At 43.5% G+C, this 288,358-nt stretch overlaps 5 protein-coding genes, 1 long non-coding RNA gene, 2 other non-coding genes and 1 pseudogene across 8 annotated transcripts in view; 4 read left to right on the forward strand and 5 right to left on the reverse strand.

The window, feature by feature from the left end:
• Positions 1 to 9,515: 9,515 nt before the first annotated feature.
• Positions 9,516 to 109,519, reverse strand: IFT81 (intraflagellar transport 81). The gene is made up of 19 exons (XM_049788077.1): positions 109,428 to 109,519; positions 82,013 to 82,171; positions 81,228 to 81,331; positions 80,417 to 80,597; positions 75,131 to 75,220; positions 74,059 to 74,124; positions 73,643 to 73,753; positions 71,025 to 71,109; positions 61,393 to 61,556; positions 59,890 to 59,985; positions 49,812 to 49,958; positions 26,975 to 27,124; positions 23,134 to 23,262; positions 21,632 to 21,721; positions 17,100 to 17,186; positions 14,459 to 14,530; positions 14,291 to 14,376; positions 11,102 to 11,147; positions 9,516 to 9,719 (listed from the first exon to the last, which is right to left on the reverse strand). Exons 2-19 carry the CDS (start codon positions 82,154 to 82,156, stop codon positions 9,516 to 9,518), a joined length of 2,052 nt encoding a protein of 683 aa, XP_049644034.1. The 5' UTR covers positions 82,157 to 82,171; positions 109,428 to 109,519.
• LOC126030659 (60S ribosomal protein L9-like) lies at positions 93,106 to 93,873 on the forward strand (annotated as a pseudogene).
• Positions 109,520 to 117,394: 7,875 nt separating the features above from the next.
• Positions 117,395 to 173,209, forward strand: P2RX7 (purinergic receptor P2X 7). Its single transcript, XM_049788900.1, has 13 exons — positions 117,395 to 117,649; positions 131,264 to 131,432; positions 132,854 to 132,922; positions 138,571 to 138,643; positions 141,182 to 141,278; positions 143,866 to 143,946; positions 144,587 to 144,716; positions 151,528 to 151,664; positions 158,468 to 158,558; positions 160,463 to 160,528; positions 160,617 to 160,766; positions 166,768 to 166,869; positions 172,514 to 173,209. Exons 1-13 carry the CDS (start codon positions 117,525 to 117,527, stop codon positions 172,991 to 172,993), a joined length of 1,770 nt encoding a protein of 589 aa, XP_049644857.1. The 5' UTR covers positions 117,395 to 117,524; the 3' UTR covers positions 172,994 to 173,209.
• On the reverse strand, positions 155,484 to 155,590 carry LOC126031577 (U6 spliceosomal RNA). The gene has a single exon (XR_007503410.1). It is a non-coding gene; the product is annotated as a U6 spliceosomal RNA (small nuclear RNA).
• A 12,340-nt stretch (positions 173,210 to 185,549) lies between the features above and the next one.
• On the forward strand, positions 185,550 to 206,388 carry P2RX4 (purinergic receptor P2X 4). Its single transcript, XM_049788834.1, has 12 exons — positions 185,550 to 185,717; positions 189,998 to 190,145; positions 196,042 to 196,113; positions 196,196 to 196,268; positions 196,732 to 196,828; positions 202,655 to 202,735; positions 202,838 to 202,979; positions 203,061 to 203,197; positions 205,178 to 205,271; positions 205,393 to 205,458; positions 205,705 to 205,803; positions 206,217 to 206,388. The coding sequence occupies exons 1-12, from the start codon at positions 185,584 to 185,586 to the stop codon at positions 206,241 to 206,243; spliced, it is 1,170 nt and encodes a 389-aa protein (XP_049644791.1). The 5' UTR covers positions 185,550 to 185,583; the 3' UTR covers positions 206,244 to 206,388.
• Positions 206,389 to 207,245: 857 nt separating this feature from the next.
• On the forward strand, positions 207,246 to 208,863 carry LOC126030702 (uncharacterized). Its single transcript, XR_007503162.1, has 2 exons — positions 207,246 to 207,919; positions 208,788 to 208,863. It is a non-coding gene; the product is annotated as an uncharacterized LOC126030702 (long non-coding RNA).
• A 23,329-nt stretch (positions 208,864 to 232,192) lies between these two features.
• CAMKK2 (calcium/calmodulin dependent protein kinase kinase 2) lies at positions 232,193 to 262,883 on the reverse strand. Its single transcript, XM_049788814.1, has 16 exons — positions 262,425 to 262,883; positions 261,717 to 261,764; positions 259,995 to 260,048; positions 259,125 to 259,176; positions 256,232 to 256,365; positions 253,065 to 253,101; positions 246,999 to 247,020; positions 246,784 to 246,872; positions 245,911 to 246,110; positions 245,265 to 245,318; positions 242,012 to 242,085; positions 241,835 to 241,922; positions 240,807 to 240,935; positions 238,009 to 238,109; positions 237,508 to 237,550; positions 232,193 to 233,205 (listed from the first exon to the last, which is right to left on the reverse strand). Exons 1-16 carry the CDS (start codon positions 262,881 to 262,883, stop codon positions 233,041 to 233,043), a joined length of 1,749 nt encoding a protein of 582 aa, XP_049644771.1. The 3' UTR covers positions 232,193 to 233,040.
• Positions 252,548 to 252,654, reverse strand: LOC126031623 (U6 spliceosomal RNA). Its single transcript, XR_007503456.1, has one exon. It is a non-coding gene; the product is annotated as a U6 spliceosomal RNA (small nuclear RNA).
• The window catches only part of ANAPC5 (anaphase promoting complex subunit 5), an 82,041-nt gene continuing 56,488 nt past the window's right edge, over positions 262,806 to 288,358 (reverse strand). The window contains exon 18 of the mRNA XM_049788785.1: positions 262,806 to 262,932. The gene's annotated coding sequence lies outside the window, so the exon portion shown is untranslated. The remainder of the gene's footprint in view (positions 262,933 to 288,358) is intronic.

Here is a 288,358-nt window from a genome sequence, read left to right on the forward strand (position 1 = left end):
GCAAACACCTTACCTCCATGCTATCTCTCCGGCCCCTATTTTATTACATTTAAATCTTTAAGTTTCATCGTGGCTTTGTTTACAAAGTAAAAAACAAAACAAAACAAAACGAGGAGGGCAGGGGAAAAAAACGTAATTACTCTAATGTCCTATGATAAGGAGAAAGATTTAAATTATAACCTATAAAACATGTTTCCTCTATCTAAAGCTGCTTTAAAAAAATTTTTTTTTATTGAGTGTTGTGAATTATAAAAGTCTTTCACAGTTGTATTTCAGGCGTTTGGGGACAGTGAATTAGGGTCATTCCCACTACCAGAGTTGACCTCCCTCCACCAAAGTTCCCTCATGCACCCCATACCTCCACCCCAGTTCCCTGGAGTATTTGTGTAACAGGTCCATTTTGTGTTGAGCTTGTTATAGATTGGGACTCTTGATTCTGTTGTCGTTGACTTAGGCTTGGGTATTTAATTCTGTTTGTTTTTTTGGGTCTCACCCGTTGATGCTCAGGGATTACTCCTGGCTATGCACTCAGAAATCGCTCCTGGCCTGGGAGGATCAAGGCTAGAGCTTGCAAGGCAGATGCTTTACCGCTTGTGCCACCCCTCTGGGCCCCTGGCTTGGGTATTTAGAGCTGACTTTTTTTCCACTCAATGTTCCTGAGACCGCTTAGCCCCTGGATCCCATCCACTTTTTTTCCCCCTTTTTCAATTTGTGAAAACTATTTTTAACTGCACGTCCTTATATACATGTACTTAATTTTTTCCAGTGTTAGGCATCAAACTCATACAAACTTTAGCAGTGCACCACATCCCTGGCCCAAAATATATATGTGTGTGTGTGTGTGTGTTTGTTTGTATTGTCTATTTGTTTTGTTTTTAAACTTTGGGCAACATCGGCAGTGCTCAGGAACTGTACTGGTAATGGGGATCAAACTAGTGTTGATCATGTGCAAGGAAAGCACCTATCTTCCTGTACTCTTTGACCCCAAAGCATGTATTTTTTAAGGTGTTTATATTTTTTAAAAAATAATTTCTTTATATAAGCACAATGATTACATGTTCCAAATTTAATTTCTTTTTCTTTTTCCTCGTTCCCCCACCCCCGCCTTGTTTGTCCCACATTGAATTTCAGCCATAAAATGCACACACCCCTTCACCAGTGCAACTTTCCTGCTACCATTGTCCCCCCATTTCTTACCTCCCACACCTGCCTTTCTTCAAACAGGCATTGATTCTATTTTCTATCATTATATGGCAGCTGTTAGCGCAGTTATTTCTCTAACTACAATTACTACTCTTTGTGATAAACTTCTTTTTTTTTTTTTTGGTTTTTGGGCCACACCTGGCAGTGCTCAGGGGTCACTCCTGGCTGTCTGCTCAGAAATAGCTCCTGGCAGGCACGGGGGACCATATGGGACACCAGGATTCAAACCAACCACCTTTGGTCCTGGATCGGCTGCTTGCAAGGCAAACGCGGCTGTGCTATCTCTCCGGGCCCGTGATAAACTTCTTATCATGGGCTGTTCCTTCCAGCCCTCATCTCTACTGTCTCTGGGTATTATTATTATGCTGTCTTATTTTTCTTAAATCCTACATATGAGTGAGAGTATTTTGTGTTTTATTTCTCTCCATATGACTTACTTAACTCAACATAATAACTCTCCAAATCATCCATGTATAAGCAAATTTCGTGACTTAATTTCTTTTAAAGCTGCATAGTATTCCATTGTATATATGTACCACAGTTTCTTTAACCATGAAAGTGTTGTTGGGCATCTGGGTTGTTTCCAGATTCTGGCTATTTTATAATTAGTAAAGCATTTTTTTTTTTTGCCACAGCTGGCAGCACTCAGGGTTTACTTCTGACTTTGCACTTAGAAATTGCTCCTGGCAGACTTGGGAAACCATATGGGATGCCGGGAGAATCCGGTCTGTCCCGGATCAGCAATGTGCAAGGCAAACACCTTACCACTGTGCTATCTCTCAAGCCCCTAAGCATGCATTTTTATCTTTTAGGCCAAACCTGGCTCTACTTAGGGCTTACTCCTGGTTCTACACTCAGGGTTCACTGCTTGCTAAGCTTAGAGGACCACATGGGGTGCAGAGGTTTGAACCCGGGTTGTTGAGTACAAGGAAAATGCCCTACATGCTGTACTATCACTCCAGATCCAAAGCATGTATTTTTATTAACTGTTTTGGGCCACACCCAGAGGTGCTCAGGGCTTGCTCCTGGTTATGTACTCAGGAATCTCGCCTGGTGGACTCAGACCATATGAGATGCCAGATATCAAACCCAGGTCAGCCTCATGCAAGGCAAATGTCCTTCCTGTTATATACTACCTCTCTGGCCCCAGAGCATGTATTTCTAATATATTGATAGAACTTATTTTTTGAAATATCTTTATTTAAACACAGTGATTATAAACATGATTGTAGTTGGGCTTCAGTCATAAAAAGAACACCCTCCTTCACCACTGCAAGATTCCCATCACCAATCCGGTAGGGTTTATTTTGAACAATTTTAGTATTATCTTATGGGTATATTATGTAAACACATTAAAAAAGAATTCTAAGAAATATGACAGTGGCTTCACATGTATTGTAGCTCATAAATGAATGCCAATCGACCTGCATAGTCTGTCAGTCAGTCAATACATGGATCAGCGCGCCTATAACACAGCAGTGAAGTTGTGGACCCTGGCTCTTCAGAGTTACTGCTGTGTAAATGCAGTAGAAACCTCTCCATGCCTCATAATCTTCAACAAAATGGGACTAATAATACCTCATAGAGTTATTGTAAGACTTTATTTCATAAGTCACATAGGATAGTAGTGTCTGGTCTACACTAAAATGCTCGACAATAATTTAGCTGCTTTCATCATCATTAATATCAGGATAATTATGAGAAGGAGCTTCAGGGAGAAGTAAGCTTTTTCGGATCCTCTTTTGCCTAACTGCGATTTGAAAAAATGTCCTTTCTTTGTGAGTCTGCTTTACTTTCAGAACCACGAAACCAATCAGGCTGTGCCCTTTAACAATGGGACCGGCTCCCTGGTGAGGACTGAGCTGCATTGCGGTTAGAGAGTCCGGAAAGTGATTTGCTATCAGCACTACAGAGCAGCTTTCTGAACTGCAGAAAGGTTAAAAGAGATCACTCAAGATCCCAAACTAATAAATGATTACACGGATCATTCTGAGGTTCCTTTCAAGTTCCAAAAGTCTGTGGTTGTTTACTAGGTCATCACGTGTAGCATTAGCAGCCAACTTGCCGGCGACTGCTTCACACTGAGGTAGAACTAATATTTCCACTGAAGGACAGAAATCTTTAATTTTCCTCCTATTCTCTGAATAGTGATTTTCCACAGCAGTGAACCAAGCTGGGTGACTCAAGTGTCTGAACAATTGCAGAAAGGAAACTAAAATGATCGGTGTTTGCTGAGAAAGTGCTTTCAGTTTGCCAAGAGAGGGAGCATGGGAGCAAAAAGCGTGTATGCCCAAGTCTTTAAAAAAAAAAAAAAAAAAAAAAAGAACCCTACAAAACTAGTTTGGCTGTGGGCTTTAGTTTTTTCCTCACTTGACAACCAATTTCCTCTTTTTAAGGCTGTCATAAGCCAGGAGGGTCAAGGTATGAAAATATAAAGACACTGAGCAATCCTTGTCCATCCTTCCCAGGCAAACCACTCACCCTCACGCTTTGCTGCCACATAGCAGAGAGCTCTCTTTCTTCTGATCTCAATAAAGGGAAGGGAGGAACAGGACACAGACTCTACAGATTCGTTAAAAGTGCAACTTTATTTCTCTCCTCGCAGATATGGATTTTTTTTTTAAAAGAAGGTATTGCATATATAATCTAGACCTTTATTTTAACTAGAGAAGCTAATAATATAACTGTCACAAATAAATAATCATAAGGATGCTAACTTCCCTCCTCCCTAGGGTTTTATAACTCCTTAGTGTCAAGCGTGAGGATGATGTAAGCACCTAGAATCTTTGGCAGAAATAAGTCTTGGATTCACACTCATTAGTCTCTACCACAGAGCAAGTTTCTACGAGACACACATCTTGTGATAATGAAACACATATGAAATTATTTTTCAATTCAAGTTTTGGTTTTGCCTTTGTATAGTCAGCGTTGACAAGTTATAAAATTGTATATTTTTAAAAGAAAGTCAGAAACTCAAGGATTATGCTAATTAGGGGCAGAGAGATAGCATGGAGGTAGAGCATTTGCCTTTCATGCAGAAGGATGGTGGTTTGAATCCTGGCATCCCATATGGTCCCCCGAGCCTGCCAGGGGCAATTACTGAGTGTAGAGCTAGGAGTAGCCCCTGAGCACTGCCAGGTGTGACCCAAAACCCAAAAAATATACATTTATATTTATTATATTTTATATTATTATATTTATAATTTATTTATTTTGAGTCTGGGCAACAAATTCATTTTTTATTTTACCCAAATTATCTTTTTTTTGTTTTTGTTTTTTTTGGGCCACACCCGTTTGATGCTCAGGGGTTACTCCTGAATAAGCACTCAGAAATCGCCCCTGGCTTGGGGGGACCATATGGGACGCCGGGGGATCAAACTGCGGTCCTTCCTTGGCTAGTGTTTGCAAGGCAGACACCTTACCTCTAGCGCCAACTCACCTGCCCCTTACCCAAATTATCAAAAATAACTATTTTAGTCTAAAAATGTTAGAAACAATTATACTTGAAAAAATCTGTGAAATTAATATGTCCAAACAATATTCATCTCTAATTAGAATGTACTTTTGGTGTCATCTGATAGTTTAACGGAATGGCTTTTGTCTATCTGTTTGTATCTTGGCCATACCAGCGATGCTCAAGGGTTAAATTCTGGCTCTGCACTGAGAATTAGTCCTAGCAGTGTCGAGGAACCATATGAGATGCTGGGGATCTAAGTGCAGGGCAAAAACCTTACCCACCGTATTATCACTCCAGCCCAAAATGGCTTTTATAATTATTGCTACCTTTTGAATGAAAGCAAAATGACAGAATGTGGGCTGGGAAGACTACTACATGGTCTGGAGACATGTGTTACATGCAGATGACCCAGGTTTGATTCCTGGCACCACATGGGTACTTTTTTTTTTTTTTTGGGCCACACCCAGTGGTGCTCAGGGGTTATTCCTGGCAGGCATGGGGGACCATATGGGACACTGGGATTCGAACCAACCACCTTTGGTCCTGGGTCGGCTGTTTGCAAGGCAAACGCCGCTGTGCTATCTCTCCGGGCCCCACATGGGTACTTTAGAATCACCGGGAATGATCCCTGAACACAGTACTGGTTGGGTTCCAAAACTCAAACTTACTCTTCCTCCCACCAACCAAAGACAGAATTAATTTAAAGAAGAAAGGGACATGTTCTGAAATTTCCTGAGATCTCATTTCATTTCCATATGCTTTTGAATAATGTCCTGGAGACTTGATAGTTAATAGAGTAATAACAAAAAAGAGATTATTCTCATCGTAAGATTCGTCTTAAAGGTCAGTCTTTAAAGCTGGATTATTTCCTGAACTAACAGAGAAAGTCAGATAAGCTGTAGCCTTTTGAAATGTACAGTTTGCACAGTCAGTCTCATGCAAGAGTTGGCAATGTTGCATTATAAGAGAAGGAAATCTGTGAACCCAAGAAGCAAATTTCACAGGCTACATTTTTCTCCTTTATTTGGACCATCATGTGGGAGACAAGATTGTTTTCCAAAATGATTAAGTTCTCTCATCAATTAGCCAGCGAGAGTCAGTCTTGAAGAGAAAATCAAATAAGCAATTCAAAGTGCCAGCTGTCAAAAAATTGTCTGAGTTAGTCAAAGCTTTTTAATGTTCCAATCAAATCAGAGAAGAGTGGAAAGTCACTGCACAAAACCTATTAAGCTGCTTTATTAAATGTCCAATGTTACATAAAGTCTATAAATAACTTTGTATTTTTAGGTTTAAATTTTTTTTCTTTTCTTGAAGTAATACTAATGTCCTACTTCAGTGAATACAGTAATTTGGAACTTTCTTGTTTACTCCACATACTCTTTCTGGGTTTAATAAAGATGGCAAATGATAATTAAATCAGTATTATAAGCAGTCCTTGAAGTTCTGTCATTAACAATTTAAAAGCTGAGGAGAGCACCAAAGATAATAAAGGCTACAGAAATTAATCACTAAGATGGGGCCAGAGAGATAGCAAGCGGTAGGGCATTTGTCTTGCATGTGGCCAACCCAGTACAGTGGTTCGATTCCCAGCATCTGAGCACAGAGCCAGGAGTAACCCCTGAGTGCTACTACTAGGTGTGACCAAAAAACCACCCCCCCTAAAAAAGAAATTAATCACTAAGTTATTTAATAATCCTGTATGGCGACTTTCCTATGCTATTTCTGAAGGGCATCTACATCTTTCCAAATATGTACAAAAGAATTTATATGCTGCTTAGATTTACTACAGTTAAAAAATAATTTAGAGGCTGGAGAGATAGTACCATAGATAAGGCATTTACCTTGCATGTGGCCAACCTGGTTTCAATCCCTGGTAGCCATATGATTCCCTGAACACTGCCAGGAATAATTCCTGAATGAAGAGCTAAGATTAAGTCCTGAAAATCACTGATTTTCAAAAATTGGTAATTCAGTGAAGATGGTTTGTACTCACACAAAAATTACACTTATACTTCTTTAAATTCACAGTTGATCTAATAGTTTACCTAAAGGCACATATGTGAATGGATGTAGTTAATCCTCATTCCAATGAGAGGCTTCAATGAGTTGAAACCAAATTTAAACTACTTGGTAATGCTACTGAAATTCTTCCCTTTTTTTTTTTTTTTTTTTTTTGTGGTTTTTGGGTCACACCCGGCAGTGCTCAGGGGTTATTCCTGGCTCCAGGCTCAGAAATTGCTCCTGGCAGGCACGGGAGGACCATATATGGGACGCCGGGATTCGAACCGATGACCTCCTGCATGAGAGGCAAACGCCTTACCTCCATGCTATCTCTCCAGCCCCGAAATTCTTCCCTTTTACAGGTTGTTAAGATATTCTTTTCTACTTTCCTTGGTTAGTTCCCAAAATAAGCAAACAAAAAAAACTCAATAACTTACTCCAAATAAGCAGACTGCAAACATTTTTTTTTTTCTTTTTTGAGTAGGAGTCGTGATGCAGGAGGGGCAATCAAATGTAGTGCTTGGGAGACTTTACATGATGCTGGAGACTAAACCTGGGTTGGCTATATGCAAGGTAAGCACCCTCTCCTCTATAATCACAGTTTCGACTCCATCTGAGTTAGACTTCATACATCTTGTGCTGACATTTTTTTTAAAGTATATGACTAACATCTGTTTCTTTTTCCTCCTCCTCTTCCTCCTCCCTCCCCCTCTCCTCCCCCCTCCTCCTCCTCCCCTCCTTCTTCTTCTTCTTTTGGGGGGGTTGGGATCACACCCAGCGGCACTCAGGAGTTACTCCTGGCTCTGTGCTCAGAAATCACTCCTGGCAGGCTTGGGGGACCATATGGGATGCCAGGAATTGAACCTGGGTCTGTCCTAAGTTGGCCATGTGCAAGGCAAATGCCCTACCGCTGTGCTATATATCACTCCACTTTTCTTTCTTTTCTTTCTTTCTTTCTTTCTTTCTTTCTTTCTTTCTTTCTTTCTTTCTTTCTTTCTTTCTTTCTTTCTTTCTTTCTTTCTTTCTTTCTTTCTTTCTTTCTTCTCTTTCTTCTTCTTTTCTTCCCTTCTTTCTTCCTTCCTTCCTTCCTTCCTTCCTTCCTTCCTTCCTTCCTTCCTTCCTTCCTTCCTTCCCTCTTCCTTCCTTCCTTCCTTCCTTCCTTCCTTCCTTCCTTCCTTCCTTCCTTCCTTCCTTCCTTCCTTCCTTCCTTCCTTCCTTCCTTCCTTCCTTCCTTCCTTCCTTCCTTCCTTCCTTCCTTCCTTCCTTCTCCCTCCCTCCTCCTCCTCCTCCTCCTCCCCCCCTTTTCCCCTCCCCCCTCCCCCCCTCCTCATCTTCCTTCTTCTTCTTCTTCTTCTTCTTGGTTTACAACTTGTGGTGCTTAGGGGCTACTCCTGGCTCTGCACTCAAGATTCATCCCTGCTTGGCTCAGAGAACCATATGGGATCCTGGGAATTGAACCCAAGGGTGGCCATGTGCAAATCAAGTGCCCTACAAACTGTACTATCTCTCTGTTAGTAAATCTATTTCTATGTCAAATTTTAATATTTAAAACAAGAGCTGGGTGATAGCTCAAAGGGCTGGAATACATGCCTGGCCTACAGATAGCACCAAGTTCAATCTCTGGCATTGTCTAATCCCATGAGCACCACTGGGTTGGGTTCTGTTGTGTGGCCTTGGTGGCACCACTAGACTGACACAGAACAGTCAGGTCTCCATAGTCAGGCTCATTGATAATAGCCTCTGGGCTTCTGCCTGGGAGATGCCAAAAGCCAAAAACATAAAAATAATTAAAACCGAAACAGTACTAGTTTTTGGTAAAAATAAGTAATAGTCCAGGCTGGAGGGATAGTACCATGGGCAACACTTGCCTTGAATGTAGCTAACCAAGTTTGATCCCCTGGGATCCCAGATAGACCCCAAACCCCACCAGGAGCGATTCCTGAGAGCAGGAGTAACCCCTAAGTACCTCTGGTCGTGGCCTCCCAAAAATATACAAAGAAACAAAAAGCAATTAATTTGTAGTAGAATACAGTATACTAGAAGGAATATTTATTTAAAAAATAGACAAACTATAATTTTAAAATAAAAAGTCATGATACATGCACTAAATTTTATTTTATATTAAATTTACAAAGAAAACATGTCATTCAAAATACTAAAACTTTGTAATATTACAGAGGAAAGAGAAACTGAAGTGAAACTAGGAACTGTTGAACTTCAGATAAATGTTTCTTCAAAACTAGAGATATTAGTTGCTAAAAGAGTCTTCTAAAGTTAAAAAAAGATTAAGAAAAACAGGGGGCCGGGCGGTGGCGCTGGAGGTAAGGTGCCTGCCTTGCCTGCGCTAACCTAGGACGGACCGCAGTTCGATTCCCCCGGCGTCCCATATGGTCCCCCAAGAAGCCAGGAGCAACTTCTGAGCGCATAGTCAGGAGTAACCCCTGAGCGTCACAGGGTGTGGCCCAAAAACCAAAAAAAAAAAAAAAAAAAAAAAAAAAAAAAAAAAAAGATTAAGAAAAACAGTAAACCCATTGGATTATTTATACTTAAAAGAAACTACATGTTTCTTAATGGACATATGTTTACATTTTGAGATAGTAAACTTAGTCTCCTGTCTCATAAAACTCAGAAGACATCACTGATGACTAAGCGAAGCAAAACAATAAAAGTCTCTTTCAAATTAAAACTTAACAGCCTAAACATACTCAACATATTTTCTAAAAAAATTAATAGGAAATGGTTATTCTGAAAGCAAAACTTTGTGCAAATTATTTTTTAAGTAATTCATCATGAGATGGTTCTTATCAGTTAATAATATTGACTTGCACCTCAAACAATGACAAAATACGTGGGTTCAGAGAGTCAGGCGGTCCTCTCCTTCCTCCTGGTCCTCTCCTTCTGCCTGCGTTACCTGACCTACGGGCACCTGGCTTTGCTGTTTCTTCTGAAAGCACTTCTTCTTACATTCCATCAACTTTTCAAAATCACGCCACATTTTCACTTGTTTCATATTTTGATCATAACTTTCTCGTACAGCTTTTTGTTCTTCTCGGAGTTTCTAGCATAACAAACATACAAATTAAAAGAAGTGAAACAGAAGACAGTAGTGCACACTTATGAAACAATGTGATAGAATACAATGAATGACACTGTGGATGAGACATACAAAAGGACAGAGATACAAGCAGTGAAGGAGAAGCAGATGCCACAGACATAACCTCATCTTTTCTGCTTCAGTATATGGCTCATGTAACAGCTGAACTAAGAAACAAATTAGAATGCCAGCAAAAAAAAATTGGTACTTGTCCAATAAGAAACTAAATGAAGACATAACTCAACAGACTGAGCACAGCTTTACATGCAGGGGCCAAGATTTGGCTCGGGAACTGCATGATTCCCTCAACACCGTTGGGATCAATCTGGAGCATAGCCAGAAGTGAGAGGGTACTGTGCATGGCTGAGTGTGAGTCAAAACCAAAACAAAACCCTCCAAAATTTAAGAGAATCAGAAGAAAACAAATAGCTTTCTCCACCAAGCCCCACAACAATATGGGGCAAGACATGTGGTTCAGAGCTAGTGCACTTGCCTGGCATGTGTAGAAGCTAAGTAGCCCAAGAAAGAGTTTTAAAAATGTTTGTAAATGGCTTAGAGAAGTGCCAAACTCCCAGGAGGATATTTAGTAAACAATCTGAGAAAATTTGAAATAATGTGGGCTTTTACTAATTATGCAGAATCTTTTCTTAAAATCTTGGTTATTTTTAGTATCATGGATTGAACCCAGGGCCTTTCTTTATCAAGGCATGTAGGCTATATCCCTGGTTCTGTGAATTCTGTTATTTAAAAATGGATTTTTGTTCCTAAATTCATGAGCCTTCATTTTTATAAAACTAAATTCCTATGGAAGAGTCTCATCTTTGAAAGGGATTAAAAATATAAAAATTTCCCCTTCAAAACTAGTATGCAACCCTTTAAAAAGGATGACAATATTTAACTACTATAATAGCTATTAAAAGTTTGAATTAGGGGCCGGAAGATAGCACAGCGGTGTTTGCCTTGCAAGCAGTCGACCCAGGACCTAAGGTGGTTGTTTCGAATCCTGGCGTCCCATATGGTCCCCCGTGCCTGCCAGGACTTATTTCTGAGTAGATAGCCAGGAGTAACCCCTGAGCACTGCCAGGTGTGACCCCAACACCACCCCTCCCAAAAAAAAGCTTGAACTAGATACCTTAAAGACATATTCTTGGGGCCAGCGAGGTGGTGCTAGAGGTAAAATGTCTGCCTTACAAGCGCTAGCCAAGGAAGGACCACAGTTCGATCCCCCGGCTTTCCATATGGTTCCCCCAAGCCAGGGGCAATTTCTGAGCGCTTAGCCAGGAGTAACCCCTGAGTATCAAATGGGTGTGGCCCGAAAAACAAAAACAAAAAAGACATATTCTTACCTTCCCAAGATTTTCTTGTTCAGCAATATTTCTGATATATTGTTCCCTATGGAGTTACCATAAAGATTTAGTTTCAATTTACTTCAATTAATATGATCATACAAATTATAAATTAACATGTCTCTAAATATATTAGGCAACATGTCTTAAAGTACTAAAATCAGAATGAAACCCATTATCAAACAGATTTAGTCATTTCTTTCAGTAAACAGTCATTTAGAAGGGTAAAAAAGAAGGCAACAAATAAAATAAGAAATTAGGAGGATTAAAATAATGAGAACAGGGGCAGGAGAAATAGCACGGAGGTAGGGTATTTGCCTTGCATGCAGAAGGTCGGTGGTTCGAATCTCGGTATCTCATATGGTCACCTGAGCCCGCCAGGAGCGATTTCCTTTTTTTTTTTTTTTTTTTTTTTCGGTTTTTGGATCACACCTGGCAGTGCTTAGGGGTTACTCCTGACTATGCTCAGAAGTCACTCCTGGCAGGCTCAGGGGACCATATGGGATGCCGGGATTTGAACCACTGACCTTCTGCATGCAAGGCAAACACCCTGCTATCCATGCTATCTCTTGGGTCCCATCCAGGAGCGATTTCTGAGCATAGAGTCAGGAAACCCCTGAGCAATGCCGGGTGTGACCCAAAAACCAAAACCAAAACCAAAACAAACAACAACAAAAAAAGTTAGGAGTTATTTCTGTTTACTCTGCCCTTAAAACAAAGGGAACACATTTACTTAAATAAAACTTTTTTCTTTTTGAAGAGGTTTGCAGAAAGGAGGAAGGATATACATTGTAAATAACAATTAGTATCTAACCCTATGATTTCACTTCCAGGAAACCATCCTATATAAAAACTCAAAATTTTATGAAAATAAAAGGAAGGACTATTTATTTCACACCACTACATAAAATAGTGAAAATCTGCAAACAAACTAAATAATAGGTAAGAAAAAGCTTAAATTATGCCATAGCCATTCAAATAAACAAATCAGAACGATAAAATAAAAACAGGAGACTTTTAGTGAAGTGGAAAGGACTATGATAAAGAAAAAAATTGCATCTGTAACTTCTGTTTTTATTTTTTGTTTTATTGTTTGTTTATGGGTCACAACCAGCAGCACTCAGGGCACTAGGTTCAAGGAATGAATCTGGGTCAGCCACTTGCAAAGTAAGCATTCTCCCTATCTGTTGTACTCAGGGCACTGTAGCTATAAATTAAATTATATAAATATATATAAATTATAAATTAAAACCAATTAAAAACAATTTTAAATCAATTTTTGGGGTTTGTTTTTTTTGGGGGGCCACACCCGATGATGCTCAAGGACTCTTGGCTCTGGACTCTGAAATTACTCTTTGTGAACTCAGGGAAACATATGGGTTGCTGGGGATTGAATACTGACAGGCGGTATGCAAAGCACTGTACCCACTGCACTATTGTTCCAGCCCTGCATCTGTAACTTTATCTTATAATTGCATATACATAACAAAATTTCCCCATGTTGGGTCAGAGACAGTACATCAAGTATAGAGCATGTCTTACACCTGGCTGACTGGGTTGACTTCTGGCACCCTGTATGCTTCCCCCAAGCCCCGTCAGGAATAATCCCTGAGTGCAGAGCCAGGAGTTAAGCCCTGAGTACCACTGGATATAGCCCCAAACAAAAGATTTAAAGGAGCCAAAGTAATATAATAGCACAGTGGGTTAGGGCATTTGCTTTTTATATGGCTGACCTGGGTTCAATCCCTGGCATCCCATATGGTTCCCCAAACATGTCAGGAGTGATTTCTGAGTAACTTCTGAGTAACCTCTGATTACCCCAAAAGTAACCCCTGAGCGCCACCGGGTGTGGCCCAAAAACAAAACAAAGAAAAAGATTTAAAAAGTCAATTTAAAATGTATATGTAAAGGGCCCGGAGAGATAGCACAGCGGCGTCTGCCTTGCAAACAGCCGATCCAGGACCTAAGGTGGTTGGTTCGAATCCCAGTGTCCCATATGGTCCCCCGTGCCTGCCAGGAGCTATTTCTGAGCAGACAGTCAGGAGTAACCCCTGAGCACCGCCGGGTGTGACCCAAAAAAAAACTAAAAAAAAAAAAAATGTATATGTAAAAATATTAATAACATCTCATTATCTCTTAGTGCAAAGAGTTAGAGTCCTGAGGAAAAGTTAAAGGACAAGGACACAGGAGACCTGGGTTTGATCCCTGGTGCAGCAGAGTTCACAATCACCCTGGCTAGATCCTCAGTGCCACATATGGTCGGTCTCTTGAGTACTGCCAGGAATGATCCCTGAGCACAGAACAATGAGTAAGCCCTGACATAGCTTGGTGATTCTCCTGCCTCAAAACAAAACAGAGCATCACTGGGTATGGCTCAAAATCAACACAAATTAGCTTAAATCAGGGGTCTCAAACTCAATTTACCTGGGGGCCGAAGGAGGCAAAGTTGGGGTGATCCTTGAGTGCAAAGTCAGTAGTAAGCCTTGAACATTGGGAGGTGTGACTCAAACAACTAAAACAAAACAAAACAAAACAAAAAAAGATTCCTCTAGGGCAGGGCCACAAAATGTTGTACGGAGGGCCGTTTGTGGCCCGCGGGCCGCAAGTTTGAGACCCCTGGCTTAAATAGAAAAATTTATGTTTTGCCATAATATATATAGCTATAATAAAAAAAATCTAAGACAGAAAGAAAATTAAATGCATTCTTTTTGTTTGCCCCATTCATGGCATTCAGACATTCATACTGACTGTGCTCAAACTCAGGGGGACCATATGGGATCCTGGGGATTGAACCTAGGTTGGCAAATGCCCTATCTGCTCTGGCCTCTAAAGGTATTCTGATTTTTTCTTGAGCGTAGTAATATTTATTCTTAAACACCTTATTATTTATTTATTTTTATTAATATATTGTTTTTTTGTTTTTATTTTTTGGGCCACACTTGGCGGTGCTCAGGGGTTACTCCTGGCCTCCGTACTCAGGAATCACTCCTGGTGGGTTCAGGGGACCATATGAGATGCTGGGGATCGAACTCAGGTTGGCTGCATGTAAGGCTAGCACCATACCCTCTCTGAGCTTTGGCCTACATCTTCTTTCTTAGGTACTTGAAATTTGTATAATTTTACCTTATCCATAAAACTGCCAGAGATAATACATTAAGTAATTAAATAGAAAATAACAAATTTTCTTGCCTGATAGTCTTTCTCTTTTCCTGTTGATCAGAGGAGACATATGCCTTCATCTCATCAGTAGCACGACGAAGCTGCACTTCAAGGTTCTAAGTGGAAAAGTTTTAGGACGTTAAGTTCTTGATCCAGAAAAATCTCAGAAAAGCTTTTGATTTGCTTTCTTTGTCTTACCTTAATCATACAATTTGTATAATGATATCTACTTTCTTCCTGAAGACATTCTTCATGGAGTCCTTTGACTTCCTACAATATATAACATAAGATTTTTAATTAATTCATGTTTTTGTGAGCCACACCCAGCAGTGCTTCAGGGCTTACTCCTGGACCTGTGCTCAAGGATCATGCCTGGAGAGGCTTGGGTAACAGACCATATGTAGGCCAGGATCAAACCAGGGTCAGCTGCATGCAAGGCAATCATCCTACCTGCTGTGCTATCACTTCAGCCCCACAATATGATTTTCAATGGGCAACACTATTGAAAAAGTAATCAGATATAGAGGATGACTTATACAATAAATAAATTACCATCAGGATAATTTTATCATCTGTGACTTTATTACTATATCACTTTATAATCTGTTCTAGAGTTACTAATGGAACCACAAATCCTCCAGGTTTGATTATTCATTTATTAAATACTTACTATATTCCCAGTACTGTGCTAGGTCCTAAGACTATAGCAATGAATCAAATAATTTGGCCCCTGCTCTTATTAAATAGATAAACAAACATAAGAATTTCATATGGTGATGATAAATGCTACACAAAATTCAGCAGCAAAATTCTTTGGATCCCTAAGTAGTCAATGTTTAGCATGGTCAGAGATGTCTAGGGAGGTGGTTATAATTAGACTGAGACCTGAAAGATGAAAAGGAGAGCAAGGCAGCAATGGGAACAGAATGTCACAGAGAGGAAAAGTACAGGCAAAGCCCATGGTGGAAACAAGGATGGCTGTTTTGAAAGAAAAAAAAAGGGCTGGGTGTGGGCTGGGGTGGAATGGAGCGATGATACAACAGGTCCTTCGTTTGCACAGGACAAAATGTAGTTCAATTACATATGGTCCCTTGAGCTTGCTAGGAGTGATCCCTGAGTTTACTGCCAGTAGTAAACCCTGAGCACTGCTGAGTGTAGCTCCAAAACAAACAAAACCCAAACAAAAAAAGAGTCTGGGGCCAAAGAGAATAATACAGGGGTTAATGGCCTTGCATGCTGCAGACACAGGCTTGATCTTTAGCACCACCAGGGATCAGTGTGATCCCTGAAAGCAGAGCCTGAAGTAAGCCCTCCCTGAGCACCATTGGTATTGTCCCTTACCTAACACTCCCCCCCTTCCCTCTTTCTACAAAAAAAAAAAAGAAAAGAAAAAGTAAAAGGCTAGTGGGCTGAGACCTGTGGGTGAAGAGCAGAGGACATAAATATGAAATTTGTCAGATCACAGTCTGAGAGTTAGATTTCAGTCACAAAAGAAAACAGCTGGACCTAAGTTTCATAGAGGTTTTCTTTGGCTGCACATGGAGAACAAATTTCAGGGCAGAGGGTGGGGTGGGGTGGTCCTAAGAGTAGAAGGAGAGTGGATAGACAGATACTGTGAGAGCCTAGAAAAGACATGACGGGGGCCTGGACATTGGTGGTTGTAATACAGATAAAGAAGTGCATACAAAAATTTGACAGAGATCTCTAAAATGTAAAAGAAATACTCAGGGGTTGAGGGAAAGATTTGAGAATATCCTGACATTGGTGTAGTGAAAATAAACATGCATAGACATTTTCTGATAATTTTTTTATTTTGCCATTTAAAATAAATTTTATTTTAGGCACCATGATTTTTTTTTTGTTTTGGTTTTTGAACCACATCTGGTGTTGCTCAGGGATTAATCCTGACTATGTGCTCAGAAATTGCTCCTGGGTTGGGAGACCATATGCGATGCTGGGGATCGAACCTAGGTCTGTCCTGGGTCAGCCATGTGCAAGGCAAATGCCCTACTACTGTGCTATCACTCCGGCCCCAGGCACCATGATTTATATATGATATTGATATGACAGGATTTCATGCAGAAAACTTTCCATGATCACACCCTCCACCAGAATGTCAGTGTCCCCTCAACCCACTCCTATTTGCCCCCAACCTCCCACAGTGTTATGCTTTTTACTAATCTAGAGACTAGTTCTCAGTGTCTGTTGCCCTTGAGGATTTGTTGTTTCCTTACTATGATTTTTCATATCTCACATATAACTCTCAAGGTTGTTCTGTAACTGTCCCTCTCCTTCTGACTAACTTCAATCAACATGATACTCATGTAGTGGCAAATTTTACAATTTCATCTATTCTTTTGGCAGAGTAGTATCCCATTGTGTAATTGTGCCATTTTACTATCAGACTTGAAGCAGGTATTCCATCATGTTGATGGTGCCCCCAATGGCAGGCACCATGGTCATTGAGGGACCTCCATGATATCTGATTAAATTTAAAGTCAGCAGAATGGGATCTGGAGCTCCAATCAAGGAGTATAGGATACACTGGAGGACCTTGCAGCTGAAATTGCCTGCCCTAAAGTCTAAGGCCCTTGGAGTCGCACACATTTTTGCAATAATGGGGCCAGCGAGGTGGCGCTAGAGGTAAGGTGTCTGCCTTGCAAGTGCTAGCCAAGGAACGATTGTGACCGAGGTTTGATCCCCCGGCGTCCCATATGGTCCCCCCAAGCTAGGGGCAATTTCTGAGCACTTAGCCAGGAGTAACCCCTGAGCATCAAAAGGGTGTGGCCTGAAAAACAAAAAAAGAAAAACATTTTTGCAATAAAAATTGTCTTCTTACCTGTTCTAATTTTGACCGATCGCTTTCGAGGCCTGCTGCACAACTATCATATTGAGCTTTCTTTTCTTCACACTCCATGGTTAGTTCCTAGTATGAAAAGGGTAAATAAATATGTGAAATGCAAAGGCCTAAAATTGGCTTTGAAACAATACATGCCCTTGTCAGTCTTGTAACTTAACTCTAAGCTTCTTGGCATACTTAAGTTATTTATACAACTATCAGACATTTGAAAAATATGCCAGAAAAAAGTGCTGATAAAAAATAGTTATCACATATTGAGCTGTTTGTCAGTCTCTGTTAGGAGTTGGGGATAAAACAATGAATTAAATAGTCCAGAATTTTTTCCTCAAGTAATGTTCGAATAATTAAACTGATTAGGTCAACAAGTGGGCTTCTTACAACATCTTACTTAGATCTGCGGATTACTGGGGACAACTTCCTGGAGAAACTGATACCCAACATCAAAGCATTAAAGATTAGTAAGAATACTTAGGGGATACGATAGCAAGGAGAATGTTCAAAAAAATAGAATACTACGCATAATGCTTTAGAATAAATCTTTTTTTTTTTTGGTTTTTGGGCCACATCCGTTTGACGCTCAGGGGTTACTCCTGGCTATGTGCTCAGAAATCATCCCTGGCTTGGGGGACCATATGGGACACTGGGGGATCGAACCGCGGTCCATCCGCTTGCAAGGCAGACACCTAACCTGTAGCGCCACCTTCCCGGCCCCTAGAATAAATCTTAATGAAGAATGATAGTTAGGATACACAAATTGTTTTCATTTGTTAGATTATGTCTGGGAAGTATCTAAAAAGATGATGAAAACTTCAACAAAACCTGAACAAAACTTTGTAAACATCTCAGTTGAGATTTATCTGTGATAATAGACTCACAATTACCACTTGAAGTAGATATTAATATCTCTACATTCTTGAAGGATGTTAAGAAAGATCAGGTATCTTGTCAAAGATTATACTTCTGGAAGGAGGTATCAGAATGTGGATTCAGTTTATGGGAATAGTTTCAAATTTTTCTGATATAACATTTTGAATTAGATATACTATAAACATTCAGCTTGTAAATATCTAGACACACTAAAATACCTACAAATACTTGGTAAGGTAGAGAAAATATCCTTTCAGTACAGAGTTAAACTAAACTCTCAAGTAAGGAAGAAGTATTAGTTATTAGGGAAACAGAGATGCTTCCCTTCACATTACCATGTGAAGGGACTGGGAACAGTCCATCTTGGTTAATAGAGGGATGATGACTAGGCAGGGAAGAATACAAGTCTTAATTTGGGCAAAGTAGAAAATCAGAACTCAGAACCTCCTAATTCCAGGTTGTTTTTCAAACTGGAGCCTGTGAGTGAAGGTTTAATACCAGGTCTGTACCGAGGGTGCAGGTCATCCAGCTCAGAGAGCCATGGTTTCACAAGGTAGTTTTCTTGGAAATGGGTTAGTCCATAAATAGATATTGTGGGGCTCTCTTTCTTGTGTGGAAATCCATTTGGTTTGAGGTGACTATAACAACAAAAAATATTGATGGGGAAGAGATGTGATTTTCCTGTTATCATATCCAACTGCTGAAAATGTAGCTTCTCATGAGAAATAGTCCTATATAACCAAAGGGCAGAAGAGATAGCAGAGGGTGTGTACTTTGGACATCTAGGTCTCTCAATGGAAGGAAGATACTATAGCACAAGTCTTCTGAAACTTTCTGCTAGTAACCCCCTTTTAAAAAAGCCAGAGAAAATGTAACATGGTGAGTGCTAACATGGGTAAAATATTTCAGATTCACTGCATGATTAATTCTGAATTATTTTTCAGTCATTATATATTCAGAAATCTTTTTGTACTGTTGACAAATTTTTTATGATGTCCACATTCAATTATAAGATTACATAATGGGGTTGTGACCTGTAGTTTAAGAAACTAGAATAAGGGCAACTGAGATATATAGCAAGTAGGGGCATAGCCTTGCATGCAAATGACCTGCATTCAATCCCTGCCATTCCATATGGTCTCCGAAGCACCTCGAGGAGTGATTCCTTAGGGTAAATCCAAGAGTAACCTGAACATTACCAGGTTTGGCCCCCCCAAAAAATCAAAACCAAAGGACAAGATAAGTGCTGGAAAGAGTGTACAGCTTGAAGGGTGCTTGCCTTGCACATGGCCAACCCAGGTTCAGTCTCCAACACTATATAGTGTTCCCCCAAGTCTTGCCAGAAATTATTCTTGAGCACCAGACCAAGAGTAATCCCTGAGCACAGCTGTGTGTGGCTCTCAAACCAAAAAAAAATAACACTCTATATATGTTTTCCTTAATATAACCTACAAATTCAGGTCTGGTAAAGAGGTCTTTAATCCACATTGAATTAGTTTGTGCTTATCGTTAGAAAGGGTTCTGAATTAATTTTTTTATGTGACTGACCAATTTTCCCAGATCATTTGTTAAAGAGACTTTAATTGCTTCACTTTATTTTTGCTACTTTATAGAAGAACTATATACCTGAGGTTCTGTCTCTGGACTCTCAATTCCATTCCATGGGTCTGATCTTATTCTAGTGCCACATTGCTTTGATTACTACAGCTTTATAGTCTAGTTTGATATAGGTGAGAGAGGAGCCTCCCATATTCTTTTATCTGGGTTTGCTTTCACTATTAAGGAAAGGGGATTATAACTCCATATAAATTTTAACAGTATTTTATGTCTCTCTCTATATATAAATATCATGAATATTTTAAAAGGGACTGCATTGAGTCTGTATAATGCTTCAGGCAAGATAGTCATTTTGACAATATTAATCCATTCAATCAATAAACATTCAATCAATAATCATTTCCTCTTGAATTTCCTTTAGTAGAATTTTATCATTTTCATTATATAACTCTTTCCCTCTTTTACTGATTCCCAGGTACTTTATTTTCTGATATACAATTATGAATGAGATTGTTTTTAAATTTATGTCTTCTATTTCATTATTTTCATGTAAAGAGCCATGAACTTGTGTGTGTTTATGTAGCTGGTCATTTTACTGTAAAAGTCTATTGAAGCTAGAGATACTATCATGTCAATGATTCAATGCCATAGGCCAGGCAAATAGAAGCAAAGATAAACAAATGGGACTATATTAAACTATGAAGCTTGTGCACAAAAAAGGAAACAATAGCTTAATAAAAAGAAACCCAGATACTGGGAGAGAAAATTTGCCCACCATCTGATGGTAGGCAAGAATGGATGTCCAAGATATATAAAGCAGTGGTAGAACTTTAAAAAAAAAAAAACAGGAGCTGGAGTGATAGCACAGTGGTAGGGTGTTTGCCTTGCAAACCCAGGACGGACCTGGGTTCAATCCCTGGCATCCCATATGGTCCCCCAAGCCAGGAGCGATTTCTGAGTGCACAGCCAGGAGTAACTCCTGAGTGTCACCGAGTGTGGCCCCCCAAAAAACCAAAACAGACAATAAAACCCCAAACATTTCCCCCATCAAAATATAAGGAAATAAACAGAAATTTCCTCAAAGAAAACATAGCTAATGTATATATTTAAAAAAATCTCTGCATCACTTATCAAGAGTGACCAGAGAGATAGTACAGGAAATTGCCTTGCATGCAGCCAACCTGGGTTTGATTCCCAACATCTTGGATTCTTTCAAGCACTGCCAGATATGGCCCACTCTGGTTTGATCTGGCACCAAGTAGGGTTCCCTAAAGACTTCCAGGTGTGATTCATGAGCATAGAGTTATTTATAGCCCAAAACTTCCTGTACCTCTCTCCTACCCATCCCACCCCTTCTCCCCAAAGCATAGAAATAGTTTCCAAGTAAAGATACTTTATTCTTATGGACAGAGCAATAAAAGGTAGGGCCAACCTACCCAATCCTCAGCATTCCATACGGTCCCTTGAGCACTGCCAGGAGTGATTCCTGAGCATAGAGTTAGAATGAATGCCTGATAATTGCTGATAACTGTGACCCAGAATGACAATAACAACAAAAACAAAACAACAAAAATAACTTCATCACTTATAATAAGCTATCATATTTGTACCACTCTGTTCCTCATCAAAGCCAGTTCACTAATATAATGTTAACTTGTCACCTATTGACAAATTTGGAGCTTTTACCTGGCCACAGAATGTGATTTCATAGCTCTCATGCTCATGGTTTAAAGCCTAAATTCTAACATTTATAAGTCATGATACTTTCTTTTGTAGTACCATACAATAAAATAATAAAAAACAGTGAGAATAACCTTTTGTTCCCTAAGTTATTTAAGTAAAATAGCCAGGATCCTAACTAGTATATCTGAATAAGATAGTGGAAAGTATATAGGGCCAGAAAGACAGTAGAGCAGGAAGGGCACTTGCCTTGCACATGGTCAACCAAAGTTTGATCCCAAACATCCTATAAGGTCCCTTGAGACCACCAGGAATGATCCCTGAGAGCAGAACGAAGTATAATTCCTGAGCACCGTCAGATATGGCTCCCACAAAAAACTCAGTGGAGTATCACAAATCAAACTTACTTGACATTTCTGACGCAATTGTCGTAATTCTTTTATAACTGGGGATAGAACTGACTTCTTTTCAGATACCAGTGAATTCAGCTTTTTCACCTGTCATTTAATCAAAAAAGGACAATAAAAATGTAAAACAATATCAAAAGATTTAAAGAAACGAAAAAGTTAGAAAATGAACAGTAACTTTTTTGGAGATGACATGGATGGCTAGCTAATAGGTATATAAAATCCTGTGCATGACTCACTATCAGGGAAATAAATTAATCAAAACATCAATGTAGCTTCACTGTATACATAAGCAATGTACATATGCCATATGCATAAATAATGACAATAACAACAGGTCCAGAATGATAGTATAGAGGTTATAGCATTTGCCTTGCACAGTGCCCACTGGTTTCTATCTTGGCATCCCATATTGTTCCCCTAACGAATAACAGGAGTGATTCCTGAGTTCAGAGGCAGGAGTAATCCCTGAGCAAAAACCAAAAGCAAACAAATAATTAAAAACCATCAAAGAGGGCCGGAGAGATAGCATGGAGGTAAGGCGTTTGCCTTTCATGCAGGAAGTCATCGGTTCGAATCCCGGCGTCCCATATGGTCCCCTGTGCCTGCCAGGAGCAATTTCTGAGCCTGGAGCCAGGAATAACCCCTGAGCACTGCCGGGTGTGACCCAAAAATCACACACACACACACACACACACACACACACACACACACACACACACAAAACAATCAAAGAAAAGCAAAGCCTTAATTATAAAGACTAGGCCAATAAGGATTTCTTTCTATATAAAATACTAAATGACTAAATGACAAAGTTGCCTGTATACAACTACAATTATTATACTTGAATCAAATTTAATTTGACTTGTTATTTAAAGCTAGAAAATTTATAAATCTAAAGCTAGAAAATTTATAAATTCAAATAGCATGAATAAATAAATGACCTGTCAGAATGCAATAACCAGAGACCAAAAAACCAGAGAAGTCTCTGCGGGGTCAGGAGTGGGTAGGTGATTGCCTTCTATGCAGCCAACTTAAGTTCAATCCCCGACATCCCTCGAGTACCACCAGGAGTGATTCCTGAGTGCACAGTCAGGAGTAACCCAAAAATAACTGGTGTGGACCCTTCCCCAAAAGTGTTCATATTTTCAGGAGACAGACTGTGGTGCAGTCCAGTACTCTGGGTGAGTGGTTAGGTAAGTGGAGATGAGTACTCATGAGTTTAGGGTAGCAGCTCTCTACCAATAAGAATGCAAGAAAGATTTAAACAGTTAAATATCTGATGAAGCTGAATCAGAGCATTCTGACTAAAATTCTTAAATTTGAAGGGAAAAAAAAAACACGACAAGCTGAAAAACTTTATAGGGATGAAAAATTCAAGAGATTGATGAAAACAGATGAAAGAATGTAAACAATACTCAACAGTGAAAATCCTAATGTTGCACTGACATAGGCATAAAACATATGCCTCTACTTTATGACAAATAAAAGCATGTTATCACCATTTCAGACATGTCATCCAGTGTCCGTCCTTTCATCTCATCAACTTCACTCTTCAGGGTAGACACTCTTTCCAGCTCTTCTTGAGTATAACTATAACCAGATAAACCCTTTTTTTCCTCAATAGTTTGCTAAAAGGAAAGAATAAAAAGTATAAAAAGAAGCAGCCACAAAATGGGTATCAAAATCTTAATTATTCCCTAAGAAATTTAAAGATTTATCATACTAACATAAAGTTTTTTTTTTTGTTTGTTTGTTTTTGGGCCACACCCGGAGCTGCTCAGGGGTTACTCCTGGCTCTCTGCTCAGAAATAGCTCCTGGCAGGCACGGGGGACCATATGGGACACAAGGATTCGAACCAGCCATCTTTGGTCCTGGATAGGCTGCTTGCAAGGCAAACGCCGCTGTGCTATCTCTCTGGGCCCTAACATAAAGTTTTTAAATTAAAAAACTTAGAGTTCCTAAAAACAATCCTTGCTGACTTATGAATAATTAAATAGTTTTATGTGCTACAAACCGAATTTTACTGGCATCTCAGGTACAAAAAAATTCTATTTTTTGACCTTAGAATAAAGTTCTTATGGGGCTGGAGTGATATCACAGTGGTAGGGTGTTTGTCTTGCATGCTGCTGACCCAGGATGGACCCGGGTTGGATGCCCAGTATCCCATATGGTCCCCTGAGCCTTCCAGGAGCGATTTCTGAATGCAAAGTCAGGAATAACCTGGTGCTGCCCATGTGCTCCCACCCCCAAGAAAACAGAAACAATAAAAGAAAAAAAGAATAATGCTGTTATTCAGTACAGAATCTAAAACATAGGAAAAAATATTTGATGAGCAAATCAATTCTTTTTGTTGTTATTGTTGGGTATTTTTGGGACACACTCAGTGATGCTCAGGGATTACTGCTCAGAAATTGTTCCTGGCTTGGGGGACCATATGGGACACATGGTCCGTCTGAGGCTAGTGTAGGCAAGGCAGATAGATGCCTTACTGCTTGCGCCACCACATCAATTCTTGATTGTATAAGCAACTCTACTTGCGTTAAATCACTTATCTAATATTTAGTATACACTTTAACACACCACGTACTATTTACAAACCAGATATACAACAATAAATAGGAAGGTAATTTTTTTTCAAAGTTTGCCACTAGTATGAGTGAAAAAAACAATATGTAAAATATAGTGTGAGATGAGAATGAAATTGGAATCTCAATTAACAGTGGTCAGAGAAGATCTTACTGAGAAGATGACATCTGAGCAAAATCCTGAAGGAAACTAAGGGAATGAGCTGACAGATACCAGGGCTCAGCAAGTGTGAAAGACACGATGCAGAGGCATACCTGACCTTTTAAAGACAAGGGTTAGGAGGAGACCAATGAAGCTGAAAATGAGAGTGAGGTGAGGACGAAGAAAGATCCTACAAGAATCATTTCATTGCTGAAAGAAACTCACTTTACATCTATTATCTTTAGAATTCTCAAAGTGTTTTCCTTTAAATGACAGATTATATTGTTATCTTACTTTTAAGCAATAAAAGAGCTTGAACTGTTTTAAATGAGGTGGGAGGCTTACTGGAGGTTAAAAGTAAAATAAGGCATGCAAAGTCGGGGGAATGACTGGGCTACAGTTAGCTATGTTAGAAGCTATTACTTGCTCTGTGCTCAGGAGTGATCCTCTCATGGTGCTTGGGGGGACCATACATGGTGCCAGAAATTCAAACCAAGATCAACCACATGCAGGGCAAACTCTTTAGCCCTGGTGGTTGAGTAGAAAATTTAAATGACCATTTTCTGTATAAGAGCAAACTACTGGGCCGGAGAGATAGCATGGAGGACTTCCAAAACTAAGGTTAGAGACAAAGGTTGCATGCAACCAGGCTGGTGCTAAAAGAAAAATGAGAAAAGGTTCTATGTATATAAAATGTTGATGACATTGCCAAGACAAAGTTTTGAGAAATGATAGGTGTGAAAATCAATAATCACAGTTATCAATAATCAACAGAAATATGAAGTATTTATTATGGTTAGTGGGCTGGAGTGATAGTAAAGTGGACTCCTTGTAAATGGCTAACTTGGTTTTAACCTGGGTCACTACATACGGTCCCCTGCCAGTCCTGTCAGGAGTAATACCTGAGTGCAGAACCAGGAGTAAGTACTGACCAGAGTCAGTTAGGGTCCAAAACCAAAATTATATAAACAAAAAAGTTTATGCTGGAAACGAAGCTCAAACCAGAGTACTTGTCTCTTGTATATGAGGTCCTGGGTTCAATCCCAACACCCTGACATACCAAGCAGTATAAGTGGAATCTATTATGCTTGATTCAAGGTAAATCCTCAAATTTAAGTTCCCTAGAATCAAAAGGTATAGAACAGGAGTCAGAAAAATTCACCATTTCAGCAAAACAAAACAGGTTGTAACTTTACCTCTATCAATAAGTGCTATCTGATAAAATAATTTCTCCATGGTTGAAAGAAAAAAACACAGTGTTAAGTGGAAGAAACTCAGAGGATCTGGCATCTGCAATTTCACAGCTTTGCTGTGAGAGGGATTACTTTAGGCTGTACTTCTCTAACAACCAAGGCACAGATATATAGGGAACAAGTTTATAGGCAAACTTCCAAAGAGCATCTTTCCAAAGCTTGAAGAAAGTGGCTGCTTAGAAGGTTTTCACAGCCACAATAAATAACTATTTAATAGTCACTCTCTTGGGGTGATCATTTTGTTCAATTAACTAGCTAAGCTGAAGAAAAAGCTATTTGAAATTAATTTCTATTATAATCCCAAAGTCAACATAGATAAAAAAAAGTTAGTGCTTCCTGCTACAGTAAAAATAAATGAGGGCAGACTGGAGAGAGAGTACAAGGGCAACTGCTTTATACACTGCCAACCCAGGTTTAATTCCTGACATCCCATATGCTCATCTGAGCACTGCCAGGAGTGATTCCTGAAATTAGAGGCAGGAGTGACTCCTAATCATTGCCAAGTGTGGGCCCCCAAACCCTCAAAACTTAAAATAAATGAGAATTGGAGATGTATCACAGACCTAGAACACTTGTCTTATTCTACCACTGTGTGGGGCCCTGGGTTTGATGCCTAATATCACATAAATACAAATTAAAAGCTCATAGGGCTGAAGTGATAATACAATGGGTAGGGCACTTGCCTTTCATGCAGTCTACCTGGGTTAGATCCTGGGCATCCCATAGGGCCCCCCAAGCACTGCCAGAAGTGAATCCTGAGTGCAGAGCCAAGAGTCATCCCTAATTATTGCTGTGTGGCCAAAAATCTAAAAAGATTAATTCATTAAAACATTAAAATTCTTGGGACTGGAGCGGTGGCACAAGAGGAAAGGCGTTTGCTTTGTAAGTGCTAACCTAGGATGGACCATGGTTCGATCCCCTGGCATCCCATAAGGTCCTCCAAGCCAGGAGCGATTTCTGAGTTGCATAGCCAAGAATAACCCCTGAGCATACTGGATGTGGCCCCACCAAAACAAAAAAATATTAAGATTCCATTTATATAACATCTGTGTAATTAAAGAAAATTAGTAGTTTTATAAATTTTTCAATGAAAATAATATCCTGGGGCTGGAGAGCTGGTAAGATAAGACTTTTGCCTTACATGTGGCTGAGCTAGGTTTGATCCCTGGTACTTCATATGGTCCCCTAAACCCTACAAGGAGTAATCTCTGAGCACAGAGCCAGGAGTAGGCTTTGGACACCATCAGGTGTGGCCCAAAACAAAAAAGAAAAAGGAAAGAGATCATCTTCATATAAAATTATTAACATATAAACCTCCGGCATTTGTATTTCTAGCACCACAAGGTAATACTGTATTACCAGTTGATGTTGAATATTTTCATGACGTTGTTTAAGAAGTTCTTCTGTACTTTGCAAAAGACCACATTCTGCTTTAATTTCAGCTATTATCTGATGCTTCTTTTTGAAAACTGTATTCTTACTTCGAAGTTTACTGACATATCGCTTGAACTGTAAGAGAGCACAATATGTAATATAATGAAAATATAAGTTCTGCTAAGAATCACAAATAACTTAAAAAATCACAAGTAACTTTACTATGTTAGAAAATGTCTCTATTAATATATATACAAGTACTTGATAATACCATAGTACTATTAGAAAACTTAAAGATTAACTGCTCAATTAAAATACTGTTTACATGGGCCCGGAGAGATAGCACAGTGGCGTTTGCCTTGTAAGCAGCCGATCCAGGACCAAAGGTGGTTGGTTCGAATCCCAGTGTCCCGTATGGTCCCCCGTGCCTGCCAGGAGCTATTTCTGAGCAGAGAGCCAGGAGTAACCCCTGAGCACCGCCGGGTGTGGGCCCCCCCAAAAAAAATACTGTTTACATTTAAAATATTTTTGAGTCCTGCTACTATTATAAATCTTTATGTATGAGTTATTTATTTTGGGGTCTTACAAATAATAATTAGAAAAACATAAATTCAATTCTATAAAAATTTACTTTAAAAGAAGAAAAAGTAGAAGTCTTGTCTGGCAGCTATTACTTATCACTAAAGAAGCATACCATGGGGACAAATCAACAGTACATTGGTAAGGCCCTTGCCCTGTACCCAGCCAACCCACGTTTCATCCCTGGCACCCCATATGGTCATCTGAGCCCAGTAGGAGGTGATCCCTGAGCACAGAGTCAGAAATTAGCTCTGAGCACTACTAGATGTAGCCCCAAACAAACAGAAGCATACTATGACCATAGCTTATGACGCATGTGAGTCACTAAAAGGAAACTCATCCCAAATGTTAAAAAACTAAGAACAGTATCAGTTTTTAGGTATTCACAGTTGCATAATTCATCTCTTTACTTACTAATATTACTGAATGATACTAAAGTCTAACTATTCTAGTGGAAACACCCCATTAAGTAATATCAGGATCTAAAAATAAGTGAAATAAATACATAAAGGAATTCATAAATACTATTTATTATTAGGCACTAGGCATTATGTTAGACACAGAGACTACAACTTTATTACAGAAAAATTTGTAACATGAAACTATCTTACTTTTGTTAAGAGCTTAAGGGTCTGGTGGGGAAAGCAATAAGAACTGGTATTTAGAACTCAGATAACAATCATAAAGATGTAAATAAACAACAGGCCTTTAACCTAGGAGAGGATAACATTAGGAAAGGAGGGGCAGTGGATTATGGCAAACTTCTTAACATTTAAGACAAAAAAAGAAGAAAAGCAGCATATTAGGATAAGAAAAAAATAGCTTCTTTCTGCGGGAGCCAGCCTAGAGACACCAAGAATCATAATCTCTCCAGGATCCACACCCGGTAAGATGTCCCCACCCAACTAATGTGGGGCCGATTCCTGCCATGTGATTGGGCACCCAAGGCTTTATAAAGGACTGCTGCCCTGCTGTCTGCCTTCTTTCTGCAGGAGCCAGCCCAGAGACACCAAGGATCATAATCTCTCCAGGACCCACACCCGAGGAGCGCTCCGCGGCCGCACTTATCTTTTAACCCCTGAACCCCACTTCTCCACATTGTAAATAGCAATCTATAACCTTAACAATGGGGAAATTTTGCAGCACAACCCCATGTTTAAAGAATCAAGATGGCTGCTCTGATAATCCAAAAAGTACCAAACAGTTAGGTATCCTCTCAAGTAAGATGCTTAGAGTAGAATTATGAAAGATGTTCAGGGAGCTAAAAAAAAAAAAAAAAAAAAGCATCAATAGACTTGACTGGAGCACAAATAAGCATCAAGAGGATTTGTCGACAGAAATTAGAAATTTTCACACTGAAATAACAGGTCTGAAAAACTCGGCTTATGAATTGAAAACCTCAATGGAAAACCTCTCCACTGGAGTAACGTCAGCTGCAAACGGGGTCAGTGAGCCAGAGGATGAGATCCAAAACAACTCCATACAACAGAAGAGGTTGGAAGAGAACTTTAAAGCAAATGATCAGACAATGTCTAAACTACTCAAAGAATGTAGACTGATGAAAATAGAAGGCTTTGAGAAACTCAACAGAAACAACATAGGAATCAATGAAGTCCTAGAAACCCAGAACAAGAATAATAAGAGTTGGAGGAAGAGTCAGAACAGGAAGAGGAGGAAGAATAATTTTTTTTTTTTTTTTTTTGGTTTTTGGGTTACCCGGCAGCGCTCAGGGTAACTCCTGGCTCTATGCTCAGAAATCGCTCCTGGCAGGCTCAGGGACCATATGGGATGCTGGAATTCGAACCACCAGCCTTCTGCATGAAAGGCCTTACCTTCATGCTATCTCTCCAGCCCCAGGAAGAAGAATTTTAAGAAGAACAAGGCGAAGAAATATAAGAAAAATAAGGCAAAGAAGAGTAAGAATAAGGCAAAGAGGAGTAAGAAGAATATTGTGAAAAATAATACTAATAAGGGGGGAAGATGAAAAGGATTCATCCTTTTTTTCTAAAAAAGAAGAGAAGGAAGAAGAGTAAGAAGAGGGCAAAGAATAGTAAGAAAAGAAGAAAACGAAGAGGAGGAAGAGGAGGAGGAAGAAGAAAAAGAGGAAGAAGAGGAGAAAGGGAAAGGAAAAGAAGAGAAGAAAAAAGACAGGAAACGAGGAAGAAGGGAAAGAGGAGAAGGAAGAAGAAAATGAAGAAAAGGAGAAAGAAGAGGAGGAAGAAGTAGAAGAGGAAGAAAAGAAAGAGGAATAAGAGAAAGAAGAAGAGGAGAAAGAGGAAGAAGAGTCTATAGCCACACCACCCTGAACGTGCCTGATCTCGTCTGATCTCAGAAAGAGGAAGAAAAAAAAAGAGGAAAAAAAGAAGAAAATGGATTGAAGATTTATTTTTAATTTATTTTCTTATAATAGTATCTTTGTTTAAACACCACGATTATAACATGTTTGTAGTTGGGTTTCAGTTAAAAAAAATAATATAGTTGGTGTGGAGGGAGGACATCACACTGGTGGTGGGAATGCCCTTGATTGTCACTATGTACCTTAAATATTGTTGTAATATTTGTAATTTACTTTGGCCACAATAAAAAAAAGAAAAAAGAAAAAGGAAAAATAGGGCTGGAGAGATAGCATGGAGGTAGGGTGTTTGCCTTGCATGAAGAAGGATGGTGGTTCGAATCCCGGAATCTCTTATGATTACCCGAGCCTGCCAAGGAGTGATTTCTGAGTGTAGAGCCAGGAGTAACCCCCTGCCAGGCGTGACCAAAAATCCAAAAAAAAAAAAAAATAATAATAATAAAAAGACAAAGACAAAGGAGGAAGAATCAGGGAACTGGAGTGATAGCACAGCAGTGATAGCATAGCAGGAAGGGCTTTTGCTTTGCATAAAGCTGACCTGGGTTTGATTTCCAGCACCCCTTATGGTCCTGTGAGCCTTCCGGGAGTGAATCCTGAGTGGAGTCAGGAGTAAGCCCTGAGCACCGCTGGGGATAGCCCTCAAACAATTAATAAACAAATAAATAAATAAAGGAGGAAGAGTCAAGGTGGAATATTGTAGATATCAGAAACAAGATATAAAGGTCCTCAGGCACAGAATCATTGAACATGTTATTTAAAGGGAAAAACAAATTCCAGAAGGTAGTGTGAGATCATTTTCTGGGACGGAGATCTGATCAGCAGTATAACACATGTCTTGCATGTACTAGACCGAGTTCAAGCTCCTGTGCATATACATGCAAACAGTTTATCTTATATGCCATCAGTACTAATAATTCACAATTTTTACATAAAATATTTGCTGCTTCTACATTTTTATTAAATATAAAGAAAATTTCCATAAAAATCTGTTCTGGGGGTCAGAGAGATAGGCCAGCATTTGCCTTGCACACAGCCAACCCAGGACAGACCCTGGTTCGATTTCTGGCATCCCATATGGTCCCCTGAGTCTGCCAGGGGTGATTTCTGAGTGCAGAGCCAGGAGTAACCCCTGAGCTCACCAGATGTGACCCAAAAAACAAAGCAAAAGAAAACAATGTTTTCATTCATTTTCATTCATTCATTCATTGTTCTTGGAACAAACCCAGCAGTGGTCAGGGCTTATTTCTGGCTTTGTGCTCAGGGATCACTCCAGTGGGTCCTGGTGACCATATAGGATAATGGGGATGGAACCCGATTTAGCTGCATTCCATGCTTGTGCTTTACCCACTTATACTATCCCTCTGGCCCTGTCCTGTTATATTTAAATATTTAATTTCAAACTAAAGTAAGCTTCCATATATGTAATAACTACTGTTTGAGAATAGCCTTATTATTTATTATTTTCTTGTTTGGGGGTCATACCCAGTGGCACTCAGGGGTTACTCCTGGTTCTCAGAAATCACTCCTGGCAGACTCAGGGTCCACACAGAATGCCAGGAATAGAGGATGCCCATTCTTCTGAGGCCTGTGCCAGGTCATTATATCAGTGTTCAGGGTGTAAGGTACATTATACTGAGATTTATTAGATAAGAACTTATCTGTATGTATGGTGTTTTCCCATTTTAATGTGTCTATGCAAACAAGGATCAATGCCATGGGGCGTTATTGGTGCATCTGGAGGCAATAGGAACAAGATGTGCAATTTCCATGACATAGTTCAATCATAGGCATCAAACTGAGGGACAGTTCCACCAACAATCCTTACTGAACAGCTTACAAAGAATAGACAAGATGAAAGTGAATAGAAACATCATGGTAGAAGAATATATAGAGAGTTACATCAGTTAAAGAAAATACCCATAAAATATTCAAAAGGGGCCCGGAGAGATAGCACAGCGGCATTTGCCTTGCAAGCAGCCGATCCAGGACCAAAGGTGGTTGGTTCGAATCCCGGTGTCCCATATGGTCCCCTGTGCCTGCCAGGAGCTATTTCTGAGCAGACAGCCAGGAGTAACCCCTGAGCACCGCCGGGTGTGGCCCAAAAACAAAAACAAAAACAAACAAAAAAAATATTCAAAAGATATATGTGTTCAATTTGTGTCCTTCTAAATAGTTCTGGGATTTGTTAGATATACTGTATGTCTTAGGTCAGAGATTAGAACTATGTGTTACTGAAGTTAAGAAGGGTAAATCTGGGGTACTGATGGTTGGAAGGAGCAAATGTTCGCAAAATGTTTGCAAAATGTAGACTGGTATGAAATTACCAGTGACAGACTGAGTATAGCTGAGCAGCTATCTGCCACCCACCAGATCAAACTCTACCCCCTAAGCTCAACCCTAGGCCAGTGTCCCGGCCTGGCCTGGGAGTGGGGAAAACCCAGGGTGCCCCGTCAGCTCCTCCAAGAAACCCACCTGGAGATCCGGAGGAATGGGGGAGAGGGGGGTCGGGTGACCCAGGTCCGGGCCCCCCTGACCCTAGGCCGGACCAAAAGGCCGCTGGCCCATGGGGGGCCTGCCAGCTGCCCGTCCATGCCGGCTAAAAATCCTGCTCCGGGAAGGGAGAGAGACCCTCAGGCAAGCTATCTACGAAACATCCAAGGTCTTTTACAGCAACAGCTGGAAGCAGTCCTCTACCAGGAAAGACACTACCAAGGGTCTGACATCGACCCCCTAAAAAGAGACTTCCGTTTACACTGAGAAGACTTGACAACATCAATGACCTGCTCTACAGGACATGGTTCTCTCTAGTGCCCCTTAAGTGTGAGGTGAAACGAGAGGATGCTATGCACCATCCTGACTGCAATATGGGATATGCAGACTCCAGGATCTTTAATACAGAAGCATGATACCAACAACAGAGACTATGTGAGGAATGGAGGTGTATTGCCACTACAGACGATGACTTGAATTGGACAAACTAATTTGCCTGGAGCCTAGAGTCAGTCCTGTGCCAGGAAACTTCAGGGTTAAGGTCTCCTTGTATTTAGACCATAATTTGTCTTTCCATGTCCCTTATGTTTTGATGGGCCTATGCAAAAAATTGCCACTTTAATACCATTTTTTACTATGTTCCCTTGACTCCAATTCTTTTTTTTGTTTTGTTTTGTTTTGTTTTTTTTTGGGTCACACCCGGCGGTGCTCAGGGATTACTCCTGGCTGTCTGCTCAGAAATAGCTCCTGGCAGGCACAGGGGACCATGTGGGACACCGGGATTCGAACCAATCACCTTTGGTCCTGGATCGGCTGCTTGCAAGGCAAACGCCGCTGTGCTATCTCTCCGGGCCCTCTTGACTCCAATTCTTAAGAAAAACAAGCCACTAAAACTTTTGAGGTTAACTTAAACTAGTTAGTATGTACATGGAACTAGAGAAATGTACTTTGCCCTCAATGTTTAAGGAGCTACATAAGTATAATGTCTTTAGATTATATTGTGTGCTGCTAAGAAATAGTATGTACTACAACTGGGGATTTGAGGGACAAAGTAATTGTATTGTACATGGGTTCAGTTTTGTTTTTCTTAATGCTCTTTGGCTGAAAGTTCAAGGCTGGGATATCATCGATGGGACTACCGAGAATTCTGTTTATGGGTGATTGGGCTTCCACTGTAACTTTACCCTGTCCTCTTCTTTACATCTTTGTTGTCATAATTAAAATAAAAAAAGAAATGTAAAAAAAAAAAAAAAAGAATGCCAGGAATAAAACCTGGGTCAAGGGGCTGAAGAGATAGTGCAACAGTAGGGCATTTGCCTAGCATGCAGCAGACCTGGAAGGGACCCAGTTCAATTCCCGGCATCCCATAGGGTCCCCCAGCCTACTGGGGGCAATTTCTGAGTGCAGAGCCAAGAGTAATCCCTGGGCACCTCTGAGTGTGTCCCAAAGACCAATCAATCAATCAATAAATCAAGTAAAAAAAAAAAAAAAACCTGGGTCAGCCCATGCAGGCAAATGCCCTACCCACTGTGCTATTGCTCTGGCCCCAAAAATCAAATCAGTTCCTCTTACGGCTAATTTTTGAAGAGTTATAAACAATGAAAGTAATTAACAAGTTACCTTTATTCACTATCACAACAAATGTTTCATTACCATACTGGCATTCTTCCTTTTAGAAAAATCATATAAAATATTATAAATAATAAAAATTTACATTATAATATAAATAAGTTTATATTATAAATAAATCATAAATAACAATCATATAATTATGATTAACAATAGTTAATTAATATAATAATTATGTGTACTATATTACATATATATTATATATCTATAATATATTATATAATCTAATGATAATTGAACATGATGATTACATTATAATAAATAATAATCAAGTAATTATGAGATAAATATTACTTATAAATGATAAATTATATGTTGTTATAATGTGAATACTTTTATATAACATTATAATTTATAAAAATTATAAAAAGAATATCCCAAGTAATGCTCAGGATAACAGGGCTCTTTCTGGCAATATTTACAACCTGACTGGTGGTTCAATGAAAGGGCCTGAGAATGTTTACTGCTCTGCCTAAGTGCCAGGGAATAGCTGACCAGTCAAACCCATTGACACTGGGAGCTTCAAGGCCTGCAGTCAGCCATGACTATGTGGTAAAGAGGATCCAACAAGGATTGGCCTGTGCCTTAATCCCGTACTATCTCTCTGGCCCTTTTCTTTGAATTGTTTGACTAAGTCTAAGAGTAATACTAAATTGCGAAATAGGAAGCACAACATTTCTAAAACTTAGGTTTTTTTCTTTAAAAAATTTTGGATAGAAAAATTCTATCTAAAAAAATTAAAATATTTCTACATTCACGATTAAGTTAATCTTAATATTAAGGGGCCGGTGAGGCAGCGCTAGAGGTAAGGTGTCTGCCTTGCAAGCGCTAGCCAAGGAACAAACCACGGTTCGATCCCCTGGCATCCCATATGGTCCCCCCAAGCCAGGGGTGATTTCTGAGCACATAGCCAGGAGTAATCCCTGAGCATCAAACTGGTGTGGCCCAAAAAACAAACAAACAAACAAACAAATAAAAAACCTTAATAGTAAGCAATCCAGCCCCACAGCAATAGAGCACTATATAAATGGTTAGATTACATAAACTGTTAAAAATTTTAAGTCATACCAATATAGTCTAATAACTGGCAAAATTTACTTTTAAAGAGTAAATGTATAAACCTGACATATCCAGATTCAAAAATCCCTAGAATAACTATATGTTCTATTAAAAGTGTCCTGGGAAAGTGCCCAAAATGAAATCAACCCTGCTCATTTGCTTTCTTTTGTCTAGGCCCATTTCCCTCTTCTCTATCTTGCTGTGCTCCAGGACTATTTTTAAAAGTTAAAAACTAAATATGTTTTTGGTAAAAGAACAAACATGCCAATTACACAATGTGCTCTATATTAATTGGGTATTATTTGATATCTACTAGACAAAGGGAAGGATCACTGGGATTTCAGTGAACATTCAACAATGGAGAGACAGGTGGCCACTGGGAGGGCTCTACTGTCCCAAGAAATCACAGAAATAGAAAAATCTTACTGATACTTTTCTTCCCTTGGAAATGTCTTTCTCTATGTGAATTTTAGGTATTTCTGAAATTTCAAATTATCTTTAGAAAAAAAACACATGGGATCTAAATCTCAGGCACATGTTTAATAATTTCTATGGACACATTTCTAGAAATAACCAGAAGGAACATAGGGTTTTGATATATTCTTTTAAACAGTCCTTCACAGGCACAGTACTTTTCATTTTTATTTTTTATAATTATTACTTTGGGGGGTCACATCTGGTGACACTCAGGGGTTGCACCTGGCTATGCGCTCAGAAATCGCTCCTGGCTTGGGGACAATATGGGACACCAGGGGATCGAACAGCAGTCCATCCTAGGATAGCGCATGCAAGGCAGACGCCCTAGTGCTTGCGCCACTGCTCTGGCCTCTTATTAGTCTTATTTTTTTATAAACTTTATTTATTTATTGATTGGTTGCTTGTTGGGCCACATCCAGTGATACTCCTGGCTCTTTCTTGGGGAACCATTTGGGATGCTGGGATTCGAACCACAGTTCATCCTGAATTGACTGCTTGCTATCTCTCTGGACCCTCATCTCATTTTTAGGTTTTTTTTTTTTTTTTTTTTTTTTTGTTGTTGTTGTTTTATGATTTACCTCTGCTAGCACCTTGGTTTAAGATAGCACAGTGACTTTTAAAAAAAGTATCCAATTGGGAGCTGGAGAGATAGCATGGAGGTAAAGCAAGTTTGCCTTGCATGCAGAAGGATGGTGGTTTGAATCCCAGCATCCCATATGGTCCCCAGAGCCTGTGAGGAGCGATTTCTGAAAGGAGAGCCAGAATTAACCCTGGAGCGCTGCTGGGTGTGATCCAAAAAACAACAACAAAAAAAGGACAAACAAACAAAAAAAAAAGTATCAAATTGATAAGTAAAATAATATCAGTTATATTTCTTTCGTGGGAAACTTCACTCATTTGTCCAGTTCATTGCATATTTTTTCACATTTTTTAAGCCTTGTTTTTTTCCCTGTGGATTTGTTGCTATCGTTTTGAGCCACATTCAGTGGTGCTCAGGACTTCCTCCTGGCTCTGAGCTCACTTATCACTCATGGTAAGGTTCAGAGGACCATATGAGATGTTAGAGAAAGGAAATCCAGGTCAGCTATATGCAAGACAAGTGCCTTCCTTACCTGCTGTGCACCTACCAGTCCCACTCCTCACATATTTAAAAATAAACTTTGGAAACTATCAGTCGTTTCTCCCAAAGTCGTTCAGGGCTTGCTCTTTAGCCATGCTTCCTGTGAACAAGTATCCTGCTCATTCGACTGTTTCTTGCTGTCTCTGCTCCTGTGGAAACATTGCCTCTCTCTCCCCTCACATCTTTTTTTTAGGGGGCGGTGTCACACCCGGCAGCACTCAAGGATTAGTCTTGGCTCTACGTTCAGAAACCATTCCTGGCAGGCCCGGGGGACCAAAATGGATGCAGGGGATCGGACCCGGTTCTGTCCCGGGTTGGCCATGTGCAAGGCAAATGCCCACCACTGTGTTATCACTCGGGTCCCCTCCTCTCATATCTTTTTAAGTTTCAATAAAATGTGAATTGCTTCACTTAAAAAAATAAAGTATTCGTCACAAATTGGAAGACAATATTTGCAACACACTAAATCACTTGGGGGGAGGGGGAAGGGCAGCCCTTAAATCTCTAGTCTCATAGGACCTGATCAGGACTCAAGAATTAGGGAAAGCCAGATGTCCAAAGCCAGGCAGTTATGTAGGAGGTCATTTACAAACTAATCCAGGAGTTCCCTTTCAAAACAGGAAGGGGTCCACAGGCAAATCTCATCATTCCCAGTGGTTGGCTAATAGCAAAAGCCTCCTCTAGGCCAGACTTGGATTCGATCCCCAGTATCCCATATGATCTTCCGAGCCTGACAGAAATAATTTTTGAGAGCAGAGCCTGGAATAACCCCTAAGTGCCACTGGGTGTAGCCCCCTCCCCATTTAAACCTTTTAGCAAAATGGGGATAGAATCCCATTTTTAACTCAATATAGTGAGGTCCCATGACACAAACCTACAGCTAAAATCAAAAGCAAAAAGCACCAAAAACCTGAAAGCATTTTAAAAGACCAATCTTTTTGTCTGATCAGGCACAGGACAAGGATATTTATTCTCACCACTATTAATCATCACAGTGTTGGAAATCCTGGTCACAACAATCAGACAAGATAAGAGAAAGTGAGCCAAATCAGAAAAGATGTCACGATTTGTAGGTGATATAAGATACACAGAAAGATATACATGATAAACATATATTATATATAGACTATACAGCCTTTAGTATAGTCTATATATATGTAATAAATGAGTCAGAAGGAGGACAAATAATGTCCTCATTCCTTGGTAGAGTATGAAGAAACAAAGAAAGAGACTAGACAATAGCCAATAAAAACAAACCTTGAGAATCAGCCAACAGAATCTGTCAAGCAGGAGGAAGCAAAAATGGGGGTGGGTGGATGAGAAGGAACGCCCCAGAGAGAGTGATGGCGAGAGATCTGGTAGTAGGTGTGGTGCCTAAAACATCACTACTACTGTAAATCACAACACTTCATTAAAAATATTTAAGGATTGGGGCCTGAGTGATAGTGCAGCTGTAGGGTATTTGCCTTGCACATGGCTGATCCAGGATGGACCTTGGTTCCATTCCCAGCATCCCAGATGGTCCCCCAAGCCAAGAGCAATTTCTGAGTGCATAGCCAGGAGTAAACCCTGAGCATTATGGGGTGTGTCCCCCCAAAAAATGAAAAGAAAACATTTAAGGATTTGTAGCTAAAAATATAAATTAAACCCCAAAATTAATGATATAAAGGCAAATAATTCAAGAAAAATGAATAAAATATGTGAATAGGTACTTCATTGAACAGAAAACCCAAATGGTCAATAAAAATATTAAAATTTATCTACTTCAGGGGCCAGAGAACTGGAACAACAGCAGGGCACTCAGCCTACTCAATTTAATCTCTGGCATCCCATACCCGCCTCTGAGCCCCGCCAGGGGTGATCTGAGTGCAGAGTTGGATGTCACCCAAAACCAAAAATAAATAAAATCTATCCATCTCATTATTAATCAAATTAACAATATTCATTAAACTATAATTTGACACCAGTTTAATTACCACTCAATTCCCAAAGACCTTCCTTGCTAATGTTGGTTAAAGAGGCAGAGAACATGGAACATCTAAACACCACTAGGATATAATTTAAGACAATACTTTAGAAAATTATTTGGCGGGGCCAGAGAGATAGCCCAGTGGTAGGGTGTTTGCCTTGCACGCAGCAGAACCAAGACGGACTGTGGTTCAAATCTCGGCATCCCATATGGTCCCCTGTGCCTGCCAGGAGCAATTTCTGAGTGCAGAGCGAGAAATAACCCCTGAGTGCTGCTGGGTGTGGCCCACCCCCACCCAAAAGAAAATTATTTTGCATATTTTCTAAAGTTGACATTGTGTGTGGGAGACAGTATAAGAATTAAGGCACTTGCCTTGAAAGTATCTGACCTGGCCTTGATCCATGGCACCATATGATCTCCAAACACAGCCAGGCATGGTTAATGATCCCTGAGTACAGAGCCTGAGCACAGCTGGGTGTAGCCCCACAACAAAAAACAATCCAAAATAAAAACTGGATAAAAAATATTTTTTTTTTTTTTTTTTTGGTTTTTGGGCCACACCCGTTTGACGCTCAGGGGTTACTCCTGGCTATGTGCTCAGAAATCGCCCCTGGCTTGGGGGGACCATATGGGACGCCGGGGGATCGAACCGCGGTCCGTCCAAGGTTAGCGCAGGCAAGGCAGGCACCTTACCTTTAGCGCCACCGCCCAGCCCCAATAAAAAATATTTAAGGGGTCCAACATAGCATGTGACTGGCCCCAGATCAATCCGCAGCAAAGCATGGTTCCCCAGCCTCATTGGTGCACTCTGAAGGACCCAACCAGCAGCAGGTGTAGCCCTGGAGCACCCTTCAAGCACCCTCAGGGGTGGCCCAGGTGATCCTTGGCATGATATCCTGAGGTCCTTGCATTGAGCCACTGCCCAAATATCTTGAGAATCACCAGGAGGGCCCTGGGCCTCCTGGACGTGGCTTGGAAGACACCACCCTCCAATTATGTTTTTAAGGATTATTTTTATTGTGATTATTTTGGGCTCACATCCGGTGATGCTCAGGGGTTACTCCTGGGGACCATATGGAACGTCAGGAATTGAACTCGAGTTGGCTATATACAAGGCAAGTGCCCCATCTGTACTATCACTCCAGCTCCTTTAAAAGATTATTTTGAAAAAAGTTTGTCATAGGAGACAAGCAACAGATCCTTGGAACATTAAGAAAAAAAAAAAAAAAAAAAAAAAAAAAGCTGGGCCCGGAGAGATAGCACAGTGGCGTTTGCCTTGCAAGCAGCCGATCCAGGATCAAAGGTGGTTGGTTCAAATCCCGGTGTCCCATATGGTCCCCCATGCCTGCCAGGAGCTATTTCTGAGCAGACAGCCAGGAGAAACCCTTGAGCACCACCGGGTGTGGCCCAAAAAACAAAACAAAACAAACAAAAAAAAACAAAAAAAAAAACAAAAAAAAAGCTTTCAATAGTACATCAACTCAGGTTAATCAAGCAAATTTGATGTTAAAGTGAACTACAAAGCTTGCCTGTGCAAGTTGTGCAAAAACATCCATTAGAGCTATTACACTACCAAACATTAGAACCAGTATGCATTTATGCAGTATGCATCTAAATTTTGGATGCTGAACTCAGTAAGATTAGCGATTCACAGTGCTAGCTTCTGGATTGGGTACCAATTTTACAGACTTACTTTGTGGTCAAATGCAATTTTACAAATGCTCTTTTTTCTTTTCTTTCTTTTTTTTTCTGCTCCCCATCTCCCATTCACTCTTTTTTTCTTTTATCCATTTAACATGTTTTAGAAAGCTTAATGGTAATTATCAAAATCTGAACTATAATTTTGAATAGATAAGACATCTTCTTCTCTAAGTATGCGACCATTTAGAAATGTTTTTCAAGCATATCTGGAATTTGATAATATTACTGGATTCCAGTCATCATTCTGCAAATTTTCCTCCTTCCTATCTGGTGTGAAAACCATTTCCACAGTAATTATCTGTGAAGACTTCATAAGACAACCATTTAACAAATAATTTATTACTGGCAAGAATCACAATGAGCTATTTAAACATTGTTTATTCTGGGGTCCCCACCAGGCAGTACTTGGTGGGAATCATGCGAGATTGGGGATTGAACCCAGAGTTTCATATAAGCACAACATGTGTGCCATTTAAACCATATACCAAACAAGGTCAGATAGATTTTTCTTTTCAGTTTGGCAGTGTTGATACAAATGAAGACTTTCTACATGCAACGCAAGTTCTGTTCTGCTAGGCCACCGACACTGGCCCCTACAGTTGGTAAAGCACTATGGCCATTTTACACAGTGAAAACCCTAAGAAGAAACAAGCACAACTCAGCAAAATGTAATGAATTAGACAAAATGAACTGGAATGAGTACCTTTGTTCTCAGATCCTTTAGCCCAACATTCCTGCTATTTCCCGTTTCTTAACTAAATCACCGCACTGTCAGTTATTTAATCAAATGATTAGTAAGCTTATGAAACTACAGAAATAGGCTCACGGGAGTTACATGTGAGATGAAACAGAACAAATGTTTAAGAACAGCATAAAAATGCCCAATGGTCAGAATTTAGGGCAGGGGTTTGGAGGGTATTAAAAACTGAATTTTTTTTTCTGGAGATCAAACCCAGCATGCACTTACCGCTGATCCACATCCTCGAAACTGGTCACATTTTTTTCACTCATCTGTCAGTGTTTTATCTCTGATTTTAGAATTGCAGAATAACTAGAAAGTTTATCTTTTCATGTCAAATCCCAATAATTCATTTGGATCCTGAAACCTAATTTCTGAGTTGCTGTTCGTTTTCAGGCAAGAAAAAGTGTCTTAAAGCAATTTTTGTCTACTAAAATGATTGTCTTTTCAACTCACTCAACATAATTAGTGCCATATAAACATACTGTTTTAACCTTTTTCAGCCTTGTTAGCATTACATTTTTAATCTTAAATTAGAAATTCTCACTAAGCCAAGCATAAACACTGTAATTACCTACATATGGTAGTGAACTGTTAACTTCTAGTTCTTTTGGGAGTCTATAATAAGCAATATGATATATGCTGACAAAAACTGTCTTAAAGGAGACTTGTGGTACAGAAAAAGCTCTCCCCTAAATTAGTTAATAATTCCATCCAAGTCCTCTGTTTAAAATCATAAATTAAATCACCAACACGTAACTGTTGTTAGACCTTTCACAGGGGTTTCAATGGCAACCCAAACAATTACCTCCCCCAAAGCTTTTTCTATAAAAACTTTTCAAATTTTGGGTTAAAATTATGACATTATCTAGTATGTTCTTATAATATAGTACTCATTTTACAGTGAATTGAACCAAATTAATTTAATTCTGTTTTAATTCCATCCCTTGGGAAAAATTTAAGGGCCTTAGTCCTCCTATGAACTCTAAAGAGTGTAATGTGGTTTGAAAGGTTTTAAAAATATCACAGGTTTTCCTGGGCTTACTTAGAAGAGTGGATGATTCAATTACAAGTGTCAAAATTTGGTTTCTAGTTTTTCAGGATCTGACAGCTGCAGCAAATCTTGCCAGGATTCCCTTTCTCTTCACTGTGCTTCATTTTGAAGTATTTCAAGATTTCATAATATTTGCTCTTTCATTCTAGAATTTCTGTTAGTAGCTGCAGAATTAATAGGTTGGCCTTTTCTAAAGCTATTTATAAATATATTTGGCCAAGTATATTTGTAAAGTAGCCATTAACTGCAAAGCAGCTGAGCTTCTTGTAACAGTTAAGAAGAAAACAGAAGGGGGGGGCTCACCCCTCTCCTCCCCCTCCCCACTTTAGAATTTTTGCAGTCAGGGATTGAACTTTAGGTCTTGACACATGTAAATTTTATCTCCAACCCCCAAGATTTTCTTTAATATTGAATTTCTAATGAATATTGGACTAGAAGCAAAAACTCAAATTTTATTATTTTTATGTTTATTCATTAATTTTTAAATTCAATTTTGTACTTAAGTGTTACATCTTAGGTCAGAGGTTAAAAATAGTGTTAATGTTTATGGAGGCTTTTTTCTAGAATGTTTGGGCCACACCTAGTGGTGCTCAGGGCTCTGCACTCAGGGATCAGGGAACCATATATGGTGCCAAGGAATTGTACCTGGGCTGGTAGTGTTCAAGCCAAATGTCTTATCCACTGTATTCTCTCTGGCCCAGTTAATGTGTATGCTTTTGATGTACGATTACTGTTCCTCAATATCACCAAAATACTCAAGATCTTCCACCAACCTCTAGTCCACTGTTCTAGCCCACTTCTTTGTTCTCCTCCATGTGTCTCCCCTTACTTGGTAATCTTAGTTTTTCAATCCAAGGGTTTGTCATCATTCAATACTGTCTATTCTCTCTCTCTCTCTCTCTCTCTCTCTCTCTCTCTCTCAAAACCTGAGACATGATAAAATTATAATTTATTTATTTTTTGTTTGTTTTTGGGTCACACCTGATAATCTCAGTTTTTCAATCCAAGGGTTTGTCATCATTCAATACTGTCTATTCTCTCTCTCTCTCTCTCTCTCTCTCTCTCTCTCTCTCTCTCTCTCTCTCTCTCTCTCTCTTTCAACCTGAGACATAATGATAGAATTATAATTTATTTATTTTTTGTTTGTTTTGGGGTCACACCTGGCAGCACTCAGGGGCTACTCCTGGCTCTATGCTCAGAAATCGCCCCCAGCAGGCTCGGGGACCATATGGAATGCCAGGATTTGAACCACTGTCCTTCTGCATGCAAGGCAAACACCTTACCTCTATGCTATCTCTCTGGTTCTGAATTTTATTATTTTATTTATTTATTTATTTTGGTTTTTGGGCCACACCCGGTGCTGCTCAGGGGTTACTCCTGGCTGTCTGCTCAGAAATAGCTCCTGGCAGGCACGGGGGCCCATATGGGACACCGGAATTTGAACCAACCACCTTTGGTCCTGGATCGGCTGCTTGCAAGGCAAACGCCACTGTGCTCTCTCTGGGCCCTGGTCCTGAATTTTAATTGAAATTTAGGAACAGTTTTTTTTTTTTTTTTTGGGGGGGGGGCCACACCCGGCGGAGCTCAGGGGTTACTCCTGGCTGTCTGCTCAGAAATAGCTCCTGGCAGGCACGGGGGACTATTTGGGACACCGGGATTCGAACCAACCAGTTTAGGTCCTGGATCGGCTGCTTGCAAGGCAAACACCGCTGTGCTATCTCTCTGGGCCTGAAATTTAGGAACATTTTACTTAAATTTTTTTGTTTTTGTTTTTGGGTCATACCCAGGGGTTACTCCTGGCTCCACGCTCAGAAATCACTCCTGTCAGGCTCGGGGGACTATATGGGATGCCAGGATTCGAATCATGAAAGGCAAACGCCTTACCTCCATGCTATCACTCTGGCCCCAATTTTTTTTACTTGAAATTCTTTTCATTAAAATATTAGAAATTAGGGCCCGGAGATATAGCACAGTGGCATTTGCCTTGTAAGCAGCCGATCTAGGACCAAAGGTGGTTGGTTCAAATCCCGGTGTCCCATATGGTACCCCGTGCCTGCCAGGAGCTATTTTTGAGCAGACAGCCAGGAGTAACCCCTGAGCATCACCAGGTGTGGCCCAAAAACAAACAAACAAAAAATTATAAATTAGTCATAAAATTAGAATTTTTCTGTATAAAGATTTCTGAAAATGTTAAACTAGATCTTAATTCTCTAGTAGTTCCACTTCTTGGCATCTAACTCCAAAACACAAAACTACTAATTTGAAAAGATATATGTATACTTATGTGCACTGCAGCACTTAGTACAATAGTCATAATTTGAAAACAACCTAAATGTCCAATGATAGATAAATGGTATCATGGTAAGTGAAATAAGCTGACAAATATTGGATGACCTCACTCATCTGTGATATATATAGAAAAAATACAAGAGAATAGGGGCCAGAGCAATAGCACAGCGGGTAGGGCGTTTGCCTTGCAGATGGCTGACTGGGTTTGATCCCCACATTCCATATGATCCCCTGAGCATGCGAGGAGTGATTTCTGAGTCAGGAGTTACCCCTAAGCACCACTGGGTATGGCCCCAAAACAAAAAACAAACAAACAAAATTAATGACACTTCTAGAGCTAGACTGCCCTCTATTCACATTATGGCATTACTACCATGATCATGAGTAAGTTAAAATAAAACCTCTATGAGACTCATTTTCTTTCTCCTCCCTCCCTCCCTCCTTCCCTCCCTCCTTCCCTCCCTCCCTCCCTCCCTCCCTCCCTCCCTCCCTCCCTCCCTTCCTTCCTTCCTTTCTTTTTTTGTCACACCCAGCAGCGCTCAGGGTTTACTCCTGGCTCTCTGCTCAGAAATTGCTCCTGGCAGGCTTGGGGGACCACATGGGATGCTGGGATTCGAACCACCGTCCTTCTGCATGCAAGGCAAATGCCTTACCTCCATGCTATCTCTCTGGCCCCTCATTTTCTTTAGTCGTTAAAAACTAAGAATAAGAGGCTGGAGAGATAGCACAGAGGTAGGAAGTTTGCCTTGCAAGCAGCAGACCCAGGACCAAATGTGGTTCGAATCCTGGCATTCCATATGGTACCCCGTGCCTGTCAGGAGTGATTTCTGAGCAGATAGCCAGGAGTAGCCCCTGAGCGCTGCCACTGGGTGTGGCCCCAAAACAAAACAAAAAAACCAAAAAAACTAAGAATAAAAAATGTCTATATCATAGATTTTTAAAATATTAAAATGTACCTTAAAAGCCTAATGTGCTATTTACATATTTAATGACATTAATAAACATTGTTATTAATAAAGAAATCATCAGGACAAGATAAAGAGCAAAGATCCATAGCATTTCTCTCATAGATGAGAGCCAGTAAGATTCTTTGAAACTGGGGCCGGAGAGATAGCATGAAGGTAAAGCATTTGCCTTGCATGCAGGAGGTCGATGGTTCGAATTCCGGCATCCCATATGGTCCCCCGAGCCAGCCAGGAGTGATTTCTGATCATAGAGCCAGGAAAGATTCTTTGAAAATATCAATTCAGATTTACATGTAATGTACATATACATGGTATAATAAAAATTTCAAGATAAATAAAATGAGTGGCGAGAAAGAGAGCACAGCAAGTAGGGCAATTGATTTATGTACAATTGATCAGAGTTCATCTCTGGCACTCCAAATAGTCCCCTGAGCCCTGCCAGGAGTGATCCCTGAGTACAAAGCCAGGAATAAGTCCTGATCACTGCTGGGTATGATTCCAAGACAAACAAAAACAAAAGATATATGAAATAGATATTCATGATCAAAAATTTTGTTCGTTCTAAGAGACTATGATCTCTAAAGTTAATTTTACTACCTACCAAATTCTTTTTTTGTTTTGTTTTGTTTTTTTGTTTTTTGGGTCACACCCGGCATTGCTCAGGGGTTACTCCTGGCTCTATGCTCAGAAATCGCTCCTGGCAGGCCCGGGGACCATATGGGATACCAGGATTCGAACTGATGACCTTCTGCATGAAAGGCAAATGCCTTACCTCCATGCTATCTCTCCGGGCCCACTACAAATTCTTGTACAAAGAAAAGAAATCAAGATAAACTTGACCTGCAAAAAAATCTCTTTTCACTGAGGATTAATTTCATCATTCAAGAAATTCCTACCTATGCCAAATGAAGTATCAATGATGTTCAGCTATATTATATAACTTTAAATATCACAAATTTCTTTCCTTTTGTACATATGGCCCATCACTTATTGAAGTGGAAAATAAAATTAGTCTATCAAGATTTGTTCTTCATAAGATGTTCCCCAATACCTTCTGTTCTTTTAGGTAACTGCCAAGCAAATTGAATTTTCTATTTTCTGATCAGATGTTGCTTAAAAAAATTAAGTTGACCTAATCATTTCCAGTTATCTTTTTCCCTTAAGAAAAAAAAAAGGCATGATGGCCTCCTGAGTACTTATAGGCGTAGGCCCGGTGGCTTTCGTACTGCTAGGGCTTCAAATAACATCAAAAAACATTACCCTTTGGATCATCAGTTAATTCTATTCACCAAAACTTCCAGAAAAAAAACTGCCAATAACTCTCTACTAGGTTCTTTCTTCTTACATTTACACAGAAGGAATATCTAATATTGACTTCTAAGTATTATTCATGCCAAATGTAGCAATAATCATTAGTATTCCTGTCAACAAGGCAGCATTTTTTTTCAAAGAAAATCTTTTCTTAGGAAATGACTATAAAATGCTAGATGGTAGGTAGATGGTCTTTTAAAAAGAAAAATTGCTTTATAGTTAATTTTCTTTTCCTGCATAGTTAGGATGTCCAAAGCCCATGTTATTGGCTTTCAAGTAGCATTTAAAATATACCCATAATTTAAAGCAACCTGGAAGTAGAAGCTACAATCCAAATGAATTTCTCAATCAAGTGGTGAAATCTACTTCCTCAGTAAGCTAAAATGCATTTTGGTAGGCTAGAGTTAAAGCAAGAAGGAGAAAAGTGGTATGTGGGAACATTTCATTTGTGTTTGACAAAGTGAATGTTCACTGCCAACTGTGACAATACGAATTCATGAACTTTTCAATGGCAAGAATGAAGTCTGGACAAGAGCACTATTTTGCCACACCCTGCAGTGTCACACCATAACAAGAGAAATTTCAGTATTTCTAGAGGTGGTTCGTCAGAAAACTCACTAAGATGTTCTTCCCTTAGTGTGGAGAGATGATTAGAAACTCCCGAGAATAGAGGCCGAAGAGATAGCATGGAGGTAAGGCATTTTGCATTTCATGCAGAAGGACAGTGGTTCGAATCCTGGCATCCCACATGGTCCCCTGAGCCTTCCAGGAGCGATTTCTGAGCATAGAGCCAGGAGTAACCCTTGAGTGCTTCCGGTTGTGACCGCCCCCAAAAAAAGAAACCCCTGAGAAATATTTCACCAGTAGGCTAGCTGAGAAGCTTTTCCCCCAGAGTGGAGGTCTAAACAAAAATTCTTGAGAAATATCTCAAACAAGATTCATGTTATGGTACTGACATGAATAAAAACATACATTTAATTGGCCTATGGATGATTCTCTCTTTTACTGTATTTTGTGTGTATATAGTAAAATCTTTTACTTTCTAACATAAGAATTTTTTACAGGCAAATATAGCCTTGATTAAATTTCTCTTTATCTGGATAACTCAGCATCAAAAACAATTTATTTCTTCTTTGTCTTTGATATGCCATAGTATTTTGTAATAGAAAGGATTGCTTTGCTTCAGGGACTTCCCCTAGACACTGAATACTTGCTAACTAATTTACACTCCGAAAAGGTTTGGCCAGGATAGCAATGCACTAATGAACTTTACTAGGATAGATTCTGCATCCCTTTCATATAAGTTTCTCTCTATATTGTCCCTTCCAAAAACCAGACCATAAGAAGTTAGTTATTTGTTATAAGCCCCTAGATCTAAAAACCTGTTCCCTCAGGAAAAGGAAAGTTGATAAGGAAACTTGGCTTCTGGCTTATCTCTTAATTTACATCAGTATGACACCTAGGGCCTGGTCAGAGAGAAACTACTTTGAAATGTTAAAACTTATCTTCCTTTTATTCTCTGAGCTCCTAACTGAACTGTATTCTATTCTAAGGTCTATAAATCACCTAGAGCCAAGCATATTGTTTTAAAGATCAAACAATGTACACTGATAAGTTTCTGTTAACAAAGATATGTTTTATTTTGCAAAGAAACAAAATGTGAACATTCTTTTCATACTTGTGACTGGTAATATACCCCTTATAAATCGCTCATTTGAACATTAAACTTAGAATGCTGTTCTCCCACATGCATTGTGTGGTTTCTCATTTCTTCATATTTCAGCCATTGCATCCACTCTCCTTGCCTGTGCATTCACTCCCCTAGAGGGGACTCAAAGAAGTTCTCTAATGCTACCAAACCCCAAAATTAGCCTGTGACACTACAGTGCTCAGGGCTTACTTCTGGCAGGCTTTGGAGACCAGATGGGGTGCCAGGGATTGAATTCAGGTTGAGTGCATGCACAGCAAGCATTTTATCTGCTGTACCATATCTTTGACCCCAAAAGCAACTTTTTTAATAATAATTTTTATCCCCCCGCCCCAGTGGTCCCCTCTGTGTCTAGCTTCTTGTAGATTGCATATTGATTCTGTTGTCGTTGGCTTTGGATTTGGTGTTTAAGTCTGGTCATTTTTTATTTCTACTCAATGTTCATACGACTGTTTGGTCTTGGTACAAGAGCAACTTTTTAAAGTAGCTTTTGCTTATAGTCCCAGTATCTAACATTAAAATAAAAAGTTGTCTATGTTTAGGCACCATTTAGGAATTAAAATCTGACCTATATAGAGCTGGAGCAATAGTATAGAGGGGAAGGCGCTTGCCTTGTATATGTCTGACCTGGGCTCAATTCCTGGCACTCCATAGGCTCTCAGAAACCACCAGGAATGATTTCAAAGTGTAGAGCCAGAAGTAAGTTCTGGATATGACTCAAGAACAAGCCCATCGGGAGTGATCCCTGAGTATAGACCAAGGATCTGTAAGAATGACAAGCCTTGAGCACTACCAGGTATGGTCCCAAAATTTAAAAAGAAATCTAAATATTATCTAAAAAGGTACTAAGTCTGTTATTATATATTAAGAATATCTTAATATTACTGCAAAGAGTTTCTAGTTTAAAAAACTGGTTTTAGGGGGCTGAAGCGATAGCACAGTGGTAGGGCTTTTGCCTTGCATGCAGTAAATCCAGGACGAGCCAAGGTTCCATTTCCAGCATCCCATATGGTCCCTCAAGCCTGCCAGGAGTGATTTCTGAGTGGAGGATCCAGGAGTAATCCCTGAGTTCCACAGGGTGTGACCCAAAAACAAAATCAAACAAACAAAACAAAAAAACCTGGTTTTAGGGACCTGGGTTTGATTGCCAACATTTCATATGGATTCCCCTAAGCCTACCAGAAGTGATTTCTGAATGCAGAGCCAGAAATAACTCCTGAGTGCTGCTAGGTGTGGCCCCAAAACAAAAAAAAGCAAACTGGTTTTATAAAATGGGATTAGCATCATAATATTCATATTCAAACTAAAAGCAAAAGACATTTGTGATTTCAAACGAAACTAGTCTTTATAACATAGTCCCACAAGGGGCCTCTACTGACCTCATCTTCCTTCACAGTTTCAGTGCCATCCAGTTCACGCATCTGATTGGTCTTTGCAGATGCCTCCCTCTCTAGGCTGATTAACTTCTCCCTTGCCTCCTGAAGTTCTTCTGCTTTGGCTTCTTTTTTACGAGAAATAATGGATGCCTAATAAGCATTAAATAGAAATATCATATAAGACATATCATCAACTTTCTATGATACATGAAAATTACATTTCAGATTTTACCACACAAAAAATGTTCAATATTAGTTGGGCTTCTCCTTATCAATATTTCTTGCCCTGTTACCTATTATCACCAGTTATATTTAGCATGAGTGCACAATACATATTAAATATATATTTAATACCAGTTTAAATTATATACATATTAAGTATCACTATATATTAAGTAACAATTTTAAAAGATTTTGAAAGACAAAAGTTCTGAAAGTATAGGGTATATTAGTAGAGAGACAGAAATAAAATGTAAATATAATTTTAAAAGTTCATGTTGTCCAGTAGTACCCAAAAACTAATAAAAGCATACTACCGAAATGAAGAAAGAGTAGAGCACAGCAGGTAGGGCACTTGCCATGCATGAGGCTGACCTAGGGTCAACCCCTAGCATCTCACAGTCCTCTGTGCACCACCAGGAATACTTCCTAAATGCAGAGCCAGGAATGAGTCCTGAGTGACCCACCAAATATATATACACACATATTACCAATAAGTAGAAGTTAACACTAAATCGATTGCCTTTCTGTATGAATTTTCTTTCATTAGAAGAAAAGAATGATTTTGCTCTCAATACTACATAGGTCATCTTATTTAAATTGATACCCATACCTTAAAAAATAAGATGCTAGGGTCAGAGTGATTCTTAATAGGTAGGTCATTTGCCTTATTGACCCACGTTTGATCCCCAACACACTTATGGTCCCCTGAACCTGCCATAAGTGATTACTGATGACATAACCAGGAATAAATAAGCCTCAACTAGCATTGGGGTGATGTGGGTATGTGCCTACAAAACAAAAAATAAATAAGATGTTAAAATTTGTATTGTATTTGGGACAGTCCAATAAAGAAAATACAGTTTTAAATATTAAATATTGGACCAGAGTGATAGCACAGTGGTATGGTGTTTGCCTTGCATGCAGCCAACCCAGAATGGACCCAGGTTCGAGCCCCAGCATTCCATATGGTCCCCCGAGCCTGCCAGGAGCAATTTCTGAGTGCAGAGCCAGAAGTAACACCTGAGCACCTCCAGGTGTGGCCCAAAGAACAAATAACAGGGGCCGGAGAGATAGCATGGAGGTAAGACGTTTGCCTTTCATGCAGAAGGTCGGTGGTTCAAATCCCGGCATCCCATATGGTCCCCTGAGCCTGCCAGGAGTGATTTCTGAGCATAGAGCCAGGAGTAACCCCTGAGCCTATTGGGTGTGACCCCAAAACAAAACAAAACAAAACAAAAAAAAAACAAAGAACAAATAACAACAACAAAAATGAAATATCTGGGTCAGAGTGATAATATAGCAGGAAGGGTGCTCGACATGTATAGAGCCAAAATGGATTCAAAAAATGGCATCCCACATGGTTCACCAAGCCTGCCACAGAAGCAATTCCTAAGCAGAGAGCCAGGAGTAACCCATGAGCATTGCTTGGTGTGGCCTCCAAACAAAAAATAAATAAGGCACATGTGTTTCCTGGGTACAATGTCCTGGAGCACATGTCACCTATAATCCCCCTCTTTCAATGTGCACTTTCATACTTTCACACTGTGATGTATGCTGTTATTCCCCTCTCTCTTTGAAGAAGTCTGCACTCTCTATTGAGTAAGTTACTCTCCCTCTTTCTATACTTCCCTTCCTCAGAGTTTCCAAATAAGCCTTTATAAGTGCCTTTAAAAACAAAAACAAAAACAAACATTGGGGCCGGAGAGATAGAATGGAAATAGGGTGTTTGCCTTGCATGCAGAAGGATGGTGGTTCAAATCCTGGCATCCCATATGGTCCCCTGTGCCTGCCAGGGGTGATTTCTGAGCATAGAGCCAGGAGTAACCCCTGAGCGTTGCTGGGTGTGACCCCCCCCCAAAAATTATTTATTTATTTATTTTTGACCACATCCCACTGCACCCAGAGGTTACTACTCCTGGCTGTATGCTCAAAAATTGCTCCTGGCAGGCTCGGGGGACCCTATGGGATGCTGTGGATCAAACCCAGGAACAAGGCAAATGCTCTATCCACTGTACTATCACTCTGGCCCCTAAAATGCTTTTAAATAGTTTAAAATAAAGCTTTTACTTAAAAATAAATAAAAATTAAACATCTGCTCACTATAATTATGCAAATGTTTACACATTCCAAATGGCTGTTGTCAGCCAAGATTGTATTTTTTATTAGAGAACGACTTTGAGGGGATTTCCTTAAATGAACCATGGTTATTATCAGCTAAAGGAAAATATTAGTCAAACTGTCTTTTTAAGTGAATTCATACAAGTTTTTCTTTAAACAAATCTGACAGGAGAGGGGAACTCAACAGTGCAAACCCATTAAAATTGGTACTGTCCTTCCTGTTTGAAAATTAAAAGACAGATGATAAAATATTTCTCTCTATAAAATCATCCTAGCCAAAAGGAAAAAAATAATCAGAGAGAAGGAATGATAAGAGTATTAGAACTCTATAAGGAATTGGTGGTAAGATTCCTTAACATGCTAAAATAGATTTATACCTCTGCCCAAACTAGGACTTTATTCTAAAAGTAGAACAAGGAGGTATCTCTCACTGAAGTCTGACACTAGATAAAAATGCCCACTACATTCACCCAACAATAGTTTAATATAGTATATACCATTAGGCCAGAGAAAGCAATTTGAAGCATATGATTTGAAAGAAAAGAATTATGTTTTCATGGTATTTTATTATGTACGTTAAAAAAAAAAAAAAAAAAAAGAACCTATGAGGCCTGGGGAGATAGCATGGAGCTAGGTCGTTTGCCTTGTATACAGAAGGATGGTGGTTCGAATCCTGGCAACCCATATGGTCCCCCAAGGCTGCCAGGAACAATTTCTGACTGTAGAGCCAGGAGTAACCCCTGACTGCTGCCAGGTGTGACCCAAAAACAACAACAACAACAACAAAACCTATGGCAAAATCACAGCAAAAAGGGAAAAAAAATTTCTGGGCAAACTGAGTAAGGAAAATCTGGTTTAATGAAGCAAGAAATAAAATATATAAGCCTTGGGCCCGGAGAGATAGCACAGCGGCATTTGCCTTGCAAGCAGCTGATCCAGGACCTAAGGTGGTTGGTTCGAATCCCGGTGTCCCATATAGTCCCCCGTGCCTGCCAGGAGCTATTTCTGAGCAGACAGCCAGGAGTAACCCCTGAGCACCGCCTGGTGTGGCCCAAAAACCAAATAAAATAAAATAAAATAAAATATATAAGCCTTAAGGAATGGATTCAAGGCTCTGTGTGCATGGGGGTACTACCATCACTGTTCAGGGTTTACTCCTGGCTCTGTGCTCAGGGATCATTTCTGATGAATTTGATGAATCATACAGGGTAAGCCAAATGCAAGGAAAGTGCCTTATCCATTGTACTCTTTCTAGTTCAGGATCCAAAATTTTATGAAGAAAACTATAAATAATCATAAAGTCACAAAAATAAACTTGAATATAGAAAGACTAAATATTGTAAAGATGTAAGTAAGGCAGTGATTGATAAATATAAAGCAAGTCTAGTAATTAAAATATTATGGGCTTTTTGGGGGGAGGGTCACACCTGGCAATACTCAGGGATAACTTCTGGCTCTGCACTTCAGAATTACTCCTGGGAGTACTTCCAGGACTGTATCGTTTGCCCAGGATCAAACCCTGGTTTGTTATATGCAAGACAAGCACCCTTCCCATTATACTATCGCTCTGGTTCTGGTAGTTTTGCATGTTTGAAGAAAAAATAGTATGGATAAGAATGGTAAGGAAAATCCTGAAAAGCATAGAAATAGGGGTAAAGGTGTTTAGTTTTATTAGATATTACTAGAACCTAATTATAAAGTATTTCCAATTAAAAGTTACTGATGGCACAGAGAAATGGCTCAATAGAAAAATCTAGAACAGGGCCAGCCTGTCTATAGTTCAATCCTTGCCATCCCATTGATCCCCGAGGACCACAGAAATAATTCCTGAATGCAGAACCAGGAGTAAATCTTTAAACATCACCAGGTGTAGCCCCCAAACAAACAAAAATAATTTAACTAGAATGAAATTCTAAATATATCAGAGATATAAAAGCATAAAAATAAAATTCTTTAAGACCAAAATGAAATAAAGTAATGTTCCTATAGCAAAGCACAAGAGAAAGAGGAAAATGCCAAATGGAGAAAAATTTGGTACTTGATTCTAAAATTAGGCCTCAAAAGCCAACAATTCTACAGAAAACCCAGCACAAATATGAAGGAACAACACAGAAAAATAAACTGACTCTTTGCCTACTGTGGGTGGGAATGTAAGTGGTACAGTCTGAAAAGCTACCTGCCATTTATTAAAAATGTGAACACAGACTGGCAAATAAACTAGCAATTCCACTTTTATGAATATATCCATGAAAAGTACAAATATTGTGTCTATACAAAAAATAAGAATGCTCATAGCATGGAGGTAAAGCGTTTGCCTTACATGCAGAAAGTCGGTGGTTCGAATCCTGGCATCCCATATGGTCCCCTGAGCCTGCCGGGAGCGATTTCTGAGTGCAGAGCCAGATGTAACCCCTGAGCACACTTGGGTGTGACCCCCCCGACCCCCCAAAAAAGGAATGCTCATAGCAGCATTATTCATAATAGCCAAAAAAGTAGAAACAACCCACTGGCCATAAATGGAAAAACGAAGTATAGTATAACTATACACTGGAGACTATTTGATAACAAAAGGAAATAAATAACAGATATACTCATATGAACAATCTTTAGAAACAATATACTAGATCTTGGGAACAGCTCAGTGGCAAAAAACAAAGTGTTGTGCAAGTACGGGGACTTGAATTCAATCCATAGTAGCCGATCAAGGTCATGGCAACTACTGTCTGGGACACCTAAAGTTACAACAGAGTGTGCAATATTCAGTCCACTGAAGCTAGGTAGGTGTAATCACTGCAGCTGAAGTGACCCAATGGAGCGTGTGTGTGTGTGTGTGTGTGTGTGTGTGTGTGTGTGTGTGTGTGTGTGTGTGTGTGTGTGTGAAGTGTCTCACAACAGGTTACAAATACTTAAATACCACACTTAGCCTTGGTACTCATAGCTGGATTCCGTGAGCTGAAAAGCTTGTGCACATGCTTGCTAGGAGGCAGATGGTTAGGCATGACCAGGTGAACATGTATATTCTGCCTATAATGTTTGAGGGATTTGCTGCAGTGCTCACACGTGTACTTGCCTGAGGTCACACTTTTCTAAAAAATAATTTATTTAGGTTTTGGGGCCACACCTGGCAGCTCTCAGGGGTTACTCAAGGCTCTGTGCTCAGAAATCGCACTGAGCAGGCTAGGGGGACCATGTGAGATGTCAGAAATAGAGCCTGGGTATGTCCCGGGTTGGCCACATGCAAAGGAAATGCCCCACTGCTGAGCCATCGCTTTGGCCCAGAGGTCATACTTTCTGACTTTTTAATTTCTACATCAGTTTTACAGGAGGCTGCAGTCAAACTCACTAGCAGTTGCAAGGTGCTGTCATGGTGTTTACATATAGCTGGCTATAAAGCAGCCCAAAACTGTTTGTGGTGCTGGGGATGCCAAACAGCACAAATTGCATAGTGGCCAGGATCACTCTTGGCATATGTAGTAGCATAGGACAGTGGTCAGCAACCTGCGGCTCGAGAGCCACATGTGGCTCTTTACACTTTTAATTTGGCTCTTCTGTGTGCCGGGCAGCCGCTCCAGGAGTCAGGATTTTGCTCCTAGCCTCTGTCAGTGCACGCCCTGTGGGGCTCTCAAATAAATTTCAATCGTGGTTTTGGCGAGATTTGGTTCAGTTGAAAAAAAAGGTTGCCGACCACTAGCATAGGGGGATGAACTTGTGACTTCACACTTATCAGGCAGTCATTTGAAGTCACTGAACTAGTTCTCTGGGCCCTTGTGGCTAAAAACAGTATTGTTTTGTTTTGGTTTTTAGGTCATACTTGGCAGTGCTAGAGGTTACTCCTTGCTCTGCACTCAGGAATCACTCCTGGTGGTGCTCGGGGGACCAGGGATAGCAGAAAACAAGCCTGGGTTGGCCCTGTGCAAGGCAAGCACCCTACTCATTGTACCTGTCTCTCCAACACACTACATTTCTTTTAACTTTTACTTTTTTGAAACATATTCTGAAATATTTATATATTAAATGATATGTAGTCTAATATTTACTTCAAATACAACAATTATAATGTATTGATGGATTTGATCCTTGATACTTCAATAAAAATAAATAATCAAGTTGGGGCTGGACTATAAAGTAAGAAAGATTGTTAAAGATAAAACAATCACAATTGTTAGAGTTTAGGGCTTCATTAAGGTTTATTCAATTATTTTCTTTTGTATATGGTAGAGATTTTCAATTCTTTAAAATCGATTTTCAAATATTTTTGGGGGGTCACACCCAGCAGTGCTCAGGGGTTATTCCTGGCTCTGTGCTCAGAAATCACTCCTGGCAGGCTTGGGGGACCATATGGGATGTTGGGATTCAAACCACCGTCCTTCCGCATGCAAGGCAAATACCCTACCTCCATGTTCCGGCCCCCAATTTTCAAATTTCTAATGAAGGGGCTGGAGCATTAGTACAGCAGGTAGGTGCTTGTCTTGCATGAGGCCAACCTGAATTCAGTCTCTGGAATCTTAGTTGGTACCCTGAGCCTTCCAGGAGTAACAGCTGAACACCTCTGGGTATAGTCCAAAACTCAAATAAATAAGTAAAATTCTACTCGCCTTGAATAAAGCTTTGTTATGCAATTCAGTATTTCTGAGTTGGAAAATTCCTTTCATGCTAAACTCCCCTGCCCTGGGTTTTTTTTTTTTTCTTTTTGTTTTCTAAGATAAACTGTGGCTTTCTTTCATTTGAGTCTTTTCTCTATAAATGCATTAGCATTATATATATTCTCAAAATTAAATAGCTGTATATAAAATGATAAATGCCTTAGCACATATAGGTTTACTCCAAATTTTCAAGCTTTTATTATTTTAAAATTTGGGGAATGTCTTCCAAGTAGTACTCAGGGTCCCACTCCAATCCAGCACAGGTTGGGTTTAACAATTATAGCACTAATTAGGTTCACCTTGATGGTGCTAAAGGGATCGTGTGATACCAGGCATAGATATAAGATATAAGATCCTTGGCCCGGAGAGATAGCACAGCGGCGTTTGCCTTGCAAGCAGCCGATCCAGGACCAAAGGTGGTTGGTTCGAATCCCGGTGTCCCATATGGTCCCCCCCACCCCCCGTGCCTGCCAGGAGCTATTTCTGAGCAGACAGCCAGTAGTAACCCCTAAGCACCTCCGGGTGTGGCCCAAAAACCAAAATCCAAAAAAAAAAAAAAAAAAAAAAAAAAAAAAGATATAAGATCCTGCTGAGATGGAACTAACTGGGGTTGACCACATGTAAGGCAAGTGCCTTGCCTGATGTACTACCTCTTTGTCTGACACCAAGATTATAAATACTTTTAATTATAATTCTTTTTTATTTTATTTTATTTTATTTTTTTTTTGAGGCTACACCTGGCAGCACTCAGTGGTTACTCATGGCTCTGCTCTCAGAAGTTACTCCTGGCAGGTTCAGGGGACTGGAAAAGATGCCGGGGATTGAACCCATGTTGGCTGCATTGCAAGGTAAATATGTCCTACCTGCTGTGCTAAAGCTCTAGTATCCTAGTTATAACTAATTTACTTTTTGTTTTGTTTTATGGCCACTCCTAGCTGTTCTCATGTCTTACTCCTTGCTCTTTATACAGGGATCACTGTTGGGGACCATATGTAGTGCTATGGATCAAGCCCAGTCTGATCCATCCTCACAAGTTTACTTTTATTTTGGGTGGGGGTCATACCTGACAGCGCTCAGGGGTTACTCCTGGTTGTACATTCAGAAAGAGCTCCTGGCAGGATGTCGGGATTCGAAACACCCTCTGTCCTGGATCAGCTGCATGCAAGGCAAAGACCCTACCGCTGCACTCTCTCTCCAGCTCCATAAGTTTATTCTTAAGTTTAAATTTCATTTAAGAAAAATCTGAGGGCCCGAGTGATAGCACAGCAGTAAGGTGTTTGCCTTGCACGCAGCCAACTTGCAACGGACCAGAGTTCCATCCCCAGCATCTCATATGGTCCCCCGAGGCTGCCAGGAGTAATTTCTAGCACAGAGCAAGGAGCAGCCACTGAGCACTGCCAGTTGTGGCCCAACCCCCCCCCCCCAAATAATCTGAAGGTTTTGGAACCAGAGCAATTAACACAGTGGAGGGCATTTGCCTTGCACATTGCCAACCTGGAACAAACCTGGGTTCAATCTCTGGCATCCCATAAGGTTCCATGAGCCTGGCAGAAGCAATTTCTGAGCACAGAACCAGGAGTAACCTGAGAGCTGCTGGGTGTAAACACCCCCCCAAAAAAAAAGAAAACCTGAGGGTCTTAAGAGATAAGATACTGGGGCCGGAGAGATAGCATGGAGGGTAAGGCGTTTGCCTTTCATGCAGAAGGTCATTGGTTCGAATCCCGGCGTCCCATATGGTCCCCCGAGCCTGCCAGGAGCGATTTCTGAGCATGAAGCCAGGAGTAACCCCTGGGCGCTGCCGGGTGTGACCCAAAAACCAAAAAAAAAAAAAAAAAAAAAAAAAAAAAAAAAAAAAAAAAAAAAAAAAGAGATAAGATACTTGCCTTGCATGTGGCCAACCCCAGTTCAATTTAGGCATCATATATGTTCCCTGAATACAGCCAGGGGTGATTTATCCCTGAGCACAGAGTAGAAATAAGCCCTGAGCATTGCTGAATGTGGATCAAAAACAAAAATCAATTTTTTTTTTTTTTTTTTTTGGTTTTTGGGCCACACCCGGTGACGCTCAGGGGTTACTCCTGGCTATGCGCTCAGAAGTCGCTCCTGGCGAGGGGGACCATATGGGACACCGGGGATCGAACCGCGGTCCATCCAAGGCTAGCGCAGGCAAGGCAGGCACCTTACCTCTAGCGCCACCGCCCGGCCCCTCAATTTTTTTCTTAAAATAAGTGTTTATGGGGCCGGGCGGTGGTGCTGGAGGTAAGGTGCCTGCCTTGCCTGCGCTAGCCTAGGACGGACCTCGGTTCGATCCCCCGGCATCCCATATGGTCCCCCAAGAAGCCAGGAGCAACTTCTGAGTGCATAGCCAGGAGTAACCCCTGAGCGTCACAGGGTGTGGCCCAAAAACCTAAAAAAAAAAAAATAAGTGTTTATGCAAAGGCTAATATCTCTATAACCCTACTTGGAAGACATCAAGAGACTAAATCTGGGGGTGAGAAGGTGGCTTGCAAGGTGTCTGCCTTGCAAGCGCTAGCGTAGGACGGACAGTGGTTCGATCCCCCAGCGTCCCATATGGTCCCTCCAAGCCAGGAGAGATTTCTGAGCACATAGCCAGGAGTAACCCCTGAGCGTCAAAACAAACAAACAAACAAACAAAAACAACAACAACAAAAAAACAACTAAACCTGATAGATCTGCATTTCTAACATTTCCTCCAAAAAATCTCTATTATACTCTAAAGCAGGGGTCTCAAACTCGCGGACTTCCGTACAACATTTTGTGGCCCTGCCCTAGAGGAATCTTTGTTTTGTTTTGTTTTAGTTGTTTGGGTCACACCCCCCAATGTTCAAGGCTTACTACTGACTTTGCACTCAAGGATCACCCGGACTTTGCCTCCTGCGGCCCCCAGGTAAATTGAGTTTGAGACCCCTGCAGCATAGCAGTGACAGAGGACATTTATTCCTTACTTCCTTTTCTTTTTCTTTTTTTCTTACTTCCTTTTCAATTTAAGACTACAAATAAAACACCAGTAGTGTTTATGAAGATATAGCTAGTAAGATTATAGTTTTAAATTTGTGGCCAAAAATCATTGCTCTTACCTGTTGCTTAAAAAGTGAGAACTTGGTTTCAGTTGACTCGTTTGTCATCATTTTCTTTTCAATCAATTGGTTGATCTGTGTGTTTACTTCATTTATCTAAAATAGTGCATTAAGTTAAAAATAAAAGTTAAAACTCTTCATATGATTTTACAAACTAAGGGACATTTAAAACTTTGGGTTTTAAATATATAGGTTTCTATGTTTAGTTTGTTTTTTTAGGCCATACCTGGTGATGCTTAGGACTTCTGGTTCTACACTGAGGGATCGATCCACTCCTGGTGGGCTCAGGAGACATGTGGGGTGTCAGGATCAAATCCTGGCTAGGTCATTGCAGGGCAAGTGCCCTTCCCAAAGTACTATCATTCTAGCCCTTAAGTCTACTGTATATATTTTCAATGATTTGACAGAAAAGTTCCATCAATGTTATGACTGGGTAATAATGACTACCTTTAGACACAATTTACATTTCATAATTTATAACAAACACTCATACAATTTGATTGCTTTTATGGATTTGTCTATGTCTAAATTATCTTTAACTATTTACATGAACATTTTATATTATTTTTTGAAAGTTTTATAAAAATACGAAGTTATTTCTTCACCTACTTTGTGACTTCCAAGTAACAAAGAACACATGATGAAGAAGCAAATCTGGACTCACATTCCTTAAGTATTTAGAACAGGAATTTCTGAGCCCAGCTGTACGATGATAGGGATGACATCTAAAAACCGTTCCTATTCCAAAGACGTGCAACTTAATCTTCACTGTCATTTATCCTACTTATTAATCAAAAACTTTCTATAGTAAAATTGTAAAAGCTAACAGAAACATATGCTCTCAAGATTATTTTAATGTAAAAAGTTCTCAGTGTTATATGTTCTTTCAAAAGACATGTTCTGTTAAATCTTCGACATTAAATTTGAGCTAAATCTGTTTATGTACATCCAATTTTTATAAGAAAAAGTCAGAATTTTAATTGGGCATATATTGGCTATTTTAAAAGGATTTATCAAGCAAAACCTTTCTATTTTAATAGTATTTAAATATTGCTTAAAATATTATGTCTTATGGGTGTTTTATTCCTAGGGAAAATATTATATAGTAATATACCAGATTTCAATGAATATTACAAGAAAGTTTAGTAATTTCAAAGCTGGCATAAAGGTTAATAAAAATAGTGCTAAACATAAAATTTCTATTTTTAGATATAAAAAATTAATGATGCTTAAAATATTTTAAATTTTGTCATAGGAATGGTTATATTATGAATAAATCGATGCATTGATTTATAAATTACTTAATTTCTTTAAGAACTTTAAACACACATGCTATAATTCCTCACAATGAACAACTCAGTGACAAGTTGTCAACTATTAGACAACCATTAGGTACAGAAAAAATTAAGATGACGAGTAAGACACTGAAGAGTATCAGATTTCACAGGATTGAGAATGAATAAATTGGTAGCTCTAAGGAGGAGTTAGCTGACTATCACTTACTTTAGACTCAAGTTCAAGAAGACCAGAATGGCCCATAGCAGGTTCTGAAGCCACTTTCTGTAAATGTTGTACTTGTTTTTTCTTACTTTCTATTTCTTTAGGAAATTTTTCTGTTACTAGATATGAATTAAACTTCATCTCCTCTTCCAGTCTCTTCATTAAACCTTTATAAAGTAAATGAGTATTTAGTCCAAGAGAGTAAGTATATCGATGCATACTTTAAAATAGAAGGCCTAGGGAGAGAGGTATCTGTTCGTGAAAGACTGGCTATTCAAATATTTTGATATTAGGATGATAATGAAGAACAATAAACATGAAAATATTTAAATAATTATAAAAAAGTAACATAATTTTCCAAGTTACCATATAATTCTTTTATATTCCAACAACACTTGCCGAGACAGATCATTGTTGTGCCATGTTTTTGCCTTCTAAGTATTTATTTTAATAATATATTTAAGCACCATGATTATGAACATGTAAGTAGTTGGTTTTCAGTTATAAAAATTTAGTACACCCCCCTTCACCAGTGCAACCTTCCCACCACCAATGTACCCATATCCCTCCTCCCCAACTACCATTGTCATGATAGTTGTTAGTATAGTTATTTTTCTCACTCACTACTCTTGTTGGTAAGCTTCATATCGTGGGGCAGTCCTTCCAGCCCTCATCTCTATTGTCTCTGGGTATTATTGCCATTATGTCTTTTATTTTTCTTAAATCCCACAGATGAGTGAGACTATTCTATCTCTCTCCCTCTAATTTACTTCACTCAGCACAATAGTTTCCATGTCCATCCATGTATAGGAAAATTTCATGACTTCATTTCTCCTGACAGTATAGTATTCCATTGTGTATATGTACGTTTCTTTAACCACTCACCTGCTGTTGGGTATCTGGGTTGTTTCCAGATTCTGGCTATTGTAAATAGTGCTGCAATGTATATAGGCATGCAGAGGGCATTTTTGTATTTTGTTTTTGTGTTCGGTATATCCCTAAGAGTGGTATAGCCAGCACCGATTGTTCTTGTTTTTGGTGATGTGTGCCAGTCTCTGCGGCATGAGATGGTACCCTCATTGTTGTTTTGGCTTGTATCTCTCTGATAATTAGTCATATGGAGCATTTTTTCATTTGCCTTTAGGCCATTTTTATTTCTTCTTTGAGAAAGTGCCTGTCCATTCTTCTCCCCCTCCTTTTTTTTTTTTTTTTTTTGGTTTTGGGGTCACATCTGGCAGTGCTCAGGGGTTACTCCTGGCTCCATGCTAAGAAATGGCTCCTGGCAGGCATGGGGACCATATGGAATGCCAGGATTTGAACCAATGACCTTCTGCAGGGTCTCAAACTCAATTTACCTGAGGGCCGCAGGAGGCAAAGTCAGGGTGAGACAGGGCCACATAAGGGATTTCACAAAAAAAAAAAAAAAGTCCTCAAACATCATTATTAACAGTTTTAATCATTTCTTCTGAACATGAATAGAACATTGAGTGAGGATCATGAACAGTTCTTCTGAACATGGCATCTTTTGCCTATTCCTTGCTGCCAGAGACTTGACAGTGCTTCTTCTCACAAATCTGAACCACATTTGGCTTTAGAGAGGAAGCAGTTGAGACCCTCAGTATGGCTTGAAGATGATCATCATTAAGTCTAGACCTGTACTTTGACTTATTGAAGTCCAACGTGGAGAATAATTTTTCACACAAATATGTACTCCCCAAAAGGCACATGGTGCGCTTGAACATTCGGGAAAGCTCAGGGAAGCTGTGAGGCAATTCTCTCAAAAACTGCCCATGTATGTCTGCTTTTCCACTAATCTCCCTGAACTTGGCTTTGAGATCAGAGTTGCATTGCAGGTCAATGAGCTCCATTTGAAGCACGGGAGGGACATCTTGCACATCAAAGAAAAAGGGGTCCACAAAAATTTGGAAAGTGGCTCTGTGCTTTTTGAAGTCTGCAAATCTGTGATCAAATTCCTTCTCTAGCTTAAAAATAGCATCAACATATTTCTCACCACTGAATGGTATGCCTGCATCCACAAGTTCCTTGCATGCTGGGAAATGGCAAAGGTTTGTCTGAGAGAGCTGGGATTTCCATAACACAAGTTTTGTGGAGAATGGTCTCACTGTCATAGGCAGCATAATCTGCCCCGGGCCTTGTAACATCTTGTTTAGTACATTCAGCTTATGTGTGATGTCAACAAGAAAAGCTAAGTCCATGAGCCATTTGTGATCACTCAACTCAGAAACAGCATTCCCATCCTTCTCCATGAAGGCTTTCACTTCTCTCAACTCAAAAAATCTTTTCAGGACATTTCCCCTGCTGAGCCAACATATCTCGGTGAAATAGAGCACATCTCCATATTCTGACTCCATTTTCTCTAAAAAAAAAAAAAAAGCACGAAACCTCCTGTGCTTTAAGCCCCTGGATCTGATTTGGTTGATGCATTTCACAACAACAGACATCACATTGTCACACGGCAGGCATTTACTGCAAAGGGCCTGCTGATGGATAATGCTGTGAAGAGCAATGGTCTTCTCTACACCCTCCTCTTCAAGTTTTTTTTTTGAGAAAGTGCCATCAGTCCATTTTTCCTCCCTGTCATCGATGGTGCTCCATCGGTTATTATTCCAACAAACCTCTTCCATGGCAAACCTGCATTCTCAATGGCATCACACAGATACCGAAATATCTCATTAGCGGTGGTCTGGCCATGCATTGGAATTATTGTGAGCAGCTCCTCTGTCAATTCAAAATTGCAATCAACACCACGGACATAAATTGTGAGCTGCGCAGTGTCTGTTATATCTGTGCCTTCGTCAAGAGCAACTGAGTATGCATCAAAACATTTGGCTTTCTCACACAGTTGATAATAAATGTCACTTGACATGTCAGAAATGCTCTCTGCCACAGTGTTGGCAGAAAGACTGCTTTTGCTAAACTGACCTTTCTTTTTCGGATAGATAATACTTGCAGCCTGTAACATGCATTTTTTTTTAACAAACTCTCCTTCTGTGAATGGTTTCCCTGCCTTAGCTAGCGATCATCTCACTAACCATGTAACTAGCTTCGACTGATGCAATATTCTCTTTGGTTGCTTTCTTGAAGAAATTTTGTTCCCTCATTAGACATGCTTTAAGACTGGCAACCCACTTGGCTCTCTCATTTCCTTGATATTTTGTACATTCCTCAGCATGTTTAGTTGAATAATGGCGTTTCAAGTTGTATTCCTTGTGCACTGCAACTTTCTCTGAGCAAATAAGATAAGTGGGGATGCCCCTGTGCTCAACAAAGAAATACTGCATCTCCCACTTTTCCTGAAATTGTCTGTGCTCCTCATCAATCTTTCTCTTCACTGCTTTAATGAAGTCATGATGAAGGTATGACAAAATCTAATTCTTTAATAAACTTCTTTCCCTTCTCTCCCTTAGGCCTCTGATAATGCGAGGGACAGCGGGCAGGAGCAGCGGAAATGACGTTTGCGTTAGGCGCAAAGTATTCGTGATTATTCGCTTACCGAATATTTGCAATAAAAAATTGCATTAGTAAGAAAAAAATCGCAAAAAACACATTAAACATTTGCATACCCCAAACGGAACTGCGAATGTTTAATGCGAATGTTTAATGCGATTTTTTTCTTACTAATGCGATTTTTATTGCAATTATTCGGTAAGCGAATAATCGCGAATACTGCAATATTTGAAGGCTGACCGCGGACCCCTGCTCTATGCTATCTCTCCGGCCCCTTCTCCCCCATTTTTTGGTGGGGTTAGATGTTTTTTTCTTGTTAAGTTCTGTCAGTACTTTGTATATCTTTGATATTAGCCCCTTATCTGATGGGTATTGGGTGAATAGTTTCTCCCATTCTGTGGGTGCCCTTTGTATCCTACTCACTATTTCTCTAAGGTACAGAAGCTTCTCAGTTTAATGTGGTCCCATATGTTTATCTCTGCTTCCACTTGTTTGGACAGTGGTGTTTCCTCCTTGAAGTTGCCTTTAGTCTCAATGTCATGGAGTCTTTTACCTATGTTTTCTTCTATATACCTTATGGTTCTGGGTCTGATATCAAGGTCTTTAATCCATTTGGATTTGACCTTTGTTCATGGTATTGGATGGAGGTCCAAGTTCGCTTTTTTGCATATGACTGACTAGTTGTCCCAACACCACTTGAAGAGGCTTTCCTTGTTCCATTTTGTTTCTTACCCCTTTATCAAAGAGTAACTGGTCGTATGTCTAGGAAACATTGTCTGAATACTTAAGTTTATTAAGTCATTGATCTGATGGTCTGTCTTTATTTTAATGACCTTTGCTTTGTAATATAATTTAAAATTGGGAAATGCCTTCTAAGTGTTTTTCAAAACTCCATGAACCAAATAACAACACTAATATCACCTAACCTCAATTGATTATTCTTTTTTTTTCTTTTTTGGCCACACCCAGTGATGCTCAGGGGTTATTCCTGGTTATGCACTCAGAAATCGCTCCTGGCTTGGGGGACCATATGGGAACCACAGTCCATCCTAGGTTATCCGTGTGCAAGGCAAACACCCTACCACTTGAGCCACTGCTCTGGCCCCTAGTTGATTATTCTAAAACCATGTTGTATTATTTTCCTTTTACAATACTTGAAATACAATTTATAGTTGTACTCTAATTACTTAATAAATTGAACTATATTATAAGTTGTCAGTTTAAAACCTGTGACATTAAGTTAAAAGTTTAAAAAAGAGAGGCTTGGGGGCCAGAGCGATAGCATAGCAGTAAGGCATTTGCCTTGCACACGGCCAACACAGGATGGACCCCGGTTCAAATCCTGGCATCCTATATGCTCCCCTGAGTCTATCAGGAGTGATTTTGAGTACAGAGTTAGGAGTAACTCCTAAGCGCTGCCAGATGTGACATTAAAACGTAAAGAGAGGGGCTGGAGAGATAGCATGGAGGTAGAGTGTTTGCCTCGAATGCAGAAGGACGGTGATTCAAATCCAGGCATCTCCTATGGTCCCCCGAGCCTGCCAGGAGCCATTTCTGAGTGTAGAGTCAGGAATAACCCCTGAGCACTGCTGGGTGTGACCCAAAAACAAAAACAAAAACAAAAAAAACAAGAGAGAGAGAGAAGGAGGGAGGGAGGGAGGGAAGGGCTGGGGCAATGGGCAATTGTAAAGTGGCTCAGGAGCTTGCCTTGCAAATAGCTGGCCCAGGTTTGATCCCCAGCATCCTATATACATAGTCCCCTGAGCACTGTCAGGAGTGATCCATGAGTGCAGAACCACGAGTAACTTCTAAGCTTTGTTGGTTGTGACTCAAAAACAAAAACAAAAAAGTTTCAAAAAAGAGAATTTCTTTACATTTGTAAACATTTTTGCTTTTCCATGTTTGGTAGTTTTTATAAAGCATTACTTTACAGTTAATAACTTTCTTATTTTGGCAGAGTACAAAAATATAAATACACAGATTTTCAGTGAATAATGGTTTTGTTATAAATTTCCAGCCTAGAGAGCTTTAAAAAGTTTATTTCAGATCTTTCCATTACACATTTACAAATTCTGGCTCAGCATTTTAAAACACTGAATTTCCGGTTTAAGTCATCTACGTATGTAGATTGCATAATAAATCTGGCCCAAAGCCTTAAAATTATTTTTAGTTCAGTTGTGTTAACCATAAATTAACACAGAAAGATTTATTAGTGGTAAATTCAGGAGTTTCCTATTCAATACTATCATTTTCCCCTTTTGTAGGAGTTTAAAAACGTGAAAGAAAATGTTTAATGAATAATATAGTAATTAGCCAATCCTGTTGACTTCTTTTGCTATTAGATGAATAGTCTTTCTAGATTCAAGTTCTTTAAACATACCCTATGTAGTCAGATACAAAATATTAAAACCCAATATACTTTAAAGTATGAAATATGTTTCAAACTATTTTTCATATTGAAAAACTCGTTCTATAAATATAAATTAATCCATAATGACATAACATATCAATAGTTGCTTGGGGAGAGATAGACAGTGAAATGCAGAGGTTAGACTTTACAAGGAGCACAAAGAAACAGTAGGAGTGATAAATATATTTACTATCTTGTTAATAGTGATGGTTTCACCAATGTGTAAATATGTCAAAAGTTACTTAGTGTATATTTTAAATATGTGTACTTTATTATAGCAATTTCATCTCAACAGAGCTGTAAGAAAATAAACGATTTTACATTTCAAATTCTCCCAAAGTTTTAGCCAAGACTTTTGACTGAAGTCATGTTCTTCTTTTATTTTATTTTATTTTATTTTATTTTATTTTATTTTATTTTATTTTATTTTATTTTGGGGCCACACCTGGTGACGCTTAGGGGTTACTCCTGGCTATGTGCTCAGAAATCACTCCTGGCTTCAGGGACCATATGTGATGCCAGAGGATCATCTTTCCAATTCTGGTAAATTCTGGTCAGCAATATCTAATCAACCATATTTTTGGAGGTTTTGGGTCATACCCAGCAGCCCTCAGAAAATATCAGGAAGATTCCTGCTTTTTTGTTTGTTTGTTTGTTTGTTTGTTTGTTTGTTTGATTGTTTGCTTTTGGACCACACCTGGCGATGCTCAGGGCTTACTCCTGCAGGCTAAGGGCATATGAGATGCTGGGGATTGAACTTGCGTAGGTCATGTGCAAGACAAATGCTCTACTCACTGTACTATCGCTCTGGCCCCATAGCAATAATTTTTATTAAGAACACACAGAAGAGGGGCTGGAGCAGTGGCGCAGTGGTAGGGCATCTGCTTTGCACATGCTAACCTAGGAGGGACCAAGGTTTAATCCCCCAGCATCCCATATGGTCCTCCAAGCCAGGAACGATTTCTGAGCGCATAGCCAGAAGTAACCCTGGGCATCACTGAGTGTGCCCCCCCCCCAAAAAAAAGAACACACAGACGGGCCCAAGATATAGCACAGTGGATAGGGTGTTTGCCTTTCACACAGTTGACCAGAGGTTGATCCCTGGCATCCCATATGGTCCCCCGAGCCTGCCAGGAATGATTTCTGAGTGTAGGGCCAAGAGTAAGCATTGCCAGGTGTGGCCCAAAAACCAAAGAAAACAACAATCTAAAACCACAGAAAATCTCTCGATCTTATTATAACTGAATGATTAGACTCATATGAGTAAATTTCATGTAAATATGCTGTTACTCTGAAAAATATAGTTTACATATTAAAATGTTTAAAATTTGTTGTTATAATTTGTTTAAGGGTCAGATCCAGAGATGCTCAGGGCCTACTCCTGACTCTGTGATCAGGGATCACTCCTGGCTGGGACTAGATGTGGTGCAAAGGACTGAACCAGAGTTGGTCATTTACAAAGCAAGTGTCTTCATCCCTGTACTATCTCTCTGGACCAGTATTTATTTTTAAAATATTGTGATGTACATAAAGTTTACTTGATGCCTATTTAATCATTGGTTCAATTTTTCTTTTTAGGGGCTGGAGAGATTGCACAGTGGTAGGGCAATTGCCTTGCACGCTGCTGACCTGGGAAGGACCAGGGTTCAATCCCACCCAGCATCCCATATGGTCACCTGAGCCTGCCAGGAGCAATTCCTGATGCAGAGCCAAGAGTAACTCCTGAGTGCCGCCGAGAGTGACCCAAAAGCCAAAAGCAAAAAAAAAATTTTTTAATTACATTTTTCTAAGTCTCTGTTTTCTAACTGCTACTAGAATGTCAATAATCTTCTACCCCTATTCTCAAGATCCCTTCTCCTCAATACCCTTCTTTTTGCCACCACAATTCACTGTTCTGTTGACAATAGCTCAGGGTTTATTTCCATTGGGACTGTCAAACCCTTGCTTTGTTTCTATTTTATTTTATTTTATTTTGCTTTGCTTCTTTATACAACACGTATCAGTGAGAGCATATGTACTGTGTATTAAATTTGATCACATGTGCATAGTATTTAAGTAAACTGAAACTTTTCATAAGCCAAAATTAGACTTTACTAAACTAAATATCTGGATGAAATTTATTTTCTTTAATTTACTTTCCCTAGGCTGGTGAATACTATCTCTAAAAAGATGTCAACAAAGCAAGAAATGTTTAATTTTCTCTTTGTCACACTATATCCATCTACAAAAATCACAATGCACATATATTATGGTTTTCAAAAATTACTTTCAGACTTAGAACAAAGCCAGGGCCAGTGATAGGGTGTTTGCCTTGCATGTATGAAGCCATGGGACTACTAAGGATATATAAACATATATCCTTATATGTTATATATAATATGTAGTATATATTTCTCTATCCCCTGCCAGTTAGTTTTTACTAATGGATTTAATTCCTGCCATTTATAGAAAATAATTTTCTTCTTATCCAGGGTTTGAGCCTCTGTTTCTATCTTCTAACTACTTAACCAAATCTTTACTAAAAGTATGCTTCTGCTACTTTGTTCTTGTCTAGAAACTGAAAGACCAATTATAATTTGGTAACTAGCCTGGAGTTCGGAGTCAGAAATACCAGCAAAAATATATAGTGGTACTTCTGTTAAATATTTGAAGTAATACATTAAGAATAATGGAAGCATATACAAAAAAGTTATTCGCAACACAGGATATTCTCAGAGGAGATTTTTATAATCTTAGCAGTTTGCCTGGTCTCATTTCTGATGAGAAAACACATTCAAATTGCTTAGGATAGGGACAGGGTGATAGCTCAAGTATAAGATACATGTCTAGTTTGTACAAGGCCTTGAATTCAATCCCCAAAACAAGGAGAAAAGGGCTGTAATCAAAATATCACCTAGATGACTCTGGTGGTATAATCGAGGCTACTAGAACATTGTATTCCTTATTTAAAGCAAATGTAACAAGAGAGATAAGGAAACAACTAAAAATAAGAAAAAGCATGGGACATAGCGATAGCACAGCAGGTAGGGTGTTTGTCTTGCACACTGCTGACCCGGCACCAATCTGGGTTCGATTCCTGGCATCACAGGTGGTACCCTAAGTCTGCCAGGAGTGGTTTTTGAACTCAGAGCCAGAAGTAACCCCTGAGTGCTATCGGGTGTGGCCCCAAAATAAAACAAAACAAAACAAAAAAGCATTTATTTTTAAGGGTCCACATGTTATTCTTTGTAGCTCTGGTTATAAAACAATAATAGGGGCTGGAGCGGTGGTGCAAGCGGTAAGGTGTCTGCCTTGCCAGCACTAGCCTAGGACAAACCACAGTTTGATCCCCCGGTGTCCTATATGGTTCCCCAAACCAGGAGCAATTTCTGAACGCATAGCCAGGAGTGACCCCTGAGTGTCACTGGGTATGGCCCAAAAACAAAAAAACAAAAAAATCCAATAATTTATATTTTCCATTCAACTTTTTCATAACATCCATCCTACATACTTTATATACTTACATTAGAGAGTTTCCTTTCAGAATGACTTTAGTTAACTTTATGTTCTACCTATGTACTGAATTAGAATCTAAAGGCCTAGGTTTAAATTGAATGTAACAAGATTGAAAATTTATCCATTAGTTAGAGAATGGCACCCCAAAATGCTGAGTTCTCTATTGGCAATCCTGACTGCTTTAATAAAGAATACAGATTTAAATTAATATTCTTTGAGCATCATATTATATTATATTGTATATTATATTATGTCTACTTACTTTCAGGCTTTGCATCTGCTGCTGCATTTCGCATACTTTCCAGTTGATTTTGTGCTCTTTGCAGTCTCTGTTCTGCATGAAATAGCTATAAAACAGAATTATATCCATTACTAAGATATTATTATATATTATTACTAGTATATACTATATAGTAGATTCAATAGAACTTTGTCTACTGAAAACCACCACATATAGATAAAGCAAAAAAAGTCATATAATTACATAAAAAGAATAAATACAAGAATGAAGAAAACTGGGGCCAGGAGATAGCATGGAGGTAAAGCGTTTGCCTTGCATGCTGAAGGACAGTGGTTCGAATCCCGGCATCCCATATGGTCCCTTGAGCCTGCCAGGAGCGATTTCTGAGCAGAGAGCCAGGAGTAACTCCTGAGTGCTGTCGGGTGTGACCCAAAAACCAAAAAAGAAAAACTTTAATAAAAAAAAAAGAATTTAGGGGCCGGGAAGGTGGCGCTAGAGGTAAGGTGTCTGCCTTGCAAGCGCTAGCCAAGGAAAGGACCGCGGTTCGATCCCCCGGCGTCCCATATGGTCCCCCCAAGCCAGGGCCGATTTCTAAGCGCATAGCCAGGAGTAATCCCTGAGCATCAAACGGGTGTGGCCCAAAAACAAAAACAAAAACAAAACAAAACAAAAAAAAAGAATTTAGACATCTTTTCCTTTATCTCTTGATCTGGTGACCAAGAAAAATATATGCAGATTGATTTTCTTACTATAACTTGGCTTTCTTGATTCTAAGGAATGTTTACATTTAGCAAACCTCTATCTGAGAATTGAAAATTGAAGTTAATGGGTCCGCAGAGATAGCACAGCGGTGTTTGCCTTGCAAGCAGCTGATCCAGGACCTAAGGTGGTTGGTTCGAATCCCGAATCCTGGTGTCCCACATGGTCCCCTGTGCCTGCCAGAAGCTATTTCTGAGCAGACAGCCAGGAGTAACCCCTGAGCACTGCCGGGTGTGGCCCAAAAACCAAAAAAAAAAAAAGAAAATTGAAGCTAAGAAATCATTCAGGGCTTAGGGGTTTTCTGCTGCAAAGAAAACAATATAAAGGTAATTTCCAAAAGAGCCAAATATCTGAATTGCCCTTTTAAGAAGAAAATGGATCTGATATGAAGTTTATTTTAATACATAAATCAACTCAATTTTTGTTATTTTGTTTTGTTTTTGGGTCACACCTGATGACACTCAGGGATTACTGAGCTATGCGCTCAGAAATCGCTCCTGGATTGAGAAACCATATCGGAGCTGTTGGATAGAACCGTGGTCTGTCCTAGGTCAGCCTGTGCAAGGCAAACGCCCTACCACTGCACCACCACTCCAGCCCCTTAGTTTATTTTCTTTATTTATTTAGGTTTTAGGGCCACACCTAGTGATCTTCAGGAATTTCTTTTAGATCTGCACTCAGGAATTACTCCTAGTGGTGCTTAGGGACCAAAATGAATGAGAAGATCAAACCTGAGTCAACTATATGCAAGGCAAGGTCCAGATCCATTATTGCTCTGGCCCATCTACTCAGCTTTAAAATAGAGGTTTTTTGTTTTGTTTTGTTTTGTTGGTTTTTGGGTCACACCCAGCAGCGCTCAGGTGTTACTCCTGGGATCTATACTCAGAAATCACTCCTTGCAGGCTCGGGGGACCATATGGGATGCCGGGATTCGAACCACTGTCCTTCTGCATGCAAACACTTTACCTCCATGCTATCTCTCTGGCCCCTAAGATAGAGCTTTAATAATAAAATTTTGTTTGTTTTGGGGTCATACTGGGCTGTGTTCCTGGTTTACTTCTGGCTCTACCTTCAGATATTACTCCTAGCAGGGCTCAGGGGTACCATGTTAAGTGCTGGGAATTGAATCACGTCAGCTACATGCAAGTGCCTTATCCACTCATATTATCTCTCCAGCTCCAACATAAGTAATTTTTAATAGATTTTTTAATAAATATTTATTTAAGCACCATAATTACAAGCATGTTTGTAGTTGGGTTTCAGTCATAAAAAGAATACCCCCTTCACCAGTGCAACATTCCCACCACCAATGCCCCCCCCCCACATCCCCCACCCCTGCCTGTATTTGTGACAGGCATTCTACTTCTCTAATTCTTTAATATTGTCATGCTAATTGTTAGTGTAGTTATTTTCCTAACAGCAGGGTTTTTTTTTTCTTTAAGGTAAAGTTTTTTAGAAAAAGATGTAGAAAGTGGGTTATTTTGGGCCTTTTCATGATTTGCTTATTTGCTGCAAGTAAAATATGCTGGACCATGGGGGTTTGATCAAGGAACAGAAAAGATGTTCTAATAACTCCAGAATCTCAAAACACTGAATTATTAAAGCCTAATTAATTATACTGTTTTATTTAGAATGAATGTTTTCTAAGGTTGAAACAACATAAATTAAACATAAAAGATAGTATACAAATACCTATAAAGACCTAAAAGGTAGAGAACCCAGAGATCCTATTACTGATGTTGGTACCACAAAATACAGTATTCCATCATGTTAGCAAAGAAAAACATGAGTTTATTATCATTATAATTCTTTCCTTACATTTGAGTTATCAGCATACACTATTTCTTTCACTGTGAGAATATAAACTTTTATGCAGATACCTGATTCTTTTGTTCCTGTTTCTGTTGTACCAGAAATTCTTCTCTCTCTTTTTCAACTCGAAGTTGGCTTGCTATTTTAAGCATTTGTTGATGATTCTGAACTGTCTCCACCTACAGTAAGAGAATAAGTAATGCATGTTAATGTCAAACTTAAGAAAGAAATTAGCATGTCATATGATTCAGATATCCACTTATCATTTCCTTTTGGTAAACAGTACTCTCTAGAGATGACAGAACGGCTCTAACCTCCAGTAAGATTTTGGGTCACTGCCTAGAGAGGTTTCCTTTCAGTCAACGTCATATGAGCTCATCCTTGGATACACACCCCTGCCTTGCTTAATCTTTATTTGCATTCCTAAATATTAGCAAGTCCTTGAGGATGGAAGCCAGTCTGAGGGTGCTAATTTTTGCCTTACCCTTTTCTTCATACGTTCAACTCTCTTAATGAGCTGATCCTTTTCTTCCTCCATTGCACTGATATCCTAAAAAACATTGTCAGGAAAACATTATCAGAAAAAATTTTTGTCTATAGAATTCAGATAAGGCTTTTATATGATTCTGCACCCATGCTTTTCACTTAGAACTTATCCTCTTTGGAGGAAGATTATTTCTAATGAAGAAGAACTTCAGGGTTCCTCATACAGGGTGATTTCTTTGGCAGACAAGTGTTCAGCTAGAAAAGCAGAGGAAACAGGAGTGAAAGCAAGGTAAAGCTGTCAACCAGTACATTTCTGTTCTGAATCCAAATATGGGTATATGAGTTTTAAAGTATATCCTATAAAGGAAATTGTACAGGTCTAAAAACAAGAAAAACAGCTGCTGACATCCTATCTGCTATATTTAATGCCTACAACTTTCCACCAAAATTATTTTTAGGGTTTTGGTATTATCAAGATATAAATTTGTCTGATTTTTTTTCAATTAACTGATTCCCTTCCTAAAATAAAAGTACCAAAAATAAATTGCTTTCCATTTTTATTTATTTATTGTTCAGGGGTCACTGAGGGGGGGGGGGACGACTTGTGACAATACTTGTGACTCTGGTTCAGACCTGATGGCTCAGCACCTGAGCAGCCATTAGTACTGCTCAGTCAAATGGTACTTGGGGCCACCAGGGATCAGTGCGTAGGAGCTTGAGGTCTTGAGTGTACAAGGTATATGTTGCAGCCCCTTTAGTCAAAACTACTTTCCTTTTAACTAGTTCCACAGCTTGCCTTGCACATAACCAACCTGGGTTTGGAATAATCTCTAAGCAGAGCCATGAGTAAGCTCTGAGCGACTGGGCATGGCTAAAATCAAATCCCAGCCCCGTACACATGTGCAAATAAATAAAACAACAGTAAAAAAAATCATACAAGCTAATGCTAAGCAGAGAACAGGACATGCCTTGCATGTCTGAGGCCCTAGGTTCAATTTCTAACACCAGGAAAGGAGAGAAAAATAAAAAATCTTAAGTTCAACAGTATTTAAATATTTTCTTTTTTTTACCCTTCTTATTTCTGCTGTAGAAAATCCAGATGTTTTAAGCTGCTCACATTCTTTATGCAAAGTTTTAAAAGCTTCCATACACTCTTCATACTAAAAAAACAAAACAAAACAAAGTAATTATAAACCAATAAACAGAACCAGTAGTTTTGTGGGGCTCTTTTTTGGGGGGAGGCACAATGCAAGAGGATGCTAGGAATTGAAACCAAGACCTCATATTAACATATCACTGAGCTGTATCTACCTGGCCTTTCAGTAGACTTTTCTTAACCAGGTTATCTAATAGTGATTATTTAAGTCATTGTAGAGTAACATTAAAATAGATCCTTTGGGGCCAAAGAGATAGCACAGTGGTAGGGCGTTTACCTTGTATGCACCTGACCCAAGAAGGACCTAGGTTTGATCCCTGACATCCCATATGGTCCCCCAAGCCAGGAGTGATTTCTGAGCACAGAGCCAGGAGTAACCCCTGAGCATCTCCGGCTGTGGCCCCAAAACAAAACAAAACAAAACAAATAGACCCTTAAATATATAAAAATACAAAGTATATCACCTGGCTATTAAATACTATTCCACATTATTCTGGTTCCTTTCATGCCTCCTATCTTATACTCTAGCTAAGCTGGTACTTTCATTCCTGCAATAGTATATAGCCTCATTTCCTTTTTTTGTTTGTTCTGGTGTTGGGGCCACATGGCAGTGTTCAGGGGTTAACTCTGGCTTTGCAGTCAGAGATTACTTCTGGCAGGCTCAGGGTACCATATGGGATGCCTGGGATTGAACCTGGGTCAGTCATAGTGCAAGGTAAATGCCCAACCTGTATTACTCTGGCCCCTCCATTTCATATACCATATAAAATATATACTAATAAAACTCCATGATTCCCTCACCTCCACCTAAAACTCAGAGTAACTACTTGCTTCAGAGAAGCCTTCTTTGTCCTATATCAGAGTGTCATTATATCGCACCAGATATCCTACATATAAAATTACAATTTCTTAGATATTTGTCTGTCTTCTGCTAATAGACAGTGAGAGTCAGAAAGATATCAACTGTCCATTGTGCACATTTTTATATATCTGGAACATTGTACATATAACCAATTTAGGTGTTTGATGAAAGCATAAAGAATAAATGAAAAAAAATTTCCAATCCAACCAGCACCAAAATGTCCATAACCTTCCATTATTGTCCCTATATAACCTGTGTTCTGTTTTTCTCAGCACCACTCACTTAATTTTAGTATTCTATCATTTTATTTTGTATTCCCTTTTTATATATGTTACTGTAACTAGTATTTCATAGTTGAGAATATACCTTTTCTCTAATCCTATGGAACAGCTTAAACTGGTGTAATTTTATTAGTGCCTTCAGTTTATTGGTTCTGGCCTATCCTAAAATGGATGTGTCTTTTTATTAGAGCATGGGGGAATTGGAGTATGTTTATCTTTTTTGAATAGTCTCTAAGAATATTAAAATGTTAAAATACTGAAAAAAATTTTCCAAAAAAAAAGAAAAAAAATTTTTTCCTAGTGCTGGGGTCCAGAGCAATAGAGAAGCAGTATGACGTTTGCTTGCACATGACTACACCATGTTCTATTTCTGACATTTCATATGCTCCCCCATGCCCTACCAAAAATAGTTACTGAACAGAGAGTCAGAAATAACCCAAATACCACTGGGTATGTTCCCCCCAAAAAAATTTACAACACTTTTCCCAAATTTTAAGAAAGCAGTACTGAACAATAATTAAAAAAATAATCTTTTTCTTAATTTATTATATATTTTTACTTAGGATCTCTCTGAAACAGTTAAATGTGTAAGTAGTTTTTTTTTTGTTTGTTTGTTTTTTGGTTTTGGGGCCACACACAGCGGCACTCCAGGGTAACTTCTGGAGCTGTGTTCAGAAATCACTTCTGGCAGGCTTGGGGGACCATATGGGATGCCTCAAATCAAACCCAGGTCCATCCCAGGTCTGCCGCATGCAAGGCAAATGCACTACAGCTGTGCTTTTGCTCTAATCCCAATATGTAAGTAATTTTATAAATATACTTTAAATATGTTTCACATACATATATTATTATTAGTTCTTCCATTAACTAGTAGGGGACATCAGTAAAAACAACTAAATTTCCACCAAAGAATTTATTTTATAAAATCAAATGGAGGATAAAGGAAAAAATTTTTCACACTTACACTTCTCCATTTCCTCATTATAAAATCTCTAAAGGCAGAGGTTGGAGTGGCTTCATTATGATCTACCTCTTTTGTGGCATTTATTATAATGTTAAATATATTTATTTCACTTAAGCTACTCAACCCCAGAAATATCTTAGACGTATTGACTGTTTTGAGAAACTGCCATAGTAACTCAAAATAACAAAATTTACAGATGAAAAAGCTTTTAGTTGATTTCTTAGATTCAACTCAACTTTTGAGTACACGTGACAAAGCAGCAACTCTAAATCCCTAGAGAAAAACAATGATGGGTAAACCTTGATACTTGTATTCAGACACCACAATCTATTAGGAGTACTAGAGGTATGCCTGGAGTTGCTAGTACAGCACTTGCCTTGCTTGTGGCTGACTTGGGTTCAAGCCCCTGGTCTCCCAAGTAGTGGCAGGAATGATCCCTGAGTACAAAGCCAGTAAGTTCTAGGCACTGCTGGCTACAGACCCTCAAACCAAAAGATAAAATAAAAATAATCAAAATAACTCCATAAAAGTGTATACTGTGGGGGCCAGAGTGATAGTACAGTGATTGGGGCACTTGCCTTACATGCAACTAACCCAATTTTGATCGTTGGCACCCCATGTTTCCCCAAGCCAGACCAGGAGTGATCATAAATAAGGCCTGAGCACAGCCAGGTATGTACCTAAACAAAATTGCTTATCAGAGAGATATTAGAGTAGGTAAAGCACTTTGCCTTGCACACAGCTAACTGAAGATCAACAACCAGATCCCATCAGTGATCTCTGAACACAGAACCAGAAACCCTGAGCACTACCAGGTGTGACCCCAAAACAAGCACACAAATAATATGAAAGTTCTTTTAAAAAAGGTCCCCCAAGCCTGCCAGAAGCGATTTCTGAGCGTAGAGCCAGGAGTAACCCCTAGGAGCTGCTGGGTGTGACCCCCCAAAAAACTGCTTTAAAGTTTATTGAGGGGCCGGAGAGATAGCATGGAGGTAAGGCGTTTGCCTTTCATGCAGAAGGTCATCGGTTCAAATCCCGACGTCCCATATGGTCCCCCGGCCTGCCAGGAGCAATTTCTGAGCATGGAGCCAGGAGTAACCCCTGAGCACTGCCGGGTGTGACCCAAAAACCACAAATAAATAAATAAATAAATAAATAAATAAATAAATAAATAAATAAAGTTTTGGGGTCACAAGGGGCCAGAGAGGTAGCACAGCAGTAGGGTGTCTGCCTTGCAAGCAGCCAATCCAGGATACATGGTGGTTTGAATCCTGGCATCTCACATGGATACAATCCCCCGTGCCTGCCAAGAGCGATTTCTAAGCGCAGAACCAGGAATAACTCTGAGCACCATCAGTATGACCACCCCCTCCTCCAAAAAAAAAGCTCCCTGTAGTTTGGTTCAATGGTCTAGCAGTAGTGGGCAACCTTTTTTTTACAACTGAGCCAAATCTCGCCAAAACCACGATTGAAATTTATTTTGAGAGCCACACAGGGCATGCACTGGCAGAGGTTAGGAGCAGAGTCCTGACTCCTGGAGCGGCCGCCCGGCACACAGAAGAGCTGCATTAAAAAGTGTAAAGAGCCACATGTGGCTCCCGAACCACAGCTTGCCGACCACTGGTCTAGGGCTCTGCTTCTCTTTTAGGGGCTGGAAAGATGACACAGCGGTAGAGTATTTGCCTTGCACGCAGTTGATTCAGGACAAACGGTGATTCGAATCCCGCCATCCTATATGGTCCCCGAGCCAGTCAGGACAGATTTCTGAGTGCTGAGCCAGGAGTAACCCCTGACCGCCACCAGGTGCGACTCAAAAATCAAAAAAAAAAAAAAAAAAAAAAAAAAAAAAAGGTTTGGGTCACACTTAGCTATGCTCAGGATAAATTACTCCTGGATCTGCGTTAAGAAATTACTCCTGAGGGGCCGGCGAGGTGGTGCTAGAGGTAAGGTGTCTGCCTTGCAAGCGCTAGCCAAGGAAGGACCACGGTTCGATCCCCCGGCGTCCCATATGGTCCCCCCAAGCCAGGGGCGATTTCTGAGCGCTTAGCCAGGAGTAACCCCTGAGCATCAAACGGGTGTGGCCTGAAAAAACAAAAAGAAATTACTCCTGGTGTTCAGGGGACTATATCAGCTGCTGAAATTCAGACTTGGTTCACACTCAGGCAAGACAAGCAATTCACCTGCTGTACTCTCTCTCCAACCACTGTCCTACAGTGAGTCTTACGTTAGCTCTTTTCTCTCTGATTTGAAGGATAAAATGTATAGTCACTAGCTGATCAGTAATCTGTAATTCCATGTTCAGTATCTATGTACCACTTTTTTGTTTTTGTTTTTGGGCCACATCTATTGGTGCTCAGGGCTTATTCCTGGCTCTGCACTCAGAAATTGCTCCTGGCAGGCTTGGGGGACCATACAGAAAGCCGAGAATTGTAGCAGGATCGGGCGACATTATAGGATACACGGGATCATTCCAAGTTGGCCGCATGCAAGGCAAATGCCCTACCTCTGGCCCCCATTTCTTTTCTTCTCTTTTCTTTTTTCTGAGTACCCACAATTCTTAAGAAATCAATCATTCAAAATTTCTCATTTTAGAATTTTTCCTTCACTGAAATAGTATTTGTCAAAAATAAATTATTTTTAATTTTTTTGGTATTAAGGATTGAATCCAAAACCTCTGAGCTACACTCTATTTGGGGGGTGGGTTTGGGCCACACCTGGCGGTGCTCAGGGGTTACTCCTGGCTGTCTGCTCAGAAATAGCTCCTGGCAGGCATGGGGGACCATATGGGACACTGGGATTCGAACCAACCACCTTTGGTCCTGGATTGGCTGTTTGCAAGGCAAACGCTGCTGTGCTATCTCTCCAGGCCCTGAGCTACACTCTAAACCCTAAAAGTAAGTCTTTCAATACATAATAATCTTATGTAATTACATAATAATCAACACATAATAATCAGTCCAAATAATCAGTTTCAATTACATGACTATATAATAACTATTTTAAATTTTTTCTGCCACCTAGAACACAGACAGCAAATAAACTAAAGAAAGAAGATGTTTTAGAATGTGTCTCATAAAACATTACAGATAGTACCTGTTTATAAGTATCAGCTACAGTTTCATCCTGAAGGAATTCACTTGGTACTTCAAGTTTTACTAAAAAGCGAGCTAAGTACGCTCTTTTTTTCAATTCATTAGTCCTCTGAAGAAGCCAGTGTAGCACTGGGTAAACGACAGGCTTACTTCCAATCACCAGACCCTGACGAAAGATACTTCTATAAAAAGAAAATAAACATGCATACACACTGAAATAAAATCTAATTTGTAATCTTTTGACTTCATTCCTGCCTATTTAAAAAATCTAGCTGGGAGCTAGAGACAGTGTGACAGACAAGATGCAGCCCCAGAAGTGATCCTTAAGCTCAAGAGTACTGCCAGGCATACAACGCCCTCCAAATAAGAAGTAGGTCAATATGTCCCTAGAATATATGGGGGAATATATATAATGTATTGCATATAATATTTATATATAATATTATATGCAATACATTATATATATATATATATATATATATATATATATATATATATATATGTTGGAGCCACTGATTACTAGAGTCAGCTGGAATACTTTATGGCACCTGACAAAGCCAGTGTGAATTACTGGAATTTTTTCCCTTGGATAGTAGAAAATCGACAGAAGAGAATATTGATTTGCCTGACATTTTTATTAGAAGGAAAAATTAACCCACTTCACACTTATGCATAAAATTAAAAGCTCAAGATTATGTTGCAATGATTTAGGGAGAGGGAGACCATGGACGAGAGAGAGATAGACTCTAGCCAATAAAGGTTTGACTATTACAGCATAGTTTTAAGAAATCAACTTGCAACAAAATTCTTACATGTCCTTTGCATTTCCTGGAGGTTTGTATTTAAGGATACCAAGAAGGTTCAACATCCTTTTGGCTGTCTGCTCTGGCATCTCCTCTCTGATATCAACGACTTGCTGACAAATAAAAAATGGAAACAATGTTATTGTGTATATAAGAAAGAACAATATTTAAAGTGGCTGACAAAACTGTTCTGCTAGTGTTTAACAGGCACAATGGTCTCTTCATAAAACAGATTCCAAGTGCAGATGCACGCAAGTCTGATCAGGATTCGTATTAAGAACGTCACGTTTAAAAAACATTAGGAGAAAAGACCAGAGTGTGAGAGACATGAGGTAACTTGCACAAAACAAAACCTTTTGTAAAAGTACTTTCATTCCAGGATTAAATCTAGATATCCTAGAAATAATTTCTAAATAAGGTACAAATATAATTGTGTACACTAATAGAGAACCTTAAAAATCATTTGCTATTACTAAACAGACATGGAAAATAAGGTCCGGAAAGATTAATGATCTCTAAGACTCATGGTTAATTAGAGAAAGAGGCCTTGTTGCCATCCTTTTTACCACACAAAAACCCTTGGGCCAGGGAAATAAAACAAGGGTTAAGACACTCGTCTTGCAGGAGGCCAACCTCAACTCGATCCTTGCAAACAAATATGTTCCATCCCTCAAGCACTGCATATGGTCCCCTAGGCACCACTAGGAGTAATCCCTTAACACTGTTAGAAGTAAGCCCAAAGCAGCACTGGGTGTGACCTAAAAATTCCTAAAAAAAAAAATGAAATCTCTTACCTTTGGGTCAATCTCAGCCAGAACATCATTGAGAACTTGTAATAGTTGTATAGGCTCCAAGGAATCAAAAGTGATTAAGTTATAATTCTTCTTAAAAGGCTCCTTATTAAGACTGTCCACAATGTATTTGATTTGGTCACTCATAATTAGGCCTTATAACTAGAAGAAAAGGGGGGAGATCCTCTTTTTTAGCAACAATACTTTTTTTTTTTTTTCAAAATCAGTATTAACTTCATAGAAAGGGGCTGGGGCAGTGGCACAAGCAGTAAGGCATCTGCCTTGTGCACTCTAGTCTAGGACGGATCGCAGTTTGATTCTCCAGTGTTCCATATGGTCCCCCAAGTCAGGAACGATTTCTGAGCACATAGCCAGGAGTAACCCCTGAGCGTCACTGGGTGTGGGCCAAAAACCAAAAAAAAAAAAAAAAAAAAAAAAAAAGTTCATAGGAAATAGGCAATATATAATTCTATATGGCAGAAAGGCTATTTATTGAAAATCATGAGAATATGAATCACTGTGAAAGCTAACTATATATTGTTAATATTTAATGCCTAATTTTGTATGTAATGTTTGACAAACAACTGAATCAACATTGAATTAATATAGAAAAATAAACAAATCCCACTCTACATTACTAGCATTCCCATTTAGCTTTATAACTTCTAGCCAGATGCAAGAGTTTGTTGCCCTGAACTGAAGATATTAGCTGCAGATAGCTGTCTAATAACTATGTGGTTTTTTTAAACTATGTATTTTTAAACAGCAGCCCACGTAAGCCCAAATTTACCACTTCTGTTTTTTTTTTTTGTTTGTTTTGTTTTTTTAATTTGGAGCATGGAATCAAAGCCTCACACATGCTTATCCATATGCTTTTGTGTTGTTTTGTTTTGTTTTGGGGTCAATGCTCAAGGTTTACTCCTGGCAGACCTGGGGAACCATATGGGATGCTGGGATACATGAAAGGCAAACACCCTACTTGCTGATCTATCACTCTGGCCTCTACATCTTTTTTTTCTTTGTTGAAAATTAATCTGAGGGGCAGGAGCAATAGCACAGTGGCTAGAGCATTTGCTTTGCATGAAGCTGACCTAGGTTTAATCCTCAGCATCCCCTTATGGTCCTCTGAGCCTGCCAGGAGTAATTTTTGATCGCACAACCCAAAAATAAAACAAACAAAAGTCAGAGGAACAAACCTGAGCTCACACTGGTGCAGAACAGTACACAATTGCGTCTGAGTAGACGATTGACACTTGTGTTTTGTTTTGCTTTGCTTTCCATCACCAAGCACTCTATTGATCTGTGCTATGATATAGACCCCGGTAGGCCCAGGTTCAATTATTTGCTCTTGAGTAATTCAGGCCTGTAATTCCTTAGCCTTCAATAAAGTAACAGTCTCAAGTTTTCCAATCTCTCCTATCCCATTGCAGGTCAATTGGAGACTTTTCACTGCCAGCAAAATATTATCCAAACTTCTTAGGTTTCCAGACTTTAAAATCAAGTTCAATTTAGTCTCTCCCCATTTTATTTCCAAATTGTTACCTTTCACCCTTTCCAATTTCAGTTGACTGAAATAGTCACTGCTCCTTAAATAGTTTTCCACCTCTGCTTCTAGTTAATGCTGTTTTCTCCACCTAGAATGCTCTCCCTTTCCCAGTTTCACAAAGTGCAAAAGCTAAGTACATTTTTCAAGGCCTTCCTCCAAATGCAAATTTCTCTCGCTACCCCTTGGGGTCTTGGGCATCATAACAACACAGTCTGCCTTCTATGCTGACCATGTTCTTATGGGCACTGCTTTCTCAGAATTGCTTTTCTATTTTGTACCAGTTACTTAGGTATATAGCTTCTTTCTCTACTATAGTCTTGTGATACTGGAGACAGATATCGAAGACAGTCTTCAGTACTGGGTAGTAATGAGAAAGATCAGACTTAAAAAGCAAAGAATCTGGGCCCGGAGAGATAGCACAGCGGCGTTTGCCTTGCAAGCAGCCGATCCAGGACCAAAGGTGGTTGGTTCGAATCCCGGTGTCCCACATGGTCCCCCGTGCCTGCCAGGAGCTATTTCTGAGCAGACAGTCAGGAGTAACCCCATAGCATCGCCGGGTGTGGCCCAAAAAAACAAAAACAAAAACAAAAAAAACAAAAACAAAAAAAACAAAAAAAAAGCAAAGAATCTGACTGTTTGCTAAAATGCTTTTTCAAAGTACCTAGTATTTCCTGCATGCAGCTATGAGAGGAAAATATATGCAGTATGAGAGGAAAATGGTCACAAGTTTGCAGGCAGGACAATTTTAAAGCTAGCAAAATTTATTTATTTATTTATTTTGCTTTTTGGGCCACACCCTGTGACGTTCAGGGGTAACTCCTGGTTATGCGCTCAGAAATCACTCCTGGCTTGGGAGACCATATCGGATGCTGGGAGATAGAGCTGCAGTCCGTCCTAGATTAGCTCATGCAAGCAAACAACCACCGCTCTGACCCCCAAAATTTATTTTTGATAAAAAATATTTAATTAACTGCTAGAGAAAAAAAAAGATTATGTGCTCTCTACAAGTTTTTTTTTTCTCTACAAGTTTTTAACCAGGAAATAAGTATTCCTTTCTGTTAGTGGAGGCTGCAATGCATCTTGCTCTAAGAATATCAGTCTCTTCGCCGTTCTCCCCGCTTAAAATCAGTCTCTCAAAAACGGAGTAGATAGAACGATATATTCAGGGAACACGGAAATAATTCCGTTTCGGTGAGTACCTTTACACTGAGGATGATCTCAGTTAACGCTAGGAGTTTTTCCTCCATAATTCCGATCAATAACAACCATTTCTTTATATCGGGGAGTGGGGGAACTTCGAGACGGCAGAAAGGGTAACTAATGGGGTTTATAAATCAGCGAAGTGGGGCCGGAGAGATAGCAAGGAGCTAAGGTGTTTGCCTTGCATGCAGAAGGACGGTGGTTCGAATCCTGGCATCCAATATGGTCCCCCGAATCCCGGCATCCAATATGGTCCACCGAGCCTGCCAGGAGGGATTTCTGAGCGTAGAGCCAGGAGGAACCCCTGAGTGCTGCCGGGTGTGACCCCAAAAACAAACAAAAAAGGAAGGAAGGAAAGAAGGAAGGAAGGAAGGAAGGAAGGAAGGAAGGAAGGAAGGAAGGAAGGAAGGAAGGAAGGAAGGAAGGAAGGAAGGAAAAAAGAGAAGAGAAGAGAAGAGAAGAGAAGAGAAGAGAAGAGAAGAGAAGAGAAGAGAAGAGAAGAGAAGAGAAGAGAAGAGAAACCCTAGATTAAATAAAACCTCACACTGGGGTTGCAACTTTTACACTGTCCAAAGTATTGCAAGGAAAAACCCCAAGCCCTGACCTTCCTGCACAGAGATTCAGGACTTGATGATCTCCTTTGCAAAAGCAATCCTTGGCCAACGGGCAACGGTTTTACAATCTAGAGGGTCCCCCATCATTGCTCGAGCACCCTGGAGGGGGAGGCCTATGGCCCAGTGGGCACAGAGATGCTCGGAATAGGGCCTGTCCATGCCTAAGGGGCACCGGCTGAAAGGAAGGAGCCCAAACAAACGATTCTGCGCCTGCAGCTGGGGTCCCCCACCTGGGGCCAGGAGCCTCTAGTGCAAGTCGGGGCGCTGGGGGTGCTGGCCAGGGACTCGGCCCCGGTATCACGCTGCAGTGCGGGCCCAGCAGCTTCCTAGGAGGCCCCTCCAATTGCATCCACTCCCGATGAGGTCCTGGGGCGCGGGAGGAGGCACCCGTTACCCGTTAGCCGTTAGCAGTTCTGAGCTTCTGCGCTCCGCCACGGGGCAACGGGTCGAACCGTCCGCCAGGCACGGACCCCGAAAGTGAAGGGGGCCTAACGGCCGCGACCCCCTAATGTGTAGGGGGAGCTGCCCCGGGAAGGCGAACGGGAGCGGGCAGTTTTCTCTCTCTCTCCTATTTCGGGGTTCGGGGGAGCCTCCGAAAGCGGGCTGGTTGGCGGGGTTACCTCCAATTCTCCTCCCGAAATCACTTCCCCGCCTCCCCGCCCAGAAGGCTTCCGGGCTCCTGCGGTCCCTTAGCAACGGTTGCCAGGCACGGCGCCGCGTCACTTCCGGTGGGCGGGGCGCCGGCCGGGCTCTGGATGCGCTGGGAGCCCGGGAAGGGTCAGAGGGCAGGAGGGGCTGGAGGTGGGGGGGGGGAACCGGAGTGGTGGCCCGAGCGGTAAGGCGTCTGTCTACCTTGCCGGCGCTAGTTTAGCACGGACCGCGGTTCGATCCCCACCGGCGTCCCATATGGTCTCCCAAACCAGGAGAGATTTCTGAGTGCAGAGACGGGAGTAATTACCCTTGAGCCTCACCTCACCGGGTGTGGTCCCTCCAAAAAATGAAAATTAAATTAAATTTTAAAAAATGGGGCTGGAGGGATTGAGTGGGGCCTCGGTTCCCTGCCACTTAGCAGCCTCAGTCTGCCTTACCGACCAGAGGGACCTGTGACCCGGGGCGAAGGAAGCCTAGGCCTGAGCTTCAGATACCTCTTGTTTGGAGACCAACTGCTCAGGGTCAGGGTTGGAGGAATCGAACCCCGGGCTCTTGGTGTTTGCTGTCTTTCCAGATTTATTAGGCTCTAGGAAGGGAACAATTGTAGAGGTTAAAAGATGAACTAAAGTACCTACCATATTTATATAATCTGGTCAATTAATAAATAAACAATTGCTTTCAAGTTGGAAAAAAATAAAAGAAGACACTGCATCACATTGTAAAGCCTGTCACATCTACATTGTCTCCTAGGAGTTATATTTGCTTTTATTTCAATAGTTTTGGTAAGGGGAGGTCGTGACTTCTGAAATGTGCTCTGACACTGCCAGGTATATCCCCCAAAACAAATAGAGGCCAGAGAGCTAGCACAGCGGATAGGGTGTTTGCCTTGCACGAGGCCCACTAGCGGCCCACTAGAGTTCGATCCTCAGCATCCCATATGGTTTCCACCCATCCCCAAGTCCATCCAGAGTGATTCCTGAGTGCCACTGTGGGTGGCCCAAAAACCAAAATAAATAAACTTTAATAATGTGGTTCATGGGGCCGGGTAGGTGGCGCTGGAGGTAAGGTGTCTGCCTTGCAAGCGCTAGCCAAGGAAGGACCGCGGTTCGATCCCCCGGCGTCCCATATGGTTCCCCCAAGCCAGGGGCGATTTCTGAGCACATAGCCAGGAGTAACCCCTGAGCATCAAACGGGTGTGGCCCAAAAACCAAAAAAAAAAAAAAAAAAAAAAAAAAAAAAAAAAAAAAAATAATGTGGTTCTAGGGCCCGGAGAGATAGCACAGTGGTGTTTGCCTTGCAAGCAGCCGATCCAGGACCAAAGGTGGTTGGTTCGAATCCCGGTGTCCCATATGGTCCCCCGGGCCTGCCAGGAGCTATTTCTGAGCAGACAGCCAGGAGTAACCCCTGAGCACCGCCGGGTGTGGCCCAAAAACCAAAAAAAAAAAAAAAAAAAAGTGGTTCTAGAGGGCCAGAAAGATAGTAGGAAGATAGTAAAGTGGACAAGGTGTGGACCCAGATTCCACCCCGGCACCTCATATGAATTTCTATGCCCATTATGAGTGCAGAGCCAAGAGTGAGCCCTGAGTTGGTTGTTGCTCTAGAAATAAGCAGTGGCTACAAGTGGGGAGATAGTTTAAAGGGCTGGAGCATATACACTGCAGAGAGAAGCCCCAAGTTTCATTCCTAGAACCACATGATCCCCCCCCCCCCAATCACATCTGGGAGTAGTCTCTGGGCATTGCTGGGTGTGGCATTCAAAACCAAAAATGAAATAAAATGTGACTACAATAACGTCCTCAAAAGGGTTTAAGTGAGGCTTAAATAAACTTATAGAGGTAACAATAATTCAAATAATGGCACTGAAAGATTTGACATTGAAAGAGCTAAGGACTTTTTTGGGGTTCACTTTTTTTTTTTTTTGGTTTTTGGGTCACACCCGGCAGTGCTCAGGGGTTATTCCTGGCTCCAGGTTCAGAAATTGCTCCTGGCAGGCACGGGGGACCATATGGGGCGCCGGGATTTGAACCGATGACCTCCTGCATGAAAGGCAAACGCCTTACCTCCATGCTATCTCTCCGGCCCACTGGGGTTCACTTTTTACAAAATGAAATGTTTACACTTGCTCCTTTTAGAGGGTCTACAGTTGTAAGCAATAAAAAGCCAAAAGAGGCTTCTCTCATTTTAGTTCCCCCCATGTTGATGTGATTACAGAAGTCAGAAGCACTTACTTTTTTGGTGGGGGGACCACACCTGATGGCACTCAGGGGTTACTACTGGCTCTGCACTCATGAATCGCTCCTGGCAGGCTCAGGAGACCATATGGGATGCTAGATATCAACCTCTGGTTGGATGCATGCAAGGCAAACGCCCTATCTGCTGTGCTATCGCTCCAGCTCCTTTTACAGAAGTACTGTACTTTCAATAAGAATTTCAACTTGGGCCCAGAGAGATAGCACAGTGGCGTTTGCCTTGCAAGCAGCCGATCCAGGACCAAAGGTGGTTGGTTTGAATCCCGGTGTCCCATATGGTCCCCCGTGCCTGCCAGGAGCTATTTTGGAGCAGACAGCCAGGAGTAACCCCTGAGCACCACCGGGTGTGGCCCAAAAACCAAAAAAAAAAAAGAATTTCAACTTGGGGAGCCAGAAGATGGCTGGTTGGATAATGCATTTGCCTTGCAAGCATAAGGTTGCAAGTTTGATTCCCAATGCCACCACATGCCCAGAGAGTTCATGGTGACTCTCCCCAGCAATGCAAATCATTTCCAGCCACATCACACCTTTAGTTGTGTTAGCACCACAACTAACAAGTGAGATCTTCCCAACCCCACAACAAGCACCACACTAAAAAGATATATAAACACTGGGGCCAGGATTGCAGCTCTGCTCACTGCGATGGGCACATATGTAGGCACCTATGTAAGCACCACAACCTTCCCACTGCAAGAGCTATAATCACAATGGGCAGTTTCTAAGTGCAAACCCAGGCGAATGCAAGAGTGAGGACAACTAAAGACAAGTGACTCCCAGAGAGCACTGAGACCAAGTATACAGCAGCCATAATCCCAGACATCACAATCACAATAGCAATAGAGGGAAGAAAATGGGGGATGCAATTCTGAGTCACCAGCATGTAATGGTATCCATACTTTGCACTAAAATTTGAATAAATTTTATACTGATTGTGATAGCTTTGGAACACAAGGAAGAAGTTGAGTCCAAACTTATATTCTAGCTTGAAGCAAAAAAAGACAGACACAGAAGAGTCCACGTATATTGGGTCCTGCATTATACCTAGGGCCAATATAGGCCAAAGGGAGACTTGATACCACCTTCCTGATTCATTTACTACAAAACCCTGGATGGGCTCATTGAGGGATACAAGAAAAACTTCTTGGCAATACTTACTTTTTAAACTTTATTTATTTATTTATTTATTTTTGGTTTTGGGGTCACACCCGGCAGTGCTCAGGGGTTACTCCTGGCTCTACACTCAGAAATTGTTCCTGGCCGGCTCGGGGGACCATATGGGATGCTGGGATTTGAACCACCATCCTTCTGCATGCAAGGCAAACACCCTTCTCCATGCCATTTCTCTGGCCCTTTTTCAACTTTATTGATTGATTGTTCGGCCACACCCAGCAGTGCTCAGGGGTTACTCCTGGCTCTGCACTCAGAAATCGCCCCTGGCAGGGTAGGGGACCATATGGGATGCCGGGAATTGAATTGGGTCCCTCCTAGGTCCACCAAATGCAAGACAAATGCCCCACCATTGTGCTATCTCTCTGGCCCCATTGGCAATATTTTCAAGTCACGGGAAGTACCCTCATGAAATATTTTTTCTAAAGATGCTACTCTGTATCTTTCTTGTAAATCTCCAAAGAGAGCTCTTGACTGAACTATATTTTGACATTTTTAATTGGTAAAGTCACAGAGATGTGAGACAGTCTTTCTGAAAGAGTCCCACTCCCATCTTAATTCTCTTTTCAAATAGCTTTAGCAAGATATAATTCACATAAATACAGCTCATCTACTTAATAGTACAAAAATGACAATTCAGTTGTTGTGCAACTATCATCATTACCTAATCCCAGAATATTTTCATTACCTCTACAAAGAAAGCTCATTCATCCCCTTTCATCATCATTTGCCAACCTGCAGTGTAGAAAGCCTGTCACCTTCCAGAACTTCTGGCAACAACAAATCTGTCTCCTTGTCTCTTGAATTTGCCTTTTTCTGGACTCTTCATATAAATGGAATCAGAAAATATGTATTCTTTGTGAATGGCTCCTTTCATTTGAGTAAAATGCCTTCGTTAATGCTATAGCATTTTCCATTACCTTGCTCCATTTTATAGAAGAATAATATTTGAGTGTCTGAATTTATCTTTTGGTGGACATGTGGGCTATTTCCATGCGTTGGCCAGAGTGAACACTGTCATGCACATGCACTTCCATTGGTTAAGTCAAGTAAGCAGAGTTTGCATGTCATGAGCAGATTTAAGTGGTAGTGTTGTGAAGGGAACATTTATTCTTGGGTTTCTTTTCCTTTCAATTGCGATTTTTGCCCTGACTACAGGACACAAGGTGTGATCAGTACACCTTTGATCTCTGGCTCATAATAGACTGTTGTTGAATTCTACTCATTCCTGCTACCAAAGCACCAAGTGTGCTCTAAATGTCTGCCAGTCTCCAGAGGAGGAGAAGGTGGAGAAATGGGTAGAGAAGGTGAGAGAGAATAAAGAAGTTGCATCTCTCAACACCCCTTTTTATAACAAGATAGATGCTGCCCAAACTACCCACAGCTGTGAATTTCAGCTCTGATTACTCAGAGGGGACAAATGAGTGCTGGTCAGGTATTTTTTAAGTCCCAGGTTAATATAAAAATATTTTTGTGTGTGTGAGGTTTTTTTTTTAGGTCACACCCGGCAGTGCTCAGGGGTTATTCCTGGCTCCAGGCTCAGAAATTGCTCTTGGCAGGCACGGGGGACCATATTGGACGCCGGGATTTGAACCGATGACCTCCTGCATGAAAGGCAAACGCCTTACCTCCATGCTATCTCTCCAGCCCCAATATAAAATTTTTTTTAAAGTAAGGAAGGTTGGTCTTTTGCTACCTTCAAAAATGGCAATATAGTTCAATATAGGCACTTAATCATGTCATATTGACATATTATCTCTCATATTCATCCCCACTAGCCTCTAAATGAGCTGCAATAGCCACGAATTTAAATTATTACAGCCTAGAAAACTCAGCAAAAGTTTTAATCTTTTCCAAATAGTGTTCAATAGATTCTCAGAGCTGACTCTAATTGCTCTGTAACATGTCAGGCCATTCTTATATCCACTACAGTGATTCTAGTAGACATAATAGATTTTAGTAAGGGTGTTACCTAAATAGAAGAGCTGGACTTCCTTCTAGAGGTAAAAATGTTATGCAAACAAGAACAACAGATATTCAGCAGACTTAGTCAGGGAAGGTGGTTAAATCCTGATGGCTGGGTAGGCAAAATCTGAAGAGGAAGACATGATTCTATATTGCCATTTAGAGTACCTATCAATCAAACCTTTCTGATTTCCCTCCAACCAATCATCTTTCTCCAACATAGTCTACCATAAATGGGCCAGAGCAGACCCTCCAGATCTCCACAAAAACCTGTATGCCATGAACATAATGTCTCCAGCCTCTTCTCAAGATGAAACTTCCAAACAAGAACTTTTCTGTGCAGAGCACAGGAAAGCCAAGCCAATTTTCTGTTTTTGGTATTAAATTTAGACCTTTCATCCTGACCATGAGCTATTTCTGGATTCTGCACGAGTATTCAGTGAGTGCCAGTTTTCAAGATGTGAGCCCATCTGGGGCTACTCTGCACACAGACCACTTTATCTGATTCTTTCAAGTTGAGTAAAAGGACCCTGATGCAGGAACGAGTTAGGAAATGGATTATTCTGTCACCCATCAATTGCCATTGAATGCCTTTTCCATCTAGGTTACTTGGAGAAATTAATGTAAACAGAAGTCTGAATCAAATTGTGCAGATATGCTAATTACCTCTGCTGTAGTCATTTTAATTCTCGGCACATTTAGCAGCAACACAGGCATCCTGAAAATGAGAAAAGACGTGTAACATGTGAAACATGTGAATAAATGAGATCCCAGAGGTCTTATTCAATGCAGACCTGGTAGGCTTTGTGTCATGCCCAGCAGTGCTCATGGGCTGTGTGCTCAGGAGTGACTCCTGAAAGTGCTTGGTGAGGAATGGGGACGTAAGTAGTGCCAGGGATTCAACTAGGATTAGCTACATACATTCAAGTGCCCTTGGACCATATCTCCAGTTCCATGTCAATTTTTGTCAAATGGATTTTCAGTGGGGCTTGGGAGATTAATAGACAAAATAAAGTGCAATCCAGGGGCCGGAGAGATAGCACAGTGGCGTTTGCCTTGCAAGCAGCCGACCCAGGACCTAAGGTGGTTGGTTTGAATCCTGGCATCCCATATGGTCCCTCATGCCTGCCAGGAGCTATTTCTGAACAGATAGCCAGGAGTAATCCCTGAGCGCCGCCGGGTGTAGCCCAAAACAAACAAACAAACAAAAAAAGTGCAATCCAAATAAATTGATTCTAAGCATGAATTCAAATAAAGGATTCAAATATTAACCATGTTGTCATTTACCAAGTGTTATCTACATGTCAAGAAGTTGGTCAATACATTACATATGGGTCAGAATTTACTAAATTATTAATTTATGTATGAAATTATATTTCCCCTTCTATGAAGAAAATTGAGGGGCCCACACCCAATGGTGCTCAGGGATAACACCTTCTATGGTACCAAGGCTTCAAATTTGTGGATACAATCATATGAAAGGCAAGCACCATCATCTCTCTACTGTCTAAAAGCTAAATCCTAATTTTTTTAAATTTTTCTTCATGCTTTGGAGGTTGAAATCAGAACTTTTGGGGAGAGCCTTTATTACTTTTCCTCAAGTGAGGATGTGTGAACCAGGGAGTTCCTTCCAGAGTAAAAACAGAAAAAAAGATGTTAGAACAGTGGGCAACTCTCTTTGCCGAATCTACTGCGAGCTTGAGAATGAAGACCATTCTCAGCAATCCTGAGACATTCCTGAGAATATCAACATCTCCCTCAGAGTCATTGTAAAGGGCTCCTGAGGCACCCTGAGGAGGGACTTTAATCACATCAAGTGGAGTTCAGCCTTCTCAGCAAGAAGAAGAGGCTCCCTGTTGTGTTAACAAATGGTGGGGGAATCGGAAGAAACTGGCTACAGTCCGCACCACCTGCAGTCATCTGCAGAACATGATCAAGGGTGGTCACACTGGGCTTCCGCTACAAGATGAGATCTGTGTACATTCACTTTCCATTCAACGTGGTTATTCAGGAGAATGGGTCTCTTGTTGAAATCTAAAATTTCTTGGGTGAAAAATATATCTACCGGTTCGGATGAGATCAGGTGCTGTTTATTCTGTAGCTCAAGCCCAGAATGATGAGTTAAAGATGCCATTTTCTGGAAGGAAATGGCATTGAGCTTGTATCAAATTCAGCAAGACACAACATTTAAAAACAAGATATCCAGAAAGTTTTATTTTATTTTATTTTATTTTGGGGGGGAGCCCACACCTGGCGGTGCTCAGGGGTTACTCCTGGCTGTCTGCTCAGCAATAGCTCCTGGCAGGCACGGGGGACCAATATGGGACACCGGGATTCGAACCAACCACCTTTGGTCCTGGATTGGCTGCTTGCAAGGAAAACGCCACTGTGCTATCTCTCCGGGCCCTCCAGAAAGTTTTAAATGGTATCTATGTGTCTGAGAAAGGAACTGTACAGCAGGCTGATGAATAAAGATATGTTTTCCAGTTACAGAAACAACAGGATATACAAGTTGATTTTTCAGACTTATTTGTGATGAGATACAATAAAACTATTTAAATTAAAAAAAAAAACAGTGGGCAAGAACCAAAGTTATAAATTAAGCGTCCGCTCTTAAGATGGAAACACCCAAATACTAGAAGTCTCAAGGCTTCTAGTCTTTCCTTCACCCAGGATATAAGAAATAAGCAAGGTTATTGCTCCTGAAATGACCGGGCGGCCTGGAACCAGGGTTGGGTGACCAAGCAGTCATAGGATAGGCCATTGAGCAAAGGATATATGTGACTCTCCAGAAACTGCCATCATAGAGCTTGGCATCATCCAGGACGTGTGTGTGTGTGTGTGTGTGTGTGTGTGTGTGTGTGTGTGTGTGTGTGTGTGTGTGTGTGTACGTGAGCACATGTGCAAGAGGGTTAGAAGATGCCCAATAAAGAAAGGATGGAGGCTTGGAGTAAGACTTCATTTGATTAGTAACATACTTCTCTTGCAACTCTGAGTTGCAGACTAAGATGGATAACCTCTGGCTCTGTTCAACTTTCTGGCGGATAAAGAGGGTATGTTCTGCACAGCTGAGGAGAGCTGACTAAAGGACTATTTAGGAAGGTGTGGGCAGGGTTCAGGGAAATCAACAGTGGCAGCCAGTGCTGCCCAGAGTCTGAAGCAGCAAGAAAGGGAACAGACGCCAGAAGTCCGCAGAGCAGCCATCTGGAGAAGCGTCTACCAGCAGCCTCAGTAGCTGGTCTCCCTGCTCCCACCCTTCGTCTCACTCTCCATTGGCTAAACCTGAGAGTGTCCAAAAGGGGCTGGCTGCCCCCGTTGAAGTCATCCTCGCAGACAGGCCTTCCAGCACGGAGAAAACAGCAGAGAGCGGATATGGAGAACAGCCTGAAGGAATTATATACGGATTCTGTACTGAATCACACCAGCTAGTGCTGGGCACTGAGGTTTAGCAAAGTCAGCAAACCACCCACCCTCATGTCTTCTAAGGGGCCCTGCCTCCTGGGTAGCTCGGTTGGCTGATGGCGTCACCACACACAGCTCACACCCACTTCATTTTACTTCATCTTCATGAGTCCACAAAGACAGTATTGGACCCCCACCTCTTTATAATTAGATAATTGAGGCTGGAGAGTTAAGAAACAGCTCAATATTCCATAGCTGATAGCTGCTTGAATCAAGATTCAAACGTGGGTCTGCTGAACCCAGAGTCATTTTCACTCACCTCCTAAACAGGCTCCAAACCTGCTGGGCAGAGCCAAAGAAAAACTCAGAGCTGGCTGAGGTGGGAAGAAGAGATTTGGTGTGGGAGGACCAGTGTTCCTGTGCCATCTGGCTCTCTCTGCCTACAAGGGCTTTGCTGAGGAACTTGGTCTCTTACCCAGTTAGACTAATGGTGCAAAATGTAAGTGTTCATCTCAGACTCAAAGAGGAGGAAGATGAAAAGAAAACACTTGGCTGATGATGGGGGGAAGTGTATTTTCATTTCAGAGCCTTTCAAGTTCTTTTTTTCCCAGCAGAGTGCTGAGGTATTTATAGAATTCAGGGGGAGTATTTAAAGGTAACCAACAGAGGAACTGCATTTTGGGCCATCAAAAGCTTGAAATCAAGCAGGAAAAGGTTGATGGGGAGAAACAAGAAAAGGCCAAGCATAGCAGGGCACAACACAGATCCCCCTAAATGTTGCCAGGGCCTTTATTCCTCCTGGGCTCATGACATCAATTCCAGATCTATAAGAGAGCTACAGATGAACTATGGGATCAAATAATGGGCAAATGGATAAAGCCATTTTATCCATAAAGGTCAATGCAAAAACTGTGTTATGAATACACAGAAAGTTATTCCACCATAAAAAAGCAGTGAAGTCAGGATTTCTGTTACAACAGCATTGTATCTTGAAAACATGGTGCTGAGGGGAAGAAGTCTGCCAGAAAAGACCACACAGTGCATGAGAGAATCTAAAGAAACAAAATCACTAGAAATATAAAGTAGATTGGTGATTGACAGGGAATGGGGAAAAAATAATATAGCAACTGCTTAACAGGCACAAGATTTCCTTTGGGGTGACAAAAAACCTTTTGAAACTAGAAAAAGGTGATGGTTGACTGTGAATGCAATAAAGGCAACTGAATTGACTCCCTTATAAAGGTGAATTTTTGCATTATGTAAGCCTCATCTGAGACTTTTAAGAAATGGTGGGCAGTTAGGTCATGAGCATTTCATCCCAGTCTTCCAGAAAAGCTGACTGTTGCTCTCTGTGGTGCGGAAGCTACAAACACTATCTGGTCCAAGACCGGATTTCATTCAAGGTCTTCTTGCTCCACTCCTGACTGAACGCTTCCACTGTTGCTCAGAAACACCAAACCCTCCTTAGCCTTGAGACTTCTGCTCTACTATTCTTCTGCCTGTCTGTTCTTCCCAGCCTTGCTCCTCCCCATTTAGGTCTCACTCAGCTCAAGTGTTACTCTCTCAGGGAGGCCTTTTCTCACCCTCCTACTTAAATGAAGTCATCACCTGCCAGTCATTCGCCATCACTGTTTCTTAAACTGTTGATTAAGGCCTGCTAGTGGTTACTGAAAACCAGTTCAGTGAGTCTTGATTACACCCATTCTCTTCGCTTTGCAGTTGTTGTGATGTCACACTGTGTGGCACCAGAGGTCTCACTTGGTGCTATTGGACAGTGCTGAGGGTGGAGGAATGGATGGGATTGGTGGGATGGCTCAGGCATTCAAGACTCCCCACTGAACCTTCTAGTCTCTCTTCCTCCTCCTCCTCCTCTTCCTCCCTCCTTCCCCTTCTTTCCTCCTTCCCTCCTTCCCCCTCTTCCTCTTCTTCCTTTCTCCTTTCCCCTCTTCCTCTTCTTCTTCCTCCCTCCTTCCCCCTCTTCCTCTTCTTCCTCCTCCTCCCCTTCTTCCTCTTCCTCTTCCACTCTTCCTCTCCTCCTCCTCCCCTTCCTCCTCTTCCTTTTCTTCTCCTCCTCCCCTTCCGTTTCTTAATCTCCTCTTCCCCTTCCTCCTCCTCTTCTTCTCCACCTCCTCCCCTTTATCCTTCTCCTCTTCCTCTCCTCCTCCTCCTCTCCTCCTTCCCCTTTCATCCTCCCCTTCCTCTTCTTCTCCCCCTCTTCTTCCCCCTCCTCTTTTCTTCCTCCCCTTCCCCCTCTTCTCCTCTCCTTGCTCCTCTTCCACTCTTCCTCCCCCTCCTCTTCTTTTTCCTCCTCCCCTTCCCCCTCTTCCTCCTCCACCCCTTTTTCCTCCCCTTTCTCCTTTTCCTCCTCCTCTTCCTCTTCCCCCTCCTTCTTCTCCTCCTCCTCTTCTTTGTCATTGTTGGGTCTTAGGGACTACATCTAGCAGTGTTCAGTGGCTATTCCTAGTTCTGTGCTCAGAGATTGACCCCTGGACCATATGCAGTACTAAGGATCAAACCAGGGACAAATGCATGCAAGGAAATGTACGAGCTCTCTGGCCCTGATTATTTTCTTTTGAAACAAGTGGAATAGAACATATTGCTGAGGAGAAAGATTAATATGTGTGTGTGTTAAATTTTTTTCCTGTTTGGCACAAACAGGAGTACTCTTGTGGCTCAGATGGAAAGTTCTGCTTCAAGAGGGGAATCTGTCTGAGTCCCAGCAGCCAACTGAAGCCAGGACATTTATGATACTGTTCCTCCTTTCAGGACCTCAGAAAGACTTTTCCTTTTCCTGTGGGCTGTTTTTCCTCATTACTCGGTGGTTTGATCTTAACAGCTGGGTACTGTGAACATATAGCTACCAGGCCCCTTAAAACCAAACCCCAGATGGAGAGCCTGTTTAGAGTACAGGCGGGGGTCGGGTGGGGAGGAGGGAGACTTGGGACATTGGTGATGGGAATGTTGCACTGGTGATGGGTGGTGTTCTTTACATGACTGAAACCCAAACACAATCATGTATGTAATCAAGATGTTTAAATAAAAAAAAGTCATTGATGCTACAGTGTAAGAATAAATATGTATGTTTAACATTAAAAAAAAAAAAAACCAGAATGGCACAGAAAGTCCATCAGATCTTCCAGATTCAAGAGGAGAAAAAGTAATTCTGCTCCCTCCTGATGGGGAGGGAGGGCTCGTGCTGACCAGAAATGACGTTGGCCACAGTGCTGGCAGTCAGCTTTGCAGACAATCTTCCACAACTGTTTTGTGAAAATTTAATTTCTGTTTAATAAACATGTATGTAGGTTCATTGGGGTCACACAGTAAATATTGCTTGCTGTGAGTCATGGTCAAAAGGACTGAAAAACACACTTCTTCTTTATACTTAAATTTTTTTTTCTTCCATATTTCTTAGGAGTCTCTGACTTTAATTTCTTTTATAATCTATCTCCTCATTAAACAGCTCCTGAAAGTAGGGGCAGGATTTTCTCATTCGCTTTGAAAATTCTAGCCCTTGGCACCGAACAGATGCTGACTTGTTGAATGGATATGTTTATTGAATGGATAGTAACAACTATCATTTATTGAGCATGAGCACATAAAAGAACGATCTCATTTTAATTTGTTTAATTTGTTCAATATATATGTGAGTTCTTTCTGTGTGCTATCAGCATTCCAGGTGCTGTTGAAACAACACTGATCAGAATAGACATTAATCCCTGTCCCCAAGTTAACATTTCACTGTGATCCTACATGAGCGTCGAGTTTGATAGTTGGTATTAGTTCAACAGATAAGGAAACTGAGTCAGAAAGGCCAGGCAACTTAGCCAAGGTCACAACAGTCCTGAAACCGCCTGACACCTGACTCTTCTCCACTCTGCAGTTAGATTTTGAACTATGGTTTTGGCCAGAGATGAGCTCCAGTGAGATCACAAATCTCAATTCCTGCAAGTGGTTTTCTGAAGGACCAAATTGGACTTGCTGGGAATCAGAAACACGGCAGCAGGACAAGCTGAGTCCCACGACCTCAGAGGCCCTGCTGACCCCACCACCCCATCCCCCCTAATCTGTGACGATGGCTCACACCTGGGGTGTTGCAGATTTGAGCCACAGCTCTGTCACCCCCACTGTCTTATCGGCATGTGACATTCCCAAGTGGCTGAGGCCTGCAGGCCTGGCAAGGAATGCAGTCAGAACAAAAATAAACCTGCCACATTCCTTGGCAGCCCCCTGCCCCTTCCTGCTCTCCAGCTATCCATCCTCACAGTAGAGGATGCCAGGAAGGCCTAGAGAGGGAGCGCAGGGTGGAGGAAGCGAGGGCTGCTGCAGCCCAACCGCCAGAAAGAGAGGGAGAGGGGAAGAGAGGAAGAGAGAGAGAGAGAGATCACCTTATATGGGAACGTGCGCAGACAATGTGTGGCAATGGCGAGGAGGGCAGCAGAGGTCAGATACCAGACAGATGGAAGAAATTAAACATGGGACAGAGCGTGTTCCTGGGCCCTGAGAACAGCTCTTGTTTCACGACTGAGTTTGCACAAAGCTTGGCTCCTTTTCCTTTTTTGCTTAAGCCAAGCAAGATGTGTGTCCTAAACTCTCCCTGACTTTGGGGTCAGGCCCCCGGTTCTGACTTGGCAGAGGTCTCAGTTCTTTAAGGCATTTTTCTTTGACAACTATAACTTGTCTTTGCAAATAAATAGCAAAAAAAGACCGGGCCTATTTTCTAAAGGTTCCCAATATCTCTCTGAAGCACAGAGTACTAGTTAATGAATAAAAATACTCTTTTATTTCTCATTTATTCATTTAATAAATACCAAGGAATCAATTATGCCCTAAATGCTAAGCCACGGGCAGGGCAGATGTAAGTGATGATGATCAGAATTCTGGCAATGATAACAACATTAATAGTTACCATTTGTAGATTTGCCTCCATTGGATAAATATTTCAATTTATAATCACATAATTAGTTTCTTCTGTGTCCTCATCACTGTTGATCTAGAATAGTGCTTCTGAACTTTCAGCAAGGTGTAAAAGGATTAAAAACATTATACAGAACAATGACTAGAATTATTTGACCCCTGCCCTATATAGTTGATTAAGGAGATGAGGGAAGATAAAAATGAAAGATAATGAACAAATCACCCTATTCAATCCTTATAACAGCTTTCAACTGGCTTCCATTATTATTTTCTTTTAACATAGTGGTGCGTGGGACCAGTGCTGCTCTGGGCACTACTAAATATTTAACTCTCCTGGTCACTCATTACCCAGTAAGTTTCAGTATCAGGAACCTTCTCTCCCTCCAATTAGTTATATCAGTTAAAAATAACAAAATAATAGGTAAACATAGCCTAATACTGAGTGGAGGACAAACTAATTCTTGGTTAGAATTACTGATTCAAAATAAAGGATCAGGAAAGGTTAAGAACTTCTATAAGGTTATGCTGCTGGCAAATAGGACTCAGGACATCGTACTTCTGACTCCAAGGCCTGTGGACCTGATAATTGCCATGTGAAACCATTTCTTGACAACAGAATTATGGGTTTGGATGGTGAGCAATTTCCTTAGTTCAGTCTACAATATGCAGGCTCAGTTATCTGAATTAGTGCAGTTTCTTTGAGGAGATGCCATGAGCAGCTGAGATTTGCAAGCGATTTATGTGAATGTCAGTATGCCCATGCAGATAAAGGCAGAAGGGAATGAGAGTAGGAAAGCATGATGCAGTTTGAAGGGTTTCAGTCAGGCTGGGAAATTCCTGAGTGAGAGTCCCCCTGTAAGAGGAACCCTTGGCAGTTAGGGCCCTGCTCTGGCTCCCAGTACGTCTGGCCATTAGCTAGCTGGAAGCAGACTGGGGAAATAGGAAGGGCCTTGGCATAAACTCGGTGTACCCAGAGGAACAGGAGCTAGAGGCTTGTCAGCTTACCCTAGCAGATGCTTGAAGAAATTACCCACTTCCCCTTGGCTGCCTCATAGCAGGGACATGCTGCCCAGTTGTTAAATTCACTTGAGAAAGAGATTTGGGGGCGGGGAGGTGGCGCTAGAGGTAAGGTGTCTGCCTTACAAGCGCTAGTGTAGGACGGACAACGATTCGATCCCCGGCGTCCCAGATGGTCTCCCCAAGCCAGGGGCGATTTCTGAGTGCATAGCCAGGAGTAACCCCTGAGTGTCAAACGGGTGTGGCCCAAAAACCAAAGAGAGAGAGAGAGAGAGAGAGAGAGAGAGAGAGAGAGAGAGAGAGAGAGAGAGAGAGAGAGAGAGAGAGAGAGAGAAAGATTTACAAGGCATCAGGATTGCAACAGGTGACCAAGACATGTTGGCATCGTGAAAGTGCTCATTTTTCTTGTAATGTTTTAAGCTTCACAGTGATCGTTAAATCCAACAGAAAGAGAACTCATTCTAGTTAGAAGTTTCCAACAAATGGGATGATTTTTCAAAGGTCCCAGCTGACCCGAAGTAAACATATGCTCACCCAGGATCCAATCCCAGAGTAGAGGGAAGTGGTATTCAGATAGGTCACACTCAGGATATGTAACAATTTTTGAACAAGTAAATGAGTTAACGGTTTTCAACAGCAGTTGAAGCTTAACCTGGGAAGTGATACCCCAGTTACACACTGGGTGCTATTGCCAGGAAGGTGGTTGTGGAAGAATCCTGGACAATCTACCAAAATAAGTAGAATTTATACCTAAAGTCTTTCTACCACTGACTCCATTCATCTCGCCTCTCATTATGCATTAGTCTTCTCTGATACTGTGGCTCTTGGGGGCTGGTTAATTCTGTTGCTATTGAATTGTTGCATCAATTACTTGTTACACTAATTTAAAAATTCACACTTGAGTGTTTGAGGTAATTTTATTTGAGCCTTTCAGAGACTGCACATGTCTACAGAATGCAACCACTGAAACAGTGATTTTTTTCAGTGGTTGAGAAATAATCTCTTTGATCTAAAGCTACTTCAATTCCTCAGGAAATTTCAGCAGATGCTGAAACCTAGAGAAGCTTAATCCTCTTTGCAAAACAGAACCTACCACCTCCATCACATTGAAATGGGCATAAAACTGGGATTAGTTTTAAGAAAATATTCCTCAGAGTCCTCCCGCCTACCCAAACAATCTCTTAGAGCTGATAAAGAAAAATTTAAGTCAAATGTTATAACCTAGAAAAGCCTCCATTTGCTCATCTGTAAAGTGGGGAGAAAGATGAGAAATTTTTTTTTTTATAATTTAGGGTCAGAAAGTGCTGCGGGCCCCATAAAATAGGTACTGAGTTACCTTAGCAGTAATGCATTCTGTGCATTTGAATGTTCTAAATTTAGTACATAATCTGACCGAACTTGCTATGTGGTCTTATTTATACTTCAGAGGTTCTCTTCCTGTTCTGTGTATTATGGGAAACTTCATTCTGACTGCACACTGAGGGGAAAACTGAAGATCTTTAAAAAAAAAAAAATTCTTTTCCTTTTTAGTGCTCAGAGCCCACTCCTTATGGTACTTCTGGGATTGAAGCCAGAGATCCTGCATACAAAGCACGAATTTCTCTCCAGGGAGCAACCTCCAGGTGGTCACCACTGTCAGATGGCAGCTACGTAAGAAACTGAACGGGAAGGCTCCAGAGGGAATGTCGGAGCTTCACTACCCTCTGCTGCTCAGTTGTGGAACTACAGTTGGTAATAAGAGGGTCTGTGAGCAAGGTATCCTTGGGAAACTGAGGCAGAAAGAGACAGAAAGGAAGAGCCTGAAGGTCAGAAGCTGGCCAATGACATACTTGGGACCTTTTTACAGAGGGATAAAACTGAGCACTGAAATTCAGCCATGATAGGCCGACTCCAGCTACTCTCTAGAAATTTTCTATTCTGATTGTGAGTTTTCCTTTCTTCCTCAAATTGCTTGGTTTTCCCATTCATTTCTTCAAAACAGTCACCATAGATCCAGAAAGCTAGAGTTCTCTTGGCTGCTGGATGCTTTACAAAAGATGGTCTTAGATTCTTGCTGCTTTGAAAACTGATCCACGTCTAAAAGCCAGTACCATAGGAGCTGGAATCTGATCTCTTGCCTGAGACTCTAAAGCCCACATTCTAACCAACAGCAAAAGAACAAAGAAAAATATCACAGCTACTTGTGTTGAAGACAAAATTAAAAGAAATCTTGTGGCTTTTAGAAGTATGATTTATAGCATCCCATATGATCCTCTGAGTGATTCCTGAGTGCACTAGCCAGGAGTAACTTCTAAGCAAATCTGGGTATGGTCCAACAAAATAAAACAAAATGTAAAAGCATTTCTGCTGTACTGTTATTGTTTCCTTCTTGTTGTTTTGCTTTTTTTTTTTTTGGTTTGTTTTATTAAGGGGTTTTTGTTTGTTTTATTATTTTTGGTTTGTTTTTATTATTGGGCACATTGGGCAGTACAGAGGTTCATGTTGAAGAAAATGCTGAACACATTACCCACTTTCCATTGCAGGTAGTAGGCCCATGTGACCAAGTTCTGACCAATGAACTGCATATAGTAGTGACAAGTCTGAAGGGTGAAACAAATTTTTCCTTTCTTCCCCCCTTCCTTGCGTTTGGAACTATCCCTCTTGGATCGTTCAAATGAGGGTGACACCCCCAGATATGGCAGGTCTGGGTCCTTGGCTGCATTAATTGCTCAGAGCCACCCTAGTTGATCTTTATTCAGAATCAAAATTTAATCCATTTAGTTCATTGTATGCAGATGAGCCCATATCCTAACTATAATACCTGCCTATATTTGGACATTTCCAATGCCCTTAAGTAAGAAAAAAGAAAAAAATTAAGATGCTAACTTTTCTTTTTTTTTTTTTTTTTTGGTTTTTGGGCCACACCCTGTGACGCTCAGGGGTTACTCCTGGCTATGCGCTCAGAAGTTGCTCCTGGCTTCTTGGGGGACCATATGGGGCGCCGGGGGATCGAACCGCGGTCCGTCCTAGGCTAGCACAGGCAAGGCAGGCACCTTACCTCCAGCGCCACCGCCCGGCCCCCAAGATGCTAACTTTTCAATAAATACAAGTATTAGAGTGAAATACTATATTTAATTACCAGAAAGTTATAAGGTATGAATATACTTTTTACAGGTGGAAAATTGAGACTCAGACCTTTTTTTTAAAACTACTTTTAAAATTTAATGCTTGTTTTACAAAGTTATTCAGAGTTGAGTTTTAGACATACAATGTTTTTGTTTATTTGTTTGTTTGTTTTGGGGTCACACCCGGCAGTGCTCAGGGGCTATTCCTGGCTCTATGCTCAGAAATCGCTCCTGGAAGGCTCAGGGAACCATATGGGATGCAGGGATTTGAACCACCGACCTTCTGCTTGCAAGGCAAATGCCTTAACTCCATGCTATCTCTCCGGCCCCATAGACATACAATGTTTCACCACCAATCCCACCACCAGTGTCAGTCTCTCTCCACCAATGTTCCCAGAGTCCATCCCATACCACCCCCCCCCAGGCTGCCCTCATAACAGGCACCTCTTAAGATCTGGTAGTTAGGGGCTGGAGAGATAGCATGGAGGTAAGGCGTTTGCCTTTCATGCAAGAGGTCATCGGTTCGAATCCCAGCGTCCCATATGGTCCCCCGTGCCTGCCAGGAGCAATTTCTGAGCATGGAGCCAGGAGTAACCCTGAGCACTGCCGGGTGTGACCCAAAAACCACAAAAAAAAAAAAAAAAAAAAAAAAAAAAAAAAAAAAAAAAAAAAAAAAAAAAAAAGATCTGGTAGTTAAAGTTTGAGTCTTATGATTTTATTGTTGCAGCTCTGGCTGTGATATATTGCTCTTTTTTTTTTTTTTTTTTTAATTTTTTGGGCCACACTGGGTGATGCTCAGGGGTTACTCCTGGCTCTGTGCCCAGAAATCGCTCCTTTCTTGGGGAACCATATGGGATGCTGGGGGATTGAACCGCTGTCCATCCTAGGTTAGCGTGTGCAAGGCAAATGCCCTACCGCTTGCGCCACCACTCCAGCCCCAGTTCTGTCCTTTAACACTAATAATGCACCTGAGTCCCCTTGATCTCTGTTCTCCGTTATTTCACATCTGACCTTCTCCTCCTCTACTCAATTTTTTCCCTTTTCCTCACTATGGTACCAAGAGTATTCTAGATAAGCCCCATTTAAACTGTTGCATTTCTTCATTTAGTTATTCTAAATACCACATATAAGTGATATTATGCTGTATTTATCCTTTTTTTTCTGGTTTACTTCATTTAGCACAATATCTTCCAGTTCTATCCAGGTTGTAGCAAATTTAATAATTACATCATTTCATAAAGCTATGTAGTATTTCATCTTATATATGTAGCCCATTTTCATAATTCACTCATCTGTTGTTGAATATATAGACTGATTCCAACTCTTAGCTGAACTGAAACAATGGTGTATTGAGTGTTGCAATGAATAATTCTATGCATATGCATATGTACTTTGAATGAACATTTTTTCAGTCTTGGGGATAGATACCCAAAAGTGGAATTTCTGGGTTATATGGCAGCTCAATTGAGTTTACTGAGAACCTTCTAGACTGTTTTTTATAGAAGTTGAACCAGACAGCATTCCCACTAACAGTAGATGACCATTTCTTTTTTATCACATCCCTGCCAACACAGATTGTTGTCAGCATTTTTGATATGTGCCACTTTCATTAGTGTAAAGATACCTCATTGTCATCTTGATTTGGATTTTTCTAATTATAAGACATGATGAGCATATTTTAATGTATCTGTTAGTTATCTGTTGATCTTTCTTAGAGAGGTGTTTGTTCATTTCCTCTTCCCATATTTTGATGGGGTTTTAGATTTTTGGGGGTTAATATTTATGAATACTCTTTGTATATTCTAGATATCAATCTGTTGTGTTGAGTAAAAATATTTTCTCCCACTCAGTTAGTTGCTTTTTAGTTTAGTTTTAGTCCGTGTTTCTTTGCCATACGGAAACTTTTTGTTTGATTTAGTCCCCAAAACTCAGAAACTTTATAAAGTAACTTTCTCCAAGTCACAGAAAAGTAGTAGAGTTGTGATATGAACTCAGAAAAGCTTATTCAATTAGCTTAAGAAAATTGTTTTAATAAGGAATAGGTGTCTTTATTTGTTTCAGGTAGAGGTCACACCTGGCAGTTCTTGGGGGACTACTCCTGGCTCTGTAGTGCTCATGAGACCATGTGATTGATTGCTCCTGGTTGTTGCTCATGGGACTGTATGGTGTTGGGAATCAAACCCAACATTCCTGAAGAATGCACTCATCCCATTAAGCTGTCTTTCCAGCCCCAGATATAGATGTTATGGGAACCTTTAGAAGAACTCAAGCTTCAGAAGGGCAAATATCAAGGCAGTGTCAGGAACCACATCCCTTAGAATTAAGTTGAGGACTCCTGTTTTCTTCTATTTACTTGAAGCCCTGGTGTCTCTCAATTTATATTCTTAAAAGAGAACCAACAATCGTCCAGTGGTGGGTAATTGGCTTGGCTCTCCTAAGCACAGCCTATCCTGATCTGATTTGGGGTATAAAGAGTCCCTCATTTTAGGTTGAAGAGAAGATAGGTATGGCAAAAAAAATGTGTTTGAATATGGAATTAAATGAGAATTTAGGCATAGAGTAAGCACCATTCTTGTCTGCTAAGAGCATATATCTTTTATTTTTGTTACTTTATTAATAACATAGTATTATTAATAGTTTTAGTGGGGTTGTAGCTCAGTGGTTGGGTGTGTTTGCATGTATGAAGCCCTAAATTTCATCTCTAGCACAAAAACCATAAACATAATAGTTGTAATTTACTGAATATTATTTGGTACCAGCCATGGTGCTTTTGAGAGGACAGGCCCTAAGCAGTGATCAGGGAAACCAGGAATTACCTATGGTGATACTTGGTTAATTAGGCTGTACAGTCCAGTGTTGGGGCCTGAAGAGGTGGCCTACATGGATTCTGGAGAGCCAGAAACTACCTATATCCCTCTGGAACTGCTCAGAGAGCCATACAATGCTGGGGATTAAATTGGGACACCAAGCACACAAAGCAGGTACCCCTGAGCCCTATCCTACCTCCCCAATGCCTCAGGTGTGGTGCTTTTAATGAGTAATTTCATTTAATTTCCTTAAAAAGAATCAGATCTCTGATTTTCTCTGAGATTTTTCACTATATACAGTAACTAGGGACATTTAGAATTTAATAGGTGTGCTTTGGAAAAAAAAGTGTAATTACTCAACTTTAATTTAATAAAAAAAACTGAGTGGTAGGTGGAGTTGTAAAGGAAGGCAAGGAACAGGGCAGGCAGATGCTAAGTGGGAGACTGTTCCAAGCATAAAGGACATGAGGGAGGGAATGAGAAAAGCAAGAGAGAGAGCACACCAAGGAAATTTTGATTGTTGGTTAAAAAATGGACAATGAGGAATTTTGATAAGATCAATGAAATAAGCAGGAGATACATAGAGGATTTTTCCAAATCATGGGCTCAACTCTACCACTGTAAACAAATCTCTCTTTCTTCTTAGGGCCTCTTGAGACTTCTGAATCACCTTCTGGTCTGTTTACCTCTAGGCTCTGGCCCTTATTTCCTGATTACCATCTCTCCTCTATCCCATGTCAACACCTCCCTGCTTTTAGCCACACAGCCTGGCAACCTGGCCCCAGCTCCTACCTATTAATTTGTTTTCTCCATTTGGACTTAGAATTTCTTTTTTGTTTTTGTTTTAGGGCCATACCTAGCTGTGGTAGAGCTTGTTGGTTTGTGCTCAGGGATCACTTCTGAAGGGATTTGGGGGGGACCATATGGAGTACTGGGGGATGGAGGCTGTATCAGTCTGTGCAAGACAAGAGCCCTATCTACTGTACTATTTCTTCTATTCCTGACTACTCTGGGTTGAGACTTCTCTAGTGAATGTCACATCACTGATTCAAACAGAAAGGGCAAGAGGGAGTCAACATCTTTGTTATAATGGTACCAAGGGATTGGCAGGATCAAAGAGAATAAGCCTCTGTTCGAATGTTGTGAGAGATTAGTATTCAGTCACACTATGACTGGGACTGAGTATGAAATGTCTATTTGGTCTCTGCCCTCAGTTACTGAGACAGAGCTCCTAACCCCCTTGGCATTTCCTGAGTGATAGTTCTGAGGAGCAACTTTTGTTCCAACATTTGGTTTTTGATCTTCGGTGCTGACATAGAGCTCCTAAATTTCCTTTGGAATTTTTGGGTAGAAGCCTCTTTTGTTCAGTGCAGTGACTCTCAGTTGGCTCCCCAGATGGCTTCAGGGTAGAGATTGCTCACCAGAAAGGTCAAGTTAGATCTTGATTCTTTGTCAAAGCCCCAAATTACTGAGTCTGGAGAGTTTTCATGAGGGGCAAACACATTCACTTGGAGAGTGGCACACCCTAATTCCATGCAGAAGTTGGAAATTCCTACACACAGGACCCTTTCGGCCAGATATCCCCTTTCATTTGTTCCTGTTACTTTATCTTGAGAACCCAGCAAACATTTCTATGAGCTGTATTGTGATCAATTAAAGTACATCACTGTCTAAGGAAATGATCTAGTGGTAACCCCATCGCATATATGGGGTTCTATATATCTATACATATAGATATATGTATATCTATAGTGGAAGTGTTGTAAGAATGAGACTATCCTATAGGATCTGTGTCAACTTCAGGTATTCAAAGTCAGAATTGTAGGACACTTAGTGTCTGGAAAGTGGGAGAATTGCTCAGGATGGAAAACCCACACATTCTGTATCAGAAGTTATATGAATTTAGAGAAAAACAAGTTTGTCCTTTTTGGAGGGTATGTGCATAGAGGAGCTTGGGGGATATTTCTGACTGTGATCAGAGACCTTTCCTGGCAGTGGTTGGAAGACTATTCGGTACCGAGAATTAAACCCAGGCCCCTCTTGTATGCAAAATATGCACTCTGGCCTAATGAGTTCTCTCTCTCTCTCTCTCTCTCTCTCTCTCTCTCTCTCTCTCTCTCTCTCTCTCTCTCTCTCTTTCTCATCTGAAGTGGTTTTCCTTTTATTAATTTACTTGTTGCAAATTCAAGGACTTATACACTTCCAAGATACACATGCAGAGCCTGATCTCTACTACTAAACCACAGCCCTGATCCTGTTTAACCTTTCAGTCTATTAGGACTTACTAAACATTCAGAGAGAAATTCATAAGATGGAATTTTATGAGAAATACAAGAAATTTGGAACCGGAGTGATATCACATCGGGTTGTGTATTTGCCTTGCATGCAGCTCAGCTGGGTTCAATCTGCAGCATCCCATATGGTTCTCTGAACTTGCCAGAAATAATTACTGAGTGCAGAGCCAGAAGTAACCCCAAAAATGTGACTCAAAAATTAAATTTAATTAAAAAATAAATTTTCATTGAATCAGGCTTCATGGAGTCAATAACTAGACAGGAATTCTCTTACCAGTTATCTTGAGGTCCCCTGAGGTTGGTGGGTCCTCACATTCAGCTCCTCTAACATCTCTGTATATCTTAGCTTTTTGATTTATGTTCTGAATTTCCATCATTTCTATATACTTTTCAACCTGTTTTTCCACCTATTCTTTGTAATAGATTGAACTATTGGAATTAAACCCATGGGTTTTTCCCCTGCTATAAGGAACAAGAAGGCAACTTACTGTACAAGGAAGTGCCAGTTGAAAGTTTTCCTTCCCAGTAGTGACGTATTAAGTTTTCAGTTACAATTTTGTTGAGCATATATGGGTAACCTGGTAAGGAAATGGGCAAACAAAAACCTTGGTGACTCAAAAAATTACACATAGAATTACCACATGATCTAGAAATATGACTACTGCCTAGAGATCTCAAATCATTATAAACAGGGATGGGAGGAGAAATTTGTATGATTATGTTTATAACAGTATTATTCTTTTTTGTTTTGTTTTTGTGTCACACCTGGTGGTGCTCAAGGGAATTACTCCTGATGGTGCTCAGGGGACTGTATGGAATTCTGGGGATCAAATCAAGGTCATGCAAGGCAAACACCTTAACCACTGTATTATCACTCCAGCCCCAGCAGCATTATTCTTTTTTTAATTTTATTAATTTTAATTTTATTGAAACCATTGTGATTTACAAAGTCTTTCATAGTTGGGTTTATACAATGAATCAGGACCAATCCCACCGCAGTGTCCACCTCCCTCACCAATGTTCCCCAAGTGCATCACACCCGGCGGTGCTCAGGGATTACTCCTGGCTGTCTGCTCAGAAGTAGCTCCTGGCAGGCACGGGGGGGGGGGGGGGACCATATGGGACACCGGGATTCGAACCAACCACCTTTGGTCCTGATCGGCTGCTTGCAAGGCAAATGCCGCTGTGCTATCTCTCCGGGCCCTATACCACCTCTTTTACCCCCACTTCGGCCTGCTCTTATAATAGGCCCATTTTAAGTTTAGATTGTTAAACTTTGGGTCTCTTGATTCCATTGTTCAACAGACCACAGTTTGCATGTTGGAAATAGTCTGTGGCATTTTAGGTGACATATGAAAAGTGTAATGTTGGGGGCCGAAGAGATAGCATGGAGGTAAGGCAAACGTTTGCCTTGCCTGCAGGAGGATGGTGGTCCGAATCCTGGCATTCCATATGGTCCCCTGAGCCTGCCAGGAGCGATTTCTGAGCACAGAGCCAGGAGGAACCCCTGAGCACTACCAGGTGTGACAAAAAAAAAGTGTAATGTTAATAAATTCGTTCTAGGCACTATCCTAAAAATATTGACGTCTAACAACAACAACATAATCTAAAACAATGATAAGAACAAAATAAGAGTAAAACTAAACACTAAATGAAAAGTTATGGGGCACATTTTAATTGACAATATACACATGCCAGTATCTTCCTATGTGCCAAAGTCTTCCTCTTGCTTAGTGAAACCCGTTTGCTAAGTTTACTTTTCAGCATAACTGAATTGTGTTCTAAGTGGTCCTATTCTCTAATACATGAGTATCTCAGGGGATAAGAAAAACAGACATATGTGATCTGCTGGCCAAGGTGAAATCATAACTTGCATTCTAAGAAGTAGTAATCAAGTTACAATGACAGGAAAAGACTGGGAAGGGGATAAAGGTGAAATAGTGAATTCAGTTTTACTGTTGACAGCAACCTGGCCTCAGCTCCTACCTATTCCATTGATTTCTTCATTTGGACTTAGAATTCCTTTTTTGTTTTTGCTTTAGGGTCATACCTAGTTATACTAGAGCTTGTTGATTTGTGTTGAGGGATCACTGCTGAAGGGATTTTGTGGGGTTATATGGGGAACTGAGGGATGGAAGCTGCATCAGTCTGTTTTACTGCTGTTGTCCTTAATGGCACTCACAGAGTTTTGGGTTTGATCTTCCCAAAAGCTACTAAAACATTCTAAAAATTTAGTCCCTCGCTATCTCATTTATTAATGATAGATTTTTTTGGGGGGGGTTTTTGGGTCACACCTGGCAGTGCTCAGGGTTACTCCTGGCTCTATGCTCAGAAATCATTCCTGGCAGGCTCGGGGAACATTATGGGATGTCAGGATTTGAACCACCGTCCTTCTGCATGCAAGGCAAACGCCTTACCTCCATGCTATCTCTCCAGCCCCTAATAATAGATCTTAGCTTCTTGCTGATCTTTGGTTGTGTCAGTAATCTTAGAGACACTCCCAGCAGCATTATTCTTTTTTTTTTTAGCATTATTCTTTTGTTTGTTTGTTTTGGGGGGCCACACCCGATGATGCTCAGGTGTTACTCCTGGCTATGCACTCAGAAATTGCTCCTGACTTGGGGGATCATATGGGATGCTAGGGGATTAAACTGCGGTCTGTCCTAGGCTAGTGCTTGCAAGGCAGATGCCTTACCTCTGAGCGCCACTGCTCCGGCCCCTAGCATTACTCTTAATTATGAAAAAAGTGGAGGGGTCAGAGAGATAGCATAGAGGTATGGTGTTTGCCTTGTATGCAGAAGGACAGTGGTTCGAATCCCAGCATCCGATATGGTCCCCCAATGCCATGGAGCAATTTCTGAGCATAGAACCAGGAGTAACCCCTGAGCACTGCCAAAAAAAAAAAAAAAACAAAAAATGAAAGAAAGAAAAGAAAAAAAAGTGTGACAGAATATCTGTAGACAGATGAATGGATAAACACAAATGCATAAAATCTTCTTCAGTCTTAAAAGGAATTAAATTCTGTCATCCTCTACAATGTGAAATCTGAATACAATCTGAAAGATATGCTATGTGAATTAATTCAGTACACTAACATATATGTATATAAAATAGATAATGTGAAACCACTTACATGTGATCCCTAGAATGGCCAGCCTCATAGACAGAACATGGTTGTCAGGTGTTGGGTGTTATCTGGGCACAGAGATTTAGCTTAAAATAATGAAAAGTTTCTGAAGGTGGATGGTGCAGATGGTCATACAACCGAAGTATACTTAAGGATGCTTGAAAGTGAATTTAGGAAAGTTTCTTATGTATATTTTACCACAATAGTTTGTGTGGAAGGAACATATGCAGCAATGCTTAGGGCTTACTACTGATTCTGAGCCCCATCCAACATAGATTCCATAGTCTTCACTTCAGCCACATTTTTGCTAGTTCATGAATGGTAGACACCTGGATGACTCCCCGGTACCTATTTCAACCAAATGATTGGTGTACACTAACCATGACCACTTTCTCATTATTGCCAATGGAGAAACAGACTTATAGCACCAGAGGGTACGATGAGGTGGAGAAAGAGAAGCTCTAGAAAGATTTCCTAAAGACAGACAAAAGAATTGATTTTCTTTTTTGTTTTGTTTTGTTTTGTTTTGTATTTTTGGGTCACACCTGGTAGTGCTCAAGGGTTACTCCTGGCTCTCCTCTCAGAAATCGATCCTGGCAGGCTCGAGGGACCATATGGGATGCTGGGATTCAAACTACTGTCCTTCTGCATGCAAGGCAAATGCCTTACCTCCATGCTATCTCTCCAGCCCCTGATTTTCTTTCTGAGGATGAAATCAGTCACAAGGTGGGCAGTAAAGACAGACAAAACATGAATTCTTGATATGTCAGGACACTAAGTTACCCTTCTCTGAAGTTTAAATGCATGAAGGCCTGAGTTCAATACCTGGCACCTCTGGCTCCCCAAGCACCATTACAATGACCTTGTGGCCCCCTGCACACCTGGTACCAGAGCACGAAACCATCAAGCCTATATATCGCCTATGTGAATATCATTGGTGGTGGCCATCAAGCCCCCCAATCACATAACTTTCAACTCATCCTAGAATGTAAGTGTTTCCTCTGTTTCCTGTTCAGATCTGCCCTGCTGAAGACTGAATGAAGAAAAGAATGTGTCCTAGCCTCAAGAAACTTCAGGCAGCTTTCTACCATCCATCACTAGAAGAGAAAATTCTTTCTCTCTGGCCATTCTAAGCCTGTGTTCAGCATTAGTGAATATATAATTTTTTGTTTGTTTTGGAATCATACCTGGCAGCGCTCAAGCTCTGTGTTCTGTGCTCAGAAATCGCTCCTGGCAGGCTCAGGGGACCATATGGGATGCCAGGATTTGAACCACCGTCTGTCCTGAATCAGCTGCATGCAAGGCAAGCACCCTACTGCTGTACTATCTCTCCAGCCCCAATATGTTAATTATTATTGCAGTGTTCTATTGTCTTGACTAAGAGATAAATTTGGGGGGTAGGGTGTGCCACATCCAGATGTACTCAGGGGTTATTCCTTGCTCTGTACTCAGGAATCATTCCTGGCAGGCTCAGTGGGCCGTATGAACTGCAGGAGATTGAACCAGAGTTGGCCGCAAGCAAGGCAAATGACCTACCCTCTGTACTATCATTCTGGCCCCCAAGCAACAGATTTCAAACTTCCTCAGGAGAGTATGTATACTGGGCATGGAGTTTAGTGGAAGGATCTTGGGATTAAAGTAAGTTCAGCACCAATAAACAGAACAGAGTAATTATATTCAGAATAAGTTGAACCAAGTCATTGCTGGTGATTGGACTGTTAGGAGAGGACAAAGAAGTGATTCCTGGGCCCGGAGAGATAGCACAGCGGCGTTTGCCTTGCAAGCAGCCGATCCAGGACCAAAGGTGGTTGGTTCGAATCCCGGTGTCCCATATGGTCCCCCGTGCCTGCCAGGAGCTATTTCTGAGCAGACAGCCAGGAGTAACCCCTGAGCACTGCCTGGTGTGGCCCAAAAATCAAAAACCAAAAAAAAAAAAAAAAGTGATTCCTACCCTCCACTCTGAGACTGCCAAGTGATACAAACCCCAAGGAAAGGTGATCTAAGGAGAAGAAGCAGAGACATAACTGCACACACGGTGTCAGGGACATATTTAAAAAAAACCTTACTGGGGCCAAAGAGATTGCCCAGTGGGTAGGGCATTTGCCTTGCATATGGGTAACCCAAGTTCAATCCCCAGCATTCCATATGGTTCTTAGAGAAATCCCCAGAGTGATTTCTGAGTGTAGAGCTAGGAGTAACCACTGAGCATTGCAGATATGTTCCAAAAAGCGTGTGTGTGGGGAAGACCATAATAAACATCATAGATAGCACAGTGATAGTGTGTCTACCTTGAATGTGGCTGACCGAGGAGGAACCCAGTTTGATTCCCAGCACCCATATGGTTTCTCAGTCTGCCAGGGTGATTTCTGAGTGCAGAGCCAGGAGTGATTCCTGAGCACCGCTTGGTGTGGCCCAACAAACAATCAATCAATTAATCAACCAATAAATAAAGTTTTAAAAAATAATCATCATCATCATAGACACCAATGATTACAATTCTAAGACTTTATTACTTGGCAAGACTTGATGGATTTTAGCTGTGGAAGAGTGGATGGTAGATTCCACAGGTGGGAGTGCCCAGGCCTTTTCACTATTTCACTCTCTAGACTTGCTATAACAGTTTCAACACCACCATGGAATTCCTGTTCTCCCAGTCACAGGTTCACCATAGCAACTGTTTAAGTCTTTTCACTTTCCAAACCTCCTACCTCTCTGACTTCTCTTTTTCTCTCATCAGGCAAATCTGCCTCCTGTTTCAACATGAAAAATAGATGCCATCTACCTCGAACTGCCCTCATCTTCCTCACTTAGTTATAACTGTACTCAACTTTGCCTCGACCCACGGATTTTGCCAACAGTGCTATCCAATAGAACTTCTATTAGCCTTTCACATAGCAAATTGACCCAGGTTCAATTCCTGGCATTCCATATGGTCCCCGGAGACTGCTAGGAGCGATTTCTGAGCACAGAGCCAGGAGTAAACCCTGATCACCACTGGGTGTGACCCAAAACGAAGGGAAAAAATTAATTGCCAAGACATTGTGATTTTTCCCAACTTTATGATATTCCTATGCATTAGACTTTTGTTTTATTTTGTTTGGGGCCACAAATGACAATTCTCAGGGATATGTCTGGCTGTTTTCAGAAATGACTCTTGGTGGTGTTAATGGGAGTACATATGGTGATGAGGTTTTGAACCAGGGTCACAGCAGAAGTAGCCTCATGCAAAGCAAATACCTTAGCTTCTGGACTATTTCTCCAGCCCAAACTGTACATTCTTTTTTCTTTTGCTTTTTGGGCCACACCTGGTGACGCTCAGGGGTTACTCCTGGCTATGCACTCAGAAATTGCTCCTGGCTTGGGGGACCTTATAGGATGCCAGAAGATTGAACTGCAGTTCGTCCTGGATTAGCATGTGCAAGGCAAATGTCCTACCACTTGCACCACCACTCTGGCCCCTAGATTATTTTTTTTAAGTCTTTTCTTTTTTTAATACCAAAATGTAGATTCTTTTTAACTTTTGGTCTTTGTGCCACATCCAGTGCTCAGGGTTTACTACTAGTTTTGTATTCAGGGACTACACCTGACTGTACTCAGGAAACCATATATAAAGCCAAAAATCAAACTGAGATCAGCTGCATGCAAGGCTAGCATCTTACCCTTATACTATTTCTCCAGCCCCCCAAACAGTAGATTATTTGGGGGGGGCTATCCCTAGAAGTTTTTAGGGCTTACTGCTGGACCTGTGCTCAGGAATTACTCCCAACGGAGTTTGAAGGACCATATCCAGTGTCGGGGATTGAAAGATGAGTGCCTTACTTTTATACTAGCTCTCTGGTCACTACTCCCACTTTCTGAGGGGTTGTTGGTTTCTTAGTGAGAAACACTATCCTCTAAAATTCTCAGACTATCAGAGTTGTTGCCTTTTGAAGCAGCATCAGCAAGAATAAAATATTTCATTTTCTGGCTGATCTGTGTCATCTTGGTACAAAGCAGCAGCTTGATTTGCACTTCAGGTGTAGGCTTCAGATACAGGGTTTCTGGCCAATGTTCCTCATCTCTCTGAGCTTTACTGGACCCATGAAAATGAAGACCTGACTCTTCCTTGCAATCCAGATCTAAAATGAATGGTTTTGAATAAATTTGCATTGCTTTTAGCCCAGAAAAACTTGATTTCATTTCACCTAAATTCCACCTCCCCAGAAATGGGTATTTCCATTCCTTTGTGATATCCTACAGCTCCTCTGGTACATGCTCTCCTCACTTTATTACTTAATAAAATAATTGTTACTCCCCCCCACTCCATGATAGGAAGGGAATCCAAGACTTCAAATATGCAAAATGTGTGCTTTACCACTGACCCTAAACCCGATCATGTTGGCTGGCAAGTTAATTCCTATGGTTGTGCCTTAGATTAACCGGGCTAGGTCAATGCACTGCCTCTTAAGGCACAGAACGGTGTGGAAGGAAATCTAGAAGTCATGCAGGAAAATATCCAGCATAGAATGACTGTCTTCTGGGGCCGAAGAGATAGAATGGAGGTAATGTGTTTGCCTTTCATGCAGAAGGACGGTGGTTCCAATCCCGGCATCCCATATGGTCCCCTGTGCCTGCCAGGGGCGATTTTCTGAGCAAGGAATAACCCCTGAGCGATGCCAGGTATGACCCAAAAACCAAAACCAAAAATAAATAAATAAAAAGAATGACTGTTTTCTTCCCACAAATCAGATTCCCCTTACCAACTGCAGATGGGAGTGTTATGAGATGTAGAGGAAGGGGCCAGAGAAGTGCCTAGCATGTGTGAGGCCTTGAATTCAGTCCCGGGCCTGCACCCCCGCCCTCAGCACTGCTGAGAATGATCCTTATTAAAGAAAAAGAAAAAAAAAGCGGGGGAGGAGGCATTCATCCCCCAGAGTTCATAAACATCTGGAGCTGAATAAAGAGTTATTGAAATGAATCAATCAGTCTCTAGTTGGGCTTGAGGCAATGGAAAGATCTAGGTCTTTTACTGAAGCACAGTGGAAGCCGGGGTGGGTTCCTTGACACTTGTTTGTAGGGTTGCTCCTCTCCCCCAGCTGAAACGAGACCAAATGGGGAGGGGGGGAGCAAAAGGGAAAGGGAAACAGAGAAATGGGAAAAAGGGTTATGGGAAAGGGAGTATTCTAAAAATGCCCTCCCCTTAAACACCATCCTTGTGCTGGTATGTGGGGAAGGCCAGCAGAGGCGGGGTCATCAGCCAGCCTGGCCTGGAGGACATGACTTCTCTTGTTTATCATCAGACACATCTGGGCCAGATGCCAGGCCCTGCCCCTTCCCACTCTGCTGTCATTGGAGGAGCTCAAACTTAAAGAAGCTTCCTGCTAACGAGTTTCATTTCTTGTTATTGGTAGGTCTGCTATAGTCAGTCTGGAAGGTTTGGGCCCAGGTCCAGTTTCGAACCAGAAGTGAGCCTCTCACCATGCCAGCCTGCTGCAGCTGCAGCGATGTCTTCCAGTATGAGACAAACAAAGTCATTCGGATCCAGAGCAGGAATTATGGCTCCATTAAGTGGATCCTTCACATGGTCGTCTTCTCCTATGTTAGGTAAGTACAGTTGTGGGCATGACCCTCAATCTCTGCTGTGCTGGACAGCAAAAGATACAGCTTCCGGTGTGTCTCTTGAATGCCATATTGCTTAAAAAAATCTCTGCAAGCCTGACAGGCTGGTGGTGGAGGAGCAGGAGAGAGCAGCAGGCACAAGAGGGCTGAAGGGAAGATTGCTGCAGAAAAAAATTATAGGAGACAAGTGAAAGAAACACTTGGTGTATATGAGGCCTGCCCGGGCAAGCCAGGCAGACATGCCCCCAAGGAAGGCGGGAAAAAGGCAGGGCAGTGCCTGGGAGAACTGCAGCTTATGATAATGCTGGCACTTCTCTGAACCATCACCACCTACAGAGAGGAATAAGATCAGACTTGAAAATGAAATTTTAGGGCAGAAGGCATTAATACAGTGGGTAAAGTGCTTGCCTTGTGTACAGCCAACAGGGTCAGGTTCAACCCCCAGCATTCCATAAGCCTATGTTACCCCTGTCCCCCACCCCCAGCACCACAAGGAGCAGTTCCATAGTCAGAGCCAGGAGTCAGCCCTGGGCACCACCAAGTACCGCCCAAAAACCGAAAAAGAAAGAAAAGGCTGGGCCAGAAAGATAGCACAGCTGTAGGGCATTTGCCTTGCATGTAGCCAACCCAGGACAGATAGTGGTTTGAATCCAGGCATCTCATATGGTCCCCAGAGCTAGGAGTGATTTTTGAGTGCAGAGCCAGAACTAACCCCTAAACGCCGCCGGGTGTGACCCCCCCAAAAAAAAAGAAAAGGCTATTTTAGGTTTTTTCTAGAGTCCAGAGATTCCTCTTGTTTCTTTAAAATAATAGCATATTAATATGAAATCTGCACACTACATACATATCCCATTTAAAGTACATGATTCCAGGGCCAAGGGGGTAGGGCATGTGTCTTGCACACAGCTAACCTTGGTTCAATCCCTAGCATCCCATATGGTTCCCTGAGCACCATCAGAAGTAATTCCTGAGTGCAGAGCCAGGAGTAACCCCCAAGCATCGGTGACTGTGCCCCTCCAAAAACGAGTGTATGATTCATACATTTATAGAGTTCTAGAATTAACACCACACGGAGTTTGTGACAGTCATTTTTAGAATACTTTTATCACTTCAAAACGAAATCCCAGGCCAGATAGATAGCCTGGAGGTAAGGCGTTTGCCTTTCATGTAGAAGGACGGTGGTTCGAATCCTGGCATCCCATATGGTCCCCTGTGTCTGTCTGCCAGGGGCGATTTCTGAGCATAGAGCCAGGAGTAACCCCTGAGCAATGCCAGGTGTGACCCAAAAAACAAAACAAATAAACAAACAAACAAAACCAAAATTCCACATCAGAGTTGAAGAGATGGCTGAGGGACAGAGCACAATGAATTACATGTTTAAGGCCATGGGTTCGATTCAATTTCCCACCACAAAAAGGAAGATGGAGAAAGAAGAAAGGAAGAATGGGAAGTGAAACTGAATAAATAGTACAACAGGAAAGGCTGACTTGAGTTTGATCCCTAGCACCCCACAAGGAGTAATCTTGGAGTGCAGAACCAGGAGTAAGCCCTGAGTACTACATATTCCTTAGTAAGGCCCCTCACCCCCACCCCATAGCCCCAGATATCCAGTGATGAACTTACTGTTTCTGTCTATGGATTTGCCTATTCTGGATATTTCACATAAATGGAATCATATAATAATGGCTTCTTTGTGATTGCCTTCTTCCATGTAATATATTTTCAAGGTTTATTTATGCTAGACTATGTATCTGTTTCATATCTTTTATGGTTAAATGACAGTTTATTATATGACATATATATACATATATATAATAAATGACAGTTCATTGTATGGCTATACTCCTTTTGGGTGGATAATTTAGTAGTTTCTAATTTGGAGCTATTCTGAACAATGCTGTGTACAAGCTCTTGTAAGGATATATTTTCAAATTTAGGGATTATCTTCCTATGAATAGAAATGGTCGGTCATTGGTATTTCTATTTTCAGCTTTTGGGATAAATAATTATTTTTTAAAAACAGCTCTAACTTTCCCTTTCCCATTAGCAACGTGTAAAGGTTTCAGTTTCTCTATAGTATCATCAACACTTATTATTGTCTTTCTTCTAAATTAAAGTTATTGAGTTTATTGTGAAGTGCTATTTCCTCATGGCTTTAATTTATAGTTCTCTAATGACCAATGAGCCTTATATATTATGGTGATAATGATAATGATGATGAAAATAAATCATACCTATATAAGCCAGAAGGTGTTGCTTTTTAGCTTAGGGATGTTTTATAATACTTACTATATCTATCTAACTGTAAAATTATCCCACATGCCGTATGTTCAATCCCAGGTGAACAAGTCTAAATCAGGGTCATGCATGAAATACTCCAAACCAGGCTGAGGGTGAACACGTGTAATCTGGTAATCTTCTTGCCCTCGTATGGAGAGCTAGCTGCCAGAACTGCCATTTTTATTGAGTACAGAGACCACCCCTGTGGGGGGCAGTAAGAATAATAGCTCAGGATATCCTGAGCCCAGTCCCACACAGGTTTATGAGTAAGACAATCTCTGTCTTGGAGTATATCCAAGTTGTAAACAAACATACAAAGGAACCAGGGATGATTCTTGTTTTAGGTAGAATAAGGTATAACTTAACACTTAACCAAATCACATAAGTTCTATGAACTTTAGTTTTTTCACTGTTCATAAAGTTATGATAAATAAAGAAGGCAGGGCTTGAAGCCTGGAATAAGGGTAAGCTACCAGAAATTGAAGTTATATTTATTTTTATAATGGAGGGGCATACTAGGTGGTGCTCAGAGAATCATGCAGTGCCAGAGATAAAATACAGTCTTGCACTTGCAGAGCATGTGCTCTACTCCTTGAGCCACACTGCCAGTCCTAGAAGCTATTTTTAATAATATAGGTACTTCCATATTCATTTGTTCCTTTATTATCAGCGTAACCACATTCAGGCTTGGGGTTTGAGATCTTTCACTAAGCCAGGGAGATAGTACAGGATTTAAGAACTGTCCTTGTGGGGCTGGAGAGATAGCACGGTGGTAGGGTGTTTGCCTTGTACACAGTAGACCCAGGACGAACCTGGGTTCTATTCCCAGCATCCCATATGGTCCCTCAAGCCTGCCAGGAATGATTTCTGTGCACAGAACCAGGAGTAACCCCAGAGCGCCACCGGGTGTGGTCCAAAAACCAAAAAAAAAAAAAAGAATTTTTTTTCCTTGTACCTAACTGACCTCCAGTTCAATACTTCACATCAACTATGGTCCCTGAACACCACCAGGAGTGACCCTTGAGCACAGAGCCAGGAGTAAGCTCTGAGTACAATGGGATTTGTTCAAAAATCAAATTAATATCATCATCATCATCGTTCTTCACCTCTAGAATGATCCTAAAATGGGGTCATTTTAGAATTCTGCATGAAACAGGGCCAAATAAATGTTCCCATTTAGAGCTGCATTCCCAATCCTATCATACTCTGCATACGCATGACCCCAGTGCTCTTTCCATGTGATCCCGAACCTCTTCAGAGAGATAAGCACGCATATAGGTATATGCTTCTAAACCCAAGATCATAGTCAAGGAACAGCTCTAGATAGTGTAGAATGAACTTGGGTGAGTCTAGGACTCCACAAACAGGTCTTTGAGGCCCTTCACAGGAGTTGGGAAGTGATATGAGAGGGGAGAGGTGGGGGTGTTGCTAAGGGCTTCAACTAGTTGCTTCAGCGTCCTGTGCAGAATGCTGAGGAGCCAAGAATTCTAAATTTGAGTCTGGCATTCCAGATTTCAATGAAGTTATATTTGTCAGGGGAGATGAGAAAACACATTTTATTTTAAAGTCTGTTATGACTTTTAAATGTTAAATATGCGCTATATGGGCTTCTGCTTGTTCTTTCGCTCAGGTGTTAATTTCCTGCAACAAATCACCTCACCTTGACTGAAGACAATTTATCCTCTCACAGTTCCAGAACCCTGATATCAGAAATGAGTATTACTGAACTGAAATCAAGGTGTCAGTCACCAGGGCCAGACTTCCCTTTAAGGCTCTCCTTTCTTGGCTTTTGGTGGTCACATCATTCCAATCTTCAAGGTCAGCCGAACTGAATCTCTGATGCATCTTTACATCTTCTGTGAGGACATATGTGAAATCTTCCTTTCCTCTCTGATAAGGACACGTGTAATGGCATTTAGGATACAGCGGAATAACAGGAGAATCTCACCATCTCAAAATCACATGTGCAAAGACCCTGTCTCCAAATATACTCATATTTATAGACTCTAGTGTTTAGAACCTTAGAGATTTGGGGCAATTATTCAGGTGTCCCCAAAGGCATCAATTAGGGGACAGCTTTGCCTTAGATCCTGAAGTTGGTCCTAAACATTATGGTTATAGGCTGCCCCATGTCTGTGATTATGTTCCCATGTTAGGACTCAACAGTAGCCTAAAGAGGTCTTTTCTCTGGATCATTTCTGCTCCTTTGATGTTGCTCTCAGATGTATCATGTTCAAAAAGACACTGGTTTTAAGTTCCTTTAAGTGATACCATGAAATATTTAAAAATTTCTTTCTTAGTCTTAGGGATACCCAGCAGTGCACAGGATTACTTCTGACATGTCTGTAAAGCATCAATTCCAGTCATGTTTGGGGGATCATGTCATGCTGGAGAAAGAATCTGGGTCTGGGGTCAGGATATGTTTTAATGACTTTTAGCAAATTGTCTGGGTTGTGCAAACATTAGCATAACTCAGTTTGAGATGATATTGGGATGTTCAGGGTGGAGTGGCCATGTAGAACATACCCCAGTTTTGAACATTTCATTATTCCAATAAAATTTCTCATTCTCAGGAAGAGAAATAAAAGATTTCTCATTCTTGAAAGGGTCTGTGCTGGTCCGCCACTCAATTAGAGACCACGACAACTCCAAGAATGCAATTAGCAAGAGCAGATTTATTGACTGACTAGTCAGGGCTTCGGATCATGTCAAAAGACAGAGGACCAGAGCCCTGAACAGCAAAGCAAGAGGGTTTTTATAGGTTTGGGCTTATAGGGCAGGGGGGTAGGCAATGTCCAATAAAGAGTTCAATTTAGCTTTCTTCTCCTAATATGGCTCAGGGTTCTGGGAGGGCTGTGAAGCAACTTTGTTATAGCATAGCGCATTCTAACTTTGCTGAGGTAGGTTGCCCATCCTGCCAGATGTTTGATGGTCAGCTGATTGAGGTGGGGACCACCTTGTGTCAGGAATATTTTGTTGACACATCATGCATTTATGATAAGGGGGAACCATCATGCATTTATGATAAGGGGGAACCATCCTGTGTCAAGAATATTCTATTGGTACATCTGCACCCTGTGCCAGGAACATTCTGTTGGCACATCACATACTTTATGATGGGAGGCTCAGACAAATAACCGAACTTTAGCAAGAAGAGTTCAGCAAAAGTTTGACTTAAGCAAAAGTTCAGCAAAGGTTTAACTTGAACAGAAGTCTGGCTTAAGCATTACAAGTTATTGCTAAGCCTTAATTACTATGTTCTAAACATGCTTTTTCCTAACTTTATACATATATATATATATATATATATTCCAAATTCTACTTCCACAATTCTCATTTACAGTTATTCCCCATTCTCAGTGTAGGGGACTCCCTTCAATATCTCTTCCTCTATAAGTTTGCCTTTTCTAGATAATTTTGTTCAACTCAGTATAGTGGATTCTGTTGTTTAGAACCAGATGCCCACCCAAGAATAATATCCTCTTATAGAAGAAGTTAAGGTCATAAAGGTGATATTAAGAAAACTACTTACACAAGATTATGTATTAGTAAATTGATAGCCAAGCTTAAACTCGATAGTGTCTTTTGAGAGTCCATGCTCTTATCAAAATAATGTAAAGTACAGGACAAATGAAGAGATCAAACCATCTAAGAAACAAATAGATCAATCATCCAGATGAAATGGATGATAATTTGAGCTGAGGAGGTGACAGTGGAAGAGGAGAGAAGTAGACAGAATTGAGTAATAATAAGAAGGTAAGACAACAAGATTTGATGGGCTTGAGCAATGAGTAGTTATGGTGCTTACCTTGCACATGGCCAATCTGGGTTCAATTCCTGGCACCTCCCTTGATCTCCTGAGCCTGCCAGGAATGATTTCTAAGCACAGAGTCAGGAGTAAGTCCTGAGTACTGCTGGATATGAACCCCACAAAAAAAGAAAAGACAACATAATTTGGCAACTGAATGAATGAGTAAAAATGAAGGAAAGAAAGGAAGTCAGAGATGCAGTACATTTAGGGTTTGGGTAAAATGATGGTCAATGAAATGTTTTACTGGGATAGGGAATGGAGGAAAAAAAACATTTTGAAGAGCATGAGTTCAGAATGGAAGGCACTGAGATTGACATGTCTGTGGGACATACAAATGTGGGTAACTGAATCTAAGCATCTGTATCATAGATCTGTGTATTGGCAGCATATAAATGGAAGATAGAACCATGGAAGTAACTGCAATGACCAGAGCGAAAAGATTTAGATGAAAAGACAAGGGGGCTTAGACCTCAGAGGTACAGTAACCTGTATGTGATGGGGAGCACAGATGTCCCTAAAGGATTCCCAGAGGGATGGCCACAAAGATTAAAAAAAAAAAACAAAAAAACAAAAAAACAAAAACAAAACAAAAAAAAAACACCAGGAGATGTTTCTAGAATGCTAAGAAAAGAAGAGGAGGGAGGCAGTGCATGGTCAGTGGTATCAACTGCTGCCAGGAGTTTCCAGGAATATCAGGCCACTGACATATCTAATTGGATTTAGTGACAACAATGCTGTTTACTTGACAATACTTTAAAAAAATAAGTGTGGGTGGAAGCCAGACTGGAGTGGGTGCAAGAGTGAATGAGGATGTGGAAATGGATGTGGTGATTCACTCCTTCAAGGGATTTGGGTAAAATGGAGAAGAGAGGCATCAAGTATGAAGAGGAAAGTGTGGGGTTGAGGGAGATTTATTTTAAGACAAAAATGATGTTTGAATCTAAATAGAGAGGAGAGCAGAGAGAGGAGAGGGGGTGATAAATGGAAATCTCCATCACTGTCATCACAGGGAGCGCTTGATCCATTCTGGGACTACTCTAAGTGTTAAACATTTCTTTCTCTGAGCAAAAATCTTTCTTCCGATAATTTTCCCTTTTGGGTAGAATTCTGCTGTGTGGTTCATCTTCTATTTTACATTTATCAAATGACAGCACCTGTAATTATATATTTCTTCTGCTTCAAAATGACAGCCAGTCATTCCTCCAGTAGTGTATCTCCAACACAATGCCCAGGCCCTTAACCATTTCAGCAAACTTACTCAACCTCCTCTTGTTTGACAAAGTCATCTTAAAGGATTGTCCATGTAGGCACCAGAGAGATGGTTTAAAGTTTTAAGGAGATGCTTTGTATGTGGGAGGTCCCACTTTGATGCCCTGCATCAAGTAACCCCCAAAACCGAGCTGGAAGTAGCCCCTAAACACAGGCAGGCATGGCCCCAAACTTAAGAAACAATTTTTAAAAAACTGATGCATGTTTTATTTTCTTTTCCTCCAAAGTAGTGCTCAGGAGATGCTGAGGACCACTGTAGATAATACTCAACCAACAGGGCAGGAGGCTCAATGCTAGAGCTTGAGGATGTGATGCTGTTCAGTCAAGCTCTGCAGTGCTCAGGACAAACATTCTTATTTTGCTGATAGAGGCAGTGCTGGAGGCGGCTTCTGTCCTACAGCATCAGTGGGATTTCAATAAATCCACTTCAGGGAGAGTGGGTTGCATAGGCAGCAAAATATAAAATAATAAAACCACACACAGTGTATGTGGGATCAACACATCTTCTGGCAGGGGTACAACAAGTTTAATCTTTAAGCAGGGGGCTTTATATGGGGCAAAGCCAGTCATAGGTATAGAGAAGAATGTTTACAATCACAAAGCAAAGTTTAACCGTAAATAATACTTAAGTTATGGGTATGAGCCATAAGGATTCTGAGTTACAAAGGAGAAGGTTATAACTCAAGGCAGCTCTTTGCAAGGCCTGGTCAAACCCCTGTCTTCATGCCCCTCAGCTCCAGAAACCAGGTATTGTTCCATATCTTGAACACATAGAATGGTTGCTTCTTAGAACAAAAAAGGTCATACAGTAATCCCTCAGTCCTGAATTGAACCTATAGCTCAGAGGACACATGGCTGTTCTGAATCACTAAGTGATCTGGAGGAGAGAGGTTGGAACAGGATAACCGAGAGCTCTCTTTTCCTTTGATGTAGCTCTGATGCATTTTAATTCTTAAAATATATTCATTATAATTCAAAGACATTTGAGAGTGTTGGCTTCCATTAAGGCTTATATTATGCATTCTAAAATGAACACGAGAGATCAGAATAAGAGATCATAATTAAGCAAATAGCAGGCCAGAGTTACTAAAGAATTTTGTATTATCAGCAGACACCAGTACACATGTACATATATACATACATATAGTGTGTATAATAAGATTTATGCATGGGACTTTTTGTTTGTTTTATTGGGGAGCAACATCCAGGGTTGCATAGGGCTTATTCCTGCTCTCTGCTCAGGGATCACTCTTGGTGGGCTCTGGGGACCAGATGGGATTTCAGAAATTGAACTCAGGTTGTCTGTAAGGCAAGTACCCTACACAGTACTATTGTCAGTCCCTGTTTATTTATCAGCTCTGTTAAATCTGTCTCAGATTTTGACTGAATATAAAACTGTCTTTCTAGCCTCACTATATTTCTGGGTGAGCTTTCCTTTTTTTTTTTTTTTTTTTGGTTTTTTTGGGCCACACCCGTTTGACGCTCAGGGGTTACTCCTGGCTATGTGCTCAGAAATCGCCCCTGGCTTGGGGGGACCATATGGGACGCCGGGGGATCGAACCGCGGTCCTTCCTTGGCTAGCGCTTGCAAGGCAGACACCTTACCTCCAGCGCCACCTACCCGGCCCCTGAGCTTTCCTTTCTAATCAATGTTATAAAAATACTGAAATGAGTTGAGAATAGACTAATATGTATTACCATCTAATCCCAAGATTTAAGTATGTGCCATAGAAATAACACAAAAGTTTAGGCATTTGCCTTGCACATGGCCTATTCTGGTTCAATCCACTCGCACCATATATGGTCCCCTGAACACCACCCACCAGGAATAATCCCTAAGCACAAAATCAGGAGAAGCCCTCGGAATAGCGGGGTACAGTTCAAGGACAAAACCAAAAACAACACCCCTCCCCCAACAAAATTATATTATAAAGCAGTTTTAACTTTGCAAATCCATTTCTCTTTCAGGAGTTTCTCTTGGTTCTGTGCTCAGAGCATTCAAGACAAATGTCCTACATGCTGTGCTATCACTCCAGTCTTTCCTATCCTCTTTTTTTTTTAACCCCCATCCAACTCTCTCATTTTTGGCCACTCCAAGCAGTGTTCAGGGGTTACAGCTGACACTGCACTCAGGAATCACTCATATGGGCTCAGAGGAGCCATAGGGGATACTGGGGATCAAATGTAGGTCAGCAGGGCAAATGCCTTACTGCTATACTATCACTCCAGCCTGGGGTGGTGGTGGTGGTGAAAGGTGCATTTTGGGCAGTGCTTTGGGAACTTCATGGTGTCAGAACTCTAACCTACATCTTATCTAGGTTAGAAAAACTTGCACTCCAGCCCTTTGAGCCCTGGCTTAAGAATTCTTTTACCGGGGCCCGGATGGATAGCACAGCGGCGTTTGCCTTGCAAGCAGCCGATCCAGGACCAAAGGTGGTTGGTTCGAATCCCGGTGTCCCATATGGTACCCCATGCCTGCCAGGAGCTATTTCTGAGCAGACAGCCAGGAGTAACCCCTGAGCAACGCTGGGTGTGGCCCAAAAACCAAAAAAAAAAAAAAAAAAAAAAGAATTCTTTTACTTCTGAAAAGTATTCTACTGTATGAAAAGACCATAGTTTATCTATTTGTCTATTGCTGTTGTTTCCTCCTCCTCCTTCTTCTTCTTTTGTTGTTGTTGTTGTTGTTTTTTGGGGTCATACCCAGCAACGCTCAAGGGTTACTCCTGGCTCTGCATTTAGAAATTGCTCCTGGCAGGCATGGAGGACCATATAGGATGCTGGGATTCGAACCACTGTCCATTCTGATCTGCTGCATGCAAGGCAAATGCCCTACCATTGTGCTATCTCTCTGGCCCCTATAAAAGCAATTTCTTTTCTTTTAAGCTTTTTTTTTTCAGGCCACACCCGTTTGATGCTCAGGGGTTACTCCTGACTAAGCGCTCAGAAATTGCCCCTGGCTTGGGGGGACCATATGGGACACTGGGGGATCAAACTGTGGTTCGTTCCTTGGCTAGCGCTTGCAAGGCAGACACCTTACCTCTAGCGCCACCTCGCTGGCCCCTAAAAGCAATTTCTAACTGATGTTGGATTGTTTATACCTTCAATTCTTGTGACTAGTGCTTCTGTGAATGCGGGTGGACAAGAATTTGCTTGAGAATATAATTTTATTTTCCATTTCTTTAAATTTTACATCATACTTCAGTTTGCTTTGTTTGCTCAATGTTATGCAAATTATATCTTTACAAGTAGCTCTATTTAATTTATTTTCACAGCTGTAGAGCAACCCATTGAATGAATTCCAACAGTCTATTCACTCATTCAATGTCCAATGGCATTTAGGTTACATCCATTTTTCCCTCTTAGTAGAATGCTTCTCAGGGACAGATCTAGTACAGGGGTCAGTGTTTGCTTTAAATTTGATTGACCCTCGGGGCCCGGAGAGATAGCACAGTGGCGTTTGCCTTGCAAGCAGCCGATCCAGGACCAAAGGTGGTTCGTTCGAATCCCGGTGTCCCATATGGTAACCCGTGCCTGCCAGGAGCTATTTCTGAGCAGACAGCCAGGAGGAACCCCTGAGCACCGCCGGGTGTGGCTCAAAAACCAAAAAAAAAAAAAAAAGTAAATTTGATTGACCCAAGTTTAATTCCAGGCACCACATATGACCCCCTAAGTACCACCAGGAGTGATCAATCTCTGGGCATCACTGTGCCCTCCCCATTCTCTTTTAGTGTAGGGATATGACTAAAGTGACATAACACATGGCTTACACGTATGAGGACATGGGTTTGACCCCTGACAAAACATACTCTCAACCCCAAACACCATCATATTATGGTCTCCACAGTAATAAAAATGTACAACAATAGGGGCCGGTGAGATAACGCTGGTAGAGCATTTGCCTTGCATGCAGCTGACCCAGGATGAACCTGAGTTCAATCCCGGCATCCCATATGGTCCCCCAAGCCAGCAGCAATTTCTGAGCACATAGCCAGGAATAACCCCAGAGTGTCACCAGGTGTGGCCCAATACAAAAAATAAAAACTGTAGAACAATAATAATACTATAAACATACATAACGAATGAGAATTTTTCTCTATATACGTAAGATGGACGTATTTCTTCAAATGGGCTTCGTATTACCAAACGCAAAATGTCTTTTCATGAGTCTCCCAGAGGTTCTTGAATCTAGATATACACTCACTGGAATCACCAGGGGGAATTTTAAAAAATCTACACACCTAGATCAAGTTGAACCAAAATTTCTAGAGAGGGGGTGTGGATCTGCAATTCTAAGAGCCGCCTAGATGATTTATACCACATGACCAAAGCTGAGAACATTCAGCCCCTTGGGTTTCTCAAGGTTGGCTCAGAAGGCTGCTGTGGCGCAGAGTGGCTCATGTTATTCAGATATTCAGGGCTGGGCAGAGGGAAGAGAACAGACAAGTATATTACAAATGAATAACACATTAAAATAAATTTTAAATCATTCAAAGAAATACAGAGAATAACAAATGGGATATAATATATCTCTCTTTGAGGGGAAGGTTACTCAGATAAGTGTTTGTAGTTCAGTGGCCACCAGGGACACACCCAAAATTACTGGGAGATGCACCAGGTCACCCTCGCCCAGCTGGTATGGGGTGAAGGATGTAGTACCAGGGATGGAATTTAGGATTATGTATGCAAGGCATGTGCCCTATCCTTGAGCCACACAACCAGTCCCTGAAATCTACAATTTGGGGGGGAGGTTTGAGGTCACACCTGGCAGTGCTCAGGAGTTACTCCTGGTTCTGAGCTCAGAAATTGGTCCTGGCAGACTTGGGGGACCATATAAGATGCCAGGAATCAAACCTGGGTCATCCGTATGCACTGCAAATGCCCTACTGTTGTGCTATCACTCTGGCCCTACAATTTTTTAAAATGTATGTATGCATGTATGTATTTTTGGGATTTGGGGCCACACTCAGCAGTGCTCAGTGCTTATTGCTGGCCCAATGCTCAGGAATCACTCCTGGTTGGGTTCAGGGGACTATGGGATGATAGGGAAAAACCCGGTCAGTCATTTGCAAGGCGAGCACCCTTCCCTACTATACCATTGTTCTGGTCCCTCCCTCGCTCTCACCATCCCTCATTTCTTTCCTTTCCTTCTTTTATTTGGGAAGGGGACACACCCAAAAGTGCTCAGGGTTTTCTTCTGGCCCTAAGCTTAGGGATCATTCCTGGTGGGCTTGAGGGACTATATGGAATGTCAGGAATTGGCCACGATTTGCCAACTGCAAGGCAAGTGCCCTCTCCATTCATTGTGCTCTAGTCCTAAAGCTACTATTTCTAATTATTAGTTTCACTTTCTCCCTTCTCTGCCCATGAGAATAATGGGTATAATTTAGGGAATAATTTAAGATTAGTTTTCATAAATAACAGATAAAGAACTGATAACAACTAAAAATCACATAGCACAGCTATGTGTCACATGAGCAGGTGTAGCACCCAGAAAAAGGTACAGGCTCAGGGCTGTACATCAGCCAAGGGCTTCAATATCACTGTGGACAAATTTCTTCTCTCTGAGTCCATTCTCACTTCCACAAAAGGTGACCATTATAAGACCCAACTTCCATTGTTTTAAGAATTAAGGGAACTAGCCTCACACCATGAGCTCAATGAAGGATAGTTGATATTAGCAATCTAATTTAGAAGTCAGGTAGGAATTTTGGAAAGATACCTTTCAAGCAGGTGTGCCAACTTGGGGCTGAACTTTGGGATCTGAGAAGCTGTCCAGGAAAGCAGGTCTCCATCCAATTATCTCAGAGTTTGGTCTGAGGGCAAGCATTGTTGTGAAGTGAGTACTTTGTGCCAGGGCACAAGTAGACTGTGCCTGCTAGTCTTGCCTCATCCTTATGACAAGGTGGAGGCATGGCTATTACTCCCATTTTATAGATAAGAGAAACAGGATAAGGGGAGGAGAAGGCAACTTTATGTTTTGTTTTGGGGTCATACATGTTGATGCTCAGGACTTACTTCTAGCTTTGCACTCAGGAATCATTCCTGGCAGGCTCGAGGGACCATCTAAGATACCAGTATGGAATCCAGGTTGGCCATGTGCAAGTCAAGCACCCTACATGCTGTGCTATAGCTTCAGTCCCAACAAGGCAACTTTCCTGTCCCACAGCCTTTGAGATCTGCATCTCAGACCCCTGAACTCTGCACTCTACCTAATTATGTTATTCTGTGACTGTTCTTTAGCTTTGCTTTGCTGAGTGACAAGTTGTATCAACTGAAGGAACCTCTCATCAGTTCTGTGCACACCAAGGTGAAAGGAATCGCAGAGGTAAAGGAGGAGCTTATAGAGAATGGACAGAAGAAGGTGACAGAGAAAGTATTCGACACAGCTGATTACACCTTCCCCTTGCAGGTAAGCACACCCCCCAACTCCCCTCTCACCCTCTGTCACTGCCATCAAGTTCCCACCCATCCGCCTACCCTCTTCCCCTGGAATCTAAAAGCTCAATCCAGAAAAACATTGGCCCTATTTTAAAAGCCCTTTGAGAATCTCAACTGACAAAACCTAAAAATTGCAAAATTGGGTCAGATCCAGTAGCTCAAAGGAGACAATTCTTTACTTTATCAAGTCCTGCAGGGTTTCTCAAAATAGCTATGTCCTGGTGCATTTAAAACAGGTTTCAGTTCACCCACACTTGACTTACCTACAGCTTCTTAGAAGTGAGACAATCAAGAAAGCAAAGTCTACCTGGATTCAGAAGAGCAGAGAAATCTCTGCCTTGAGAAGACCACTCTTCCCTGTAGTCTGAGTTGTCTTGCTTTCTTTTTCTTTTTCTTTTTTTAATGGGGTTGCATATTGAAACCAGTCTCACACATGCAAGACAAGTAAGGCAAGTGCTAAATTGTTGAGCTATCTCCCTAATCCTGTATGGCATTTTAGGAACAGTAAGGTCTCCAAGAAAACATTGTTAGGTGTGGGCCTGAGTGATAGTATGGTGAGAAAGGCACATGCCTGGCATGCAGCTAACCCTGGTTTGATCCCCAACATCCTATATGGTCCTCCACCAGAAGTATGTTCTGAGTATAGAGCCAGGAATTAGCCCTATCACTGCCAGGGGTAGCCCAAGCAAGAAGGAAAAAAAGTCTTGGGTATGTTTTTGCACAAAGGAAGCTATAAATGACAAAAAAGGAAAGGTGTAGGTCATACCAAGAAAAAGAAAAGGCATAAGGCTGTCTAAATTTACAAGAAGAGAAATGGAAGTGAAATGATTGAAATAGAGCACGCACAAGAATAGGTGTGAGATAAAAGGACATTTGCAGCTTCCAGAACTGAAAAGGTTTGCAAAACCATAAAGCCCCAAGCAATTATCTCTGTGCCTGTGCTAACAGTGGGTCATTAAAACTTCCAGCTATTTATCAAGGGGTGGGTTGTCCTACTGGACTTGAATTAAAGTTCTGAAAGAAACTGAGCAGCTTCTGATGAAGCTGACACCCCACCCCCATCTCTGCCTCCCCAGGTCTCTAGAGTTTCCTTTTAATGGAATTGTACTGTGTCTGAAAAAAATGAAAAGGCTGCTTTGGGGGCTGAAATGGAAAATGAATACTCAATCAGTCTGAATGTTCCTTGCACTCCCTCAACTCAGCAGGCAGCTCATCTAGCTTTGATATTAAGCCCACAACATAATCCAAGATGCTCTGAGACCCAAATTTCTAGACTGCAATTTAAAAGAGCCGAAAGCTTCGCCCCCAGGCTCTTAGCAAACTGGATTACTATGATTAAGTAGTTCTGCTCCTAAGAATTTACTTTTGCCTTCTCTGCCTTTTCTCCCACAGGGGAACTCTTTCTTTGTGATGACAAACTTTCTCAAGACGGAAGGTCAAGTGCAGGGGCTGTGTCCTGAGGTAAGGAGAAGTTCTAGAGGAGTTGGAAGGGTACTGACAGTGGGAAGAGAGCTCAAAGCACTGAAGTGCAAGCTCGGCAAACAGGAGGTCTGTATTTAATCCAGGGCTCAGCATGGTGCCCTGTGCATCCCCAGGAATAAGCACTGACCACTGAAAGAAAGGATTTGCTCCCAAGAATCATCAGGTTTGGCCAAAAGAAATCCAGAACAATAACAAAAAAAGGAGTTCTAGAAAGAGACATGGGTCAGGAAATGAAAACTGAGACTCACAGATGTGTTTAAGCTCATAAATGGAGTAGTTTAGTGGGGCTGGATGGAAGAGGGACATAATAGCCATCAGATCTTTGTCTGTCTGTTCCTCTTTGTCTTCAACTCCAGTCCTAAGCCTATGCAGACTGGAGTCCCCTCACTTCCTTGCTCGATCCCTGTGACAACTGTAATGCTTGGCATTAAAATAGCATTTCACTGGAGCTTCACGAACACATTAGGAGGACAGCAGCACTCTAGCTCCTTTCACAGGCCAGAGAGGCAGGAAAGAGGTTAAGTGACTTCTCCAAGTTTACACACAGGCCTAACAGTGTGGTGTCTTCATTCATAGCTTTGACTAGTCAGGGTCCCATGGGAGTTGTTTGCATGGTCAAGGCCAGGAAGCCTTAAAAAGGTATGGTCCTATGTATCTTCATGACATTGCCCTCTCTAAACACTCAGAATTTTTGCTACCTCCTACTGGAAAACTTAGCCTAATGGTGACCCACCAAACTCTGGGAGATGCAGAATTGTGGTGACAATGAGCTGGGTTTCCTGCTCATGGAAGAACCAGACCTGACCTGTAGGTCTCGCTCATGAGCTGTTGGTGACACTCTGGTGGTGACAAAGTCTAGATTTCTGGTATCTGAGAGCTCAGTGTAGATATGACCTCTCTTAACACAGCCTTTGCAGTCATTTCTAACCAAATTTGGAATTAAGCTAACCTTCCTCAGTGTCTACTTCAGTTTTTTTTTTTAAAGACCTAAGTTAATTTTGTCCCTGTCTTCTCTTAAATGTCCCTGCTACTCTAATGAAGTACTCACAAACACCATCTGACAGACTTTCTTCTCCTTCTCTTATGGTCCATACTTCAATCATCTCTACACCACATTCTGCTCCCAGGGCCCTTCTCACTGGTACTTTTCAAGTTATTGATATTTAAAAGAAAGAGTTAGGGGAAAAAAAAGAGTTAGAGGGACTGGAGTGATAGCACAGTGGTAGTGCATTTGCCTTGCATGCGACTGACCCAGGACGAATCACGGTTCCATCCCCAGCATCCCATGTGGTCCCCCAAGCCAGGAGTAATTTCTGAACGCAGAGCCAGGAGTAACCCCTGAGCGTCACCCCATGTGGCCCAAAAAGAAAGAAAGGAAGGAAGGAAGGAAGGAAGGAAGGAAGGAAGGAAGGAAGGAAGGAAGGAAGGAAGGAAGGAAGGAAGGAAGGAAGGAGGGAGGGAGGGAGGGAGGGAGGGAGGGAGGGAGGGAGGGAGGGAGGGAGGGAGGAAGGAAGGAAGGAAGGAAGGAAGGAAGGAAGGAAGGAAGGAAGGAAGGAAGGAAGGAAGGAAGGAAGGAAGGAAGGAAGGAAGGAAGGAAGGAAGGAAAAGAAAGAAAGGAATGACAAAGCTGGGATGCTACAGATCAAAACCTGACTTACTAACTTTGTGACTCTGGTTAGGGGAACTTCACCTCAGTACCTTGATGAGTTTATCTCCAAAGGAGTCCTAATCAAACCTTGTCTTAGGAGTTGAAATAAATGAAAGAACAGGCTGCAAATAAGGCAGAGAACATCAAAAGCACTGGGGAAAAAAAAAAAAAGAGCTATCCTGAGTTTAATGACAAGTTAATTCTTCTACATTGAGACATCACTAAGACTGGTTAGAAATCAAATGGCAGGGGCCAGAGAGATAGCACAGTAGTAGGGTGTTTGCCTTGCACACAACCTATCCAGGACAGATGAGGTGGTTTAAATCCCAGCATCCCCTATGGTCCCCTGAGCCTGTCAGAAGCAATTTCTGAGCGCAGAGCCAGGAGTAACCCCTGAATGCTACTGGGTGTGACCCAAAACCCAAAACCAAAAAAAAAAAAAAAAAAAAAAAAAAAAAGGAAAGGAAAAAAGAGAAAAAGAAAGCAAAGGGCTCCATGGAGGTACCACCCCCCCACACACCGAAAGTAGTATATTCGATTTTGGGATTTTGAACTATGCCTCAAGATATTTCGAATTGATTTAATACCACATTCAAACTGACATCCACCCTCACAAACTCTGATATGAGCTGAAAGTTAAGAATAAAGTCTGAATAAATGTCATGTCATATGCCAAGCCCCATTAATGTTGAAATGAAAGATATTTGCTCTACAAATTTAGTTATCTGTTGTGGCAAACAGACTAAAGTACAAAGCATTTTGTTCACTCTTACAGTTAACTGAATACAGATGGCTTGTTCAACTATTCTTGTTCAACAAAATCTTTTCTGGGTTTCATTCAGTTAGATGGCAGCTAAGTTTGGCACCACTGGAGACTGAATTGAAATGCTGGAATGACTGACTACCTTCTCCTTTTCCCAAATTCTCAAGGCTTCTTCTTCTTGCATAGTCTCTCAGTATAATCTCCAACATTTCTGATAGCAGCTTAAGTATCCCCAAACCAAAAGAAACTTCTAGACCAGGGGTCTTCAAACTATGGCCCGTGGGCCACATATTGTATTTATTCCCATTTTGTTTCTTCACTTCTAAATAAGATATATGCAGTGTGAATAGAAATTTGTTCATAATTTTTGTTTTTACTATAATCTGGCCCTCCAACAGTCTGAAGGACAGTGAACTGGCCCCCTGTTTAAAAAGTTTGAGGACCCCTGTTCTAGACCATCCAAGCTTAGACTTGAAGCTTGACAGCATTACCCTTGCTCCCTTCTGGTTATCCATTTGCAGAGGCAGCTATGCCACAAAGGAGGATGAGATGGGGCAAGACTGAAAGAGAATTTTGGCCCATCATTAATCCCCACATAAAAGGAGATGAAAAGAAATATTTTTAATAAATTCTGAGACGCAAAATAGTTGGTTTATTTTCTTTCCTGAGATTTCCTTCCAGCTGAAAATAAAAATAACTTAGACTTCCATAAGTCAGAGTAAGTGGTCATTTATTTCCCACTTATCAAGATATACTATGTAGAGACCAGAGAGATAGCACAGCAGTAGGGCATTTGCCTTGCAAGCATCCATCCAGGCCCTGAGCACCCAGAGTGTGACCAAAAACCCAAACACTGCCCCCCAAAAGGTTACTATGTATCAGGCACTCAAGTTACAAAGATTATGACCAAGGGCCCGGAGAGATAGCACAGTGGCGTTTGCCTTGCAAGCAGCCAATCCAGGACCAAAGGTGATTGGTTCGAATCCCAGTGTCCCATAGGGTCCCCGTGCCTGCCAGGAGCTATTTCTGAGCAGACAGCCAGGAGTAACCCCTGAGCACCGCCGAGTGTGACCCAAAAACAAAAAACAAAGATATGACCAAGGTTTAATAATCAAAGGGCTCCAGTTGGGAGTCACAAAGAAAGAAACTAAGGAAGGACATGCTGGGTGACAGGGAAAGGTAACCTGGGAAGAAAGAGAATGTAGAGAGATTTTAAACTAGAAGAACATGTTCAATGAGGAAAGATTTTTGTGCTCAAAATCTTATTTTAATATTAACTCAGACTGAACAAACATATGACAAATCTGTTCATCCTCTTACAGAGAAAAAATACTGAGGATTAGAGAAGTGAAACGACTTGGGCAAAGTCACCCAACTAGAAAATGAAGCAGTGATGGCTGGCTCAAGATGGGTATACTCGAATCCCAGCCCTGAATTTCTGTGAAAGTCACAAATTGCACAGAACAGGCTATTTTCACACGTAAATTATGTTCTGGCTTCCCTTAGACTGCTTGAAGTCTGCTTCATAGAAAAGGAGCAATTGAACAAGTATAAGCCAGTCACCTCATTTCCTTATTATGTCCTCAGCCCTGAGACCAGCTGCCCCAAATTTTTCAAGCCAGGAGAAAGTGCTTGGCTAGTGTCCCGTGTTTCCACATTTCCAGCTGAGTCCTTGTTCTTGTCTGCTTGTTTTTTGTCCTGCTAGCATCAGGCCACCTGCTTTCCACCCTACATGCCATACTGGCAATGACCCCTGATTGCTTTGACATTCACCCTTTTATATTTTCATTTATTTCATTTATTTATTTATTTATTTATTTATTTATTTTATTCACATGCCACAAAACCCATCACTTTAAAGTATTGAGTCCAGTGGTTTTTAGTATATTTACAAAGTTGTGCTCCCACCATTGCTTTATAATTTTAAAACATTTAATCTCTCCTTTGCAAAGAAATACTCTTTACAAACTATGAATTTACCTCTTCTGGACATTTCCAGAACGAGAATTATACAATATAGACCTTCAGTGTCTGGTTTCTTCCACATAACATCAATTTTCAAGCTTTAGTCAGATAGCACAAATCAGCATTTTATTCCCATGGGAGTGGGGACTCTCAAAAAACTCAGGGGGCCTAGGGCCCACTCCCAATAATATTCACACTGGCTATATGGGCCTGAAGGTTCAATGTGATGTAATGTTACTTGGGTTCAGTAGTTCTCGGGTCATAGTTATGCCTGGTATGGGGAAACATGTAGCTCTGGAGATCAAATGTGGGGCCTCAAGCATGTAAGATATATACTACAGAACTTTAAGCTATCTGTCTGGCCCACTTCCCTTTTTATGGCTAAATAATTTTTTTGGTTTTTGGTTTTTGGGTCACACCTGGCAGTGCTCAGGGGTTACTCCTGGCTCTCTGCTCAGAAATCACTCCTGGCAGGCTCAGGGGGACCATATGGGATGCTGGGACTCAAACCACCATCCTTTTGCATGTAAGGCAAGCGCCCTACTGCCATGCTATCTCTCCGTCCCCTAAATAATATTATATGAATGCACTACAGTTTGTCCATTCATTCATTAGTATTTCTTATTTTTGTTTGTTTGTTTGTTTGTTTTTGGGCCACACCCGGTGATGCTCAGGAGTTACTCCTGGCTGTCTGCTCAGAAATAGCTCCTGGCAGGCATGGGGGACCATATAGGACACCGGGATTCGAACCAACCACCTTTGGTCCTGGATCGGCTGCTTGCAAGGCAAAAGCCGCTGTGCTATCTCTCTGGGCCCTCATTAGTATTTCTATCTTTTGGCTACTATGAATAACGTTGCTTTGGGTATTTCTGTACAAGTTTATTTTTTTTATTTTTTTTTTTTTTTGGTTTTTGGGCCACACCCGTTTGACGCTCAGGGGTTACTCCTGGCTATGTGCTCAGAAATCGCCCCTGGCTTGGGTGGACCATATGGGACGCCGGGGGATCGAACCGCGGTCCTTCCTTGGCTAGCGCTTGCAAGGCAGACACCTTACCTCCAGCGCCACCTACCCGGCCCCACAAGTTTATTTTTTATTTTTATTGTGAGCAAAGTGAATTACAAATCTTTCACAGTAACATTTAAGGTACTTAGTAACAATAAATGAGGGGCATTCCCACCACACGGACATTTGCTTTCTGCCAAGGATATACACAATGCTTACCATCCCCTCCCTGTCTATTCTCTCTGCAGCAACCCTCCCGTAGGACCATCTGTAACACTGATCGGAATTGCAAAAAGGGCTGGATGGACCCACAGAGCAAAGGTACATTCTCTTTTCCAGGAACCTTGGCATGGATGGTCAGGAATCTTAGTGCAATTCACAATGCTTGGTTCAGAACTTTAGCTGCTGGCTCTCACCTGCTTTCTCCTACTCTCACTAGCCTCGGGAAAGTCTGAATCTTTCCCCATGAAACAGCCACTGACTCTGAATGTGACTCTAGTTTCTTAGGCAGAACAGCTTCTTCAGACCCCACAGAAAAAGGACTTTCTGGATTCTCAGTGATAGAAAGAGCAAAGCGCCCATAGCATCATATGATTAAGTTCTCCCTCTTAAATTTCCTAGAACTTAGGGAATATGAATTTATACTCCAAAATACCTTAATAACCATAGAATTTCTATAGCTCTTATTTGAACTTAAAAAGATAATAGGGGGGTCGGGCGGTGGCGCTGAAGGTAAGGTGCCTGCCTTGCCTGCGCTAGCCTTGGACGGACTGCAGTTCGATCCCCCGGTGTCCCATATGGTCCCCCAAGCCAGGAGCAACTTCTGAGCACATAGCCAGGAGTAACCCCTGAGTGTTACCGGGTGTGGCCCAAACCCCCCCCCCCAAAAAAAAAAAAGATAATAGGGGCCGGAAAGGTGGCACTAGAGGTAAGGTGTCTGCCTTGCAAGCAGGAGGGTAGGACGGACTGCGTTCGATCCCCCGGCGTCCCATATGGTCCCCCCAAGCCAGGAGCGATTTCTGAGCGCATAGCCAGGAGTAACCCCTGAGGGTCAAAAAAAACAAAAAACAAAAAATGATAATAATAAATTTATATAGTAATTAAAATGATTACTTTTTTTGGGGGGGGTCACATCCGGCAACACTTAGGGGTTACTCCTGGCTCTACTCTCAGAAATCAGCCCTGGCAGGCTCAGGGGACCATATGGGATGCTGGAATCGAACCACAATCGGTCCTGGGTTGGCCGCGTGCAAGGCAAACATCCTACACTGTGCTATCTCTTCAGACCCTGATTACTTCTTTTTTTAAGCCACTACTCATCCGAGCAGCTACAGCCAGCATCAGGCTACACAAAAGACTTGACTGATTACCATTATTTTTAAAAGGATGAAGGGTCAGAGAAATAGAATAGTAGGTAAAGTACTTGATTTGCACATAGTCAGCCTGAGTTTGATTCTGGCATCATGTATGATACCTCAAATCCTGTCAGAAATGATTCCTCAGCACAGAGCCAGGATTATGCACTGAATAACACCAGGCACAGCCCTAAAACCAAAACCAAACTGAAACTCAAAAAAGGGCTGGAGAGATAATACTGGGGTTAAGACTCTTGCTTGGCATGTGACTGACCCTGGTCTAATGATTATGGTAATCCAACCCCCACAAAGGATCACTCCTGAGCAAAAGACCAGGAATAGTCTCTGAGCACTCTTGTGTGAGCCACTGGGTGTGGTGCCAAACAAACAAATCCAATAAATGAAAAAATAATAATAAACCCACCACACCTGTGTTTATAACACATCCAAAGACATCATAGGAATGCAAAAGCTTTTTATGGTGTGAAAGTAGGAGTGGAGGGACCTTCCAAGTGCTCAGGAGGCTCGGGGTCCATCCCAAAGACTCTGGACGATTAAAATCTGGTGCTTGATGGACCATGTGGTATCAGAAACTGTCACGGGGTTGGCAACATGCAAGGCACCTTAATCCCACGCTACCTCTCCAGCACTTAGAGGTGTTACATACTATTCCGCAATTCATTAAATTTGAGCTGATCTGGGGATCATTTTAATATGACTTAACTATTTACTGATTGACCTTTCCCTTTAGGAAATCTGTTAGTGCCCTGTGGCTTCAGGAAGATATACCTTGTTTATTCCGTATACAACCCTGGTACAAACTGTGCATCCATAGAGAGGAGTAGTGGAAGTCTTACGCCCCAGTCCTGGAAGGATTGGGGAACGCAGGTCTGGAAGCAAGCCAGGAAATAATCTACAGGAAATAATCCACACAAGGTTCAGGAACTTCTACCACAACTAACTGGCAGCAGACAAAAGATACCCATAGGTATCTTTTATACCACAGGCTAGCTGTTTGACTAAAACCGGAAGAAGTCTCTCTGACCCAAGGTCTTTATTGGGAAGAGTAGAACCACCCCCTTGGGTGAGGAACAGGGGCAAGGACTGCCCCTGGGGAACCTAGCACAAGCAAAGTAGAATTATCCTGAATTATCCTGAAGAACCAATTACTCCAACAGAGTAGCTGCAATGGGTTCTAGTCCATTTATACCAGGCAAAAATATATGCCCCAAAATGTATCTTCCATCTCAGACATCTTCTCTGGCAAAGGAACTAGAAGAGCCAGTGACATCTGTGGTCTTTGTGTGTCCCTCTGATCCATTTTTTAAGCTTTACCATTCGACATGGTGCTTGTAGTGACTTGGTGGGTGGGCGGGTGGTGTCAAGAAAATCTAGCTTGCCATGGAAAGCCAAGTGTCTTGCTGGGACTGAGTTATGCGCCTTCCGAGAGATCCTGCTCCCATGGCCTTTTACAACTGTGCTCCACCACCTCTGAGCCCCACAGGAATCCAGACGGGAAAGTGTGTAGTGTATAAAGGGACTCAGAAGACCTGTGAAGTCTCCGCTTGGTGTCCCACTGAGACAGTACAAGAGCCCCCTCGGTGAGTGGGAGGGTTGGGTAGTGGTGTGCGTGTGTGTTGGGGGAAAACAGATGTGTTTACTCTCGGTGGCCAGAGAAGAGGCTTTACTGGGTACTGTTCCGGCTTCCCTTCTCAACTCAGTCCGGCAAAGTCCTGGGTCTTACTGGCTTGGAGACCTTCCTGTCAAGCACACTGGTGGTCCAGGGAGGGCTATGCTAGTTGCTAAAATAATGAAACAAATCTATATATCATAGAAAGTATTTGTAATAAAATACATGTTTTGGGGGCTGGGCGGTGGCGCTAGAGGTAAGGTGCCTGCCTTGCCTGCGCTAGCCTTGGATGGACCACGGTTCGATCCCCCGGCGTCCCATATGGTCCCCCAAGCCAGGAGTGACTTCTGAGCACATAGCCAGGAGTAACCCCTGAGCGTCACAGGGTGTGACCCAAAAACCAAAAACCAAAAAAAAAAAAAAAAAACATGTTTTTCCTTATACAATTGACAGCAATATGACTTACCCGACTGCAGGGGGGAAAAAGAATGCTATTTATTGACTTGTATTTTTTGTTTTTTTGTTTTGTTTTGCTTTTTGGTTTTTGGGTCACACCCGGCAGCGCTCAGGGGTTACTCCTGGCTCTATGCTCAGAAATCACTCCGGGCAGACTCAGGGGACCATATGGGATGCTGGGATTCAAACCACCGACCTTCTGGTTGCAAGGCAAACACCTTACCTCCATGCTATCTCTCCGGCCCCAGGCTTGTATTTTTGACTTTTATAAAAGAGGAAATGGAAAGTACTGTTTTCAGGCATGGTATAATACAGGCCAAATAATGTCATTAAGACTCTCTTGGGGCCAGAGCAGTGGCACTAGAGGTAAGGTGTCTGCCTTGCAAGCGCTAGCCTAGGACGGACCGTGGTTCGATCCTCCTGTGTCCCATATGATTCTCCCAAGCCAGAAGTGATTTCTGAGTGCATAGCTAGGAGTAACCCTTGAGCGTCAAACGGGTGTGGCCAAAAAAAAAAAAAAAACCAACAACAACCAAATGAACAAACAAAAACTCTCTCTTGGGGCCAGAGCCGTGGCGCAGTGGTAGAGCGTTTGCCTTGCACGTGGCTGACCCTAGGATAAATCCCCCAGTGTCCTATATGGTCCTCCAAGCCAGGAGCGATTTCTGAGCGCAGAGGCAGGAGTAACCCCACCCTAGTAGCTGAAATCTAGGAGAAGAGATGGACTTATTCCCACCCAGCCCTCAAGCTTAGAGTTGAAGCAACCTGACTTCACTCAAAGGGTGAATTGTCTTGCCCAAATGGCAAGGAGTGTGAAACAGGCAAAACTCAGTGTACTGAGAATTCTATCCCTAGTTTGAGGCATACCAGACAACAACAGGGTAGAAACAGTACCTCTCTATCTTTGCAGGCTGTCAACCACACAACTCACATGTTTAGCACTATATTCTCAGTGGTCAGAGAGATAGAATACCTAGTATAATTGCTTCTTTTTTAAATATCTTTATTTAAACACCAGGATTACAAATATGATTGTAGTCATGTAAAGAACACCCCCCTTCACCAGTGTAACATTCCCATCGTATAATTGCTTCTTGAATGAATGGATGATGGGTGAACTTTACTACAGCTTCAATTTTGGGTTCCTCTACTTCTTGGGGAATTTTATGCTACTCTAGAGAGAGACTTAGAAAATCAATCATATATGTGTGACCTGTGCAAAAGATTGGGGATGGTCATATGAGAGAAGTATTTCCTCAGCTCTATAGGGATGCTTACACTATGGGGAAAGAGACAAACGGGCACATGGAAGTTGGCATGCACTGGTTTTGAACTAATAATGCCCAATCCCTCCCCATTCCAAGCTCAGGGATGTCCCATTGGTGGCTCAAAATAAGCTAAGGTGGTAATATTTATATAATAACCAGTAAATACTACATAGAAGGATCTTTTATTTTCCTGAAAACAATGGTTGTTAAACATTTGTTGTGACACTAATTTACATACTCAAACATATATAATGGGAGCTGGAGTGCTAAGGCTCTTGCCTTACATGAAGCTAACCCAGGTTAGGTCCCCAGCCTCCCATATGGTCCCTTGAACCTGGCAGGAGTAATTCCTGGGTGCAGAGTCAGGAGTAACCCTAAGCACTACCAGATCAAAAACAACAACAAAACCCCATATATAACAACAACAACAACAATAACAACAAAACACATTTAACTATAACATAGAAGTATGGTATTTTTTTGGTTTTTGGGTCACACTTGGCAGCGCTCAGGGGTTACTACTGGCTCCACACTCAGAAATAGCCCCTGGCAGGCTCGGGGGACCATATGGGATGCCGGGATTCGAACCAATGACATTCTGTATGAAAAGCAAATGCCTTACCTCCATGCTATTTCGCCGGTCCCAGAAGTATGGTATTTTAAGAAGGAAGAAATCCTTCCTAGAGAAGTTTGGAAAGCTTGACCCACAAGATTGTATTTTTCTGCACTCATTATAGTAATCTAAGCAAGAAACAAGAGCCTCTGGCTCCAGAGGCCCATTGAATACCTTGTTCCCTGTAGTCACTAATCCCCATCTTATATTCTCTTTCCCAGGCCTGCACTTTTGAACGTAGCTGAAAACTTCACTGTCCTCATAAAGAATAATATTGACTTTCCTGGCCACAACTATACCACGTAAGTGCCCAGAATGTTGACTGTATTAGTTAACTACTTCTGGACATTAAATGACCTCAACACTTGGAAACTTAAAACAATGGACACTTAGCTCATGTGGCTTTTGTGGGTTAGGAACTTAGGGATAATTTCACTTGTTTTCAGGGTCTCTCTTGTGGCAGTCAGGGGGAATTGCAGTCATCTTTAGGCTCAAGAATCTTCTGAGCTCACTAACATACTAGTGTTAAGAGGGCTCAGTTCCTTACCCCTAGGACTTCTTGGGGTCTTTAGAACATAGCAATTGAGAGAGGCAGAGAGGAAGCATGCCAGCTAGTAACTGAGAAAGAAGCTATAATCTTCTTTAACTTGATCTTGGAAGTGACACACCATTTCTTATACTATTAAGATATGGGTCACCCAGGTTAATACTTTATAGTGTAGAAGCGAACAAGGATGTGAATCTCACTAAGTGGAAGACACTGGGAGCCCTCATGGAACACAGAAACTTTAGTGGCATGCTGCTATGAAAAGGAAAGAAGAGTATCTCTCTTTCTCTCTCTTCCCTCCCTTTTTTCCTCCCTCCCTTCATTCCTTCCTGCCCCCTCTGAGACAAGAAGCCATTTTTTCAATGATGATGTTTGTTTTTCTTTTTATTGTGCAGGAGAAACATCTTTCCAGGCTTAAACATTACTTGTACCTTTCACAAGACTCGGGATCCACAGTGCCCTGTTTTTCGACTAGGAGATATCTTCCAAGAAACAGGCGATAATTTTTCAGAAGTAGCAATTCAGGTTGGTGGCATCTTCTTTGTATAGCGAAATATGGAAGGAGGTGTCAAGGAATAGAGAATGGTAAATGGCCAAAAGGCTGGGCTGGGTCAGTGGTTCTTATTACTATAGCTATATTATTATTCTATTATACCTATATTATTATTATTATTATCTTGTTACTATAATATTACTATAACTTTTATTAACCCAATCATGGTACAAGGACTTTTCCTGTATTATTCCCTTATAGCATAACAACAACCCTGTGACTAAGATTTTTGGTGTATTAATTAGTCCCAGTGAGTTAAGGAACAAATTTATACAAACTTGGTAGCTTTAAACAGCAAACTTTTTTTTAAATACATCTGGAAGTCTGAAATCCAAAATGAAGAGAAGAACAGGGATACTCCTTCCAGAGACTCTACAGGAAAATCCATTTTCTGGCTTTTCCCATCCACTAAAGCAGCATTTCTGGCCTGGCTCACAGCTCCCTAGCCCTCTTTGAAGCCAGAGCACTTTATCTTGCTTAAGGTCACTCTGACTCCTTATTTTCTGTCAAATACCATCTGTTGCTAGCATCAATCATTATCAGAGGAAGAATTTAGAACCATCAGAATAATCCCCATCTCAAAATCCTTAATTTAGGGGCCGGAGAGATAGCACAGCGGCATTTGCCTTGCAAGCAGCCAATTCAGGACCTAAGGTGGTTGGTTCAAATCCTGGCGTCCCATATGGCTCCTGGTGCCTGCCAGGAGCTATTTCTGAGCAGATAGCCAGGAGTAACCCCCGATCATCACTGGGTGTGGCCCAAAAACCAAAAAAAAAAAAAAAAGATCCTTAATTTATTCATATTTGTAAAGTCTCTCTTGTCATCTAAGGTAGCATATTTGGAGATCTTTGGAGCATTTGTATTTGAGGCCTATTGTGTTATTCACTACCATACTTGAATTAGTCCTGATCTCCTCTCATTGCAAGTTATAGAAATCCAACTCAAGGGAAAAATTAATTAAAAGTATTTTGGAAAACAAATAAGAGAAACCAAAGCAGGTTTAATCAGAAAAAGATGCCATATTAGTGGGGTAAGAGGAAGAATCTCTAGTAAATCCAAGGTAACTGGATTTGATACCTGGAGAGTTTTCTCTGACTGTTCATTCCCTCTACCTGAAAGTCTTGCTCCAAACATAGCATTAAACATCTCCCTCACTTACTTCCAATATTTACTTAAATATAAGCTCAGTGAAGCTTCCCCTTATTGCTATATTCATTATGACTACTTTCCAGCATGCTTTAGAGTCTTTCTCAAGTTTATTTTTAATGATAGCAGCTAGCATTCTCTGATATAATTCACAATTAACACAGAATGGGGCTGGAGAGATAGCATGAAGGTAAAGCATTTGCCTTGCATGCAGAAGGTCCCGGCATCTCATATGGTCCCCTTAGCCTGCCAGGAGCAACTTCTGAGCATAGAGCCAGGAGTAACCCCTGAGCGCGGCTGGGTGTAACCCAAAAACAAAAAAAAAAAAAAAAAACAAAAAAAAGAATAAATAAATATTGAGTGAATGGAGGATGTGGTAACTGCATTCAGGTCAATTTATATATTTAGGAATCTGACTTTTCTCATCTCTCTTTTTTTTTTTTTTTCGGTCTTTTTGGGTCACACCCAGCAGTGTTCAGGAGTTACTCCTGGCTCTACACTCAGAAATCGCTCCTGGCAGGCTCGGGGGACATATGGGATGCCAGGATTTGAACCACCCGTCCTTCTGCATGCAAGGCAAACACTCTATCTCCAATGCTATCTATCCAGCCCCCTCATCTCTTGATTATTTCCATAACGTTGGTGTAATTCTGAGGCAAAGCCACCAAAGGTCTAGGACTGTGTTTATAATATGATATATACCAGTCCCTCAAATTTATTATAATTAAATAAAATTGGGTTTTCTTTGGGGCCAGAGCAATAATACAGCATGTAGGGTGTTTGCCTTGCACTTGGCCTACCCAGGTTTAATCCCCAGCATCCCATATGTTCACTGAGCCCTGGCAGGAGAGATACCTGAGTGCAGAGCCTCCCTGAATAAACCGGGTGTGGCCTTAAAAAAAGACAAAGCAAAACAAAAAGTTCATTTTCTTTGTTTTAATAGTTACATTTCAAGTACTCAATATCCAATGGCTACTGGACTATACAACATGAATTAGATTATTTCCATCCTTACAGAAACTTTTAATGAACAACTTTGCTTTAGATTTTTCACTATCCAGCTAGAGGTCACAGCCAAGAGAACTCTGTTCTAAAGAATATGGCAAAAACTCAGGGAGGACTCTTAGTGTTCAGTCTTGACCTGTACCTATCTAGATCTAAACAAATTTCCAGGTCCAAAGAGACGCACATTTTGAGTAGCACAGTCTGGGTCTAGAGTTCATTTCTGAAGACATGAAAAGGGATGTATTCAAACCACTGAGAGTTGAGAGATTTTCCAAAAGAAATTTAGTTACTAGGGCCAGAGTGATAGCACAGCAGTAAGGCATAATTGCCTTGCACGTGACCCACCTGGGACAGACTTGGTTTTGATCCTCAGCATCCCATATTGTCCGCTGAGCCTGCCAGAAGCAACTTCTGAGCAGAGAACCAGGAGTAACCCTTGAGCACTGCCGGGTGTGGCTCAAAAACAAATAAAAAAAGAAATTCTAGTTATTTTTCCAGAAGAAAAAATTGAATACTGAATGAAAAAAACATTAACTATTCATTTCAGCACATTGTGGACATAGTGTCTGGCCAGTAAATGGCATTTTTGTTTTGGTTTGATTTGGTTTTGGGGTCACACCCGGCAGCCCTAAGGGGTTACCCCTGGTTCTATGCTCAGAAATCGACCCTGGCAGGCTGGGGGAACATATGGGATGCTGGAATTTGAACCACGGTCCTTCTGCATGCAAGGCAAATGCCCTACCGCTGTGCTATCTCTCCAGCTCCTAAATGGCATTTTTTTGTTTGTTTGTTTGTTTTGGGCCACACCCCGCGGTGCTCAGGGGCTACTCCTGGCTGTCTGATCAGAAATAGCTCCTGGCAGGCACGGGGGACCATATGGGACACCAGGATTTGAACCAACCACCTAAGGTCCTGGATCGGCTGCTTGCAAGGCAAACATCGCTGTGCTATCTCTCCGGGTCCCTAAATGGCATTTTTAATTATTCTGTTTATACCCCTTTTCTTCAAGTCAGAGACTGCTTGCTATTCAACTCTATGGCTCAGCATCTAGTATACTATTGCTGTGTCAGATTTTCTCCTAGACTGGTTATCGATGGATCATTAAGAGCACCCAGAAAGAGAAATTGATTCCCATTCCCTTATCCACTAGGAAGGGGAAGAGATCTTGGGAATATTTATCCGCAGCAAATAATCCACACAGACAGGAGGGTAAAAAGGCAAGAAGGTCGGACGCAAAATCCTTTGTCAGCCTGCTAGCAGCTCCAAAAACCCAGAGCCCGCTAGTTAGCTGCCCAAAAAGACCATGAGCACCTCGCTCGAAAACTATTTATTAAGCTCTCAAAGCGCCCCCACCTGGAAGGTTGTAGGTGGGACAACAGGCAAAGATAAGGATTTTATAGAGAAATATTATAAAGGCTTCCATATATAATAACTATTTTGAAGTATCATATTTCATTGATTCAAAATAATTTTTTCACATTTTAGTAGTTCTGAAATCTGAAAGTGCTTTTAATGAATGAATATAGTTTAATTTAAGGTATCTTTTCTTAAAGGAATATAAAAATATCTTACAAGCAATAGTATCTAAGACTCAATTAAATATGATAGAACTAGGGAAAATGTTGGAAGAAGAAAGATTAAGAATAAGAGATTAAGAGATTCTCTTAAAGTTCAAAGGAGGGGCTAGAGACATAAGACAGTGGATAGACGTTTGCCTTATATGCAGTGAATCCAGGTAAATTTAGACCCAAATTGTTCCCTTAGCATGCCCAGGAATGATCTCTGAAGGCTTAGCCAGTATCAGTACTGAGCACAGTTGTCTGAAAAAAATATAAAATATCAGAAGAGAAAAGGCCTTTAAATAAAGACAGAGGTGGCTGAGCAATGAGGAAGATGTGTGGAGAATAAAGCAGCAGAAAGACAGGTAGATGAAAGAAAAGGACAAGGCCCAATATTTAAAATTTCAAGAAGTTCTCAGTAGAATTGTATACCTGAGAGACAATATATGTACATACAAACACTTGTAGATAAACATTCACAGTAGTACTGTAATACTAGCCAAACACTGAAAACAACTCAATTGTTTATTTTTTGATGAATGGATAAAATGTAGTAGCTATGCAATGGAATATAGTTTTACTACAAAAAGGAATGAAGTTCTGATACATGCCACAACATGGATAAGCTTTGTAAAAACAGTTATATTTATAAAACAAAATATAAAAGGTCACAAGTTAATTGGTTTCATTCATAGGAAAGTTGAAAATAAGAACTCTAGGGGCCAGAATAATAGCGCAGCAGTAAGGTGTTTGCCTTGCACACCGCTGACCAGGACCAACCTCAGTTCAATCCCCGGTGTCCCATATGGTTCCCCGAGCCAGGAGGAATTTTGAGTGCATAGCCAGAAGAGTAACTCCTGAGTGTCACTGGGTGTGGCCCAAACATGGAAGGAAGGAAGGAAGGAAGGAAGGAAGGAAGGAAGGAAGGAAGGAAGGAAGGAAGGAAGGAAGGAAGGAAGGAAGGAAGGAAGGAAGGAAGGAAAGGAAGGAAGGAAGGAAGGAAGGAAGGAAGGAAGGAAGGAGGAAGGAAGGAGAGAAAGAGAAAGAAAGAAAGAAAGAAAGAAAAGAAAGAAAGAAAGAAAGAAAGAAAGAAAGAAAGAAAGAAGGAAAGAAGGAAAGAAAGAAAGAAAGAAAGAAAGAAAGAAAGAAAGATAGGAAGGAAGGAAGGAAGGAAGGAAGGAGGGAGGGAGGGAGGGAGGGAGGGAGGAAGGAAGGAAGGAAGGAAGGAAGGAAGGAAGGAAGGAAGGAAGGAAGGAAGGAAGGAAGGAGAGAAAGAGAAAGAAAGAAAGAAAGAAAGAAAGAGAGAGAGAAAAAGAAAGAAAGAAAGAAAGAAAGAAAGAAAGAAAGAAAGAAAGAAAGAAAGAAAGAAAGAAAGAAAGAAAGAAAGAAAGAAAGAAAGAAAGAAAGAAAGAAAGAAAGAAAAAGAAAAAGAAAGAAAGAAAGAAGAAAAGCTCTAAAGAGAAAGTATATTACCAGTTGCCTAGGTCTGAGAGGAAAGAAAAAGCTTAAAGGGTTTACTAGAAGGGTAATGATAATATTGGAAAATTTATTGGCATGGGCCATATATTTGACTAATTAAGAATTCTTGAATTGTGGGGCCGGGCGGTGGCGCTGGAGGTAAGGTGCCTGCCTTGCCTGCGCTAGCCTAGGACGGACCGCGGTTCGATCCCCCGGCGTCCCATATGGTCCCCCAAGAAGCCAGGATCAACTTCTGAGCGCATAGCCAGGAGTAACCCCTGAGCCTCACAGGGTGTGGCCCAAAAACCAAAAAAAAAAAAAAAAAAAAAGAATTCTTGAATTGTACATTAGGGCAAGATTGCATATGTATTTAATAACAAAATGTTTAAGCAGGGCCTGGAGAGATAGCACAGCGATGTTTGCCTTGCAAGCAGCCGATCCAGTACCAAAGGTGGTTGGTTCGAATCCCGGTGTCCCATATGGTCCCCCGTGCCTGCCAGGAGCTATTTCTGAGCAGACAGCCAGGAGTAACCCCTGAGCAACGCCAGGTGTGACCCAAAAACCAAAAATAAAAAAAAATGTTTAAGCAATTTTGTTTGTTTGTTTTGGGGTCACACCCGGAGGTGCTCAGGGGTCATTCCTGGGTCTGCACTCAGAAATCGCCCCTGGTAGGCTCAGGGGACCATATGGGTTGCCAGAATCAAACTGAGGTCCTTGGGGATTGGCCGCAATGCAAGGCAAATACCCTACTGCTGTGCTATTGCTCCAGCCCCTAAGCAATTTTTGTTTTTTGGGCCATACCCAGTGACGCTCAGGGGTTACTCTTGGCTATGCGCTCAGAAATTGCTCCTGGCTTAGGGGATCATATGGAATGCCGGGGATCAACCCCACGTCCGTCCTGGGTCAGCCACGTGCAAGGCAAACTCCCTACCACTGTGCCACCTCTCTGGTGCCAGCAATTTGTTATGTTTTTTGTTTTTTTGTTTTTGTTTTGTTTTGTTTTGTTTTTGTTTTTTGGGCCACACCCGGCATTGCTCAGGGATCACTCCTGGCTGTCTGCTCAGAAATAGCTCCTGGCAGGCACGGGGGACCATATGGGACACCGGGATTCGAACCAACCACCTTTGGTCCTGGATCGGCTGCTTGCAAGGCAAATACCGCTGTGCTATCTCTCCGGGCCCAGCAATTTGTTTGTTTGTTTTTTTTGTTTGTTTGTTTGTTTTTTTAACAAAAAAGAACAAGAGCCTTCTTTAAAGGAGCATTGGGAGATAAAGTAGAAAAGATGTACTGGAGCACTTTCGAATCCTAGTTAGCAAGTTTAAACTTCATTTGTAAGGGGAGTGTTTGCAATAAAGGGTGTTTTATTATGAAAGAAATTTGTAGGGAGTCATGCCTTTAAAAAAATCAATTTAATGGTAGCAGGAGGGGTAGAGAAAAGATGTGCAGCTACCACACGAATGCTTGTGTGAGTCAGGCTTATACTCATGGCTCTCAGTCTTTAGTCATTTCCTCTGAAATATAACCTCTACTTCAATGATCATTGCTATGCAAGATGTCTAGTGCTGTGTTATCCACGTCCAGCAAGTTAGAGATTGTTTCTGATTGTCTTCCCCAGGGAGGAATCATGGGCATTGAAATCTACTGGGATTGCAACCTTGACAAATGGTTCCATAGGTGCCGTCCAAAATACAGTTTCCGTCGCCTTGACGACAAAAACACCAAGGAGTCCTTTTATCCTGGCTACAACTTCAGGTAACAGCCCTCTAGATGCAACCAACTACCCTTAGTTTAGGGTAGTTCTATTTTGCATCAGCAGCAGCCAGTTAATGAGATGATCAATGTATTAAGATGCTCAATTTAAACCTCTGGAGTGTTTATTTCCACCTCACTCAATTCATGGCTCAGTACTGAGGGAAGTAACTGCTGTCAATATTTGTTTCTGTTTTGGGGTCATACACAGTTGTACTTACTTCTAGCTCTGTGTTCAAGGGTCACTTTTAGTGGTGCCTGGGGCACTATAGTTAGTGCTGGGACTTGAAAAGGAGTTAGACCAGACCATTTAACTGCCCAAAATAGCACAGCCAGTAGGGTGTTTGCCTTACATGCAGCCAACCGAGGATAGACTCGAGTTTGATCCCTGGCATCCCATATGGTGCCCTGAGCCTACAAGGAGTGATTTCTGAGCATAGAGCTGGGAATAACCTTTGAGTGCTGCTGCCAGATGTAGTCCAAATCCAAAAATAAATAAATAAATAAATAAATAAATAAATAAATAAATAAATAAATAAAATAACTATCCAACCTTGTTGGCCAGGTATTGCCAAGAATGGCCCTATATCTCCTGAGCACTATTTAGAGCTTTAACAAAAAACACATAACCACCACCACCAAACAAAAACCCCTCAAAAACAAAAAAAGGTACCGTACTTACCTTTCTGAAAATCTTTTTTTTTTTGGGGGGGGGGGTGGGGTGAGGTTGGGCCATACCGGGCCGGTGCTCAGAGGTTACTGAGCAAAACAAACAAATGAAAATTCTATTGAGTCATAATTTATTTGAACTGACATACTAAACTGAAATAAAAACATAGTTTGATGCCAAAACAATAATTTAAAAAATTTGGACAGTACAGGAGCCCATGTCTGGTATCACAAAACAAACCCCCACTCCAAAAAATTTTTGAGAATATACCTCAGACCTCCCTGAATTAGATTTTCTCTGGGAATTAGCTTCACATGCCCTCCAGGTGACCCCCATGAGCCCCTTTATACTCAATGTAGTCCTGGCACCAGTAGCATTGTCTATCTCACCTGAAAGCTAGTTACAGTGCAGGATCTCAGACTCCACTCTTAATTTACTGAATAAAAATCTACAGTTTTAGAAGGCCAGAATGATAGCACAGCAGGTAGGGTGTTTGTCTTATATGAGGTCTACCCAGGTTCAATCCCCGGCATCCCATATGGTCCCCTGAGCCTGCCAGGAGTAACCCCTGAGTACTGCTGGGAGTGGCCCCCAAAAAAACAAACAAAATCTGCATTTTACAAGACTGCTAGGAATTTCCTGTGTACGTTAAAATTTGACAAGCAGGATTGAAGAGACACTACAGGAGGTAACATGCTTGCTTTGTATGTGATCCCCCAAATTGCCTAGTTCCCAAGTACCGACAGCAGTCATTCTTGAGCAGTTTCACAAAATAGTCCCTGCACAAGTCCCCACCAAACAATAAAAAGATCATTAAAGTTTGAGAGGCCTGGGCCTATTTATTAAGAGTGACAATTATACTTTCTTCTTAGATGTCTTACTTTATGATATTTTGTTGCTATAAATAGGCTGTTAGCTTCTTGGGAGAATGAATAAAATAAGGTGTGTGGGGTTAGGATGTTAGTAGAGCACTTTCCTTCTTTTTTTTTTTTTTTTTTTTTTTTTTTTTGGTTTTGGGGCCACACCCGTTTGATGCTCAGGGGTTACTCCTGGCTATGTGCTCAGAAATCGCCCCTGGCTTGGGGGAACCATATGGGACGCCGGGGGATCGAACCGCGGTCCTTCCTTGGCTAGCGCTTGCAAGGCAGACACCTTACCTCCAGCGCCACCTACCCGGCCCCGAGCACTTTCCTTCTATGTGCGAGATCTTGGGTTTAGTTCCCAATAGCTCCTGAGGACCAATAGATGTCACACACACACACACACACACACACACACACACACACACACACTACACTACACACACACGTGAAAAAATATTACCTCACACGTACACACAATATGTGCATGCACTTAACCCATGCATGGGTATACAGTTAGGGTGCTGTGTGCAGACATGGCCAGTTTGCAGTTTGTACTGGAGCTGAGTACCAGGGGCTCCTTCAGAGAAGGCCTCATTTTCAGTTTGCCTCAAGTCCCCACAACTTTTCACCTCATTCCTACTTGCATCACACTTTTCTGTTAAACTTTTGCCCTGACTACAATTTGAGTTTGAGACTCTGAACTAAAAGGCTTGTTGCGTTCAAGAGACAAGATGCTTTTTTATTTCATGAGGGTCACTGGAGTTGCTCAAGACCTAGAACCAGTCCTAGTTTAAGGAATGTTTTTTATCACCCCTGCTTGGAGTCATCAAAAGGGAGAGAAGACTGAAGCAATGGTCCAATAACTGTCCCACCGGTGATTTTTGTTTCTGATTCTCTTTTGGTTTCAGTATACAGCAGAAGCATGCAGGGCACCGCACCAATGACATGTTGGTAAATGTTCTTTGAGAGCTGAGCTAAGCCTGAGAGCATTAGCTCTTGAAGAGATTTCACCTTTCTGAAGAATTAGGATGGTTATGATGCTAATATTTATTTAGAACAAAGTGCTAAGTATTTGTTGTTTAGATGAGCACTAGTAGAAACCTTTGACCAAAAATAAGTTGTCCAGATCTGATGAGTAACCAAACAGCTAATTTTCAAATAATCACTAACTACTTGACAGGAAATCACAGGTTATATGAAGGATCTGAGAAAATATAACTTCTAAAACAAAGAAAGTTGAAATAGATCACAATACAGAATTGTATCATTTGCTAAAAAAAAAAAAATCAGTGGCAAAAGGTGCTAATTCAGTGAACAAAGAATTTAGTTACTTAGAGCAAGTATAAAGTAGGACATATGTACAAAAATGGAAGTTACTCTTTTTTTTTTTTTTTTTTGCTTTTGTTTTTGGCTCACACCAGGCAGCGCTCAGGGGTTACTACTGGCTCTATACTCAGAAATCACTCCTGGCAGGCTCGGGGACCATATGGGATGCTGGAATTTGAACCACCAACCTTCTTCATGAAAGGCAAACGCCTTACCTCCATGCTATCTCTCTGGCCCCGAAAGTTACTAACTCTTGAATAGGCTGCATATGTACTTATTCCCTGAGGAAGCTTTAGAAGTTACCACAAATTTAAAAGCATACAAACGTTTTTCTCACACAGTTCTGAGTTCAAAATTAAGGTATCAGCAGGGATCTATTCCCTCAAAAGAAAATAAAAGTTCCTAATTCCTTTTCTCTTTTGACTTCCTATGGCCCTAAGCTTGAGCTCAGCTCCATAATTCCAATATCTGATTCAGTATCTACTTGTCTTTCTCCTCTGTGTTTCTGCTTCAACTCTCCCTTTCCCTTCGGGGTTGGCTCAGAGGAAGAGTACTTGCCTTGTATGTGTGAAGCCCTGGGTTCCATCCCTGACACCACAAGACAAAACCTCACAGATTTTCAACTCTTCTTTTTCTTTCTCTTATAAGGATACCCATCACTGGATTTAAGACCTACCATAAATCCAGTATGCTCTCATCTCATAATTCTGAACTTAAATGTGTATACAAAGACATGCTTATCCAAACAATAAAGTCACATCAAGAGTAAGAGATCAGGAAATTTGACAAATTTCTTTTTTTTTTTTTTTTTAATTTTACTTCACACCAGACAGTCCCCTTCCCTGGCACCGCTTATCTCAGCTTACATTTTGGTGGTCTGTTTGTTTCTCCTTGTTCTTTTTTTTTTTATTAATTTTTTTATTTTGAATTATGAGAACAAAAGATGCAAAGAAAGAGGACAAGGTAAAGTTGGAACGCTTCACGAATTTGCGTGTCATCCTTGCGCAGGGGCCATGCTAATCTTCTCTGTATCGTTCCAATTTTAGTATATGTGCTGCCGAAGCGAGCACGACAAATTTCTTGAGGAAGAGAGATGTTGGGGGAGGAGCAGGCGGCTGTTACTGAAAAAAAAAATGGAACACCCTGTCTCTGGTTTCTGACCAATTGCAGTAGAACCTCCAGTTATTTTCCTATGAAATGCAAACGCCTAGAAATTATTTAGGCCTTCAGAAGTAACCAGTTGTTGGTGAGGTACAGGAATTTGCCTTTTGGACACACATCTCAAGTGATTCCTGCCCCTCAGTTTGAGAATTACTTTAACAGGACCCTAAAAGTAAAAATTCCAGTTTTTTCTAGTTCAATGTTAACCCTCTTAGGAAAAACTACTTGCAAAGAGAAATAATGCATTCCTGACAATAAAGCAATAAATCTTACTTTACAATAAAGATTTAAAATATATATATGATTCAATAGAGCAGCAGAGAGAACTGTGATGGAAGGGGAGCAATCAGAAGCAAACTGAAATCCCTCTAACCAGAAACATGCACCAAAGCAGTTGAGATAACAGTTGTCAAAAGATTGTGAAAATGAGAAGCAAAGGTTCTACAGATATCAGCCTCTTTGTATTGTGCACTCTCTCTCCTACACCTATAAATAGGCTGTGTATTAATAACACACAACAAAACTGTATATCCTAACCTAAAAACCACTACCTAAAGGTAGTAAGTGGGAGGAAAAAAACCATTCGAGTTCTGTGAGGCCCAGCACATAGCTCAGCTGTAGAGAACTTGCTTTGCCTTCAGTACAATCCCCAGGTGCAAACACCTCCAAAACCCCTTGGCACCAAGCCAGAGTAGCCCTTGAACACTGTTTGGTGTGGCAAAAAATAAAATAAAATAAATTAAATATTATTAATAAATAAAAGTTTCATAAGGCTTGTGTTTTAAGCCTTTCTATTTATTTATGAAAAACAAAACATCCCAATATGCTACTGCTAGAATTAATGAGAGTTGTGGATTTGGTTTGAATGTGTTTGTACCCAGCTCTTGATTTTTATAGGTAACAGAGTAATGGTATAAAGCAGCCAAAATCTCAAGGGAGATAATTTTATTTCCCCAAGAAAGGGTGCACGTCATATTACACAGGGTAACAGAGAAGCACCAAGTTTGGTCAGGAGATAAAAGAAGTTAGGGGAAAGCATGTCTCATAAACTTTATGGTGTTGAAAAGATAAACAGAGAAGGGAAAATGCCTTGAGAGTAGCTAGTTTGAGTAATACCTGTAGGTAGCTATGTCTGGGATATAGGCATAGTCTATTGTCCAATAGCTGGCCCTGCATGATTGAGGGCAAGGGAAATACTGGCTGTGTGTGTTAGATCAAAGGAGTGGTTGGAGATAGGGACTCAAAATTGGCTAGAGTTTGTGACATAATTTCACAAACTTGCAAAAGCTAGATAGCAGGGGAGATGCAAGTAACTACAGCTGTTAGTTTGATCTTGTAATAATGGAAATCAAGTAAAAAATTTAGTATCTTGCCCCTCACTTTTCTTCCCTTTGTTGTGCTGATATGACAGATAATTGCATGTGTTGCATATAGTGCTCCCCAAGTATCCAACACTTTGGTTGTAGTGCTTGCACATGCCTGGCTAGGCTCCAAAGCTCATATACTCTGCTATAGTGTTATGAGTCCCAGATAGCAGAGCTGCAGAAATTTTGCTCAACAGAAGTGAGCAGCATTGGTGATTAAACTCAACACCTTGTTCTTGCAGGCAGACATTTTTTGCCATTTTGCCATTCAATTCCCAGACCCACAAAAAATACAGACTCCTAAGAAAATAAATTCAGGAAACCAGGGATATATCTCAAAGGGTTAATGTACATGCTTTGCATGTGGGAGACTTAAATTCAATCTCCAGTACTCCCCCATGATCTTCCAATAACCTCCAGGAACAATGTCTGAGCACTATGTTGCGAGTAGCCACTGAACATCATTAGATGTGTTTCCCCTCCCACCCCACCCCATAAAAGGAGGTGGGGATCTGCATGCTCTGCATACAAAGAACCAAATTGAATCTCTGGCACTACAAGAAACACTAAAAAAGAGCACTAAAAGAAACACTGAGCAGATCTGAACAGATTACTAAAATGTATCTCTCTCTAATCTAGAAATGAGCCTCTGCAATTCACATCTAGTTCTTATTCTACAAGTCAAACATATTTTTCCTCTTAAGGAAGAATCAGATATATTGAAGTTTTGTTTGTTGTTGTTGTTGTTGTTGTTTTCGGTTTTTCGGGCCACACCTGTTTGATGCTCAGGGGTTACTCTTGGCTAAGTGCTCAGAAACTGCCCCTGGCTTGGGGGGACCATATAGGACAACGGGGGATCGAACCACGGTCCTTCCTTGGCTAGTGCTTGCAAGGCAGACACCTTACCTCTAGCGCCACCTCGCCAGCCCCTATTTATTATTTTTTGGGGGGGGTCACTCCTGGCAGCACTCAGGGGTTACTCCTGGCTCTATGCTCAGAAGTCACTCCTGGCAGGCTCAGGGGACCATATGGGATGCCGAGATTCGAACCACCAACCTTCTGCATGCAAGGCAAACACCTTACCTCCATGCTATCTCTCTGGCCCCAGATTTATTGAAGTTTTATTATTTTAATTTCTCTGCATGTTGTTAATCCTGTGTTGACTAAAGTTGTTCATATTTCCTTACTTTAAAAGCTGATTTTTCCTAGCTCTATGAAAAGGAAAGTAGCAGAGGTGGTATGGGGAGGCTTTCAAAGGATCATAGAAAGTAATTCCTGGGTTTGCATTATCTACCCTCAGCCAACCTCTTCAGAACTAAGAGATGAACAGTAAAAATAGTTAAGGTACTGCTTGTCTTTTCATAAAAAAAACCAGCGCATTAAGAGAGATCTTTATAAACGTGGGCTCTTTTCCTCCTATAGATATGCTAAGTATTATAAGGAAAACAACGTTGAAAAACGAACTCTGATCAAAGTCTTTGGGATCCGTTTTGACATCCTGGTTTTTGGCACCGTAAGTCTCTGCTCTCAACTACTTCATCCCTTCCAATGACTGGGTTATAATTATTGCTGTAATGTCTCACGGAGTGAACAATTATGGGAAATATTTGGGGCCATACCCAACAGTACTCACTGGCTACTTCTGGCTTTGTACTCAGGAGTCATTCCTGGCAGTACTTGGATCAAACTGGGGTCAACTACATGCATGGTAAGTTCCTTAACCCCATAATAGTTCTCTGGCCCTTCAAGGGATGAATATTCTGGCAACATAGCACTGTGCATTTCTTATGTGACTTGAGAGATGGACAAGAGGTACATTTTCTACATTGAGAATTTCCCCACATTTCAACTTGAGCTGTGTAATCCCTTTCTATTATCTTATGGCATATTATCCATCTTTGGGATGACCCATATCTCCACCAATGATGTAGACTATTTTCTCTCTTCCCCTTGGAGAAGACTTCATGTTCTCTCCAGAATCTATATCTCTCCTTCTCTCCTCAAAATAAAACTATTTTACTTAAAAGAGAGAGAAGAGGGAAAGAAAAGTTCTGGGAATCCTGTATCTGAACTTTAAAAATGTAGATGCTTGGGAATGGAGCTATGGTCATTGACTAGGGTATTTGCCTTGCACATAGCCAACTGGATTGGATGCCCATATTCCATATGGTGCTCTGAGCACTTCCAAGAGTAATTCCTGAGCTCAGAATCAGGAGTAACCTCTGAGCATCATCAAGTGTGACCCAAAAACCTGATATCACATATGGTCCCTCTGAGTATTGCCAGAGGTTACTTCTGAGCACAGTGTCAAGAATAGCCCCTGAGTACTACTGGATATGACCACTTATATCCCACCACCCAAAAAATCTATATATAGATATATAGATGCTTAAAAAGAGAGAAAGAAATGCCTCTGAAAACTAGTTTGTAATAAAAATTCAACTAAAATTGGCTTATGAAAAATATATTGTTTTTAGAAAAAAATGTTATTTAGTTCCTGTAATTGAAAGGCTACAGGAATGGCTGGATCTAATATAACTTTCTCCATCTCTTACATGAATTTTCCTCTTTTATGATGCCATCCTCAGCTGGCCATAGAGCTCCTTATATCTTAGACTGGCAATCTCAATTTTAAAATGTTATTTGTGGAGGGGGCGGGAGCAGGAAATAAAAAAAATGTTATTTGTGTTCAGAATTTCATCAAAGACCTCAGGCAGATGCCACTGGCTCTTAATCAGCTCAACAGGGGCTACATGCACAAAACTGAACTATATCACTGTGACTAGGTCATACCATGCTCTCCATGGCTGGACTTGCCTCAGCCCTGAGCCTATTTGTCCCTCCTTCCCAAACTACACGACAGAGATGATTCTTCAAAAGGAAACTGGAATTTTGTCTCCAATAAAGGAAAAAGTGGACACTGGGTATGTTCAAATCAATAGCTACCCACAACAGCATATTGCTTATGTCACTGTGTAATAAGCCTCACAGTAAAATATAGCTAAAGCCAAAAGGCTACTGAGAATAAAAAGCTTTGAGGACAAATAAGGGAAGAGTTTGTACTGACATTCCTTCTCTCTACTTCCAAAATAATCTCAGGCCTCTTTTAAGCAGCTCTTATCTGAATCCCTCGCTTTGTAAGCAAAACCAACATATTTTCTATGAGTTTTCCTCTCAGTGTGTGGGCTCCAGTGCTCCTTTGTTGAAAGATTCATGTTTTAAATACAGAAGACAGAATCAGAGGACAAACAAGAGCCCTCATTTCTGTCTCTGACGTCTGTGGCCTGGAAGACCTCAACTGTATCTATCACAGTCACAGAATAAAATGCCTCTTCTGCTGGGTGAACAGTTATATGTTCAGGCAAAAGAGCATTGCTCTGGATTCCCACTAACTAATTCTTCCTTCTCTGTTTTCAGGGAGGAAAATTTAATTTTATCAAGCTAATTGTGAACATTGGCTCAACCCTCTCCTATTTTGGTTTGGTAAGAGCATCTCTTTTTCATACTTTATGAAAATTGTTTGGCAAAAAGAAGTTTCACTGACAAAGGTACCTGTCTTGGTTTGTTCCAGGCTACTTTTTTCATTGATTTTCTTATAAACACATACTCAAGTAAATGCTGTCGATCCCGAATTTATCCCTGTTGTAAGTGCTGTGAGCCCTGTGCAGTCAATGAATACTACTATGAGAAGAAGTGTGAATCTATTATGGAGCCAAAGTCGGTAAGTCTCACATTGTCTGTAGTACAGCAGAGTCTGTTGTATCACAGAGAAAGTGTAAGAATAAGGTCACAATTACAGATTAACTGATGGTCAAGTTTCTGAACTCAAATCCACATCTCTTAAATGAATCCTTTGATCTTAAAGAACTGAACAAAAATAGGGAAAAAAGGAAAGATGTAGGGAAAAGAAGCTTTACGTTTTAGTTTTGTCTATGTTATCATATTTATTGTATAGTTAGTTAAAAAATAGTGTAATAACTTTGGAGAATACTTTGACAGTATTTAACAACATTTAAATGGGACACACTTCATTGCTTCTCATTTCCACTTCTCATACTTGCCCTGGAGAAATACTCATAAGGGTAACAAGTTATATAGGTATTCAAGATGTCTATCACAGTACTATTCATAACCATGAAGGAAGCCCAATGTTCAGCAGGTGATAGAAAAACAAACCATGGGGCCGGGTAGGTGGCGCTGGAGGTAAGGTGTCTGCCTTGCAAGCGCTAGCCAAGGATCAGGACTGCGGTTCGATCCCCCGGCTTCCCATATGGTCCCCCCAAGCCAGGGGCGGTTTCTGAGCACATAGCCAGGAGTAACCCCTGAGCGTCAAAAGGGTGTGGCCCAAAAACCAAAAAAAAAAAAAAAACCATAATAATGAATGCCTGCCCCTAATTCAAAGGAATTAAGTAGATAATTATAAAAAACTACAAACACTTTGAAATCTTATATATACATTAATGTACATATATACACATAGATACTCATTAATCTTTAGAAGAGTTCTTACCGATCTCCATGGCTATAGTATGTAGTCATGTATGTATAGTATATATATATATTATGTGTATGTATAGCATATATAGTATATGTATGTATGGTATATATTGTATGTATATATTGAGGCACAGAAGGTTAAATAATTTCCCTAAAATTCATAGAAGAAGCAAGTAGGGTCATAGAGGTAGTACAGTGGGGAAGATACTTGCCTTGCATGCAGTTAACACTGATTTGATCCCTAACACCACATATGGTCTCCTGAGCCCCAGTAGTGATTCCTGAGCTTAGAACCAGGAGTGAGCCCTGTACCACTGGGTGTGATCCAAAAGCCAAACCAAGGAAACAAAAATAAGTAGCAGAAGCTATTTTAAATTTTACACTGAGGTGTGTAAGCCCAGCCAAGAACATAGTTGGGAGAAAAAGAAAAAAAATGAACTGTTGGTCAACAGCATAGGGAGCAGTTATGGGCTGTGGGTGGAGTTTGGACTAAAAAGGAGGATCATTTTGTCTTGAATTGAGGTGAGTGAATCTAGACTAGATCTTAGCAGTGAGAACAAAACAAAACAGACAGCTGACCAACAGCAGAGGGAGCAGCTGTGTGCTGTGGGCAAAAAATTGGACTCAAAAGCACCATTTTGAATTGAACTGCAGTATCTGAGCCCAGCCAAGAGCTAACAGCTAAGCCCAGCCAAAAGCTTTATTTTGATTAACAGTTGTCCATTTTTTCTAATCAAGGAGCCCCATCATAACACATAAAAACCAGACTCACACTATAAAGCTCACAATGAGAAAACAATGCAGAACCCCACCACACACTGTGGCTGAAGATGCTAGTTCTGAAGACTCAACCAACATTAGCCACCTATATAACCTCTTGGATCAGGACTTTAGAGAGGAAATATTAAGGTCATTCAAAGAACTCTAAGAAGACTTGGGACATTGGTGATGGGAATGTTGCACTGGTGATGGGTGGTGTTCTTTACATGACTGAAACCCAAACACAATCATGTATGTAATCAAGGTGTTTAAATAAAAAAAAAATGAAGTCTGTTTAACTGCATTTGTCCTGAATAAAACATTGGTCCTTAAACCTAAAAAAAAAAAAAAAAAAGAACTCTAAGAAACCCATAAGACTCAAGAGGATATACAAACAGAAATGAGAAAACCTCAAACATAAATACCAGGGCTGTTAAAACATGTTAGCTGACATGAGATCCTCACTGGAAAGCCTCACCAGCAGAGTAAAAGCTCTGAGTATATAATCAGTGAGCTGAAAATGGAAAAAAAAAACAGTCAAAATAAATGAAAAGAAAATGGAAATATCATCAAATTAAGAAAATAGGGGAGCCGGAGAGATAGCATGGAGGTAAGGGATTTGCCTTGCATGCAAAAGGATGATAGTTCAAATCCCAGCATCCCATATGGTCTCCCGTGCCTGCCAGGAGCAATTTCTGAGCATGGAGCCAGGAGTGACCTCTGAGCACTACCGGGTGTGACCCATAAACAACAACAACAACAAAAAAAATAGACCATATACATTTGGGATAAATTTAACATGAACAACATAAGAATCACTGGGGTCCCAAGGAAGACAGGAAGAAAAGCCCTATGAAGATGATATCATTGCTGAGAAATTCCCAGAACTGAAGAATGTTTTCACCCACATCCTGGACAGCTGAAATATGCCAGTTAAAAGAAATCTAAATAAAAGCACCCCAAGGCACATCCTAGTCACAGTGATGAAATCCAGAGAGAGAAATAGAATACTGAAAGTGGCAAGAACAGAAAAGGAAATTACATATAAAGAATCAAGCTTCAGATTTACAGCAGGGGCCGGAGAGGTAGTGCAGCAGTATGGCGTTTGCTTTGCACACTGCTAACCCAGGATGGACCACAGTTCGACCCCCAGCATCCCAGGAGCGATTTCTGAGCACATAGCCAGAGTAACTCCTGAGTGTCACCCAGTGTGGCCCAAAAACAAAAAGAAGAAAGAAAGAAAAAAAGAAAGGAAGGGAGGGAGGGAGGGAGGGAGGAGGAGGAGGAGGAGGAGGAGGAGAAGAAAGAAAGAAAGAAAGAAAGAAAGAAAGAAAGAAAGAAAGAAAGAAAGAAAGAAAGAAAGAAAGAAAGAAAGAAAGAAAGAAAAAAAGAAAGAAAGAAAAAAGAAAGAAAGAAAGAAAGAAAGAAAGAAGAGAGAAAGAAAAGAAAGAAAAGAAAGAAAGAAAAGAAAGAAAGAAAGAACGAAAGAAAGAAAAGAAAGAAACAGAAAGAAAAGAAAAAGAAAGAAAAGTAAGGAAGGAAGGGAAAGAAAGAAAGAAAGAAAGAAAGAAAGAAAGAAAGAAAGAAAGAAAGAAAGAAAGAAAGAAAGAAAGAAAGAAAGAAAGAAAGAAAGAAAGAAAGAAAGAAAGAAAGAAAGAAAGAAAGAAAGAAAGAAAAAGGAAGAAAGAAAGAGGAAGGAAGGAAGGAAGAAAAAGGAAGGAAGGAAGGAAGGAAGGAAGGAAGGAAGGAAGGAAGGAAGGAAGGAAGGAAGGAAGGAAGGAAGGAAGGAAGGAAGGAAGGAAGGAAGGAAGGAAGGAAGGAAGGGAAGGAAGAAAAATAAGAAGGAAGGAAGGAAGGAACTTGTTGATAAGAATGTGGGGAAGAAAGGGCCGGAGAGATAGCATGAAAGTAGGGTGTTTTCCTTGCATGCAGAAGGACTGTGGTTCAAATCCCGGCATCCCATATGGTTCCCCGAGCTTGGCAGGAGTGTAGAGCCAGGAGGAACCTCTGAGTGCTGCCGAATGTGACCCAAAAAAACAAAAAAAAAATAAAAATAAAAAAGAATGTGGGGAAGAGTAACCTTGTGCATTAATGATAGGTGCAGCCACTGTGGAAGATTGCATGGTAGTATGATAGTTCTGCAAAATTACATGCAAAATTACCTCATGACTGAGCAAGCTCACTTTACTAAAAATATGTTTTTTACTATTATAGTTATATAGTTTAGTAAAATGTTTACAGTAACAAAAAATAAGCAGCAGAAGTGAATTGCCAACACAGGAAACTGGTTTTAGAATTAATGTTCATAACTTCCATATTCTAAGAACTGGAATAAGCCAATAACTAAGATTTTTGTGGAACAAAAACAGGTAAAATAGAAGCTGGAGAGGTAGCACAGTAGGTAAAGTTTTTATATTGCATGTAGCTGAATCAATTTCAATCTTCAGTACCCCATATTTTCCCCTAAACCAGCCAGGAGTAATTCCTGAGAGCAGTGCCAGGAGCAATCTCTGAGCACCACTGGGTGTGGCCCAAAAGCAAACAAAAAGTAAACTATAAAATAAAACATATAATATTATATATACATACACATAATGCTCACATATTAATGTATGTAAATACAGAATGTATTGTCTTTATTTTTAATATATTTTTCAACATGTAATACAGACATATGTACAAGAGGTTATATACATACATACATTTTTGTTTGTTTGTTTTTGGGCCACACCCGTTTGAAGCTCAGGGGTTACTCCTGGCTATGCGCTCAGAAATCACCCCTGGCTTGGGGGGACCATATGGGACACCAGGGGATCGAACCATGGTCCATCCGCTTGCAAGGCAGACACCTAACCTGTAGCGCCACCTTCCCGGCCCCACATGCATACATTCTTACACACATACACAAAGAGTATTAGAGGGGCTGAGTAGATAGTTCAAAAGGTTGGAGGCTGGAGCAATAGAACAGCAGATAGAGTACTTGCCTTGCACACAGTTGACCCAGGTCCAATCCATATGATCTCCTGAGCCCACCAAGAGTGATTCCTGCGTGCAGAGTCAGGAATAACCCTGATCTGGGTCAGATGTGTAGGTAAGTGCCAGTATTACCTCAGTCTTTTAAGAAGGAAACTGAAGCACAGGAAGATTAAATACATACCCACACCCACACACAAAAAGGCTAGAGGGTATGCCTTTCATGTACTAGGCCCCAAAGTTCAATTCCTGATATCACATAGGCCCCTGATGACCACCAGGTATAGTCCTGGTGGTCCCTAGTACCTCAGGCGTAAGCATTATCAGCGTAAGTACTGAACCACTAGAATGGCACTGCCAGGCTAAGTATAGCCAAGGAGAGGCACTAGGGAGGAAAAGTTCCATTGCAGAGAAATACTCATGAAAGTGGTCACTGAGGTTGCTTCTGAAAAAGGCCTTATACGGAGCCGGAGAGATAGCATTTCTGCCTTTCATGCAGAAGGTCGGCGGTTCGAATCCCGGCATCCCATATGGTCTCCCAAGCCTGCCAGGAGCGATTTCTGAGCAGAGCGCCAAAAGTAACCCCTAAGTGCTGCCAGATGTGACCCCAAAACTAAACAAAAAAGAAAGTCTTTGAGTCTTAACTCCCTACTTTCCCCCAATCTCTGGAATTTAAAAACAATGAAGAGGATTACTTTGTCCCTTATCCAAGACTATTATTGTCCTTTTCTTGAAGGACGTTTCCTGGTGATCGTTTATGTATTTCCAAGCTAAAACAAAAATTTATGTTTGAAATAAAAAATTATCACCTTAAAAAAATGATCACCTTTTTATTATCCAAGATGCTTGAAATGTTATAGGAATATAAATAATTAAGTTGTAATGGTATAACTTTCTGGAGATAGCTAATCAAGAATCATAAAGAAATTTTTCATGTAGTTGGAGGACCTAAAATGTTAAGCATCAGGGCCAGAGCAATAGCTTAGCAGGTAGGACATCTGACTTCCATGAGTTTGATCCACAACATCCCATACGGTTCCCTGAGCATAGCCAAGCATGACCCCTGAATGTAGAACCAGGAGTAACCCCTGAGCACTATGGGTGTGGCCCAAAAACAAAACCAAAATATTGTTAATCTGTAAGACTACTCTAAGCCTGCAGACTCAGTGACGAGGGTTCCACTGATTTAGCTTTAGATTCAGTTTATTCACTCTTTTTTTGGTTTTGATATTGGAATACATCTGGTGGCACTGAGGAATTACTCCTGCTCTATACTCAGAAGTCACTCCTAGCAGGCTCAGGGAGCCATATGAGATGCTGGGGATAGAATCCAGATAGACCACATGCAAGGCAAAAGTCCTGCCCATTGTGCTAGCACTCTGGCCCCAGTTAATTAGCAAGTTTTTCATGAACTGTTTAATCATTTGTCTCAGTCAGGCAGTTCTTGACAATTCTGTGCAAAAATAGATAAATTTTCAACCTTCTTTCCCTAGACATTAAAATATGTGTCTTTTGTGGATGAACCTCATATTAGTATGGTGGATCAGCAGCTACTTCGGAGAAGTCTACAAAATGTTGAAGGTGAAGAAATCCCAGTAAGTTTAGACATTCGACTTCTTTTTGTATTGTTTTTGTTTTCCAATTGTATTGTTTGTTTTGGGGCCATATCTGGTGGTCCTCAGGACTTACTCCTGGCTCTGTGTTCAGGGATCACTCCTAGTGTGTTATATCAACACTAGTGGAACTCAGGGGGACCAGAGGGGATGACATGGAATAAACCTGGACTGGCTGAATGCGAGGTAAACACCTTGCCTGCTATACTATCTCTCCATCCCCTTAATTCACTTTTTAAAAAACAAAACTTACTTATAAACATGAATATGGTAATATGGTAATTTATGAAATTTATTTGACCATGTATAAAAGTAAATTTTAATAGAGTAAACATATGTAACCAGCATCCAGAAAAAAAGTATTACTAACCTAATTCCCTTGCATGGGCCAATTACTACCCTATTTTAAAAGTAGTAATTATCCTATATTCAGAGATAGTTTTATCCTTAGAGAACCTTACAACATTTGAATCCTATAGTATATTATATACATACTCATATATATATCTATTCCTTGAGTATCTAGCATCTTTCACTTAACATTACTTTATTCATGTCATTGCACCTAGCAGTAGTCATCCTCTTTGTTACATCATTTCCATTTTTATAAATATCCAACTTAATCGTTCTATTGTTGAGGAATTTTCAGTTTGGGGATTATACCCATGATGCTGCCATGGTAAACATATGGTACTTAATAGTGGAACTAGTTTTCAAAGGACAGGCTTATATGCCACATTAAAAGACAGTACTGGGGGGAGTGGAGAGATAGCATGGAGGTAGGGTGTTTGCCTTGCATTGCAGAAGAACCATGGTTTGAATCCCGGCATCCCATATGGTACCCGGAGCCTGCCAGGAGTGATTTCTGAGCATAGAGCAATGAGTAACCCCTGAGTGCTTCTAGAACAAAATAAATCAGAATTTTCAAAAACAAAAAACAAACTATAGTCCAGCCCTCCAATGGCTGAGGGACAGTGAACTGGCTCTCCGTTTAAAAAGACTGAGGACCACTGACACAGAGCAAGGAGTAAGCACTGAGCACACCAGTATAGACAAAAAAAAAAACAAAAAATGAAAGAAGAAAGAAAAATTCTTGGGGCCAGAGTGATAGCACAGTGACAGGGTGTTTGCCTTGCCTGTGGCCAACATGGCACTGACCCAGATTCGATTCCCTGCATCCATATAGGTCCCCTAAGCCTGCCAGGAGCAATTTCTGAGTGCAGACTCAGGCGTAACCCCTGAGAGCCACTGGGTGTGACCCAAAAACAAACAAATACACATACAAAGAAATCCTTGCTAAGATTTTTTTTTTATCATGACTGAATACTCAATTCATTTTTTTTTTACTTTTTAATTGATTGATTGATTGGTTTTTGGGCCATACCCAGAGCTGCTCAGGGGTTACTCCTGGCTCTGCACTCAGAAATTGCCCTGGCAGGCTGCTGGGAATCGAACTGGGTCCCTCCAAGGTTGGTGACATGCAAGGCAAATGCCCTACCACTGTGCTATCTTTCTGGCCCCAGGATACTTTCTTGTTTTTATTTTTTTTTATTTTTTTTTTTTTTGGTTTTTTTTGGTTTTTGGGCCACACCCGGCGGTGCTCAGGGGTTACTCCTGGCTGTCTGCTCAGAAATAGCTCCTGGCAGGCACGGGGTACCATATGGGACACCGGGATTCGAACCAACCACCTTTGGTCCTGGATCGGCTCCTTGCAAGGCAAAGGTCGCTGTGCTATCTCTCCGGGCCCTTGTTTTTATTTTTTAATATTATTTTTGTTTTGTTTTTTGGGCCACCTGGTGATGATCAGGAATTTTTCCTGGCTATGTACTGAGAAATCGCCCCTGGCTTTGGAGGATCATATGGGACAATGAGAATCGAACCAAGGTCTGTTGTAGGTTAGCCATGTGCAAGGCAAATGCCCTACCACTGTGCTATCACTCAGCCCCAGGATACTCAATTATTATTATTATTATTATTATTATTATTATTATTATTATTATTATTATTTCTTTTCTTCTCCTTCTCCTCCTCCTCCTCTTCTTCTTCTTCTTCTCCTTCTCCTTCTCCTCTTTCTCCTCCTCCTCCTCTTCCTCCTCTTCTTCTCCTTCTCCTTTTCCTTCCCCTCCTCCTCCTCCTCCTCCTCCTCTTCTTCTCCTCCTCCTTCTTCTTCTCCTTCTTCTCTTCCTCTTCCTCCTCCTCTTCCTCCTCTTTCTCCTCCTTTTCCTCCTCTTCCTCCTCCTCCTCCTCTTCTTCTTCTTCTTCTTCTTCTTCTTCTTCTCCTCCTTTTCCTTCCCCTCCTCCTCCTCCTCTTCTTCTTCTCCTCCTCCTTCTTCTTCTCTTCCTCTTCCTCCTCCTCTTCCTCCTCTTCCTCCTCCTTTTCCTCCTCTTCCTCCTCCTCCTCTTCTTCTTCTCCTCCTCCTTCTTCTTCTCCTTCTTCTCTTCCTCTTCCTCCTCCTCTTCCTCCTCTTCCTCCTCCTTTTCCTTCTCTTCCTCCTCCTCCTCCTCCTCCTCCTCCTCCTCTTCTTCTTCTTCTTCTTCTTCTTCTTCTTCTTCTTCTTCTTCTTCTTCTTCTTCTTCTTCTTCTTTTTCTGGATACTCAATTCTTAAATAACGTTTGGGGTTTTTGTTTTTTGTTTTTTTTGCCTTTGTAAGTTAAACCAAAAAAAAAGAGGGGGTTGGAGAGATAGCATGGAGGTAAGGCATTTGCCTTGCATGCAGAAGGACAGTGGTTCAAATCCCGGCATCCCATGTGGTCCCCTGTGCCTGCCAGGAGTGATTTCTGAGCATAGAGCCAGGAGTAACCCCTGAGCACAGCCGAGTGTGACCCCCCAAAAAAAAAAAAAAAAAAAAGATGAAGTTTTTTTATTATGTCATTAACTACATGCATCAATTTCTATGTTTTTCTTTAGTAAAGCAAAATATTTTTTTAAACAAAATTTACTCAGATGTGAAGGGAGAGAGAATACATATTCAAGGAGAACAAAGGCTTGAAACAGGAGGTCAATTTTCTTATTTCATTTGGGTTTTTTTTTTTTGGCCATACCCAGCAGTGCTCAGGGCTTACTCTCGTCACTGCACTCAGGGATCACTGCCTGAGGATAGGACTCAGGAGACATTATGTGATACCAGGGATCAAACCTGGGTTGGCTGCATATAAGGCAAGCACCTACCCACTGTAATATCATTCTGGTCCCTAATTTTCAAATATTATACCAACCTGGTATTCCTGCAGTAAACTCAATTTGAATGTGATGATTAGCTCTTTGTATCATTGCTGAATTAAATTCACTACTACATAGAACTGCATCTCCATTTTTTTTCCTTTTGGATTTTTTCTGTGGGTTTCTTTTTCTTTTCTGCCACATCTGGCAGTGGTCATGATCAAGATTATTCCTGCCTCTGTGCTCAGGGGTCATTCCTGATGTGGCTTGGAGGACCACAGGGGATGCTGGGATTTGAACTCGGCTGAGTATAAGCAAGTGCCCTCTACTATACTATCACTCTGGCACCTTTAGTTTTCTTCTTGACAGATACTAACCAATATTTTTATCCTGTAATGGTTTGGTTAGAAGCTTTTTTTATGTGTGTGTATGAGGCAAAATACACATAATATAATTTTTACCAACTACTTAATTTTTTATTTTGGACAATACCCAGCAGTGCTCAGGGGTTACTACTGGCTCTGCACTCAGAAATCCCTCCTGAAGGATCCAATGATGGACATATGGGATTAAAACCAGGTTGAGCACACACAAGACCAGCACTCAACCCATTGTACTATCTCTCTGAACCAAATTTTACAACTTTTTTTGTCTTTTGTTTTTTGTTTGGGCCACACCTAGTGATGCTCAGGGGTTACTCCTGGCTATGCGCTCAGAAATCGCTCCTGGCTTGGGGGACCATATGGGATGCCGGGGGATTGAACCACTGTCTGTCCTAGGCTAGTGTAGCTAAGGCAGATGCCTTAACCCTTGTGCCGCCGCTAATTTTATAAATTAAAAATTTTACCATTTAAAAAAATTTTTTTACCATTTTAGGGGCCAGAGAGATAGCATGGAGGTAAGATGTTTGCCTTGCATGCAGAAGGTCAGTGGTTCAATTCCCAGTATCCCATATGGTCCCCTGAGCCTGCCAGGAGTGATTTCTGATCATAGAGCCAGAAGTAACCCCTGAGGACTGCTGGGTGTGACCCAAAAACAAACAAAAAAAATTTTTTTTTAATTTACCATTTTAGGGCCTGGAGAGATAGCACAGCACAGCGGCGTTTGCTTTGCAAGCAGCCAATCCAGGACCAAAAGTGGTTGGTTCGAATCCCAGTGTCCCATATGGTCCCCCGTGCCTGCCAGGAGCTATTTCTGAGCAGACAGCCAGGAGTAACCCCTGAGCACTGCCTGAGGTTTTTTGGCCCAAAAACCAAAAAAAAAAAAAAAAAAAAAAAAAAAAAAACCAAAAATTTTATCTTTTTTTTTTTAATTTTATCATTTTAAAGTGTGTAATTCAATGACATTTAGTATACCTACAATGCTATTGTAATCATCTAATTGCACATATTTCATTACTACCAAAGGAATCCTCTACTCAGTGACCACTCTCTAGACCCTGGTATATACTAAAAAGCCACCCATTTCTTTAACCATTTATCTATTGATGGACAGTGATTTGTTTTCACCCTACTTTCATATGGAAGAAAAGTTATAACTAGCTGATAAAGTTGTTTCATATAAGTACTACAAACAACATGGAGTATTACAAAGTGAACAGAAAATAGTCTGAGAACTACCCAGACTGAGGAATCAGGACAAGAAGGTCTATCTTGTTTGTTTGTTTGTTTGTTTGTTTTGGGGTCACAACTCAGTGCTTGGGGCTTACTTATGGCTCTGTGCACAGAGTTCACTCCTGGAGGGATCGGGTGACAATATGAGGGGCTGGGGATCCATGAGCAAGGCAAGTACCTACCTGCGGTACTATCACATTAGTCCAAGAAGGTCTCCCTTAAGAGATGATATCTGCATATAGACCTGTTTATATGTTAAGTCTGTAAAATGGAGGTAAAAAACCCATATCTCATAAAGCTCTTTGAGGGCTTAAATGGGCAAAATCTTTCAAACACCCAGCACACTCGTGCTATATGTATTTAATAAATGATAGAATCTAGGGGCTAGAAAGGTAGTACAGCAGGTAGAGTACTTGCCTTGCATAGGGCTGACTTGGATTTGATTTCAGTATCCCATATGGTCACCTAAGTCTGAGCATAGTTGGCTGTGGCCCAAAAAACAAAAAGTAATAATAAGGGCCCGGAGAGATAGCACAGCGGCGTTTGCCTTGCAAGCAGCTGATCCAGGACCAAAGGTGGTTGGTTCGAATCCCGGTGTCCCATATGGTCCCCCGTGCCTGCCAGGAGCTATATCTGAGCAGACAGCCAGGAGTAACCCCTGAGCACCACTGGGTGTGACCCAAAAACTAAAAAAAAAAAAAAAGTAATAATAAAGTAAAAAAAAAAAAAAAAGGTCAGAGCCTCTAGTATTAATATAATAGTAAAATGGTATAATAAATTAATAGTAAAATGAAAGAATCTGGACCTTAAGGGTTGTCATTGTTGATGGATTTAAAAACTTAAATTTTTCAGAGACCTCCAATGGACTTCGCAGAATTGTCGAGACTGCCTCTATCAGTCCACAAACCACCCCATATTTCTGAACATCAAGAGGAATTAGAGTTGCTTGGAAAAACTGGTAGCCCAGAGTGGTGCCAATGTGGAAGCTGCCTCCCATCTGAACTCCCTGAGGAAAGCAGATGCATGGAGGAATTGTGCTGTCGGAAAGCTCAAGGGCCCTGCATCACCAACTCACCACTGTTCAGGAGGATTGTTCTTTCCAAAGATGTCCTCCAGTTTCTCCTGCTCTACAAGGAGCCCTTGCTGACAGTGGATGGGAATTTCACCAACAGCCAGCTGCGACATTGTGCCTATAGGTGCTATACCACTTGGCGTTTTGGCTCCAAGGACCTGGCCGACTTTGCCATCCTGCCCAGCTGCTGCCGCTGGAAGATAAGGAGAGAATTTCCTAAGAGTGACGGCCAGTATAGTGGCTTCAAGAACAATTATTAAAAGCACAGGCCTGATCAGTCATATTCCTGTCACCTTTGCCTCTATCTTGAGTTTCACCTGCAAAGGTTTGTGGCCAGATTTTCAGCCAGAGGGAAATGTGTTTTGCTCTCCCACATCTCCCTACATGAGTCAGAGAGCTGAGTGTTTGGGAAATCGAACCTATTAAGGATCCGCAGCATGGACCAGGAGCCAAGAGATTTACGTTTGTGTCTCATTTCTGTTCCTAAAAAGTAATATGATCGGGCCTGGAGAGATAGCACAGCGGCGTTCGGGCCCGGAGAGATAGCACAGCGGGGTTTGCCTTGCAAGCAGCCGATCCAGGACCAAAGGTGGTTGGTTCGAATCCCGGTGTCCCATATGGTCCCCCGTGCCTGCCAGGAGCTATATCTGAGCAGACAGCCAGGAGTAACCCCTGAGCAACGCCAGGTGTGGCCCCCCCCCAAAAAAAAATAAAAAATAAAAAAAAAGTAATATGATCCGAGGCCTTTAACCTCTGACCTCACTCACCTTCTTACCAGCCTACTATCTCAGAGACATTAGATGGCCAACTGAAAGCTGAAATGAACTTTCTTCTTAAAGCACAATGAGGCAAATGAATGGTCAAAGTAGGAAACTGACCAACTATGAAAAAACCCTCTGGGACCTTTTTGGAGAATGTGGAAGATGAAAAGTGGCCACAAGTTATTTGACACTTATCTCTCAGGACCTGAGGGTTAGTTCTGCCCTCTCAAATATACAGCTTGATTGCTTTATCCAATTGTGCAAGTGACACTATGTGAGTCTCAGGCTTTGGGCTTAGAGGCTGGAAGCTTTCATTTCCTGTGCCTTTGCACTTAGTGGAAAGAGATCCAGCCCCCAGAGAAAAGTATGCATATCCTGAGACTGTCTTGCCCAGAAAAAACCCTGGAAGTCACAGGGAGAGATGTCTGAACAGCTCCCAGCTTTCACATAATTTCAGACTCAGCTAACTTGACCTCAAGACATCTCAGGGGACAGCTTTTCAGGGACCTACAAAATGAATTATTTCATGCCACTGAATTTTAGATTGTAAGTTACATAGGAACCAAGAGCAAGCTTTGTTCATGAGGACAAACCCACAACTTTCTGGTTCTAAGATTCTGGAGCCTGCACCATCCCTGAACTCCCTCCGGGCTTGCTTGGATTTCTATTTGGCAATTCTAGGAAGGTTGAATGCCAAATCAGGTAACACATCTCAGCCCTGGGATCCAATAGATCTGACTGCCAAGCTAACTCGATACAGCCCACATGAATCACATTTCTATGGTGGGAAATAACTGTTGCTCTTAGAAACTGGAAAACTTGTCTTTATGCCTTTAACAGCTGGAATATAGGCAATATGGGTGTTACTTGAAGAGCAGCAACTCTCTCAACCTTTACTATAAATCTATATCAACTACAACAATTATGTAATTAGAAATTTGTAGACTATAAGGATCTCCTGAATGATTTTGGCACAAAAATTCACTTTTTCTAGCACCCATTTTGAAGAATAGCAGTCACCATTCAATATTATGTATGGTGGATTTTATTCTCATATTCTTAAGATTTGCCTTTTTGGTAACTTTAAAAACTATCAACTGAGGGGCCGGCGAGGTGGCGCTAGAGGTAAGGTGTCTGCCTTGCAAGTGCTAGCCAAGGAACGGACCACGGGTTCGATCCCCCAGCATCCCATATGGTCCCCCCAAGCCAGGGGCAATTTCTGAGCACTTAGCCAGGAGTAACCCCTGAGTATCAAATGGGTGTGGCCCAAATAAACAAAAAGAAAACAAAACAAAACTATCAACTGGGCTAGAGAGATAATACAGTAGGTGCTTGCCTTGCATACAGTCAACTTAAGTTCAATGCCCTGTACCCCAGAATAATTTCTGAGTGCAGAGCTAGAGTCAGGGGGGTAAGCCCAGAGGTTAGCCAGGTGTGACTGAAAAGAGACAAAAAAAAAAAAAAAACTTCCCCTAAACTATCAACTTAATACTGTTTATAAAACAATATTTAAGGGGCCGGAGAGATAGCATGGAGGTAAGATGTTTGCCTTTCATGCAGAAGGTCATCAGTTCAAATCCCGGCATCCCATATGGTCCCCCGTGCCTGCCAGGAGCAATTTCTGAGCATGGAGCCAGGAATAACCCCTGAGCTCTGCCGGGTGTGACCCAAAAACCACAATAAATAAATAAATAAATAAATAAATAAATAAATAAATAACAATATTTAAAAAAAACCTTTATTTTTTGGAGAGGGAGGTCCTGGATTTTTTTTCAGGCTTTATACTCAGGATAAAGTTAATTAGGTCATATTAAACTTTCATTTTTTACTTTCTTTCAGATATTTTATTCGGGGGAGTTTTTGGAAAGGGTGTTGGTGGCTATGGGATGGAGGCACACAGCAGTGCTAGGAATTAGGGAGGCAGGCAGTAATGGAAAGCAAGTCCATGGCAAAACGTGAATCATGTAAAACTCCTTTGGAATTTAAATTTCTTACTTCAAGAATTCTATGTAAGTGGGCCAGAGCAATAACATGGTGGGCAGGACATTTGCCTTGCATGCAGTTGATCCAGACTTGATCCCCAGCATCCCATATGGTTCCCTGAACCCGCCAGGAGTGATTTCTAAGTGCAGATCCAGAAGTAACCCCTGAGTGCACTGGGTCTGGCCTCAAGACAAAACAAAAAATCTTTTATGTATATGTCTTGCACATAGCCGACCCAGATTCAATCCTTGGCATCCTATATGGTTCCATACTTGGGACCATAAGCATAGCCAGAAAAGATTCCTGAGTGAAGAGATAGGAGTAACCTGTGATCATTGCAGGGTGTAGCCCCAAACCCCCCCCCAAATTCTTTGTAATGGTACAGATATTCATTCTGTTGGCCTCTAAGCCTTTACCTATTAGTGTCTTATGTCAAAATATTTCTCACCTTATGGAGTCCTTGATGGAGTATGAGTCTTTTTTTTTTTTTTTTTGGTTTTTTGGGCCACACCCAGTGACGCTCAGGGGTTACTCCTGGCTATGCGCTCAGAAGTCGCTCCTGGCTTGGGGGACCATATGGGACGCCGGGGGATCGAACCGCGGTCCGTCCTAGGCTAGCGCAGGCAAGGCAGGCACCTTACCTCCAGCGCCACCGCCCGGCCCCGGAGTATGAGTCTTAACTGACAAAGAAACTCGATCTACCTCCTAAGAGACTTCACCTTTCCTGTAAGTGCTCTGGGTAACTTGGAAATGTGTAACGTTAATTGTGTATAAAAATCTGCCTCTTTCCATGACAACATACAGAATATTCGTATTATTTTATTATTTGTATTCTTTTAGTCTACTTATTAAAATAATGTCATTATCAAAGACATCCCAAGGAGAGTCACATTTTGTAAGATCTATTTCTTGTACTCCAGACCATTCTTCAGACTGGCAGCTGTGCAGAAATCACACAGCTTGTCTCTGTGCCAAAGATCTGCTTGCTTGCTAAAACTTCAGCAGATGTCGCGGAGGTTTGGGAATGAACTTGCCTTTTTCTCTTCGAATGGAAATCCCTATTAAGGGCTTCCTAATTCTAGCTTTGTGATCTTATGTCTTAATGTAGCAGTTTTGATAATATAAAAATCATATTTATTGAGGGTTCCCTTTAATTCCTGTGTCCAGAAGCTCTCCCAAATCAGTTAGCGCATTCTAACACATTCTTTTACTCAACATAGTCACTGAGGCACTGAACATAAGGAAGGTCTCTGCCCCCTCCTTCCTGACCAGATAGTTCCTAGATCCTTGGAATTTTCTGGATGGGAGCGATGCCTTATGTTCTAGTGCAGTGTTTCAGAGGTCTTATAAATGAGATTAGGACAGAAACTAGTCACCAGAGAGACCAAACCAAAGTCTTGGAAGATTGGAACTTTGAGATTCTACCCCTCATCCTGTAGGATAGGGTAATGTTGTGAATTGATTATGCTGATGTGATAAAGCCGCATAAAATTCCATGAACAATGGAATTTTGAATTTGTGGACTAATAAACATAAGCATACACTGAGAGGGAGGTATACTCCAACTCCAAAGGCTCAGAAACATCTGAACCTCCTGCTATGTACCTCTTCATCTGGCTACTCACTCAGATCTTTTCTTCTCAGTCACTATAAAAAAAACTATTGAATGTGAGGAAGAAGTTATGAGATCCCCCAACTTGTAGCTGGTTGGTCAGAAATACAGTTATGGTTGGCATCTGCAATAAGAAACAATCTATGAGACTGGACCCTTAAACTTGTGGCATGAGTGCTAACCCCAGACATTTAACATTTTTTTGGGGGGGTGTCACACCCGGCAGCACTCAGGGGTTACTCCTGGCTCTATGCTCAGAAATCGCCCCTGGCAAGCACGGGGGACCATATGGGATGTCGGGATTTGAACCACTGACCTTCTGCATGCAAGGCAAGAGCCTTACCTCCATGCTATCTCTCCGGCCCCGACATTTAACATTTTAACCCATATTGCTAGTGTCTGGATAACACTTATTGACTAGCTGATCAGTGAAGTGGGAAGAGTTAACTATAAAATATAGAAAATGTTTTCCTTTCAGCACTCACTAGAATCCAATGCTTTATAAGGATTTTGCTCTCAGGGAAAGAGAAGAGGAGATAAATTCATTAACAATTCAAATGAATGTAAACTTGAATTTTAAAATAGGTATCACAATGAAGGGGATTTTACACAATGGGGAGATTAAAGAACATTGCCTTCAAGATAAAGCCCTTTATCTGACATGTGAAGAATAACTTCTAGATGATTTGATTAAAAAAGGAGAAGGAGCATTCTGGGCATTCTATAGCATGAACAAAGGCCTGGGAGCTGAAAAGGCACAGCAGGTTTACTTAATTTATATAGGAACTGTATGATTGACCTACCCTAGGGTTCTGAGATCTGGACAGGTAGACAGGCCTATATAAAGACTACATAAAGTCTGTAAGTATTGGCAAGGCATTTGTCTTTATACTAAGAAAGACAATGAAATGAAGAGACTGAAATAGTCTTAGCTGAATGCTTGAGAAGATTTTGATTGTTCAAAGATCATTGAGATCACTATAAAATGCTAAGAATGGTGGTGAGTCAAGTTTTCATTTCCATTTTGGCCTTTCCCTATTCTACAAACATTTGACCTAAATATGTAGCAACAATCTTTTCTCGCTGCTTCATCCTGGAAAGTCACAAAGAGATCTGCCATAAGGAAAAAAGGAAAAGTTTTCATGTGCCTTAAGTTTTAGGATCTTTCTTATCTCAAATAGCTGAATTGGAAGGGTGAAGAGGCAGTGGTAAGGATGGCCAGATCTGCAAAGAGCAATTCACAGAGCTTTCTAATGTCTCCATCTGCCACCACCATCTCCTGCCTATGGAATATGCCTAAAAGGCTGAGAAGCAGAGATAATACAAAGGGTAAGGGCTTGACATATATGATCTCCATCCAGGCATCTCCAGGAGCCCTGAGCATAGAATCAAGGGTAGCTCTGAACACCACTAGATGTAGCCCCTGTCCCTGTCCCCAAAAAGGTAAGGTCTAATATTATGTGCTGCAAATATCCAGCAAAATTAAAAGGGCATTGATAATGGTCCAATCACAAATGCTTTTCCCAGTCCGCTCCTGTGGAAAAGGTCACCTCCTCAAAGTACCACCTTATAAAATGGACCATATGCTTAGTAGTGGGTTTAAGTACCTATCCAGTTCATAAAATTATCCAAAAATACTTAATCCTCCTGCAGGAACCACAAAGTGCCGAAAGCAGGTGAGCTTCCCACAGCTTCCAGTAGTTTATCTTGTCCCAAATGCAACCTCCAAAAGCCAGATAGATAGTATTTTGGGCTAATCACTTCCTTTGCATACAGCCAATGTATTTGATCCCTGACACCACATTTGGTACTCTGAGCCCCTTCAGAAGTAATCCCAGAATGAAAAGAATGAAAAGCTCTGAGTAATGCTGAATATGACCCCCAAACTAAAACAAATAAAAATGCAAGGATTGGAGAGTTAGTACAGTGAGGGATATGACACTAGACTTCTCTGCAGCTGGTCTTTAATCCCTGGCATCCCATATGGTTCCCCAAGCCCCACCAGGAGTGATTCCTGAGTGCCAAAATAACCCCTGAGCACTGCCACGTGGGGCCAAAAGGGAAAAACATAAAGCCAAATGTAATCTTCAAAGTCTTGCTTCCCTGAGCTGTCAGTGTGACTAATAAATTGTCCCCAATTTCTTCTACCTGGTTTTGGTTTCCATGTCTTCTATCTTGTCCATATCCTTAGAATGGGATAAATGGAGTGAAAGGGAGGTGAATAAAGTAACCCTAATCCAGCTATCTGCTGAATTAGATACCTGGCTTCTACAGTCATTATCTGAACAAAATCCTGCCTCCAGGAACCCCCAAGGAACTAACCCCTTCTCTGCAGCCATTTAACCAAAATAGTCACTTGATAGGCTTGGGTATTGTTTTCTGTTCTGCTGCTTCTAAGTTCCTCAACCCATATTCTAATTCTCTGCAATCAGGACATCAGGGAATTCTGGAACCCCTGAGAGCCCCCTGACTCAACTCCTTGTTCTTTTAAAGCAGGGGTCTCAAACTCACGGCCTGCGCGCCGTTTGTGGCCCTCTGTACAACATTTTGTGGCCCTGCCCTAGAGGAATCTTTGTTTGTTTGTTTTGTTTTAGTTGTTTGGGTCACACCCCCCAATGTTCAAGGCTTACTACTGACTTTGCACTCAAGGATCACCCCGACTTTGCCTCCTGCGGCCCCCAGGTAAATTGAGTTTGAGACCCCTGTTTTAAAGACAACTGTGATATCATTATCATCTTTTCCTTCTACTTACATGTTAATTTCCTCTTTCTCTTTCCTAAAGGTTTTTAATCAAGTTCCAAGATAAATAATGGAGAGGACATTGGATGTAGACACACTTAGTTCCTTCCTCTTTATAAACTGTCAAGGTCATATGAGACAGTGTTCAGAAATCAGAGGAAGAGGGGTCAGAGAGTTAGCACTGCTGTAGAGAGTTTGCCTTGCAAGCGGCCAACCCAGGATTGACGGTGGTTCACTTCCCAGCATCCCATATGGTCCCCCAAGCAGGAGCGATTTCTGAGTGCAGAACCAGGAGTAACCCCTGTGCACCAACGGGTGTGAGCCGCCCCCCTAAAAAATCAGAGGAAGAGGAAGAGGTGGTCATTACTGACAGATCATTTTAATAAAGTAACTGCCATATTTGACAGAGGTAGAAAAAGACTGTGCAAAACTACAGTACATAGTAATTTGTGAGCTGTATTTTATTATTTCCAGACAAACAGTCCTTCTGCATGCAAGGCAAATGCTTTACCTCCATGCTATCTCTCCGGCCCCCTTTTGAAAAATTTTTTATTCAGGAGCCGAACCGGTGGCACAAGCGGTAGGGCATCTGCCTTGCACACCTAGGACCACAGTTCAATCCTTCAGTGTCCATATGGTCCCCCAAGCTAGGAGCAATTTCTGAGCGCATAGCCAGGAGTAACCCCTGAGTGTCACCGGGTGTAGCCCAAAAACTAAAAAAAAAAATTTTTTTTTTATTGAGATCAATGTGAATTACAAGTCTTTTCATTGTTGTATTTCAGGTACATAGTGATAGTGAATTAGGGCCATTCCCACCACCGGGGTTGACCTCCCTCCACCATAGCTACCAGCATGCTTCCTATACCTCCACCTTTAGTCCCCTGGACTGCTAATGTAACAGGTCCCTTTTGTGTATAGCTTGTTATAGTTTGGGTTTCTTGAGTCTATTATTTTTTTTTGGTTGGTTGTTTGTTTTTGAGTAACATCCAACAGCGCTCAGGGATTACTCCTGAGTCTGCACTCAGAAATCACTCCTGGAGAGGCTGGAGAGATAGTATGGAGGTAAGGTGTTTGCCTTGCATGCAGCTGGTCGGTGGTTCAAATCCCAGCATCCCATATGATCCCCTGAGCCTGCCAGTAGAGATTTCTGAGCGTAGAGCCAGGAGTAACCCCTGAGCGCTGCCAGGTGTGTCCCAAAAACCAAAAAAACAAACAAAAAAAAAACAAACAAAAACAAACAAACAAAAAAAAAACAGAAAAAAGAAATCGGTCCTGGCAGGCTCGGGGACCATATGGGATGCCGGAATTTGAACCATTGTCCTGCATACAAGGCAAACACCTTACCTCCATGCTATCTCTCTGGCCCTGAGTCTACTATCTTTAAATGCCTACATATTTCATTTAAACATTTTTTCATCAAAGGTACTCCTGAAATCAGGAAACTGTTTCATCTGACTCAAGTTTATTCTGTCTCAAGTCCATTTTGTGCAACATTCTTCAAAAGCAATAAGCAAATGACAGTCACTAGTAGCCTCTCACTAAACACTATCAGATTAATGGGCTTTTTTAAGTGCTGGCTCTTCTTTTATATTTATCTCTCTCTCTCTCTCTCTCTTTTTTTTTTTGTTGCTGTTCTTAGTGATAATAGCCTCAGGCAGTGCCTCCTATTTCTAATTTGTTCATGCGAACACTTTTTTTTTTTTTACATTAATGGTGATAGTAGTTTTTTTGGAATCTGGCCAAAGCACCAGGGCCAAAGTCTTCTCAGTTATAAAATTCAAAAGCCTGTTAGCTGGAGGTGGGGTAATGAATGCTCATTATATGATTATGGGGTATTTTAAGATGAACAAAGAGAGTAAAACCAAGAGGAAACTGCAGAAACATTAAGCCTCTCACCTCCCTTCTTAGGCTCAGTCTGTTTCATTCTTAGGCTTTTCGTTTCCTCTTTGCTTCTGCATTAATGAGCAAGACTTCTCGCAACTCCTAATATAACATTAACTCCATTCTAGTTACTCATATCTCCCAAATGGGAACTTCCTCTATGTCAATGCTATAGTCCCAAGGAAGAGGAACAGATTGACCTTCTTTTGGCAGGTTCCACTGAGGTTTAACTGCTAACAACACATACTACAAAATGGCTGCTAGGACCACCTCTGTAAGAAAGGGCAGTTTTCAGAACATTGCATAAAATGGCTTCACATGCAACAAAACCACCAGATAGCACAGACGGTTCAAACTTCACTTAAAACAAATCAGTTGTATATGAGGGCATGAGAAACAGTACAGGAGTAACAGTACAGATGTGGGCTGACCTCGATTCAGTTCCTAACGTCACATATTGTTCCCTAAGTACTGTCAGGAGCAAGACTTGAGTGCAAAGCCAGGAATCTCAGAGAACTTCCGGGTGTGAACTTGGCCCATTAAAAAAAAAAAAAAAAAGAACAAAGGTGAGACTTAAAGTCATAAAGTCATAATTATGTAGTATATATATTTTTTTTCTTCTGAGGACTTATCTATTCATTAAGAAAAGGTTTGAGGGGGCCGGAGAGATAGCATGGAGATAGGGCATTTGCCTTACATGCAGAAGGATCGTGGTTCGAATCCCGGCATCCCTTATGATCCCCCGTGCCTGCCAGGACCGATTTCTGAGTGCAGAGCCTAGAGTAACCCCTGAGCGCTGCTGGGTGTGACCAAAAAAAAAAAAAGAAGAAAGGAAGGGAGGAAGGGAGGAAGGGAGGAAGGGAGGGAGGGAGGGAGAGAGAGAGAGAAAAAGAAAGAAAAAAGAAGGAAGGAAGGAAGGAAAGGAAGGAAGGAAGGAAGGAAGGAAGGAAGGGAAAGGAAGGAAGGAAGGAAGGAAGGGAAGGAAGGAAGGAAGGAAGGAAGGAGAGAGAGAGAAAGAAAGAAAGAAAGAAAGAAAGAAAGAAAGAAAGAAAGAAAGAAAGAAAGAAAGAAAGAAAGAAAGAAAGGAAAGAAAGATAGAAGAAAGAAAGAAAGAAGAAAGAAAAGAAAGAAAGAAAGAAGAAGGAAGAAGGAAGGAAGGAAGGAAGGAAGGAAGAGAGAAGAGAGAAAGTAAGAAAGAAAGAAAGAAAAGAAAGAAAAAGAAAGAAAGAAAGAAAGAAAGAATGAAAGAAAGAAAGAAAATGAAAGAAAAGAAAGAAAGGAAGGAAGGAAGGTAAGGAAGAGAGAAAGAAAGAAAGAAAGAAAGAAAGAAAAGAAAGAAAGAAAGAAAGAAAGAAAAGAAAGAAAGAAAGAAAGAAAGAAAGGAAAGAAAGAAAGAAAGAAAGAAAGAGAGAGGAGAAAGAGAGAAAGAGAAGAAGAAAGAAAGAGAAGGAAGAAAGAGAAAGAAAGAAAGAAAAGAAAGAAGAGATTGAAAGAAAGAAAGAAAAAAGAAAAGAAGAAAAGAAAGAAAGAAAGAAGAAAGAAAGAAAGAAGAGATTGAAAGAAAGAAAGAAAAAAAAAGGAAAGAAGGAAAGAAAGAAAGAAAGAAAGAAAAAGAGAAGGAAGGAAGAAGAGGAAAGAAGAAGGAAGGAAGAAGAGAAAAAGAAAAAGTTTGAGGGGGCTGGAAAGATAGGACACAACTGCCTTGTAGGTTGTTGACCTAGGTTTAAGCCCAGCAGAGCAAAAGAAAAGTGTTGGGTGTGGTTCAGAAAAAAAAAAGAAATTTAATACAATTTGCATACAATATAATCATCCCTTTTAAAATACAGTTCAGAACCTATTTAGAAGACTTATCTGGGGGCCTGCGAGGAGGCACTAGAGGTAAGGTGTCTGCCTTGCAAGCCACGGACCACAATTTGATCCCCCTGGCGTCCCATATGGTCCCCCCACGCCAGGGGCAATTTCTGAGCCCTGAGCATCAAACGGGTGTGGCCCGAAAAACAAAAAAGGAGGAGGAGGAGGAGGAGGAGGAGGAGGAGGAGGAGGAGAATTAAAACAACAACAACAACTTATCTGGAAGTTTCCTAGCATCAAGAATGCCAGTAAAGGGCCGGAGAGATAGCATGGAGGTAAGGAATTTGCCTTTCATGCAGGAGGTCATCTGTTCGAATCCCGGCGCCCCATATGGTCCCCCGTGCCTGCCAGGAGCAATTTCTGAGCCTGGAGCCAGGAATAACCCCTGCGCACTGCCGGGTGTGACCCAAAAGCCACAAAAAAAAAAAAAAAAAAATGCCAGTAAATATCCAACTAATAAATGCATAATATCCCACAGAGCACCTTTCCCTGGGACTACTTTGAACTCAGACAGTACCTCTATTCCTCAAACTCAACAATTCCAACTGTTGAAGCTGATGCTATTTTCTGCAAAAATTCCTTAGAATTTGCCTTTTGTTTGTTTGTTTGTTTGTTTTTGGGCCACACCCGGCAGTGCTCAGGGGTTACTCCTGGCTGTCTGCTCAGAAATAGTTCCTGGCAGGCACGGGGGACCATATGGGACACCGGGATTCGAACCAACCACCTTGGGTCCTGGATCGGCTGCCTGCAAGGCAAACGCCACTGTGCTATCTCTCCGGGCCCAGAATTTGCCTTTTTATGTTTTGAAAAGCAAGATTGTTGTGGCTTAGGAATCTCACATTCGGCGAATAAACTAGTAAACTAAAACGTTGCATCAAAGATGAAATAGGATCCATAAACTAGAAACAGAGGAGAGCAGTTAAGGAAAGCAGCCATACTCTCTGAAGAAATCGTCCCTAGAGTAAAATGATCATTATGCTCAGTCTGCAGTAACAAGGAAAATAAGTTGCATGGATCAGGATGTAAAAAGCACTATCAAAGACGAGGATGATGCACAATTACCGAGTAGAAGTCTTACTCTATAAAGTGGCTTGGAATGACCCCTGGACAGTACCTGACAGATGCCATGTGCTTATTAAAACCTGGTGAAAATATGAATAAAACTAAATGCAGTGCATACCTATGAAAAACATACCTATAGGGAATGCAAAAGAATGGAAAGTTAATGATCAAGCGTTGGACCTGTAGGGCTTTCCTTTATTGTCTCCCTACTTCCCAACTCTCCCTGGATCGTGACAAAAACTTTCTCAGTGCACACCATGGCCACAGACCTTAGTGGGGCGTTTCACAGGGAGATGGTCCTGGCCAAGGTACCAGGGAGCACCTGATTTTCTGACTTTCCGTCCAGGAAAAAAAGTACAGGGCTCCCCTCCCTCCCCAAGTTAGGACCCCGGGGAGGAATTGGACGTCCACTTCCATCCGACCATCTGGTTCTGACTCCCTCACTCTTCTTCCCTGGGGGGTTCCGACCCAACTCCACCAGCGCTCTAAGGGGCCTCATATCATCCTCCCTTGCTCTGTTCCTCCGCCCGCACTTCCAAATGGACCCCTCGTCCTCCTAGGGGGCTGTCCTGGGGGGCCCAGTTCCCAATCCCGCCACTCTAAGGAAGTCACTGCTACCGTCCTCTCCCAGTCCCCCGAGGGAGCCCAGATCCTGCCAGCGGCCCTAAGGGTACGGTTCCAACCCCACTCCCTGACCCTCGCCCTGACACTCGTGAGGGGGCCCTCGTCTGGAGGGGCGTCTCCTGGAGCCCGGGCTCGGGGTGGCCAGCCTCCTCTGCCCCACCGGGCTGGACGGAGCTCGGGCAGGAAGGAGGCGGCGCCGGCTCGGCCGAGGCCGGGCGTGATTTGACGGGCAGGAGGCGGGCCCGGCGGGCTGGGCCTCGGGGCCGGCGGATTGGACGTCCAGGCCTCGGCCGGCTCGAGCAGCCGGTGGCCGCGCGGCACTCTCGGCGGCAGGGCCATGGCGGGCTGCTGCGCGGCGCTGGCCGCCTTTCTGTTCGAGTACGACACGCCGCGCATCGTCCTCATCCGCAGCCGGAAAGTGGGGCTCATGAACCGCACGGTGCAGCTCTTCATCCTGGCCTACGTCATCGGGTGAGCGCCTTTCGGGCCTGGGGGGCCCCGCACCGCTGAGCACCCCGCCCCCGAACACTGCACCACCCCTCCGGACAAACCCCGCCGCATGGTCCTTCTCCCCCAGCGGTGGAGCAAACCCAGGGGTACCCCAAGCCAGACAGATCCATCCCAGGACCCTGAAGAACCCCCAAGTGGCTTTGATGTGTTTTGGGAGCGCAATCTGACCGGTCCCACCTCCTCCACACCTTTTCTGTTTTCTGCCCCCTCCTGTATCTTGATGCCCTGTTGCTTGGGGCGGGGCCCCTGGACCCTAAAGTCTCGGTCTAGGATGGGTCCACTGCCTAGTCCCATGACCTTGCCGACCGGAAAGGAGGTTTGGAGTTGCCATCTGCTGTCCTTTGTAATGGTTGTCCTTTGAGCCCATTTCGGTGTCCAGCCTTCAGTCCTAACCTCCTCCCCAAGTGCTGATTTTTGAGTGAATGTACGCCTAGGAGTCAGCAAAACTTGAGGGAGGGGGTTACCTTTGCAGCTGGGTCCCCTTCGAGATGCCCCCTGCGGTGTTAAATTATCTACAGATGCTAATGGAGAGAATTGCTTCTCAGTCATTGCATTCTCTTGGAAGTCTTAAAGAGTAGTCCTCCCAAATACCCATTACAGTCGATTAGGAATCTTGTTTTTATTAACTTTGGTTTTGGGGTCACAAACAACCGTGCTCGAGGGCTTACTCCTGCCTCTGTGCTCACAGACCTCTCCTGGTGGGCTTGGGAAACCATATAGGGCCCTGGCAATCAAATCCAGATTGGCCCTGTGCAAGGCACGTGCCCTACCATTGTAAAAAAATCCCTTTGGCCTCTAGAATTAATTAGGCTTCTTTTGCAAATTCCCCTTCAGGCTTCCATCCCTATTCTGATGTAACTGCTATAGTTTGATCAACTTCCCAGGTGATTAGCATGTGGAGCAAAGTTTGGAAGAAAAAGTGTTTCATAATCATAAAAGATCATGAGGGGGGCCGGCGAGGTGGCGCTAGAGGTAGAGGTGTCTGCCTTGCAAGCGCTAGCTAAGGATCAGGACCCGCAGTTCGATCCTCCGGGGTCCCATATGGTCCCCCCAAGCCAGGGGCAAATTTCTGAGCGCTTAGCCAGGAGTAACCCCTGAGCATCAAACTGGTGTGACCCGAATAATCAAAAAAAAAAAAAAAAAAAAAAAAAAAGATAATGAGGGGGCCAGAGCAGTGGCACAAGCAGTATGGCATCTGCCTTGCACATGCTAACCTAGGACAGACCTCGGTTCGATCCCACAGCATCCCATATGGCCCCCCAAGCCCAGGAGCAATTTCTGAGCGCATAGCCAGGAGTAACCCCTGAGCGTCACCAGGTGTGGCCCAAAAAGAAAAAAAATTAAAATAAATTTAAAAAATAAAAAAGATCATGAGGGGGCCAGAGCTATAGAACAAGGTATATAGCATTTGTTTGCCTTGCACAGAGCAATTCAGGTTTGATCCCAGGCATCTCATATGGCCCCTAAATCTGCCAGGATTAATTTCTGAGCACAGAGCCAGGAGGAGCAACTGAGCACTGTTGGGTGTGACCCAAAACCAAAACCAAAAGGAAAAAAAAAAAAGATCTTGAGAAACTTTTTAGAAGGAACAGATTCTCTTAACACAGAAAGGGATGTAGGTTTGGCTTCTAACCTCTGTAGCTTGCAGCAATATGAAATGACAATGCAATATAATGACCTCCCTGGTATCCCTGGTATCCAACCCTCAGGGCTTGGATTCATTAACTTAACTACCAACTCAACTTTTTCCCTCCAGTTATGACACTGCATTTGTTTTTGTTTTTTTGTTTGTTTGTTTTGTTTAGTTTTGGGGCCATACCCAGTGACTCAGGGGTTACTCCTGGCTATAAGCTCAGAAATCACTCCTGGCTTGGGGGACCATAGTCCCAGGTTAGCATGCGCAAGGCAAATGCCCTATAGCTTGTGCCACCACTCTGGCCCCAATTTTTGTTTTGTTTTGTTTTGTTTTGTTGTTTTTTTGTTTTTGAGCCACACCTGGCGGTGCTCAGGGGTTACTCCTGGCTGTCTGCTCAGAAATAGCTCCTGGCAGGCACAGGGGACCATATGGGACACCGGAATTCAAACCAACCACCTTAGGTCCTGGATCACTGGCTGCTTGCAAGGCAAACCCCCCGATGTGCTATCTCTCTGGGCCCATTTTGTTTGTTTTTTGACTTTAGAGCCACACCCAGCAATTCTCAAGGGTTACTCCAGGCTCTATGCTCAAGGAGCACTCTGTTCCAGCTCTGTGGACCATATGGGAAGTCTATATCTGCAGCATACAAGGCAAATGCCTACTTGCTGTACTATCGCTTCGGCCCCCTGAATTCAGTCTAATTCCAATGCCCTAAACACTATCTTTTCTAATCTTCAAATGTTTTAATATTCAGATATATCCCCACTTTATAGAAGTGAAGGATGCCTATAATCTAAATTATAATAGAAAAAGTAAAATGTTGAATTGTGACTTAGATACTGTGTACCTGCCACAAGAGAAAGTAACTTAATCACTCTGCATCTTGTTTTCTCTCTAAAACAGAAAATAATAATACCTGCTTCCTGAATTGTTTAAATAAGTTAATACATCTAAAGAGCTTAGATTAGAATATCACCTGTCTCTGAATATTCAAATGGTAACTATTGTCATACTTTAAATTTTTATTTCTTGGGGCCGGAGAGATAGCATGGAGGTAAGGCGTTTGCCTTTCATGCAGGAGGTCATCGGATCGAATCCCGGCGCCCCATATGGTCCCCCGTGCCTGCCAGTAGCAATTTCTGAGCCTGGAGCCAGGAATAACCCCTGAGCACTGCTGGGTGTGACCCAAAAAACAAAAAAAAAAATTTTTTTTTAATTTTTATTTCTTTTTTTTAATTTTGTTTTGCTTTGTTTTGGGGGCCACACTGGGAAGTGCCCAGTGTTTACTCCTAGCTCTGCACTCAGAAATCGCTCCTAAAACATTCTTTTTTTTTTTTTTTTTTTTTTTTTTTATGGGCACACCTGTTTGATGCTCAGGAATTGCCCCTGGCTTGGGGGACCATATGGGATGCCGGGGGATCGAACCGTGGTCCTTCCTTGGCTAGCGCTTGCAAGGCAGACACCTTACCTCTAGCGCTACCTCGCTGGCCCCCTAAAACATTCTTTTAGATAAATTATTTATCTAAATCTCCCCCCACCAAAGTAAGAAAAGAAACTGCTCCTGGCAGGCTCGGGCTTCCATATGGGATGCCAGGGATCGAACTCAGGTCTGTCCTGGGTCGGCCGCATGCAAGACAAACACCCTAGCACTGTGCTATTGCTCCAGCCCCTAAGTTTTTATTTCTTAACACTATATATATATGTATTATGAACAGAATAATTACCCAGATAATTTCGGATAATTCTGTAGGCCTTAGGGTATAGAAAGTTTCAAATATCTAACAAGACAGGCAGCACTATTTTCTTTTTTTGTTTAGGGCCACACCCAGCGATACACAAGGGTTACGCCTGGCTCTGCCCTCAGAAATCGCTCCTTGCAGGCTCGGGAGACCATATGGGATGCTGGGGATCAAACCTGGGTCAACCATGTGCAAGGCAAATGCCCTTCCCGCTCTACTATTGCTTTGGCCCCGCAGTACTATTTTCTCTGTTCAAATCACTGCTTCCCTTGCATTATCACTCTTACCTCCCACAGTTTGTGTCTCTGTTGATATCTGTATATTGGTTTCAGTGATTTTATTCCCATTTTGCAAAATTAGAATGGAGGGGCTAGAGAAATAGAATTCCAGGTGCTTGCATTACACGCAACTGACACAAGTTCAATACCCAGCACCCACATATGACCTTCCCATCCACAGAACCATCAGGAGTGATATCTGAGTGCTGACCCAGGAGTAAGCCCTGAGCAAGCGTGCTAGGGCCCCCAAAATAAATAAACAGAAAGTATGGAGCTCTCTAGAAGAATAGAAGTTTTTGCAAAGTCACAGAAATAAGCAAACATAGTATATAAGCTATGTTTGGCTCCTGACTCTCACAAGTACCCTAGCTTCAATTCTAATGCACATCCAGTGACTCCCGGGTTACTCCTGGCTATGTCCTTAGAAATCGCTCCTGGTTTGGGGGACCACATGGGACGCTAGGGATCGAACCGAAGTCTGTCCTATGTCAGCTTCATGCAAGGCAATCACCTACTGCTGTGCTATATAGCTCCAGCCCCTAATGCACTGTATTTAATGGTAACTGAAGAACCCTCTTTGCTTTGTAGGTGGGTGTTCGTGTGGGAAAAGGGCTACCAAGAAATGGACTCTGTGGTCAGCTCCGTAACTACCAAAGCCAAGGGCGTGGCTGTGACCAACACTTCTAAACTGGGATTCCGGATCTGGGACGTGGCTGACTATGTGATTCCAGCTCAGGTAGGCTCCCTCCATGTCTTCTATCACTGAAGCCTCTGCTTGCTCTTCTCTGAGGCTGACTACACACTTGTACTCTTGATATTGATCAGCACGCCAGACTTCTGGCATTACTAACCAGACTGATGGTTTCAGTTCTAGAAAGCAAAACACTTTTGGGAAGCCATTCCCACCAGTGCTCAGGGCTTACTCCTGATTCTTTACTTAGGGATCACAGAAGACAATTTTCAGGGAACATATGCGGTGCTGGGGATTGAACCCAGGTGGCTACCTGTTGGGGGATGTTGAACCCCTTGTTGGTGATTTGAGAGTCCAGAAATATCTCCCAAAATGGGAGATTATATCCCATTCTTCCATCCCCCCTCCTGGGGGAAGCCTAAGTGACAATTCTCCACCGCAAATAATCCAGACGGATACAAAGGTTGGGGGACAAAAGTTGGTGAGGCGAGTCTTTTAACAGTTCTGATGCCAACTCCAAAACAACAACCGAGCCAGCTGTCAGTTTTGCCAAAAAAGTTTTTCTCCTCTTGCCCACAAGCTCTTTATTCTTTCCTTAATCGCCCCCCACCTGGAAGATCCAAGTGGGACGACAGGCAAAAACAATCTTACAAAAATACACTACAGCTACCCCCAAGCAAAGCACTTTACATTACAAGCTGTACTATCTCTCTAGGCTCCAAACTTATATTTTTTGATGAAACATATTTAAAAAAAAAAATCTAACAGGGGGTTAAAGAAAAAAAAAAGGAGGGGGAAGAATTAAAAAAATAAAATCTGACAGTGGCCAAAGCAATAGCACAGCAGGAAGAGCATTTGCCTTGCACATGGCCAACCCAGGTTTGATCCCTGGCATCCCATATGGTCCACTGAGTCTGCCAGGAGTAATTTCTGAGAGGAAAAATTAAATCAGGAGTAAACCCTTAGCAGGTATGGCCCAAAAGTAAAAGCAAACAAAAAATTTGCAGCCCTGGTGTTCAATTCCGGGTTTCACACATGCAAAGCAAGTGTGCTAAGGCCCAGTCCTAGCCTGATCTCCTTCTTTCTTAGACACTAAACAATAATATTTAGAAAACTTGAGGCCGGAGAGATAGCATGAAGGTAAGGTGTTGTCCTTGCATGCAGAAGGACAGTGGTTCGAATCCCGGCATCCCATATGTTCCCCTGAGCCTGCCAGGAGTGATTTCTGAGTGTAGAGCCTGGAGTAACCTCTGAGCGCTGCCAGGTGTGACCCAAAAAACAAACAAACAAAAAAATATTTAGAAAACTTGTTTCTTCGACTCTAACTAGCATGACTTCATGTAGCCACAGTCATCTCTCCATAGGTATTTCAGTCTGTTTCAAAGCCCTGAAATGCTCAAAACTTTGTACCTCAGGGCTGAAGCAATAGCATAGTGCATAGAGCCTTTGCCTAGTATGATGTTGACCCACATTCGAACATTCTGGAATCCCATATGGTTGCCTAAGCCTTCCAGGAGCGATACTTGAGGACAAAGCCAGAAGTTATCCTTGTGCACGACAGAGTGTTGCCCAAAAATAAAAGCAAAACAAACAGGGCCAGAGATTGCATAGAGGTAGGGTGTTTGCCTTTCAGGCAGAAGGTGGTTCAAATCCCGCATTCCACATGGTCCCCCGAGCCTGCCAGGAGCGATTTCTAAGTGTAGAGCCAGGAGTAACCCCTGAGCACTGCCAGGTGAGACCCCAAAACAAAAAAACAACAACAACAACAAAAAACTAGTTAATATATCAAACCCTGGGAAAATTTAGCAGCTATGTCATCTTTGTACTTTTTTTCTATGTGTCATATTGTAAACCCATAGTAAGTATTTTAAGCGAAAAGCTTTAGAGACCAAAAGCAAACAAGAAGGAAACAAACAATTCACATAGGGAGCCAGAGTGATAGCACAGTGATAGGGTGTTTGCCAACCAGGGATGTACTGGGGTTCAGTTCCCATCATCTCATATGGTCCCCTAGCCTACCAGGAATGATTTCTGAGCATGGAGCCAGGAATAACCTGGGCGCCATCAGGTGGGACCCAAAAGTCAAAAATAAACAGACAATTCATATAGCTGGTATCAGGAAAAAAGGGAAAGAAATTGTTCAATGCAGCATCCTCATCCTCAGCTACAATCTATTAAACCACAAAACTCAAAGTTAAAAAAAAATATTTATTTATTTATTTATTTATTTATTTTTTTTTTGGTTTTTGGGCCATACCCGGTGGTGGTGCTCAGGGGTTACTCCTGGCTGTCTGCTCAGAAATAGCTCCTGGCAGGCACAGGGAACCATGTGGGACACTGGGATTCGAACTAACCACCTTTGGTCCTGGATCAGCTGCTTGCAAGGCAAACGCTGCTGTGCTATCTCTTCGGGCCCTAAAAAAATTTTTTTTGAGGTTTTTGGTTTTGGGGCCATATCTGGCAGTGCTCAAGGGTAACTCCTGGTTATTTGCTCAGAAACCTGGCAGGCACGGGGGACCATATGGGATGCTGGGATTCGAACCAACCACCTTAGGTCCTGGATAGGCTGCTTGCAAGGCAAAGACCGCTGTGCTATCTCTCCAGCCCCAAAGTTAAATATTGACATTCTATAGCCATGATGATAGCTAAGCTCAACACAGCCAAACAACAGATCCCTCAGATGACATGTACTGGGATAACTCAGAAGGCCAAATGCAGATAACCTTTTGGTTCAGAATCCTACCAAGGGATCCAAACTCCAGAAAGTACCTCTTTCCTCAAATGTGTTCAGTGCCCTCCTGCCCTCCGAAGGACCTTGCAGGAGGCCCGAATAGAACATAAAGCTAGTGAGAACAGTATTCTGACTGGCTACGAGGGGAAGGGTAAACCTGTTGTCAGCCACTTCTCACCAGAAAGATCTCTGTGGCCTCTGGAGTCATCTGAGCATGAGGCATCGGATCAGGCTGGAGGCTGTGTCCCAAGGAGTCTTTTGAGCTTTCACAGTATCCAACTGTATCCAGAGACAGAAAACAAACATCTGTTTGCCCTGCATCTACTTGGTTCATTTCAGGGTTTTTGTTTTTGTTTTGTTTATTGGTTTTTGGTTTTTGGGTCACATCCTGCAGCGCTTGGGTTACTCCTGGCTCTGTGCTCAGAAATAGCTCCTGGAAGGCTCAGGGGACTATATGGGGTGCTAGGATTCGAATCATCACCCGTCCTGGGTTGGCTGCATGCAAGGCAAATGCCTTACCACTGTGCTATCTCTCCGGCTCCTACTTGGCTTATTTCAAACAAATTTTCATGAATTTACAACAGAAAAGAAGAAAGGATAAAAGTTAGGCTGTAGTGAAAGCCCAGGTGTCACTCAAGAGCTGAGGCACAGCCTTGTGTAAACATGGAGTCAATTGACAGAACACCTGGTAGCCTGACAGGGGTGCCAGGAAACAAACTAGAGAGTTCTACCATGTCCGCCAGCCTCATGTCTGCCAACAAGGTTTATATAAGGCCTTGCTTGGAGAGATGCCAGATCTTTCCACCACCCTGTCAGACCTGGAGGTGATAGCTATGAACCCTTTGTCCCTGAGCTACCCTGGTTCCCCAAGAACCTCAGTTCAGATTCTGTTCACCCACAACTATGAAGGCATTTCATTTCATTTTACAATGCCTGTTCCCACTGAGGAGGGTGATCCAAATCAAATCCTTAGGAGTTTTCTCTTGTGCTCCTCATATTGGGTAGCCCAACTAAATAAGTCATCTTCTCCTCAGAAGAATGGTTCTCCAGAACCCTGAAGCCAAATCCTTGGGTGGGACCTTCCTGCTTAGTAGAAAATGGAATCTTTGCAAAAGGAGAAGTGTTAAATGCTGACCTTAGTCTTCTCTTGCATGTGTTATCTGTTCTGTCTGTTCAAGAAAGAAAACCACCAGATATGAAACCTTTGAGGCCTCCTGTTTTTATATCTCTGAGGTAATCAGTAAGCAGAGGCTGTTTCATATATTTCTTTTTTTTTTCTTTTTTTTTGGTGGGGAGCGGGTAGTTGGGCCACACCCGGCGGCACTCAGGGGTTACTCCTGGCTCTGCACTCAGAAATTGCTCCTGGCAGACTCGGGGGACCAGTGGATTGCAAGGAATCAAACCTAGGTCCATCCCAGGTTGGCCACGTGCAAGTCAAACACCCTAATGCTGGACTATAGCTCCAGTCCCGTTTTAAGACAGTTCCCTCAGCAAGTCAAGCTTTATGAAGGTGTCACTCATGTGATGAACTTTTTAAAAATGGAGGTGAAATTCACATATCATAAAATCATTCAAAATCAAATTTTCTGTGGCTTATAGTACATATATATATTTAAATTTAATTTAATTTAATTAAAACAAATTTTTTGGTGTTTTTTGGGGGGCCATACCCGGTGATGCTCGGGGGTTACTCCTGGCTATGTGCTCAAAAATTGCTCCTGGCTTGGGGACCATATGGGACATCGGGGGATCAAACCGCGGTTCGTTCTAGGCTAGCGCAGGCAAGGCAGATGCCTTACTGCTTGCACCACCGCTCTGGCCCCTTCTGTGACTTATATTAACAATTTATCTACCTGTCACTTCTGTCTAAAAAACATTCTGTCTAAAACACACTTCTGTCTACAAAACATTAATGTTTTGGGGAGGTTTGTTGTTTTTGTTTGCTTGAGGGACACACCAGACAGTGCTCAGGAACTAATCCTGATCTATGCTTGGGATTTATTCCTGGTAGTGCTCAGGAGACCGTATATCATGCCAGATACCAAACTAGGATCAGCCACATGCAAGGAAAGTGACTTAGCTCAGTACTATATCTCTGGGCCCATATTTCCAAACCATTTTCAAAACCCTGAAAGGAAACACTGTACTCTTTTTTGTTTGTTTTTGTTTCTGGGCCACACCTGTTGGTATGTAGGGGTTACTTCTAGCTCTGTGCTCATAATTGCTCCTGGCAGGCTCGGGGGACCATATGGAATGCCTGGGATTGAATCCAGGTCTGTCCCAGGTTGGCCTCATGCAAGGCCTATGGATGTGCTATCACTCCAGCCCCAGGAAACACTGTACTCTTTTTTTTTTTTTTTTTTTTGGTTTTTGGGCACACCCGGCAGTACTCAGGGGTTACTCCTGGCTGTCTGCTCAGAAATAGCTCCTGGCAGGCACGGGGGACCATATGGGACACCGGGATTCGAACCAACCACCTTAGGTCCTGGATCGGCTGCTTCCAAGGCAAACGCCGCTGTGCTATCTCTCCGGGCCCAACACTGTACTCTTAAACAGTCTCTACATCTTCCCCAAACCCACCACTCTGACAACCACCCTTCCACTTCCTGCTTTTGCGTATGCCTCTTCTGGATATTTCCTATCAATGGGATCATCTGATTATGGTCTTTTGCAACTGGCTCCATGCTCTCAGCATCCTGTGTTGAAGGAGCCTCCAAGTTGAAACACACTATCATCATTTTGTTCCTTTATGTATTCCTGAATCTCCTTCCACTGTATAGAGATTTGCACACTGATAGCTCCTGTCGCCTGTCCAGAGACACTGGGCTTGTTTCCACCTGTGGGCTACTGTGAATGGAGCTATTGTGACTGTACACACGCACCTATTTATTTGTCTGAGTCCCTGTTTTCAGTGAGGACCTCAACTCTCATAGAAGGGACTTGTTTTTGTTCAGGGATGTTTGGTGGTAGCTTCACCTGGTGTGACTCCACTCCTGGTGCAGCACTTGGCGGTCACTCCCCATGGGGCTCCCATATGCTTAGCATGTGCTCAGTCTGCTGTGCCACCTCTCCAGTCCATTGCCAGTCTCTTCTCCATTTCTGTGGGCACGTGATAAAGTAAAGGGCATAAGCCAGAAACTCCAGCTTTCCTTGACTCTGCTGGATTCCTCTGAAGGTACCATGACAGGACTTTTGCCCCTCTGCCCGCAGGAGGAAAACTCCATCTTCATCATGACCAACATTATCGTCACTATGAACCAAACACAAGGCCTCTGTCCAGAGGTAAGAATCTTCTCAGACATAGCCCCAGGTCTTCCTGCATGTAGGGCTATGCTACACTTGTTTTCACTTCTTCTTTCTCCAGTTTCCAGATAAGTCCACTGTGTGTCACTCAGATGCCGATTGTTCTGCTGGCTCTGCTGGCACCCACAGCAGTGGTAAGTGTATGCAGTTGTGACCCCAGAATATATGCTTAGAACCAGCACTTGGTAGCCCCCCTGTGAAGCCTCTATCACAGAGCAGTCTTAGTTCAGGGAGCAAGAAGTGATCCATCTGCCTACACATGACCTAAAGACTGGGTCCAGACTGGGATGTGAAGGCTCTCTTGATATTCATATCTGTCATCTATACCCCTGAAGCCATCTCAGATCTTGGCTGATGCTAAGGTATAACATCACCCCAAATCTAAAAGTTGGCAAAATAGTATGCAGCTAGGAGTCAGCAGCTAATATATATGCAGCTAGGAGGGACCCCAAGTCCTTCTCCCCAGTACACACTGTTGGACAGTAATGGTGTCCAAAATATCTAGAATATCTATATATCAAAAGTGATTACATAGGTTATCATGATTGGGTCCACTTCTGTCTAGCAAAAACATCTGGATGTCTCTTGCACCTGTAGGAGTTGCAACGGGAAGATGTGTGCCATTCAACCAGACTGTGAAGACGTGTGAGGTGGCAGCCTGGTGCCCAGTGGAGGAAGATGAGCAGGTGCCACAGTGAGTCTTGTCTGTGAGAAGTGCTGAGTCTCTGTTCACAGGCTCTGGAGGTGGCCTATGGATTATGACTGTTCTCTTGGTGTCCGTGTGGTGTCAGGGTGATAATCCTCATCACAAGGCAGTGGAGGGGGTCAGAGTGTTCTTATTCATGAAAGCTTGCAGAAGTTTTACTCCTGTCAGCTACAAATAACTGACAGGAAATAGTTTTGTGAGCCTTAAGTTGCCCACATTTGTGCACATACAGACTATGCAGCCTAGCATTCAGTAAACCACACACAATAACCTCAGCACTGCAGATCTGGGTTCAAAGGACATGAGCTGAGTCTCTACCTCATTGTGAAGGTATTGGTACCAAAGAGAAGATTGAGAACTGACACTAAAATGTGTTAGTACAGCCACTGCAGCTAGGAAAGTAAATACTAAAAGAAAAAGAAGGGCAGGACCAGAGTTATAGCACAGCGGTAGGAGTTTGCCTTGCATATTGCCAACCTGGGACGGAGCCAGGTTAGATCCCTGGCATTCCTTATGGTCCCCTGAGCCTGCCAGGAGCTATTTCTGAGCGCAGAGCCAGGAAAAAACCCTTAGTGCTGCCGGATGTGGCCCAAAAATCAAAAAGAAAAATAAAGAAGGAAAGAAAAGAGGGAGGGGAAGAAGGGAGGGAGGGAGGAAGGAAAGAAGGAAGGAAGGAAGGGAGGGAGGGAGGGAAGAAGGAAAGAAGGAAGGGAGGGAGAGAGGGAAGAAGAAAAGAAGGGAGGGAGGGAGGGAGGCGGGAGGGAGGAAGGGAGGGAGGCTGGGAGGGAGGGAGGGAAGGAAGGAAGGAAGGAAGGAAGGAAGGAAGGAAGGAAGGAAGGAAGGAAGGAAGGAAGGAAGGAAGGAAGGAAGGAAGGAAGGAAGGAAGGAAGGAAGGAAGGGAGGAAGGAAGGGAGGAAGGAAGGGAGGGAGGGAGGGAGGGGAGGGAGGGAGGGAGGGAGGGAGGGAGGGAGGGAGGGAGGGAGGGAGGAAGGAAGGACGGAAGGCAGGCAGGCAGGCAGGCAGGCAAGGGCAATATTTTACTACATTTGCTGGAAGGAGGAAGGAAGGAAGGAAGGAAGGAAGGAAGGAAGGAAGGAAGGAAGGAAGGAAGGAAGGAAGGAAGGAAGGAAGGAAGGAAGGAAGGAAGGAAGGAAGGAAGGAAGGAAGGAAGGAAGGAAGCCAGACAAGGGCAATATTTTACTACATTCGCTGGAAGGAAGAAAGGAAGGAGGGAGGGAGGGAGGGAGGAAGGAAGGAAGGGAGAAAGGAAGGAAGGAAGGAAGGAAGGAAGGAAGGAAGGAAGGAAGGAAGGAAGGAAGGAAGGGAAGGGAGGGAGGGAGGGAGGGAGGGAGGGAGGGAGGGAGGGAGGGGCAATATTTTACGACATTTGATGGTAGGTCTGCAACCTAGAATTGTACATGGAAGCTACATGGAGCTGCTAAACTATGAAATTTGGTTGTGTCCTTAGTGAGCTGAGTTATGCTAGCCATGTGTGATACATGCTCTACTTAGAACAGGAAATTGCTCCTAAGTTATAATGTACTGGCAGAGGGAGATACCTGCAGAATGAAACAGATGCTTCACTGCAGGAGCCCCAGGTTCTATCCCCAGCACTGCACAAGCCCCCTGAACACATCAAGGAATGACACCACCAAGTACCATAATGGGAATAGCCCTTGAACTCTGCTGTGACCCAAACACAAGTATAATAATAATATTTACACAATATTTACAGGTGGGGTAATATTTCAGATATATTGAGATAAAGGTCAATTTCTTTTTCTTTTTCTTTTTTTTTCTTGGTTTTTTGGGTCACACCTGGCACTGCTCAGGGGTTACTTGTGGCTCTATGCTCAGATATCGCCCCTGGCAGGCACAGGTGACCATATGGGATGCCGGGATTCAAACCACTGTCCTTCTGCATGAAAGGCAAATGCCTTACCTCCAAGATATCTGTCTGGCCCCTGAGATAAAGGTTAATTTCAGTGTCTTTTTTATTTCCTGAAGTTTCAGGAAAACTTAAAATATTAAAATATTTTCATTGGACAGCAATGTTATAGATCTTTCCCAGTGTAAGCTGATACATGAAGTAACAGTCACATGGCAAGAGCATGTCCCTTTCCATTCTACTCAGTCCTTTAGCAGACAACAAGGACATATTCTGGTTTGAGATGCCTTTCTACAACTTGTCGATTTCAATTTTTTGCACAGAACAAGACTCAGATTCAGCACCTAGTGCAGATTTTTTTGGTTTGTTTTCCTTTGGGGGCCATATCTGGTGGTGCTCAGGGGTAACTCCTGGCTCTGTGCTCAGAAACTGCTCCTGGCAGGCTCAGGACCATATGGGATGCTAGGAACAGAACCAGGGTTGTCCTGGGTCGGCTGCATGCAAAGCAAATGCCCTACCACTGTGCTATCATTCCAGCCCTCTGGTACAGAATTTTAACTACAACTTTTAGGAACATTATAATGTCATCCCCTTGAACTTATATAAATATTTTTTGTTTTCTTCCATTTTTTCCTTTTGGAGGAGCATACCTAACAATACTCCTGACTCTGCTTAAGAGTGACTCCTAAAAGTGCTTAAAGAGACCCTTTGTGGTGCAGGAGATCAACCTGATTGTTTGTGTGCAAGGCAGTAACCTTATCTTCTATAAGATGTTTGTCTCCAGCCTTATATGTGATAGTTTTTATGTTCATGATGAAAAGTTCCATTTTTAAATATATGTCAAGGGGCCAGAATGATAGCACAGCAGGAGAGCGTTTGCCTTGCACACAGCCAATCCGGGACAGACCGGGGTTTGATTCCCAGCATCCCATATGGTCCCTCGAGCCTGCCAGGAGCAATTTCTGAGCACAGAGCCAGGAGTAACCCCTAACTGCCACCAGGTGTGGCCCAAAAGACAAAACAAAACAAAACTATAGAAAACAAACCAAGGGCCCGGAGAGATAGCACAGTGGTGTTTGCCTTGCAAGCAGCCGATCCAGGACCAAAGGTGGTTGGTTCGAATCCCCGTGTCCCATATGGTTCCCTGTGCCTGCCAGGAGCTATTTCTGAGCAGACAGCTAGGAGTAACCCCTGAGCACCGCCGGGTGTGACCCAAAAAAAAAAAAAAAAGAAAACTGTAGCATATGAAAAAGTTTCCATAAGATGATTCTTGGAATTGTATATAAAAGTGTTTCCTTAGGATTGTTCTGTGACTTTTGCCCCACCTAACCCTTCCAGGTGGGGCGCTGTGGAGTTGGCAATAAATAGCTTGAGGGACAGGAGTGAGGGGTCCTTCTGTGAAAAGCTGCTGGCTGCAGGAGGATTCTCTGGCTCTCCTTGCCCGATCTTTTAAACCCTATCGTTCTTGTCTGTGTGGATTATTACTTGCTGCGGATAAATATTACCAAGGTCTTCCCCCGAAAGGGGACAAGGGGATGGGAAGTAATTTCTCATTCTGGGGACTGTTCTTGGATTCACAAATACCCAGCCAAGATAACGGCGAAGATATCTTGCAGAAAACAAACCAAAAAAAAAATGCATGTCAATCAGAAAGCAAGTGAAGCCTGAGAGAAGGTTCAAATGTCTGAAATGCACACTGTGCAGGCAAGAGCCTGAGGTTTGATGCCTGGCTTCTGTATGGTTCACCTTGCACTGCAGGCTATGACCCCCAAAAATGTGAGATCATAAAGGTGGAAATAGTCCAATAAATAGATTGTGCTCCATCTATGTGATGAATGACTCAGTCATTAAAAGGAAAGAATTAATGATCTGTGTTACATTACTTGAAGAAACTTTACAAATACTAATGTAATTAAAAGAAGCTAGTCAGGAAGGATAACCCTGTGTGATGGGTGTTCTTTTCATGTGAACCGTGTCCAGAACCATCAAATACAGAGACAGAAAGTAGATTGGTGATAGTTCCCAAGGGCTAAGGGGACAGAAGAGAAAGATTCCAATTAATTGACATATAGTTTCTGTTTGTATGATAGGAAAGTTCTGGAATTTGATAAAGGTTATGGTTGTACAACACTGTGAATGTGTTAAATGCCACTGAATTGTTTACTTTCACAGATTACTTTTAGGCTGGAAAGGTAGGACAGGAGTTATGGCAACTTGCCTTGCTTGCAACTGTCCAAAGTAAATAGAGTCTGAGTATCACCAAGTGTGGACTTCCCCTTTCCTCCCACAAAAGAATGCTTTCATGTTCTGTAAGTTTCACTTAAGTTTTCTGAAGAAGGTGAGTTGTGGGCCAAAGCAACAGTACACCAGGTAGATGCTTCTCTTGCACACAGCCAACCTGGGTTCAATTCCTGGCATCCCATGTGGTCCCAAGCAATATCAAGTGTAATTCTTGAGTATAGAGACAAGACTAATTCCTGAGCACTGTTGGTGTGTGGCCCCACCATAAAAAAGAAAAAAGAAAAACAAACAAAACATATGTTACAAGTAATGCTTAGAGGGAGGTACAGAGAAGTGATGAAAAGGCTGATATAAATAAGTAGTTTTAAAACAATGATCTGGAGCAGGAGAGATAGTAAGAGGTTAAATCACTTACCTTACATCCCACAAATCATGATTTGAATCTCCAGTACCATATGTTGTCCCTTCAAGCACTGCCAGAGACTAGCTCAGAGAACTCTCCCTGTTCTGCTTCCTCCTCACTTGCCCATTATTATTGAAGGATATCATAGTAAAACAACAAACATCCTAATCTGGGGACTAGTGACATAACTCCATGGAAATACATATTCCTCACATGTATGTAGTCCTGATTTAAATTCCTGACACTATAAACTTGAATTTGAATAAAATTTAAATCCCAAACATAGGGATAGGGGAATTTTAATTCCTAAGGAAAATAAAGGGTTCTACTCAGATTGTCAGGCCATGTCATTTATCCATTCTTATGATCTTGGAGAGATGACTCATTATGTTCCTGTAAAAAAACACCAAAAACTGGGATATCCCCGGGGGGTCAAATATAGATGAGACTGGGGGCCAAGAGCTTATATGAAAACTGAAGAACAGAACACCAGCCAGAAGCATGTACTTTCGAGATAAGGTCAGATCTAGTCCGCAGGTGAGTTGTCTCTGGCTGTGACCTGTAAAACCAGACCTGAGAGCTTCAGGGAGGCCAGTCCTCTGCTGACAGCCAGAAATGACAGCCCAGTCCTCCTGCATTAGCCACCTCAGCCTGCCTCTCACCTGCACTGTCCTTCAGCAGAGTGGAAAACTAGAAGGCTTGGTTGTCAGACCTCTCTTTGAATGGGGCCATGAGACAAAAGGGCAGGGAAAGTGAATTTTCATCCTAGCACCACACATGGTCCCCTAAACCCTGTTAAAACTAATCCCAGGGGCCGGCGTGGTGGCGCTAGAGGTAAAGTGTCTTCCTTGAGAGTGCTAGCCTAGGACAGACCGCGGTTCGATCCCCCGGCATCCCATATGGTCCCCCAAGCCAGGAGTGACTTCTGAGTGCATAGCCAGGAGTAACCCCTGAGTGTTACCGGGTGTGAGTAACCCCTGAGCGTCACCAGGTGTGGCCCAAAAAAAAACAAACAAACAAAAAAAAAAAACTAATCCCAGAGCACAGCCAGAAGTAATCCCTGAGCATAGCCAGGTAGGGTGCCAAAACTAAGCAAACAAATAAATACAGTTTGTTCTTCTTGACCAGGTATTTAGGCAGGGAAAGTAGAAAGTTTTATATATATTTCATTTGGTTCCTATGTCATATGATGAGTATATACTCCTTTGTGGAAACAATGCTCAGACCTGTGAGCAAAACTATATTCCAGCTTTCACTCAAAGATGGCATCTTTGTTTTTCAGACCTGCCTTTCTAAGTGCTGCAGAAAACTTCACCCTTTTGGTTAAGAACAATATCTGGTATCCCAAATTTAATTTCAGCAAGTAAGTGCCACCAGCTTTGGGAGTCCCCAAAGGTTGGGAACAAAGGTTGGCTCTTTCAAGTTCTCCTCACTCTGTTTTATGCTTTTTTTTAATGGTCTTTAGGAGGAATATCCTTCCCAACATCACCAATACTTACCTCAAATCATGCATCTACAACCCTCTCACAGATCCATTCTGCCCCATTTTTCGCCTGGGAAAAATAGTGGAGTATGCAGGGCACAATTTCCAGGACATGGCTGTGGAGGTAATTACGCACAACTGGGCTTGACTCCCCCACGGTGACCAACTCCTTCTAGAACAGGCTGTTTTTGCTCATACCCTACAGGGAGGCATCATGGGTATCCAGATCAAATGGGCTTGCAACCTGGACAGAGCCGCCTCCTTTTGCCTGCCCAAGTACTCCTTCCGCCGCCTTGACACCCGGGACGCTGAACACAATGTGTCCCCTGGCTACAATTTTAGGTAGGCCTTATTTCTCATATTTGGGTGATATTGGTGGCTGGCCCAGTATAGACATCCAAACCATTGTTCTAATCAGGGTTTGCCACCAGGATGGGCAAATGAGGAGGAAGCAGAACAGGGAGAGTTCTCTGAGCTAGTCTCTGGGCCTGTGACTTCCTGACTGGCAGCAGATTCACCAATAGGCTGGCTGCTTTCCTTTCACAGGTCAGCTTCCTTCAGAGTCACCACCCACAAGGACCTCCAGGCCTAGAATTGATTTCTCCAAGGCTGAGCCTGCCCCTGGAGGCAGAGAACCCAGTCTCAGCAGTAGGAAGGTTGATGTACTTACAACATAGGATTTGCTGATCACAAACAAACTTGTTTAGGATGGGGTGTGTTTTTGTGTGGGGTGGCTTGCAGCAGAAGGGAATGGTTCTGCCACATTTGTGAAGCTTCAAACCAAGGTGTCAGCAAGGACAGACTCTTTCCTGGCCTGGTGCAACTTCTGCTGGCTCCTGGCAACCTTGGGGATCTGTGACTCACCCCTGGTCACAAATTCTTCTCCATCACATCTGACCTTCTCCCCTACTGCCTCTCCTCCTCTTCCATATATCACCAGCCAAACTGGAATGAGGCCCAACCTAATCCAGCAGAAATCCCTCCCTTCACTAACTGCAGCTGTAGAGACCCCAGTTACAGTAACAGAAGGAGATCTTGAGGGAGGTGGGCAGAGGGGCACAATGCCAAGCATGGTGCAGATGCCAGTGTGAGAGGAGCTTGGTCAGGTCTGCCATTTCTTTAAGCAGGAAAGTCTGGGCTCGAGAGAGACTGAACCAGCAGAGTACATGCTTCTTGTGCAGGAGGCCGGGTTTATTCCCCAGCCATGGTACCCAAGCATAGAGCTAGGACTAGCCCCTAAACAACCCAAAGCAAAAAACAGCAGCAATTACACCTGTATCTTCTCTCCTGCCTGCTTTCCAGGGCCCTTCTAGGGACCCAGGGCTGCCCAAGCTTTCTTGTTTTCCTTGTCTCCCTCCAGTGGTGACATGTGAGATTGAGGCCCACAGCAGCATAGGGAATACTATTAGTCCAGCTCTATTACAGATATTCTTAGAACATTTTCTTTCATCATATGAAAGAAGAAACCCTTTCCCCATAGCTATCATTTCTCTCTCCCTCATCAATGTTAGCTCTAGGCTTTTGGACTCTAAGGATTTTTCTCATTCTAGTCTTTCTAAGTGACATCACATGCTACATGACCCATTTTGTTTGTCTTTGTTTTGGGGCCACACCCAACAGCGTTCAGAAATTACGCATAGTTCTGTGCTCAGAAATTACTCCTGGCAAGTTCAGGGGAAGGCATATGCCAGAAACTGAACCCAAAGCCTCATGCCCTATCAGCTATGTTATTGCTCTAGCCCTGACATGGCCTATTTTAACTGGCCTCTTTCACTTAGTATGATAGTTTCATGAGGTTCATCCATGTGGTAATATGTACATCTCTCTTTGTAGCCAAACATTTCACCAGACAGATCTACCACATTTTGTGGTAGATTCATTCATGCTGTATAAAGGTTAATGAGAAGCATGTTTGGTGTCCCAGCCAGCTCAGTGCCTGGCCCACTGAACAATCTTAGAGGCTGCTGGTAGCTGCCCACTTTCTGCTCAGTGGCCAGGGTCTCCTTGAGAGAGGCAGAGGCTCTGGGGTGTCAGGAAGACTGTGAGAGAAAGTTGAGGCTTTAGCTGTAGATGTGATAAGGGAGAGAAGACCTCTTCCATGCCCTTTCCCTGTGCATGGACCCTCTACCTTGAGCCTTCTTCATGGACCAGCCCTCCTGCTGCTGGGCCCTCCTTAGGCAGGAGAAGCCCCAAGGTGTTGAGTGTCTTCTCTTCAGCAGCAAATCCAATCTGAGCCAGTCTCAACCAGGGCCTGAGGATTCTCCCTGGACCCTGGACCCAGGCCTGAATTACTCACTCCTGTGCCCTTGTGCTCTTCCCCAGGTTTGCCAAGTATTATAAGGACCTGACTGGAGCTGAGCACCGCACTCTCATCAAGGCCTATGGTATTCGTTTCGACATCATCGTGTTTGGAAAGGTAGCCCAGTGGCCAGCTCCTCTCAGGCTGGCCAAAGTCTTTGGCTTTCCCTGCGCTTTCATCTGCTTTGCTCTCCCCTACTTTCCCCGCAATGAAGCTCTGATGCTTCTGTCTTTTGCAGGCTGGGAAATTTGACATTATCCCCACTATGATCAACATTGGCTCTGGCTTGGCGCTCCTTGGAGTGGTACGTAGTGGAGGTCTTTGTGCACAACATGAGCACTTTAGGCTGAACTGTATGGTGTTCTGCCCAAGACCTGGCACCTCACTAGATTCAACCTAAGGCTTCCCCCCTTCACTCCCACCCCTAGCTCGCCAGCTTCCTTTCCCAAATTATATGCCCTGGAGTCCTTTCCTTCCATTGAAAGCTGAGGGCGATGGAAAAGGGGCCAACATTGCTAAGTTCAATTTACTTTCCTTGTGCTAAATTCAGGCAACAGTGCTCTGTGATGTCATTGTCCTCTATTGTATGAAGAAAAAGTACTACTATCGGGAGAAGAAATACAAATATGTGGAAGACTATGAACAGCAGGTATGTTGCATCGCAAAGTTCATTGTCAGGAATATCCAAGAAAGTATCTCAGTTGCCTCTCATACCAGGGGCAAGAACACTGAGTGGGCCAGATCCAGACTGGTGCCATCAGGAAAGAGGGTCTCAGCAATAACTACTTGCTCCATTTCTAACCTATTACAGCTAGGATTCACCTCCTACTTTCTTCATTTGGACTCTTTGGTTCTAACCTCATACAAATAAATGATGTGTTTTTATTTGGGAGGCATACCCAGCAGTGCTCAGAAATTACTCCTGGCAGGCTCGGGTGACCATATGGGATGCTGGAAATTGAACCCTGGTCTGTCCCGGGTTGGCCACATGCAATGTAAACGCCCCACCCACTGTGCTATCATTCTAGCCCCAAATGATGTGTTATTTATCCTTCTTTTCAGGGGCTTACTGGGGAACAGGACCAGTGATGTCTCCCTTATTACTGAGCCCCTCTGGGACCACCATCTAAGCACATGAAGGAAGAAAAGAAAGGTCTGGCAGATCACCCCTAAGAGAAAGTTCCAGCTCTGGCCACAGACCCCACTTCATAGTGCCTGGAAGCACATTTGTTGTACAGGGAAGAATTTACAGAGGGAATCTCTCTGTATGGTGGGTCATCTTTTCAGATTCTGTCCCCTGGGTGATCAGGCCAGCCCTGGCCCAAGACGAAGGTGATTCTATGGCTTCAGAAGACCTCAATTCACTCTTATCAGACATCTGCAGTTTTCCTAGTCACACTGGTTGTCAAGTTCAAGCACTTTAGATGGAAAAGAAGAACCCTGTGTGTAATCTCTAGGTTTGGTCATGGTGTTTTGCACATTAGTGCTGCTTTTTCCTGTCCCCACCGAACCCGCTGTGAAACTCTGCTATATCGTGTGTTATCTCAGGTACTACATCACATTAGTTTTAGCTCTTGGAACCTGGCCAACTGCCATCCTGCCCAGCTACTGCTGATGGAAGATAAGGAGAGAATTTTCTAAGATTGAAGGCCAGTATGGTGGCTTCAAGAACAGTTACTGATGGCCCAGGGCTAATCAGTCATATTTCTGTCATCTTTGCCTCTATCTTGAGCTTCGCCTTCAAAGGTCTGTGGCCAGATTTCAAGCCAAAGGGAAATGTGTGTTGCTCTCCTATATCTCTGCATGAGTCAGAGAGCTGAGTGTTTGGAAAATCAAACCTATTAAGGATCCGAAGCATGGACTAGTAGCCAAGAGATTTAGGCTTGTGTCTCATTTCTGTTCCTAAAAAGTAATGTGATCCTAGGCCTTTACCCTCTGACCTCACTCACCTTCTTACCAGCCTACTGTCTCAGAGACATTAGATGGCCAACTGAAAGCTGAAATGAACTTTCTTCTTAAAGCACAATGAGGCAAATGAATGGTCAAAGTAGGAAACTGACCAACTATGAAAAACCCCCTGGGACGTTTTTGGAGAATGTAAAGGATTAAAAGTGGCCACAAGTTATTTGACACTTATCCCTCAGGACCTGAGGTGCTTCCCTTGCAACTATACAGCCTGATTGCTTTATCCAATAATGCATTAACATTACACTACTGGATAAATTGGGAATCTAGGGGCCTTAGATACTTGCACTTCCTGGTTGTTGGCACATTGGCTAGAGAGAGCCAGCCCCCAAGAAAAGTATGCGTATCCCAAGACTGTCCTGCCCAGAAGAAACCCTGGAAGTCACAGGAAGAGGAGATGCCTGACCAGCACCCAGCTTTCAGATAACTCAAAACTCTGCTAACTTGACTTCAACTGCTAAGACATCCCAGGGGTCGGCTGCTCAGGGACCCACAGAATAAAATAATTGTTTTGGTTTTTAAATTTTTTTAAATTTGTTTTGAAGCCACACATACCAATTCTCAGGGCTTATTCCTGGCACTGTGCTAAGGATTACTTCTGGTGGGGCTTAGGGGATCACATAGGGTGCTAGGGATAAAACCTAGGTCAGCCACATAAAAAGCAAGTGCCCTTCCCACTTCAGCTCCATGAAGTAATTATTTTAAGCCAGTGCATTTTGAGATATTCATGCAACAACAAAAAACTACACTAAGAACAAGCCTGATTTATAGGGATGTAGACTGGGCCCACAACTTGCCAGGTTCTGCTGCAGACGGCCTGCATCACAAAGCAAAACCTTAGTGGGGTCCGTAAATTCTCACTGGGAAGTAAGTGGAAACACTAATCGGACGAATATGAAAATGAAATAAATGAGACCACACAAAATACATTGTATTGGGGACTTACGTCCATGGGAGGAGAAACAAATTTTACTGTTCAGCCTATGACATTTTAAGTACAAAACTCTGGTATGCAAGGTGTTTTTAGGGAAAACAAAGAGTAGGAGATCTTCCGGAGGAACAGTACAATGAGAACCAGGCCCTAGAATCTACATATCAGATAACTAGTTGTAGGTGAGAAAGAGCCCTGCTAGAGGGCTGGACGAAAAAGTGAGGTGAAGGTGTTTTTGGGTAAACAGAAAGAAACCAGGAGGAGAGGGATAGGTTTTGCGAGAGATTTTTATGATGTTTATGTAGTTGCTGGAAAATAGATTTTGGGGGGGATGGAAATAATTGTTTACCATCATAGAGCTAGACTCAGAAAAAACAAGCTGCTGGTGCCAGATTATACTTGAAGTAAGAGTCAAAAATAAACTAGCCAGCGGGGAGCTTTTGGCGGGCTTTGGTACCGAAATTTCTTTGTGAGTGTAGAAAAGCTAAGGCCGAATTTCTGTAGTAGAAAAGGAGACAAAAATCAAATAAAAGGAAAAAAGAGAAAATGTAATGTCACGGCCGTGTCAGAATTATAGCCAGTAATCCACACAAAGGGTCAACGATTGACTTCTCTAAACGGGCCTTCTGGCAGATACTTCTTGGGAGGAAAATTAGGCACTGCACCAGGAAAGCCAAAAGCCACTGGTGCGTGCTTCCTAAATAAATGGAGACAATACCTTTGCGGGTAATGACAAGGTTCTAAAGCTTTTAGGGAGCCTGAACTGTCCCTAGGTAGCCTGGATTTATATTCTGTAATTCTAGGAGAACTGAAGGCCTAAGCAAGTAACTCACATTTCAGCCCTAGAATCATTAAATCACACAGCTGAACTATCCAGATACAGTTCAACTTGCACCACATTCTTAGGAAGGTAAATACTGCTGCTCTTAGAAACGGGAAAGTTTGCCTTTGTGTCTTTAACAAACCTGGATGGTACTTGAAGAGTAGCCCTCCCAACCTTTCCTGTTTTTCTCATCAGTCACTATGAATATAAAAATGGGTATTTGTAGGCTTTAGAGTTCTGTAGGATTTCCTTTTCATAGTTTCGCACTAAAATTCACACTTTTTTGAAGAACAGAGAGACCACTATTCAATATTATGATGAAAGATCTATAATTTTTCTCTACTCTTTAAGATTTGCCATTTTGATACTTTAAAAAAAACTAGCAACTGGGGCCGGGAAGGTGGCGCTAGAGGTAAGGTGTCTGCCTTGCAAGCGCTAGCGTAGGATGGACTGCGGTTTGATCCCCTGGTGTCCCATATGGTCCCCCCAAGCCAGGGGCGGTTTCTGAGCGCATAGCCAGGATTGACCCCTGAGCGTCAAACGGGTGTGGCCCCCAAAAAAAATAAATAAAAACAACAACTAGCAACTTACTCCTGTTCAGAAAAGAATATTAAGGGACCAGAGAAGTGGCGCAGTGGTAGCCATTTGCCTTGCACGCGGCTGACCTAGGACAGACTGGTTCAATCCCCCGGCATCCTATATGATTCCCCAAGCCAGGAGTAACCCCTGAGCATCATCAAATGTGGCCCCAAAACAAACAAAACAAAATTCTGGGGGGGTGGTTCTGGATGTTTTTAAGCTTTAAACTCAGGAATCAGTTGGGTCAGACCGAACTTCCATTTTACTACATTTCAGAGATATTGTGGGTTTTTGTTTTTTTTTTTAAGGGAGCTGGGTAGGCACACCCAGTAGTGGTAGGTAGTGGGGGAAACAGATGGTACAAGGGAACCAGTCTTGAGTTTCACATATGCTCTATCACTTGAGCCACATACAAGGTATTTTTGAGAAGTAAATTATATGTGCTTCTTTAGAATCGAAATGTCAATTCTATGAAAATGGTATATTCTGGAGAGGGTTGGGGGGGGGCGCCTCTGGTGTCAGAAAGAGAACTGGGCCACTTCTGTACAAAACCTCACTCAGCCCTTTCTCTTTCTTGAAAAAAAAGAAAAGAAAATGGTATATTCATTTGCATTGTTTCTAATGTCAATATATTTGTCATCTCACAGAATTCCAGATGGAATATGATTTTTTTTGTTTGTTTGTTTTTGGATCACACCCAGCAGTGCTCAGGGGGTTACTCCTGGCTCCAGACTCAGAAATCGCTCCTGGCAGGCTCAGGGGACCATATGGGATACCAGGATTCGAACCAGTGACCTTCTGCATGCAAGGCAAATGCCTTACCTCCATGCTATCTCTCCAGCCCTGGAATATGATTCTTGAGTGACAAAGAATTCTTTGATCTACCTACTACTCCCTGTCTTCACTTTCTCTCCAGATGCTCTGGGCTAATGGGGAATGTGTGATATTAACTGTGTATAAAAGCCTGATGCTTTTCACTACAACACACGTATTTGTATTTTTAAGTCTACTGTTTAAACATCTTATCATTGCCAAAGATATCCTATAGAGAATCACAGTTTGTAGGATTTTTCTTGTACTCCAGTAATTCTTCTGACTGGTAGCTGCCCCATAGCTCTTTATTTATGCTCGAGATCTGATTGCTTACTTGCTTTAACTCAGCTGATTTCATGGCTATTTGGAGCTGGACTTGCCTTTTTCCCTTCAGAGAAAATGCTTTTTAAGGTCTTCCTAATGTTTTAACGTGACTTTTGATAATTAAAACATAGTATGTAAATTATACTTATCTGTGTTCCCTTTACTTGGAGATCTCCCAAATCATTCACTGACACATTCTGTCATCAGTCATACACATAATACAATATTTTCTTGGGGGATTGGAGAGATAGAGTACAGTGAATAGGAGATATGCCTTATATGTAGCTGATCAGGGTTTGATCCTCAGCATTCCATATTATCTCCCAAGATCACTTAAGAGTGATTCCTGAGCATTGCTTGGTATGGCCCCTCCAAATATATATATATTTACTTGGTCTTTGCCTCTTGCTTCCTAAATTACTTAGAATTTTCTAGATGAGAGGAATCATGTGTTCTAATGAAGTAAGTCAGTGGGCTCCTGAGTGATGTTAGGTCAGAAGCTGGTCACCAAAAATACCAAACCACAATCTTGGAAGATTGTAACCTTTACCCCACCCTCATGTTCTAAAGTGAGGGAAGTTGTAAATTGACCATGTGAATCTGCTAAAGCCTCAATAAAATTCCATTAACAAATGCAGTTTGAAGAGTTTGTAGATTGTGGCCAGATGATAGCACCATGAGTAGGGAGAGCGTTTGCCTTGCACACACAGCCAACCTGGGTTCAATCCCTGCCATCCCATATGGTCCCCTGAGCCTGCTAGGAGTAATTTCTGAGTGAAGAGCCAGGAATAACTCCTAAGTGCTACCAGGTGTGGCCCAAAAACCAAAATAAATAAAATTGTAAATTGATGAATACATCCACTACTATTAGAGAGATAGCCCAGTTCCACTATCCTGAGAGATTCTGCATCTCTCCCTATTTTCCATTCATCTGACTGCTCATCCATATCTTATTACAGCCTTTATAATAATCCACTAAATGTGATTTCCTGAGTTCTGTCATGACAAAAATTTGAAAGGAGGTTTATAGGATCCCATAATTTGTAGCTGATTAGTCAGAAGTACCTAGCACATGTTATTGGCATCCAAGTAAGGCTCCTGTAGGACTGAACTTTTGAATCTGTGCTAGTTAATTCTAGACAGTTAATGTCCTATTTGATCTAGAGGTTTAGCAAATCAGAGTGGAAAGGATCAACTGTAAAATATAGGAAATCAGTTTTCTTCTCAACACTCACTAGAAGAAACAAATGATAGCTAAAGATGCTACTCTCAGAAAGATGTGAGGACAAGGCCAGTAATAGAGTGAGGAGGGCATTTGCCTTGCAAGTGTTTTATCTGGGTTCAACCATCAGCACCCCCATATAATCCCCCAAACTGCCAGGAGTGTTTCCTGAGTGCAGAGCTAGGAGTAAGGCCTGAGCACTGCTGGTATGGCCCAAAATAAACAAGAAAAAAAAAAGTCACCCCTCCTAGGGCAAAATAATGCTAATTTTACCTGGAGAGGCTGACCAGCCCACTTCTGGGAGGGGTCTAAGGAAGGTAACAAAGGGGTTGCCTCAGGGGCAGAAAACGAATTCCATGGGAGATTCAGCAGAAGAAGCCTCAGGAGGAGGCAGGGAGAGGGAGAGCAGAAACAGGTTTAGTTGCAGGGCGGGTTAAGGAGCCTGCTTAAAAGGTTAGGATAGAAGCCACACATGGTGGCTAGAGCCTTATTAATAAAGTTGATTATCTCCTGACTTCTACTGACTGCTTGTGGATCATTTCCTCGACACTACCCTGAACCCACCACAGACCTGCCAGCTGGAAGGGGTTGTAGGTGTCCGAGCTGGTTGAGAAAGGCCTCACCCATCCATCCACCATCATCCAGCACCATATAGGACTCTTATTAATTATTTAATTCTACAGACATTCATCAAATAATGTAAATTTGACAAGGGTTGTATATAACAAAAGAAGGTAAATGATAGGCCAGAGAGATAACTTAGCAGATAGGGTTTTGCCTTGCATGCAGCCAACCCAGGTTAGATCCCTGGCATCCCATGTTGTCCCTGAGCCTGCCAGGAGTGATTTCTGAGCGCAGAACCAGGAGTTACCCCTGAGCAATGCTATGTGTAATCCTCTCCCAAAGAAAGAGAGAGAGAAAAAAAGAAAAAGATAAATGATACTCCCACCTTGTAATAGGAAAATATGACACATAAGGGGAACTCAAAGATCTTTAGGAAGAAGCCTTTTAGTTGACATATAAAACTTAACTACTAGATATCAAGGTTAAGAGAAATGGAAAGAGCATTTGGGGCATTATGTATCTTGTACAGAGGCCCAAGAACAGAAAAGATACAGCAAGTTTGCAGAACTAGAAGGGGATCTACAAGACTGACCCACAAATAGTGAAGAGGACTAGGACTTGTAAAAAAAAACTAGTAGACAGGACTGGACTACATGGGCCCTGTTAACTGTTAGCAAGGAGCCTGTTTTTATACTAAGTACAATGACATGAAGAACCTGAAAGAATCTTAGAGAGCTTGAGATTTAGTTTTTCAAAGATTATTCAAATCACTGTGAAGTGCTAAAGTGGTAATAGACGTTTCATTTCCATTTCAGTCTTTCCCTATCCTAACAAATATTTGCCCCAAATATGCAGCAAATATACTCTTTCTCACTGTCTTTTCATCTTTGGAAGCCACCAAAAGATCTTCAGGTAAATGGAGAAAAGCTGTTTTATGCTTGAGTGTTAGCATAACTCCTATAGCAAGCTGCTGGGGATGGTCACTTGCTGAATTGGGAAGATCAGGTGGCAGGGTCAGGCATGTGCCAATTCTGTATATAAGGTTCACAGAGCTTACTGATGTCTCCTCCACCTAACCGACACCTCGTGTAGACTAAGTAAGGGCTGATATTAAGTGCTCTGCTGGTATTCAGCAATATCAGTAGAACACAGATAATAGCTTGATAACAAGTTCCTTTCTCCCTAATCTATTCCTCAGGAAAAAGTCACCTCCTCGAAGAACTCCTTATCAAATAGACCAGATGCTCAATAGTGGATTTAAGTTCCTATCCAGTCAGTTATCCAAAAGAGAATCATTGCCCCAGCAGGAACCACAAAGTGCCTTAAAGTGAATGTGTATACTACACAGCTTCTAGTTGTTCACTCCCTCCCAAATGCAGCCTCCAATTGGGGTCTTTCTTCTCTGAGCAGCGAGTGTGACTAAAAATTACTCCCAATCTCTTCTGTCCAGTGTTGGGTGGCATATGCAACAACATACTCATAACCCTAAGATGGGAATTAACCAATTATGACTGAAGTGAAGAGAAAATGATTAAAGTAACCCTAATCCAACAATCCACCAAAATTAAGATCCTTTGCTTGGTTTCTTTCATCATTATCTGGACATGGGCCTTCAAAGTATGGTCTCTGGGCCACATTCGGCCTACCAAGGACATTTTATCAGGCCCGCCAGGTGTTTTTGCCACTGCTGCCTGTCTTGCTTAATAGTCAACTTGTTCTGGGACCACAGTGCATATGTGTAGGATGTGTGCCACATTCACCAATTCAACTCCTACTGTCTCTTGACTCCTCTCAGTCTTGGGCAGGGGTCTTCAAATTACAATCCCTATTGTTCACAGTGTTTTTTAAAACTATATCTGGCCCTCCTACAATCTGAAAAACAATCAACTGGCCCCCTATTTAAAAAAGTTTGAGGATCCCTTATCTGGACAAACCTTGCCTACTAAAGCCTTCAAGGAACTGGGTGGCCTCTCCCTTTAGGCACTTAAGTGGCTCCAATATTGTTTCACTTTCTGCTACTCTCAACCCATATTCTAATTTCCTGTAATTATAATTCTGGGAATCCTTGAGTGCCCTGACTCAATTTCTCCTGTTATATTTTTTGGGGAGGTTGGTTTGGTTTGGGGGCCATACCTAGTGATGCTCAGGGGTTACTCATAGTATGGTGTTCAGAAATTACTCTTGGCAGGGCTTGGTGGACCATATGAGACCATATGGGATGTTGGGTGTTGAAACTGAGTCGGCCATATGTAAGGTAAGTGCTCTACCCACTGTGCTATCTCCTTACCCACCTTATCTTGTTCTAAGATATTAACATGTCATTATCTTTCTTTTGCCTTTTTTTTTTTTTTTTTTGGTTTTTGGGCCACACCCAGTGACACTAAGGAGTTACTCCTGGATATGCACTCAGAAATTGCTCCTGGCTTGGTACGCAGTCTGTCCTAGGTTAGCACCCCTTCGGTTCCCTTTTTCCCTTTTAATTTTAGTTTCCTCTTCTCTGGTCCTTGGATGTTTTTTAGGGGTTTTTTGGGGGGTGGGGGCCACACGGTGATGCTCAGGAGTTACTCCTGGCTATGCACTCAGAAATCGCCTCTGGCTTGAGGGATCAGATGGAACGCTGGGGAATCAAACTGCCATCCGTTGCTAGGTTAGCACATGCCAGGAAAATGCCCTACTAGTTGTGGCACTGATCCGGCCCCTCCTTGGAGGTTTTTAATCAAGTTTCCAGAATAACTGATGATCTACAGAGGGGATACTGAATTTATACATTCCTAGTTCCTTTTTCGTTATAACTGTCGAGGTCATATGAGACTCTTCAGAGGAAGAGGTGACCACCAATGACTAGTCATTTTACTCAAGTCATTTACAATACTTGACAAGTTAGGAAATGGCATTATTATGCAAGATTGTATGAAATCACCTCTGGATATTCTACTCAGTGAGGTTAAAGTTCACACTCACTGATTCCTTGTGCCGAAACAGGCTCTGGGGCAGACAGACATTTTTGAGGGTTGCCTAAAGCAATGATTAGTATTAGCTGTGCTAGCCAGTATTTGTCTGTTTCTGCTCCTGTGATGCTAGCAGACCTAAAAGGCTATTCCTCTAAAGTGCGTGAGATAGGCACACTTGTAGTTAGGCAAATAATTACTGTGAGTGTCTCTAGCATGCTTGGGTTGAAGTGCCACAAAGGCTTCATCCCAGAAAGAAGGCGCCATCCCAGTTATTGCAAATAGGGCAAACTCAAGCTGCTAGGTCAGAAAAATGTCAAAGTGAAGCAGAAAAGGGTAAAATTAGAGTCAGCAGAATATTTTTGGAAAGGAAGGAGACCCAGTGGGAAAAATCACTTAAAATAACTCAGTCTATTAAAATTGAGACTAAGGGGCTGAAGGGATAGGGACAGCGTTTGCTTTGCACATGGCTGACCTAGGTTCAATTCCCAACATACCAGTGGGTCCCCTGAAGTAATTCCTGAGTGCATAAACAGAAGTAACTCCTGAGGGTGGGAGCTATAGCACAGCAATAGGGTGCTTGCCTTGCACACGGCCAACCCTGGACAGACTTCATCCCATATGGTTTCCCGAGCCTTCCAGAAGAGATTCCTGAGCACAGAGCCAGGAGTAACCCCTAAGTAGTAACCCACTAGGTGTGACCAAAACACCAATAAATAATAAATAAGTAAAAAATTAATAAATAAATAGAAGAATAATGCAAATAGGATCTAATTAGGGTGTGAGTATTTTATGATTTAAAAAGGGACTTGTCAGGGGCTGGAGGGATAGCACAGCAGGTAAGACAACACCTGGCCTATTCAAGTTTGATCCCTGACATTTCATAAGATCCACTAAGCACCACCAAGTATGAATCCTGAGCATCGGTCAGAGGAACCCCTGAACACTGCCAACTATAGCACATACACACAAAAAAGGTATATTTACACAATACTATAGTTTAAGTATGCAATAGCTTAATAAACTATTATGAGTGACGAAGTAATAGTATAGCAGATAAGACATTTGGTTACATATAGCCAACCCAGGTCCAATCCTAGCATCCCTTATATTCTCCTGAGCCTTCTCAGGAGTATCCTTCCTGAGCATAGACAGACCTCAGTTTGCTCCCCCAGCTAGGAGAAATTTCTTCTTCTTCTTCTTCTTCTTCTTCTTCTTCTTCTTCTTCTTCTTCTTCTTCTTCTTCTTCTTCTTCTTCTTCTTCTTCTTCTTCTTCTTCTTCTTCTTCTTCCTTCTTCTTCTTCTTCTTCTTCTTCTTCTTCTCCTCCTCCTCCTCCTCCTCCTCCTCCTCCTCCTCCTCCTCCTCCTCCTCCTCCTCCTCCTCCTCCTCCTCTTCTTCTTCTTCTTCTTCTTCTTCTTCTTCTTCTTCTTCTTCTTCTTCTTCTTCTTCTTCTTCTTCTTCTTCTTCTTCTTCTTCTTCTTTTTTTGGTTTTTGGGCCACACCTGACAGCGCTCAGGGGTTACTCCTGTTCTACACTCAGAAATCGCTCCTGGCAGGCATGGGGGACCAGAATTTGAACCACCATTGGTACTGGGTCAGTGGCTTGCAAGGCAAACGCCCTACTACTGTGCTATCTCTCTGGCCCCTAAAAGAGAGAATAGCCAAAAGTATACCAGAAGTCGGGAAATAGCCAGTGTTGTTCAGGGTATGGTAAGAAAGGAATCCTCGGGGCTGGAGAGTTAGCACATCAGCGTTTGCCTTGCAAGCAATTGACCCAGGACCTAAGGTGGTTGGTTCGAATCCCGGTGTCCCATATGGTCCCCCGTGCCTGCCCAGGAGCTATTTTTGAGCAGATAGCCAGGAGTAACCCCTGAGAGCCACCGGGTGTGGCCCAAAAACCAAAACCAAAAAAAAAAAAGAAAGAAAGAAAGGAGCCCTCACTCACTGTTAGTGAGGAATGTCATCTGGTTAGCATCTTTGGAAAGAAATAGGGAGATTTCTCAAAAATTGAGAATAGAATTCCCATTAAATCTAGTGATAACCACTTCTTGATATATACCCCCAAAACACAAAAACATTAAATTAAAAAATTTTTCTACATATCTATGTTCATCACTGCACTTAGTACAATAGCCAAGATATGGAAATAACTCAAATGCCCAACTATGGATAAACAGATCAAGAAATTGTGGTATACAAGGGAGGAAGGAACTTTCATTCACTGCTAGTGAAACTGCCATTTAGTCCAGCCTTTCTGGAAAACATTATGGATATTCCTCATAAAACTGTAAATTGAGCTTCCCATATGAACCAGCAATTCCACTCCAAGGATATACCCTAAGAACACAAAAACACAATACAAAAAATGCCCTCTGCATACCCATGTTCAATACAGGGCTATTTACAACCACCAGAGTCAGAATTAACCCAGAGGCCCAACAACAGATGAGTAGTTAAAGAAACTGTGGTACATATACACAATGGAATATTATACAACTGTTAGGAGAAATGAAGTCATAAAATTTGTCTATATATGGATCGACATGGAGACTATTATGCTGAGTGAAATGACTCAGAGGGAGAGAGACAGACACAGTCATCTGTGTGATATAAGAAAAATAAAAGACAGTATGGTAATAATACCCAGACACAATAGAGACATGGGCCAGAAGAATCAGCCTATGATATGAAGCTTATCACAATGAGCACAGTTAGAGGCATAACTGCACTAACAACTACTGTGACAATGATAGTGAGAGAGAGAAATAGAATGCCTGTCCCAAAGACAGGCAGGGGGTGGAAGAAGAGGAAAATGGGGAACATTGGTGGTGGTGGGAAAGTTACACTGGTGAAGGGTGGTGTATGTTTGATGACTGAAACTCAACTATTAACAGTTTTGTAATCATGGTGCTTAAATAAATTATCAGAAAAAAGAAGTTGTGGTATATTTACACAATGGAATGCTATTCAACTCTAAGAAAGAACAAAATCATGCAACTTGCAGTAATATGGATGAAACTAGAGCCTATCATGTTGAGTGAAGTCAATCAAAAGGAAAGGGACAGATGCAGAATGATCTCTAATATGTGAAACTTACAGATATACAGTGAGGTAGCAACAAAGTTCCAGAGGGCCAGAGCAATTAGACAGTGGGTAAAGCACTTGCCTTGCTTGCAGTCAACCTGGTTTTGATCCTAGCATCCTGTATAGTCCCCCAAGCACTGCCAGGTGTAATTCCTAACTGCAAAACCAGGAGTAACCCCTGAGCACCACGAGGCCAAAATAAAGGTACAAAGGCAACAATGGGCTGTCTGATATACACAACTGATTTTGGAGAAACGAAAAGAAGAGTGTTGGGGTCTATGGAGAAGGGAGATGGGTATAGTGGTGATGTGTGTGGTACTGAAATTATGAACATATATAACTATTAAAAACTATACAACTATAAAAACTATTATAAATCACAGAATCTCAATTAAAAATTTAAGCAATCTTTTTTTGGGGGGTCCACACCTGGCAGCACTCAGGGGTTACTCCTGGCTCTCTGCTCAGAAATCACTCCTTGCAGGCATGGGGGACCATATAGGATGCCAGGATTCAAATCAACATCGGTCCTGGGTCAGCTGCTTGCAAGGTAAATGCTCTACTGCTGTGCTATCCCTCCGGCTCCCCATTTTTTTGTTTATGGTTTTTGGGTCACACCTGGCAGTGTTCAGGGGTTACTCCTGGCTCTGCAATCAGAAATCGCTCCTGGCAGGCACAGGGGACCATATTGGAGGCCGGAAATTGAACAACCCTTTGTCCTGGGTGGCTGCATGAAATGCAAACGCCCTACCATTGTGCTATCTCTCGGATCTCAAATTTAAGCAATCTTTCATGTCCAGTGAAACAAGGTGTAATAAAATGAGGCATACCTGTAAGAACACTACACCTGGATAGAATTTTCACAAAGTGCATATAGAACATATATGAATATATACATATATATATACACACAAGCATTTAAGGTCAGAAAGAGTACAGAGTAAGGCACGTGCCATGCCCCTGGTGACCCTAATTTGATCCCAGCACCATATATGGTTTCCCAAGTTCTGTCAGAGATGATCCCTGAGCACAGATCAAGGAGTAAGCCCTGAGTACATGAACTGTAGTACACCCCTGAAAATTAAAAAAAAAAAAAAAACAAACACTTGGGCATGTATCAAACTTTATCTCCTTCAATACATTACTAATGGCCAATATAATACAGATTCAGTTCTCCAATTAGAAAGATAATTTCTAGTAGTAGAGATGTGTCTCAATGGTAAAGTACATTTTCATGAGTTAGGCCTTGTATTTGATCCCTAACACCAAAAAGAGATATGGAGGTGGGAGGTGAGCCATACCTGGCTGTGCTCAGACTGCATGCTCAGAAATTACTCCTGGCAGGCTCAAGGGATGGGTGGGTGGGGGAAACATATGGGATGCAGGCAATTGAACCCAGGTCAGCCGCCTGCAAGGGCAAACCACCCTGCCCGCTGTGTTATCACTCTGGCACCAAAGAGAATTTTTTTACATTTGGAAGTCAGAAGTATAGTGAGTAGCGTGGTTACCTTGAATGTGGGCAAATCTGTTCAATCTCTGATGTCCCATAAGGTCTCCTGAGCCCTGCCAGGAATGATCCCTGAGCAGAGACAAGAATATGATCTGGGGGCTGGAGTGGTGGTGCAAGTGGTAGAGCATTTGCCTTGTATGTGCTAACCTAGGATGAACCATGGTCTGATCCCCCAGCCTCCCATATGGTCCCCCAAGCCAGGAGTGATCTCTGAGTGCATAGCCAGGAGTAACTCCTGAGCGTCATTCGATGTGGCCCAAAAACCAAAAAAAAAAAAAAAAAGGAATATGATCTGAGCACTGCTGGATGTTGCCTAAATGATATACAGTACATGTATTATTACAAAGTGATTCTTGATAATATTTAGAACAGAATAATAATAAAAAATACTAAGGGGGCCAGAAGATACTACAGCACTAAGGTACTAGCCTTGAATACAGGAAACTAGGAGTTCAACCCCTGGCATGCATATATCCACAAATAAACAGCAATCAGGAGAGCAGTCAGGGAAAGCAGAACTACTCTCTGAAGAAATCGCCCCTAGATGTCTTGGGACGACTGTGAAATGTTCAATATGCCCAGTCTTCGGTAACAGGGAAAAGAAGGAAGTGGTGTGGATCAGGATCTGAAAAGCACCAGCCGATGACTACGATGACAAGTGAAACGTGCATGTACAATGGCCTAGTAGAAGTTTTTACTCTACCAAGGTGGGATGCTTCGTTCTGACCACTAGACGGTAGCTGGCAGATGCAACACGCTTATTATTAACCCTTGTTGCAAATCAGCCCTTGATGGGGTTGACTGATGGAGGGATGGAGGATGAGGTCTTTCCCCTCCAGCTCGGAACACACGTCTGCCACCGTTTAGCAGGCGGTTCTGAGGTGAAGCGGTGGGTAAACAGCTTGAGAAAATATTAGCTTTATTCGGTGGACAAGACTGAAGCCCAAAGCCTCAGCATCAGTTCCAGCCAAAAAGCCCCTCACCTTCCACAGACCCTTGCTTTTATCTCCCAGAATCAGGTACCACCCAATGGTGGGATCAGGTACCACCCAATGGTGGGAGCAAAATCAGGTACCACCCTAGGGTGGGAGCAGAATGCCAGGTCACACCCTAGGGTAGGACACAAACACCGATCAGGGGAGGGTCAGTAACATAATAATCCCATTGAAATGTTTTTTTTTTTTTTGTTTTTTTTGTTTTTTGTTTTTTTTGGGCCACACCCGTTTGACGCTCAGGGGTTACTCCTGGCTATGTGCTCAGAAATCGCCCCTGGCTTGGGGGGACCATATGGGATGCCGGGGGATCGAACCGCGGTCCGTTCCTTGGCTAGCGCTTGTAAGGCAGACACCTTACCTCTAGCGCCACCTTCCCGGCCCCTGAAATGTTTACATACACAAAAAACCCTGATGAAAATATGAATGAAACCCAATGCAGCACCTACCTATGAAAACGTACCTGAAGGGAATGTAGGGCAGGAAAGTTATAATCAAGCTGTTGATCTACAGAGGTTTCCTCCACTTTCCCGCTACTTTTCAATTCTCCCTGAATCGTGACAAAAACTTTCTCAGTGAAAAAAATTAAATACTTTCTCAGTGGACAGGACGGCCACAGGTCCACCTCTCCTGGCTCTAACTGGGTCCCCATAGAGCTGGCATGGACCTGACCAGGAGCTGAGGGGACCTCGGCTCTCAGGGGCCTTTTCTCAGGGAGGTAACCCAGGAACTTGTCCAGTTCCCACCCACTCATCCAGAAACCCGCAGTGAGATTCTGATTAAGTTCTGACCCGGGAGGGACTGTGTAGACTGACCAGATCATCTCCTCCAACCACCTAGATTCATGGCTCTCCATATGATTTCTATTCCTAAGAGGAACAGTCTCCTCAGGTGGGATCATTTCCTACACAGCCACTCCTGAGAGGCACCCCCTTCACGTCTACCCTGCTCCCTCAGCCCTCTGAAGACAACTTTCCTGCTTCTAACCTGCCTGTTCCCTGAAACCCTTTGCTTGGGGAGGGGCACCTGGCCCTAAAGTCTCAGTCTAGGATGGTTACTTCCCATGACCTGCTAACAGAAAATGAAGTTTGGGGTTTCCATTGCTTTCTTTGTGTGGTGTCCTCTGAGCCCAAGTGGTAACCCAGAAGGACAATCTCAAAAGCACAGAAAAGATACTTCCTTAGGCTGGGGGTGTGGGGTGGGAATGGGGCTTTGCTTCAGTCCTGAGATGACTGCCTCCTTCCTCATGCTGACCTCTCAGTTTTCTGTGCCCTACCTTCAGTCCTCACCTCACTCAGTCCTGTTTTGACTAAATGCACCCTTATATGTCACCAAAATTTGAGCGAGGGGGTTACCCTGCCAACTGGGCCACCTCCAAGATCATCCCAAAGAATTATATTGTCTACAGGAACTAATGGAGGGAAGTTGTTGTCAGTCATCGCCTTCTTTGTTTTTATGACTTCGGTCTGTATTCCACTGCACTAACCATTGTTTCTCATCTTCAGTTGTTTATTATTCAGAACAATATAAATGTAAAGATTTCACAGGAGAGAAAGATGACCTAAATTATAGGAAAAAAGAAAAGTTGGGGCTGGAGAGATAACATGGATGTCATTGCATCCAGAAGGATGGTGGTGTGAATCCCGGCATCCCATATGGTCCCCCGAGCCTGCCAGGAGTGATTTCTGAGTGTAGAGCCAGGAGTAATTCCTGAGCACTGCCGGGTATGACTCAAAACACAAAAACAAAACAAAATAAAAAGTTAAATTGTGACTCTGCCTTTCACTAGCTACATGACCTTGGACCCTTGAGCAAGTGACTTTAACTCTTTGGGTCTGTTTTCTCTATAAATAAAATAATAGCATCTGTTTCCTACAATGGTTCAGCTTAAATAAGTCAATGCATCTAAAGAGCTTAGAATAGTATCTAACTCATAACTATTGTTATGTTTTTCTTTTCTTTTCTTTTTTGAGGGAGGTATTCATCCTTACCCAGTAGTGCTCAGGGCTCACTCCTGGCTCTGAACTGATTCCAACCACCAGTGCTTGGAAACCATATAAGATGCTGGGACTAGATTCTAAGTCTTTCGCATGTAGAACAAGTGCTTTGCTTGCTGTACTATATCTTCAACCCCTCTAATATTATTTTTGAGCACTTTTAAATGTTTTTTGGGAGTGTTTTGTTTTGTTTTGGTTTTTGGATCACACCAGGCGGTGCTCAGGGGTTACTCCTGGCTCTGTGCTCAGAAGTCGCTTCTGGCTTCTGGTCCCTGTATAGGGACCATATGGGATGCCTGAGATTCTATCTGGGATCCATCCTGTGTTGGCCTTGTGGAAGGCAAACGCCTTACCACTGTGCTATCACTCTGGCCCTTTAATGTTTTTAAATCCAGTGCTACTCTGGGCTTACTCTTAGCTCTATACTCAAGAATCTTGAACTCCTGGTGAAGTTCAGAGACTATATGCATTACCAGAAATGAACTTGGGTTGGCCACATGCAAGGCAAATGTTTTGCTTGCTGTACTAATATCTTTTGCCCCAATTTCTATGCACTCTGACCAGCAGAATTAGCCAAAATAACCTGGATAATTTTGATAAGACACCATTTGCTAATCAGTATTTCTTTGTGCCATCAAACTTCTTTTCTCAGACTGCCCTGTGGTTTATGTGCTTTTCTCCCCACTTTGCAAGGGTAATACAGGGCTCTCTAGAAGATGAACAGCTTTTTCAGTCCCAGGGATCAATAGCAGCCTCTGAGGTTCTGAGGTGACTGCATCATTCTGAGGCATCAACTCTACTAGCAACTCAAGAGACCTGCCTTGCTTTGTAGGTGGGTTTTTTTGGTGGAATGAGGGTTACCAAGAAACAGATTCTGTGGTCAGCTCAGTAACTACTAAAGCCAAGGGTGTGACTGTGACCAACACTTCTAAATTGGGATTCCAGATCTGGGATGTGGCTGACTATGTGATTTCATCTCAGGTAGGCTCCCACCTTGTCTTCTATCATTGAAGCTTCTACTTGCTCCTCTCTGAGGCTGACTGTGTGCATTTGCAGTCCTGATACTGAAGAACAGGCCAGAGTTCTGGCAGCTCTCATAGAAGAGACTTGTTGTTTTTTTTTTTTAAAAAAAAAACAAACTTTATTTAGGGGCCGGGAAGGTGGTGCTAGAGGTAAGGTGTCTGCCTTGCAAGCGCTAGCATAGGATGGACCGCGGTTCAATCCCCCAGCATCCCATATGGTCCCCCCAAGCCAGGGGCGATTTCTGAGCGCATAGCCAGGAGTAACCCCTGAGTGTCAAATGGGGGTGGCCCAAAAACAAAACAACAACAAAAAAAACTTTATTTATTGATTGATTGGTCTTTGGACCACACCCAGCAGTATGACCTGGAGAGATCCACCTCCCACTGCCTGCCCAGGTACTCCTTCCACTGCGGCGACATCCAGAGAGAGCACTCACTAAGTGTTCCCTGGCCACAATTTCAGGTGGGCCCTGATTCTCACATCACGGGAGTAATGGAGGTTGTATCATTCAAACATACCATTGTTTGTGTGTAGATCAGGGGATACCCACAGAATGGGCAAGTAAGGAGGAAGCAGAACAGAGAGACTTCTCTGAGCTAGTCCTTGGGTCTGTGACTTCCTGACTGTCGGCAGATTCATCAACAGGCTGGCTGCTTTCCTTTCACAAGCCAGCTTCCACCCCCTAGGACCTCCAGGCCTAGAACTGATTTCTCCAAGGCTGAGCCTGCCCCAAGGGGCAGAGAACCCAGTCTCAGCAGTAGGAAGGTTGATGCATGTACTTTCAACATAGGGTTTGCTGATCACAAACAAACTTGTTTGAGATGGGGTATGTGTTTCGTGGGGTGGTTTGAAGCAGAAGGGATTGGTTCTACCACATTTGTGAGGCCCCAAACCAAGGTGTCGGCAAGGACAGACTCTTTCCTGGCCTGGTGCAACTTCTGCTGGCTCCTGGCAACCCTGGAGATTTGTGGCTCACCCCTGTCACAAACTCTTCTCCTCCATCACATCAGACCTTGTAGGGGTATTGCCTCTCCTCCTCTTCCATGTACCACCAGCCAAACTGGAATGAGGCCCAACCTAATCCAGCAGGGAACCTTCACTTCACTAACTGCAGCTGTAGAGACAGCAAGTCACAGTCACAGAAGATCTCTGGGGGGCAAAGGGAGCAATGCCAAGCACAGTGCAGGTGCCAGTGTAGTGAGAGGGGCCTGATCAGATCTGCCATTTCTTTAAGGGAGATGCTGAGCCTGCAGAGTACATGCTTCTCGTGCAGGAGGCCGGGTTTATTCCCCAGCCATGGTCCCCAAGCACAAAGCTAGAACTAGCCCCTAAACAACTCAAAGCAAAAAAAGCAGTAGCATTTGCACCTATACCTTCTCTCCTGCCTGCTTTCCAGGGCCCTTCTAGGGACCTAGGGCTGCCCAAACTTTGTTTTCCTTGTCTCCCTCCAGTGGTGACATGTGGGATTGAAGCCTGCAGCATCATAGGGAATACTATTACTCCAGCCCTATTACAGATATTCTTAGAACATTTTCATCATCTGAAAAAAGAAACCCTTTCCTGTTAGTTGTCATTTCTCTCTCCCTCATCAACGTCAGCCCTAGGCTTTCGGACTCTATGGGTTTATTTCTCATTCTGATCTTTTTAAGTGACATCACACTACATGGCTCATTTTTTTGTTTTGTTTTGGGGCCACACCCGGCGATGCTCAGGGGTTACTCCTGGCTGTCTGCTCAGAAATAGTTCCTGGCAGGCACGGGGGACCATATGGGACACTGGGATTCGAACCAACCACCTTTGGTCCTGGATCGGCTGCTTGCAAGGCAAACGCCGCTGTGCTATCTTTCCGGGCCCTACCTGGCTCATTTTGATTTTGTTTTGGGACCACACCCAGCAGCATTCAGGGGTTACCCATAATTCTGTGCTCAGAGTCCTTTCCTTACATTGAAAACTGGTTTGGGCGAAGGGGCCAAAGCTGTAAAGATCTTTCATTTAAGGGGCCGGGCGGTGGCACTGGAGGTAAGGTGCCTGCCTTGCCTGCGCTAGCCTAGGACGGACCGCGGTTCGATTCCCCGGTGTCCCATATGGTCCCCCAAGAAGCCAGGAGCAATTTCTGAGCGCATAGCCAGGAGTAACCCCTGAGCGTCACAGGGTGTGGCCCAAAAACCAAAAAAAAAAAAAAAAGATCTTTCATTTAAACCTTTTACTAAATGCAGGCAACAGTGTTGTGTGACATCATGGTCCTCTACTGCATGAAGAAAAATTACTATTGGGAAAAGAAATTCAAATATGTGGTACCATTGAGAAGGTAAGTTGTTTGGGTTTTTGCTTGTTTTTGCAGCAGAATTAGGTGTTTTATCTAGTGATGTTCAGGGGTTATTCCTGGCTCTGCACTGAGGAGATACTCCTGGTGGTACTGGGGTGGGGTGGGGGAGAACCATATGGAATGCCAGGGATAGAATCTGGGTTAACTGGGTGCAACTATAATTCCAACTATCTACTCCAACTACTGTCATTCCATCTCTGCTGAGCCAATAGGTTACATCCTAAAGTCCTGTGCAGGAAATGAAATGTCCAACTTTACCTGCCTCTCACAGCAGATGTGAGAACCCTGAGCTGGCCTGGTACCAAGCTTGCAGTGTCAGCAAATGCTCCTTCTCTGGCCCATCCTAAATAGGACTCACTCTATATTCTCTTCACATGCGCTCTTCAATGCTAGCCTCGTTCTCATAAATGATGTACTGCATGTTCTTTGTAATGACCTTTCAAGTCAAGTTTCTTCTCCACTTCTGGGCTCTTTAAGCCCATCATCAAAATGCCTGAAGCAGAGAGGAAAAGTCTTTCCAGAAAGAAAGTGCCAGATTCAAGTTCAGTTTCCAGGTCACAGTTCTCTGGCTCCCGCTCTATGAGGCCAACCCCAGCCCAGGGCAGGAGCTCTGTGGGACCTTCTGCAGGGCTTATGGTTCCCCACAGGCCCTCTCTGCTACTTCCAGCAAACATCTGAGGTCTCCAGGCCAGCCCTCTGAAAGGAACCGAAGGGCCTGGTGCTGCCAGTCTGGCTCACTGGGTTTGTATATGGGGGCTGCATCTCCTGTCTTCAGACTCCTGTCAAGCTATCCACGTAATCATGAGGAACTGGTGCTTCTCTTTGAAGGGCTCAGTTGAAGACAAAACATTAAAGTTTTATTTTCTTAATCTGTGTTGCTTCATGCCTGAGTGACAATGCTTTATTCTCAATTCTACCATCAGTGATTTACACACTGTGCTCAGAAAGAGTGCCCAGCAGGGTCTGCAGCTAGCCTTTCCCTTCTTTATCCTACTTTGAACCTCTTCAAGTCCTAAGCTTTGAGAGCTTCACTAGGTCATGCTCCTATAGTTTACAAGCTTTCTGTAGCAACTACTTGTCTAGCTATACTGATGCTTTTACATAAGAATAAGGTACTACACTCTGGGAACACAATTTAGGGAACCTGAAAATGGCTTATCCACCCACCCTGTCAAATCCCCACACCCCACCATTTGTTTTCCAGAAGCCTCTGAATAAAGTATTCCGCCTACACTTACCTAGCCAACAACTGAGTTGTTACATAAGCTCTTTCTCACTTCCTCCACTACTGGATGTCAGAGGTCTCTGGCAATAAACAGCTCAGCCCTCCCCTTGTTAAGAACCTATTATCTCAGGGGCTAGACAGATAGCATAGAGGTAGGGTTTTTTTTGCCTTACATGCAGAAGGATGGTGGTTCTAATCCCAGCATCCCATACAGGTCCCCCAAGCCTGCCAGGGGCAATTTCTGAGTGTAGTGCCAGGAGTAACCCCTGAGCTCAGCCGGGTGTGACCCCAAAACCAAAAAAAAAAAAGAAAAAGAAAACACTTATCCTGGGGCCGGAGTGGTGGCGGCGCTAGAGGTAAGGCGTCTGCCTTGCAAGCACTGCCGAGATTCAATCCCCCCCGCGTCCCATATGGTCCCCCCAAGCCAGGAGCTATTTCTGAGCATCAACAGGTGTGGTCCCAAAACGAAAAACAAAAACAAGAACCTTATCTTGTACAGGGAAAACATTTCCTTTAGAAATGCTCCTTCTGGGCCCAGAGAGATAGCACAGCGGCGTTTGCCTTGCAAGCAGCCGATCCAGGACCAAAGGTGGTTGGTTCGAATCCCGGTGTCCCATATGGTCCCCTGTGCCTGCCAGGAGCTATTACTGAGCAGACAGCCAGGAGTAACCCCTGAGCACTGCCGGGTGTGGCCCAAAAACAAAAACAAAAAAAAAGAAAAAAGAAATGCTCCTTCTGGAAAAAGAAGAAAAAAAAAAAAAGGCCCAATCTGGCAAGGCTGGAAAAGTAGGATGTTGGGGAAAATGTTTACAAACCCCTTGAAAAGGCTCTGGTTCATGTTGCCTGCTTTTTTCTTTTATTTTGTTTGTTTGGCCACACTTGGCAGTGCTCAAGGGTTATTACTGGCTGTTCACTCATGAAAAACTCCTGGCAGTGTTCAGAGGACTATATTGGATGTCAGGGATTGAACCCAGGTCAGGGACTGAGCCCATGTCAGCCATGTGCAATGCAAGTACCTTACTCCCTGTACTGTTTATCACTCCAGCCTTCTTTAGAAATTTCTGCTTGCACTCCAGCCAAATGGAGTTTTAATTTCTAGGAATGGCTTTTCATTCCATAGGCAGAGGAGAGACACAGTTTCTCGTGTCGAAGACTTCCCTGACCTCTCTTTCTTCTCTGAAGGAGCTCTGAGGACACTGGATATGAGAGGTGGAGAGGAGAGAGAAATCCATTTTACTTACCACTATGTCTTCAGCTGCACCCTGACATCTGACACTCCAGCACTGGCTCTTAAAAGGGGCCCTTTCACCTGTGTCTGCAGCTAGACTGCCAAAAAAATCCCTGAAACTACAAAAGACCTGCAGAGTCAGCAGCGGAGCTTCTCAATGGGTCTGCGAATTGGACCTGTTCTCAGTGCCTCATGGCTGCAGCCTTGTCCTCTCAATGCCAGAGTAACAAGCAGCCAGAGTGATAGCACAGTGGTAAGGCAAATTCTTGCACGTGGCCAGCACAGGAAGGACCTCAGGTTGAAGTCAGCATTCTATATGGTCCCGAGCCTGCCAGAAGTGACTTCTGAGCGCAGAACCAGGAGTAACCCTTGAGCCCCGCCAGGTGAACCCAAAAACAAACAAAGCTAGTAACATAATGCCAGTTCAGTTCACAAGGTCTGGGGTCTGGAGAAAGGATCAATCTCAGTCTCCAGATGCCATGAAAACTGCAGCCATTCAGGCACTGCAGGCCCTTTGACAACAAGAGCCTTTGAACAACAAATGGTTTAATACACCTGAGCCGCAGTTTACAAGGAAAGATCTGGGAAATAGGGTTCATGCCTCCTCAGGGTAGAATGTCCACAGCAAGTCTGCCCACAGGACCCCTTAGTGAGGGGTCCACACTTCTTACCTGATCTCAGGCTCTGCACGTGGGAGCTCTGGGTTCCACCTCTGGCACCACATGGTCTGCCGAGGGTTGCTGAAGGTGGCACCAAGAGGATCCTCTACATTACCAGGCAAACCCCCAGCCCCCAAAATAAATAGGAGACCGTACACCTGTCTAGTTTTCACCAAGAGAATATTGCTACTTGCTGGCTGAATCACTGAGTCAAAGTAGGGGGTCTTATTTATTTGGAGACTGGATATCTGCACTTTCTGGAGGCCACACCCATGGGTGTGAGGAGGATCCTCAGGTGCTGGGTTGGAACTCAGCCCTCCATGAGAGCAAAGTCATGTTCCTCATCTCAAGAACCTACATTCTTTGGTTGGTTGGTTGGTTGGTTGGTTTGATTTGGAGACACATCTGTAGGGTTCAGGGGTCATTCCTTGGCTATGTCCCAAGGAGCAAACCTGGAAAAAGCATGTGCTGAGCAACTGAGCTAGCTCTCTACCATCTGGGATCTGCATTCTGAACCTATTGCTAGTGACGCTGATGCTAGCAGGCAGGCCCTGCTAGAATCGGATGAATAAGGTAATACTGCACGCGTGAACATGCAGTCTCGCCATCAGCCTGAGGGAGAAAATCAGACATTAGGACAGAAGCCCTGAGAAAGCTTAGGGCTCAAATTATTAAGAACAACAAAAGAACCAGCAGCCTAGTCTTTGCACCATTTTTGCTATCTGTTTATTTCAAGTTTACAGAGAAGCTTAAACATTTGTGGAAAAACACCAAAGGCTTATTTTTGTTTTCTCTTAAGTTCATGGACTTTTAATTGATAAATACACAGTATTTAACTTTTGTACACCTGATAAAAGGAAAATGCATAGTAGAAAGGATCAGGAATAAAACACAAGCATCGGGCATCAATCACTGAATAGAAAAAAAGTCGCCCACCCCACGACACTTGACCCAGAAAGCTAGAGAAGAGGGGAGCCGGGGACCTGGGAACCTTCCCTAGCACCTTTGGAAGCAAGTGGAGGTCATCGGTCTTGCCTTGGCCACGTGGCTGTTTTCTCCAGAGACCACGCAGAGCCACAGGGCTGGCCTTGATGCCTGAATGCACAGGCCTTCACCTACTTGTTCCAGAAAGGATTTGGGGACAGAGCCCTAAGTCACAGGAAAGGGAAGCTGGGGGGACGGAGGCTATCAGGCCTGTGGAGTGGAAGGGGAAAGACAGGGACCTGTGCTTTTTTCAAGACAAACTGCACCAAACTGGACCCACAAATGAGCCAACAAGAGAAGCGGATTGGGGTGAGGGGGGTGGGCATCCATTCTGCAAAGTTCCCCTTCCTGGACCCACAAATGAGCCAACAAGAGAAGCGGATTGGGGTGAGGGGGTGGGCATCCATTCGGCAAAGTTCCCCTTTCTCAACAGACCAATACTTGTGCTCCGAGATACTGGCAGCTCCATCTCTCCTTCTACTTGGATTCTGCATGGGAGGCGGGGGATTCCTTTCAACCACCTTCTTTGGTGTTTCTTTGTTGTGTTGTTTTTTGTTTTAATTATAAAGGGTAATGCGTGTGGACCACCTACAATCCACATCCTAGACTGCCTGGGTGCTGCGTGACAACAGGTCATGCTTGCTGACGATGGTGGGACACGGCATGACCAATGCCCTGTTGTAAACACAGCTCTGCAAGTTGCCTGCCCTCTATGGGCACAGTCAGCCAGGGACTGAGACCAGGGCCAGGACTGTCACCACTGCAGAATGTACTGTGCCAACTAATCAAACGCCATCTGCTCCCAGAGGAGGTGAGCGCGGGAGGGCAGGGGGAATGGACTAGCTTCAGGAAGCGAACGAAAGGAAAATTGTACCCATAAAATGGCGACCCTGCACTTCCTCATGCTCTGAAGAGCAGGAGGAAGCTAGCGTAGCCTCACTTTTAGAGTTCAGGAAGATTTCTGGATGCCTGTCCTAAATTTGACTCTCTGTTCCACACAAAACACTCGTCCTGACCCGAGTGCAGGAAGGTACATCCTGGGGGGGTGCCTTAGACTCTGTATCCCTAGCAGGGGTCTCAAACTCAATTTACCTGCAGGCCGCAGGAGGCAAAGTCGGGGTGATCCTTGAGTGCAAAGTCAGTAGTAAGCCTTGAACATTGGGGGGTGTGACCCAAACAACTAAAACAAAACAAAAAAGATTCCTCTAGGGCAGGGCCACAAAATGTTGTACGGAGGGCCATTTGTTTGAGACCCCTGCTGACCCTGGGGGAAGCCATGGGCAACAGAGCTTTGAGTCTTCCAGGGAAAAATACCCCCGTTTCCTGGTGCCACCCACACGTGGCTCTTAAAAGTTTTGCTTGCCATCAACCAAACTTTCCCAGACTTGGTTGGGAGTCAAAAAGAGTAAACTTTTGCCCTTGGATTTTTGGCTACAAAAGGGAACTTGGTGTGCAGGCCCAGGTTCTCTTGGACCCTGAGGAATGCTCTGGAGTGCAACACTTTTATCTACAAGGGGGATCCCCCCCTTTTAGATAAAGTCACCTGTTTGGACTCTAACAGAGCTCAGAGCATCAGGATGAAAACACTTCCCACCTAGCCCTCAGAAACGGTACATGTTTAACTACACTAATCAGCTAGTACTGAGAAGAAAACAAAGCCTTAGCAATCTCCAGAGTGCACAGACTGCAGACAGGCGAAGCTGCTAATATACAGGCATAGGTTTCATTGGCTCTAACCCCAACTGCGTGCTTGGAGCCATGGTGGGGATATCCCAGAAGCATAAAACAGTTGCAGGGCTCTGCCCCAGAGTTCAGTGTAGTGAGAGGACGGGATGTGCGGTTCCATTTGCTCGGAAGCCCTGTCATATACTGGAAGTGTAGGATTTTAACCTGAAGTTGCTACCATTTCATAAGACATTTTACTAGAGTTCACTCGACTGCTTCACAGACCTATCTAGAACCGCTGTGCTAGAGACATTTTGTCTCTGTGGATGGAGTGGCTACTTTCCCACCACAACCACCAAATGCCCCTCCAAGGTTGGGGGAAAAAATCCCTTTTGTGAAGCAATTAAGTGTGAAGCCCTTTCCTTTTTCCTGACTAATATTCTATCCACTTAAAAAAAAATGGTCAAGTTCAAATGAGCAGCCTGGAGGCTTCCTGCAGCTCCCAGAACTAGCCCTGCCCTGATGCCTGGTGTGGGAGACTCCAGGAGGTGCCAGGCTGGGGATTGGCAGATAACTATCCCCCAACCCCAGTCAACCTGCTCTTTACCTCCTTTCAAATGCAACAGCCAATTCCATGGTCTTGGTTTGTTAATCATGACACACATTCACTAAATATATTTGACATGGTTCTGAGTCCACCAGCAAGGATTTTTTTGGCATAAAAAATATTGAAAAAGCAACTGTCTCAAAATGCAATGTGGGTTTGGGTCTACAACTCCTCACATCCATCCATTCAGCCAGCCAGCAGCCAAGGTTGATGGCACGGAGTCAAGTCATGTTTTTTTTTTTTTTTTTTTTTTTTTGCTTGTCCTCTTTAAAACAACAAAGAATAAAGATTTCAAATAAATGAGAGATGACGGCCAAGGCTCTACACACGTGCTCGGTTTCCGTAGGACATGCTGCTATGGAAACGAAGGGCGCAGCCCCACAACTGAGACGTGCAGGCGAGGGCGGGCAGGGCCGCTACTCCATGGCTTCATCAGGCTGCCACAGATGAGTGCTTGCTGAGGAGCCTGGGCCCCCGGCCCCCCAACTCTCTGGGGGGGACTGGTCTTTCACAAGAGCACTTCCTCCTCCCCCATGGGGGCTGGGTCGGGGCCTTGGAGGCTGTCTTCGCTGCCGTGTTTCCTGCTCATAGGACAGAAAACCAGCGTTAAGGCCACAGCAACTTTTGGGATGATCCTGAATCTGAGAATCCCAGCTTCCCACCACCTGGGATGTAATTTTCTTTATTTCTGCTTTTGGAATTTTTTTCCTCACTTTTCTTTTCCTTCCTTACTTAAGATGTTCCGGGTCAGAGAGATACGATAAAGTACACTATAAAGTATGTGCTTTCAGTGTGGTCACTTCTGGCTGTATCTGATCCCAACACCATATGGTCTTCTAAATACCATTGGGTGTGGCCCCTACGCCTAACACCACTGCACGACATCACATACTCAGGCCATGCTGGCTAAGAATTGCTAAGAAGGTCCTCCAGGCCTTCTCATACTGCTGGGAAGGCCCCCAAAGGCTAGAATAATAATACAGCTGGAAGGCCACTTACCTTGCCCACTTCGGACCCAGTTTTGAACCCCAGAATCCATATGGTCCCCCAAGTCCCGCCAGGAGTGAGCCCTGATCAAAGAGGGAGGAGAAGCCCCTGAAAACAGCTGGGAGTGTGTGAGTGTGTGTGTGTGTGTGTGTGTGTGTGTGTGTGTGTGAGAGAGAGAGAGAGAGAGAGAGAGAGAGAGAGAGAGAGAGAGAGAGAGAGGGAGGGAGGGAGGGAGGGAGGGAGAGAGAGAGAGAGAGAAACCAAGAACATTCAAAAAGATTTTGCATTCTGTCAGTCTGAGCAGGAAACATACATCACTAAACTAAAGCAGCAAGGACAGTAAATCTGGTGAGGACCTACTGTGAATTAGACATGGTGCCTGTCATCAATATGGTGGGCCTCTGCCCTGGGCCAGGCTAGTGTTAGACACACAGGGAAATTCGACAGCTACTCCTAGGTCTCATCTCAACTGTCTCTCCTGGCAATGCTTGAGGAAATAGGTAGTGCTGGAGCTAAAACCTATGCCTCCTACACACAATGCTGGTGCTTTAATCCACTGAGCAATCTCTCCTGCCCTTGCCTCACTCTGCAGGCTCCAAGTTTTTACAGGGTAGGAACCTTGACATTGGTTTTCAATCATCAAAAGGTTCTTCGGAGCCTGAGGCAATGTTCAGAGGGCAAGTGTTTGCCTTAAGTATATTTTGGGAGTCCCCAGAACCACAGGAAACAAAACAAGAAATTAGGCTACAAACAGTAGCCTGTGTCAATTTGGCAGAATCAGTGTGTGATCTCCAAAAGAACTGCCCTATGGGGGCTGGAGTGATAGTACAGCGGTAGGGCGTTTTCCTTGCATGCGGCTGACCCGGGATGGCCCCAGGTTCGATTCCTAGCGAGCCTGCCAGAGCGATTTCTGAGAGCAGAGCCAGTAGTAACACCTGAGTGCTGCTGGGTGTGGCCCAAAAAAACAAAACAACAAAAATAAATAAAATAACTGCACCAGTCATAACTACACACAAAAGTCTCTTGGGACACACACACACACACACTTACACACAAACACCACTCGAGACACATTCATAGTCAGGCATCTTGGGACATACTCACCCTCATATACACGATGGTTTCTTGGAACACACACATACAGGCCTCTAGGCGAGCACGCATGCACACATGCGCGCACACACACACACACAGGCACAGGAAAGACTCTTAGCATAATGAAGACCCCCCTCTTGGGGATGGGAAGAAACTGAGGAGTGAGAAAAATGACCTGGTTCCTGGGTTCCTGCCCTGAGCCTCCATCAAACCATGTGAAGTGACAGGCAGTATGAGGGGGGCCCACCCCACCCCTTCTGGAGCTGAGTTTGGCCCTCTCACCCTGGTCATGCTCTATTTTGTTGTTCTGTGGGAGGTACTGTAACCTTGCACAAGGAGAACCTTGCACTCTTCTGCCCCTCACAACCACCTGCTCATAGGACCAGGCTCAGCCCAAGGACAGCCCAGCGAGCCCCTTGAGCATGGCACAAGCACCTGGCCAAGTGGGTAGCAAATCTCAGCTGAGGGCAAGCCACGTACCCCTAGGCCTTCCTGAGTCACAGATAACAAAGATGGGTAAGGGCAGTTCTCAGGACCAGGACTGGGAAGAGAGTAAAGGGGTTAAATCGCAGGCCTTGCAATGCAGCTGCCTCCCCCACCCGTCCTTGACATCTCAATGTTTCTCCTGAGCACTAGCAGGAGTGTCCCCAAAGCATAGAGCTGGGAGTTTCCTCTGACTACCACCAGGAGTATCCCCAAGCCCACCCCCACCAAAAAATAAATAAATAAATAAATAAATAAATAAATAAATAAATAAATAAATAAATAAATAAGCCCAAGGGCCAGAACAGTAGAGCAGCGGTAGGGCATTTGCCTTGCATGTGGCTGACCCATATGGTCCCCCAAGCCAGGAACGATTTCTGAGCGCATAACCAGGAGTAACCCCTGAGTATCACCAGTTGTGGCCCAAAAACAAAAACTAAAAAAAGAAAGAAATTGGTGTTAGAGCCACTAAAAAAGGAGGAGGCAGGGGCGGAAGCGGGAGGAGAGGGGTGGAGAAGAAGAAAACACTTTAATTTTATAAGTCAACAAAAAGGATAAACACCACAATTAAAAATGGGAGAGAAATCAAAGGACTGAACTACAAAACTTGCTTTTTTTTCTCTTTTTTTGAGAGGGGGCAAGCAATGCTTAGGGCTTACTCCTGGCTTTGCATTCAGGAATCACTCCTGGCAGTGCTGGGGGACCATACAGCACCCCAGGGATTAAACCCAGGTTTGTACCATCCAGGGCAAGTGCCTTATTTGCTATACAATCTCTCCAGCTCTAAACATTTATTTTTGACTAGCTAAAGACAGAATCACTCTAGCAATTGAAGGTTTTCTCATAAATCTGATGATTCATGATGGTGAAAAAGGTTAGGTTACTTGGTGTTGAAAAAGACAAGATGCAGGGCCAGCATGATAGCACAGCGGTAGGGCATATTTGCCTTGCACCGGCCAACCCTGGACAGACCTGGGTTCGATCCCCAGCGTCCCATATGGTCCCCAAGCCAGGAGCGATTTCTGAACACAGAGCCAGGAGTAACCCCAGAGCGTCACCGGGTATGGCCCAAAGACCAAAATAAATAAATAAATAAATAAATAAATAAATAAATAAATAAATAAATAAATAAATAAATAAATAAGCCCAGCCTGCTGAGCCCAGTCAATCTTTTGGTATGTCAGGATTCTACAGACAGGCCTGCACACAGATGGAAGAGAAACCCTAAAACCAGGCCACAAAAAGCTGGCAGATCATTCGCTTCAATCCATCTAGAGAGACAACAGGGCTGTCCAAGACAGACTCCCGGCGCTGCTTTCCCTGCTCCAGAAAGGCACAAACAGCCTCACACACGCCTCCTCCAGGCTCTCTCTGCCACTCAGGCAGCCATTCCTAATAAGACAGAAACAGTGGCCACTCAGAGGGGATGCTGGCCACGAACCCCATGGCCAACAGGTCAACAAACATGGTCTATCCTCAGCAAGTGCTGCACAGCCACCCAAAGGAGCAAAGCACAGACACTACAAGGGACAGCACGATGAGCCCTGAACATGCGAGACCCCAGAGGCCACACCTGGGACGAGTCTGCTGACAGGAAGTGCGCTGACCCCGGGATACAGGAAGTGGGTCAGTGTTTGACATCAAGCACTACAGCTAAAGGGAAGTGACAGGTAAAGAGAAGTTCTCCATGGGCTAATGAGAATGTCGGAGGGGAATGTGGAAAAAGCTGTGCTGTGAGATTTCTAACAGAAACTCTGGAATCAGATACTGCAAAGGGTTGAACCGATAGTCAGTTCCATCTCCACAAAGCCATCTGTGAAACATGGGTTGCTGTTTGGTGTGCCCAGAAGGGCAAGAGTCAAGATCAGTGGGAAACATCCGAGCTGGGACACTGCTGTGGGGAGGATACAGGACTCATGGTGGTGTGGCAGGAAGTCAGCTCTGCATCCTCCTAGTCTAAATGAAACCAAACTTCCCCTCTGGCCTGTGTGTGTATTGGGAAGAAAGAGAGTTGACAAAGGGAACAGTCGGGGGGCAGCTGGAAGAAACCCCTTTCCTCCAGGGCTTCCCCCTCAGGGAAGAAAGAGGAGGCAGCGCATCTGACCTCACTCTGTCCACTCTAGCATTGAGGCCATCCACGTGCACTGAGCAGAGGAGGATGCAGGCTGGGTGGTGAGACGGGGGTCAACTCACAGGCATTCCGGGTGGAGTGCCATGCCCCCACCAGCCCAGCCCCATGCACGGCCCCTGGAGGCAGGCTCCAGGGTCCCAGCAGCCAACCCCCAGCCAGCACAGGCTTTCAGGCTCACAGGCGTTACCTTGGGCTCACACAGGGGCGCACACTCCCTGGTTGGCCTTTTGCTGGAATAGCCAGAGGGGAGGAAAAAGGATGTGAGAAGAGATTCCTGGGGTGCCTGAGCCCTTCCCCAGGGACAAATGTTCAGGCCCCCAACACGGGCGGGCGTTGTGACCACCTCAGTTCTCTGCTGCCACATGAAGGGTACCAGCAGCTCTGCGAGACATACACTGTTGCCATCACTGGGCCCCAAAGCCCACTGAGCATGCATGTTCAGGGATTCTGACAGGCAAGAGGCCCCCAGCTACAGCAAATCCCCTATATGAGCAGGAAGGCAAGACCATGGTGTGGCTTTAGTGTCAGTAAAGGTTCTGGCTTAAGAGGGTGAGGGCCCGCCCCACTCTAAAGCTAAAGCCAATAGCTGCTGGAAGGGTCTGAAGGGTGTCCAGTATGTGGGGGCCATACAGAATAGGGGTGAGGTGTGGGGGGAAGGCCGCCCCGGAACCCAGAGGAAGACACTCACACCAACAGGTTGCCAGGGGCTGACAGTGAACGCTCTTCCCGCCGGCTGCCCTCAAAAGGGTTCCCGAAGGAGCGTTTGCGGATCATGGTCTTCACCAGAATCTGAAGGAGAGAAGGGGGTACGTCAGCCATCTGGTGGGCTCTCCAGGTGACACCTCTTTGCCCTCCAAGCCCCATCTCCCTGCTGCCTTCCAGGCCTTATAGCGATAGCAGGGCTAGGAGAGACATGATGCAATCTCCCCTTCCTGCCAGGTAGCACCTGCCAGATCTACCCCAAGTCTGACTGATGTGTCTCGAAACCTCCACGGAGCCCCAGTAGCCAATGAGGGGAAGTGAAAACCCTTCATTCCCACCCTGTGTGATAATCTGGTCCCCCCCCCATCAGCTCCCAGGAGACCAAGTGCTAAAGGATCAGTGGCTGCAGTGTGTCCACAGGCCCATGAGGCCTCCTCTCCAGTGCCAGCTGTCATGGCCACCCCAACAAGAAGGTAGAGTTGGGGGTTGGGGGGGGACAAAGGGCTGTACCTTTCTGTACCTGAAATAGATTAGCGCATACATACTCTTCACCCCGTTAAACTGGATCACTCAATGGGTCTATATGTTCACACACACACATATACCCAAGCACCCGTTTTCAGGAGTTTTCACTCCTGGCACCCCTGCCCAGGCCTCTGTCTCTGTGGGTATCTGTATGGGATCTAGACATTCCTGTGAGTGAAACCCAATACCACATGGTCTTTGTTTCCTGCAGTGGTTATGTTTATCTGTCCCTGCTTCTGGCCTTCTCAAGGCCACATTCTCTCATTCGCTACTGGATTGGCAACATTTGAGCAGCTGTGCGAGATCAGGGCGGCAGAGGTGGCTCTGCAGGCAGGGCAGTATCTGAAGCGTACCCACACGCACCACTCTAATACAACCTGGCCCACAGTTTGGCCAGGAAGCAGCATTTAGGCAAGAGGAGCTCAGAGGTTGGGAACAGGGGTAATCCTTGAGAGATGGAATAATTTTTCCCAAATGGACCCTTATTGATCTGCACTTCAATGATTATATTTGCCGTTGTGTAGTAACAATAGAAAGTAAAATTGTTTGTGCCCACAAGGGGCAGGCTAGGGTGGTTGGTGGGAAACTGGTGGAGGGAAGGTGACACTGGTGGTGGGATTGGTATTTGAACCATTTAATGCTGAAACATTTGCATTATAAACAACTTGGTAAGTCGTGGTGTTAAAATAAAATAAATAAATAAATAAACAAATAAATAAATAAAAAAGAGGGGCTGGAGAGACCACAGGTAAGGCGCTTGATTTCTATGCAGCCAACCTGGGGTTCAATCCCCAGGATCCTATATGGTCCCTTACAGCACCACCAGGAGTGATCTCTGAGTGCAGAGCCAGGAGTCACCCCTGAGAACCACAAAACAAATAAAAAAGAGCAGGGGTTAAGGCAAATGCAGATACCCTGGTGTGGTTCTCGGTACCACATTGTCTCCTGTGCATCAACAGGGCAGCCCAGGAGGCCCGAGACCAAAAGGCTGAGAAATCCCCAATACCACTTCAGTACCACTCCTTTACTGAACTACAGGTAAAAGAATTGCTGAGAATCACCCTCACCCCTCAGAAACAGAGGAACTTGCTGAGCAGAAGTGGGAACCCTCACTCCCCACACTCCCCACCCTGCCTGGCACCCTGCCTCTGCCTCCCCATTTTCTTCTTCACTCTACTAACCTGCTCCATCTTTTCTGAAACTCTCATGCCCTGACAGGACCATGTTATTTTATTCATCACTGTGGCCCTCCCTCTTCAGCTCCCCATACAGGCCTGAGAAGTGTCTCTGGAGCATGGATGACCCTACCCCCACCAATTGGGCCAGCAGCCTTCTTCCAGGGGGTTGCAGCAGAGAGCAAGGTGATAGAATGGGGACAGGGACAATTCAGGACCAAAACCCACAGACTAAGAACAGCTGGCACCTCCCCACTCTGGGTGCAGCTGCAGCTTCGTGGGTACGGTGGGTGAAAGAGAAAGAGCAGTGATGGGTATGCAGAGGCCCCAGGTGGGTGGAGGAGGGAGATGTGCATGGAAGCCCTGCCAGGCTCAGATTCGGGAAGGAAGAGAGAAAACAGGGAGAAACGCAGAGAGGTGCGGAGTTGGGGCAGGAGCCAGCCTGTAGGTTCCAGCAGGGACAGATCATGCTACTGTCCCCTCCCAGGATGGCGACCACCCCCTGACTCCCAAAGTCCTGGGCTCCCTTCTGCACCAAAGTGCTGAGTCCAGGAGCATCAGGGAAGTTACGCCTGAGGACTCTGTTCTGGCTCCTTCTTGGGTCGGGACCGGATGTGAGTCCACTAAAGGAGTCTCAGTCAGAGCAGAATCTCCTTGCTGGGGTCTGGGAAGCAGGATGCTTGCAGTGGCCCTGGTATGAGCCCATGAGGCAGAGTGGAAACTTGCTGGCTCGCTCTACCTGGGCTGGGAGCCGGTCTCGGGAGTGTCCTGTCCCTCTCCTCCTCCTGTTATCCCTGCCCTGGAAGAAGAAACTCCAGAGGGCTTCTTAAGACAGGTGGGAACCCTTTCTGGGGTGACAGGGGACCTGTTTAGAGACCAAGCTAAAGGCCAGATGCTGCTGGGGCCACATGGCATAATAGGTGAGGTGAGCAAGGGCTGGGGGCTAGTGGTCGGTGGGTGGGTGGGGAGCAGGCTAGCCATGCCCTGATTCTCAGGTCCAATATCAGCTTCTCAGATGCCCTCCTGGAAGCCAGCCTGGGCCTTGAGGGCACCTTCTTGGGCACTCTGGTCCATCCTGCCTTACCACGGTCGCCAGGCTGGGAATGTGTTTGACTGAATTCTCCACTTCCTCTTCGGTCACTTCGACCAGCGTGCAGTTCTCATCCTCCGACGGCAATGGCTCGGCCCCGTGCCTCGTGACCCAGGGGTGCAGCTTCAAGAACGACAGGAGGGGTGAGGGCCCAGCTCCCAGGGGGGCCCTGAGAGCCAGCAGGGCTGGGAGGGCAGGAGGTAGGGGGACAAGTGGCCAGAGGTCAGCATGCGAGAGCTGGCAAGCCAGGCAGAGGGCAGGCGTGAGTGAGATGGGAAGAAACATGGAGAAGACAGAGACAGAGAATGGAGGGAGCTGAGTTTGGGGGAGGGAGCTGAGTTTGGGGGTGTGTGGGACTGGACTCCATCAGTATCAGGACTGGAGAGAGGGACTGGAATTTGACACCTGCCCTGTAGGGCTGCCCAGGGAGGTTCCATGATGCCTTGACAACCCTCGCCAGTCCCAGGGATTGGGTTCAGAGCAGGCAGCCAACTCCTCATTTCACAGAAGGGGAAGTAGAGGCAGCAGAGACACAGTGAGGGCAGCTGGAAGGGTCATTGGGAGAAAAGCCAGCTGGGGTCTAGCCCCACTGCCCGCTCTGGGGCTGCCCCTTCTGTCTGGGGAGCCTAGATTTCTGTGAAGGTCAGCTGCGAATGTGTGGCACAGGCAGGGGTGTGGTGGGAGGCTGGGGGTGGGGGCTTATAAGAGTGCTTTCTGAAATAGGGTGTACTGCAGCAGGGTGGCCCTGGAAAAGGATCAAACTACTTCAGGCAAATGGAAAATGGACGCCATCAGCCCAAGCCAATCACATCAAGTGCCAGCGGCCCAGCTGCCAACCAGCACCACTCCCACATTCACAGTGGACAGACAGAGCCTCCTCCCACTCCTGCCCAACACTGGCAGCCAGAGACCCACTGGCAGGCGGGCACAGCTCTGTGGTGGAGGTGTGGGGTCTGGCCAGGACAGGGTGGAGCCAAACAACTCAAGCAGAAGGCCCAGGGTTCACAGAAGCCTCCTGGTACCTTGATTTCTGGCACCACGATCCTTGACTCTGGGTTCTTATCCAACATGCGGGTGATCAGGTCCTTCAAGTCCTCAGCTATGTCAGGCCTGGGGACAGGAGTGGGGTCAGGGCGAGCAACAGATACCAGGACACCTGAGGGCTCAGAGAGGGAAGCAGCTCAAGGAGACATACTCACTGGTCTGGAAATTCCAGGGCCTGACTCTTGATCTTACTGTGCAAACACATGATCCGCTCGTCCATGAATGGGCACTGCAAAAAGAGGCCGGGACAGAGAGGCTAAGGTTAGTGCTACCCTGGGCTGGTGTCACTCAACAGAGTCACAGCAGAGAAATAAGCAGCCAGGGACTAAGCCTGGAAGATGAAAGTTCCTCCCAGCTACGCTTTGGTTCTTCTCTTCAGCTGGGCTTCCTGTTCCCTGCACAGAAAAGACACCTGCCACTTGCCAGGTGGGCAGGAACAAGGCCCAGAACATAACCTGGAGAAGCACCCACTGAAGCTGGGCGAGGCCTCCCAGGAAGGGCCTGTGCTGACATCTTTTTTTCTGTTTTTGTTTATTGAGCCACACCTGGCAGTGCTGGTGGTGCTGGGGGCCCCTATGTGGTATCAGGAATGAAACCATCAAATCCTGCTTTTGTTGTGTACAAGGCAATGGACTTAACCACTGAACTATATCTCCAGTCCCTATGCTGGTTTCTTGAAATTTGTCGGGTATTCATCAGCCCTGTGTCCTTCCCACCAACAGTGCATGTCTGTTCTCTGCCACTGTTCAGGTGCCTGACCAAAACTCACTGGTGAGACAGGAGCCCTACCTGTGCAGCCTTACAACATATCCCTCTACTCACCAATTTCTCAGCACAGCACCCTACCCTGGCATAAGTTACATTGCACTCAGGATTTTTTTTTTTTTTTTTTTTTTTTGGTTTTTGGGCCACACCCGGCAGTGCTCAGGGGTTACTCCTGGCTGTCTGCTCAGAAATAGCTCCTGGCAGGCACGGGGGACCATATGGGACACCGGGATTCGAACCAACCACCTTGGGTCCTGGATCAGCTGCTTGCAAGGCAAACACCGCTGTGCTATCTCTCCGGGCCCAGGATTTATTCTTGATGTTGCTCGGGAGACCATATGGGGTTCTGGGGATCTAATCAGGGTCAGTCGTGTGCAAGGCAAATGCCCTCTCCACTGGAATCACTCTGGCATTTCTCATTATTGTTATCTGTGTCTGCAGCATTAGTTTCAAAAGTGCAGGAATTTCCCTATCCTGCTTATGGCTGACTACCCAATGTCTGTGACATTCTGGACAGAAAAGGGACACTTGAAATTCCTGATAAATTCATGAGCATTGTAATAATTTCTGGTGATGTTCTCAGAAGTCATGGTAATGTTTTTCTCACTGGACATCAGAAAAGAGAAGCTGGGAGGAGAGAGGTGTCCTGGGAAGTGTTAAGATGGGATTTAAGACCAGATTGAGCTGCCTCAGAAGCCTCTTCATGCATCACATCCTAAATGAACACCTGATGCTCGCCACCCCTGCCACCTCGCCACCTCCTGGAGGCAGGAACGTGGTTATTGAGCTCTGGGGTGCTCAGTGGCTGGAAAGGGTAGTAACAGTGGCTCGGTTCACTCCTGTGAAAATAAAATGATTTCACTAAAAACAGTCACTAAGAACAAGCTAAAATGTCCATTTGACAGAGCTCATGAAGAGCACTCGAGACCAAGTGACAGAATAGTGGGTAAGGTGCTTGTCTTGCATGCAGCTGACCCTGATTCAAACTTGGACACCATTATATGGTCTCCTGGGCATTGCCAGAGGACTAGAACTAGAACACAGAACCAGAAGATTATAAATTCTTTCTACTTAGTCACAGGCACAGTTTCTGAAGTTTTCTTTAATAGGTCCACAAGTTTATAAAAAGAAAAATCCATGGTTTGATTGCTCATACAATCCATCTGAATTTCAAAATTAAAAATAGAAGGCCCTGGGGCCAGAGAGATAGCATGGAGGTAGGGCATTTGCCTTTCATGCAGAAGGACGGTGGTTTGAATCCCGGCATCCCATATGGTCCCCCGAGCCTGCCAGGAGCGATTTCTGAGCATAGAACCAGGAGTAACCCCTGAGCACTGCTGGGTATGACCCAAAACCAAAAAAAAAAAAAAAAAAAAAGAAGCCCCTGGGCTAAAGTGGTGGTAGGGCATCTGCCTTGCAAGTGCTAGCGTAGGACAGACCGAGGTTCAAACCCCTGGTGTCCCATATGGCTCCCCAACCCAGGAGCGATTTCTGAGCGAATAGCCAGGAGTAACCTCTTAGCGTCAATGGGTGTGGCCCAAAAAAACAAACAAAAAAATAGAAGCCCCTAAGGGGGTGAGAATATAAATCAGTGGGACAGCACTTATGTTTCTTATGTATGAGGTCCTGAGTTCAATCCCAGAAAGAAAAGGAGAAAGAAGCTGGGGACAGAGCAATACTACAGCAGGTAGGGCTTTTGCCTTGCACGTGGCCTACCCAGGTTCAATCCCCAGCATCCTGAGCCTGCCAGGAGTAATTTTTTGAGCACAGAACCAGGAATAACCCCTGAGCACCACCAAATGTGGCCCAAAAGACCAAAAAAAAAAAAAAAAAAAGAAAAGAAAAGAAAAGATCCAACAGCATTTCTGAAGTTAATTGTGCCAAATAAGAGCTGGAGAGAGTACAGTCATATGCCCTGTAGATGATGTAGGTGGCTGACTCCAGTTCAATCCCTGGCACCACAAATGGTACCCTAAGCTCCACCTAAAGTAGGACCTGAGCACCTCTAAGAATAACCCCCAAACATAAAACACTCCCCAAAATAGAATAATACTAAATCGAGTTTAACTTCCATCTCAATGCTATACCTCCAACTATTTCTAGGGAATTGTTGAGAACATCAAAGAAAGGAAACAGGAGGGAAAGCATAATTATTAGTGATGCCTGTGACCCAGATGTAGGCAGAGGTGGTACATATGCTGATGCAACCTTAAATTCATCAACTATTTTGTAGTTGTAAACTCTAAAACCTCGGTCAATCCAGAATTGACAGATCATTTTCCCTAACTGGTAAGATAACACATACAAGTCCATTTTGGAAGGCCTGGTTTTTCCTATTCAGTCTAACTGTGGAAATAAAAATACCACTTTTAGGGCTGGAGCAGTGGCACAAGCTGTAAGGTGTCTGCCTTGCCCATGCTAGCCTAGGACAGACTGAGGTTTGATCTCCTAGTGTCCCATATGGTCTCCTGATCAGGAGCAATTTCTGAGCGCATAGCCAGGAGTAACCCCTGAGCATCACTGGTGTGGCCCAAAAACAAACAAACAAAAACCCCGACTTTAGATGAACACTATCTTCCTGGGGGCTTTCAATCCAAGGGGACCACCCAGCCACCCCCGAGACAGGACACCCCACCTTGTTACCTGGCCAAACACAAAACAGTACAGCGTCACACCCATGGCCCAAACATCCAGTGCCTACAAGACAAAGAGAGCTTCATCTGAGAGGTCAGAAGCAAACAGTTTACTCCTTCTGCCCATCCAGTATCCCATCTTCAAAATTTCTTTGGGGGAACCACCTATCTTGACTCTAGGTTTAGAGAATGAAGGTACATCAGGCATCTGGGCCTGGCCAATGAGCGCACCAGTTCCCACCCACCCACCCCCACCCCCCACCCCCCCCCACCCCCCCGCACTCCCTGTACCCCAGTCTGGATGAGCATATGATTCAAGCCTGGCCCATGAGCACACCATTCCCCACCTTCCTACATGGCAAATCCAGCCAATATCCTAGATGACTGAAGGCATCTTTAGATGGAATGCTCTTTCCCTGAACTTGTAAAGTGGTAGAAAATATGCTGCAGAGGGAGGACCACCTGTGTGGGGGCAGAAACCAATTCAGGGAAAGTGCTGAAAGACAATCCGGACCTTACCTAAAAAGTGATGAACACGTCTTTTCCACATGACCCAACAAATTCACTAATGAAAGTGATTTGAATCATATTTCTCCTAGTTACAACCCCAAGGCCCTTCCAAGTAGGACTGGCATCTGAGACAGGTGCAAACTCACCTTCCCAGAGAAGATCTTCCGGGTCTCGGAGAGTGACTCTGGTGCCATGAAGGCGGGTGTGCCCACAGTGTTGGACAGGAGTGCGTCACTGCCCTTGAACTCATTGCTCACACCGAAGTCTGCAATCTTAATGTGTCCATCTTCTCCCACCAGCAGGTTGGAAGGTTTGATGTCCCGATGGATGATCTTCTGGTAGTGTACTGTAGGTAGTGGATGTCAGACATGAGAGAGGGTAGAAAACCATGTGACCACGTCCTGGGTGTTGCAGTCACCAACCTCTTTGGGCTCCCACTCCAAGGTCCCTCCTAGCCTTCCTTTCCCTTTCCCCAATTCACTACACACCTACATTCTCTGAAAGAAAGAGAAAGTGCTTTTAGGCTCCTCAGTTCTCAAATATGAGAACCAGAAAACACAACTGGGAACTACTTTCACGCGTGGATGGACCTGGGTTCAATCTCCAGCATCCCATATGGTTCCCAGAGCCCACCAGGAGTAACCCCTGAGCACTGCTGGGTGTGGCTCAGCCCACCCCCAAAGAAAAACCTGATTCTCATTTTACAGATGGGAAAACTGAGGCTCCTGTAGACTAACAGGATGTCCTCCCCAGGGTTACTGGAGTAAAGTGATGATGAAAGCTGGGCTCTAACCATGCCTCGTACACATGGAAAGGGCTGAGTCAATGGTCACTCGCACTACTACATGCCACGCACTATGTGGCAGGAAGAAGGTCCATCTTTTCACTGGGGGTGACCCCAACCACAAATGGCATCATAAACAGCTCTGGTCCCTGCCCCCAATCCTTGCATTCCAGGAAGAAATGGGAATGCAGAATGCCCCTTCCCCGGGGCTAGTCCTACAATGGGTCCCACTTACAGTACTCAATGCCTTTGATCAGATCCTGGAAGTAGAACCGAGCCTGGTCTTCCGAAAGTGGTTTGACAGTGGGCACTTCCATCACAGGCCTGCAGGGTTGACACCCACATGAGAAGCCAAACCCAGCATCTCTCCAACGAGGCAAGTGCCACCTCCCTCGGCTGAGCTATCCAGGGAGCTTCAAGAAGTCATACTCCCTGAGCAGAGATACTTACCCTTGGTTCACCAACTCGAACACTGAAGGGGAAAGAAGAATTGTTACACTGGAGCATCTGAAGTCCCTCTTCTTCCCCAATAACCCATGAACCCCTAGAAAAGCCCCTCATTGAGACCAGAGAAGACGATCCCCTAACCAGAGCTACTCATGTTCCTGGCTATCTAAGTTCCTCAGGAGACATGGGTGTTCCTACATCCCCAGCCTGCTGTGTTTCCCATCCTCAAATGGGTGAGGATGCTTGGGCCAAAGAAAACAAAGCAGGGAGTGAGGAGACAGGTAAGAACGACTCATACTCCTCCACTCATCACTCAAAACTCGGGAGGCTCCAGAGAAATGACCAGCTCTGAACTACAGCCTCTGCTCACATCCGGGTCACAAATCACTTATGTCCTTTATGTATCTAATGGGTCTTCAGGACCACAATCTTAGGTTCAAAGAAATACCTCTAGGATTTTCAGAAGAAACCCAGATAAGTCTCAGTTTAAGAAACAGCAAGTACAGGCTTCAACCCTCCCACATTCACCAGGATGCCAGGCTGTGCCAGGATACAGACAAAGTGGGCTGGATAATCTTGTTTTCTCTTCCACCTATCTGCCTTCAGACCCTTTCTCATGATTCTCGCTCCAAGCCAAGCCTTAGAGCCAGCAACTGGCTGGGGACTTCCTCACTGCCTTGAGGCCCACAACTCCAATTCCTCAAAAGGAACCCCCCTGGGCTGGAGCGACAGCACAGTGGTAGGGCATTTGCCTTGCACGTGGCCAACCCAGGACCAACCTGGGTCTGTTCTTCCCACACCCCATGTGGTCCTCCAAGCCTGCCAGGAGTAAGCCAAGTACTGCAGGGTGTGGCCCCCAAAACAAAAAAAGGACTCTCCCTGAACCATGTCACTCACAAAATTCACTGAAGCGTGTCATCCCTACACAGTGCTAGCCCCGCTAATTCTAGCTTTAATCTCCACACTACCAATAAATCCTTGCACCTATTTCTCCTCAATTACCAACTTCCATAACTACTGATCTGTTTTGCCTCATGTATATGCCTGTTGTGGGCATTTTGTGCATATGGACTCATATGTAGGCACTCCTGGGATGAGTTTGCTTTCACTGAGCAGCAGGTTCACCCAAGTGGCAGCAGGTAGCAATACTTCTTCTAGCCTTATATGTCTAGATAACACTATGTGGAGACCTCAGATTAATTCCTTCATCCATCAACCACTAGGCTCTTGGGCCATGTCCACCTGAAGTGAATTAAAAGCACTGTGACTATAAACCTTAGCTAACTGGGGTTCAGGTACAAGCACCTGGGTCTCGGTCCTTTGGGGTCTACACCAAGGAGGATGGCACCATCCTTTTCATTTTGTACTGCTTGGCCAAAGGTCACTAGGAATATGAAGTTATACTTCAGGAATTAGAAATAAATAAAAGAAGAGTAAATTTTTCTAATCTACTTAGACAAGGACTTTGGGGTTGCTGTGAGCATGTAGAAGGTCCTTCAGACTCTAAGAAAAGCTCCAGAAAAGGAGCTGACCTGTCCTAGGGTATTCAGTCTTCAAGTTCCTGAGGGACTGGGCTGGTAGGGGATCCCCTCAGAGGCAGGGGCAAGCAACACTGAAGGAGAAGGCTCCCTCAGGCAGCAGAGTGGCCCTCAGTCCTGGCCTTCCCGCCTTGCTTATGTAAGTCTCAGCTTTCCAGAACTGCATTGGTAGCTGCACCTTCCACCCACCCAGGCCCCATAAACCAGTGGCGTGGGGGGAAGAAGCTGTGGAAACAGGTCTATTTCAGTCTCTCTCAGAGTCACACACGCTTGGGGCTGAATGGTGGTGGCAAGTCTTAAATCTCACGAGACACTGTTCTCTGTCCTGTAAGGTGGGATCTGTCACAGAAGGAGATTCCTTCCCGGTACCTCTGATCTTATGTATCCCCACCTCAATGAATGGAAACTCAGAAGATCTGGGTCAGGCTTTTCAAAACCATCAAATTCACCTGCCCAACGCCAGCCTGGGTGTCTTCCCACTCACCACCCCCACTCAAGTGGCACTGCCCAGAAAACCATCTGGTACAAAGCATGGAGGAAGCTTCTGGGAAGTCAGTACCAGGTTCTTTCACAGCCTCATTTATCTCCTCTACTCTGACACCTCCTTCAAGGCACCCCTTGTGCTCTGAAGGCAGACTTTGATGTTTATTCCCTAAAGAAGCCAGATCAGGGGCCATAGAGACAGCAGTGGATCTCATCTGCCATGCACATGGCTGGCATGGGATGAACCTGGGTTTGATCCCCGCCCAGTGTCTCTTAATATGGTCCCCCGAGCCTGCCAGGAGCGAGTTATGAGCACAGAGCCAGGAGTAACCCCTGAGCACTGCTGGATGCAGCCAAAAACCTAAATCAAGGGGTCCTCAAACTTTTTAAACAGGGGGCCAGTTCACTGTCCCTCAGACCATTGGAGGGTCTGACTATAGTAAAAACAAAACTTAAGAACGAATTCTTGGGGCCGGGCGGTGGCGCTAGAGGTAAGGTGCCTGCCTTGCCTGCGCTAGCCTAGGACGAACCGCGGTTCGATCCCCCGGCATCCCATATGGTCCCCCAAGCCAGGAGCGACTTCTGAGCGCATAGCCAGGAGTAACCCCTGAGCGTCAAATGGGTGTGGCCCAAAAACCAAAAAAAAAAAAAAAAGAACGAATTCTTATGCACACTGCATATATCTTATTTTGCAATGAAGAAACAAAACATACAAATACAATATGTATAACCCCATCAAAAAATGGGGAGAAGAAATGAACAGACACTTTGAAAAAGAAGAAAGGCAAATGGCCAAAAGGCACATGAAAAGATGTTCAACATCACTAATCGTCAGGGAGATGCAAATCAAAACTACTATGAGGTACCACCTCACGCCACTGAGATTGGCACACATCACAAGAAAGGAAAACAAGCAGTGCTGGCGGGGATGTGGAGAGAAAGGAACTCTTTTTCACTGCTGGTGGGAATGCCGTCTAGTACAACCTTTATGGAAAGCGATATGGAGATTCCTTCACAAACTGGAAATTGAGCTTCCATACGATCCAGCTATACCACTCCTAGGAATATACCCAAGAAACACAAAAATACAATACAAAAAACCCTTCCTTACTCCTATATTCATTGCAGCGCTATTTACAATAGCCAGACTCTGGAAACAACCAAGATGCCCTTCAACAGATGAGTGGCTGAAGAAACTGTGGTACATATACACAATGGAATACTATGCAGCCATCAGGAGAGATGAAGTCATGAAATTTTCCAATACATGGATGTACATGGAATCTATTATGCTGAGTGAAGTAAGTCAGAGGGAGAGAGAAAGACGCAGAATGGTTTCACTCATCTATGGGCTTTAAGAAAAATGAAGGACATTTTTAACAATATCTCAGAGACAAGAGAGATGAGGGCTGGTAGGTGCAGCTCAGGACATGCAGCTCATCACATAGAGTGATGAGTGCAGTTGCAGAGATGACTACACTGAAAACTATCATAAAATGTGAATGAATGAGGGAAGTAGAAAGCCTGTCTCGAGTACAGGTGTAGGGGGGTGGGGAGGAGGGAGATCTGGGAAATTGGTGGTGGGAATGTTACACCGGTGAAGGGGGGGTGCTCTTTACATGACTGTAATCATACAACTATAATCATGTTTGTAATCACGGTGTTTAAATAAAGATAAAAAATAAAAAAAAAAAAAAAAAAAAAAAAAAAAAAAGAAAAAAAAAAACAAATACAATATGTAGCCCGCGGGCCATAGTTTGAGGACCACTGACCTAAATAAATAGAAATAAAAGCTCTCCCCTTCTCAAACCTTCATTAAAAAAAAAAAAAAGAAGAAGAAGAAGCCAAATCATGGGCCAGAGCAATAGTATAGAGAGGATAAGATTCTTGCCTTCCACATAGCCAACAGAATTTCAATTCCTGGGACCCCAAATGTCCCTGAGTCTGACAGGAGTGCTCCCTGAGAACACAGGGAGTAAGCCCTGGCAACCACCATGGCCCAAAACTAAACCAAGCCAAACAAAAACAATAAAAACAAAAATCAAAAAGAAGCCAAAGCAGGGTCTGACAACTGGTCATATTCGCTGACTGAACAAACCACTTCAGAAACAGGCCAAGCCATGGGGAGTCAGGGCTGGGGTTCTGTGGGAGGGAGTTAGGGCATAAAAAGACTGAAAACCATTGTCATCTGCATTTTGTTAGTTCTGCTGATTTTCCCAAACTTTGCTCATTTGCTTATTATTAAGTTTATAACCTGGCCATATCTAGGTTCCACATAAACTATTTATTACTTGTTTTATATTTTCTTTAAAAGTGACTTCACTTTTAGAATTTTATTCTTTGTGTGTGTGTGTGTGTGTGTGTGTGTGTGTGTGTGTGTGTGTGTGTGTGTGTGTGTGTGTGTGTGTGTGTGTGTGTGGTTTTTGGGTCACACCCGGCAGTGCTCAGGGGTTATTCCTGGCTCCAGGCTCAGAAATTGCTCCTGGCAGGCACGGAGGACCATATGGAACGCCGGGATTCGAGCCGATGACCTCCTGCATGAAAGGCAAACGCCTTACTTCCATGCTATCTCTCCCTAGAATGTTATTCTTATCCCAAATAATATCTGTGAATTAATGAGTTGAGTGTGGTGATAGTTTTTTCTATACCATGGTTAATTATGTCTATATTTTAAAATTTATTTAAAGATGGTATTACATTTTGAGAAATATTAAAATACTAAAATTCTATAATGTTTACCTTTCAGAGTAAATGTTTCTTTTTTAAAAATGGGGACAGAGAGAGTACAACAGGTAGGGTATTTGCCTTGCAAGCAGCTGACCCAGGACGAATCTCAGTTCGATCCCCAAGCATCCCATATGGTCCCCCAAGCCAGAGCACAGAGCCAGGAGTAAGCCCTGAGTGTCACCGGGTGTGGCCCAAAAACAAAACAAAACTAAAAAAGAACAAAAGCTCCCTGGCAAGGGAACCAATGACCATTTCAGTTTTAAATTAGTCTTGTCCATCCCCATACTTTTAACAAATGAGGTCACTAAGTACACACCGGAGTTGCTCCAATTCCAGATGCAGCGTCCAGCTCTTTTGGTGGACCCCCATGTTCTCCCAGGCTCCTGTCCTCACGCCACACTCTCCCCAGTTTATTGTCCTTCTCCCACTTTCTGCAAATACTTTTGTGTTCTCATATGCCTCAGAGCTCTGTGCCTGCTGTTTCCTCTGCCTGGACACTTTTCCCAAATGTAATGGGCCTGAGGCCCTGCACTGCCCTGAAGGACTAACCAGTCACCTCCTCTGCAATCAAATGCTTTGCCACTGAGGTATATTACCCACTTTTTGTTTTGTTTTGTTGTTTTGGGGCCACACTCAGTGATGCTCAGGGCTTATTCCAGGCTCTGCACTCAGGGGTCACTCCTGGCAGTGCTCAAGGAACCATATGAGGTGCTGAAGACTGAACTCAGGTCAACTTGCATGCAAGAAAAATGCCCTCCCTGCTGTGCTATGAAGCTAGCTCTGATCCCTACATTTTTTTTCTAAATATATATGGAACACTTCACGAATTTGCGTGTCATTCTTGCGCAGGGGCCATGCTGATCTTCTCTGTATCATTCCAATTTTAGTATATGTGCTGCCGAAGTGAGCACTGATCCCTACTTCTTAGCTGCAGTGGTCCCCAGCCCTCTCTCCTACCATTGCTTTGTCTGAAATCATCTGGTTTACTGAGTGGGTGACTGTACCCCTCAATTGGAATGTCAGCTTCCTAAAGTAAGACCCTCATCCCTTCTCTCTCATCACTGCTTCCTGTGCTGAGGGGGAAACCAGGGTCCTATCAGGTGAGCAGAAATGGTCTCGAATGAACAAGAAAGCCAGATTTGGGAATGGGGCAAGTGGGGGAAGGTTCCCTTCCACCAGGACTCCATCTCTGGCTTGGAGGCACAATGAGACCTATTGTGTAGCTCATCATACACCCCAGCTAGACTGACTGGAAAAGGGGTGCCTTCGGGAATCTGCCTCAAGAGAATGCCCGGGGTTGGTGGGAGGCAAGGACACTTACCCATGTACAGATGGTCCTCATTGGGGTCATCCAGCACCTGTTGGCATAGCCAGGCAGAGAAGGAAGGGAAGAGATGTGAGCAGCACAGAAGCTAAAGGGCTGGAAGCCTCAAGGTAAGGGGCAGACCGTTAGCACAGCTAACAAGAGGTCTGAGAGATCTCATAGGATTGAGCACACAGGAGGGGGCTCAATCTCCCCACAACACCAGTGCAACCCTCCAAGCAGTATTAGGAGAAGGCCTCAAGCACCATAGGTGTGGCTCCAAAGACCAAACAAAGGAAGAGCTTGGAGTCTCCACTCCCCCAGCAGTGTGACATCCTCCCAGTCTGAAAAATACCTTTAAGTCAACACTCCATGGTCTGAAAAACTCAGAAATAATTTGAAGGGGACAAGTCTTTGTTCAAAATAACAGCTAACAAAGCCCATGACCTCCAGCAGACAATTCCCCCAAGAACTGCCAAGAATAACCCCTGAGCATAGAACCAGAAATAAGTCCTGTGTACCATGGAAGTAGCCCCAAACCAAATATATATATACACACATATATTAATCCTATTATATATCATATGTTGACTTACGTTGACTTAGTGAATATTTTAATCTTATATCATAAGATTGTTATATGTAAAGCAATCTTATGTTGTTTTAAGTGAATATAATTTAGGTTTCCCAAATTTATTTATTTATTTTTTGTTTTGGGTGATGTCACCCAGTGACGCTCAGGGGTTACTCCTGGTTATACTCTCAGAAATCGCTCCTGGATTGGGGAACCATATGGGACACTGGAGGATTGAACCTTGGTCTGTCTTAGGTTAGCGCATGCAAGGCAGAAGCCTGTACCACCGCTCCGCCCCCAGGTTTCCCAAATTTAAATTCTAAGATAGTAAGTAATAGGGGCCGGGTAGGTGGCGCTGGAGGTAAGGTGTCTGCCTTGCAAGCGCTAGCCAAGGAAGGACCGCGGTTCGATCCCCCGGCGTCCCATATGGTCCCCCCAAGCCAGGGGCGATTTCTGAGCGCATAGCCAGGAGTAACCCCTGAGCGTCAAATGGGTGTGGCCCAAAAACCAAAAAAAAAAAAAGATAGTAAGTAATAAAGGTAACCCACATAAACAAAAACTTTTAGGGTAGGAGGTTTAGGCCATATCTGGTAGCATTCAGAAATTACTCCTGGGGTCAGAGCTGTGGCGCAGCAGTAGGGTGTCTGCCTTGCACACGCTAACCTAGGATGGACCGTGGCTTGATTCCCCCAGCGTTCCATATGGTCCCCCTAGCCAGAAGTGATTTCTGAGCCATTAGCCAAGAGTAACTCCTGAGCATCACCGGGTGTGGCCCAAAAACAAACAAATAAAATTTGCTCCTGGCAGGTTCAGTGGACTATATGAGATGCTAGGGATTGAATCTGGTTAGCCACATACAAAGCAAATGCCCTACCCTCTATGCTATCGAGCCAGCCCCCACTATAAGCAAAAATTTTGGAGTATTTTCATTGTTAAAAGAATCCAGTTCAGTGAAAAGTGTGCTGGCACTACGGACAATGTCTTGGATTGGACGATCTAACTTGCCTGGAGCCTAGAGTTGGTCTTATGCCAGGAAACTTCAGGGGTAGGGTCTCTTTGTATTTAGGCCAAGGTTATTCCTTTCCATGCCTCTCATATTTTGGTGGGCCTATGCAAACAGCAATTGCCACTCTAACACCGTTTTTACTGTGCTCCTTTGACTCTAATCCTTAAAAAAAAACCCACTTTATAATTTGAGGTTAACTTAAGCTAATATGTATGTACATGGAAATGTAAAAAATACTATGCCTCTAATGTTTAAGGAGTTACATAAGTTTTATGGCTTTAGATTGCCTTGTGTGCTGTTAAGAAATATTATAATGTGTTACAATCTGGGGACTTGAGGGACAAAGTAACTGTACACAGATTCTGTTTTATTTATCTTAATGTTCTTTGGCTGAAAGTTCAAAGTTAAGATAACAGCAAGGGGACTTCTTCTGAGAATTATGTTATGGGTGATTGTCCTTCCACTGTAACTTTACCTTGTCCTCTTTCTTTGCATCTTTGTTCTCATAATTAAAAATTAAAAAATTAAAAAAAAAAGAATCCAGTTCAGGGGCTGGAGAGATAGCATGGAGGTAATGCATTTGCCTTGCATGCAGAAGATTGGTGGTTCAAATCCCAGCATCCCATATGGTTCCCCGAGCCTGCCAGGAGCAATTTCTGAGCATAGAGCCAGGAGTAACCCCTGAGCATTGCTGGGTGTGATCCAAAAACCAAAACCAAAAATAAAAAAAAATAAAAAAGAATCCAGTTCAGGTTCAGAGACATAGTACAACAGGTAAGGCTCTTGCCTTGCACATAGCTGACCAAGGTTTGATAACCGGCACTCTATATGGTCTCCTGAGCCTGTCAGGAATGATCCCTGATCACAGAGTCAAGAATAAGCCCTGAGAACTGCTAGGTGCAGACCCAAAACAAAGAGAAAGAATCATCTCATTGGTCCTAAAACCAAAACAGTGTAAGAAGCAGTAGTTCAGAGCAGAGGCTGGCAGAGTATATCCTGTGGGCAAACTCTGGCTCTTTGCTAAATAAAGTATTACAACACGACTTTTAATTTTCTTATGTGTAAAGGTGCCTTTTTGCCAAACTACACATAAGTGAAAAGCCAGCTTAGCCCTCTAAGCCTCAATTTCTTCATCAGTAACATGTATAATATAATAAATAAATGCAGGGGCTAGTAGGTACAGCCGTAGGGCGTTTGCCTTGCATGCAACCAACACAGGACAGACCGTGATTCAATTCCCGTATGGTCCCCCGAGCCTGGCTGGAGTGATTTCTGAGCGCAGAGCCAGGAGTAACCCCTGAGCACTGCTGGGTGTGACCAAAAAATAAGTAAATGCATTCATCTTTGAGATGGATGAGGAGTCCATAATGCCAAGAGTCCGGGCCTAAGGAGCTGGAAGCAGTAACTGCCCAGCAATCCTTCAAGAATCTGCTCTAATAGGTTAAGGGATTGGTGCTGAGAAACTGCATGCCTGACATCCAATCATGAATAACTTTGTAATTCAAGGTGATTCCATTTTATAAAACGGTTGTCCACTGTAACTCAGCTCTCCTGGAAGCTAGCAGGAGACCCTAGACCTCCCCCCCTCCTCTGCTTCCACCTCACCTCCACCAGCTTCACCACATTGGGGTGGTCCAGCTTCTTGAGAATGGCGATTTCCTGATACACCTGCTCCATGGGCCCCCGCGGCAGGATGCAGCCACCAGGAGCCGGCCGAGTGCCTCGGGGTGGGGGACGACCTGGAGGCAATGAGAACCATCAGGTCAGAGCAATGAGACTTTCCCCTGCAAAGACACAAAGGTGGGAAGGCTGGTGTGGGAGCTGGAGGGGCTGAGGTCTCCATTACGCTGAAGGACCCTTCCTGCATCTATATCTCCTGTGGCTGGATCCAACCCACTGCTCGGCTTTCTGTGAGCCCTTCCTGCCCCAGCACACAGAGGTGCAAGAGAAAGCAGTTGGGCCTGAAGGCTGACTCCCCAATCTCGACATCGAAGGGCACATCCATCCCTTTTGGGTTAGGGCTGGGGTTTCCATCTCTCAAAACAGACAAAACCTTTTACTCCTCATCTCCTTAGCAGAGGTCACAAAGTCAGGACTTAGAGAGGGGGAAAAGGAGTAAGAGCCAGAGAAAAATCAAGGACAGTCTGTCCACTGCTTGTCCCAGCCATCATGTTCATAAAGACCTGGTGGTGGTAGAGAGCCCAGAGCCACTTCCTCAGTGTAATTCGCTCAACTGAATACAGATGTGATCAGCTGGAAGAGGTAGGGAAGGAGTTCGTTATGCAAAAAGAATCCTCACCTTTCATGGGAGGAAATCAGACATAGATGTCGATGGACAAATCATGAAACACTAGCACAAGAAGGGACTCTGGCTCAGGGCTCAAAGAAGCAGGACAGACCAGGCTCCAGAAACAGGATGCATTTAGGTTTTTTTTTCTTTTTTTTTTGTGATTTTTGGGTCACACCCGGCAGTGCTCAGGGGTTATTTCTGGCTCCAGGCTCAGAAATTGCTCCTGGCAGGCACAGGGGACCATATGGGGTGCCGGGATTCGAACCGATGACCTCCTGCATGAAAGGCAAACACCTTACCTCCATGCTATCTCTCCGGCCCCTAGGTTTTTTTTCTTATCTACTTTCCTAAACTGACCTTTTGCTCAATGCTAGTGAAAGCGGTTTATGCCGGGACAGCCCCAGCAGGTTTCATGACCACAGGCCGTGATTACCAGCTAGCTCCTCAGAGAGTTGAGAGTTGGGGCTACCTACAGGGAGAGGCAGGAGCACAGGAAACACGTGTTCCCCATGATACTCTGGTTCTTTTGAAATTTTTGGTAGTTGCATTTCAAATACCTCTGCTAGCATTTCAATTTGCTCAATTCACCACTTAAAGATGTATTTAGTGTATAAAAGGCTGTCAAATCCAAAATCACCACTGTCTAATCCAATACAGTTTCATGAAAATCCCCAAAAGTCTCATGCTTTTCCCTTTATCCCCAGCACCTGAAAACCACAAATCTGTTTCCTGTTCCAGTGGATTCTCTCTTCTGAACACTTGACATAAATCATACAAGGTGTGGCCTTCTGTGAGATTCAGCAGATCCCATCCCACTCAGTATACACCTTGTTACGCCTTGGTCAGAAACATCTTTGAATGTAGTACCTTAGACTGGTGTTTAGACCACCAAAGCCCACCTCTGGGTGCTGTTGGTAGAGGCCTTTGGATTGGTCCTCATATTGCCTTCTAATTAGATGTCTCTCATTGGTTCCTTTGGTTTACATGTTAAAAAAGATGTTTCCCCATTACCTTTTCATCTGGTGCTTTACCCACCCTGGGGAATGGGCTTTGTTTTTCCCAATAAAGGCTGCTTCGGAGGCCTAGAGGGGAAGTTGCCATCTTGGCTCATCATTCCATGTGGTGGAGCAACTGGCTTGTGGTTTGAGTTTCTGGCCTGTCATACCTTCCCAACCATGTGTGGATTATTTCCTCCGTCGGAATTGCTACTGGACCTGTCTCTTGTCCTATCTGGAATGGGGACATAGGGATCCTTCTCCCTCTCTGGGGATTGTGGAACACACAACCGACCATTTCACATGGGTGTGATCTGTTCCTTTCTAATAAATATGCTGGGGATTGCAGGAAAAACACTCTTGTATTTTCGGACTTCCCACTGAGCTCCCTGCTTCTTAGGAGCTGAAGACTTATTACATGATGGGACTCCTTCACCCATTTCTCTCCTTCTTTAGTGTGTGTGGGGGGAGGGGATTTCCTAAATCAATGTTTGCTTCCAGACACGCGTTTCTCCAGCCTTCTATGTCTGCCTTTTCCACTTAGCATCAGCTTTCAAGGCCAGCCATGTTGTCACATAAATTATTACATCATTCTTCATCGGTGCTGAGTAATAACCTCCTTGGACAGACCCCATTGTGCTTATCCATCGCTCATGGACCTCCCCCACAAGCTGTTTCTAATGTGGGGCTACTGTGCATAGCACTGCTACCCCCTTTTGGGTCAGCTTTTGTATGCAGCTGCCTATTCATTCTCTTGGGTATACTCAAAGGAGCACACAGGTGGATATATGGCACCCATGCTAGCTCTCCAAGAAACTGCCTCATAGCTTTCTTTTTGTTTGTTTCTTTTTGGTTCACACCCAGCAATGCTCAGAGGTTACTCCTGGCTCAGAACTCAGAATCGCTCCTGGCAAGCTCAGGTGACCATATGAGATGCTGGAGATGGAACCTGGGTCAGCCCTGTGCAAGGCAAATGCTCTACACCACTGTGTTATTGCATAGGCCTGTCCCACTGCTTTCTGACTGGACATTTTACTATATTACTTTAGTGACTTAAAATGAAACGAATGTGGGAGCTTAGCAGGAGGCCCCACCCTGTCTTGGAGACATTCACACAAAGGCCACTATCTACAGGGGACCCCAGTGAGCAACCTCTGTCCGTTCTTGTTCCTGCCACCGCACCAAACAGAAGCCCCCAGCCTGCCAAACTCACGTGGAAAACCCGCCTGGCGGATCAGCTTCTTTTTGGATAGCACCTTCATCGCCTGTGGGGGAAAAAACCCAAATTTTATTAGCACAGGAAGGGGGAAGTGCTCCCTTCCATAGTTGGCAGCCTTGGAATGATGCAGTGAACTAGGCAGTTCCAGGGTGTACGGAGACGAGATTCCTGGGGTGCTTCTGAGATCCCAAGCTGAGAGACACCCTCAGACTGGCCACGACAGAATCAGATCACAGGAGCTTGAGTAAGGGTCAGGGACAGGACTGGTGACTGACACCTAGCTCAGGCGAGACACCCCTGAGGCCATGCCATGGATCTACTGGCAGCCAGGCTGGACGGACTCGGAAGCCTCAGCCACCAAGGCAATGTGTCACGTCTGCCAGGGTGTGTGTGCCATGTAGGAAAGAGAAAGGGCAGCCTTGAGTGAGGGTGGGGGATGCTTACTGCATTCATTCTCCCAGAGCTAATTACATTCCCTCCACTTCCCCAACCCAGGAACACTTCTTCTTTAATGCACAAAATGAACATTACCTAAGAATAAAATGAGATGCAGTTAAGAAACCTGACAGCGGGGCCGGGCGGTGGCGCTAAAGGTAAGGTGCCTGCCTTGCCTGCGCTAACCTTGGACGGACCGCGGTTCGATCCCCCGGTGTCCCATATGGTCCCCCAAGCCAGGAGCAACTTCTGAGCACATAGCCAGGAGTAACCCCTGAGCGTTACCGGGTGTGGCCCAAAAACAAAAACAAAAACAAAAACAAAAAAAAAAAAAAAAAAAGAAACCTGACAGCAGGCCAAGTGCTAGAAAAAGCCTCCAGTGATACTTAGGAAAAGCTTGGGTGCAGCGGGCGGGTGGTGGATACTCACGTAGTAGGTATTGTCATTCTCATTATAGGCCAACTTGACCACACCATAGGAGCCCTGGAGAAAGGGAGATGCCTGTGATACACTATCCAGAGGTTAGGATCTGCAAAATGAAGACCCTAATACAGAGGTTGAACCATTACTCATTGGCCAAATCTTCTCTAAAACTCGTGTGTGTGTGTGTGTGTGTGTGTGTGTGTGTGTGTGTGTGTGTGTGTGTGTGTTGGGGGGGCACAGCAGATGGTGTTCAGGGTTTACTTCAGGCTCTCTACTCATGGGGTGGAACATTGGGAACCATAAGAGAAGTGCATTTTTCACCCTATTAGTTCTCTTTATTTATTTATTTTTTTTTTTTTTTTTTTGGTTTTTGGGCCACACCCTGTGACGCTCAGGGGTTACTCCTGGCTATGCGCTCAGAAGTTGCTCCTGGCTTCTTGGGGGACCATATGGGACGCCGGGGGATCGAACCGCGGTCCGTCCGGTCCGTCCTAGGCTAGCGCAGGCAAGGCAGGCACCTTACCTCCAGCGCCACCGCCCGGCCCCCCTCTTTATTTATTTTTATTTTTTTTGGTTTTTGGGCCACACCTGGCAGTGCTCAGGGGTTATTTCTGTCTCTATGCTCAAAAATCACTCCTGATGTGCTCAGGGGACCATATGAGATCTAGGGGATCTAACTCAGTCGGCCACATGCAAGGTAAGAGTCCTACCCGCTGTGCTATCACTCTGGCCCCACCTTTTCTCAACCTCCTGATAATGTTCTCTGTTTAAAGGACCCGAAGAATCTACAAATCTTGAATGCACTGCCAACATTTAAAAACAAGAAAATGGGGGCTGGAGAGATAGCATGGAGGTAAGGCGTTTGCCTTTCATGCAGGAGGTCATCGGTTCGAATCCTGGCGTCCCATATAGTCCCCTGTGCCTGCCAGGAGCAATTTCTGAGCCTGGAGCCAGGAATAACCCCTGAGCACTGCCGGGTGTGACCCAAAAACCACAAAAAAAAAAAAAAAAAAAACAAGAAAATGAGCTATAACCCAGGTTTAATCCCCAGCAACCCATATGGTTCCTGAACTGACCAGGAGTGATCTGAATGCAGAGCTAGGAGTAAGCCCTGAGCAGTCGATTGTGGTTCCAATATTCAATAACAAATATGAAAATGAGATATAAAAATTCATACTCTCAATTTCTTTGGGGAAAATAGGGCCTTGCAGTACCATACTTACTATCATGTGTGAGCAGTTTGCACAGCCTTTACCACTCTCTAATATCTCATACCTATAAATAGCAAATATGCTGCTATTTATTTATTGTGGAAGGGGCAACTACTTGTGCTCAGGGCTTACACATGGCTCATGCTCAGGGATCACTTCTGGTGGTGCTATATGTAGTGCTATCTCTCTGGCCCTTTGCCCCTTACTCACTGTTCTGTTGGCATTTAGGATTTTGGCCCTTACAATGTAACTGCCATTAGTTCATACAAAAGCAAAAACAGATGTGAGAAATAGATGACCCCTCCTGGTAATATAAGTTCCCTGAAAGCTTTCTGAGCTTTTGCAGAAACACAATAAAATTGTGAGGTACAAATAAATTACTGGAACCACCAACAGGCCACTATGCAGCCCAGTCTCTAAGAAGTGCTTCCCAAGCCCTACTCTAATGGTTCCCCCCTCATCCTATCGGAGATGTCCTTGTCAGAGATGGATAGCAATGGACCACTGGGGCATTTACCTTTCCAATTTCATCCTTCAGTGTGTACTGGTTCAGCTGGACACAGTCCTGAGAAGTAAAAACAGAGAGAGTGAATTGAATTGTAAGTGTGCGTGTATAATTTTTCACATGCAGGACCCAAATTAAGAGAGAATATATTTTCAGCTCCCAGAAACACTTCTTGGACCCAGTTCCTTTCCAGTGGGCCCATAATCCTGACTTCATTTTCTGTATCTTTCCTTTTTTTTTTTTTTTTTTGGTTTTGGGCCACACCCGGTGACACTCAGGGGTCACTCCTGGCTATGCCCTCAGAAATCACTCCTGGCTCGGGGGGACCATATGGAATGTCGGGGATTGAATCGAGGTCCGTCCTGTGTCAGTCACGTGCAAAACAAATACCATACCATTGCGTTGTCGTTCCGGCTCCAGTTTCTGTATCTTATAAAAAATGTAATCTGAGGGCCAGAGAGAGATCATGTAGTAGGGGAGACATTCGCCTTGCATGCCTCCAAACTGGCTTTGACCCCAGCATCTCAAAATCCCCCAAGTACTGCCAGGAGCAATTCCTGACTGCAGAGCCAGGAGTAAACCTTGAGCACTGCCTGCGCACTGGTGTGGCTCCAAAACAAAATCTTAAAGCGCTACTCTTTAATCCCTCCACAATGCCAGCTTAGGGAGCCAGCTAGGGTGTCTAGCATAGGAAGGCCCAACCTTGCCCCCCTCACACACCTGCAGGCCAGTGATGGAGACGTGGTGAGACTCTACTGTGGGCCTCCGAGGCAGCCGAGGGGATGACTGTGGGGACCCCACAGGTGAGGACAGCACCGGCAGCCCACGGCCATTGGTGTGCAATTGGGACGGCTCCTGCAGAGAGAGCTGGCGGCCAGTGAGGAGGGAGCGGGGTCCTGGCCCAGGAAGAGAGGCTGCAAAGGTGTGATCCTCCAGAGAGACCTCAGAGCATTCAGCCTCCAGGGGCTGGTCGGGGGCCAGGCTGAGGTCCCCCGTGCGGGTAGGCTCACACTCGGTGACCACGATGAAGGACTCCATGCCCAGGTGGATGCTCAGGGATGAGAGGCCCCGGAGGGCCTCACACGGCCTTTGGCTGTCGTGGCTGCCACCCCCACCTCCCAGTTCATCATGGGGGGCGGCCCGCTCACAGCTGGGCTGGCTAGAGACACATGATGACATGGTGCACACGCCCACCTCATCCCACACATAGGGTTTCACCCATCGGCACCTGCAAAAAAAAAAAAGGAACAAGGTCAGGGACCCTGTCAAGAGGCCAACCTCCAAAAAGACCTTGAAAGACATATAACGTGATCAGATCTGAGGTGACCTCAGAGCATCTGCTGAAGTTTCTTAGTTTAAAGGCCCCAGAGCTCAGAGTGTGGCTGGGGGGGGGGGAGAGGCAGAGGGAGAAGTACCTGCCCCAGCACACCCCCATATACATCACCCAATATGACCTTTGGCACTACAAGTGTGTGGCTCCCCACACACCATAAAAACAACAACAAAAGAAACAGAAAGGGGGAACTGGCTTTAAGAAGCCAATTTAAGGCCTTCCAAGGATTGGAGCAATATAGTACAGCAGGTGGTACACTGGCCCAGCGCCTGGCCAACCTGGGTTCAATAACTGGCACCCTCTATGGTCCCAAAAGTTCTACCAGGAGTGATCCCCGAACACAGAGCCAGGAGTAAGCCTTGAGTACCACTGGGTGTGTCCCAAATACCAAAATAAAGTGAAATAAGTCTTTAACCCATGATTTTCAGTGAAGGCTATTAAGGGTTGGTGGTTTGGGTTGTTTTTGTTGCTCTTTGTTTTGTTGTTAGTTATGGCTACTGCTTTTATGTGGGTGTTATCTGTTTTGTTTTGTTTTTGTTTTTTTTAGTTTTTGAGTCACACCCAGTGATGTGCTAGAGTTCCTCCTGGCTCTACACTCAGTAATCATTCCTGGCAGTGCAATGCTGGTGGACCCTATGGAATGTTAGTGATTGAACCCGAGTCAGCACCATGAAAGGAAAGAACCCTACCTACTGGACTATTTCTCTGATCTCCAAACTGTTGGTTTTTAAATGTTTATTTCATAAAATGTGACATAAAAAAAAAAAAAAAGAAAAAAAGAAGTGAAGCCCAGAGAAGAATATATGTGGCCCTGAGTTCAATCCCTGGTCCTGTTGAGTCTCCTAGTACCACTGTGATTAGCTCTGGCTGCCCATCAGACACGATCCCCACAACTAATGAGCATAAGAACCATGAACACACTTCCTCCATGTCAGCTCCCCCCATATCTAAGTAGAATATTAACCTCAGGCTGGAGTGTTTGTCAACTTCTGCTGGGTAATGTCAGAGGTGCCCCTGAAATTTGGAGAACATCTGCAGAAGAGAACCCAGTTTCTTAGTCCGAGCCATCGCTTTCTCAGGAAAGTGCCAGGGGCTTGTGGTGGCAGCACACAGAGGGTTTTATGAATGAATAGGCCACTTTCCCTTAAGATGGTGCTGGAGAAAATGGGAAGGGGTTAGGGAGAAAGTCGCAGTTGGGGGCAAAAAGCCAGTGGCCCTGGAGGGACTGGCAGGAGGGCAGGGAAATGCCACTCGCCCCCTTGGGATAGTTCTGGAGTATTTATGGAACCACTGCAGGCAGTCCTAGGCAGGACAGTGACGTAGATAGATGGGGCTCCTGCTCTTGGGGAGCACAGAAAAATCAGCGGTCATGGCCTCATGCTGGACCTGGGATGACTGATGGCCCAGAGTTCGCAGTGACAAAGCGTATGACGAAAAGTTCGGTCGTGGGCGTGGTGGGAGAAGGACAAATGCCAAGTACTGGGAGATGTTTTCATAAAGATGGTTCAAAGTAGAATGGCCTGTGACTTCACAAGTTTCTCTGGATGGAGTCCGAATAAAAACTGAAAGCAGAATTTAAACCTATACTAACACATTCAGTCACATTCACAACAGCTTCACTTCCCATATGCAAGCAGTGAAAACCACTCTGGTGTCCAGTATGAAGAAGTGGACAGATAGGAAATCTCTTTTAATCCCAGGGCTATAAAAGGATCCAAATCTGACATGGGCCATGGCCTTTTGCCCCTGAAAGCATGCTAAATGACACAAACCACTGTGATGCATGTGACACCAGGAAAAAAAAGAACCACTGATTGAGAGATACGACATTTCTGAAAAGAATAGTCTAGAGGAGCTAGAGAGATATTACAGGCCATAAGGTCCCTGCCTCACATGCAGCTCTTAACACAGTGGGTAGGACAATAGCCTTGCATGCGGCCAACCTGAGTTCAATCCCTGGCATCCCATATGGTTCCCTATAAAGAAACAGCCCTTAGGGGCCCGGAGAGATAGCACAGCAGCTGTTTGCCTTGCAAGCAGCCGATCCAGGACCAAAGGTGGTTGGTTCGAATCCCGGTGTCCCATATGGTCCCCCGTGCCTGCCAGGAGCTATTTCTGAGCAGAGAGCCAGGAGTAACCCCTGAGCAACGCCGGGTGAGGCCCAAAAACCAAAAACCAAAAAAAAAAAAAAAAGAAACAGCCCTTAGGATGGGTTTGGATGGTGGATGGTGGATGGAGGCCTTTGTTCTTAGGCCCCAGCCACTGGCTCCATCCCCCATTAACCGAGGGTCTGGGTCCAGGAAAAAGATGGGTATTGAGGGGCCGGAGAGATAGCATGGAGGTAAAGTATTTGCCTTGCATGCAGAAGGTCGGCGGTTCGAATCCCAGCATCCCATATGGTCCCCCGAGCCTGCCGGGAGTGATTTCTGAGCATAGAGCCAGGAGTAACCCCTGAGCACAGCCGGTGTGACCCAAAAATAAAAAAATAAAATAAAAAAAAATAAAAAAAAAAAGATGGGTATTGAATTCACTCACAAGCAGGCTTCCAGAGAGATAACATCTTTATTGCCCTGGCCAACAAATGTGGCTGGTAACCATTTATGCATGCCATTCTTAGCTAGCCCTGCATCTTACTTCTTTCATCCATGTTACCTCCAACCTCCATCCTGGCAAAACACCAAAAGACCTTAATCCCCTCTGGTCAAAGCCTTATCTAACTTTTCCAAGACTCCTCCCAGGTATGGGCGGGGTCTTGCAGGTAAGATCAAGTTACCTGGGAAGAATGGGGGGGATGAGACCACAGTTCCCCAAGCATGACAATGAGTAACTCGTGACCACGAATGTGGTCCAAAACCAAAACACACACACACACACACACACACACACACACACACACACACACAGCATGCCAAAAGAAAAATTCCACATATGGTCCCCTGAGCACCACTAGGTATGACTCGATAAGAATGTTTTAGAAGGGGCTGGAGAGATAGCATGGAGGTAAGATGTTTGCCTTTCATGCAGGAGGTCATCGGTTCAAATCCCAGCATCCCATATGGTCCCCCGTGCCTGCCAGGAGCAATTTCTGAGCCTGGAGCCAGGAATAACCCCTGAGCACTGCGGGTGTGACCCAAAAACCACAAAAAAAAAAAAAAAAAAAAAAAAGAATGTTTTAGAAATGTAACTGATTGTTGTACAACACTGTGTCTTTAATTAATGCCACCAAATTGTAACCTGAAAATGGTCATTTTGTCTGGAGCAACAGTACATTGGGGAAGGCACTTGCCTTGCATATGACAGACCTAGGTTTGATCCCAGCACCCCATAAGATCACACCTGTGCCTGCCAGGAGTGATCCCTGAGAGCAGAACCCATAGTAAACCATTAGCACTGCTGGGTGTAGCCCAAACACCAAAAGCAAAAATTTTAACAAAGGTTGTATTTAGGCTATGTCTATTTTATCAAAATTAAAAATAATTTTTGAAAGTGTAATAAAATACCATTTTTCAACAATCAGATGAGAAAATGTATTAATTTACAAATTAATCAAATCACAAACCCACACTAATAGCACTTCTTTTGTTTTGTTTTGTTTTGTTTTTTTGAGTCATACCCAGCAGCACTCAGGAGTTAATCCTGGCTCTGCACTCAAAAATCGCTCCTGGTAGGCTCGGGGGACCATATGGGATGCAGGGATTAGAACCACCATTCTGCTGCATGCAAGGCAAACGCCCTACCACTGTGCTATCTCTCTGGCCCTAATAGCACTTCTTTGGCAGGACTCTGAGAAGTACAAATCAGTACCATCCTTTAAAAAAGGAAAACAAAAAAAGATAAGAGAAATTTGGGGACCAGAGTAGGGCATTTGCCTGGCACATGGCTGACCCAGGAAGGAGCCGGGTTTGATCCCTGGCATCTCATAAAGTATCCCAAGCCTGCCAGGAGCAATTTCTTCTTCTTCCTTTTTTTTTTTTTTGGGGGGGGGGGGGTCACACCTGGCAGTGCTCAGAGGTTCCTCCTGGCTCTACGCTCAGAAATTGCTCCTGGCAGGCTTGGGGGACCATATGGGATGCCGGATTCAAACCACTGTCTTTCTGCATGTAAGGCAAATGCCTTTTTCCATGTTATCTCTCCAGCCCCAAGGAGCGATTTCTGAGCACAGAGCCAGAAGTAATCCCTGAGTGCCACTTGGTATGACACAAAAAAAGAAAAAAGGAAGGAAGGAAGGAAGGAAGGAAGGAAGGAAGGAAGGAAGGAAGGAAGGAAGGAAGGAAGGAAGGAAGGAAGGAAGGAAGGAAGGAAGGAAGGAAGGAAGGAGAGAGAAAGAGAGAAAAGAAGGAAGGAAGAGAGAAAGAAAGAGAGAGAGAAAGAAGGAAGGAAGGAAGGAAGGAAGGAAGGAAGGAAGGAAGGAAGGAAGGAAGGAAGGAAGGAAGGAAGGAAGGAAGGAAGGAAGGAAGGAAGGAAGGAAGAAAGAAAGAAAGAAAGAAAGAAAGAAAGAAAGAAAGAAAGAAAGAAAGAAAGAAAGAAAGAAAGAAAGAAAGAAAGAAAGAAAGAAAGAAAATAAAATTTGGGCCAGAGAAATAATACAGCAGGTAAGGCACTTGCCTTGTACACAATTGATCTGGGTTGGATCCGGGCACCCAAGAATCACCACGGTAATTCCTGGATGCAGAGCCAGAAGTTAGCCATGAGCATCACCATTTTAAAAAAAAGTTCAAACAAAATTCCATGTGCAGGTATCTTTAGCTTACCAATTCTGTACCTGAGCATTCCTCCTACACACCAGTTCCCCCAAGTCAGAACGTAACAGGCACAGGACCAAGATGGAATGACCACCCAGGAACTGAGTGAGTAAAGAAGCCCGGATCCCAGGGAGAAAACCAGGTAAAAAGAGGCGAGTCGCCATCTTCCCAGATGTTGCTGCACAGGAAAGAGCAATGCTCAACTGAGGGCCCCTTGGCTGCCAGGCGTTCACTTCTGTGAACTAGCTCAGCATGCTGCTGCCAATAGAGGCAGAGAAGGCTTCTGAACAGCTGATAGAAAGAGGGGGTGAGGGGAGGCACAAGAACTGTCACTCTGTTTACTTTTACTCGGTTTTGTTATTTTTTGTTTTGGGGCCACAAGGTGATTTTCAGGATTTACCCTGGCTCTGCTCTCAGGAATCACCCCTGGTAGGGCTCAGGGAACATATGGGATACCAGAGAACAAACCTGGGTCAGCCATGTGCAAGGCATAAGCGCCTTACCTGCTCTGTTGCTCCTGCTCTGAGTTTACTTTTACTTGTGGATCCTCTGAAGACAGTGACTCTTTGAAAATAGATTCTTACCAACAGTTAAATAAATTGAAATAGGACATAGAGTGCTATGGGACAATCAGGGGCGAGAGGCAGGGAGAGGGCGCAAAGAGGCTCTGAAGAAGGCACAGACCCTTACTGCAAACTGGGCCTCCTGATGGATGAATTATACCCCAAGTTCAATGTTCTCTGGGGCCCCACCCGCTGCCATTCTGCGGATATCCTCTTTGTGATCCTTATCACAAAGAGAAGCGAGGTGGGGGGAGGGCTCTCCTGCTTGGGTCCCAACCTCTCTGCCAACTTAGGTCACTTACCCGCCATTTTCATTTTCTAGTCTCTCTTGCCTAAGAGTCGTGATGACAAAATAAAGCTAACGGTGGTGGGTGATAGTACTGTGGGGAAGGCACTTGCCTTGCACACAGCCAACCTGGGTTCAATACTTGGCACCCCATATGGTCCCCCAAGCATGCCAGGAGTGATCCCCGAGTGCAGAGCCAAGTGTAGGAGTAACCCCTGAGCATTGCTAAGTGTGTCCCCAAACAATGTAACACAAGAACAAAGAGTTGTGACCAGTTTGGGGGGGTCACAGGCCCTAGTATAATCTGATGGAACTACTCATTTTTCCCCTTGGGGGAAGACAATAGTTTGCAAAACAGCCAGAGCTAACACTCAGCTAACTAAGCACTTTAGGTCTACCTTGGCTCCACAACTCTGGTCACAGGGGTCACAGGCATAGGTCCTCCAGGAAGGTGGTCGCACTGAGCAGAGTGCCAAGAGAGCTCCCCCCACACACCCTGGAGCCTGGAGCCTTCCCCCAGGAAGTCCAAACAGTCCAAATAAAACCAGGCCCCCTCCTAGGGCAGTTCATCCCAGAGCAGATGGAGCAGCCGCTCACCTGGGCCAGGATGAGGAAAGGCTCTTTCCTGTGCCAGGATGCCGAGTGGCCAAGCCTGAGGTAGTGCTTCCACTTCCTGGGCCCCTGTCCAAGCTGCCCTACTTCCCTCAGGCATGGCCACTGTGCACACAGGCCTGACCGAGACACCCTTACAGGGTTCCCTGAGCTCGCCAAGTCCTGGGCACCTCAGGACAACAAAGAGGCCTGAAATAGCTATGAGGATCCTGCCAAGGCAGTGCCATCCAAGGGAGAGATGTGGCCAGTGGAACCCTGGCTCGCTGGAGGTCGCCTCAGGGAAGCTCCCCGCATCCAGGGTGCACCCAACAAGTAATTACTGAGCATTTACTCTAAGCAAATAGAATCTTTGAGCAGAAGCAACAAAGCAGACATGACTTCTATAGAGCAGGCTCAAAAGGCGGCTTTAATCCTGTGGGGGGTCTGGGAGCAGGACTGGTGAGAAACTTCCTGAAGGAAAAGGAAACCCAGGGCACAGGGGCTAAAGCAATAGCACAGCAGGGAGGGCATCTGCCTTGCACAGAGCCAGCCCAGGCTTAAGCCCAGGCACTCCAGATGGTCTCCTGAGCCGAGCCTACCAGGAGTAACTCCTGAGAGCCAGAGGGCTCTAGGCACTAATGGGAACAGCCCAAAAGATGAAAACATAGGCAGGGACCAGTCAGGCCTGGGGTGAAATGCATCAAAAAGGCAACTACAGGGACAACATCTTCTTTAACAAAAAAACAATTATTAAGAATTAGTTCCGGGGGCCGGGAAGGTGGCGCTAGAGGTAAGGTGTCTGCCTTACAAGCGCTAGCCAAGGAACGGACCTCGGTTCGATCCCCCAGCGTCCCATATGGTCCCCCCACGCCAGGGGCGATTTCTGAGCACATAGCCAGGAGTAACCCCTGAGCGTCAAACGGGTGTGGCCCAAAAACCAAAAAAAAAAAAAAAAAAAAAAAAGAATTAGTTCCGGGGGCCGGGCGGTGGCGCTAAAGGTAAGGTGTCTGCCTTGCCAGCGCTAGCCTAGGACGGACCGCGGTTCGATCCCCGGTGTCCCATATGGTCCCCCAAGCCAGGAGTGACTTCTGAGCGCATAGCCAGGAGTAACCCCTGAGCGTCAAACGGGTGTGGCCCAAAAACCAAAAAAAAAAAAAAAAAAAAAAAAAAAAAAGGATTAGTTCCAGGGACCAGTGCAGTGGCACAAGAGGCAGGGCGTTTGCTTTGCACGCTGTTAACCTAGGACGGACCCCAAGCCAGGAGCAATTTCTGAGCATAGAGCCAGGAGTAACCCCTGAGAGTCACCAGGTATGGCCTAAAATCAAAAAAGAAATCAAGTATGAGGTAAAGATATCTATCTTCTCGGGGCCGGAGAGATAGCATGGAGGTAAAGCATTTGCCTTTCATGCAGAAGGTCATTGATTCAAATCCCACCATCCCATTTGGTCTCCTGTGCCTGCCAGGAGCGATTTCTGAGCGTGGAGCCAGGAGGAACTCCTGAGCACTGTCGGGTGTGACCCAAAAACCAAGATATCTATCATCTCCACTATTATTACATAATATAGTTTTGGAAGTCCTCATCTCAGCAATAAGACAAGATAAAAAAAATGGGGGGGGGGGGGCGGCAGAGTGGTAGAACAGCAGTAGCCGCTAAGCCAGCATCAACTCAAATTCGATCCCTAGCATCCCATATGGTCCCCCGAGACAGGAGCAATTTCTGAGCACATAGCCAGGAGTAACCCCTGAGTGTCACCAAGTATGGCCCAAAAAGCAAAAAAAAAAAGAAAGGGGGGGGACACCGAGAGATAGCACAGCAGTAGGGCATTTGCTTTGCATGCAGCCGACCCAGGACAGATGGTGGTTTGAATCCCAGCATCCCATATGGTCCCCCGAGCCAGCCAGGAGCGATTTCTGAGTGCAGAGCCAGGAGAAACCCCTGAGCATCGCCGGGTGTGACCCAAAAAACAAAAAAGAAAAAAAGAATTAGTTGTAGAAACGGGCCATGGGTCCTATGGGCCAACAGGCCTCTTCTCCTGGACAGCTAGAGAAACACTCTCCACATGCCCCAACTTCTAAAGGCTGCAGACATGGCCTTTCCCCAGCTGATGGGGTTACCATCAGGTGATCACTATGGACTGAATGCAGTACAAATATTGTCATAAATGCTGATGCATGTACAGGAAGGGCACTGGGGAAACAAGGAGGGACTAAGGTGCCTCCAAGATGACTTTGCAAACAGCAACAAGTGATAGATGCCATCCCTGAGCAAAGAGGGAGACTGTGAGTGCTTCTCAGCAGCACTCAGGGGTTTACTCCTGGTTCTGTGCTCAGAAATCGCTCCTGGCACACTCGGGGGACTATATGGGATGCTGGGGATCGAAACTGGGTCAGTCCTGGATTGGCCATGTGCAAGGCAAATGCCCTACCCACCGTACTATTGCTCTGGCCCCCATGAGTAATTCTTTCACACCACCAGGTGTGGCCCAAACCTCCCCTCTATCCATACATACTACAGAATTACCCACATAGCCTTACTATAGGCCTACATACTATGTATTGTAAACCAAGTTCAGGCCAGACCCTCTCTAACAAAAGGGAACATCCATTCCATTCTTTTTTTTTTTTTTTTTTTTTTTTGGTGGTTTTTGGGTCACACCTGGCAGTGCTCAGGGGATACTTCTGGCTTCATGCTCAGAAATTGCTCCTGGCAGGCACGGGGGACCATATGGGACGCCGGGATTCGAACTGATGACCTTCTGCATGAAAGGCAAACGCCTTACCTCCATGCTATCTCTCCGGCCCCATCCACTCCATTCTTGTGTGAAAGTGGCCAAGAAGGTATAGTGTCGTACAATGCTCAGAAAAGAATGCATAAAATTTGGGCATGCAAACATGGATTTGACTTAAGGCATGAGAGCTGTAACCTTTGCCTTTCTTGTTTACTGCTGAACCCCGGAACCTAGAACTTTCTAGAACACTGTTAGCTTCAATAAATACTGGCTAGCGGATGTTGTTTATACCATTCATTCAAGGCTGCTCAGAAGGTTAGATGCTTTCTTTCGCTGCCCTGGCACCTACATTCCTTCACTCAGATAACTGAGTCTAATTATGTTGGGAACCCACCCTTCCTTGTAAAAGGTGCCTCTGGAGGAGTTCAGAGGGACAAGTTGTTCCTTTGCATGCTTGCAAGTGAGATACAACAGTTAGATCCCCAGCACCCCATATGGTGCCCTGAGCACCTGGAGGAGTGATCCCTCCTCAGTTCAGAGTCAGGAGTAAGCCCGGAACACTGCTGAGTGTAGCTCCCTGCCTCCAAAATAACTCCAAATACCAGAAGTTACTGCCAAGAAAATACTTAGGTGGTTATCAAGTTCTAGTCCCCAAGTCCTATAATTTATATTTAAAAAAATAGATTTGGGAGAGCGGAGAGATAGCATAGCAGTAGGGTGTTTGCCTTGCATGCAGATGACCTGGGACGAACCTGGGTTTGATCCCCAGTATCCCATATGGTCCCCTGAGCCTGCCAGGAGCAATTTCTGAGTGCAGAGCCAGAAGTAACCCAAGTGCCGCCACGTGTGGCACAAAAAAAAAAATTGGGGGGCCAGAGTAATAGTACAGGAAGGAGGAAGTTTGCCTTGCACTGCTGAATATGGCCCCAAAACAAAAACAAAACAAAACAAAAAAACCCAACAGCAAAACAAACCCAAAGAACAACAACAAAAGTGTGTACAAAGCCTTCCAGCACAGGGAGCAAAAGAGCCAGCTATTGGCATGCTCGCTTTCCATCTCAGTATTGAGTAGAACAAGTGGACAGCACTTTGAGGAGATCCATGAAGGGCTGAAAGAGAAATCTGGTTTTTGTTTGTTTGGGAATCACACCTGAAATGCTCAGGGCTCACTCCTGGCTCTTCACTCAAAAATCACTCCTGGTGGACATAGGGAACCATATGGGATGCCGGGGGTCAAACTCCAGTTGGCCAGGTGCAAGGCAAACACCCTACCTGCTGTGCTACTGCTCCAGCCCCAAGGCTTTGAGCATACTCTTGAGGGCTGTGGACAGTGTAGCTGGTAGCTTGGGAGAGGACAGGACCTCCCAAAACCAGTCCAGCTTGGTCAGGATGAGAATGAGTTGACAGTCCTAAATGTTTTTCTTTGTGGGGTGAACTTGGGGTCTATAACCAGGAGTGCTCTGTGGCTGGAGATAGCAAAGCGGTAGGGCATTTGCCTTGCACGCGGTAGACCCAGGACAAATGGTAGTTCGAATCCCAGCGTCCCATAAGGTCCCAGAGCCTGCCAGGAACAATTTCTGAGCCAAGAATAAACCCTGATTGCTGCTGGGTGTGGTCTAAAAACAAAAACAAAACCAAACAAACAAACAAACAAACAGGGAGTGCTCAGAGGGCCCATGTGGTGCTTAGGATCAAACCACCTGCAAGAAAAACGTCTTTTTTTTTTAAATTTTGGATACATACCCAGAGGGTTCAGGGGTTACTCCTGGCTCTGATCTCAGAAATTAATCCTGGCAGAGTTGGGGCTGGGGATAGAACCCAGATCAGCCACAAGTTAGGCAAATGCCCTTCCAGCTGTGCTATTGCTCAAGCTCCAAGGAAAGCATCTTAACCCCTGTACTTACAGGTATCTCCAGCCGCCCATTGCAAAGGAGGAAGGAAATGAAACCATTTGGAGTCCCCAGATGGCTACTGTTGGAAGAATGTGGGTCCATGAGGCCACCACAGGTCTCCAGAGCCAGAGCATGCAAAGGGTGGGGCGGGGATGTCTGGGACAAAGGAGACCAAATTCCTTCCTTCCCTCCTTCCCTCCTTCCCTCCTTCCCTCCTTCCTTCCTTCCCTCTCTCTCTCCCTCCCTCCCTCCCTCCCTCCCTCCCTCCCTCCCTTCTTCCTTCCTTCCTTCCTTCCTTCCTTCCTTCCTTCCTTCCTTCCTTCCTTCCTTCCTTCCTTCTTCCTTTTCCCAGTGAATTAGGGAAGGCAGGCAGGCTACCAACAGAACTTCAATTTCAAAAAAAAAAAAGAGACACTTGGACCCCAACATTCTGCAGCCTGGGAGTTTGAAGACAGGGGCCAGCCCAAATCTCAGGCAGCAGCATCGTGCCCACCCACAGCCCTTCTCCCTCCTTCCCTGCCAGTTGGGGGTGTTGCTAAATCTAGCTCCCTCCTTCCCTTCCCCAGCCTTCAGCACAAGGCGCCCATGCAGAGGGCAAGGAGGGGCCAAAAGCCCACATGTTGGGGCCTAAGTCTGTCCCCTACACCTGAATCCTGAGGACAGAGGAGGATCTGGGATGAACCTCAATAAAATTTCTCCTAGCACAGAGGCCAAAACCTAATACACCTCAAAGAAATTTAAGGAGGTATTCTTTCCTCCATACTCTGCCCCCCCCAAAACCACAAGCTCCCCATTTAAGCTTCTCCAATAGACTCACCTCGGGCAGCAGCCCTTCTCCACCCCCTTGCTGGATATCCATGATCCAATCCACGTGGGAATGGGGCAAGACCCCAACTTCCCTGGGCACCCCACCTACTCTTGGGGGTCCGTCTCTCCTCCCCAGGTTGAAACCAGCTTTTTATCTCCGCCACTGCCATCTCTCAACTATTTACAGAAGCCAATGAGATAAAAAGAGAAAACATAAAAATAGTTGCTCAGCAGCTTTCAGGATGGGGTGAGGGTGGGACTATCACTGAGTTGGAATTTTCTGTCTTTCCTTTTTGAAAGGGAAAATCACTAGAATTGCTTCTTTTTTCCTAAGTGCCAATGCTCCCCCCACCCCCAGACATCCTCCCCACGCCCACCGCCATTCTTGGACCACTGACCTGGCAGTGCCTTGGGGAAAGGGCCAGGACCCTCTCAGCTCCTAAGGCAGGATGGTCACTAGCACCCCAGAGTGTGGGGTTTGGTAAAAGAGTACTAGGGTGCCAGAGCCAGCATGCCCTCCTGATCAGCCTCCTCTCAGCCTTCCCCCAAACACCAGCCCACCCACAAAACAAAACTTTAGTTTCTCTTGAGGTCTCAAACATTTTGAAATTAGAGGGTAAAACAGGGGCCGGAGAGATAGCATGGAGGTAAGGCGTTTGCCTTTCATGCAGGAGGTCATCGGTTCGAATCCGGCATCCCATATGGTCCTCTATGCCTGCCAGGAGCAATTTCTGAGCCTGGAGCCAGGAATAACCCCTGAGCACTGCCGAGTGTGACCCAAAAACCACAAAAAAAAAAAAAAAATAGAGGGTAAAACGAAGCAGCCACACTACAAACAGGACTGAGCCAGAACACGCGGGATGAAACCACTCCTTCCTCATTCTGGCTACTGACAGTGCCCCAGCTCCGACTCCCCTCTGCAAACAGGGAAGGAAGAACAAACTGCGTTTCACACTTGCTTTCTCAGAGCAGAGACCTTTCAAAACTATTTCCACACCATAACCTCCCAGAGAAGAGAAGTTCTGCTCCCCAAGAAAACAGGCCGCACTTGCTGGTCTTCTGAGACCCAAAAGCTTGGGAGGTGTGTCTGGGCACAGCATGGATGTTGGGGTCTGCAGCCTGGATTTTCACATCTATAAAAGGGAGCCCCTTGGACTAAAAGACAGGCTTTGCATGCGAGAGGCCTGGGTTTGATCCCTAATACCTGTTCCCCTGAGCAACCTCCGAGAACCATGAAATATGACAAGGGAAAAAAAATGCTAATTATAAAATAATGGAGCCCCAAGATCTGGGAGAAGGTGGCAGTTAATCATGTCCTGCCCAGGAAAGAACTCATGTCCGTCATGTCCTTCCACAACGTCCCCAGCAGCACACAGGCCAGTGAAGCTCTCTGCTCCTTCCAGCCTCCTCCAGCTCTTTCCATGCTGCCAAGTTCTACTTCCTAGAGAGCATTTCTGGCCAAGTCCTGAGGAGGCTGGGATGCATCAACACTGGGCCATATAGCTTACCTGGAAAAAGTCTCCTGAGAGATACTTATAACATCGACTCTTTTTGTTTTTTTGTTTGTTTGCTTGTTAGGTTTTTTTTTTGGGGGGAGGCCACACCTGGTGACGCTCAAGGGTTACTCTTGGCTGCACTCAGAAATTGCTCCTGGCTCGGGGCACCATATGGGACACCGGGGATCGAACTGAAGTCTGTCCTGGGTCAGCCACATGCAAGGCTAACACCCTACTGCTGTGCTAGCACTCAAGCCAACATATCTGACTCTTAAACAACCTCATGATGAAAAAGAATGAAACGAAAAAGAAGAAAACCTTGTAATTCTAGGGCCAGAGTATTAACACAGGGAGGTAGATCACTTGTCTTGCACTCAGCCAACCCAGGTTTGATCTACAGATTCCATGTCATTGTTCCCCACTACCAACACCCCCTTCCCAGGCCCTCCAGGTATACTACCTGAGAGCAATACAAGGAGTACCAGCAGAACCAAGGAGTAAGCCTTGGCCACCAAAATCTTGCGATTCCTAGGAGGTGATTGGTTTAGCAGGGATTTTAAAATTTTGCAGAGAGCTAGAGCAATAGCACACCGGGTAGGACATCTGTAGGGCATTCGCTCTGCACATAACCAACCCAATTCAATCCCCAGCTCCCCATATGGCCCACCAAGTCTGTGGTGAAATGATTTCTGAATGTAGAGCCAGGAGTAATCCCTGAGCAGTCATGGGTGATCCTCTTCCAAAATTAAAACAAAATATTGCAGAAGAGGGAGTAGCAGTGAAAGAATGTCTTGCACCCTGATGTTAATTGATTAGGAAGTTGAAGAAACAGAGATATAAGCATCGTGGCCTAAAGTATAATTTTTTGTTTGTTTGTTTGTTTTGGGGTCACACCCAGCAGCACTCAGGGGTTACTCCTGGCTCTATGTTCAGAAATCGCTCCTGGCAGGCTCGGGGGACCATATGGGATGCCGGGATTCGAACCACCGTCTTTCTGCATGCAAAGCAAACACCCTACACCTCCATGTTATCTCTCCGACCCCAGTATCTTTTATTTTATTTGGGGGAGCCATTCCCAGCAGCACTCAGGGGTTATTCCTGGTTGTGCACTTAGAAATCACCCCTGGCAAGCTCAGGGGACAATAATGGGATCCCGGAGATGGAACTGGGATCCGTCCTGGGTCAGCCACATGCAAGGAAAAGCCCTGCCCCTGTACTATCGCTCCAGCCCCCATAAAGAAATTTTTTATAGATCTGAAGAATAGTGCAGTGTTACCTGCACAAGTGGCTGACTGGGAGTCAATCACTGACACCACATAAGGTCCCCTGAGTCCCTCTTAAGCTTCCCTAAAGCAGAGTCAGGCATAAGCCCTGAACATAGTCAGCTATAGCCCCAAAGCAAAACAAACAAACAAAAAAATGAGAAGTTTTTTATAGTAAAAAGACACCCACAAGTCTATCAACTGACAATCAGAGTAATCAAAAGAGCTCTGTGCCTATGGGGGGATCCATTCTGACACAAATAGAATCCTGAAAATCAACAGCACAATGAGAAAAGCCAGACACCAGGGTTCCCTCGCAAAAACAGGTTAGTGAGATGAACAACGGAGCACAAAGCAAGAGCAATGGTTGCAGAAGTGGGGTGCCTGCCTCCCCACTTCCAGAGCACAACAATTAGGATGAAGGCTAGTAAGACAAGGGGCCGGGTCTGGCAGAACCCTTAGCCCCATCCCACCAGGCCCTAAGGGAAAGAACCTCTCTGAAAGAAGAAATGGGAACCACCTGCTTCCAGTGGCCACCAGAAGATGGCCAGTGTCTCCACATCAGGTTCAATGCCTGAGTCCTTCCATGGACCAAGTGAGTCACTCTGCATTCCACATCCAACATCCCACATCCCTTCCTCCAGAGACCCATGAGACCCATGCTGGGTCCAGACTACAGCTCTCCAGGATCAGCTCCTGGTTCGAACAGAAAGTCCATTCTGTAGATCAGCAGGTCCTAGTCACGCCCTCTACTCCCTTCACGCCTCCAGCTTTCTTTAGCACTCCACACAAAGGACACTCACTACCTCCAGGAAGCCTTCTAGATTCACATGGGTCAAGATTGAGTGATTGGGGAGTCAGAGCGGTGGCGTAAGCTATTGGACATCTGCCTTGCTCGTGCTAACCTAGGATGGACCAGGGTTCAATCACCCGGCGTCCCATATGGTCGCCTAAGCCAGGAGTGATTTCTTAGCATCACTGGTTGTGGCCCAACCCCCCTCCCCAAAATAAGACTAGTGATTGCCTTCTCTAGACCCACCCCAGCACTGCTGCTTTCAGTGTCACCCCACCCACCCACCCAATTTGTGGCTCCAGCCTGGTCTTTCTCCACAAGGGCACCACTGGCACTTCAGGCAGGGCAATTGTTCAAGTCTGCCAAGGACCTGAACTGCCCTCGAGAAAACTGGCGTCACCAGCTCCTGGCCCACCAGAAGCCAGGGCTGCTCAGTATCACTTTGACAAGCCAGTGTGGTCCCCACACTTTTCCACATGCTCCCCGGGAAGTGGGGAAGCGCCCCTGAGGAGAGCAGCTGCCTGGTGATTAAAGCATAAACTTGGCTCCCAGCCGGCTAACAACCTGAGACAGAGGCAAGAACATCAGCATCTCAGTGCAGACACTGGTGTCCTCCAGGGCCCTTTAGGAAACAATCTGGACCCACCCAGATGAGCCCCAGCTCTGGAACTGGCAAAGAGCAGAGGCTCTGGGGCCTGACAGGCCTGGGCTATCTGTGTGAAACCAGACAAGTTACTTAACCTCTCTGAACCCTTCTGTCAAACAATACTGACTCGGGCCCGGAGAGATAGCACAGCGGTGTTTGCCTTGCAAACAGCCGATCCAGGACCAAAGGTGGTTGGTTCGAATCCCGGTGTCCCATATGGTCCCCCGTGCCTGCCAGGAGCTATTTCTGAGCAGACAGCCAGGAGTAACCCCTGAGCACCGCCAGGTGTGACCAAAAAAAACAAAACAAAACAAAAAAAAAAAAAAAAAAATACTGACTCCTAGCAACATCAAGTCTGTGATAGCACCGCCGGTAGGGTGTTTGCCTTGCATGCTGCCAACCCTGGATGGACACAGGTTCGATCCCCGGCACCTCAGATGGTCCCCTGAGCCTGCCAGCAGCGATTTCTGAGCACAGAGCAAGGGGTAGCCCCTGAGCACTGCTGAGTGTGGTCCAAAAACAAAACTAAAATATAATTTTTTAAAAAAAAGTCTGCAGGATGGTTTCACTCTCCTGGTCTCTACCTCCTAAGATTTCGGTGCATTAAATAACACGTACAACATTGTATGTATATCAAGAACTCAGCAAACGTTCATCATACCGGGACCATTATTGCAGCGTGGATGCCTGGGAAAGGACGAGTTCCATTTTAATCCCCAAAATGCCCAGTGGGGTCCCAAGGGAGGCAATTGGGCTAGAAAGGTGCCAGCTGCAGATTAAGGCCCAAGGAGCTGGAGCTGGAGAGATAACACAGTGGTTCAATTTCTTGCATCCATAGGGTCCCCCAAACTTGCCAGGGGCGATTTTTGAGCCTAGAGCCGGGAGTAACCCCTGAGCATCGTCCAGTGTGACTCAAAAACCAATCAATTAACAAATAAATAAAAAATAAACTGCTTTGGCCGGAGAGAGTGTGGAGGTAGGGCATTTGCCTTGCATGCAGAAGGACGGCATTTCAAATCCCGGCATCCCATAGGGTCCCCCGAGCCTGCCAGGAGCGATTTCTGAGCGTAGAGCCAGGATGAACCCCTGAGCGCTGCCGGGTGTGACCCAAAACCCAAACACCAAAAAAAAAAAAAAAAAAAAAAACAAACCCTGCTTTAATTTAAAAAAAGGAAAGGCCTAAGGAGCTGAGAAGTGCTCTGGGAAGGTCTCCTTCCGTGCAGCACCCCTCAGCTACTACCCCCTAAAGTAAGTCCCCTTCCCTCTAGGACGTGGTCTGCGGGGTGGAGGGAAAGACACAGCTCCAAGGCAGGAAGTTTCTCCCCCCAAAGACCGTGGAGGTGGGCACGGCTGGTTGGTGGCTCCGAAGGCGGGAGGAGTGGGGGGCAGCGGGGCAGCGTGGTGCAAGAGGCCCGGGGCTGCCCGGCCAGAGTGGGGCGTCTGAACCCCGGCAGCCAAGTCCCCCAGCCCGGGCCCACACTGCGGTCCGGAGGTGAATTTAGGTCAGAAGGAACCGGCGGGCGGGCGAGGTGCAGCCGAGGGAGGGGGCAGGGGCGCGGGGTCCCCGCGGCTGCAGATTCGGGTGCCCGAGGGACCCCCAAGCGCCCCGAGGCTCAGCCCGGCCCCACTGTCAAAGCCCGTGGCCCGCCCGCCCGCCAGCGCCGGGCCCGCCCCTGTCCCCGTCCCCGAGCTGGGCGCGGCCCTGCCCTGCCCAGCCCGCCCAGCCCGCCCGGCCCGGCCGCCGCCTCCCAGGCCCCCGAGGCTGGACGCGGGACCCCCGACGCCGAGGCCCACGTGGCGGGGCGCGGGGCGGAGCACGTGGGCCCCCGGCCCCGGGCTCGGGCGCTCGGGCGTCGTCCGCCCTCCGGGCCGCGCGTCGGACCCCGTCCGGCCCGGCCCCGGCGCCTCCGCCGCTGCCTCCGCCGCCCGCTCGCGCCACTCACCAGGGCTCGGCGCCGCCGCCGCCGCCGCCGCCGCCTCCTGCGCCCGGGGCCGGCCGGCTGGCTGGCTGGCTGGCTGCTGGCTCGGCTCGCGCGCGCGCGCTCGGAATGCGGCCAGGCGGGAGCGCGCCAAGGGGCGGGGCCTCCCGGGCACGCGGCCCCGGGCTGCGCGCGGATTGGTCGAGGCCGGCGCCCCCCAGGAGGGAGGGAGGGAGGAGGAAGGCGGGGGCGCGCGCGGGGCGAGGTACGGGCGCGCGCGCGGGGCGGGGCGGGGCGGGGCGAGATCCGGCCGCAGAGGAGCAGGTGCGGGCGCCGGGACCACCTGTCGGGCCAGCCCGGATGCACTCTCTCCCTCTCTCCCTCTCTCTCTCTCTGCTCCTCTCCTCTCTCCTCTGTACTCTCTCCCTTTCCTCCTCTCCTCTACCTGTCTCTCTTCTCTCCTCTCCTTTCTCCTGTCTGTCTCTCCTCTCTCCCTTTCCTCCTCTCCTCCCTCTCCTATCTGAACTCTTCCTCTTTCCTCTCCTCCTCTCCTCTGTCTGTGTCTGTCTCTCTCCCACCCACCCACTCCCACGCCGGCTTTGTGCAGCCGAACCGAACACGGAAACTGCAGGGCGGAGTCAGAAAGTTCCCAACGCCTGCGGGACACCCGCCCTCCAGCCACCACCCGTGCACCCCAGGCTGTTGCTTCTACATTGGGGCGCGGCCTGGATGCCTCTACATGCCTGGACTCAGCTGAGCTTGAGTGCTGCTGCTGCTGGGGACACATATCCTCTCTTTCTCTCTCATCTCTCTCTCTCCCTCCCTCTCTCTGTGTTTCTCTCTGTCTCTGTCTCTCTGTCTCTGTCTCTCTCTCTTTCAGAAGATGGGTTGGGGCTCCGTGAAAAGCATCACATTCTCCCCAGATAATCCACTCTGGTCACTCTCATTTACAGGCCCCCCACACACACTGGTTTTACTTTCTGGGCTGGTCAGCAAGCCAGAGTGGGCCTTGGGGAACCTCAAGGACTGTGGAGCCAAAGCTCTTGGATGATCATCAATAAACCCAGAACTAAATCTAAAAGTTACTCCCTGGAGAACACTTCAGTGACTGAACACTCCCTCCCCTATCTACCCAAAGGAAATCAAGGTGAGTGTTGGGGGGCTGCAGGGGAAGAAGAGGCAGTGATTTCCCCCTCCCCAGCCCATTCCCTAGTCCTGCCAACAAAATGCTGAGCAAAGAGCAACCTGAAATTGGCATCTTTTGGGCATATTTGAGTGCATCGGATTGGATGCTTCTGGGTTAGCATCTCTGGGGTGGCCCTGGTAGTCCCCAGCTCTGCAGGTCCTCAGTAGCAGGGCATCCTTGACCCTTAGCACTGAACCCCCTGCTGAGCTGATGGGTACTGGTGTGTTTCTTTTTTTTTTTTTTTTTTTTTTTTTTGGTTTTTGGGCCACACCCGGTAACGCTCAGGGGTTACTCCTGGCTATGCGCTCAGAAGTCGCTCCTGGCTTGGGGGACCATATGGGACGCCGGGGGATCGAACCGCGAACCGCGGTCCGTCTCCTTAGGCTAGCGCAGGTAAGGCAGGCACCTTACCTCCAGCGCCACCGCCCGGCCCCACTGGTGTGTTTCTTACACACACACCTGGATCCCTGAAAAAGCCAAACTCACAGCCCACCAGGTATGATTTCAGGTCATGTACTTTATAGTTTTGGGGGTCACACCCCATGATGCTCTGAGCTTATTACTGACTCTCCATCCAAGCAAGTCTTCAGATGGGATGATGGGATGCCAGGAATCAAGCCTGGGTTGGCACCTGCAAGGCACGTGCCTTAATCATTTAACTACCTCTTCAGCCCCTTGCTTACAACCATTTAAAAAGGCAATGAGGGCCAGAGTAGTAGGACAATGAGTAGGGCATTTGTCTTGCACAGAACCGAGTTGGGTTCTATCCTCAGAATCCCATATGGTTGCTGAGCACTAGGAATGCCCCTTGAGCACAGAGCCAGGAGTAACTGCTGAGCACCATTATGTGTGGCCCAGAAACAAGCAAAAACGTCAGTGGGGGGTGGGGGAAACGTCAATAGGGGCTAGAGCAATAGTACAGTGGGTAGGGCATTTGCCTTGCACCTGGCTGACCCAGGTTCAATCCCAGTATCCCATATGGTCCCCCGAGCCTGGCAGGAGCAATTTCTGAGCACAGAGAGGTGTGACCCCCCCCCAAAGAGCCAATAGTACAAATTATTAATTAAAAGGGCTGAGTGGGCCAGAGCATAGTACAGCGGGTAGGGCATTTGCCTTGCATGCTGCTAATCCAGATTCCATCCATGGCACACCTCATATGGTCTCCCAAATCTGCCATGAGTGATTCCAGGATGCAGTCAGGCTTAAGCCCTGATTACTGTCGGGTGTAGCCCAAAAACAAAAACAAAAAAGGAGGGGCCAGGGCAGTGGCACAGGGCATAAGGTATCTGCTTGCTCGTGCTAGCCTAGGTAGGACTGCGGTTCGATCCCTGGCATCCCATACGATCCTCCACTCCAGGGGTGATTTCTGAGTGCATAGGCAGAAGTAACCCCTGAGCATCACATGGTGTGGCCCAAAAAACAAACAAAAATAAAAAAGGATGAGGTGGGGGGGCACAGCGATAGCATAGTGGCAGGGCATTTGTCTTGCACTCAGCTGACCCAGGACAGACCTGGATTCCATTCCTGGCATGCCATATAGTCCCCCTGAGCCTGCCAGGAGTAACCCTTGAGCACTGCCGGTGTGGCCCAAAAACCAAATAAATAAAATTTCTAAAAATAATAAAAAAGGATAAGTTATGGGACAGAAAGTACATGCATGTACTTGGCTCAGGTCTGATCTCCAGCACCCTCTATGGCTCCCCAGTCTTCCAGGAGTAAGCCCCAAGTAGTGGCAATGTTGTGCCCCCTCCAGAAAGAGGGATGAGTTAATAAATTAATGAATATGAATTAAATTAAAAAAAAAAAAGGGACAGGGCCAGAGAGATAGCATGGAGGCAGTGTGTTTGCCTTGCATGCAGAAGGGCAGTGGTTCGAATCCCGACATCCCATATGGTCCCCCAAGCCTGCCAGAGTAATTTGTGAGCATAAAGCCAGAAGTAACCCTGGAGCATTGCCAGGTTTGACCTCCCCAAAAGAACAAAACAAAAAAAAATGTAGGAACAGGGGCTGGGCGGTGGCGCTAAAGGTAAGGTGCCTGCCTTGCCTGCGCTAGCCTTGGACGGACCGCGGCGATCCCCCGGTGTCCCATATGGTCCCCCAAGCCAGGAGCAACTTCTGAGCACATAGCCAGGAGTAACCCCTGAGCGTTACCGGGTGTGGCCCAAAAACCAAAAAAAAAAAAATTTAATAAAATAAAATGTAGGAACAGAGAATAAAAAAAATAAAAAATTAGCATGTTTACAAAGATTTTTGGTTTATAGGGGGCCACACCCAGTGGCAATCAGTAATTATTCCTGGCTCTGTGCTCAGAAATTACTCCTTGCATGGATCAGCCATATGCAAGACTAACACCCTACCCACTGTGCTATCACTCTGGCCCTTTTATTTAATAAATTTGAAATAAGTGGCAATTTTATAATAGTCCACCGTGAAAGGTGGAAACATTGCTTTTTAACTTTTGGGGGCTTGGGGGCCACACCCGGCAGTGGTTAGGGGCTCCTCTTGGCTCTGCGCTCAGAAATTGCTCCTGGCTTGGGGGACCATATGGGATGCCGGGATTGGAACCACCATTCGTCCTAGGTCAGCCGCTTGCAAGGCAAACACCCTATGGCTGTGCTATTACTCTGGCCCTTTTTTTTTTCTTTTTGAGTTAGGGGTCATTTCTAGTGGTGCTTAGGGGATCATATGGGATGCCGGGGATTGAACACGGGTCAGTCATGTGAAAGGCAAACATCCTACCTGCTGTGCTATCGCTCCAGCTCCTGTTCTATAATTTTCTATTTTCCCCCTTATATGGGAGTTCAGGAGACCTCATTCAAATCCCAGTTTTACCAGCCCTGTTGCTTTGGACAGCGACTTGACTGTTTCCAGTCTGTCTGGAGCAGCTGTCAGAGGAGACCCTCACAGCCCCGAGTACCCACTCACACAGGCTGCACCTCAGCACATGCCCACTCACTGGCGCAACTCTGAATATACTTAGCACAGAGCTACAAAACGCCATCAATTATGTATGCGCCTGCTTTATAACAGTGAACTAGAACAAAGCCGAGGAGATCACAATTGCCTTTCGTTGACATTCAGTCCCTCTTAGGAGTCACCCCACAACCAGGAAACCATTTTTTTCTTGTAGATATGAAAATAAGAACAGGCTTTGCTTTTTTCGTTTTCTCCTCCAATAACACAAGAAAAAAAAAAAAAAAAGAACTATTCAAGGCAAACAGATCTTGTTGTCTTGACAACACAGACTGCCAAGAAAATAAGTAAACAAAGTATTTTCATCTTATTTTTAAGGAAACTTGAACAGTACAAGGGAGGGGCGGAAAAGTACAAGGGAGGGGCAGAGATGTAAGACTAGAAGATTATGCCACCCACTAAGATGGCATTATCAGCTCCTGCCAAGGACTTTTCCCTTCTGAGCTGTTCATTCTGCTACTGAGACTGCTCCAACTCCCAGCCTTGACCACTCGGAGATGGTGAGTTTAATCTTATCTATACACATTATTTGTTGAATTCCTTCTCATTCAACAGGAGAAGTAGAAAAAACTTGTCTTGCCCCACGCACACCCGCCAAAAAAGGGGAGAAAAACAAAATTCCTTGCAAAGTTGCTTCTAAACCCGCAGAGATGGGATTGTTGAGGAATCCCAAATATGAATAACAGAATAAAAAGAAGCCAGCAGGGCAAAGAGTGCTTTATTTGGTCTGAGATGTTGAGAAAAGCAAAAAAAAAGTGGGAGCACCCGAAACCATCAGGATGTTTAAAACTGAGTGGGGATGTTCCAGGTCTGCAGGCAGGCAGCCAGGACAGCAGAGCCATGATAAGGGGTCTGGAGGTTGGAAGTTGATCACAGGGGCTGAATGCTGACATCAGCGGCTGGGTCAGGCCAGACCTTGGAAATCTATGTCATCTCCTGTAAACTAGTGTTTAGCTAACACGTATTGGAGAAGGCTTGAATAGAAGTACATACACAACCGCCCGAAGAAGACTGAGCACTGGGATAAGTCAGCAAAGTGGGAAAGAATGTTCCCAATAACAGTAAGGTGCCTTTCAAAGGTGACTGGAAGTTTCAGGGCAATATTCAGCTCTGCAACTTTCTAGCAGTGTGTACCTAGATAAAAGAGTAACTTAATCGCCCATGCCTCAGTTTCTCCATTGCCTGTAAGGATGTGTTACTATTTATAAATAACTTAGACAGGGTCATTACATTGTTAGTGCTTTTGTTTTGTTTTCTTTTTGGCTTTTGGGCCACACCAGGCAGCGCTAAGGGGTTATTCCAGGCTCTGCACTCAGAAATCACTCCTGGCAGGCTCGGGGGATCATATGGGATGCCAGGGATCAAACCTGGGTTCATCCTGGGTTGGCAGCAAACGCCCTACTGCTGTGCCATCACTCTGGCCCCATGCTTTTGTTTTGGTGCTTTTGTTCCCCTCTGTCTTGGAGCAGGAAACAGCGAACATGATGAGCTCCCCTATGCCAAGCTAGTCCTGGCTCCTCTCACTTTCCCTTTAAGGAAAGAGCCTTCAGTCTCAGATATGAACCCAACTGCCTGGTAGCTACTAAGCTTCAATCCTCTCCTCACTAATCCCTTTCCTCTTTGAACCTCATCACAATTCTTACACCTAAGCTACCCCAAGTTTTACCCATTCCTTTCCCTATCAGATATTCCCTCAGGAAAAAGGCAATTGAACAGCTGAGTGAGAGGATCACTGTGGGGTTCAGTCGGCTATGCTTGCTGGAGAACACTCTCCTAAGTCATAGACTGCGGGGCGAGACTCAATCATTAGATCTGGGTTGAATTCTGCCACAGGGAACAAGCCAGCGCAGAGCAGTGTCATTTCACCAGGCTGTCAATCTTGTGGTCACACAGGGCTCTGCACTTAAGAGTGGTCCCAACCCACGATCAATTATTTCATCAGTTACTTTTGACTTCTAAGCCTTATGTTCAATATCTGTGGGATCAGTTGAGCAGCTTTGCCCAATTTCAAGGACCTTCTTATGCTGAAGCAGCAAAATTAAAATCATGTCTCAGGTTGAAAGATTTCTTCATTGTTTTTGGGCCACATCCAGTGGCACTCAGGGGTTACTCCTGGCTCCGCACTCATAAGTCACTCCTGGCAGGTTTGGGAGACCACATGGGATGCCGGGATTTAACCTGGGTTGGCTGTGTGCAAGGCAAATGCCCTACCCAGTGCTACCACTCCCCCTGGTTGGAAGATCTTAAATATATAATAAAAAATAGTAGCGGGGGCCGGAGAGATAGCATGGAGGTAAGGCGTTTGCCTTTCATGCAGAAGGTCATCAGTTCGAATCCCGGCGTCCCATATGGTCCCCCGTGCCTGCCAGGAGCAATTTCTGAGCCTGGAGCCAGGAATAACCCCTGAGCACTGCCGGGTGTGACCCAAAAAAAAAAAAAAAAAAGACAGAAGCGCCTTCTTTTGGGGCCGGGCGGTGGCGCTAAAGGTAAGGTGCCTGCCTTGCCTTCGCTAGCCTTGGACTGAACGCGGTTTGATCCCCCGGTGTCCCATATGGTCCCCCAAGCCAGGAGCAACTTCTGAGCGCATAGCCAGGAGTAACCCCTGAGCGTTACCGGGTGTGGCCCAAAAACCAAAAAAAAAAAAAAAAAAATAGTAGCAATAGTACAGTGGGTAGGGCACTTGCCTCATATGTGGCTGACCCAGTGACAGAGTGTCTGTCTTGAAAGTGTGATGTCCTGGTTTTACCTCTACCCACAAAGCTTCACTATTTTTTCCATTGCAAAAAATAGTAATAATAAATAATAGAATAATAGAATTATAATTATAATAGAATAATATAATAATTAATAGAATAATAATAAAAATAGTAATAATAAATTTTCGCTGTCTACATATATCTTTTCAAATAAATTTAAGGAAAGCTTTTTAAACATCAACATACCAATTACTGTCTCTACCTCTACCCTGAGTCTCTTCTTTTTCGAGCAGCTGTCTCTGGCCAGCAAACACACCCTAATGAGTGGGAGTTGTTTTACAGTTTCAAAGAGCTTGGAGATATGTTATTTCTCATGAGAAGGTTTAAATTTAATAGAGAAAGAGCCAGTGATAGAAACTGGGATATTTGCTTGATTCCTTGTTGCTGTTTTGAACTTAAAATATGGATTACTTTTCCTGTAAAAACTCAAGAATAAAGATAAATCCCTGAACAGACAGCAGGAAATGGTTTTGGCTTAATTGCAGTGAAGTACATGAATTATATACTCAGTGTGTTTGAGTGATGGCATCTTCACATGACTGAACTTCAAACCTGTTTTTAATTCATTTTTATTTTAGAGCTACTCCCAGTGATGCTCAGGATTTACTCTGGTTCTGCACTCAGGAATTACTTCTGGCAGTTCTGGGTGACCATATGGGATGCTAGCGGGATTGAGCCTA

This window comes from Suncus etruscus, chromosome 15 (genome assembly GCF_024139225.1).
Source record: "Suncus etruscus isolate mSunEtr1 chromosome 15, mSunEtr1.pri.cur, whole genome shotgun sequence".
In the NCBI taxonomy this organism is placed as follows: Eukaryota; Metazoa; Chordata; class Mammalia; order Eulipotyphla; family Soricidae; genus Suncus; species Suncus etruscus.

What these genes read in the sequence shown, in the direction of transcription:
- CAMKK2 (XM_049788814.1), bottom strand. Translation starts at nt 262,883, where the DNA reads ATGTCATCATGTGTCTCTAGCCAGCCCAGCTGTGAGCGGGCCGCCCCC. An exon ending in TGAAGGATGAAATTGGAAAG is followed by an intron (nt 260,049 to 261,716) that starts GTAAATGCCCCA and finishes CCCTTTCTCCAG; the next exon opens with GGCTCCTATGGTGTGGTCAA. An exon ending in TGAGGACCATCTGTACATGG is followed by an intron (nt 247,021 to 253,064) that starts GTAAGTGTCCTT and finishes TTTCCCCTTCAG; the next exon opens with TGTTCGAGTTGGTGAACCAA.
- IFT81 (XM_049788077.1), bottom strand. Translation starts at nt 82,156, where the DNA reads ATGAGTGACCAAATCAAATACATTGTGGACAGTCTTAATAAGGAGCCT. An exon ending in AGCAGATGCAAAGCCTGAAA is followed by an intron (nt 61,557 to 71,024) that starts GTAAGTAGACAT and finishes TACTTTATAAAG; the next exon opens with GTTTAATGAAGAGACTGGAA. An exon ending in AAAATATTCAACATCAACTG is followed by an intron (nt 23,263 to 26,974) that starts GTAATACAGTAT and finishes CTTTCCTTTTAG; the next exon opens with CAAACTATTGAGGAAAAAAA.
- P2RX4 (XM_049788834.1), top strand. Translation starts at nt 185,584, where the DNA reads ATGGCGGGCTGCTGCGCGGCGCTGGCCGCCTTTCTGTTCGAGTACGAC. An exon ending in CCCAAATTTAATTTCAGCAA is followed by an intron (nt 202,736 to 202,837) that starts GTAAGTGCCACC and finishes AATGGTCTTTAG; the next exon opens with GAGGAATATCCTTCCCAACA. An exon ending in TCCAGGACATGGCTGTGGAG is followed by an intron (nt 202,980 to 203,060) that starts GTAATTACGCAC and finishes CATACCCTACAG; the next exon opens with GGAGGCATCATGGGTATCCA.
- P2RX7 (XM_049788900.1), top strand. Translation starts at nt 117,525, where the DNA reads ATGCCAGCCTGCTGCAGCTGCAGCGATGTCTTCCAGTATGAGACAAAC. An exon ending in ACATCCTGGTTTTTGGCACC is followed by an intron (nt 158,559 to 160,462) that starts GTAAGTCTCTGC and finishes CTCTGTTTTCAG; the next exon opens with GGAGGAAAATTTAATTTTAT. An exon ending in CTATTATGGAGCCAAAGTCG is followed by an intron (nt 160,767 to 166,767) that starts GTAAGTCTCACA and finishes TTCTTTCCCTAG; the next exon opens with ACATTAAAATATGTGTCTTT.